Below are 288,358 nucleotides of genomic sequence, written 5' to 3'. Positions count from 1 at the left end.
TTAGCTCTGGGGCTGTCGTAAACTGATACAAGCAGCGGCCCTTAAAGATACACACAATCTTGAAGAAGAACACCCTTTGTGCGCCCACATACTCCTTCACTCACACACACACATGCACAACTGCTCACACATACACATGATTTGGCCACTGACAACTGAATACAAAAACATGAACAATATCCTGGAGGACCAAACGCTCTGACCTTTGCAAAGATTCATCTTTTTTTCTCAAAGCACTTTTGTTTCTTCTCCATTTTCCATTCCATTTGGCAGGGCGAAAAAAATACAGCAAAGGGAAATTTTAAGGAAAATCCAGGAGTTGCTTTCCATATGGCTAGTAGAGTGAATCAGAATTACTACATGGACAATGAGATTGCCAGGCAAACACCTGCTGCAAGTTCAGCTACTGCATAGACCAAACAACATCTTTTATTTTTCTGAACGATTGAGGGAGTGTTGAAAAGAGGAGACATGCTGTTCAATATCATGACATAACTTCAGTTGGTGTGTGTGTTAGGTGACATATTTGAAGTCATGTTATATGAAAGTTTGGTTATACAGCTGCAACCACAGCTGCTTGCACTTGCGTCTATACACTATTAGCAGTATGTGTGTGTGACCATGGCTGTGCTTGTGTGTGAACGTATGCTTGCTTGCATATACTTGGTAAATCCTTTCAACTTGTAGGTGTTTAATCTTTTATGTGTTTTTCAATTAGAACTCCACCTCAGGGATTACATCTGCTAAGAGAAAAATAGATGTTTGTCTCCAGGTAAAATCAAAAACTACCAAATACAAGATGTTTAAACAGGGATTTGTGCTGGGAATGACGCTTTCTTCTGTCCTGTCTACAGGAAGCCACAGTGAAAAGACCAAGCGAACAAACAGGCCGAGACAACAGACAGCCTTTCAGACAGAGTAGCAGTGACACCTCTCTCAGCTAGTCTACGAGCTGTCAGTCCCAACTAGGCTGTCACCTCCCCCCTCTCCATATCATTGACTTGCTACTGACTTAAACGCACTTTTGCCAAGCCCCTCTGAAATGATGCATTGTACTGGAGGAGTTATCTTAGAGGACAATATTCTCCTGAAACAGTCTTAAAGTGGACCTGAGAGAAAGGAGCTGGCTGCTTCACTTTCTCTCTGTGGTTGCTAGGTTAATTCTCCACACAGAATCACTAGGGCCTTTATGGGCGGCTGGCACCATCTCAGCCCCCTGCCTCCGACTGCTCCCTGACTGTGTGTATGAGAGAAAGGGTGGGCGGCAGAGGGAAAATCATTCCACTCACTCAGGGTGGCGTGCTAGGACTTCCAATGTTCCCGCCACCCCTCGTGCCCCCTTCTCTCTACTGGTGTTCCCACAAGTGTGTCTGATGGCTGGTTCTTGCGGCCTCGCTCTCTGGCTCTGACCTCAATCCGTCTCGTTAAACCATAATTGGAAATGAGCTAGACATTTACCTCTCTGGATATATATCTGTGAACTCGCCCTCCTCTGGGAAATCTGTACCTGTGTGCCCCCTTTCTAAATCAAAGGCTGGGATTTCTCACCTACAGCTAAAATCATTTAGGCAGATCTGAGCCAAGGTGAAGGTTTGCACTGTCACAGAGAGATATTTCAAAGAGTTTGCCCCAAGGCACTACTTTACAGCTCCAGAGACAAAGGGGCAAAATGACACTCGCTACCACACTTTTAGATGACAAATTGAGGTGGGATGCCACACCCTGCACAGCAGCTGTTTGCCATCATAAATCATTGGTAGAAATGATGTGTAATCAATGCTTACATGTTTACTGTTCATTCTGCGACAGTAGTCATGCTACTGTTCAATATTCTGCTCTACTGCATATTTCATGAGGAAATGTCCCATTGCTAGAACAAAGGGGGATTCTCATCACCCTGAAGGCAACACTAACACCAAAAAGCACATACTGCAGTATCAGATTTCTGCATTTTAATGTTCATTAGGTAATCTGTGTGTGGGTCTGTTTTGTGTGCACTCTTGTGTCATGAATGCAATAAGCTCTCAGTGTCGTTATGTCTCCTCTATAGTAGAGACAAAGAAGACACTTACTGTACATACACAAATACACAAACACACACTCTCTGATGCTGTCTTTCCCATCCCTTTCAGACTAATCCAGTATACACCTGTAGACTGACCACCTCCACCGGAAGATCGATGGCAGTGTTCTTGGAATTTAAACGACAAGGTCAGTTTCCCCTATCTTTCTCTTTCTCTGTCTCTGGGATGTGTGTATATGTACACTATATGCAGCTTGTTCAGTCGTGTGTGTGTGTGTGTGTGTATGTATGTATGTGCATACACACATATCCAGTGTGTGTCATCTATACAGTATGTGACAGAGTGCATGTGTGGGTGTAGACTAATTAATCAACAGTGAATTAACCTCTGTGCCATTCTTACTCTCTGACATGCAGTTATCTCCTGCCTTTTTGCATGCCGCACACTTTTGAATGACACATGACTCTTTTGTAAACATATATATACATAATTATCAATTACGATATATTTTAACTAGGCATCTCATGCTGACCTCAAATTTTTAGCATACTTAACATAACATACTCATTCAGAATGCTGCAAGACTCTTGCAAGCATAGAAAACAACAAGACAGAGTGACTGAAATTGATTTACCATGTAGGAATGAAAAGAGAACTAAAAATATAGCTCACAAAAACGAAAAGAATGACTAAAAATAATCAGAAAATCATGCTGTGTCTGGAAGACATGCAGGATAAGGCTACAGAATATTACTGAACTGCTTAACTCAAAACGTGGAAAGAGCCAAGTGGCGTCCGAATATGAGAATTTCTTAGAGCTAACTCACTATTCTAACATTCAGCAGAAGAAAACAAAGATTTAACTGGCTGCTTCTTTCTTCTGCTCCACATATTTTCATTCCATGTGCTGAAAAAGCTCTTAAACATCTACCTTTAGTGAGAAAAAAACAGTGCATAATTGGCAAACAGAGAATTACAGATATTTTTTTATGGGCACAAACATAAAATAATGACTCTTTTATCTTGACTCTGAACATCAAAGAACACTGCTTTCTATCAGGGTGAAGCACCCTGAGATGAATCTCATGCTTGAATAATAATAAGCACATTTTTCTAAATATACAGACCTGTTTATCCCCATGGCTGAGGAAAATACATATTTATATGCACATTTCCGTACACTCATTCACAGTGTATGATGAATTTATATCTAATCCATATTTTGTCTCTATTATTGTTTAGGCCATAAAGAATCCTATTCAGCCCAGAAAATCACAATATAAGCCACAGTGTGAGCATTATCAAACAGGTGGAGTCAAATAAAGCTATGATTGGTGTGTGAAATGAAATTTATGTTTGCTCCCTCAGCACCTTTACTGTCTCGGAGAGCATAGCAAATCCCGTGCTATGTTTTGCCAGAGGGAAATAATTTGTATGGGTATGCGATGGTGGTTGCATATAAATGGACTTTTATCATATCTTAGTTCTCTTACGGTCTTTTGTCATCTCAACGAGCAAGCCGCAATACCCAAACACTGGGGTATAAGCTGCTATACAACAGATAATAACAATGAATGTAAAATGTGTCCAGTTATTAAACTGATCAAAGTTTAATTGACAAATTCACTTTCAAATGATTGCAAATGAATAATCGTAAACCATGGGTATTGATGACCACAAAGATCTCCTACCTCCTCCCAGAAGAGAAGAAGAGAAGAAGAGTCTCTTCACCCTCCTAAAGTCACTGGCTGACCTATTTAAGCCTCATAATGATGATGAAGCTTCCAACCTAATGACCATTTCCCTATTGCATTAGAAAGTACTTCCCCTCATTGTGGTGCAATGGCGTCGGTTAAATGCATAAGCCAGCAGCAGTTGTCTGACACAGTCAGAGTCATCCACCCACACAACCCGGCAGGACGTATTAAGAGGGCCACTAGGAATGACTAACTCAAGATCATAATGAACGTGGATTAGCCACTCTCTCATCTTACTGTATATCCTGCTCTGCAGACATCTTGTCTTGGGCCAAAAAACACTATGTTTCCGATACAGAGTGAACACAAAGCAGAGAAAGAGACGGAGAGGATTAGAGGATGATAGCTGGAGGAAAGTAGATGTCTCTTGCCTCCTTTTCTTTATTCAATGTAGCATGCTAACTCCAGAGAATGAAATGGCTCACCCAACACTCATTACGCAAGTAAATGTAAACTTTTTTGTTTATTTACAAGATGATGTACAAGTATTACTCAACATAACACACTGGCAAGCTGAAGAAGGCAGATACTGACATGTCCTGTGTGATGTGATACTTGTCACTGTGTAAATAAACAATAGATTCAGTTTTAGCGTTGGTGTGGTCTGTGATTCGTGGATTGTATCTGATCTTCCTGTGAGACACTGTCACTGTCAGTCTGTTACTGGTCTCTCAGTTTCCTTGCCATATTGACAGCTGATCTGAAGCCTTCTTATCCAGAGCCCTTCAATAGAGCTGAGCATCACAGACGTGGACAGACAGACAACATGCAACTGAAGTGATGCAGATTGTTAGAGCTAGTGGAGAAGACAAGAGGAGCCGTAACCAGATTAGTCCATTTTGATCTGTTTAGCTGCTACTCAGTGGAATACAAGTGGGCCCATATGAGTAGATACACACACTCAAATACTAAGGAAGGGTTGACTCGCACCCCTTCGTCAGCTGACACTATGTAGAGACTGGGGAGGGAAGGACAGAGATGCAAAGAAGACCAAGATAAGGACTGATGAGAATGAAAGACAAAAGAAAGACAGTGTTGCTTACCAGTGTTGCTTGAAAATAATTATGATTGTCTTTTTTAGTAGTGGAAAATATTACAATTTCAAATTCAGCAATTGCATTATAGCAACTAATTTCAGCACACACACTCCCGCATTTTGGGAAACGGGCTGATGTCTTACCGGGAGTTGGGTGGAGGACGCACAAATTTTGTCTCCGTGTGTTCTTTGGAGAGACCTGTACGGCACATGTTAAGGCATCAGTATGCTTCCACTGAAGTGCTTGTCAGATGGTCGAGGATCATCTGAAACCCCCTCTCCCAATATCTTTCTACATTTTAGAATAGAGGGAGCCGCGTCCGACAATTTAGGTATTTTTCTGAAACCATCAATCCAGCAAGCACAACCATTTCAAGCAGTGATTGGTTAGGTGTGTGGAGGTGAGAAAGAATGCAGGATCTGAACTTCTCTGTCAAGCTCACTTTTTTCATTCTTCACAAAACTTTTCGTGTGTACAACCAGGTGAAACACCATGAATGCCTTTGAAATACTGTCCAAAAGTGTGGGCCGTTATCCCCCTTTCCCCGTTATCCCCAGGATTTTTACCCCAGTTCAAGTGTGTCCTTTTGGAACAGCTATAAACACATGTTCGCATGACATGTTGTGTGACATTTAGTTAGTTTCAAGCATACCCCTGCCTTTAGTTTGGCGCAGCGGCTTGAGACCGGGGGAGGTCACTAGTCTGTGACGAATACGTCCTTTGTTGACTCCAAAGTTGTCGTATTTACATGTTGTGTCTTCTGGCTAGTAAGTCACAGGGTCATCTGGTAATCAACTGGTTTGTGTTCAGAGTTGGGATGGTGCTTGAAGGTGCGGCTTCATTGTGAGGATGGGACTTCAGTGGTAACTTTGAAGTTGTGGTAAGGCACCTTTCACAGAGCTGGACTGAGTGAGGCAAGTAATGTAATGTGTAATATAACTAATTACCTCTACTATCTAGTAAATAGTAAGGTAATATGATTATCTTCAATGAATGAGTCATTCATTACATTTTCCAAGTAACTTGCCCATGCAAAAAATTTCACCCACACAGTCACCCAAGAGAAACATCTCTGTCTCTCTGTCTCTGCCTCTTTACTCACTAACATGTACCTATACAAACAAGAAGGGCAGTGTATGAACATCATAAACTAACATCACAGTTGCCTTTCTTTCTTTGGGAAAGGTGGGGACAGATTGTCCTCTGCTAGACCTCCTTATTCAATCAGTTTCTCCCTTCATACTAACTATTACTTATTCTCTTCAATCCCAAATGTTAACGCAGTCTCAGCCCAGACCACTGGGACGGTACTGCAAGCGTAGCTCCCTGACGGGAACCATCTGCCTGCTTCTCCCCTCCTGTCATTAGCCCATCTCTGAGATGATTCCCAACACATATCATTGGCTGCAATCTGTCTGTCTGCCTTTACCGCCAACCAAACATCTGAACAGCCAAACTCTCTGATGGGTGGAGGGCTGGAAACTTCCCCTGCTCTGCTACACCTCCCCCTTCTTCTCCTTATTTCACCTCTTCATCTTTCCCCATCTCCAGTCAAACAAGTTGCTTTGTTTCATCCTCCGAGTCGTCATCACTGATCCTGTTCTTATTTCTATCTCTCTGTGGCCTTCCCTGCTTCTGTTTCCTCGTTCTTCCACCACCCTCCTCCTTCCCATTTTCATTCCCGCTTGCAGGGTGCAGCCATATATTCGCCTGTTCCTGCAAGCGAGTGAGTGATGTGCGTGTCGCCCATGGTGGCAGAGGGAGCAGCAGAGCCTGACGTGAACATACGCTGTGAGAGCTCCCATTTATAACTCCTTCTCCTAATGAACAACACGCTGAATGCAACACGGATGCAATTACCTTCAGGAACTCATTTTCATAAGGATAAACAAAAGTACTTGCTCTTACCATAAAGTGGAAAAGTCAGAATAGATGCTAATGGGCCCCTGGCAAAAAATTATAGGAAATTGAACTTGCATGCTAAAGAGGCTAGTACTTGGACTGCGGTACATTTTCTACTCTCCGGCTCCAGGCCTGGCAACCTGAAACTGGGGGAGACACAGCCAGTTTTGCCATCTGCATCTCTAACCTCACATTGTGTGTCAGCAGGCAGGCTTGCAGCTCCCTCCCTTGCTCCACCATCATTGCCATGTTACCTCCATCGTGCTTGGTCACATGTGATTTGATCAAATAATAGTTTTACCGGAGGGTTTGGAAATTAGCTGAATCACTTTTGCTCCCTGTGCTATAGTTTCCCAAGCTATTTCCTGTTCCATGTGCTGGATCAGACAGAAAGAAAACTCACCTGCAATAAAATGTAATCTACTGACTTTAGAACAGTACTGATAGTTAAGGTTAAAAATCTGTAAAAATGCAGAATGTTAGGAGATACTCTGCACAGCCAAGCATCTAGATGTTCATGTGTGTGCATACATGTGGTCAGAAAATGAAACAGAGTATAATTAATCCTCAAGCTTCAGAGCTCAAGTCGCCAATTGTCAGCTGTCCTTCCTTCCCCACCTGCTGCACACCCTCCTTCCACCATCCCCCAAAATGTACACAGTAAGGAGGCGTCAGCAGGTTAATTAGAAGGAAGAATATGGTTGGGGGCTTGGAGACAGTGGAGACAAACAGGAAGCACTGCTTTGCTGGCAGATGCTGCCAAAGCCAATGGCACGACCCCACTCAGCACACTTCTGGAGAGAAAAAACAGACATTTGGAGGGACAGGGAGACAGTTGGAGCATAAGAAGCTTTGGCCATATAGTAAATGGATCACTAGAGAGATTTTATCAGCCCCCCAAAAGGAATTTGTCTTGCTGTCGTTTATGCCCATAAAGCTCCTCAGTGGTGGAGTGTTGGTCTACAGAGCAATGACCATATGGCCAACTTGCTTTGTGAGGTACTGTAATGAGAGACAGAGAGGCTCCCCAGAAGATTTCTCATTCTGACTGAGCTATAACACTGAAGAATCTCAAGGTCATTCAGTGGAGAACAATACAACATGACTGAAGACAACAGAATATTAAGTGATAGAGTATCAGTGATTTTTCACAATGCTGGCTATGAGCCACTGTAAGCCATATAGTGTAAACAACAAGTTTGAGACAAAAGATACAGTAAGATCGAATGTTGTCCTTAAACTGTGTAACGTAGATCGACCACAATTGTGTTCTATTGTCCTTTTAGGAAGGAACTGGAAGGTTGGCGGCAGGCGGGTGGAGGTACAGGTCTTTGATAGAGTGGCTTCATTACTTCAAGTGAAGGGCAATCTGGCTTCAGAGAGAGAGGGAGAGAGACAGCTCACAATATGTGTGATCTGTATGGTAAGAGGCCAAATCAAACAACCAATTAACCAGCAGAAACAACAAACGCTGTCTTTATTGTGAACCCAATGCAGGTGCAAAGAGAGAAAATCTCTGAAATAGTACCTACCTTAGAAAAGAAGAGGTTGTCCGCATATTGAAATTACTCCACAAACTCCAAAAATGTTTTTACATGCCTGATGATCTTGTCGGTTAAAATGTTGCATCAATAAAAAACTTGCTTGCAAATTTGTGTGCGAACATTTCCATTGTATGTTATATATGTATGTGCACACTATCCACTTTCTTCGTTTATAATATTTATCTTGCCCGTTAATCACTGCATTCCAATTAAAACAGTACAGTATCCCAATGAATTACTGTATGTTCATGTTTGACAACTCTGCAGTGCATGATTACATGCCACTGCCAACATTTAATGCCAACAAGTAATTTTCTTTACAGTAACCATGATCTTTCCATAACCTTAGTGTTTTACTTGCTTAACCATACCTTAATGTAGTTTCAATGCGCAGATATTGTAGAATAACTTGTCTCATCAAATATCAACGTTCTATAGGCCTACAACTAAAACAACAATTATTCTACCATGACAGAGCAACTTTTCATCTTGACACTGATCCTATCTCACTGTCTTGAGCTTTGCTTCTAGCAAACAAGAACTGATGCTGTTACAGGCATTACCCTCTACAACTGTAAAGGTTCTGGTTACATTATTATGGTGTCACACACACACACACACAAAGTGGAAAAGTAAAGCTATACCTTCATGGATAAAGCTTTCTCGATGGAGTAATGGGCTTTCCTGATGGCAAGGGACCATAATATCCTCTAAAGAGGTTAGAGCTGCAGACTGGAGAATGAAGAATATAGTGCAGTGTGGGGGATGGGAAATACCAAGACAGACTGTGAAACACCCAGAGACTGGCTTCAGTTTAGCATTTATGATAAATGGATGTCTTTGTCTTCCTTTTCTCCTTCTTGCTCTTAGTCTCCTTCTCAGCATTCTTTGTCCTTGTCTGTAAAAAGGCAGCGCACTTGGCTTACCCAGTGCAGAGTAATGATCTGTCTATCATTGCTCGGCCACTGGCCACAACTCATTCAACTGGAGAAGCAGTAGGACGTAGGAGGAAGGAAGAGAGAGAGAGGGGGTAATTGAGAAAACTAATGGCAATAATCAATGCTACTATATCTGATGACTTCATCCACTCCTGCCTGTTTGCTTTGATTTAACAGTTCATAATTCCAGCAGTGAATACAGTAAATACAACAGTGAATCAATAAGACTATAAACCATGTTGAAGAAAGTGGTCTGTGGCACTGTGGTCAGTTGAAGGGTACATTTGGGCAGAGCGTACACTTGCAGGATACCAGGAGAAAGCGATATATGAAGGCATTCTCATCTTGGCTGGTCTCACGCTCTGCTGAACATCATCAGTGTAGAATTACAGTTCAAACTGAATCAACACACAGCACACTTTTCAGGTCCACCTTCCACTTGCCCGCTATGTAACTGCAATATTTGTCATTATTGCAGAACAGAATGAAACTCATTTGTGGTAGATGACTTATACCATCCAAATGAAAACTCACTGGCCTTACGAAACGACATTTTGAAATGCATTTTTTGGCTGGAAATGAAGCAGTCATGATGCAGGCTAGATACTATCCCCTCTTTTTTGCAGCTAATTTCACATTGAATCAAAACAAAATTAGTCAATGCAGATAATATGAATTCCAAATCTTTTTTGGAGGGCTTTTTCCAGCTCACTCTGTGTGAAGCAGGATGTCCCTAACAAGGCATGGCATTTGGAAAGAATAATAGTAACCTAGTGTGTTCTCCTTGTGAATCTCGCAGTACAATTCCATTAGCCATCCTCCTCCAGCTGAGAGCTCTCTGTCTGTCATTCATCACCAGCTGCAGCACAACACAGTAACAACAGTGATGAAAATTAACTTTCCTCACCCCACTCCTCCATTTTTCTCTCTCTCTCTCTCTCTCTCTCTCTCTCTCTCTCTCTCTCTTTCTTTCTCTCTCTCACCTTCTCTTTCCCCTCCCAAACTTTCTCCATCATAATTAACCTCTAATTCCTGCAGTTTCGATTCCATGTGTGAATAACAAATGGGAAACAGTGTCTTCCCATGACATCTGGCCACAAGCTGTACCCTCTTGATATTACAATTTCAAGGGGAAGTGCTGAATATCAATACCAGCAGCACCAACTCCAGTCTAAACCACTGAAACTGTATCAACATTTTTTCATAAAAGTTTAATTTCAAATGGCTATTTTACAGGGGAGTTAGACATTTTGCTTTTTGTAATGCTCATACAGGATAGCTGTCTGTGAGGGGAGCATGTAAAGCGCCTTTTCAGTTATGTCCGATGTGAAGCTGCCTTGTTTCTCCATGCAAAAGAGCACGCAATAGTCTAACTCAATGATGGAGTATCAACACAAACAGCTTCCGTAGATTACACTTTGAATACTTGCATGATGTCAACATCACTAGCTCAGTTTGTACTACTGTCCTCTCTCAAATTCACATTTCCTCACTCTCTCTCTTTCTATGTTAATTCTTCTTTCTTTCTTGCTCCCTGTCTCTCATCTTATTTCTCTATCCAGATATCTCTCTCTTTCCCCTTTTCTCCTTTTACCTCTCTGTGGTCTCCAGTTGCAGTTTGAGTGACAGATTTGGTTTGTGGTTCAGACGGTGAGAGGCTGGTTCTATTTCACAGGTTTCAGTCTATTCCAGTTGGGTCATGACTCTGACAGTTGCTGTGTGATCTGAGCGTCTACTCCACCTGAGTAACGTTGTTTTAGACTATCATACAGTAAGAGGCTGTCTGGACGCCTGAAGGCCACATAAGCCGGTGTCGCTCTAGGCTGTAGAGATGTCACAGCATATGCAAAGAGAGGTCCTGCAGACACATTGTGTACAGCCTTTTATAATTAATAGTTACTGTGAGGAAGAAGAGCATCACCAACTCTGTCTTTTTCATTTTACAAAAGAGCTCACCTTTATGTGCACACAAACAAAGACACACATGTGTGCTTGTACTTCTTCTTTTTTACTATCACTAAAATTAATCTGTTTTACCCACTGTGTGCTTGTTAAGTGTACAAATGACATGCTGTGTATAAGCCTACCAGTGTGTGTGTGTGTTTGTGTACATAAGCGTAGACCTCACTGACTCCCTTGTGGGCCACTGGATGGCCATAAACACAAGGACACGTTAATTAACAGTTTGAATGTGTGTGAGGGGGAGCATCATCCCAGAGTGGCCATGCATCCATGTGTGCACGATGGGGAGGAGAACCACTGTCTCTAAAGGGCAAGAGGCAGAGCGGTCCCTGGCAGCTCGGGAGTGGAACTGGTCCAAACAGTCCTTTGGCCCATTGTTATGCAAGATAATCCAAAATCTGGCAACCAGCAGCAGCACCAGGTGGTCCTGTCAACACACAGAAGAAGAAGATGGACTGAAAACAAGAATAGAGCATGCTGGGCCAGCCTGGAGGACTGAGGATGTCTGAGCAACACCAGCTGACACAGGAGGACACAAGACTGATCTGTGGACATATTGTGTGTGTGTGTGTGTGTGTGCGTGCGTGGGTGTTTCATGTTCTTATATCCTGGTGGGGAACCTGAATGCACACGGGACTTGTGTCACCATGGGTAGAGACTGCTTTTTGAGGGTTAAGACTTGGTTTTAGGGTTCAGGTTACAGTTAGGTTAGGGTTAGGGTAAGGGTTAAAGTTAGGCACTTAGTTGTTATGGTTAGGTTAAGGGGATAGGGAAAGCATTATGTCAATGACTGTCCCCCACAGGGACACAAAGATATGTATGTGTGTGTGTGTGTGTGTGTGTGTGTGTGTGTGTGTGTGAGTGTGTGAATATATATGCAGGGTTTGTGTGGGCATGTGACAATGTGCGAAGAGTAGAGCAAATTTTGTTGGTTGCATCACCTTCCCAAGAAAAATGGGAGCTTTTTTGAGCGTGTGTGTGTGTACGTGTGTGTTTCTGTGCAGGGTGGTATTTCTGTAAATAAAGATTGCTGTGTAAAATTGTCCTCACAAGCAATGACTGAATCCAGCTCAAAGTGAGTGTGAAGGACAGAGCGATCTCCAGTAAGAGCCGAGACTGTACCACCTTTCTGCAACCTCAGGGAATGTCTGCTGCTACAGCTAGTAAACACAGCAAAAAAAAACCAACACATGACCTACATGCATAACAACCCTAAATCCACCAATTCGAGCTGCTGATATGAGCTGACGCTGGCTTAATGGGCAGCAGGAAACAAAAGGCGATAACAAGAAAATGGAGCTTTGAAGCGGATGACTTTTCACATGTTAGGTCACATGTTACTAGCTTTTCTTCTACATGTCCGACAGTAAAACAGCGAAAAGATGAGTTTTGCCCTTCAGGAGGTCAGAGCTTGCACTTAATACATAGCATGTCCTAAAGTGTGCTTGCTGTTTACCTGTGTATATGTGTGTGCTCATGCTCAAACCAGCCTTGGAGTGTCTCTGATGGCTTTGAGATACATATGTTTGTTCTCTGCGAGGCCCAGTATAAATGATCCAGCCAAGTGGAGCTCTCATCGCTCACAGGCTGTGCTCATATACCATTACTCAGCCCTGATCGGTTGGATCTCCACCATCCTCCCTGAGACAGGCCGAGATAAACAACCAGCTAGCCAAATTCAAAGTGGAGAGGGAGAGAGGGAGACACACAGAAGGGAGGAATGGGGGTTAAAAGAAAACAGAAAGATAAAGATATACAAGAAGGATGAGGGAGATGAAAGAGCGGTGAAATGCAAATCATTTACCTGGAGAACAGTGGTGTTTTTCTTGTTTGTCTCCTGAGAGAATAACTAATTGATCTGTCCACTGTGTGATTACCTCTCATCACGAGCTGATTGACTGTCTGTCACATGCACTCACTCACTTTGAATGCTCAAATGCACAGGGCATCTGTCTCTATCAATTGCACACAGTGTGCGTGTGTATATGCATGTGCACTCAAATGCATGGTCCCTGACAGGCACCTATCACACCTCAGCATCACTCTGCTCCTCCTGCAGAAGCAGGGAGAAGAGACAGATAGAGGAGTTTGACAAATGACGACAGCATTGTTTAGATGGGAGATGTCGAGATTGTGACAGAGTGAGTGTCCCAGGCATGCTGACACATAGTGTGGGGTAAAGGACGTCACTGATGGGGGGGGGTGGAACCAGAGGCAAGCACTGGTACATGGCAGATACATTTTCAAACTGGATTACCAGTCAAGAAAAATAAAAAACTGACAGGGAGCGAAAGCCTGCCATTGAAAGCTTCTTAAAGGGACAGTTCACCCCAAAAGAAACAATACACATTTTGCCTCTTACTGTACCTGTAGTGCTATTTATCATCTAGATTGTTTTGGTATGCGCTTCCGAGTTTTGAAGATATCGGCCGTAGAGATGTCTGCCTTTTTTGAATATAATAGAACTGTATACATGCAGACATCTCTATGGCCGATAACTCTAAAACTCGGCAACTCACACCTTAACAATCTAGATGGATAAATAGTGCTAAAGGTAATAGGAAAAATATGTATTTTTGATTTTGGCGTGAACTGTCCCTTTAAGATTGATGCTTGATGCCTTCTTGAAGGTCCTCAGTTCAGATTTTTAGTATCTGACCTTGTGCCAACAGTAGTTGCATAAGTTTTTCCTTCTATAAAAGAAAAAAAATTAAGTGGAATTGTTTTAGTTCATGAGCATAGCATTAGGCAGTCTGCAGAGCTCAGGTTGAAAATGGGTTGACCCCGAAGCCGGTCTGAGGTGAGACTCGCTGTTTCAGGGTCAACTGAGCTGTGGTTGTATGCTGAAGGAGTGGTCAGCCTGGCCTGAGTTGTGAGCTGAACAAAAGAGAAGAAGGAGAAAAGAAAAATCACCCTCTAACTGCTGAATGTGACCCGCAGAGCAGAGACACAAGCAGCATATTTCATAGCCCTGGTTCTGTGTGGACACGCAGAGGAATTGAAGTCACACACTTTATTTCTGCTTCTCACCAACAGAATCAAAATGTTTTATTCAGCCCCCTCTATACTTCAAATAATATATATTTGTTTTATATAAATGCACATATAGATATATATGATCAAAGTTTATGCTTATTAAGGATACTTAAGACAGCTGAGTCTACTTTAAAAGATTGTGTACAGTACATTTCAAACAATCCAAGCCAGTCAGTATAATGTAATTAAGGCTTAGTTTGGTTTGAAGTCTGTTGACATTGAGAATCTCAGCATCTCAATTCTAACATATTGCATGCTTCATGCTCCAGTGTTCATGGAGGCAGAATGAGTTCAGGGGATAGGCTGTCAGAGGCTCCGCCCGTCAGGATGACTGTAGGGTCAGAGGTCATGTTGGGAAATGGATAGTGGAAGGAGAGCAGCTCTAGGCAGCAGTGTACAGTGCTGTAGCGTGGCTCAGAACTGTGTTTGTGGGTGGAGGACGGGGCATACTGACTGTCTTTTTGTTTTTTTCATTACTCCCCACTGCCCACAAGATTGTTATCATCCTGACTTATTCAGTCTGAAGGGGCCCCAGTGGATAGAGTGGATGTAAATCATCCAAGCGTATATGGATGGAGGCCTACCCCTTGAGGAGAGGCAGAAAATGTAAACTGAAACTCACCCAATCTGAGTGGTCGATTCTTACTCTTCATGATGTTGTTTTGCATCTTAGAAGTTTCAATGATGTATTGCTTTATTGTGCTGCAGTATAAAATCAACCCAGTGTTAGTACATTTTTACTGATAATTTTGTGAAATACTGAGTATTTTTCTTTGACCTAAGACAGTGAGTAGAATTAATACCGGACTAGGGTAGATATTGGCTGCATCTTTTGTCTTTACTTCCTTTGGAAAAATAAACTCTATTAACTCCAACTACATTTCAGTCCCTTTCTAATAATGACAATAATTATTGTGACCTGATTTATATGGAAATTTACAAGCCTGTGCACACTTTTTTTCAGGAAACACAAAAACAAAAGCAGAGGGTTTAGTTTAAGAGACTCAGCAGACAACGCACACATCTGGCATCTGTTTCCTTTTGCAACTCTGCCAAAGCTTTCAAAGGACAGTGAGGAGACAGGAACTTTGGAGGGATGTGCTCAAGTTCCACCATTCTTCTGAAACAACAAGGAAGAGGAAAATAGATAATGAATGTGAATGCGCAGAAACACAAAGCTGTTCAATGGCAATTACCACGCACTGCCTGGCACAGCTGACAGTTTGAGAGAAACACTCAACATGTTTTACTCTTGCAAACAAAAGACAAAAGACAGACTTAAGCAGATGTACAAGAGCTCAACTGCCAAAGTAGTCCACAAGCTGTAGCCTATTCATGCAAAAAAAAAACAACTAGCTGCTGGCCCTGTACATGACCCCTATAACCTCCAGTATTTTTCTAGGAAGTGTTGTCAGTGTCGCCATTGTAAGTCAAAACTAGAGACACAAATATTCATCCTTGCTCCTCCAAATCAAATTGTGTCTCTGCCTTGACAGCTTCGTGAAGGTCACTTTCGCCTCAATCCAGCAACACAACATGCAGCCTTCTGTCATGACATAAATTTCCTCCCATATTTCCTACCAACCCTGTAGCTTTCCTTTAGTTCAATGCCTTTCCATTGTCCCAAATTACTTCTTCTCGTGTTCATCAGCAGCTGACAAACTGTAAACAAGCGTCTCACGGCTGTCTTTGTCTCCCTTCCAACCCCCTAACCTTCATAACCACCACCACCTCCACCATTTTTGTCACTGTGGCGTGCCGCACCAGAATCACAGGAAACAATGTGGGAATCAGAGGGAAAGCATGGTGTGGGCTGTCTCTCTGCAGCTCAGTACTAATGAGCTGTAATCTGGAGCAGCAGGAGGCAATGAGGAAATTGCTGTTGCTTGGTACATTCGTTCACTAACAGAGGAGGAGGAATCAGATCTTAGGTGCTCATTTCCTGAGAACAAAGAAAGCAGAGGGAGACGGTGTTAGAAACGACCTTCTGGGGGATCATGAGCTGCCTCTGACGTGGGTATGTAGGACTGTAAGGTGAGCAAGCTGGGCAGGTAGGTGGAAGCTAGAAAAAGTTAAAAAGGCTGCTCTTTGTCAAATGTGCAGGTACAGGGAACTGATAGTGTGTGTCCCCCCCTCTCTTTTTACGTCTGTGTGCTGAATTTCCTACCTTCCTGTCTCCAGTGCCTCCATCCTATTTCATAAAAAACCCTCTTTCACCTGCTCTGTCAGACTACAGCTCACCAGACCCCACGCCGTTCCAACTTCCCACCTCCCCACTGCGTGTGTCCTTGTGTTTCATCACCTACCGGGTCTGTCGCCAATGTTTGCCATCCGGCTCAGATCTGCTCGCAGGGGAAAACAATAGAAATGGTAAACAAAGCTGATGCGTTTTCATAAAAAAGCAGGGGGAAAAAGATGTCAACGTGAAATGATCCCTGTTATTCCTCTACAGCCTTGAAAATACGACACCACCTGTGTGAGGAGAGCAGGAAACAGAGGTGATATGTTTCAATGACAGCACTGACTGCTCTGGAAAGAGAAGGTTTATGTCCACAGCAGCAGCAGCATGAGAAGCGAGAAGAAATAAATTTATTTCAATTCAAACCTGCCTCAGAAAAAAAAGAAGTGTCACAGGGCTACCAAAGAAAAACAAAATGCTTCGAAGGAGAAAGATTAAAGGAGGAGAGAGCAAGAAAGAGGGAGTAACAGGGAGAGGGAGAGAGAGGCTGAGCAGTCTTTTGCACCTCAGGGTAGCATGCTAAAAGCTATCTGTTCCCCTGGTGACGGAGCACGGCACAAGTTCTGAGGTTGGAGAACAGAAGCTTAAGATAGGCTTGCACGCACATGCGCACACACACACACACACACACACACACACACACACACACACAGACAGACACACCCCTCCCTTGCCTTCATCAGTCTTTTCGCCGTCCATTTTTCCTCTCCTCTTTCCATCATTTCCCATACAGTAGCTTCACCTGGCCCTTCACCCGGCCTGTCAACACTTCATTAGCAGGCATCTGTTAGTAAGTAATCTCATTTTTCTGCAGTAGAAATACCCAGCCACTTTCTCTCCTTTCGGCAACCCAAAAGCAGGAAACAAGCCAGGCAGCCACGGCCAGCCTCAGCCCCAAACAGAATCAGTCCTGCTTTATTACATGTCAGCATCTCTTCCTTTCGTTTTTTTGTCTGGGGAAGAGATAATGCCCCAGGCCAGAAAGGGATGCAGCAGCAGGGGGGTGAAAGAGAAATGGAGGATGAGTCGATGATGTGAGGAAGAGGAGGAAGAGGAGGGGGAAAGCTCTGGATCTCTCATTGCTCAAACCACAGGTGTTTCTTTAATACCTTGCTTTGTTGGAGGTGATGAGGAAATGAGGGGGAGGTTTTTTCCCTTCTTCTTTTTCCTCTTCGTCTTCCCTCCAGGACTCCTGCACACTTGCCATTTTAGACAAAGCCAATTTCATCTCCACTTTGCAACATATGGTGCCGCCCTCCCTCCAACACGCCTGTCGCTGCGCACACAAAGACCACTTTCTCAATATATTCTGCTCTAGCTATTACAAGATTCATCAAAAATTAAAGCGGCAGTCAAGGAAGGCTGGAGGGGAACACAAAACTCCCGAAGTGGGATTCACGCTGCACATACAAGACGGAGGAGATGAAAATTTGGTCTGTTTTACCATATTCATACAGAACCACACTTCCACATATGGTGGGAGAAAGCTTGGTTGCCCTGTGTGTAGCTGACAGGCTGTTATGTGTGACTCACTATGTTCATATTCAACATGCCGAGCTGCTGCCACCCGCCCTCCTTTTCTTTCTCATCTCACTTGGTGATAAATATGAGTAATAAAGGAGATACATTAGCTGAAGATTGTCTTTTTTTCATTTAACTCGGGGACAGAGATAGATATTGATCATGTGGTGAGACATTTTCTTGCTAGGCCAATCTGTCTTGCACTGCAACTGGTAACACATCAGCAGTAATGTACAGTGCTACAGGGGGAGAATCACTCTTCTGTATATGGAGATATTTATTCTTCACATTTAGCATCATTTCAGATATTAGACCTTTTTTTTGATCCTCATACAGATACCATGCCAAACAAGTCATGTGTTTTCCACCAGAAATCATCAGATTACTTTGAGTAGATGGAGATCATGAGAAAAACATCTTGACCTTGCACCACTCTCTATGCAATCTAGTTATCTGCATACAGATTTACTAATGCACTGTTTCATGCTCTCTGAAACTTGGAATCACAAACTCCCTTTAGTCCATGGATTGTTATGCTAATAAATCCTGCAGACAGATCTTTGTAGCTCTGTGACACATGTAAGACCCAGCGCTGCATCTCATGCATCCTCCTTGATGTCCAATGTCTTTTGCATTACAGCACCACTGGCTGTTTATTCGTGGTTATAGTGTAGCCCAAGATAATACTGGAAGGACACAATGAAACTGTGCATTGGTGTGGCAAAAACTAAACTCTGTGAATATGAACACACCAATTTGACAGGTAATCTGGACACAGAATGCCTGTCAGAAAAAGAGAAGAGGAGATTATGTGGGAGCAGTCAAGGATTTATACAGCTTCAGCAGCAGGAAGCACCTGCACCACAAGTGACCTACTGGATGTGTTTGTCAAATGTGCTTCCCAGGTGGCAGCCAAGCATGTGTATATGTGTGTATATGTGTGCGCATGTGTGCATGAAAGCGCTGTGGTAAAATCTTGTTGACTGAGTATGCACACCTGTCTGCATTTGCAGGACAGGCAGATCTGTTTGTGTGCACTTGTGACTGTGTGTGTACAGAGGTGTTCAGACTGTGAGGGATAGACAGCTCATACACAGGTCAAGCCTGAAGGCAGCCAGGGGGATGTGTGCACTGGGCTGTGACCACCAACAGTTGTGCAAGCCTTTACTGTCTCCATCCCTTCATCTCTCCTTCCTCAACATCATCCCCCTTTTCAGAGCGAGCGAGGACACAGATGGTCTCACTCTATCAGCCATGACTGTCCGACAGCAGAAACATTTCCTTATTTACTGTTCTTGGCTTAACATGTACACCCAGGGACAAAATACAGAAATGCAAACAGTACACTCTCCCTGAATGCTTGCAGTAAATACTCAAATTCAAAACATAAAATGTGTCACATGTAAATCAACATTTCATAAACATTTTCCTTATTATATCTACACCAATCATGATGATAGAGGTGAAGAAAAATAAGATGTGGATTGTGATGCCACAATGTTTTATTTGACAAATATCCATACACTTTACAGCATATATACTTCACAAGCAACACACTACTAATGGTATTCCCCTTAAAATTCTACAGATTACAGCAAATCTGAAGCTGTGTTGGAAACGGATTTTTGTAGTTCTACACCAACTGACCAACTGCATAAATTTATTTGCCCTCCACAGCAGTGAAAAGTATTTGAAGTGATGTTTGACATCAAGCTACATCAAAGATGGCAGAGCATCTGGCTTATGTGTAAACAGCTATCGGATTTTAAAAACCCAATTACTGTATATACAATACATCCACACAATGTGCAAAAAAAAATTTCTGGTGTAACAATATTTATTGTCAGTTAAGGCTAAGTAGCTAACACCAACACTATCCAATATTAATACAGTTTTTCACAAGATAGGTAATGTGTCTAAACAGTTAGCTTTAGATTGTACTATTATTTAGTGCTAGTATCTCTCTAAAAGAAGAACTGCAACCTTTGTATTTGAATCACTTTCTTTTGGTTGGTTCCACCAAGCAAAGTCTTCTGAAAAATCCAGAAACTAATAATTTTTCATGATTTCAATGCATGAAACTACAACAATGGTAGGAAAAGAATTTCTTAAATCTACACCACTCACAGAGGAAGAGATGTACTGTAAACAGAGAACAGATAGGTCTGAGACCGGTTGTGTGTATTTTACAAAAATAGCTGCAACTAAATGTCTAAAAGATGTGGCTCTGTTGCCTAAAAAAGAGCACATTCTGCTTATCCTCCTGTGAAATATGATGGATTTCTTTATGTACAAAATCTATAAAATTTTTGCCTCTTTAACTGCTGTGCGCTCACCCGAAGCACATTGTTTGAACTTTGAAAATTCTCCCTTTTTCACTGCTCAGGGTGGTGGAAGATACCACATTTTTGGACAGAATCCATTTTGGCTGTCAGGCAGAGGAGGAAATGTTCTCCACTCATCATTGTGAAGGCATTGTGAGGGAGGCAGTAGCCATCCTAGAAATCAGCATTCATCACAATATGTGTTTATTAAATATATACTGCCTTTTATTGATAAATGTTCTAAAGTATTACATTATAATTATAGTGAAAGGGACACTGGAAAGTATAATGCATTGGATTTTGTCTTTCACTAACAAATAAAACTGAGAATATACGAAGTTTATATTCCATTTTCAACACATTATTGTGTGCTATATTTGATTTCTTCAGTTCAACTAGACCAATAGACTTGTGGGTTGACCTTAACGAAAGGCCACCTGGCAAATAGTCACACACGTGCATAGAAGTCAGCTTTGATTTATGTGACATGATCGCTGTCTTCCTGCACATACACAGAGAGATATATCCACCAAACCATCTTTCTTCAGCCTGAACATAAGGGGAGTTGATTTAAATGGATTCTTAAATGATATATAAAGCAGTAAATCTTCATGCATGGAGAGCTGCAGAAAACACGCTAGGACTGCCAGGTGAAAATAGAAGAAGGGGGGACAGAGAGACGATGTTATTTATGGTGACGATGACACTTCTTTTTCCAGTTGAGTACGGTGGGTGAGCTCGAAGTACACACAGCAGGTAATGAGGAGATGTCTGCAGGGAGAAGTTTCCATTTACCAGTTAATTGTGGAACAGTGACACATTTGTACACATACAAAAATACACACACGGTAGCCATATACAATTAGAAATATGCACTTAACACTTCAACTCACCCTGCTAAAAACTGATTTTACTGTCCAGTCATTATCAGAGAAACAAGAATAAGAAGGAATTATGTGAAAAGCATTTTAGTTTTAATGACAAATATCATGAACATCTGCGTTATTTGCACTCTGCATGAAAACTTTTGCCTCAGAGGCTCCCCCTGCCTTAAATAAGCTCCTGCTGATCCTCACTTGAAACTACGCTTCTAGTATTTCAGTGCTATAAGTTGCCTTCAAATAAATACAGATCTACCAATACTTCACTGGCTATATGTAGAGCAGCTGCAAAGTATGGCTGACAGGTGTCAGAGCCCATATTCATGCCCCACATCTTAAAAGCCATATCAATATTCCATGTCCATCGAAGTGTCTGGCCATGAGAGATGATTGATGTGTTTCTGTGGCAGTGGTTAGAAACAGAGCCTAAGGAGACGCGGGGGCAGCAGTGAGTGAGCACCCCTGCCTGAATAACACAGAACTCCATTTACCCACAACACAAACACAAGACAGATCACTCAGCTGGTCCCAGCATTAACTGCTGTGTACGTATATGTGTGTGTCATTGCTGATGGATGTATACATAACATGCAGATGGGGAATTTGCTAACGCTTGGATGATTCAGTGGACAAAATATGAAATGTTGAGTAATTATGTATTCATTTGGCTGTGCTGCAGATACTACTGGTTCCTAATAGCGCTTTAGATGACTGTTAATATTTAGTATTCTGGAGACAGCGTAGCCCACCAGATTAATTATTCACAAAAACCATTACATGCATGTGATCCATGTCAGGGTTCCTATGCAAAATGGACAACCCAGGCTCTGGCTTTATAATTACAATCATTTGTTATTGAAGTTTGCAACATGTCAGCACATAGAGTATAAAGTATTAATACACAGAGGAACAATTCTATCATGTCTACGGTGTTGAAGGTAGGATATTGCAAAAGTATACTGTCATTTATTTTTGAAAGAATATTAGCCAGAATACTCAAAGTATTACTTAAATATCCTTCACTGCAGATTTCTTTTATCACTCAGACAGCACCCACATGGGCAGCTTTCCAGTTGATGTAAACTTGTTTTGAACATATTTTGGATTCATTTGTCTGGCTGTACCTGAGGCCATCCTGCCTTGGTTAAAATAGAGGCAAGGTGTCACTTGAAATTGTTTTGATAAGTATTCAAGTACAGCAGAGCCCAAAGGGCTCTGAGTGAATGGGGGGGGTGGGGGGCTACAGTAGCCAACATTTATAACGCTGCCTCCGCGAAGACACATGACAGGTCGTTTAAAAGGCAGCATGAGTAATTCTCAGTTTATATAAACATGGGATCACACCTTTTACAGAGGCATTAAATATGCATAGCATCTTTAAAACTTGCAGCTCAGTTCCTTTTGTGGTCAGTAGTCAGAGCCCATAGCGGTTTATATCAGTCACAGTCTGACCCTGGCTCTGTGTCTCTGTCAGAGACTGCCCATGTCTCACATCCAGTCTGTTCCCGTTTCTCTGTACGAGCCTGAGCATGAAGCTCTCTCAGTATCTGAGTCTGAGCTTTAACCTGTCCCTCTGTCGGAGCCTGAGCCAGTTTCTGCTTCAGAACCTGAGCCTGAGACTGTTAAAGCTTACCAACATGAGCCTGAATTGGTTTCTGCTTCTTAACCTGAGCCTGCTTTGTAGGAAGTTACCATATCTGCTGCTCAGCCTGTCTGTTCTGTCCATCAGTCCAAGCTTCATTCTGTTCAACAGTACAAGCCTATATCTATCTATCCTTTTTTCAGTCTGCTCCAAGTCACCAAACCAGTTTCATGTGTCCTCACCAGTGCCTGCTTCTATTCCCTTTTTCGAGTATGTTGAGCCTGTCTTTACTGTGCTTTGGTTTCAGTTTGTCTCCAGCTGTTCTCCACACAAGTCAGTGCCCCGGAGTTTCCAACATCCAGTCATTTTTTAGCTTTGTTACCTTGTGTACAGGTTCTCACTTGTGTTTTGTGTTTTGGGGTAACTGTCTGTTTCACGTGTCGTTCCTTCCTTGTAGTCATCCTCCCAAGACTTTCTGCCTGGATCCTCAACTTCCTGGCAGTCCTCGCAAGCAGTCCTGCTCTGCCCATCTCAGTACGCCCTCCAGAGCACTTTATCGGCATCTCCAGTGCTGGAAAGGCCTCATGATTTCATTCACTGCACCTCAGCTTGCTGTTACAACCTTGGGCATTAGGATTGGTTGTCCATCCACCGCCTGCCTCTTCGGATTGAGTCCCACAGGCTGACACCCCAGTTTCTTGGGCTCATTCCAACTTGGTCAACATTGTCTATTCCACCTGCATTGGTCCATGCACACTCACCCCAGGCATCATGTCTCCTGGGTCAAGCCTGTCTTGGCTTGTCCTTGGGTACTTATCACCCACCTAGCTCAGTGCTCAGGTAGGTGGTGTGGCCCAGACATTATATTGTATTGCCTTGATCGTCAATGCCCTTGAGCTTCTATCTCCTCCATGTTTCTCCTCCCACTCCCGGTGTCTCTGTTATGAAATATTCCATTCAATTTACTCCAATGTAAAACTATCCGAGGCAAAATTAAACGCTCAGTGGAACTGCTCCAGCCATCCATTCACTCCAATATTAACCTGACCGTGGTGCTATAAGATGCTGTGAGCATCAGTCCCATTGGAGAACCGAGGACCCGCCGCCTGGAAGTATTTTCCTCACTGTTAATTACCATGTTAAGGTTTTCTTTCAGTGATATCTTCAACATTTCTCAAAACTAAAAAATGAAAGTGTCTTTGATAATTCAACAATTGGATAGGTTAATGCTACGGCTATCAGTTTAGATTATTTCAAGTTGGTGTCTTTTGTGAAAACCAAAATGGCGGACATTCCTTTTATTCTCAGTGGAAAATGCAACATTTTTGATAATATTTCTAGCGAGAAATGCGCGTTTTATTCTCATAATCTTCGTTCAGTGAATGTATATAATCCTTTGTTTTGTTAGTTATTATGAAGATTCTCTCAGGTCTCAGTATATATATATATATATATATATATATATGGTTGCATGCATGCATGTGGTTTTGAGTGGCAACATGCTTGGTTGATACATTTGATGCATGTAGCCCCTACAATAAAGCTTTGTACGTGTTGTACCGGAAGAAGAAGCACCCTGATAATTGATATGTGCTTTCAGCTGCCTTGAAAATATATCTGTGATTTGAAGTTTACAATTGATATCACTAGTTTTTTCAGCTCTAAAAATCATTATTTTACAATTGATAATAATCAAGCTGTAACCTTGTTGGGGATTTATTCCCTCTAACAAAGCTTCACTAAGAAAGCCCAAGTATAGCCTCCCCCAGATCAATTGATCTTGGTAGGTAGAAACTATTTGTGGAAGCGCTGCTTCCCACAATCATTGTTTTAGCTACAGAACTCTAATTAACATAGCTCAATATTGAGCGTTACCTTAGCCATGATAAATAACACTAGCTTTATCTCAGACACCCCCTTTCCCTAATTGAATCAACAGAGAAATTGACATTTTTTTTCTTCTTGCTGAACAGGACTTTCGATTTCTCCCCTGGTCCAATGGTGAGAAAAGCCTTGGGGACTGAGGTGGTCAGACAACCTTGGGGTGTGGTACAATGAGATGACCTTGACTCAGAAAACAGGGAAGAGCAGACAGAGGAAACACCAAGATGGAGATGTTTGTGAAGGCTAATAGGACATACTATCACTCTATGACTCCTGTATACTGTATTGACTTTAATATGAGCAGTACCATTTTAGATTAACATTCTAGTGGAAGAAAGTCATAAGCTCTCTCTGGACACCTAATGGGTTATTCTTATTTGAGCACATCTATGCATTTTATCTCACTAAGAAAATTGCCTTGTAAAAATGTCAGCCGGAATTAGCCTGTAGTTTCAGAAATTGCATGTCCTGTGTGATTTATTTGAAGGTAAGTGTCCATCTCGGCAATTTCACCCATGTCACAGTGATTGATAGTTAGAAAGAGAGAGTGATTGATAGTTTTCTGCTCCAAATAATTGTTGCAGCAACACAATTTTACACATTTCATTTTAATTTTGCATATCTAATGCCCAAACATTTCTAATCTTTGATAGGAGGAAATCTATTGAAATCAGGCACTAATTATCAAGCTCCTCTCCTGTGGAATCACATCCCAATGTGGGTTCGGGAGGCAGACACCATCTCCACATTTAAGAATCAGGCTTAAGACGTTCCTCTTTGATAAAGCTTATAGTTAGGGCTGGCTCGGGTGAGTCCTGAACCATCCCTTAGTTATGCTGCTATAGGCCTAGACTGCCGGGAGACTTCCTACCATGCACCTCTTTCTTCTCTCTTTCTCTTCATCTCCATCTGTATGCATTTCTATCCCATTATTGCATGTTACTAACTCAATATCTTCTCTCTCCCGTAGTTCTGTGCTTTCTCGTCTCTCTCCTCTCTCCTTCTGTAGCTTTCAGCAGGTATTTCTGCCTCCGGAGCTGCAGAGTCTGGATCTGTGGTTGTGGGCCACCTGCTGCCCCTGTCTTCCTGCTCAACAACTGCTACTACAGTTGTTGTTATTGGCTCTGTTACTAATACTGTCATTATTTTTCCTATAGCTGTCATTCCTATCATTATTATTAATTTATTATATTAACACTACAATTACATTACTACTATTTTAAAAAATTCTAGGTGGTATTTGCATTGCATAGGAAAAAGTGCAATGAGATAACTTCTGTTATGAATTGGCGCTATATAAATAAAATTGAATTGAACTGAATGAATTTCTTATCATAGTGCAGTTAACAGTTAAATGAAAAGACCAGGTGTCTCTGGTAATTTAAAATGATTCTAAACACCTGCTGAAATTGAATGCAGCTACAATCATTTTCACAGTGCTGCTGTGGTTTCATGATGTCTAGCTGAGACAGTGACAGAGAGAGACTAGTTTGCAGTATTTGTTATGACAGAATAATTATTTGTAGTAATGTGAATTTACCAGGCCATTCCACAGCGTGAAAAAAAAAGTGGAATTTTATTTGACCTAATTGCTTTAACATCGCAAGTGGCATTTATGAGCACTTCCCTCACCAGCAAGATGTCACTGCAAGGTTAATGAACTATAATGGGCTGAACTGGGATGTGGAGTGCCAAATGATGCAGTTATCTCTGGATAACGAAATTACGGCCCTCTCCTTTCTTGATATCTGGATGTGTAAGGAGGATCTGCTGCAAACTGCAAATAAGGTCCAACAACAACACAAAAAATCACTAACCTGTCCACCTATGTAATAGCCCATCTGATCTCACATGTAGTGTTGGGAGAATCTATTAAGACTCAAGACATCTGTGGCTACTGTAACTATCCAGTTATGTGCTAGATGAAAGAGCAATCAATCTTACTTATGGTTCAAATATTTTGATGGTTTCATGTCTTTGCCTCCTTTAAACTACAGTCTTACCTTTTAAGGGACCCTCTTTTCCTGTTGAGATGATTGGATTTCTTTATATCCTCTTTGAAATCGAACTGGGATTTAAATTTCTGCAAAAGAGGAGCTGTTTGCATACTCAACAATACAGGGAATTTCAACCCCACATTTCTCTCAGATACAACCTACAATTAGGGGAGTGTTTGGTCGTGTAAAGTGAGAAGAGGAGCAACAGTTCAACAACATGCATGGAGATCCATTGATGCAGAAGCACAACATACCTCAAAACAGCCAGTACTAAAATTACAGAGCTTTATATAAAGGACTGATTCCACAACAACCTGCTTTTCTCATACTTGTGCCTTAAGATTTGGAAACCCTATTTACAGTACCACAACTATGCACAGTAAATGGTTGTTTAACATGGCAGAAACTGTGGCAACTTGAAGTATAAAGCCAGCCTGCACCAGCATCCATCTGCATGAAGAGAGATGGCTGTAAACATAATTTATTTACAATTACACACTTATAATTATTCACAGTTATAATACAATTAGAATAAGTTCAACCAGGAAATCTGATTGATCAGAGATGCATTCTGACATGTTAGGTCATAAAATCTTGTGGTAATCATTAAGCCTTTTCCATGTTTTTCATTTTTATACATGAATGCTACGTCTATCTTTTCAAACTTTAGCAATGTGATGATCTCTTTCTATAAATGAGACTGTCTAGAACAACAGCATCAGTCGTTTAAGCACGTGCCCCAAAACAGTCAAGTGACAAAGCCCTCTAGCTGCCGTAGAAATTATGACGGGAACAAAGGAGGAGATCAGGTGACGTTATTATAAAGCAACAAAGTCCACAAAGAATGGAGGTAGGTGTGGACGGATGGGTCAACAAAACATTGTGGTACTTTAACAATGGAGACCGCTGTTTGTTTCACATTTCAAACTGACAGTTTTTTGTAGTTTTTTTGTAGTATGACCACAGTTGTTCTCTATCCTTAATCACATGTTTATTATTGTAACCATGACAACAACGGCCCTTTAACCTTAACAAAGTAGTCATTTTAATCCAAACTATGATGTTTCCCTGAACCTTATCAAGTCATTTTTGTGCCTAAACCTAACCAAACCATAACCATATCATTGTTACATCATAAAACTGATTTTCATTAGTGATTTGTAATGCTTTTGGAAGGCACTGATAAATTATGTCATCCTGCAGAGAGTGGCATCAGATCAGAAAATGCTTCTTTATGTTGTTCTACAGGGTGTGGACAAACAACGTACTTTATCATTGCCTAAGTGCTTTTGAGGCTCTACTGTGATATTTGATATATCGCAATACAAATTATGTACATTTACCCAGTTCCCTTGAGTATTAATGTTACCGTACCACATCATAACAAGATTACTAAAAAGAGCAAAAAACAGTAGGTACCTGTGACATATTTATCTTGGCTAAATGTGTTAAGGATCTGTTTATTGTGTAAGCTACTTCCTATTAAATGCAAAGAGATGAAATTCATCTGTCATTAACACACTTTTCCATCTTATTTACATTACATTCCTTCCAGTTTTACAGGGGGCATAATCCATTCCTTTCTCCTGGAGGCTTTTATTGTGAAACATCTGCAGGAAATGATGAGTTTCAACAACAGATGAAAATTGAGAAAGGCAAGGTAGAGCTGATGAGAATCGATTAATTTTGGACTGAGAACAGTATTTCTGTAAAAAAATTAAACTTAGCAAGAAAGTGAACTATATTATTATATTCATGTTTTGGTTTAAATATATACATATACATTTTGCAGAATTTACCATGTGAGCTTATAGCATGGTATATGGCATGGTATAACATGCCTGTTTTGGGAACCTGGCTTTATTTGTTCAAACAAACAGGTTGAGGTTGTCTTGTCTAGCTTTTTAGCTAGAAGGAGCTAACTAACGTTAACAACCACCTTCCAAAAATAAAATGTATTGAAGTTTTGCAAATACCCTACCAATGTCACCACCTCAGAAAAAGAAAACAACTTCCAAAGATTAAGGAAGAGCAGACTGTTTAGAGATAAAATTAACTGCCTCCTGTAGGTACACACATGATAGAGCAGCTAAGAATGGATCCACCGACTTCAATTTCTAGAAACACAAAAAGAAATAGAAACAACAAAATTTCATGAGTAGTCAACTGAAATAATAAAACATGAATAATTGGTTATATCAACAAACTAAACAAAATCTGCCAAAATCATACCTGTATTGGAGAATCGATACGGTCTTCAGGCTAATAGAAGTTTTGGTTTATTACTCTGATGGGATAGTACGTAGAAAACCTTAAGTTTCACCCTGTTTCTGACTCTGATGTATTTACTCATGTGTCTCTGTTTTCAGCCTCAAAGGAAAAGAGGCTAGATGCTCTCAATAGAAGCCACAAAACCCAAACAGATTCCTTTTTTTCACTGGAGAATAGTGTATACACACATGTATACAGTACATAACATACACACGGAAATACACACCCTCTCACTCACTCACTCACTCACTCACTCACTCACTCACTCACTCACACACACTCACACAGACAGACACACGGACCCACAGATGGCCTCGTGGAAGCTTTTATTGATTGGGCTGTAGGACAGAGGGAGGACACAGCAATGGAAAAATACATGCCAAAACTATTTCCTTGACAGCTGGCCTTAAACAGACAGTTAACTGGCTTAACCTATTAGAATAAGGTGTGTCTAAGAGACACATTTGGCTCTTACTCTTAGCACTGTTATTCAATTTTCAGCATGACATTTTACAAAAATACTACAGTACTGTGATGTAGCTCTACAAAACATCACATCTTGCAGGACTGCTTCAGTCAGGGAGCTCAGGCTAGCAATCACACTCCAGCTCCAGGTTAGCTGTTTGGCAGCACCCAGGCTGGCAGTTTGTAATCTATCATAGCCAGACTATTTACATTAGTTAGTGCCTAGCTAGATCGACGGGCAGTGGAAAGGGACGTGCAAGTGCTGGCATGGAGCAAAGATGTGGCCTGGTTTGCCTTACTAATGTGTGCAGTGGAGAGATCAAAGCTCCACAGTGTGCATGCATGCAAACAAAATAAAGAATCAAAATTGTTACCTCATGAAGAAGAGAATCTAAGGCTGTGTCTGTTACAGCAAAGGGATGATGGGGTCTGTGTTTAAGATGGGCCGCCACGCCTATACTGTTTGTTGGTGAATTACTCCCTTACTTTCCCTAATTCCTCTCAAGTGGCACAGCAAGATCAAATAGTCATCCACAATAATAACATCAATGGCCATTAAACAAGACCAGTGATTAGGTCTGGGAGCCATTTGGGAGATTTCTAAACGAGTCATCAGACTTTTCTCCATCTCGCAGGACAGGCTTGGCTCTGCCACACTCCCGTCTGTCAACAGATTTCCCGCATGCATATACAAACTGCATAGGGAAGTCATTACACTCCTCAGAGAAGCTGTGTAAGTGTAGGGGTGCTTACAAGGAATAGCCAGCCTTTAAAGGTTATATTTAGTCTCCATGGTCTGGTAACTTCTTTTATGTTCCCCAAACTCAATCATAAACACACTTCAGAGTCCCACAATAGTTGGTGGAATTGAAACGTGGACAATTATGGTTCAATTTGCTCAAATGGGTAAAAATGCCTCAGCAAACCCCAAACTGACCAAATGAGTTTTGGAGGTTTCTGTTAATCCTAAGAAAATTCAAATTAATCAAGTGGTAAAAGTTTGCAACTTATTGGCTCAAGTTTATACTTTGATGAAATTGAAAGTAAAATTGCATTAGTATACTTAACTTGTGTTCTGCACAAATATCATCTGCTAAATAAGTACAAATGACACCTCCCCATAGTGCAGTGAAAGGCCCAGAAGTTAACCTATTTTGGAATTATTTTGCACCTTTCTCACCTTTCCTCCCCAACAACGAATGTTCTCTAAAACCAGTGAGCAACATTTTACTCGGCTGTGTGCTTTCCACAGGCTTGGAGACTCTGACACCAAGTACGCAATTTAATTAAGCCAGGCTTCAAACACAATCTAGACAAACAGAGAAGCTACGAACAAACAACAAGTCCAATTACAGCAGTGTTAATATGCAGGGCAAAGCAGTATTAGACTACCACAAGAGTGGAAGGGAATGGGAGGAGGAAGGGGGGTCTGGCTGCTTTGATCCATGCTTGGAGTGCCGACATCAACGCTGCTGTTTAGTTCAGCGAGGACTCATATTAGCCAGAGAAGAAATAGTCCTATTGGTAATCAAAGGGAGAAGAAATCCTTTACACATAATAGTCAAAAATATCATAGAGGAATTGCATCAGAACCCTGGGGCTCTTAGCCTACATATTTGCAGAGGGACAAAAAAATCAATCCAGATTTAGTTTCAAATTCTGCTACTATGTGACAATCACAACAGACAGAGGTAAGGTAGTTTGCCTGAATCCCCTTTAACACCATGTACTCGACTCTTATTGATCCTAGTACACCTGCCCTTGAACTGGTAATGGCTTCATGGAATTGCCTCTGTAATTTTCTTTAACTTTAAAAGGGGATCCACTGATATTGTCCATAACAGGCCAGGGGTGTATTGATTCTTCTGATTGTATGGCAGGGTTGTGAGCTGCTGATGTGATCTATGTTCTTTCCTGAGTGCAACTTTTAGTACATACAGATTCAAATACAGACACACATACACAAACTGATTTTGTAAAGTATTCCCTAGGAGGGAGCAGATGTGATGTGATATAAGAGTGCAATGTTTTCTTATAAATGAAACAATAGCAGTCAGGTTGCTGGCTGATATTGGGTTATCTTAATGCCAGAGGCCACGTCAAACTGTGCCATTACTCCACAACACTGGAAATGAGCAGCACATAGTGTATGAAAACTGCCCCAAGCCTTGTCTACCCAACTATTGACCCAAACATGAATTTCATGTGTGTCACTTTCCATACATGCATACGAGTGTGTCAGTCTAAATACTGTGTGTATTTTTGCATTTATGAGTTTTCTGCTTGGATATGTAGGCCAAGTGTGGCATTTTGAATTTCAGATAAACCAAGGTTAATAAATATATATTTTTTGGCAAACTAATTTAAATCATGAGACTCCAAGTTCACTGTGTGTATCTGTGTGCATGTGTGTGCAAGTGTTAACTTTGGCCTCATTAAGAGTGAGTTGATGGGTTGGGAAGGTTAATAGAGATTCATAATCTAAGCACAGCTGCAACATCCATGCTTTCATAGGCTGATTTTACACTGATGTGTATGTGTGTGTCTAATCTTCATGTGTGCTTCAAGACATGATTTTTATGTGTGCTTGTCTCTCACATTTGTGCAGTGCTGCATGTGCTCTGTAATCTGGTTTACAGGAAACACGCCACAGCCAAATACATGGTCAATTTCCTCTCCCAGTCCTATCATTAGCCTGGGGCCTAATCCTTAGTTATAATTCAGATGATGGGCCCTGCCAGTGGGGGCCTGGTAATAGGTCACATAAATCACAGTGTGAAGCTGAGGCTGGGTCGAGGCCCAGCAAAGTCGGCCATTTTCCCTTTCTGCAGGCAGAAAGATCTCCATGTTGGTTGATTACCAAAAAGGGCCAATTAAAAGGGCAGTTACACAGACATGCACCCGCACACACACACACATGCATGCAGTGGTAATTTAAAGCTGTTCATGCTTTGAATACTGAATGTGGTGAAATACCAAAGAAGTACAGCTGAGCGGTGGGGGTGATTCTATGTTAGCGTGTGTTGAATGCCTGTTGAATGCGGATTACTTTATTCTAGCAGAACCATTTACTTTTCTCACATTTCAAAACATTTGAACAAATTAAGGATAAAGGGAAATCATTCAAAATGGAAAATAAAACCTTCCTCCCTTAATCATTTCTGTTATTTTTCAGTGCCAACCTGCCTCAGCTAATCCATTTTCGCATCATGACATTGAGTCACCTTGAAGTAGATTCAGGCTTTTGTATTGTATGAGACTGCGTAGTGGAAAAAGGTTAGGAACAAGATTAACAGCCCCAGTCTGATATGGGATTATCACAGCTCACTAGCAGTCAAGGGATGCCTGTGGATTAGATCTCACACAAGAGATTAATCCAGGACAATCTGCTATGACTTGATTTTATACAACAGGATTATTTCTTTGACATATGTTTCTCTATTAAAGATCTAAAACTACATCTTTAAAGATTAACGTAGCAGACAAAATTTCCCAATGTCTCTCTGACTAATCTATTGGGATTCATAGTAAGACGCTATCCTACATACTAAAGGCAAGAGAATCACATCCCTGTTGAGTGTCTCACCTCAGTTTTAGGTTCTTCAGTGTAAAGTTGGTCTTAGGCAGGTGTGTGAGTTGGCCTTGCTTTACAATGAGTCTCCAGTCCTGCAGGATGATGAAGGGGGAAGAAAAAAATAGAAATGTCAAATTCATGTGCTTTTAAATCTCATCTAAAGGCTTTAAAGGATCTAAAGGAAACGATCACACCCTAGGAGCTACCTGTTAAAAAAAAAAACGGAAGAAAGAAAATATGTCACAAGATCAGCAAAGGGGAATTGCTGCTGAATAGGAATATCTTGAAATTTGAGAATTTTCTACAGATTATTTGAGTAAGGGACATTTAATCAGTATTTGTGAACATACATTACTGTACCCAAAAGTCAGAAAACTAAGACATAAATCTCAGATTTTATGAAGATGTCAAAACTGAATTCCAACTCCAAAGGTCACTGTGAGCAACCAAGTGAGTGTTCTCATATTCGCAAATATCAGCTTCCAGTGCATTATAGTGACGGGACTGACCTGATCCATCAGAAGAGCACACATTAAAGAAAGACAAGGCACTCAGTCATGCATGCCGCCACTGTGGCCATCATCTAATCCCTAATGTGTACATATAAGACACAGGTGATAGGTTTTAGTTTAAGTTGGAGATGATAAGACAATCTATTTGACCAGACAAGCTTCACATTCATCCCTATTACACATTCATGCAGCTGCTTGTGCTTAGTGTGACTTGCCTCAACTGCCCCTTTTTCTCTGTACATGCTGGCGCATATATATATGGTTATTCATGGTAGATTTACTTTGCATTTTTATTACTAATGGCAAATCTATTTTACAACAAACTATTTCTTTCATACATCAATGAGGCTTTTTTTCCTATTTTTATGTAATTTCAGATGCCATGGTTTATAAAGCTTATTGTTCTCATCAATTTAGTGATGATTTTGATTTTTGAAAGTCAACTTCCATGCTGAAAGCATGTTTGTGAAATAATATTTTCATATGTAACTGCATGTAATCCACCTTTTCAAATTGTGGTGTTTCTTCGATAACACAAATTGAATGCAGAGTTTGTAATGCAGCCTTTATAATATGATTTCAGCTATATTTGTCTTTGCCATTAGCTAATACTACAGTAAAAGACTTCAGTGCCTTAACACATTAATTACATGACTTGTTTAATGAAATGTTAATAAGTTATACAAGCCCTTCCTAACAGTGCCTAAGGAAATCGACCACCTGTGGGGAAACTTTGACAATCAACTTGATGTTAAAGTGGCTGATTTTCTTCTTCTTAGACTTTTTTTTTTAACATCTGGGAACAACATACGAGCAACAGGGTACTGTGGTGTATGTTTTGTATTACCTCAGCCGAGCTTTGTTCTGCATGACATTGCACTGATTCCTGTCTTTAAACATTTAGACTTTCAAAGGAATAAGAACCTTTCACCATTAAGACAGCTCTCTCCCTCTCACTGTATGTCTGTGATCCTGTCTCTCTCGTTTCCTGTTTAATCATTTGCTTCGCTCTATTGCACAGATCATGCATGCACCCAACCCAGTCTACTGCAAATAGAGAGTGTGTGGGTGTTAAGACAGTGAACTTGCACTGATACACAGCAATGTGGGCATTTTTATTGCTAAACAAATTCTTGTTTAACAGGTTTATACAAAATGGACAGTGTGTCCCAGCCATCTGAAACATTGAGAACTGAACTGAACTGTCCTCCTTTCGTTTGAAGAAAGCTCACGTTATGCTTCATGCTACAATAAACTATAAGCTTTCCTATTATACTTTCTCCTTCACTGCTCCAATTGTGTCCGTAACTGCTCCGACACTGATGGACCAGTTTCTTCAGAACCAAATGTTGTCAGTTTGAGCAGCCAGACTATTATCATCTTCTGAGAATGTCTCCCTCATAAATATACACACATACAGGCAGACACATTTTCCATTTTAATTTTTTCTGACTGCCAGTCTTGTGCTGGGCATTTGCAAATCTCTTGGTCAATGGTGGAAATCAACAGTGAAAAGAAACAGCAAAATAATTCAAGTTACAATTAAATGTGGACACAAACAAAACCGATTTAAATTGCCAGGTGCGCCAATTACTTAGGAAAAAAGATGGAGCTGTATGTAAGAAAGTAAATGTAAGGAGAACACTGGAAGCTAAGTGACTGTGGGAGCCTATTAATATTGGGAGGTGAGAGAAAGAACACCCTGTAATGAGTGAGTTATCCAACACCTGCAGCTGACTCTAGAGATGTCAGTTAGTAATTAGTGCATGGTGTTTCGAAATGTTTAAAAATCCTCTACAAGTGGCACAGAAACTGTGCATCTTTAGGCTTACTTCTCCCAAGTTTCGCTCATGAGTTTGTGGATTAAACCTGGCAATAACAACTTCATCCAAGGCAGAGAAAATGATGAGCGTCAAATTAGCACAACATTAATGCAGGTCATTAATATAGCTGCTGAAATTTCACAAGTGTCCGCTGCTTAGCTCTCTGCCTTATGACAAGGTATTTACAGTGTAATGCTAACTGACATATAGAGGTCTCCGGAGCAGTAGTTACACAGACAGAGGAGGATTAACTGGCTGCCTCAACTCTCTCCCTCTTGCAAATATCCTTCTCTCTTTCATTAAGTGAATAAACCATCCCTTCACTCACTGGTGTGGAGAGTAAAAAGAAGAGGCTCGGTTTTTCGAGGGCAGTCTGACATGACAATAAAGAGGCAGAAACTTGTTTCAGGGGTGACACAGGAAGATTCAAACTTTAATTTTCATAACGGTGGGATTAGGTTAATCCTAAACACGGAGAGAGGATCTGACAAATGCTTTATGTGACTCAACAGGAATTAGGGTGTTAAACATTTTAAATGGTTACTGTAGCTCAGAGAGAAAAACTGAGATAGAAGAAACCGACAGTATGGGCCTACTGGTGCGTTAATAAAAACGTTTTCACCATGTTTACACACACACACACACGTAGTAGATAGAAAACACCACACACAAGTTCATGCAACTAAATACCAAACTTTATTTTCTGATGTTTGGACAGGGGGTTCTTCTTTTCCCAGTCTTTGTAACTACGGCAGGTATGATGGAGATAGCTATCTTTTGTAACTTAGAGAGGTATGCTTTCATAGAAGAGACAGAAAGTTAAAAGTTCTATTTTCTGTTGCTTTATTGACCATTGATACTTCCACTTCATAATCCTCCACTCTCACTTTGATGACCAGCTTTTCCCCCCACTCATGAGGGTAGTAGGTCTACAAAAGCATGCATAGTGCAACTTTTCCGACATGATGGACAAAAGGTAGTCCAGCCTTAAGTTAATGACTTATCCTCATCTAAATATTTCACAGTGGAAATCATCTCAGAAGCAGGGAGAAAAAGGAGGAAGATCTATCTACTATTGTCACAGCTTTGGCAGCACACAATAAGGTGCTAATTAAAATAGGAAGACAAAAGCGTGCGTGCATGCAAACATGGATACAGGCACACACACAGACTTCTGTGTGACAGTGGATGATTTGCCACTTTGTTGTTAAATATCTGATCATAAGGACATGCAGCCTTCCACAAAGAATAATGTCTTTAATAGTTCTGTTTGCAATTACAACTCTGCTGTGGTCATGATGATGCCTGAATGTCACTTGCTATCATGGCTCTATAAAGCAGAAAAACCATATGGCTATTACACTACATCATTGAATGATAACTCATCACTCTCAATTCTGCCCACAGCAGAATTAAAGAATAAAAATACACAGAGATACTTTCAAATCGTCTATCTACTGTATAATGTAGATATATACACTCTAGATGTAGCACAATGTGATTTATTCTTATATTGTAAGGAAAACTGTTGTCATTTGCTTATTAGGTGTATCCATTTCCCCTCAATTTCTACGGTCTACATCTATAGTATTGCTTTGTTCTGACTTCCCTCGTTTGCAAGATGGATTTTCTTCAGTTGATTGAAAACAGGTATGAACGTGTGTGTGTTAGCTGTTGGACATGCAGTTAGAAAAAGTGTCAGCCTCCTATTTAGTGAGTTTTACCCCTGACTGCAATCAGTCATAAAGAATGCAGCCTGTGCTTTGATTCTGCAGGACTGACAACAAAAACCTGACATTTAATTGATGTTATTAGATAGCTGTTTACTTCACTGTAGTTGCATCTAGACATGACCATCATACCATCTATGTTTTACAGATTATTCATAACAATAAAAACAATACCACACCGAACAACAAAATGGCCACAGGATTGCATGTTAGAATGACATTTTCCTTTGATGTCAATTTATCATTGGTTATCCATCTATCTAACTATCTGTAATATTGGAAGTACATTCAGTCGGGATGTAACATTCATGACTAATGTGGTTGCTAGAGAGAGAAAAATGTTGATGAGCTGATGTTCATCTACTGGACTTGGAGCTGACAGCCTGTGAGGGGGTTGACTTCCTTCTCTGTGTGAGATGAGCATTTCTGAAATTGAAGCTAAGGAACCTCACCAGCCCACAGTCATGCTAACAATTCATCCTCATTTAGTTAATGAACATCCTCCTACACTTCCCATTTCTTTTGTCTCTCTGCCCCCACCCTCACTTTCTCAATCTCTTTTCTTCTTCACTCCCTCTCTGACTAACTCACTGTCTCTCCTTACTCGCTGTCTTTATCTGTTCCTCTGACTTTCACTCTCTTGCTTGCATCTACCTCTCTCTTCTCGCCCTCATTTTCCCATTCCCTAGCCCCCACTCCACCAGTCCTCCTCGTAATGCTAATTACAGTAACATGAAATCATTAGGATAGCCATCACAATCTCTGCCATGGTAATTCCATAATCATTACTGTCTCTGCCTCCAGCCCTTGCAGCTACACAGGACTCATCGCAAGAGCTGGACTACCTGACTCAATCTCCACACAGTAGCAATTAGTAAAGTCTTATTGCTTAGATCTATAGCGGTGGTAAACAATGGAACTAATGTCCACTGTGTTTGTCCACATTACCCTTAGGATAGTGTTTCAACTGCTGGTTGTCAAACTTAGGGATGTAGGGAGCTGCAGAGCGTGCAGATACTCATTCAAACCCAGCGAGGAAACGCCTTAGTGGCGAACAGATTATTAAAATAAAAGCCAAATTAAAAACTAACTTTGTGATCTCAAACGTCTAAATATTATTTGGAACATGTGTAAATCAAGGCCAAATACATTGTGATGTCACTAGAAGACTAGGTTTTTCCGTGGGTTTTGTGGATGTTTTTCCATAACTATGGGTGTCATTTCATTTCAGGGCTAATAGGTATAAAGTAGAAATCCCTATAAAATCTCCCCTGGTCATTTATTGTCAGCGACACAGCTTCAGAAAGTGTGTGTTGATCTGGACAGATTAGTCCTGGCACTCTTGGATTCATTTATTTTTGTTTTGATGGGGAGCCTTTTGCTTATTCACAAATGAAAGCGGAGTCAGCGAAAGGATTGCACTAGGACTTCTGTTTTGTGTGGATTTCTTTGGATTTTATGATATGTAATTGCCTAATTAATACATGCAAAGTCTTGATTACTTGATTAATGGTGATTAGCTGATTTCTAGGATGAGATGCTGGGAACAAAGGATGAATACACTTAGTGAATAATACTGTCTCTGTCTGACAAAGAACAGCCTAATGTGCAGTTGAATATGCTGCCATAGAGATGACCCCTCTCTCTGCATGTGTCCAGCCTGGCCATGATTCTGCATACATTACCCTTGAGTCGAGGCAGCCAGAAAACTGGAATTTAAAAGAGGCTCCCTCCTACTGACATCTACTTGTATTCTCTACCAACCGTGGCTCTATGAAATTTCTTACAATCCAATTTATGTTTCATGAGGTGTCAGAGCCAAACACAACACAGGGAATAATACTGTCAGCAGGGACACAAAGGTCACCTGTTGTGTGGACATTATGCGCAAACTCTGTCAGCTATGCACACACACACATGACAAAACACAATCATGGGGGAGGGGATTTTGGCTTGATTATGACTGGCAGGTGTCTGAGGTGTTGACAGGTATGAAGGAACTGACTATTATGCATTAAAGCAGCAAGTCTCAGCTAACACTACCTGACACAGTGCTAGCTCACCATCATTTTGACCATATGCTGAACTGTTATGGGTTAAGTTTCTGCATTCTTGTCACATCACATTTGGGTTACTGAGCCGAGGTCTGACATTGCGCTTCTCCTTCAGTCTCTCAGGTAATAATTGGTCTTGAGCTGTAATCCTGGTGTAAACCTAGGCTCAGTCCCCAACGAGGAATTAAGATGACAACGTTGCCAAAAGTTATGCATGCACACTCTCTCTCCCTCTCTCCTTTTCACACATCTGCCCCTGTCTGTCCTCTATTCTGCATTTCCTGTCCCCTATCCCTCACTCTCTCCCTCCACAAGGAGTCATTCACCCACAAACACTCTCTCACTTAAGGAGCAAAGCTGCACATCAGTATTTATGACCCAAAAACTCTTGTTGACCATTCGTGTATGTGTGTGCGCACTCCTCAGCCCAGTGCTTACATCAGGTAGGAGAGGATTAAAGGATGAGAGGGAAATAATGAAATGTGTTTTTGACCTCCACAGGACAGAGAAGGAGACAGCAAATGTCACAGGCTTGATTCTGATGTGGGTTATATTAAGCTAACTTTTACAAGGGGAGCTACTGATCCCCCTATTATTACCAAGGAGCTCTGAGCTTGTATAGGCACATTGATAGGCTCAAAGGCCACTCTGCTAAGCACAGCATTTCCATTAGCTTGATGAGATATGACACTTCAATGATCTGAGTGAAGAGATTTGCAACAACAAATAATGACAGTGTCAAGAGAAGATATCATGTCTAAATATAATATTAAACAATTAAAACTGTAAATAATACAGCAAAAAAGTGTTACTGTAAGTAAAATATGCAAATGATGAGTCAAAATATCAAATATTACTTAGAAAATATGAATGAGAAGTACGAGTGACATTTATTATAGCTGCACATTTTGTAAGAAAGAAGTAGAGTCATTATAGTAATTCACATATTCTATATTTGCGAATTTTTGGAAAGATTTAGATTAATATTCATGGGTGATAAATACAATTTAGTAACATTGCTGGATACAAAATGTATTTTTTTTATCTTAATTTTTTGATGATTTATCCCCACACTAGGATCCATTGAAAGCAGTAATCAGTAAAAATGTCTAAAACACATGGAAAGCATATGGCCAAATGTAACTTTTAGTTATAAGGTTTCGACACGTTTTGTGGTATTTTGATGTAGATACAATTTTCTTATTATATCTATTTTTAATATTTTTCCGGTATTTAAATACCTTACTTTTGTTTAAGCTGTGATGTCTGATTGTTGTACATTGGTTTTGTTAATAAAAATAAGAGGGGGAAAGTATGAAGGAAAATATTGATTACATTGTACTATTTTAAGAGTCTGCACAAAGTCAAGCATTGGCACAGGACGTTTCTAAGCTTGGAAGACTGATCAATGGATTATAACTGGTAGTGTAGAGAGTTTTATAGTGTAGCAGACCACTGCACTGGCAGACCAAAAAGGGATGTCTGAAAACCATGACCAGGGGAATTGAGAGACAATGCGGCCGGTATGGTGATAAGAGCAATGAAGAATAGTCCTGACTTGACCTCATTTTAATCCAGCACACTGGAATTCTACGTGCATGTGGTGTGTGTGCGGTGTGTCAGTAACAAAATGAGAATAATCTAAACCAAATGCTTCCTTCTCATCTTGGACCATCAAAAGGACTTGTGGTGAGGTGTGCTCTGTCACTGATGCTGTGCCAATGTTTCACTCAAAGACACACAGCCAAGGGCAGCACAAGAGTGGGAAGGCAGGCGCAAGGCAAGGGGAGAGGAGAGGTTTTGGCACAAGCATCATAATATTAAGGCTCTCAAGTCCTCTCTCCACATCTGAGGGGAAGACAAAAACCGAGAAACATCCAACCACATTCCTCCCCAAAATGGACAAAGAAATGTCCAGGCTCCAATGAAGGCTCCATACATAATTTCCATAATGTGACAAAACCATAGAGAGAGGCAGGTTATCGAAAAGGCACTTTTCAATTGTATTTAATAAATGACTGCCAGGCTTTCCCATTTGTATCACAGACACATACATGGAAACACAAGGAAACACTCCTATCACACACATATACACCCCCTTACACACAGAGGTATCTACTATAACATGCCACAGAGAGATCCGCCATTATTGAATGAAAGCATCAGAGGGGAGCGCTCCTTTCTCTCCTCTCCTCCTCTTGCCTTGAATTTCAGGGGGAGGAGAGTCATTGATGCCTACTTGACCTGTCTGGTTTACATATTCATAAGGAGATGGAGAAGATGGATATGGCCTGATGTTCCATTTGCTCTAACTTGATTCTCCCTCTCTCTCTCCCTCTCCGGCTGTCTACTCTACCCCCACCCCACCCCCAGGATGCACACACAGGCCTCCCCAGCAGGAGGTGAGGGTGACAGACAGCAGGGCTCCTCCAGTCAAACTTCTGTCAATCACTGCATTTCAGCATTCTGCACCAGCAGGCAGCAACACAATGAATGTCACATAAGCAATGATGCCGCTCTGCCACTCACATATGTAACTCTGTTATATATGGTAATGGATTTATTGTTTTTTTCTGGTATAGAGCAGGGTGTGTTATTTGTGAGAACCATTGTCCTGTGTTTGTCTCAAACTGATGATGTCATTTTGATGCAGGCATTTTACCCTTTTTTGGCTTCATAAAGATGTGTGCAGTTAGATCTACTGAACTTTTCGAACACAACGCAACACTAATGTGGATAATATGATCAAAATCACATAGCTGACAAAGATATCTTCATCAGTCATATAGGGTTAGGGGGTTAGAAAGGAAAACTGTTTATCTAGTAGGTTAGACTTTTTATATGGTTAGAAAATTCTTATATTTAGGGATTAGTTTAGAGTTGGCACATTTAAATATAAGTGTAGAGACTGGTAATGGCTTGGTATTAGGTATAGGTTAGACATGATTAAATTTAGGTTTTGGGTTGGAAACAGCGATTTTTCATGAGGATTTAGGAGGATGGTAGCCACTAGGATTTCAGCTTTTCCCTTTTGGTTACGTGACTTTTATTTATGCCAGATCCTCCTCCAACACACACACACACTTTGTTAAAAATGACCCCACAACTTCCAACTCATTAGATGTCTTGTCTTTCTATAAATGGAGAGTGGGTGCAGAAATGAACTAAATAGGCTGAAAGAGAGTGAGAGACAGGAAACAGAGAGAGAGAATGAGCATGGGTAGAACCTAGAGGTAGAGCATAAGGAAAGATTGTGTCTCGTGGCTTGGCATTGTAATGTGTGCAGATTGGTGGGGGAGGCGGAGGCCTATAACTCAGTTTGATAATAACCGAGGCCAGAGACCATATCTCACCTTGCTGCAGCTCTGCCACAGCCCACCTTTGCGGGCTAAACACCTCTCATCTGCTCTCTAGACTCGTGCGCTCCTCACACCAATCAACACAATTACAGTTCTCACCATCCATCAGTGGGTAGATGAGAGGGGAGAAGCTGTTGATGTACCATCTCTCTCACAGGCTTAATAGGGATTCGGGCAGTGCCAACATTATATTTTAAACAGCAGTGGTGGTCAGTGGTAAAATGCAACTAAGTAAATAAGATTTACTCCAGTGCTGTTCTGCAGTATAATTTATTTTTGTAATTGACTATTTACATTTAATTTTACTTTATACTTTTGCTTCGCTACATTTCAGAAGGAAATATTGTGTTTTTATCTCCAGAACATTTATTTGACAACTATCATTACTAGTTACTACACTGTTAAACATCAGGAATTCAGTGGAATCAACTAATCTTTTCTCATAAACTTAACGTAAATATGTAAGTTTCACTTATTTAAAGTTAATTCAACTTTCTTTAGTTTTTATTTTCACACCACTTCAGAACTTATAAACACAAGTTCACCAGACTTGATGTCTTTTGACTTGAAAATGAATTAATGTACACCTGAGAGTTCACTCATTAAATTAAGTTTCTAAAGAAACATATTTAAATCAGCATATTTGCAGACTTCTCAGCATGCACTGTTTGAGAGTTAAAACTCCCCTGAGACCCTCTTTATGTAGTTTGAAGAAAACATATACAGTGGTGTGAAAAAGCCTACATGGCCCTGTGTGAAAAAGTGATTACCCACTAAACCTAATAACTGGTTGGGCCACCCTTAGCAACAACAACTGCAATCAAGTGTTTGCGATAACTTGCAATGAGTCTTTTACAGCGCTGTGGAGGAATTTTGGCTCACTCATCTTTGCAGAATTGTTGTAATTCAGCCACATTGGAGGGTTTTCGAGCATGTACTGCCTTGTTAAGGTCATGCCACAGCATCTCAACAGGATTCAGGTCAGGACTTTCACTAGGCCACTCCAAAGTCTTCATTTTGTTCTTCTTCAACCATTCAGAGGTGGACTTGCTGGTGTGTTTTGGATCGCTTCAGCTTGAGGTCACGAACAGATGGCCGGATATTCTCCTTCAGGAGTTTTTGGTAGACAGCAGAATTCATGGTTCCATTTAGCACAGCAAGTCTTCCAGGTCCTGAAGCAGCAAAACAGCCCCAGACCATCACACTACCACCACCATATTTTACTGTTGGTATGATATTCTTTTTCTGAAATGCAGTGTTACTTTTACACCAGATGTAATGGGACACACACCTTCCAAAAAGTTCATCTCGTCAGTCCACAGAGTATTTTCCCAAAAGTCTTGGGGATCATCAAGATGTTTTCTGGTAAAAATGAGACGAGACTCAATGTTCTTTTTGCTCAGCAGGGGTTTTCGTCTTGGAACTCTGCCATGCAGGCCATTTTTGCCCAGTCTCTTTCTTATGGTGGAGTCATGAACACTGACCTTAACTGAGGCAAGTGAGGCCTGCAGTTCTTTAGATGTTGTTGTGGGGTCTTTTGTGACCTCTTGGATGAGTCGTTGCTGCGCTCTTGGGGTAATTTTAGTCAGCCGGCCACTGCTGGGAAGGTTCACCACTGTTCCATGTTTTTGCCATTTGTGGATAATGGCTCTCACTCTGGTTCACTGGAGTCCCAATGCTTTAGAAATGGCTTTATAACCTTTTTCAGTCTGATAGATCTCAATTACTTTCTTTATCATTTGTTCCTGAATTTCTTTGGATATCAGCATGATGTCTAGCTTTTGAAGATCTTTTGGTCTACTTCACTTTGTCAGGCAGGTCCCATTTAAGTGATTTCTTGATTGAGAACAGGTGTGGCAGTAATCAGGCCTGGGTGTGGCTAGAGAAATTTAACTCAGGTGTGATAAACCACAGTTAAGTTATGTTTTAATAGGGGGGGCAATCACTTTTTCACGCAGGGTCATGTAGGTTTGGATTTTGTTTTCCCTTAATAATAACCTTCATTTTAATGCTGCATTTTGTGTTTACTTGTGTTAGCTTTGACTAATATTTAAAATTGTTTGATTATCTGAAACATTTAAATGTGACAAACATGCAAAAAAATAAGAAATCGGGAAGGGGGCAAACACTTTTTCACACCACTGTATAATGGAATCTTGCTGTGTCTTTAATAAATGTTAATAGAAGTAATCATTGTTTCTTTTTATCATAAAAGCAATGCTAACTATGATGAAGGTCAAATTCAGCCTCCACCCCTTTTACACTTATACTGTACTTTAATAAGGTCTGTTAGCAGGTGCTAACAGGAGCAGCTGCAGCTGTAAATTTTTCATGTCAAAAGAAGAAATGTAATTGGAAAGCAAATCTGATATCTGACAGACATTGTCAGTGTGAACAATGGGAAGAACTAGCCTGTAAAAACATACGTAACACACAAATGAAAAGATGCTATTGGTTGCATTATGGTAAATATACAATCCTGTGTTTTTGGAGCTTGGCCCATATTATGTAATAAAAGTCAGGATGTCTCGGCCTCTGCTGCATAGATTTTGACCATTCTTTTTTAAAGTCTATCCGTTGTGATTCCCCCAACTTTACAGAGTTGCAGTATGAAATCACCTGACTAATGTACCCCTTTTAAGATTTGAATGCAGGGATTTTACTTGTAATGCAGTTTTAACTTAACTCCCTACGCAGACTTTTACTTTACAAAGTCTGGATAGGGAGGAGGTTGGGTGGATGGATGGGTCAACAAAAAAATCGTTGTTTTTGTTTTTTTAAATCATAGCCACAGTTGTCCACTAGTAGTTTTTATGCCTAAACCTAACCAAACCGTAACCATAGCATTGTCACATCGTAAAACTGATTTATTTTTCAACAGTGATGTGTAACGGTTTTGAAAGGGACAGACAAATGATGTCGTCCTGCTGATAGGGGCGTCAAATCAGAAAACGGTTGTATGTGTTCTAAAGGGTTTACATGGGCTGGAGCATAGCCCAGCTCATGTTGGACAAGAAGCAGAGTAAATCCTGGACAGGTTGCCAGTCTTTCACAGAGTCCTTTACTCTGAATACTTTTCCAATGACTCACTGCACATACAGTAGCATGAGTTTTTCTCTCTCCCTCATTTGAAAAGCCAGAGGGGTTTTATAACATACCACAGCTTGAGTATATACTCATGCACATGATCACATACACTCACACACAGGTATCTTCAGAGAGACAGCAACGCATGCACTCAGACACCCACCCTCCTAAAAGTGATATTTTGGCATACCTCAGCTGATAATAATGGCCCTACAAAGAGTTGCATCAGGTCATTATAGCCCTAATAGGTCTTTGTATCTCCACACTGTCTGTTGATGTGTATGCAAACAGCCCTTGTGTGTTTGAGTGAGTCTAAGGTTCCTGTGGGAGCTCCCTGTACGTGCCTACTCAATGCCATAGCCAGGATGGATGGCAGCTCAATTGAATAAAGGGGCTCACCGCTGCACAATACAGCCAACGTGCTGAATCCACAATGAGGACTGGATTTACACCCCCCGTCTGTGTGTCTGAATTAGCATTTCTAACTCCCTTTCCTCTGCGTGTGTATGTGTGTTTGTGTGTGCATGTGCTTTCATCTCCAACTGGGGCCTCTCCATAAATGCTACAGGCAATAAATCCCCAAACCCCAGGGAGAAATATCGGTCTTGTTACAGGGCAGTGTCCATGCTTTAGTGGACCGCAGCCCAGACTAAGAGTTTGTGAAAGAAAAAAGGGAAAGTTTCCATTGTCAGAGCTATCAGATTCATCCTGCTTTCATAAAACTGGGTTGCTGTGGGTGCGGCAGGATGGAGTTACCTACAAAGAAGCTTGGTGGAAAATGGAAGGAGCAAGGAAAAAACAAAAGCAAGAGGAGAGGAGGAATGAAGGTCTAATTTAAGACATTGACATGTAAGGTTACAGTCAGCATTTCTTCAGTAGCTTAAAAAAACAATATGATTTTGACAATCTGTCATGGCCCATTCAGAAGAACACGGAGGCTAGCATCCAGCCAGTCTGCAAAATCTTCCCATGCTTGCTTAATATTCATTACATCGGTGTTCATGCCAAGCAGCAGTCACAGCTGACGTCTTTGTTTGAAAGTTTCTGTTATTGGGATGCTAAAATTTGCTCCAAACTTGAGAGAAGATTGTTTTGAAAGAGCTTCCACAGCAGCGGTGTGGAAACAATGAGACAACACTAATTCCACACCTGCCATCATTATGCTCTCAATTTCCATGGCTTCTTCACATTCTCTACAACAATAACCCCACAAAAGGCTAATTGCATGCTGCAAAAGCACCCGTTCCTCTAAAGATTTTATGTCTGTCTCAGAGGGCAGGATGCTCAATTTGACTCAAATTGTCTTCGCGGAATAAGAAAAAAAACTAGAAATTGAAATAATAACAATGTTTGGATATCAGTGAGTGTATCTTCACACACTGAACTGACAGCTCTCAGTATTATTCTCACTTACAAACAACTGACCGAGAGAATGAGGGGATCAATTTGTCTCACTCTGTTTCTAGTGTGAATGGAGCCCAAATTCCTTATCTCTTCAAAACACTGAAACTCCCTGCCTGCTCTGGGCAGAGATGCTTTCATTATTTGCCTATGAATCAGTATTTAGGGAGAGGAAAAAAAGCCCACAGAATATGGCATTATCTGAGTGGTGCTAAACACTCCAGCTGTGTGATACGGCAACTTGGAAAGGCTGTTCTGTGTGTGTGTGTGTGTGTGTGTGTGTGTGTGTGTGTGTGTGTGTGTGTGTGTGTGTTTGTTTGCACACATGTGGACTTGCATGCATGTGGTGGAAATGCAAGCACTGAGCTGAGTGAACAAGAGGTTCAGGAGCAAGTTGGTTAAGTGTATCTGCACAGAGCCCATCCAAGGAATCTCTCCGAACAAAAAATAGAGCACCAACACACACATACACACACGCACTTCCACAGTGTACACTACAAAGCAAAGCCAGCACTCTGAGTCAAGCCTCCAGTCTCCCTCTTCATCTCCTCTTCTCACCACTCTCCTTCTCTTTTTCCCTCTGTCTCTTTCTCTCCATCTGTATCAGCAAAGGCTGTTACAGCTCAATCAGGCTCACAAAGACGCACAGGAGCACCTACTCTTTGTCTGCTGTCACCCTCGCTCAGAAGTAAGTCACCTTTCTGTCTTTCTTCTCTTTCCCTTCTCTCTACTGAGTGTGCATTTGCGTGTCCGATAAAACTAAAGAGGTGAGACTGGGATGTCACTCTGTGCCGTACTGTTCGTCACTCTCTATCTCCCTCTCTGTCCTCTTTACTCCTCACTCCCTGTTTCCTATCTCGTATGACTAGCTCGTGCGTGGACTGATGAACAACCAATCTATATTCTGTGGAGATTACAGAGGCTTTGTGAAAGTGAAGGCAAGGAGAGAGTCATGTGAAATGCAAACAGGAAGACACTGATTAGCATTCTGAACTCTGATTCCAAATGTGGTTTTGTCAATTTGTCTGTGTTTCTGTGTACATGTCAGTCTATTAGTCTGTCTGCCTGACTTTTGACCGCTTACTTTCACTGACCCTCTGAATGTGTTGTATGACTTCCACCCTTTACTAGTCACAGTGAGATCTGGTTGCATTAAAGATTAATGTCCGGAAACAAGAAGCAGCATTTACATCAGCTGGACACCCGTAGCATTTATCAGTGCTATCAAATTGACTTGTGCATGTTTTTTTCTTTCCTTTTTCTTTCATATAGGCTTTGTCTTAGTGGCTTAGTGTCCTGCTGGCTACAAGGACAATCTAATAAGGTTGCAATTGGTAGTGCTGCAGGAGAACAGTTTTTGCATCTCGTTGCTTATTTCATTGACTTATGGTTGTGAGGGCTGGCAGCCTATCAATGCAGAGTAATTACAATAGGCCAGAGTGAGGTTGAATAATTGATGTGCTTTTTGGAGCTGATGTATGCTGAAAAATCTATCTGCCTAGAGTCCCGTCAGTAGTTTATCATGGGGTGAGAGAGGGGAGAGTTTCAGCGTGACTACCAATGCTTAGTGCTGTAATAATGATGTAGGTCTGGGCCTGTCAGCACCAGGAACACTGGGAGTTAGCTCCCAAGCTGGTTGCTGCTCAGCTATCAGCTTTAGTCTGGCCCCAGATCAATACATGGAAGAGGAATGGTTCCAAGCAAAAGACACTCCCAAACTCTTAGACTTAGTCGATCAGCCTCCTGTTGGCAGCGTCGGCCATGCATGATGGCTTATTGCTGCTCCTTATAATAAGATTAGTGACAAGGTAAAGTGTATTTTGAGAATTTGTGATTTTGAGAGTAAACCGTAAGAAATGATGAGGTGACTAACTGTTTGAAGGAAAAGGTATCCATGGATACTTTAACCAGGCATTCAGACCAAAAACGGCACTGTGTTAAAAAAAAAAAAAACAAGGCGCTGTGTTGGTGAGGGCATGTTATTTCAGGTACCGGTGAGATGATTAAATATGTTCCAGGAAGGCTGGTTTTATTAATAAATCCATGAGTTAGAAGGCTTTTCAGATGCCAAAAAGCTGCACAGTGGTTTGTAATACTATGAGACAGGATTTTACAACTCTGGAGAGTCATCAGAACAGCTATCATTTTATCCTCTGTCACAACTATCACAAGGTAAACAGAATGGATTAGTTGGCGCATTGTGTTGCAGCCACTGAAGCTGAACCAGGTTCAACTTCTTTTGCCAGATGACCCTGCATTTTCTTTGTTGATGCCCTTTGCATTGGCACTGCCACTGTGCCAACACTGTGGTTTGATTTAAATGAATGGGTAAGCGTAGACTGAATATGGCCTGACACTGTCAGATGTCATCTGTTAACCCACATGCTTGTCACCTGTCTCATCTATTTCTACATCATTTGTGATTTCTTGGATTTCTCAAGATGAGTGAAATGTATGTGTTTTTTAGTCAATTAGTCCAAAAACAGCATTGTTCTTGGGCTGTTGTGGCTACTGTCATTCCTCTTTTATGATACATTTTTTGAAATGATGAGTCTAGAAGATGCTTTTACCCATCAAGAAAACACATAATATACCTTTGGGCAGTCATCAGTGGGAACAAGAAAACAATGATGAATATGACACTACATACCATACAGGGCATACACTACATACATACACTACATACAGGGCCAATATGGATCAGAATGGCATGCTACAGGTAAACTCTTGTTTTACTCAACCTCTCTATACCATTTAGACGTCAAGTCCTTCAAAAACCAAATGCACTGTATTCCGTATCATTCTGTGCCAGACAGGGGTCACAAACAGAGGTTTATGTTACTGTCTACGATGATTTCTTTTCCTTTCCACTGAGGAGAATAATCTCTCTCTTTTGCTTAGTTGCCAAGGCTTGGCTCAGACTCCTGGTCAGTGTGCCGCTCTCTATGTCTCTCTTTCCTTCCCTCACTCTATCTCGCTGCAATGCCTACAAGCCCCAGAGCCAAACTCCACCCTGACTCACTCACACAGCATCCATTATGTATAGGCCAAAAATTGAAGAATAACAGGCTTTGGGCGAAGAAGTATAACATAAATACAAGTACAACAAATTTAGGATAAAAGAAAGCAGCATTGGTTAAATCAATATTTGGTATGCTGTCTGAATGTGTATCCCTTTTCAGCCTCATAATATCATTAACTGGGCTTATGAGTTACAAAATTATTTGTTTATGACTGCAAGTAAAATGTGGAGTAAGTAAATATAGAACAGTGGACTTCAAATATTACAGAAATGGACATTATTATATTGGAGATCAAACATAAAAACACCCCACCCCTTCCAAGCTTGTATGTTCATTAAGAGTTCATAAATAGACAGAAGCATTATCACCGTATCAGGGCAAGTTGCCACACTGGCAGCCTGCAAAACATGGGTTATATCTTTGAGCACCACATTAGCCTACAGTGAGACACAAACCATGGTTATGCACACACACACACACAATACCAGAACCATTAAATTAGCATAGAAACAAGTCACCAATAATATAACATTTTCATAGTATCCAGATTAAATCTGAAAAAGCATAAATTATCACTATATGCAAAGTTATTAAAAGTTATGTTTATTGATATACCACGGTATTTATCCTCAATAAAAGTGTTGCAAGTGTTAAAACCAATGACCACAACTTTTCCAATGCATCATGAACAATTTTTTTATGCACATTCAGTCACAGGGAGACACCTGTAGGGACCTTGGAGCAATAGTTTGGTCCATCTTGTGTACTCTTCTCAACAAGCGAAAACACCGTCTTCCTGATGTCTTCGTGTTGGGCACAGGCTGTGGCTGACTGTAGTATCTTCTCGCTGTAACCCTACGAAAAAGTCATAGAGAGGATCTATTTTCAGAAACTGTGTATATTTTTCCCGGCTCACTCAGCCCAGACCAGCTTTCCTTCTACAAGGATCTCCATCTTGCCACTTCACATTTGGCTTTCATTTTATGCAAAGAGAACCCACAATCGCATGGTCTTTCTCCCACAGCTAGAGATGAAGCCTAAATAGGATATGGGACATGAGGCCAAAAGTGTCCTCTTTTGGCAGCAAAAGGAAAAGGCTGTGCATATTCATGAAAACATTCATGAATTAATTTACAATGCAAATTATAAACAAGCACAACTTCGTTTAGACGAATGCTCATTTAATATATGGCAGAATTCTACTGATTATCCTCCTTTGCTCCATAACGAGTTGAAGTGGTTTTTCTCCAAAATACATTAACTGAGGGTTCTGGCTGTAACAACGGGGTCTTTTTCAACAAGCCATGCTCATTCCTAGCTGTACAAAGAAAAGTGTTTTTGTATCTCCTCCCTTTCTCATCAACAGAAAGATGAGGTTAGAAGGTCTCCCCTGCTCCATCTTTCATCTGATAAAAATACCAGCTACAAGGTTTTCGTCTCTTCAAGGAGAATAACATCCTCTTAATACATTTTCTGATATATTCTTTTGAAAATCCCCCTGCCACTCTGATATACTATGTCTCTCATTTAGGCAGGTCTTTACAGAGCTGGCAATAGAAGTGTATTTCCTTTGCCCAGGGCAACTGCTGGAAGGCAGAAAGTCATGCACGTGAGATAATGAATGCAAGCCTGCACAGACACACACACGCATATTCCTGGAATAATTTTCTAATATGGCAAAAAATGAATTAGTTCAAACAGTCTGTTAAATGATCTACTCATATTAGTGAAAGTCCTCAATGTGGTTCAGAATTGCACCTGCCCTTGTCAGCTACTTTTAGGGCCCTAAAACACCAAACTGACCGTAAAGAACTAACATCTACAAAGGCTGATTGATCAAGTGATTAGCGACGACTACTGGCACTAGGAAGTTTTGCTTTGCTTTGCTCTGGCATTGTAACCCTTTCACTTGTTGAAGAAGAAAAGACAGGATGGACAGAACAAAAGAGAATCATACCAAATAGGTACTATATATTTGCTAAGTTAGCCACTTAGACAGTCTCTCTCACTATCTGCAGCTTCTGCCAATTCACTATGCTGAATCAGCAGAGCAGCCGCTGATAAGGACCAACTAATGCCAATGGTGCTGGATGGCGTCTGATGGTTGACAGCTTGGTTTTTCAATGCTCTTAGGACTGTTTAAGTAAACACCACCACTCTTGCCCAGACGTTTCTCTTTCTCAAGGATTAATTACATACCTGTAATGAAGGTGTCTGGTCCTCTATTTAACTTCCTGTATCTCTTGTTATTCTGCATAACAATCTCTGCTTGGATATGAGCTATTTATTGCAAGACCAAGAATGTGTGTGAATGAGAGGACATGTAGATAGTGGGACAGTCTGGTGAGGAAGGCCTCCCCCTTCTCTCTAAGACAGTTTTATTACATGTTTATTCTATTTACAGCAGCTTCATGCAGTCTAAAAGCCTTTCCTTTCTTCTGCAATAGCAAAAGTCATACAAAATTTTTAATAAGCTTGAATAGAAAATGGCTAAAGAAGGTAAAAAGTCAATACTGCAGAACATTGGGGACTAGGGCTTGTATAATTAATGTCTTTGCATACAGTAGCTTGCCAGCAATAGATCTCCTTTAACAGCCACACATTGTGAAATATATAATGGAACGTGGTTTAGCACTGCCATTCTTAAACTGAAAAGTTTGGTAAAATAAAATTACATTAGCATATTTAAGCACTCTGTGCTTGTGAAATAAAAAACATCATAAGACATCCATAACTACACTACTGTATATATGTGACATTATATTTGTGACTCACTACAGCTTGCCAAGTAATTTGCAGCATCAGCCCATTTTGGTTCACGTTCATTTTGATTTAAAGGTTGTTTTTAACTTTTTCGCAAACAATTCTAAGCCACTGACTGTTAACTAGTCTTTGGATGTACTTTAAACAAGCATATAAAAAGGTGTAGGAGATGTTGATTTTCAAAGATGTGCAAAGATGAAATATATATATATATAATTTAATTGTCATTACACATCGGGTCTGTTTAAATAAACAGAAGATAAGATCAAGTTTAAATCTGAAAATATAAAAAACATTTACCCTTTTTGAGCAAATACAGTAATGAAGAAATTAGCATTATACAACATTAAGGCACTGTATGCACAAGTCAATAATAATATGTGAAAATTAATATATAATAAATCAAATGATCAATAATCAATATAATCAAATATATTCAATCAAATTATCAATTATTATTATTATTATTATTATTATTATCAATTAATAAATATAAAATTGTTGTTTTTTTGTGTATGTATTAAATGTATTGTGTAAAAAAACTATTAAGAAAAACACGTTTCTAATCATTGCCTTACTAATTCCTGTTTCTTTTAATGCGTCCAGCCTGATCGCTCTATAATTTGCATCCCATTGTCAGACATCATCATCATATCAAAAACCACCTGCTTACATGCAAAAGCTAAATAGGAAACTTTCTGTGCATCAAAGGGCATATTATGAAATTGTGTGAAATAAAACTGAGCAGCCATGGATAATAAGGATTGTGTTATTCTTTTTTCATGCTGCTTGAAATGCTAAAGTTTAAGACACTAAAAATCCACTTTACATTTCCAAGAAGTGTGTCACAGAGACATTGTGGCAAGCTTTGCTGTAAAAGTAATTCAGTATACAAACAACCTAATAGCATAATGCATCACATGCTGAGATGATGGAGGTTTCCTATAGTACTCTGGAAGCAGGTCAGTAGTAAATCTAATCCATGTTTACATTTAGAGCACTCTACTCAGTGTGTGTGTGTGGGGGGGGGGGCACTGGTTGATAAGCTGACCAGCTGAGAGCAGGAGACACCAGCGGCCCTGAGGTGGGTGGAGACGGCGAAGACAGCAGTGGAAAAGTCGAAGTGACTCTGCCAGGGGCTGAGGCCTCAGGAGCAGCACTACATCTTATCTCCTGCTGCCTCTCAGTAGACCTTCAGCTCTGATCCAGATACAGGTCATTTAGAGCACAGAGGGCAACTCTCAATCAAAGCAACTGGCCTCCTGGATAATTCCCTGTAACCTCAGAGATACTGATTTATATGAGGAGAAATGTCAGCAGTGGCTGTGTGGCTCGGTAGTTAGCACAGTCACTCACAGAAACAAGAATCTGGGATTATTTCCTGTTTCAATGTGTTTGTGTGTGTATGGTTTATTTTAACAGTTTAAACATGCAAGGTACTCTTTTAGGGTATGAATGTGAGTTTGTTAGCTTTGTGATGGACTGGCAATCTGTCCAGATGTTTTCCTGCCTTCTATCCTGTGCCAGCTGGGCAATATTCCAACCCTAGAAATTAATAATCAGTGACTCAATATATTAATATCCTGTCCTGAAATGCTACAGAAGTCTGTGAGTGTGAGTGCAGCTTTAACTAAAAACGGAGTTGAATTAAGTAGGGGTTTGACATCTTGCTCAAGGACACTTCAGCTGGACGTATCCAGCTGAAGAACCTTTTTTTTTTTCAGCACCACCCTGCAGCCCTGCCACCACTACTGATGTACCCCTATGTGTTTCTACACACACATGCATGTGAACCTGTATACCATTGCAGAGAAGAGTGGATTTATGCTGTTTATTCAATATTGCAGAGAATACCACTGCTTTAAGCCACCTGGGTAAACAGGTTATTGCCATATCAATCATTTACAACAACATCCAATGGTCGAGACTACAGACAATATTGACCAGGAGACTGACAGAGATTAATGCTGCTGCACAGGCCTGTCCACCACCTCCTCCACCCATCCCATTCTCCAGACTCCATCTATTTCTTTTCCTCTCTATTCTCCCAATAATCTGTTTTCTTTTCCAGTCTTTCAATGATCTATTTTCTCTTCTGTTCTTTTCATTTCCCACTTTCTGTTCTATGCGTTTTGTTATCTATTTCTTTTTTTTCAACCATGAACAAATCTCTTGACTTCATCCTGACCCTTAAAACTGTAGAGAGTTGGATTATATAAAGCATTAACCAAAATACGAATAGAAAAAGATTCTGACTTTAATTACTAATAATTGACTCAGTTTGAAACCAGCTCATTTGGATGAACATGCCATTTCATTGAGAGTAAAAAGGCACAGTCAGGTCACAATTGATTGACATAACAATCTTAAATTCAGGATGCAAAGTTCTTAAACCACAAAGGAGGTACTGTAATTGTTCAGCCTCATTTTTAATCAAACTCAAATTCATGTTTACACAGAGGTACAAACATCTGGAGACAACTGTGTTGAATGTTGGTGAGAACAACTGATATAACAATGATAATTCAGGCAAGAAATTGCATCTGTACGCCTGATTGACGTTAGCTAGCATTAGTGAAAAGTACAATGACTCAACAATTTATGCTAATGTTTGTTGTAGTCAAAGAGACAACATGATGTGTATGTAAAATTAACATGATGTTCTTCAAAGGGAAAATACTTTTGCTTTAACCAGACTGGCAGACATGACTGAAATGATGGTGAAAGTGAATGATGGACTACTAATCTACTGTATGTGGCCCCACAACAATGCACCTGCAGTAATCTGATATGGAAAAAATGGCATTTGAAGATTACCTTAACTTCACTTGTGTTGTTGAGTCTACTCCAGGCATTAACAGTGCATGAACTCATGACCACAAAGTTTTCTTGTGGTCTCATAAGGTCAGATGGGCATTTATAGGAGTCATTTTAAGTTTACTGTATATGACTGACAACTGCTCTGATTTGCTCAGACATCAACAAGAAACCTTTCTACATCTGATTGGATAAGCATGCCTTTCGCTTGCTTAAAATTTTGAAAGTGTAAAAACATGGTGGCTGTTTTGGAAACATTGACCAGGGAGAATCATGCTTCATTTTATATGTTAAAAAGTTGTTCATGAAGCTGCAGAGTTTTTAAGGAAGCAGCGAGTCATGTCATCTAAACCACTCCCATTAGCTCAGTGATTGGGCCGGCTTCCAGCTGCCAGGCTCAATTATTTCTCAGTGGCTGTCGTCCAGACTTAAATTTCCAAGGCTGACTTTCAGAGGCTGATAGATTGATAGCCATATTCAAAAAATGAATTTATTTGAATTCTCACCCTTTCCAGGTGCCTTTCATATGCAAAAAAGCCTGTATATTACATCTACATGACAGTCACAGAGTTACACTTTATTGGCTTTTTAAGAGTAATTTTAATTAAAATTGGTTCCAGTTAATTTGTTTTATGCACAGCTGTGCTGCATGCCAGGCTATGATATTCCCTGCTTCATGGATGATTCAAAGTTAAATATTTCTCAGTGGGTAACTGTATGTGTTACGCTATCTGCATTTTCTTTTGGTTCTTACTAAGGTTTTTTTTTCCATATTACTGATTTTTTTAATTGTAAAGGTGAATTAGTTGAGCAAGGGAAGGAAGGAGGGAAGGAAGGAGATGTTTTAATGATAACCTTATCCCCCTGTGGGAGAGGAGCCAGATGAGTAAATCAAGTGAACCCAAGTGTTAAATGCATGAGAGCATAGCTAATATATTATTGATGACCCGCAGCATTGCATGACCCCCACACACACACACACACACACACACACCCACACTAACACACATGCACCTACAAACCATAAACACACACTCATACACATATACTTACATATACAAATACAACTACACACCTAACAAAAACTGTCCACAATCCAGCTCACTGTATATGTGGCATCTCTCGTATTCTCTTTGTCTGTCAGGCCCTTAAATAGGCTATACGGTCCTGTCATATATGAGCCCTAAAATCAGCAAAGGCTGCAATAATGTCATTTTGGGGGCCAAATGCTGCACAACTCTGATGCTTTTTGGAATATGAGATGGTTTACACTGAATGTTAAGACAGCAACTAATTAGCCATTGTTAAAAGGAACATTCCTCTCTAAGAATTCAGCTTTCTGCGTTACTGTTTACTGTAGCAGAAATTAATGAAATTAATTTGGTTGAACATAGACTTCTAACCATGTTGCCCTTCAATTTCGTACAACAGCAAAAAGCTGAACAATTTCCAATTATTTCTCATTAAACCTCATCTCACCTCCTTTGAGTGACTTCTTAATTGGAATGTGAAATTAACATATTCTCATGAAATAGCTGAAGGGATCCTGAAAAAAAAAGACAAAAATAAACAAAGCTAGCAATGACACATCCTGCCATCAATCAAAGGGGAGGAGATGACAGAGCAGAAGTGTGCTCTGGGATATTTTTAACCTCTATTTACCCTGCTTTGACTGCCTTGTTATTTCACTGCTAAACCCAGCAACAACCGTGCATCGTTACACAGATTCTCAGCTGGGAGTAAAACCACAATCTTTGATTGTAACCATTCACAAAACTCACAGTTATGTTTACGTGCCGCTCTCAAGGGCAAATGAGCCCCAATAAAAGCACAGTAACACTAAGAAACAGTGACATTTTCTCCTTTTTTCTTTTAACCTGGAAGGGCCAGTTCCCCATACACTCGGTCCCTGTTACTGCTAACTTCCACTGCTGGCCTGAGAAGCATGTGGACAACCATGTGTCACCTCTGATCCACATGCCAGCCATTTCCTTTCACCTGTTAGTGAGGCGATTCATTGGGAGGGTGTAATGTTGTGTTCAGATCGAAAATAGCGCTGCGTTTAAAAAACAGAAAGGGCTGTATTGGTGTGACAGGATACTATGAGACAGGATTTTACAAGTTATCACGGCTGCAATGACACATCGAGATCCACACTACCCCCCGTTTATCACTCCCATCTTCCATACAGGTAACCTGACCAACCAGTAGTTGTAGCGACATACTCTCGCCATATTCCCTCACCTGCTTCCCAAACACATTTGTGCTGAAAGTGCACCCAGCTAACATAGAAGTTCCACTGCCAGGTGATGACCCTCAATCCATGGGTGTGGTTCAATCTCTAGCATGGTTTTGCATCATATGATGACTTTTAAAAATTGCAAGAAAAGAATGGAAGAAAAGATGCAGCCACAAGTGTACAGGTTAGACAAAGGGGTGTAGAAAAGTCATTGCAGTTTGAGGAGATGGAAGCTCAAGCCTCCAAGACATTATCATAGTAAGGTTTAGAGTTTTCCTCTGTGCCCTCCATCATGCTTCAGGCTTGCAAGCCTGTGAGCTTTGTTGTTGTCCAAACTTAAAATAAATCTTCATTGTTCAATGATCATACAGTGTTATACCTGTTCATCATCCAATCTATGACGTTAAGTGCTTTCAAGGACACAATTTGTTTATTAAGCTTTATAATTGACTTTTATTTTGTAGTTCCTTCAACCATGGTGAGAAAAAGACAGGAAAGAAGTTTTCTAGAGAAAATAAATTGCAAGTTGCATCCTTCACTCAAAACACCTTCAAGGCCACTACTGTCACCAAAATATATTCATAATCTGCTACCTGCAGCCACTCCCTCTCTCTCTCACACACACACACACACACACACACACACACACACACACACACACGGGTAAAAAGACATAACAAGCAAAAGGGGGCTGTGAAGAAGACAAAGGGAAGTTCAGTGATGACAAATTAGTTGAGTTTGCTCTGTGGCAGAACAGTGGTTCCCTCTTATTATCTCTAATTAACCTCTATGGAATTGAACCACCAAGCACAGAGGGATTAACACACAGAGGCATGATCTTTGTGTGTATACTGTATGCATGTGCATGTGTGTGTGTGTGTGTGTGTGTGTGTGCGTGGGCTCAGAGAAAAGCCACCAACTCTCAAAGTCCCAGACTTTCCCTGCTTCAGACTCTTATCACACACGAGCCCTCCAAAATGTTCAGAATTATTCAAATTCAAATACAACCAACGCATGCACACTTGCTTTCTTACAAGGAAATTGCATTTACACTTACGCCTACTAATGACTGATCCTAACCTTAACCACTACCACTGCATGCCTAACCTTAACCTAACTTAAACCTTATTTTAACCAAAAACAAGTCATGACCTTTTATTCAATTTGTTTACGTTTCAGGGATCTGCTTTTTGTCCCCAAATAGCAAGCGGGCCCCCATGATGTGACTGTGTGAAGGTTCACATTATGTCCCTACAATTACACGTACAAGTGAAAACAAACGCGCACACACACAGACACACAGAAACTTACTTTATCTAAAAAAGAAAAGACTTGACACTCCACTATGGCATTAACATTCTCATTACTGAAAATGTCTCCAATTAGTAAATGCTTCAGGTGCCAAGACAATTAGTTTCACAAGTAAAATTAAGGTTGAGTGAGTCAAGACTAACTTAATGTCCATCATGGCCAGGGGCCACTGACATTTACAGCATGGAATATTTTCATATGTGTAACATTCTTTCTGGCAGAGATTATACTTGATTTCTAAGGAAGAATTCAAACTATATACATGCTTATAGAATTTCAATCATGCTTTTAATCATATTGCACAAGCACCAGTTCTTTGTTGATGCACCGTGTGCTGCTTTCAAAGCCCTGAATAGCCTGTCCTAACGTACTCATCATTCAGGGACTGTCTATTATCTTAGAGTCAAACAGACAAAGACACACTTAGACTGCCAATTACCATAGCTGCACTGGGTTTAGTGAGATGTGTGCTATGCCACACTGAGAGCAACCATGATCAGAACCTGTGATGATTCCATGGTGCAAGTATGTTTCAATATGACAAGATTTGCACAAAAGTTAGAGGTCTGGGGTTGTTTAAAGTGCAATAAACATATACACCTCTTCATCTAACTAGTTCACTTGTGGCTGCATTTTTCATTTCTCCCTTGTAAAATTTTAAACTAACCTCAGTTACTAAGTCAACAGCACCTGTAGCTGCTTCACTAAAAGCCTACCTGAGGTTTGCCTAAATAAAACTTTTAATATGAAGATCTCCGTTGGATGAGGGTTAAAAGAAAGAACAAAAAATGGGAACAAGGGAACAAGTGAAACAAACTAAAAAACTAAATTATGACTCTCTCTGTGCGTCGCTCCTATGACACACAGGTGCAACAAAAGTACTGAGGTGACCGAACGCAGACAGTTTTTTTCTCTCTCATTGCCTGCATGACATGTAAAGCCAGTCGGTTTAGATTTACATTAGCTCAGTTGATCTTGGGGACATACATAATAAGTGTGTTATGGTTACAACCTGACATACACGTAGACTGTCCTATCTTATAACACGATAAGTAGAGCTGAGCTGAGCTGAGCTAGTGTGGAAATGAAAAAAAAACAGTGATGATGGTGAAGCACAAATTGGGGAGGGAAAAAACAGATGGAGGGAGATGAGCTATGCTGTTGAAAAAAAACGAAAAGAGCAGACTGATGAAAACAGTTAAGAAAAAAGAAAAGTGAAGAAAGAGGCAAAACGGAGAGAGGGGATTTAATTGGCCATTACAGCAGTGATAGAATGGGGACATGTTGGTCCAAATGGGTATTTTTCTTCCTTATCAATGACCTCAGAGTCCCTCCAATCAACTGACAACAACCTAACACAGGTGGCCTGCTTGTGTGTGTACTAAAGTGTAGGTGTAAGACAACTGATATCTGCTCACCACAGGATTTAGTAGTATTCTGAACAGTTATTCATTATCATAAGCCAAACACGCACACACATTTATATACTTCTTCATCAGTAGAAGATGAGGGACTGAAATGTATTACAGACAGAGTGGTGTGACAGAATGAGGACCAGGCAGCAGGAAGACATATTTCTACATCCCGCTTCCATCTCCTCACTAACACTAATTATACTGACCCTCAGCATGCACACACACACACACACAGTCACACACACAAATATAAGTCCGTGTTTGCCAGATCCCCAGTGCAGAGGATGGTGTGTTTGAACAAGGCAGCCTGTTAAAGTGTCTGATTAGACCCCTGTTTGAACAGAAAGAGACAGCGACCTATCAGCACACGGCAGGGACCAGCCCATCATCAGCAGTGGCTCATCTGCTGTGGGCCTCTGCATCTAGCTGGCTCACACACTTGCATCATGCCTGCTCACACAAAGATGAGCAGTAAGACATACTGACTGACATAATGAGACAGAAAGACATGCAGGCAGACACACCCACACACCCAGCAGGTTTCTCCCCATAATATGTTTAGTTATTCTCAGATGGGTATAGAGAGAAGCACGCAAATTACACTGATTTGATTCACAATGACCTTCAAACTGTGTAGCAGGTGAAGGTCACCATGGCAAACAGCTGGCAGGCACAGAGGGAAGTCACAATCTTATTCTTTGCTCTTTTTTCGTTTATATTTTACGTGATTCCATTGTGATGTTTCCTATTCCCATTGGAACAATATAGATATAGGGTACAAAATACAACTTGTATCTCAGATTGGTATTTGTCAGTGTTTGTCAGAAAATTTGTCACTATCATTTACAGTTTTTTACAGAATTTTAGCACCCATGGCAGCTTGGCATCTGTCCCAGATCCATATGTTTGCTGTCATGGAGGTGGCAGCAAGTAGAGCAGATGAGGCAATGGCTAATGCCTTTGCCATTTATATTTCCCTCGCCCGTGGTAATGAAGTTGTCAACATTACAAATGAATTAGCATTAACTGACAGTGACTGATAATATGTGCAAAAACAGGTGACACCTTTTGTTATTGTGTCTTTTTGTCAGTTCATGCTGGTATTGGATATGGATTACACAACAAATCCTCCAAATTAAACCACAAAGTATGTCGTCTGTCCATGCCCTCTAGAATGACACATAGAAGCGTTTTCTGATCTGACGCCCCTCTCAGCAGGACGGCATCATTTGTCTGTGCCTTTCAAAACCATTACAAATCATGAAAAAATCTGTTTTATGATGTGACAATGCTATGATTAAGGTTTGGATAGGTTTTGGCCAGGAAAACGACTTGATTAAGTTTTAGGAATGATCATGGTTTGGGTTTAAATAAACACTTGGTTAAGGTTTGGGGACAATCGTTCACACACATTTTGAAACAGGAAATGAACTGCGGTTTCCCGTAGTAAAGTCTGGCATTTTGTTGACCTGTCCATCCACCTCCACCCTATGCAGACTTTGTCGCTCTACAATAACGTCACCTTACTTACTCCTTTGCTTCCATCATAATTACTATGGCCCCTAGAGCGCTTTGTCACTTGAACATAAACATATGTCGTTTTGGGGCACTTACTGAAATGACTGATGCTGTCGTTCTCCTTGGGAGGACAGTCTTGGATTACATCCTAGAGTGGATAACATAAGCAAAAATATAATACAAGAATGATATAAGCACCCATTTTTAATTGAAAATGAACGTGATTTCTTTCTTTCTTTGTCTTTATGAGTACATTAATATATACACATCTGTCAATCACCAGACTATGTTGTGTTTTGTGTGGTCTTTGCGGTGTGTTCAAGTTTCAATTCAATTCAATTTTATTTATATAGCGCCAATTCATAACAGAAGTTATCTCATTGCGCAAGTGCAACTGTTAACAGAAAATAGGAGGTGATGTGAGGAAGTGCAACCTGTCCACCTAAATCTGTTTCTATACTGCTACAGTAATTTGCTTTGCCAAATAAGTTTTGGAGTAAATGTAATTGCTTCTTGGTTTATGTTCACTGGCAATGTTTTTACAGGATCCCAGAAACTGGGATTCATGTCCTGGATGAAATACTTTGTTTATCTTAGGGAAAGCAACACGTCCCGTCTCATGCTTTAATTCAGTGTTGACTATTTGATATTTAACCAGGACTACAACCTTTTCCTAACCTTAAACGAGTTCTTTTATTTGCCTAAACATAACCATAAAAATGTAAATCCTGCTTTAGTTGCCTGAAACAGATATTGTAAGGTAAACAGTAACAGTGAATATTTTGCAGTTACCTTCAGTATGAACATTTTGTGTTGGCAGTGAACACTTTGCAGATACGTTCAATATAAAGGGTTTTTGCTATGTTTTTTTAAAATGTATTTGTACAAAGCATATTTGCAAATGTAAATTAGTTGTATGTATGCAGTATATAGTATACATGCAGTGACGTGAGGCATGCATGATCAGTTGGCTTTTGGTGGCACTAGTTCTTTGAGGTTTACTTGGTGTGTAGGGGATCTAAAAGGTTGCCTATTTTCTGCAGGAGCATCGGGAGGAAAAATCTAGATGTGGGGGGTTGGAACAACTTCTCCTTGACTGCCTCCTCTATCTCTGACTGTCGTCTAGACCAGCAGCTGAGTCTCTGTGTGTCCCTAAACTCCTTAGTACAGGAGAGACAGACAGTCTGTCTGTGTCAGCAGGCACTGCTCCACTCTCTGCAATGACCCTTCACATTTAGTTGTCCCTAGACAGACCCTTTCTTAGCCCCTCACCATGGACTCGTACCTCTGTGCCCCTCTCACCTACACAAACACACTCACATCCATACCAAGTCGCCACTCTGTCCACACTGCCTCACTCTTTCTTTTTCTGTCACAAAGTCATCCCACCCTTCACTGTCACCCTTGCCTGCACCCTATTGTTTTTTTTCTTTCTGCCTCCACTGTTCAGCCCCTCTCACCCCCTCGCTCTCCTCAAGTAGCCCTAGCTACATAATTAGGTGTCATTTGGCCAAAATGGAACAGCACTAGCAGTCACTGAGTATCCCTTTCTCAGACTCTTTCAGTCTTTATAAGTAGAAAATCAGTCAGTTATTCAATTTGTGTGATTGTCAGTTGAATTGCAACACCCTTTAAATGCTAAGGTCATAGCACATGCAGTTTTTGCTCAGTCATTTTTCTTTGTCTTTAATGTAAATGATCATTATTAGCTCACTGGGGTTGCAGGGGTGGAGAACTGAGTTAATGACTGATAGAAATCTCTTTGTTTTGCTTTTGTAACAAACTGGCTTTGGATGCAGGTGGAGGGAAGGCGTGATGAGGACCAAGTGTTGCTTAATAACAGAATGATTGACTATCAAGGGGAGAATAATCACCACGCTTTATTCAAGTCCTGCATTTACAGGTCATTTAAAACTTTATCTGATGGGACTAATAGACAACAGGCAATGGAGGGATACTAATTTGATTGAATAATGTGCATAATTATGTTTTAATAAGGAAACTCTGCACGTACAGTTGTTGAGTGATTGCAGTGCCTTCTCTTTTGTTATGCACATATATTACCCATTGCCTCTAGAACCAGACATTTTGACAAGCACCTCTTGAAACATTTGTCTTAACAAAAGGCCACTTATCATGAGTGCATGTCTACGTTTGACCTCGACTAGAGCAGGCTGCAGCTGGGATGGAGTGACAGACGAGAGAGCAAGCGAGAGAACTCTCTGCCGGCTTGACAAAACCTTGGGGTGGACTGCATTTACACCTACGCTCACACACCAAACATTCATTATTCAAACTTTTATTCTCTGAGCACATAGCACATGTCTTCTTTTTGTTAAAAAGTTAAAGGGTTGGTTTACCTAAATTAGGTACAATGGAAGTTTATGCCATCAAGAATTGAACATTTATATTTTTTAAAAATCTACCGCAACATCTCTTGCCAGCAATAGTGTCCCTGTTATTCTGAAAAATCCACAGAACACAGTCAAAAGTTTTCAGAGGGACTATTTCTTCGGTGGAAAGTACTTCTAAAGAAAACTGTTGAAAGTGTGTTCGGTGGATTATCCAGAGTAAGCAGAACATTCTTTCAGTGCCGTGAGCACCCCAACAAAGTTCAATTTACCTCCATTGTATTCGAGTGGCAGCAAAAAATCTCAGAGACAGATCTCTCAAAACCTGGAAACAAAATAAAAACTATCCACATGGCTAATACCACTGGAGTAAAATGAGAAAATGTGTTTATTTGTAATTTGGGTGAACTGGCCCTTTAAAGTAGAATATATTAGAGAAATAAAACATTTGAATTGTGTCACTGAGATTACGCTACAGCAAGCGATGTAATACTGCTCTGGGCACTGCAAGTGACCACATCAATCTCAATTCATGAAGAAAACAAAAGGATATATGTACTGTGAGTGTGATCTTTACACTCCCCCCCGATCACCACCAGCCACAGGCGAACAGAGGATGATATTGTGTGCCAGCCACAGCTGCTCCGAGGAGGGGAGCCTGCTTTTTGTATTTCCCCTTCATCAGTAAGAAAGAGCATTTGATACTGGTTCCCACAAACACTGACACATTCCTGTTCCTGTGAGTCTCATTCACCCACAGCACATACCCCACCCATGCTTCTCACTTCACTAAATTTCCTGCATTTCCCTGGCTTGCATGCCACTCCCACTCTCATTCTCCCTTCTGCATACACCCTGCACATGCCTTTTTCTATCCCTCCCTGTGGTCATCTAAACTGCCCATGCTGAGGAGTTGGAAGCATCTCTATATTTACTCCATCTCCACCCCGCTTCCAGGCTGGCAGCCAGCGCTATGCATCTTTCATCTGCGGGGCTGGATGACCTATATTCTCAGTCTGGCCCCATGCAGCCATAGTTCACCGCTGCTCCACTCTGTCCTACTGCTCTCGCACTGGCCCCAGGCAGCAGCTGTGGGTGTGGCAGCCAGGCTGAATTAGAAAGGGCACTGCAGGCACAGACACCCATTCAAAGCAATCTATCTTGGCTGTCTGGAGCACAGTGAATTTCAAAACTAAAGTGACAAAACAAAACCATACTGCACTGCGAAGAAGAAGAGATGGAGGAATAGGCCCATAACAGTAGCATAGTAAATATTTCACAATTCTACTGTTTGGGTAGAGTTGCTCTATTAGATACTCAGTGCTTCAGAATATAGGTCAGGCAGATCTAATAGCACATGACCCAGTTTACCTGTTTTTGCTACAGCGTCATTATTGCATTCTCTCATATGATTCAACTAATTATCACTTGTTTTAAAATTTCTCTAGACTTATAAATACACAGGCAGAATAGATCAAACAGAGCCTAACGATGATTCTGTAATGAAGCTAATTTGCTAATCAAGAATGCATTCTTGATTCACTGCTTGTTGTTCTTGACACATAAAGTTGTTGTTTTTTTTTGTTCAGCAGTGAATATGCAATCATATTCCATCTAATCCAGGTCAGTAGGCTGAGATTGCGTTGCGTTGCTGCTCAGATAAGGCTGCTCCACAATACCAAAACACTGTTATTATGATCTGAATACTCTCAATTTTACACAATATTAAAAGGTACCTCCCACATCACTCACAAAGGTAACAGAGTGAGTGTAATATGAAATTCAGGAAATTTACTAAGTGTGGCTTGTGACATTTGTACGAGAACATGAAATACAGTATTCATGTTATTAAATGGAAAAAAACAGATATCTCCCCTGTTTTTTGTTCTATTACCTGACCAAGAGCCTTTGAGGAGACAGTGCCAGGTTTTGGCAGCAGGAGACAGCACTGACACAGACACACATACACACATGCTGATGCATAAGCTTAACTTGTTTATCCGCATGCTAACAGGATTTAATCATTTACAGTTAATCCACAAAAGCTGTTTAGAGGGTTTCTCTTTTTAACAGATGTCACTACACTTCCTGCTTGTATTTCTACCTGAAAGTCTGTGTCAACACATAACTCTGTTTTCTGTTCATTCTACCACCCATCCATCCGTCCATCCATCCATCCATCCATCCAAAAGCTTTCCAGTGAGTTCAACCTTGTGGAAAACAAGGGAATCATGTAAAGTGGATGCGAGATAGCACAAACGACTGCAGGCATGCTCCATCTCAATTGCTGAGCAGTTCAAAACTATTTGTTAAGTGTGTACTATTTCCACATGAGGAGATAAAATTGCTGTTCTTCAACTGTGGCCTGGATGCATTTAAAAACTGTAGCTCAAAATGTAATGAAATTGATCTTCTGGGCAACTGCTGAAGTTTGAAATGTCACATTTATTTATTAAGATTCAATGTCCACACTCACTTTCCCATACAAAGTTAAGCAATGGCACCAACAAGAAAAAATAATGATCAGATGCTCTTTCCCAATGGTATGATTTGTATTGCTGTATTGCTAATGTAGCTGCCCACTGCAGCAGAGCTGCTGAGTCACGGTCATTCCCATACCCCTGGAAAGTGACCTCTCTTTGGGTTGGAGACAGGTGTCTGCCCCTTCCCCCAATGGTAAGACCCCCAGCCTTGACTGTCACACACACACACAAACTCACACGCACACATGCATGAACACACAAGGCAGCTTCCGGGTTATGGGGTCATTATGACATGCACAGGCCAAGCTGTTATGTCAGGCTTTATTAAGAGCCTGGGTGTCAGGGAGATTTAATTAACATGGTCTGTGTGAGGTAAGTTCCGTGTGGTGAAGCAGGCTAGGGGCTGGGGTAAGGTAGGGTCTAATAATATGTCTCTGACTGGAGCAGGGCCAGAGGCTGAGCCATGCTCAGTTAAGGTTGAAAGCTACCAGTGACACACTGGCCTAGCTTTCCCAATTTGGATGTCTAATAGCCCACTAGTGGGTGAATAGGGATGACTTAGTGTTAGCCAGGGTTGCTAATACTGTGCAAGAACAGGATCATATACTCCCTATACTGTAGATATGAAGAGCATTCTGAAATACTGTATATTGAGTTTGCCTTGCTCTAGCTATCCTTAGAAATTATATTCTAAGTGCTAACAGCAGCACAACAATCAATGTTTAATTCCTTCACTACATGTTTGACTGACACTATACATGCTACAAAAATCCAGCTATTTAGTTTGATTTGTTTTGATTTATGCATTTTACATCTTACTTATAAAGAATTACAAAAAGTGTTATTATTGTTAGTTATTTTGTGTTGTGAATGGGATTGTGTTTGTGCTTTTCACAATGTAAAATGACATTTTAAATATTCAAAGGCAATTTTTCCTCTCAAAAACAAATGTCTCGTTTACTCTGGATAATCAACAGACCTCACTGTGGACAGTTTTCAGTGGAACCACAATATTGTCTACAGCAGCAGCTAGCACCTATGAAAACTATTCACAACATGTTCTGTGGATTATAATATGAAAAACATGTTTTTTGTAATCTGGGTGAACCAACCCTTTTATAGGGGCTCTAAAATTAAAAGTCCAAATGTTTAACCCAAATGTGATATCACTCACAACACTGTTCCAAAAATGACAAAAAAAGGGCTCAGACATTTTGGCACAGCCTTAAAGGAAACTAGATTGGCCCACTGGGGACAAGAAAAGTTTTTAACTTTGAAATGCTGTAACTGCAACACCACCAGTCAAATTTTAATAGAAATTGGACAGACAGAATTTATAATGTTATTGAGTGGCCCAACTGCAACAGTTCACATAGTTACTGATACATTTTGTTTGGCAGTCAAATCTTCAAATGAATGAAATAAAAATCTAAATATAGTTTTGTGCCAAATTACTATATGTGACGATGAGAATATTATCAATATTGTTTTAATAGTTTTATGTCAAGAGATTGCGGGCATATTCCAATCCTAAACTTGACCTTAGCCTTTCTGCTTCCTTTCATGTCATCAAACACCATTTGGCCATTCAAGGCAACACCTCAATGAAGTTTTGTTTGCCATTTTGCTCCAACCACTCTGATGATATTGTACCAGTGAATGTGTTATTGTAGGTGATATGTCTGAGTGTGTAACACATGGCTCTCCAGAGACAACTTTGTCTTTGATGTAGCTGCCAGCCAGCTAGTTGGATGACTGATCAGCTGTTTTTGAAATGGGAACGAGAGGCTATCAGGGATTTTAGCTCCACAGCCACAGGCAGATGGTGTTGTGTACACACACACACACACACACACTGGCATAGACATACATTTCAAGAGACTGCAGAACACACACACATACAACATGTACGTACAAGCACTCACACATGCAAACACACACAGACACACTGCTATACTAACCCACATTCACACACAGATTCATATACACACATCTCTCTCTCAAGAGGCTGTAGGTCCAGCATGACTAATTAAACACACACATACACACAAATACAGCACCCTCCTAGACATTGTAAATTACTATGGCAATAATTGCATTAGTGCAGTAAGTAAATTAAATGGCTGTATGCTTGCAGGCTCTGAAGCAGGACACGCCGCAGGTCTCTCACTGTTTACTCTGCTCTGCTGCTGGTAGCCCTCCCAGTCCCTGCCATGTTGTCAGCTGCTCCGCTGTCACACACCATTACCTGCAACTAGCTACCATTTCACAGACGTACATGCATACACACACACACACACACACACACACACACCTGCTGGAACGTGCATACACACATGGACCTTTATAGTTTGTTTCGGAAGTTTACTGTAAAATGATTTAACTGTGTCAAGATGTAATTCAACAGAACATGTATTATTTACAGCTCTTTGCCAACTCACCCTTTTTTTCCTTCTGTAGCTACATGCAGCTTAGTGCACAACACCTGGGAATACTAAGCAGGCAGCCATGCAGATACAGTACATATGGATAACACTAAACCAAACTTGCCTGCTTGTCATTATGTCCATACACACACACACAGACATACACTGGCAGGAGAGTGGTAGTACGTTTAGACAGCCAGGTGTAGGTGGTGTAAGCTTTATCTATGTCAGTCACATCACGTCAGGGGTGCTTCTGGTCACAAGCTAAGGGCCTTAGCCAGATGGACGACTGTGACCTGTAAAACAGCTGATAAGCCCTCTCAGCACGTCACCTGGTGAGCTTTGTGCATGTTACAGATAAGATTAATAAGTAAGTAAACTTTCAATCATGCAGCATCTTTCAAAAGCCATAAAAGGCAGACACAATATGAAGTCCTAAACTCATATGGAATTTAATACAATGCAAACTGTACTACAGAATCCAAACTAATTTATTACTCTGCATTAGACTGTAAAGGTGTTCATATTGCATCAACATCCTGTGGATTTAACTCATGAACTATGAGTTATACAAAATAAAACAATATAACAAAATAAAACAAGGGGAGACCAAATGCTAGCACAAGAAATAGCCAGTTGGCAAGACATAACAGACCTACTTAAAAGACCAATCACTTACCAGATGAATTTAAGCTAAATTCACATACCCAACTGAGGAGTCTGACCTAGATTAAAATAATAATTTTGTGTCTTCATCAGCTGATCCTAATCAGCGTAACCATCAACAGGCCTTGGGTCTGTTTCAAGAAGCTGGTTTACTGAGTTATCTGTAATTATGCTGACTCAAACCCCAAAAGCCTGTTAGATCTGGGACATGATGTAAAAAGGTCTGAATTTGCCATTTTACTTTATAAAACATACACTAAACACTCTGCGATCAGTCAAAAACATACACCAGTTCATGGCACCTCTCAGCAATCAAACAGTCTTCTTGTGTCTCCGCCCCCCAACAGACAGTCCTGGGTAAAGATATTGATTTGAAAATGGAGGGTAATGGTTGGGACTAATCAAACAGAAAGGGAGCTTTTGGGATGGGGGTTTGAGCTCAATATCATAGAATGAAAGCCGTCTTTATCCAAGGAAAAATCCATACAGTAGGTAAGCTAATGGGAGCACATTGACAGCAATCTACATTTCTGCTGTCATACTGAGTTGAACAGAGGTCATGATACCAGAACTGTCCAATCCCATTTAGACACGGGGATCCAGGCTAGAGACAGTTTCAATGCACATGAGCTGGAATAAGATCAAACCAAGAAAACTGCCACAATTACCACCACAGCCTGAGCTGGCATCCCTCTGAATGATTATGGTGTCATCTGATGCAGCTTGAGCAAAAACGGTGGAATATATTTTGTCGGGAAGGCAGTTGACTTGGCACAAAGCCAAAAACTATTGATTGAATGAGGTAGTCCTTTCAGATATGGCAGCTGGGAATATCTTGTTTTTTGCTACCTGCTACCTTACATTTTTTTTCCTGTTAAAAGACGTTTACACAGCAGCAGACTCAAAGAAAGGGCTTTCTAAAAAGACAACCTCAGTCCAGGAGAAAATATTTGGGGAAATGATCACTACATTTTACTGAAAACTCTATTCTCTCCATGGAATCTCATTTACATTTTTCTTCGGGATTGTCTCCTATAGGGAGATGGAGTAATTTATGCCTCTTGTTACTGGGCTGTCTGCTCCAGTTTTGAACTGAATATACTATTGTGGTGTGCCTTTCTTCCTACTGTCGTGTGTGAGAGTCTGTGCGTGTGTGTCTGTGTGTGTGTGAAGCATCTGAAGGTGTCTTAATGCCTGCGGCAAACTGGCACACTCAGCAGATGAGAGTGAAACCGATCCCCTGTTTGTTGACAGTGTACTTGAATGCACATGTATGTGTGTGTGTGTGTGTGTGTGTGTGTGTGTGTGTGTGTGTGTGTGTGTGCGGCATGTGTGTGAGAGATATGCTCAGTTGTTGCTCAATCCTAAAACCAGTCAGATTCTCCCACTTCTGAATTTGTGTCTGTGTATGTGTGTGAGTGAGTGAGTGCGTGAGAGAGAGAGAGAGAGAGAGAGAGAGAGAGAGAGAGAGAGAGAGAGAGAGAGAGAGAGAGAGAGACTATACATACAGTCTTTGCACTTCATAGGTATTGAGGTTAATACATGAATTATTAACTTTGATGGGCAGCATTCAATCTGCAGGCATCCAAAAAAGAGAGAATCTGATTAGCTGTAAGGATAGAAAAACTCAAAGATACACACAGGTGAGTAATTTTATAGAAATCCATGCTTCTATCTGATAGAAAGACATGGTAAGTCAGGCAGACAGAGAGACAGAGACAATGATAGAGAAAAAGAAAGAAATGACGTCCATCATAAATGTTTCATAAAGCTCTCAGAACTGTGAAGGATTCATCAAATCCAGAGGGAGGTCTCTGGCCTTCGTACCACTCCCTCCTCTTCAGTTCCTGGCATCCATTCTCTCCCTCTCTGTCTGTCTCTTTTACACACACACAAATACACACATTCAGGACGGTTATATATGAGCGTAGATAGAATCAGCTGCAGAGTTATCATCATCTGGCTTTTCATTTACCAGTCCTATTAGCCCCATTACCCTCTCAGCCAGACCCTCTGCTTGCCCTTCTGCTCCCTTTTCACAGCAATACCATGATTATCTTTCTGAAACTCATATTCCAAATGTATTCAGCTGCTTCCCGCAACTCAAATACTTGGCTGAATGTGTTCTCTGCTGGCTGACATGCTTGTTTGCTTGCTAGCTGACAACATAGCTTGCTGGTGGCTACCTGGCCTGTTGGGGCATTTAAGGTGCCTAAATGATGAATTCCACAGTGGATGAGGAGCAGGCAGATGGCTTGGCCTCCAAACACCCCGCCATGTGAGCGCGAGGGGAGGAGGGGACGTGAACTGACAGAGGGCCTCTGTCTTACTACGCACCAGAGCTCAGAGCAGCATGAAGCAGAGTATGGTCCAACACACAGAGACACATAACATGCCCATACACACAAAACAGAGATTATGAATAATTATGTTCAAAGATCCTTCATGTAGATCAAAGCAAGCTGGCACCAATTTGGTCATATTCATTAAGAGCCATGTTTAATGCATGTCAGATATTTTGAAACAGTGTGGTATGTTAACAAAGTGCTGCAAGTTTGGAATATTGAGAGGAATACAATTAATAAAAATTCCAACGTGTAAAAATGTGCGTTCGTTCACACGCAATGATGTGCATTGTAATCAAGTACTTCTAATATGGTTCATTTCATATAAATCACATGTGATACTGCCTAGTGTGTTTAACAAAGAAATGTTTAAGTGAGAGTGAGGAACAACAGTGGGATCTCACAGCCACCCCTGAGAATATTGCTGTTAACTGTCAGTCTGGCTGTGTAATCTGCTATTGTTGATGAAGCTTTGCTGACAGGTTTATGCAGCGGTATGCTTTTTTACACTGCAAAGAGAAATCCAACACATTGTACATATTATAGGCTAAATTTTCAGTGTGTGCCTGACAGTGTATCTGAAGAGAATATAACTAAATATACTTAATTTGCCTTAAATTGGCTTTTCATTTCAGCCCAATATCCTAGGAATTATGTAAATATTCGATGATGCCACACCTCACAATTTCCAATGCCAACATTCAGTGGCAAAAAAGAAAGTAATGTGCTCTATATGTAGCAAGGCAGAAAGTTAGTTGGGGATGGTGGTTTAGCGAGTCCGACTTTCATGCAGGAGACCAGAGTTTACGTTCCGTCACAGACCTGTAATTAACCTTCAACTTTTTATGAACCATAACTACAATCTTCCTAACCTAAGCTTTGGCACTGAATTTAAGCCGGAATTTTGTCGAATATTCCAGTGTTGATGTTCTCGTCTGGCGATAGAGTTTTTCATTTTCAGGAGTGGTGCCTCTGGTGCGGTGTATCGGGGTATAATATTTGCTGTCTGTGTGCCGGGTAAATGAGGTTGTGGTTAATTTAAGGCAAGTCAAGGAAAGTTCCATCAGATTAAAGCGAGCTATAAGACACAATAGAATAGTGAAGCTAATTTGCAGCCAATAAAACCTGTGTTTCCAAAACACAGGTGACCATCAGCATTGATTTTTTTTTTTTATGGCAGATTAGGTGTGTTCAACATCTACTTCACCTGTTGTGGCTCTGCTGCATGTATGCTGTGTACATCAGCCCCAGGCAAGATGCCATTTCAAGGTAGACAGCTCATCAAGATGATTGGCAAGTAATCATACATGAACTTGACCATCAGAGGGGGAGGAGTTCAGGACTAAAAATACACAATTGGGGCCTCAGGGCAGAAAGTTGCATATTGTACCTTCACACGTGCACATTTCCTCCACAGCTTCTAAATATTCTATGTTTCCCTGATGACAGATGATATTGAAGAATGAGTGCTCAGGGCTAGAAATGAGAATAGGACATGATGTCTGGTAGAATTCACATGAAAAACAGTGTGAGATGGGAATGTGAATAGGTCACTCTTGCATTGCACAAGCAATTAGAAACCTGTGTTACACAGGCAAACAAACACAGCCTGTTAAATTTTTAATGGAAGCAAGAACAGTAGTGTTGCTTAATATCAGTAAATGTCCAAGCCCTTTTTGTTAATCTGAAATGACCTATACAAACATTTAATTTAGCTAAACATTGTCTGTCCCTCCCATGGCTGAAAATCTATCCTACAGACCAATAAAATAATCCATAATAAAAATAATCCAAATGTCTTTTAAATGACATGGGATGCTTTGAAGGACAGTAATAGTCCTGTTTAATGTACAAATGGACAAGTCTGATGGAACCCAGAGATCAATAATAAATTAAAGACTGCTCCAGCCACTTCACACTAAAATGACTCCCTGGAGGTGATGCCAACAACGTCTCTTTATCTCTCCTAAGGAGCTGCCCTCTTGATTTTATCTTTCTTTCCAATACGCTGTATGCTCCTGTACTGGGACACTTTTTTCAAATACTGTTTCAAATCAATCTGATTGACATGTCTCATGGTAGTATTTACATGAGCACTGAATGTAACCATCAGATACATTGTCCCATTTACCTGCTTCACACTAAAAAGTCAAAAAGGATGATTGTTAAATGCACAATACACAAAATCCAGCACTTCACCATAGGCAAATGTTTGAGATAGACTGACCAGCATCGTGCTTGTGGCACTATTATTTCTTCACTGCTGTTCTTTGTTCTGATGCAACAGCATTATCAGAATGTACTGCTCCTGGAGTTATTGAACAGAATACAAGCTTTTTCTTTATTTCTCCAAAACCAGTAAACATCAACTATTCAAAGAAGGTTACCCTGAGAAAGACACAGCTCAGAAAAGTGGTAGAAATTGCTAGTAAATGATAAACAATGGAAGATAAAGTGATGCGTTCCTCCCAGGGGAGCATCAAGTGAGTGAGCATGTGCAGAAAGAGTACCGTTCCTTAAAGAGAGAGTAATCAAAAAGAGTGTTGACATGACATGACATGACATGACATGACATGACATGACATGACATGACATGACGTTCATTCTTTGACAGGATGGAAAAAAGTGAATAAAATCTCTTGAAATGGAACATTTTATTCAGATCAAGATGTTTCAAGTGGGTATTTTAGTTATGATTGAGCTCTTATTCAGATTATTAATGGAATAAAAAGCTCCATGTGAACTCTGCTGGTTAATGACACTTAAAATATACTTAAAATAAATATTTATCTAAAAAGCACATCATTTGGCTATATGTTGTCCTCTCTTTCAAAATTTTGAACTGAACAGAAATACTGTTTTCAGAGAGTACTCTATATTGCGTGATTAAAGGATAAAAGAAGAGCCAATGGCTAATGCTGATGCTCAATGTTTACTTCTTTAGTCATTTAAAATAAATCCCTGACAAAAAGGATGATTGTTAAATGCACAATACACAAAATCCAGCACTTCACCATAGGCAAATGTTTGAGATAAATTAAACAGCATCGTGCTTGTGGCACTATTATTTCTTCACTGCTGTTCTTTGTTCTGATGCAACAGCATTATCAGAATGTACTGCTCCTGGAGTTATTGAACAGAATACAAGCTTTTTCTTTATTTCTCCAAAACCAGTAAACATCAACTATTCAAAGAAGGTTCCCCTGAGAAAGACACAGCTCAGAAAAGTGGTAGAAATTGCTAGTAAATGACAAACAATGGAAGATATAGTGATGTGTTCCTCCCAGGGGAGCATCAAGTGAGTGAGCATGTGCAGAAAGAGTACTGATTTTCCTTAAAGACAGTAATCAAAAACAATGTTGACATGACATGACATGACATGACATGACATTCATTCTTTGACAGGATGGAATAAAATTGAATAAAATCTCTTGAAATGGAATATTTTAGTTATGATTGAGCTCTTATTCAGATTATTAGTGGAATAAAAAGCTCCATGTGAACTCTGCTGGTTAATGACACTTAAAATATACTTGTAAATATAAATGTTGTCCTCTCTTTCAAAATTTTGAACTGAACAGAAATAATGTTTTCAGAGAGTACTCTATATTGCATGATTAAAGGATAAAAGAAGAGCCAATGGCTGATGCTGTAGCTAAATGTTTACTTCAGTCATTTAAAATAAATCCCTGACTCACTCACTCTCTTGTTTGTGCCCACTTACGCTGCTAACCATTCTGCATCAATATGTTTCTTTCTCTTCCTGCCTGTTTTCTGCTGTGGTATTGTGTTTATTTTGTGGTCTTTGTGTAACTTGTCTTGGCTGTTGGCCTTCTTCCAGGTCATGCCTCTCCCTAAAGATGACACCAGAATTGCTGGGTGAGGTGGATGTGGCCAGGTGGCCAAACATGCAGGGGCGAGCATCTCTGAGCAGGGCTGAGACAGGGGCTTGCTCTGTTATTTGCCAAATGTATTATTGTAGTGTTCGGCATGTGGCCATGCCAACAGCTTATTCTTCACACGGGTCAAACAGGCCATCCCAGCCCAGTCAACTCTCTGCCAGCTAAGCATAGAGATAAGACGAATGACAGGGGAGGTCATTAAAACAGGAACAACATCGCTGCTCTTACTCAGTCTGAATATGAATCATGCAGCCGACGACACATATGATTCTCAGGAGAGGAAGCCTCTGCCTGTTGCCTGCTTTGGCTCTGTCTTTTCTGGTAGGAACCATTAAATGCAGACCGAAAGGTATGGATAATGGACTGTCCCACAGTGGCACAGCGTTCCACACAGTCAGACGGCCACTCCCGTTGTAGTCTGCACTACACATCCCCTCTTTTCAACCCTAGGGAGGTGCTGGCAAGTGGCCAACCATCACCGAGTGTGTGTGTGACTGAATATGTGCGTGCGTGTGTTTTTGGTGGGAATGTAGGAAGCGCTTGCTCGCCAAGAGCTATGCTTATTAATGCCCTAAAGACTAAGTGCTCTCCCTTTTCACTCTTTTGCTCTCTCCTCCACTCCACCCCTCCACTGCCTATCTCTCTAGGCTTCTGAGTGGTCATTGCTGAGAGAGAAGGAGGAGGTGGTGCAGGGGGATGGGGTAGGGTGCTGGAGGGAAGTACACCAACAAAGCAGAATAAGAGAGGAAGTACATTAGTGGGCTTCGACAATGCTGAGCTCTCCTGCTGTCTCCCAGCTGCCTTTGATGCTGAGAGAGATCAATATACTCAACTCGAGCTACACTACCGATTGTCTCACACTAGTCACACTAACCACATACATAACCCACTAACTTTCATCATATTGAACAATTATAGGATACAGGACCACTGCCAAGCACACCTGGTTACCTCAATTCAAATGCCAATTTCACACACAAACACAGAGTAACATGAATGAGTCATAAACCTTCACACAGTCTGCAAGTGTTTTCTTTTTGCATTGGTAGGTTCTACTGGAAGATCCCCACAGTTTTTACTCATAGCTGAAATTCTGTTGCATGCAGTCTTATAACACCTCCATAACCTTGTAACAAGTGCAGAGAGCCACAGAATTTCTGTGGTTTGTGCTTGCGCCTAATGGTATTCTAATAGTTCAGCTTACACCAGCGGAGAGTGTCATTACTCTATATGAGTCTGTTCTCTGAGTGTGTGTTAAGGTGGCTGTGTAATGAGACACCTGGGGCGAGGCATAAAGAGGCCCACAGCTCCTGTCTGAGAGACGGAGGGCAGAGAGACCAGAGCTACTTTAAGCATATTTAAGGGCACCATAAAGAGAGCTGGGCCTCTTCCATCTACTTGAAATATGGTGCAGGCCCAGTCTTGTTGTTTTCCCTGGCTAGACTTCCAACCTATCATGCATCTTTCTTCCACATCCATTCAAAATTATCTCTTCTTTTCACTATCTTCCTTTCTTCCTCTCTGTACTTCTCTCCTTCCACTGGGCATGGATGGCAGTGTGTCACCGTGCCCTCTGGGCACTGTTGTCTGATTAAGGAGAAGAGGTTTTTGTGGCCATGGCATCTGGCAGGGGCAGCCCACATATGAGAAACAATGCCGTATACATTCTCCAGCACAGAGCAAACAGAGAGAGACGCTCCTACTGGACCTTACTGAAAGAACCACATGAATGCAAACAGACCCAGCACTGCAGAATGGACCCCCTGAATGAGGGGTCCTGTTTGATTTAATCCCAGCAATGTGCCCTGAACCTCACGCACACACAGATTTCACAGGCATTACGCAGGGCTGCTGTTTGCACTGAGGCTATAGCACGACGCAGAGAGGTAACCCACTGAGGATGCCAAAGGTTTGGATTTTCCCATGATAGCAACCACTCTCACTGGATAGAGGGTGAGTAACCAGGAAGGAATCTGTCCCTTTTCAATGGCCACTGAAAGGGGAGCTGTGAAATTGTCCGAAATTTCTCTGTGTGTAAACAGGGTACTGAGGGGGGAACCCAGGGACCCTGCCTGGGCCAGACTGAACTGCTTCCCTGGACTCTTTCTCTACCTCTCTTTCTCTCTGTCTGTCTTTGCCCCTCCTCCCTTTTTCACTGCCCGCTCCTGTCTCAAATTAATTTTCTTTCGGTCTGTCCCCCTCCCCACTGTGAACAAGCCCACACTGCGAGGACACAGAAGCGTTTCTGCACGCTATTCTCAAATGGCATTAATTAGTTTTGAGCTTTTCTTATCAAGAGACAGATGCTAAATACTTAAATAATAAGCTGAGCACAGACTGTGTTTACCTCCCAAAGCAAAATATTGCCTTATGAATAGAGACCAAGTGTGGCAGAAGTAGAAAAACACACCTGTCCAAATGTACAGTATCTATTGTATCTAACTTTATCTGATATGAGTGCTCAAATGTGTGGGTCTGTTGCTCCACTTAAACAATTTGAATCATCTTTGAGTGAGCATGACCACACACAGGAATTTCCCTAAACTTTTTGCTGGTTGCTAGGTGATGGAAACAGCTCTTGTGAGCATGCTGTGTGTATGAGGAGGGGGTAACTAATGTCCTCACCCAATGACCACGCTCTCAACAGACTGCTCTTGTCCAGTTAAAAAAATACAACATTGTGTTACTTCCTCAATACAATGAAACACACTGCAATGCGCAGGCTGAAAAGCACTAATACTCAACATGTGCTGTCTGATGTATTCCAAAATGAAAACATCTAACATATCCAATGGCCCTTAAACATGGGAATATCACATGAAAGTGCAATGAAACTGCGAAAATATATACTTTAACATGTCAATGAACATTATTTACTTATTGTTTTTAAAACAAATGAAATTAATTTGTTTTCACTTGTTTCCTACACAAATCAAGTTATTTAAGAAAAATCAATGGTCATTTTATTGGTATTAGTGATAGAACAAAGTGATTAGCCTTTTTATTCTGTTTCCAGGCAATAGATACATGTTCCCCAAAAAAGTGACTGTATAGCAAACAATTTCCACAATTAGCACAATTAACATAATTTTCATTTGTTTTAGGACAATATGATATTTTACAATATGTTTCCATTTTCAGAACAGAAAGACAGAGAGCAGAGAGCAGCACAGAATTATTATTATTTTTTTTTTTTGACAGGACGCAGTTTGTGGACTGAGGTTCAGTTATATGACATAGTATTTTACTGCCAGATGACAAGATTTGGTTACTTACACACACTCACTCATACACACATACTGCAGACATGGACGTGTACACACATACTGCAGACATACACAGGTTGTGAAGGAAACTCCAAGAAATAAAAACAACTGGATCTCAGTGAGAGGAATAAAAATACCTTCCAGTCAGTGTGGGATATATCTGCTAACAGACAGCCTCTGCAAAAGCTCCCTCATCTATATTCCTGACAGACCTGATATTTCGCCCATTTGCTTTAAAACATATATTTGTGTCAAATGAATGACACTATAATCAATCTCTCTGCCAATGTCAGAGCCAATGGCAAAACCATCCATTGCCTCTTTTAAACTCTACTATTTACCATCAGAGAAAGGGAATGCTAAATAACAACTCTCCCTCATAATTTGGAGCATGGCAAGGCACCCCGCTGCTCAGTTTACTCCTTTTAAATGCATTTAATTCATCTTAATGGAATAAATATGGCAGGGAATACGAGAAATGACACAAGAATTAAAGCTGTGCTCCACAGCCAAATCATATTTTAGTGTACTTACAATACCTCTAAAAGCCTGGGTGATATGTCCTCGCAGCAAGAGTGATGGCTCGCGGGACTGTGGGGTAGAAAGAACAGCTTGAAACTGCTCGTTACAAACCTTTAAACCAACCTAAAATACCAGATGCTCACGCTAAAATGCTCCTTCAAAGTGCTCCTGCCATCGCTTTTTTTGTGCTCAGAAAGTCTGTGTCTGAGAGATGTAATATCCATATTCTTAAGTTAAATGTAGCACTGAATGGACAACATTTCCAAATGAATTGAAATCCTGCACATTTTTCTGTTTCAGGACATGAAGACTAAAGAGTTTTTAAATTGATTAGCAGAAAGTGACACGTAAAAACACTCCTGGAATTCTTATTTTCTCAGTCTCACTGAGATGATAGTGGCTCAGTTTGTCTGCTATCCAGTCCATTTATTTATTTTGTCAACTACAATTTGTCTGGGCCTTGTGCCAATAATCGTTCATTCTAATGGCTTAACTCAGCTGAGGGCGTGGTATGCACATTTCAAGATATGCCTGTTACACATGTTAGATTTTCACCACATTTTCATGACTGTAGCTGAAATGGCACACAAGAAATGGTGTTCAAATCTTAGTCAAGAATTAATTATAAGATATTATGGCCACATTGGCCTATCACTACACATTGTTCACTTGCCACTAGGACTGTCCATACTGTCTGGGTGAAGTCTTGGAAAAAAATTGGCAAGATAGCAACTATTGCCACATCCCCTTTGGGCATTCCCAGTGAAAGGTGTGTTATTCCAAGTGCCATGACGTCTTCTTAACAAAGGCTTCTTGAAAATCCAGATATCAAACTCAGATATCCAGCTAATGGACAAATAACTAGAGAGAATGGGGAGGAAAATCAGAGATGTGTATGGCCTTCATTCTTATCTCTTCTTCCCAGATAAAGCTAGCAACATATTCTTAATCAATGTGTTGGAATCTACAGTATGTCTGAATAATTAACAGTTAACAATAAGTATAGGGTGTCTCATTTGACAGAATTGACACAATTCACTTGCCTTTTGGGTTACACTCGTCTGTAAGTCATAGTAGATCGAAATAAATCTGATTTGGAATAAATATTTGAACTTGAGATGTCTTCTCTGCAGTCTCCGAGGATTTTGCCATTTTCTGCCATTGACTGGTGATGAACACATTCCTAATGGGCTAATGATGGAGCTTAACTATTGATCAACTAATGTTTAAGTGAGTGTCATTAAATATGTCTTCAAATTCATACTATTAGTCATTTGTCATTTCAACTCAAAAAGATTTAAATGCCCAGTGCCCAAGGGAACTGTGGATTTTTAAAGAGGAGACAGTTTACTGAAACCTTAATCATTTTATGAATGTTCACAACATGGTTCTTTTTGTCCTTTCCATTCATAGGGATATGTTATTGCAATAATGATATTGCTTTTGTAATGTGAACCCGTGATGCTTGCTTGTTGTTACTTGGTTTAAGTGTCATTGTTAGAAGTGCTTACAGGGTTTGTCAGTATCATCCTAACTTCTGATGTGCTTGTTTAATGTTCTGATCATTCTACATATCCTCACTGAAACTTGTCCTCTGAGGGTTAGTATGGTGGCCACATCATCTTGACTTTAATCCAGACTCCTCCTCTAACTTCTGATATGGTTATTTTCCCTGCTCTTATCTGAAGAGTTGTTCTCTATAACAACTTTTTTTTTAAAGCAGGCATTAAGAGGCTTAGCAGCAGTGCTTTAGCAGCCAAAAGGTCACTTTTGCAAATTGGGTTCATTAATCTTCTAGTGTATGGCAGCCCCAATGGGACACTCTTCATACACAGACGCAGATTAAAATTGGAAAAGCGCTCGTAGATTAGCCTGAAAAAAGAAACTCTTGGAATGATAAAGACTCTTCAGACGAAGTTGAGACTTGGCTCTCTAAAGTCAGATTGCCAGTTTCACTCATATCAGAGAGAGAGCGAGAGAAAGAGAGCTGCACAGTGGTAAGAGAGGGGGGATATATGAGCCTGGAGTGGAGTTTGACTGAGCTATGATTATACCATCAAAGATGATTATAGTTAGGCATTCCTCTGACCCAGTGCATGACAGAATCTCTCACTTTCCTCTCTCTCTATATATATTTTTCTCCCTAGATCTCTGGGTGTGTGCCAACTCTCCAACAGCAGTACAACACCTGCTCAAGCAACAAGAAGTGATATGAGCCCCTAGCTGGTGCTGTGCAGTAGAGGTAAGGATATCTACTAGGCTGCAGAGATCAGTGCCAGGCCTGTATGTATTACCTCAGGCACAATGACATCACTCTGCTGAAATACAAACCAAGAGAGTAAAAATAAATATAGATAAGGATGCCAGAAACTAGTTATATAGATGAGATTAGAGCAATGGTTCCCATCCTTTTTTGTCTGATGCACCCCCACATTTTCCATTACTTTTATTTTAACAATGTATCTATTTATTTTAGCTAATTATTTCAACTGTTTATTGATTATTTTTAGCTAATATTTCAGCTCTTTATTAACGTCTTCTAGCTAACCATTTCAACCATTCATTACTTTTAGCTAACTATTTAACTGCAGTCTGTTCATTTTAGCTAAGTCTTTTAAATGTTTATAAATTACTTGTCCATTACTTTCAGTTATCTATTTCAACTTCTCTACTCGCTTGCTAATTAATTATCTCGCATGCTTTAAGGTGTTACAACTCAGGTTGGAGCTGTCAGTTTATCATAGCTGGTAGGACAATACATTTACTAAAGGTCAGCATCACACCAATTTGTAATATTGGATGAATCATTTCTAATTTTTAAAATTAGTTGAGCTACTCGACAATCTTTCCACATGCACCCTGGCAACTGCAGAAATACCCCGTGGGGCACAAGTACCCCTTGTTTGGGATAGAATATGAACAAACTGACTGGCCAGCTCTGTTGTTACCGCAACACAAAACAAGGTTAGTAAAGAGGGTACTCGCTCTTTCATTGTTCTCATGAACCTAATCCCACTCCATTAAACCTTTACTATATAATAAAAGTGAAGCATATTACCATAATATTGTAATGACCACACTTTGAACTGAATAGCTCAGAATCTAAGAATGCCTATGTCTGCATCATACTTTCAGCATGATAATCACTGTTCTGACCCCAAACACTCTTGGGCAAATGGCAATGAATGGCTGTGTAAATTAGATCTAGACCTACTAATAAACGTAATCAAAATTTCATTTATCCATTTTGTTTTGACAAACCATCCTCATAGTCCAGATGGCGTTGTGTGTTTTCAGTCTCTGTTCTGCCATCATGATGCTTATTAATAATTTATGTCTCATAAATGACTTATCAGCTCCTTCTCCACTTGTCTTTTCTCTCAGTTCCTTCTCTCTATGTTATGGTGCCATGCACACTATGGATGGCCGGCATTGCTACTAAGCCAATGAAAATGCGTGACTGTTCTACGGCTATAAAATTCCAACTTGGTAATAAATGGTTTGTTTTGTTGCTTGTGGTAATACTTTTGTAAGACTGACTATGGTCACGACACCTGGAAAAGTCACATTTGAGATAGTCGGCTAATGTGTTTTTTGTGCACGTATAAAACACGGGATTCAGGCTACAACAAACTAGTCATCACTCACATAATGAAAATTATTCTCACCTAAACATTGTCATTAAGGAGAACTTTAAAGGCTCTAATGAAACTAAACTCATAAAGACTTCCTGTAATGATCAGCGAAGGTGCAGATGGGATTTGATGCTGCTCACACTCCCACATATACACAAACACACAGACACACACTTGCATTCAGAATTCGTATTTCATATTCTATCCACTGGGTGTGTAATGACGCCCGTTATTAAAGCGGGTAATTGTCTTACAGTGGTGCTGCGTTATTGGATCTGGGGGCAGTTCTGCAGACACAATTGGAGGCAACTGGATGTAAAGTCGCTGAGCAGTGAAATAGGGAGCAAGGCTGAGCAGACACACAGAAGATGGTATCAGCATCAAAGGGAGATGCTAGCATTGTGCTGTCTGACCCTTGTGAATGGCATTCAGCCCACCTGTTACCCTATCCCCCCTGAGACTCTCACTCAGTCTGTCCCCTTGCCTTCTGGAACCAGACACTCAGTCCATGTGATTACAGCAGTTTCTCTTCCAGAGGTCCGCTACAGATCATATCCGTACAAAGGCATCTACAGATAAATAGCTAATCCTCTCTCTCGTTGTAAGACCTACCCAAAGTACAGGTCGCTATTCACAGAGGAAGAAAATCCTTGTCTTCTCTCCCAACAGACATATTCAAGGCTTCATGATTTTTTTTTCTGTCAGTTGACTACTGAGGCTATCTAAAGAAGAATATATCCCCCTGCTTTTACGACTGCTTTTAACTCAACTCTCCAGTCTGTCTGCCAGATTTGCCATTAGGCTGCTGTCATTACATTTGTAATCTGCTCTGCAATACTTATCCCTGTGTTTCACGTCTCAGTCTTTTCATTTTAATGCTTTAATACAAAACTGCCCAGAGCATTCATTCATCTAAAGCAAAACAGTCTAGGAAAATGTAGTTTCAGTCATGTATGAACTGTAATAACAATACATTTATATTTCATACATAAAATACAGCAAAATGTTCTCTAAGTGCACTGTTAAAAATGACATTGCAAAAATTAAGACATTACAATTAGCAAGCAGCATTAAAGGAAATATGACAATGACACAAGTAAAAGGACAAAACAAGACAAATAAAAAGCAAGATGATAAAAATCATGGCCACCTATCCTAACCCAGAATTTTATTTAATATTATATATTATTATTATATAACTAAAAGATGAAAACATCAAAAGCAAAAATGACAGTAAAGGTTTATGCATCATACTTAATCAGTTTAGATAAAAGTACAGGATAATGTGTGTGTATTACAGGTAATTGCATTCACCCTGAAAGGGGGTAACTACAGGATAAATCAGTGGATAAATGGATAAAACACTTGCAGCAGCTCTACCATAAACCAGCAAAATGCTGCTCCTAGCAAACAAATAGGGATGTGATTTATGAGCATACCATCATCTGGGATGTACTGTAGCAACTTTCAATGCAAAGATTGCATATTCTATTGAATTTTGTGTTGTTGGCCAGCCCAGTGCACAGGTAAACTAGGTAAGAAATTAGGAAACTTAATCTGTTACTCTGGTAATGAATGCTAGAGGCAACCGGTTCTCTAACTTGAACAAATATTGAAACTATTTATATTGCAACACTCTGACAGCTATTTAAAAATTGTACGAGCAGTGTAACTGAGGTGTAAGCACCTTAAAAATTCTTGAAAATAATAAACGTGAGATGAAGATGTTTTCTAGTTGGCTAATGGCCAATTAAGTTATCTAGTCATGCTTGAGTTCAGTTTAATTAAACAGTCTATGAAAATATGTCAGATATGACTATCAAAGACCAATCCAGATTTATTTATAAACACTGTTGTGTTGCCAAAGATGATAAAATTTAACAGGGAAGGGAAGAAACAAAAAGGAAGCATCCTTGAGAGGGTGATGATGAGCATGCCAAAATAGACCATTTCTAATTAACTAGTAATGACCCCTGGATGCAGGGCACAAATCAACACATTCAGTCACATTCAGATTTGGCCTTTCACTGCCTCTTTGGTTCAATAACAACAAACCCATCCTCTTTTACAGCGTCACTGAACTCTTGTTTAACGCTGGCCCCACAAACAACATTAATCTAGTTCCTGTCCAGCTGTGCACAGTGTGAGGCGGAGCTGGCAGGGGAAGAAGGAGGTGGACTCAGACAGTCCCAATACCCTGCAGTCTGCACTCTAGCCAGCCAGCTGGTGTCATTGGAGCTCTCCTGACTTGGACCGCAAAGGTGATTGCTCAGTAGGGGCCAGGGATTGGGATAATAGTTTAGTATCTTAAACACGGCTCTTTACTGGAGTCATTTTATCAGCAGGGTGCTTTCAGGACACCTTGTTACGGGAACAATTCTCCTACAGCACAAAACCACACATTTACACACACACAGAGACATATAACTACGCCTATCTATAGCTATATCTGACCTATCTAATTAGACCCATCGTGCTAGTGTTAGGAGTCGATGGGGAGAGTGGAGAGCCTGATGGTGTCACATTCTCACTTTTGGGAGGACATGGGGCAGGAAGCTATTATGCTCTAGGTCTGGCCAGCAGACATTTTTGAAACACCACTCTTCCAAAAGTGTGAAAGCTTCTGTGCCCTGAGGTACAAAACACAGCATCCAACGCTAGTGAAAATTTAGAACTTCTAAAAAGCAGAAAGTGTTTAATTCTTTGTGAGGGCACAAACCTCTTTGTGGATTAGCCGTGCATGCTTGTGAAGTTAAGCATGCTTGGTAAAAACACCATGCTGTGTTTTGCTAAAGCACAGTGGCACACTTCTTCTAGTATTTACTTAGCAACTGGAAAAGCCAAGCTATTTCCTCCTTTGCCAGACCAAAGGCAACAAGAACAGAATAAACAGGCCTTTCAGCCCATCCTGTGGGAATTGTTTTCCTTTTACCAACCACCACATGGATTTTAACTTAAAAAGGTCAAAGCCAGGATTTTCTTTTATCCAAATAACTAAGAGAAGGGAGTTTATTTGCCTGCTATCTTAATATATGCAACACCCTAAATAAGACAGAAGAGGGAGAGAAAAAGGGAATGAGGGAGATTATCAGTGCTAAAGATTGTGATCTGGGCAATGCAAGGATCAGTAAGGAGCATCTCTATTTCATCAATGTAAAATTAGTCTTTATCAAAAAACTGCATGTCACATGACATCCTCAGTAATGTAATGTCAGAACAATTACAGATGGACATGAATTACTTCTAATCTACCTGCGTAGATGTAGCCCATGCGTGCACTGTCAGATTTTCAGGAATCTGTGTGATTTGTCTGCAGAGTGTCTTCCCATCTGCTCCATTCACCTCAGTCACATCCTTCACATCAAGCCCCCGTCTCTTGTCTCATGAAAGGCAGTCCATTACTGCATATTAGCAGCAGAGTGAGGCAGGGAGATAAGGGAGGCTGCTGATCAAACACACAGACAAATCGCCAGTGACAGAAACACACATTTGTTGCTCAGCATTTAGCTTTGATCTCTGACTCTGCCAAGAGCCAAGGAGAGAGGCATGTCTCAGCCTTTGAACTGGGGCTTTTCAGTGGAGGTCTCTCTCTCTCTCTCTCTCTCTCTCTCTCTCTCTCTCTCTCTCTCTCTCTCTCTCTCTCTCTCTCTCTCTCTCTCTCTCTCTCTCATATGGAGATCTGTGTGTACACTCTACATAGTCATCATTTGAAATCCTGCTCCAAGACTGATAGTGCCTACATATTCAGCAGGACAGTGAGGGGATGGATACAGTACAGGGCGGAGCAGAATATCCACATCACTGACATAGAACATGACACAGGTGATGTTGATACTGATTATTTGTGACGCTGGGCCTCTGGTGGGCTGACAGAGGCCTATTATAGTGAAAAGATTGTTCAAGGTTTAACAGCAGTGTCTTCATAAAACCTGCATACACTCCCAAATCACAGTTGACCCAGCAGTGGTATCAACAAGTTGTGATTGGACGACTGAGCTGTGATTATGTTTCAATCTTGTGCGTGCAGGAAGTTTGTAGACACACACATAAAGTTCTGATTAGCCTTTACTATCTTCTTACTAATCTTCTGATCTCTGATTTGCTTTGATATCACACTTCATTTTGTTTATATCCTTGCAATCATGTGCAAACACATGCATGCGTGCACACACCCACACACAGGGGAGAGTGAGATTGTTTTTGCAGCATAGTAATAACAGATAAGTGGCTGCTGTGTGTCTAAGCTGTCAGCCATGGATCATCTCATTTCCTGACCGGGCCAGCCCTGGCCCCCTGTGTGTTATTACAAACAGCCCAGATCATGTGACAGGGGAGGGAGATTACTGGAGAAACTAATTGAGGTTGCTCTGTGTGTTCTCTGCTGGTGAACAGTGGGGTGACTGTTTGGCCAGACGGACTGATACTCAACTCTCCTGTGTCCCCTGCAACCACAAAATGGCCATTACAAACAATGACCCTGTCAAAGCCAACAGACCTGGCCTGTCTGTAGTGAACCAGATCGCTCTTTTGAAGCTTGGGGATTCCCCTTATCCTGAAGGGGGTGTATGGGTATGGGATTAGTAGTGCATCCACACACCTGGCTCAACATGTCATCTGATTGGTGAGCTCTTATACAAGGCAGGTTTTCAACTATGATTAGACTAGGAACATTCGTCATGAAACATAAACCACAAAGAAATATTTTATGGATCTTGATCCATATTATGGATTATATTCACGGATGTGAAGTTATATTCACTGATGTGAAGTCAACTTATATACACGACTCTCGGCTTCATCCTTTCCCCCATGCCTTGACCCACCTACATTATTGATAGTGCATGTTGCTCTGGCTACCTGTGCATCACCAGCTGGCTCATTGTTACCTACAATGGTGGTAGGTTACCTACAGTACAGGCTACTGGCATTTGCTCTGAGTGGAGCAGTATGGTCACAGTCTGTGTCACCACTTCCAGCCCTGCTTTCCTGCTTTTCCGTATATATAACAGCATTGCAAAGACTGTACTTTTATAGCGCCTTTCTGTCCCCTCAAAGCGCATCACACTACATATCACATTCACCCCATTCACACACTGATGTCAGGTGCCAACTGCTCATCAGGCCCCACACTTGGGTTCAGTGTCTTGCCCAAGGACAGACAGGGGGAAGCCAGGATCGAACCGCCAACCTTCTGATTGGTAGACGACCTGCTCTAACACCAAGCCGCCCCTACGCAAAATCTCAGGATGATATACACATGGAACTATGAAAAAGAAAATTCTCAAAGGCAAGAAAATTGTTCCGTGTTTATCGAGAGGCATAGAAGGTATTAAGGCACAAGACCTCCTTTATAACACTTACACGGTGACCCCTAATACCCACTGCCCTCACATAACATAAACCGTCACATATACACCAGCACTTACACGCACCTACCCAAACACGCTTCTCGCTAGAGAAGATCCAGGCCCTGTCCGGAAAAGCAGACAGGGGGGGATGGGGTTGTGGAAGGATCGAGGGGTTGTATTTCCACTCAGGATATGGTCCCTGTGTTTTTATGTGCAGTCGGCCCCAGGCCCAGCCCAGTTCCAGCCTAGTGCCAGTGCCAAGGCTAGCACAGGCGCCGGCGCTGGCTGGACAGGTCTGATAGCACTTTTACAAGTAGAAATCTGAGAGCCACTGTGCTTTTAAAGCTTGGCTACTTGTGCTGCATCTCAAATGACATCCTCTCACCACCAATAAAGCAATAATCTTGACCACTCCTGTGTCAAGTGGCTCTCTGGTCATAAGTAATGCACTATGTGTGAGATTGGGTGATTTGATCTGAGCTTGTGGGAGTGATCGACCTTCTTGGACAGGATTCTGGGGTTTGTAAGAGTGGAAATGGTGATTGATCTCTTACAGTGTGCAGATCATCAGGAGTGGAAGTATTTGCTGGGGCAGTGGACCACTGAATGGTGGCCTCATAAGTAGGAACAACCCAGTCAACCCAACTAGACGTCAGGTCTTGTGGGAATCCTAGCTTTGACTGAATGGCTTGTATTCAGTGGCTGCTTGAATTAAACGCTTCAGAATCTACTCAGGCTCAAATAATACTGAATTAAAATGAAATCTAATTCAAACTGCAAGCTGCACACTACGCTGTTAACTCTACAAACCACACTGGAGAACATTTTACTGAAGGGTTTTCTGTTTTTGTGCACCAGATTTCATGCACAACAACATGCTCTCTAGATATCATTACTGCCAACTTACCAATTTGGTAACTTCTCAGACTAGCATCATTTAAAGAATTACCCAAGCAACATATATAGCACATTTCTGAGCATAAATCAGCAAATTTTCTCTGCTTACTATGGCTCTCCAGCCCACGGAATTGCTGATGATTATGCAAGTTGAAAGATCCAGGTTCAGTGGACCGAAAAGCAGTGTATCTGAAACATAAAGCTGTGGTTGTCCATGCCAGTGTGACTAACAACCAATCACTTCCCTGCACCCATATACTGTTAAAACTACACTGCACTAATATTTACATATAAGAACAACACGTAAAGTAATATTCCAGTAATTTGTTATTAGGTTGGGGGACTGGTCAAAATTGATCCAGCAGAGGCTGAGATATCATGAGTTTTTGTCCATTGAATAAGTCAAGCTCAAAAAACACTGGATCCTACACTTCCCACAATGGAACTTGGTCTTTCATGAGATCCTCCCTGCCTAGTAAGCACACATTTTTCATTTTCCACGCCCCTAGTTTGTAACACAGGCTTTCTGGGGGGTTTTTTTAAATTACTGTGATGGCAGTAATGTGCAATTTAGTGCTTAAAGGCATTAAGCAGCTTCGTTTTTGCAAGCATTGCTACCCTACACATTCATGCCACCAATGGTCCACCCAACAATATCTCACAACAAAATCTCCACCCCCTCCTTTACAGGTTAGTCACGCAATGCTTCACAGTCTTTCAAAACAGAATATAAACTCTGGAGCTGCTTGGTTGCTCCAGCTGGAGGCCATGAACAAAAAGGAGAATTCAACAGATGCCTGTGTTGCAAGACAACCATGTTTTCTCTCTCACACACAGATGTTTTAGAAATTATAGCAACACTAAAACACCTCATTGGTGTTAAAATAAATAATTTCTTAAGTCTGATGTCCACTACATGTTCATCACCATGTCATGTGGGGCTGTCTCTCAACAGCGTCAGCATAAAAGAAACTGCACTGACAACAGATGGCTTTAACACCACTTAAGTCACCCATCCATTAGCCTCTCCATCCAAACCTTCAGAGCTAATTGGTGAATCAAATAATCAGAGTTAAGAGGCTCAGAAGACACATCCACCTGCATCATGGATCATTTTCACTCCTACAGTAATGTTAATGCATTGCTCTCTTTTCCTGACCCCTAACCATTGTTCCCTGAGGCACTTTCATTATCCTGTTGATGTGATGTGAACGGGTTAATGTTTTAAACAGACTGGACGTATTAAAACCAACATGCTCCTGGATGTGGTGGATAAGTGACAGAGGCAATTAGAGCAAATTCACAGGTACACTTCTGATTCATTACGGAATTATCATTGTTGTTGACCGTTCAGCAGCGGCATAAAAATAATCACACCCCATTATGAGCAATATTGTGGTGAAGCTAGTTAGTATGCCACAGTGTAGTGAATTTGTTTATTTATGGCTGGCTGGTTTTTGATTACTCAACATTTGACAAGAACAAATTCGCAGTCATGCCAGTTTTCTTCGGAACCATCCAGCGTGATAAAGACAACAGGGCTTTGATGGATTCTCTTAGGGGACTGATCATGTCAGCCAGATAACAGAACACTCGTTAAAAGACACATACCACTTCTTTTGAACACATTTGATTAGGTTTGTAAATGACTTGCATTCCTAGTGGAGTTGCCTTCAGGATACAGAACAACTTGACGTGCAAATCGAAGTCAGATTGTGACTTCATTTTCGCATACAATTACAGTGACTTGTGTATCTCCTTACTGTTGACTTTTAGGAGAACTGGCATCACTACCAAATACATAAGTGTCCTATAATGCTGACAAATAACCTCCAGGGAAGTGAAGGCAAAACTAGCTGCTTTAATGGAAGAATCATGCGGCCTTGATGTATTATGACCAAACAGCATATGAATCAGGCATGGAAATAGAGAGTGAATTAGCATTGGGACAGGTCTCCTCCCCCAGCCTTCCGCCAGCCTCCCATCATTCATTATGATGATCTATGGCTGCTCTTTATGCCCTGACTTGATATTTCAGACTCATGTGAGGTGTGGATCATTAGGGAAAGCTTTTACCATTAATAAGCAGACGTTGTTTACATGACTAATACTCCAAGAGGCAATGAGGTTGAAGCATTTAGAGTAGGGCATTCATCTTCCCCACACCAGTAAATATCACCCAGATGCTATTGATATTTACTGGGCTATAGAGAAAACGGCTGGAGTGGACAGACTTCATCATGTAAGGCGATGTTTGAGGAAGGAGGAGATGGAGGTAAGAAATGAAAAAATATATTAAAGTAGGGAATGATGGTTTGGAATTGAAAAACAGTTAAGTAGAAGAATCAAAAAAGTCCATGTGCAGATTTGTTTGATCAAACCAAAGTAAAATACAGGACAAAACACAAATCTCAGTACCAGACAAATGTATAGGTATCGGAGCATGTTTGAAGTAAGGAGTGACCTGGGTTGGGCTGTTTGCTCAGGGGGTTTGTCTTTGCTGTTGTTCTCATTAGACCAATTGATATCCAACCAGAGGTAAACAGGCCGCAGTGCTATCAGCCCGCTAAGATACCAGACTATAAGGCAAACTTGAGTTGACTCATGAGTATCCACACATGCAAACAAATGTACACATGGATGAACATGTATGCTGACCATATTTCATCTAGAGCTACTCCTACAGTTTGATCAGTGAAGATTGAACATTGAACATTGAACACAGATGCTTCCATACAAGACATGAGGCAACCCTCAATGTTGCCTGTGCCTAGTTGAAAAGGGATGAATGGGAAACAAAAGGCCAGACAGCAGAATAGCACCAAATTTCCACCTGCTGTTAATTCACACCCAGACGCAAGATCTCAGTTGAATCCAAACACTGGATTCCTATTGACGGGACGCGTAGTACAGCTCATGAAATCCCGGCACGCAACTATGATATCATCACCTCTATAAAGCCTGGCACAACAGACTGTCTAACGTATTTTCCTCTGTAACCCTGTTACTACAGGAAAGCACATCACGCAAACTTTAATTTTCCTAGGAAAGTCTTAACTCGCTGGACGAGCAACAGACTGCTTTGTGTTTGCTGAACACACTTTTAGATCCTGATCGTTATTCCCCATAACGATCCCGTAACTGCAGAAGGAAGAGTCAAGTTTTACCGCTTCTTCAAAGAGAGAAAGATAGCCGCTGAGCCTCTCTCTCTCTCCCCACCGAAAGTCGACTACTGCTTTCCTCTGCTGCCATTCAAAGGAACAGTTCCGCCGTTAGAACCGCCGACAGCGGACCCGGCTCCTTCAGTATCCAAGCCTTGAGAGGATTTCACCGGACAACCAGACGGACTGACGCATCAAATCTCTTTCAAGAGCGATCTCAAGTAAGAGGCTTGTGTCTGGGCAGAGATAGATTTTATAACTGCGTATTATTTCATCTAAGCTTCAGTGTTTTGTGAATTGTGCTGTGTTTATTTTTGAAAGTAGCGGACTGCTGCATCTTGTTTTTCTGTGTGTTTTTCTTTGTGCTTAGCACGTTCCATTTTGTGTCAGTACCACACCGAACAGACCGTTTAACTGTGTTAGTTTTAGCCACTGTGGGAGCTAATAACTGTGCTTTGTCAGACCAAACTCCAGTAACACAGCTGTTGAATGAAAGTTTGCTGCCGGGTTCCTGCGTGATAAAGGAACAGCTACTGTGCTCTGCCATGGCATTTGAGATTTCTTTTGCCTTACTCTGTGTGCTTTTCTTTCTCTTTCCTCTCCACTAACCCACACACCTTTACACATACATATACACTTACATACACATCTCAAACAAACCTGATAGCGTGGTAGCATAACTAGCTACGCTCCATGTTATCTTGAGGACAAATAGAGCGCGTCCTCCATTCGGGCTATCCCCTTTCTTTGAGTTTCGCGGGTCTGTCCACCATTTTGGGTCTGTGCGTGACGACCACCCACGTGGTCACGTCCACCGTCTTCCTCACACCTACCCTCTCTATTGTCCCACACACACACACACACAGACCTTATATGTTTGCTGATTGTTGTATGCGTATTGTGTTTAGATTAGACGATAGTGGTTGTTGGCTGAAGTTATTGATTGTTAATCAGTGCTAATGTTAAATATACACTATTGTATCTTTAAAAGAGCAGTTGCCTGTGGTTACTGTGTCTACGTGTTGTAACAGCTGATTGCAACAGTCAGTGCTCAGACTTCACCCTTCACTGTCCACCATTATTAACGTAAGACAGTACCTTAAATATCAGCATTTTATTCATTTTATTAATAATTTTGATAATATTAATAATTTTATTAATATTCATAAATATCATTGATATTTTGCTAATAACCCAACCTGCCCTACCTGAATCCCAACACCAGTGATTGAAGTGCAACATTTTTGTACTGCAGGCAAGTCATAGGGAGGTGGTCTGGATGGATGTTGGGTGTACAAAACGTTTCTCTAACCTTTACCTATTACTTTGAGTGCCTGAACATAACTATAAACACATTAATCATGCTTTAGTTGCTATTTGAGCGGATATTGTTTTGCAGAAGCAGATATGATAGGGAAAACAAATGAAATACGTTGTCAATGAACACTTGGCTGATTTGCATTTGGAAGATACTTTCATGTAAAACATTTTGTTATTATGTTTGTAAAAAAAACAATTTGGACAGCATTGCTTTCAAAAACGTTTTTGCTATTGCAAATGAATTGTATACAAACGTAATTTCTAAGAGGTTGCATAAGATCTCAACCCAGTTAAACACTGATGAGAGATTTTGGAGGGATGTGTTAGACAGAGCTCTACATCACTATCATCAAAACACCAAATGAGGCAATATCTTTTGGAAGAATAGTGTTTCACCCCCCAGAGACTTGTAGAATCAAGGACAAGGACCATTAAAGCTGTTCTGGTGGCTCATGGTGGCCCATGTTGGGTTTCTCCATTAATTTGTCACCCATCTGTACATGCACATGCACAGACTTACACACCCACAAACACACACATTCACACAAACTAAGCCATATGCTGAGTGATGCTGGCACTAATTAAAAGCTCTTGGTGAAAGGTTAGGGTAAACAGATGCATCACTTGACCTTTTTCAAACATCATCATAACATATTAACAAAAAGGGAGTGTGAGTAAACAGACAGCAACATTAGCATGTTCTGATGGTAACACGGATGAGGTGGGGCACTGCTGATGACAAACGGCACTGACAAAAATTCAGCAAAAGGAAGGAGTACCGATATAACCTGATGTACCTTTTTGCAGCACAAGCACTCACAAATGTTCCAGAAAGCCTGATAAAAACATTGTGATAGTCCAGTCAGTCCAGTCCTGGTGCTAGAGGAACCAGGAAAACACAGCCATCAGGCTCCCACAAGACACTTATATCTCCTCTGTGTCTGTAACTATGTTAAATTGCAATTATGTCCTTGTTCATGCTGTAATAGCGCAGGGCATAGGGGAGAGTGGGGGACGCTGAAGTTGAAGTTGACGCTGTATAACATACAGTTATGTTTCCTAATATTCTTGTAGTAGCTGGCAGGAGATGGAGACAGTTATTTTTCCGCTAACCGATAGCTGGACTCATTGATGACCGATGACAGCAGAGACGTGTCCTTCCACCCTATGGATTATTGAGATTAGCTTTTCAGCCCGCCTCCATGCCTCAGACCCAACCAGGAAAAGAGAGTGGCTTAACTTGTCATCCCTTTAGAGAACGATGTAATTAACAGGCTCTGATGAGCAGCTCAATCTCCACAGACAGGAAGAGATTGGCCTGGTTTTGGAGAAGAGGTGCAGAGTGTGAGAAAGTGTGTGTGTGTGTGTGTATGGGTGGGGGTGTGCGTGTGTGAGAGAGAAAAAGAGACAGAGAGAGACCCACCTGGCAAATATGTGCAGCATCCCTAATACTGACTCGTCCTTGAATGCAACCTTGTGGATTTCCCTCTGATTTATCATGTCTTACTAATTGATTTATCAGTTTTAGTTATTATTCCATTCATCTAAATCCTAATTTGCAGGTAGGATTCAATATAATGCAAAATTGTGGCAGGAAAATCCCAGATATCTGCCAGCAGAAGCTTACCAGTTCCATTACAACAAATTTTGACGAATCTGGAAAGGACAAGATAGTATTATGAAGGGATGGAGAGGAATGGGGGAGTGCTATCGTCAGGACTCCAGTGGTGCCAGAGAGCAGTGCAGCACTTCCTCCTGTGTCCCTCAAGGATAAATATTTGAATCAGAGTATCTGCGTTATTTTTGTCTCTACCAGTGACGTTGGCTCTCAGCATCAGAGGAAACACTTTCGCACATGAGAACAGCGTTTCATCCGGTATATTTCAAAACACCAGTACTGATGGTGTGCTAAAGCAATTCATAATGCATGGTTACGCAGTACATGCTCCAACCAAAACAAACCACGTCATCATATGCATATGTTATGATCAGCATGATGTTATGAGCTTGTAAAACATGCCTACTGTATGTATGCTTTAGGGAATAACTGAAATAGTTAATAAGATAACTAATACTGACAAATAAACCTTTCAATAATATGGAACCAGTGTTTTTTTATATCTTATCTACCCTATTTAGAAAGTAACTAATAATTGAAATAGTGTTGTAATAGTTACATGTCAAGGAATTAGCTGTAACTAGCTGGTCCTTGTGTGTCAATATAGAGCAGACAAACTGTTAAACCATAAGCAAAGCAGCAAGCGACGATGCCACCACCAAAATAAATGTATAAATAAATAAAAGGTACCTATATAAATATACAGTATATACTGTAAATAAATACATATATAAAAACATAAAAATACAATATGTTTTAGGAATTGCAGTCTGCTGCTAAAACTCTGAATATGAAACTACTTTCTACTGAGGAAATAGTCCCTATGAAAACTGCTTACAGTGTGTTCTGTGGATTATCCAGAAAAAAACTGGGCCACTGTTTCTTGAAAGAGATGTTGCTTTTGAATTTTTAAATGCTATTTTTAATGCTGTGAGCATTTCAAAATAAATTTCCTTCACCTGCATTTCACCTAATGCATGTTGGAATTAGAGTCAGATCACCATGACCCCAAAGAGAAATAATAATAATTGTAAATAGGGTGGATGGATGTTTAAGTAATGGTCTTCCCTTGTACAAGCAGCAAAGTATTCTGGGAAACTGAGTAAAATTCACTTACATACTGGAATTATTATTGGCTAAACCACCATTCCATCAAATGCCTTTTTCAAGAAATTGTCCTTACAGAATCAGAATCAGAAATACTTTATTGATCCCCAAGGGGAAACTCTTTCGTTGCAGGTGCTCACTATCACGTCAATGCACACCGGAATAGAGCAAATCAAAATATAATACAGGTAAGATAAATTAAGTACAAAATGGATATAAGTATAAAAGCAAAAATAAGTGTAAGCAATAGTGCATCAATGAGTACTGTCAAGCTAAGTGTAGCTTATTGAGAAGATTATGAGATGGTGGATATTGCACAGCAGTAACAGAAGCATGATTAAATATCAATAAATAGGGAATTTTAAACTGAAAACAGAGTATATTGCACAGGAGTATTAAATAGAGAATATTGCACAATTATTTCAAGTACTGCAGTGATGTTAATGATCCAATGTCCAGTTTAGTGACTTCGGGTCAAACAGACTGACACTTAGAGGGAGGAGTTAAAGAGTTTGATGGCCACAGGAAGGAATGACTTCCTGTGGCGCTCTATGGTCCAATCGGGGGGATGAGTCTTTCGCTGAAGGTACTCCTTTGTTTGACCAGCACATCGTGGAGTGGGTGGGAGACACTGTCCAAGATGACATGTAGTTTAGCCAGCATCCTCCTCTCCGACACCACCGACAGAGAGTCCAGCTCCACCCCCACAATGTCACAACTGGCCTTAAGGATCAGTTTGTTGAGCCTGTTAGCGTCCGCTACCCTCAACCTGCTGCCCCAGCATGCAACAGCATACAGGATAGCACTGGCCACCACAGACTCATAAAACATCCTCAGCATTGTTGCACGTTGAAGGACCTCAGCCTCCTCAGAAAATAGAGGCGGCTCTGGCCCTTCCTGTAAAGAGCTTGAGTGTTCTTAGCCCAGTCCAGTTTATTGTCTAAGTGTACTCCCACGTACTTGTAATCCTCTACTATGTCCACACTGACCTGGATGGAAACCGGGGTCACTGGTGCCTTGGCCCTTCGTAGATCTACAACCAGCTCCTTAGACTTTGTCGCATTGTGCAGCTGGTGTGAGCTGCAGATGGTTTGGCTCACACCATGAGACAAAGTTACCCACCACAGCCCTGTTCTCAGTCTCATCACCACCACTGATACATCCCACCACAGCAGAGTCATCAGAAAACTTCTGAAGGTGGCAAGACTCTTACATTTGCCTTTTCCCTTTTGTGTTTCCATATAGAGAATGTCCCTGAAACTGTCTGGCCATCCAGCATCCAATCTATGTGATGATATCGTTAATCCAACCTCATTTGAAATGTAAAGAGGATGGGCAGACCATTCCCGTTAGTAATCTGTCACTACTGAGACAGTGGGAGCACTCAGAGGGGGACCGAGTTGGGAAAGCACAATACAAGGTGTTTTAGCAGGGCCTGATCTTAAGTCAGGTCAAACACAATTGCTTCCAGTCATGGGGGTCTTAACCTACCATGTCATTGCTCATTACTAACTTGCCTTGAGGATTTTAAGTTGTTGTTAAATGCAATGACTATTTGTTTCAGCTTAGGTACAAAGTGCAACACACAAACGCCGCCTTGGTAACAGTAACCCAGAGTCCAAAGCTGCACTAGTAAAACAGCCACTGTCAGCTATCTGGGTCAGACATCCAAAAAGGTAACAGACAGTGAAATAGTTGCCGGTATGAACTAATCTGCACTAGACTGTGTTAACATCTCATAATTATCACAGTGTCTTTTTGACACAGGCTTTTGTCTCTGCTATCCTTGCATTTCACAAACATTTATATCCATTTGGGTGAAATATGAACCAGCAGGCTGGAGGATAGAAACCCAGGAAACCAAGACAGAAGTGGACAATGGAGTAATGTAGATAATGCTGGCTCCATTTGAGCTTAGTGCTGTATCTTTTTGAATGCAGAGTCACAAAATACATCTGCCATTCCCACTACACAAGCCATATGTGACATGGTTAGCTTTTTGCACTGTGTGGGAGTTTGCTTATCTCTATTTTCTGTTTTTCTAAGTGGTTGGAGAGCTCCATCCAGTAGAAAGGTCAGGCCTAAGCAATATCCTCACCAACAACAGATGGACAGCATAACGCTTTTAAATGGGTTAAGTGTTGAGTTAAACCAGATAAAGTGGGAAGGGGTGCAAATTCTTGAACTGGGTGTAGAGCATTAACTGAACATTGAACTCTGTGATTTAGGTTGTTCTGAAATAAGAAAACAAATCCTGTGTGTAAGTCAATATTTAGAATTACAGTTTACTGCATACAGTGATCAATTAAGGTGTCTTCTGTAAATGAATCAACCCAAACTGGTATGCAGCTTGCCAATGTTATTGCAAGGGTTTAATGAAGGGGTTAAACTATATTGTATAGTTTTAAACACACAATAAATGAAGGTTAAATGAAGGTAAATAAAACAGTCTCAAAGATTGAACATATAAATTAACAGGTCTAACCAACTACTGGACACTTCTACAAAACAGCAGACTGACTCATCCAACCTTCCTAGATAGTATTGAAAATTGTGAGCAAGCAGCTTTTGTTCCGTCAAAGCCTAAAGCCCATGGCATACAAGTTGTAAAATCAAAGCTCACAAGATTTTAAGGAAAACCAGTACTTTTACTGTTGAAACAAACTTCCACATTAGTGTCAAACTTTGCAGTGTGAACAAGTCCCCTGGCTGAAATAGTTTCACATGTCTCAGTGTTTGATAAGTCACTTAGCATAAGCTTGTTAAAATATATGTTCACCTTTATGATGATTAAACTGCTTCTAAATCCCTCAGAGGCATTTGTTGCTCTTTCACCTTAGTCATCATGGTAGCTCTCTGAATTTTTGACATTGCTATTTCTGCTTTCCCTGGGTTGCAGTTACCTTCTAATCTGTGCGCACCCCCAGTACGCCCTCAGAGCAGTGTAAATTTGCAAACAATGTGAAGCAACATCAACTGTACACAAATACTTTGTCTGAGCTAATGTTTTTACTATTTTTATGGGCATTATTTTTGGGCAGGTCAAACCTTTTGTGAGTATATCACTGTCGTCAGACTCTTCCCTTGCTACCCCTCTCTGAGAGTGCTGGCTTTGGGTTAATATTAGAAATCAGAAGATTATGTAGAATAGGAGAACAGGAGCTACCAAGACTCGACTTAGTCATTCACTGCTGTACCCACAGTCTAGCTAATGTTTTTTATAGTTTATTGATAACTCAACATATTAAGTGTGTGATATAAAACCGAGTATAAAGGAAACTGAACCGTGTTTCAGTTCACGTACAATGCTAGGCCTTGTTAACCCTCCTCCTCCTCTATGACATCATCCTGTTTGGGAGTGAGGCACGTGACTGACCTTCAGATGTCTTTAGACATTACAACATACCCCTTATCTCCCCTCCAGTATAACTCCATAAGAAAAAACAGTATCAAAAATAATCATTCAAATAATATGAATTTATATGACATGTTTGTATAATACATGGTGCTCTCTGCTACTACAATGCACTTATCGCTGTCTTTCTTGCGGCATCGTGGTTTCAAATCCACCTGGCCTCGACTCTTTTGCTCTCTGGATCCTTATTGTTGGGCTGACCTTCCCATTCCATTCAGTACTGGAGAGACATGTCTAATTCTCTGCTATGAATTGAAAACTCATCTCCTCAAAAAGTGCTTCAAAGATATATACTCCTCACAACTATCTGTACTACTTCTTCTATCGTGTTAAGAGCACATCGGGCCTGATTCTTATTTCTTCACCAAGTGCACGTCTATTACATATAAACATTATTCAAAGTGAAGCCACAGGAACATATTTTCTTTATGTATAGTATTGTCTGAGCACTATGACTTTGACCCATGTACTTGTTGCTGTTTATTGCTTGCAGTATTGTTAATGTCTAAATTGTTGATTTAAGTGTAATACAGACAAGTAGACTTGAGCCTGTATAGGTGAGTGACCCAGTGATGTTATCATATAAATAAAGACTGGGTTTTATTTTTGGTACACAATAACAGTTTTAGGCAAAGATGAAGTTGTTCCATTTTAATTTTTATTATAGAGATTACCATGAAGCTTTGTATTGTCAACACATAATGCTGTGTGCTCACATGAATTAATGTTTGCAGTAAAATAGAGAAGTCTTTCAGAAAAGGCTTCACTAAAGGTGTGTAGGATGCAGGCTAGCCAATGCCCTTCAGTTACCCTTCATTCAGTCACACCACACTCATTTCAAATCATAAATTTCACTTTGCCAGGATTTTAGAATGCTGCCAATTGCTGTTGTTTTTGATAGTGTTTATGCACACACACACACACACACACACACACACTAGAGTGTACTCATTAGTCATTCTGTCATAAAAGCAGTGTCAGCATGAGCAATAAACATGGCTCATCCAAAACAAGGCTTTTGTCTATCTAAAAGAAATAGTGTTGGCAGGCAGTGCCTCTAACAATGCAAAAAACAAATAGGCCACACACACAGAAACACACACACACGTATAGTGAACTACATGTAATACAGCAGAACACAGCTCCTTTGGGTCTGTCTGATTACAGTAGGTGATAAAGGAGCGAGAAATTAGCCTATCTAGCAGACCATCTGAAGCTAAAACAAACAAGGAGATGTAGGACAGAGACAAAGGGGGAGGGTGTAGATCAAGCATACAGAAGACCAATTAAAGAGAGATGAGGTAGGATTATGAGGAGAAGGTGGTGGGTGATTATGAGGAGGAGAGTGGATAAAGCAGTAAAAACACCAATATTTGCTTAGTTCTCCATACAAGGGTGCCATGATGAAAGGCACTGTTATACAAGTCAACAGAAATACTGTATATTCCCAATGTAAATATAAAGAATGGCAGGAGAAACCATGATCTGCATGGACAGAGCAAGAGGATGAAGAAAGAAAGAAATAAAGGGTGGGGAGTGCCAGCTGTGGTCAGCTGTCCAACATTGCTCAACCATGAAATCCTAACTCGGGGAGATATTGACATTTCACACACCTATGAGCAGTAGTAAAGTATCCCCTGCTCTGATGTTCACACAAAGCACAGAGAGACAGTTCAGCCTGAGACCAGATGGTTCAAAACTCTCTCTCTCTCTCTCTCTCTTTCTCTCTCTCTCTCACACACACAAACACACACACAAACACACATACGCAGTGACTGGTGAGCCTGTGATGCTAGTGAATTTTTAGGGGTTTGCATGTCTAGACGCCACGCAGGTGGTGGCAGGCTGGTTCCAGCGGCAGGAGAGCTTCTGGATGCATAATTAACAGGCTGGTTTGGCACCTGACAGCCTCAGAGGTCATGGTGTCCTCTCCGTTAGCCGGGCGCCAATCAGCCTCTCGATCACCTGAGCACGTCCTTGTCCCAACAGCAGATTGCCCAGAGGACATCAGTCACATTATACAGCCCAATCAGTGGCTGGGACTCACACAAAGGCCTGAGCAGAGACAGCTAGAGATAGAGTACAGGGGTGATGTCTCCCAAATGAAGCTGAGCTGCCACTCAGGGCAGATGGGGCACAAGACAAAGCACACCCTGCACAAGGATACGACCTTCCACATGCAGAGGCATTCCTCCGGTGGCACAGATCAAAACAAGAGCAGACTGATGCACACATACTGATTTAGCTTGACTGACGGTGCCTGTGGCAATTAAATTGGTTTCTTTACTCAATTCTGGATATATTCATATGTCTCTTAAATCGGATTTGCTGCAGTAATTCCACTGATGGGTGCAAATGTGTTTCTTTTAAATGTCAGTTGCTCGCAGGTCAGTATAATTGTGTTTCTGAAAATGCCACAGCAGGTGTCACCAGCTTTAATTTATCTTGGACATTTTGTGGCATTTTGTTGCGACGTGTTGAATAAGTTTTGCGATATCAATAAAAAAAACATTACATGAACTTTTGTTTGAGGACCTAGACCCAACCTCTACCTGTGACCAAGCGATAGGATGTAAAGCGGGAACCGACGCCTCTATCATCGCAGTCATATTAGTTCTTCTGCAGGAATACTAAATACTGAAGTCAGCAATACATTCGGTCCGATGGAAATTCTAAAGCTACTTCAGACGCTCACCAAACAAACCATTTGTTCCCATTCAGACTGCAGCTCTAAATCTCTGGGCTCCCATTGACCTGGAACTGGGCCTCAACACAATACTGAAAGACTCCTTTGAGAAGGCCAATACGACAGACAGGAGTGGGAGGGTTTTGAGGGCAGGGAAGCTGGGTTGGGGTACTGTGAGTTGAGGGTCCCTTAGCTCCTGTTTCCCAGCTTAGAGTGATAGGCCCAGGGAGATGAAAGACCCTCAGACTCTGTGAACTGAGCTCTAGACAGGTCTCACAAAACTAGATGTGGTAACACAGGGCCTCCTTCAAGACCGCAGAATGACTGCTTTCAATTGGCAGGCCTATTGTCTTTCTTTAGAAAGCTGCCGTTTGACTTCTGAGAGACAACAATGCAGTGGATATGTGGTATTGTTGTGGCTCAATTGAAGGCTTCATTTGGGAGGTTTGAAGATGTAATGAGATTACAAATTCACCTTTTGTCCCTTTTCATGCTGTATTGAGTTAAACTGAAGTAACCACAGAAAGATTCAAAATTAAAATTTTAGTTAAGTAAAGAGGCACATTTCTTAAAGGACCAGTGTGTAACATTTAGGAGGATCTATTGGCAGAAATGTTTTCATTAGTGTATACTCACCTGAAAATAAGAATCATTGTGTTTTCGTTACCTTAGAATAAACCGTTTTTATCTACATAGAGAGCGGGTCCCCCTCCACGGAGGTCACCATGTTGCACTGCCATGTTTCTACAGTAGCCCAGAACGGACAAACCAAACATTGGCTCTAGATAGGGCCTTTCAAGTTTTTCTCGAGTTTTGTGGCCACCGTAGTTTCTCCTACACGCTTGGAAGGGGAGGGTGAGGTGAGTGGTTTTCAAATGGTTGCAAACTGCAATTCTACCACTAGATGCCACTAAATCCTACACACTGCTCCTTTAAAACTAGGCCCAGTTTGACAAACCAACAGCTGTGATGAAAGTTAAAACAAGTTTTTTTGTACCTTAGCCAGGGGTGAATATTGTACCTGTCCTCATTACAAACAGAACTCTGGTAAAACTAGTTGAGTTAGGTTGTGTTTTTCTTGGCAGGTGATCTGCGAGCATCTTTTGCTACTGGGGGTAAATAAGTAGGCTCTCTGTTCTTGATGTCATACTGTGCTGTTGTTGTAGCGAGAGCAACTAGCATTTACTTAAAGATGAGATTTATTTGTGAGATTTATGTTGCATATTAATTTCCCTTCCATCCTTTGATATTTATTGTTGTGATGATGGACATAATTGAAGGAAAGGTATCTATATACTGTATAGGGATGTTTTAAGGGTGTGGGTATGCTGTAACAGAACTAGTTTGTATAACGTGTTGTGTTTAAAGTTGTTCTGAACGGCCACACTTTAAGGCAGAGTGAGAGCTGGCCGTCATTGAGCAAGGCCAACATGATATTGTTTAAATATGGGGAAAACTGTGCACATTTTCAGACAGTCTCTTCTGAAAGACACCCATAGTGTTGCACTTGTTGAACAATCATAAAGGATAAATCTTGCTGCACCCTTGGCACGTCCTCAGGGCACCCCAGTGTGCTGCAGCACCCACTTTGGTAACCACTTCTAGTGGACCACTCATTTTGGCAGTATAGAAGAAGCTACATATGACTTGTATCACCCATAGACCAGAACAGGATGAGGAAAGACTGAGATGCGGTGCATCTAGGACCATGTCCAAACTAAGCTGGCTGAATCTAAAATTGCCAAATGTCCATTTCCACATCCACACTAAGCCAGCATTTTCACAACCAAGACTGAGCTTTTCAAAAATGCTGTTTAAAGATAAAACTGAGAGCACCTGTGTTGTGGATGAAACAGAACAGAAACACTGATTTATGCCTGCTCCGACACAGGTGTTATCTGGTTGTAATAGTAAGAACAAACCTTTCTACCACCTCTAAATCTTTCTGTGACTTAGCATCGATCAATGCCTTAGTGCAGCAGGAATTAGTTACTAATTAGCAGGTAACATCTATGTGAAGTGACCGAATCACTTCTTTACACTCATTCAGTTGACTAAAAACAGAAACGGAAAAAAATGTCAATGAGAACGACTAGTGTGCAACTACAGTGAAGCACAATATAAGTGTTCATGGAGCATTAGGCGACAGACTTAAGATTTAAACCTTTAAACATAATTTTGTTGTTTGCCACTTGAGAGAGAGAAGAAAGAAGACATTTAACTATTTTCCTGTCGTTTTTGTTGTTTCAGAATCGATAGTCATTTTCTGTGTTTTCAGATTTATCCACCTTTCTGTGGATGTAGTTTGAATCCTTTCTCCTTTGAAGGCTTTTTTGTAAGCTAAAGCTCATCTTTCAGTGAGTACAAATGTAACAACAGCACTTTGTTGCACCCCATTATGTATCCACAACTTTGTGGTAACAGACAAATCTATTCTGGACCTGTCAATGCCCACATAAGCAAAATCATCTTTTAGAGTAACAACGAAGAGTGGACCATACAACCCCTCTGGCCTCTCTGGCCTAGTTTCCCTTTGCTTTCCCAGCCAAGAGTTCTTCATAGAGCTCTGCCCACGTTTCCATCCCACTTGTCTGTCAGCTAGCTGAGATGTGGAGGTTTTGTTTTTACTTTGAAAGTGTCTTTAATCCTCTCACAAGTCTGAAAGCAGTTGGCTGGTCAGTCTTGATCATGTGATGATGGGTCTTTTTGTTCCCCTTTGAAGATATAGATGTGGATTAATGTAAGTGCACCATAAAGAGGTTGGCAGTTAAAATTTACATAAAGAGAATGTTCTGAAGGAAGAATATGTTCCACTATAGAACATAAACTACACAATTTGCATGATAAAATGGTGTTTTGATCTGTGGATGGTGATGTGGATGTGAAGCAAATTGCATGCAAACATTCTCATTGTCTGCAGTGCAGACGATTCTCTCTAATAGTTCAGGACCTCATTTAAGTTGAGTGAATAAAGACTCTACATCAGTTAAGATGTCTCCGCTTATTCATACAATCTAACACACACACACACACAGACAAACATACATAGCCCAATTAGTTGCAGTGGCTTGTGCCATTAACATTCCAGTGAATATAACTCATTTTGTAACATGTGGAGAGGGATGATCTTCTGTCTCAAGAGAAACCACACACAGAGAACGACTGACACATGAATTCACAAATGACACATAATAAAGAGCAAAGACAGAAAAAAGAAAAGTAGCTATAAAGCATCAATAATCTACTGCACTCATTTCACAACACTATCTCATCAGTGTTACACAAATTCAAGTGTGATACTGACACAAAGCCGAACTTTTTAAACTTCTGCAATTAGAGAACAAATAAGGAATAGATTTAGCAGATTTATCCTCAACAGCCAAAAGATGGAAACGCTATGTATGTCAATGAAAACTCTTTGAAGAAAAAATAATATAACAGCCATTGATGAAATATTTGAATTTTATTTACATTTAGCAATTCAGTGAAAACTGCAGTCTGGTCAAGCCCAAACACATAAAGGCTTTCATTCCAAAACTACATAAAAATGTAGAATTTTCAACTTTTTACAAGCAGAGATTCAATAAATCCACATAGTGGTTTTTCCAAGCCAGTTCTACTTTATCAAAACTTTAAAATGATTTCAAAAGTTCATAATCTAGGATCAGACAGTAATGTGAGAGGTCACCAAGTGCCCTAAATTTTGGTAGATACTATGCATCTTAGATACATCCAAAAAGGCAGATGTTGTCATTAATGGTAACAGGTGGGGACCATGAAGTTTTTTTAACATGAGCTGCAAAATTCAAATTAAAGGAAATTAAAAGTATGGCATTTTGGGAAATGCATTTATTTTCTTCCTTGCTGAGAGTTAGATGAGAAGATTGATAGCACTCTCATGTTTGTAGCACCTTTGAGGCTTATTAACATGTTGTATCTTGTTTGTTTAAACCAGAGGTTTTCAAACTGTGCAATAAAGTGAATAAGCATTCCTAAAAGGTATAAGGATCAAAGTTATGTTCAGATTTTCAGAACAAAACATATAAAAAACTGATCTTACTGACTTACTGATCTGAATCAGGTTCTTGATGATGAGGACATTTTATTCATCTAACTCTAGTTTATCAGTAAACATACTTTTCATATTGTCATATTGAGTGAAACTCAATATGATAATGTAGAGTTTGATAATATTCAGTCTGTGAAAAGTGAACTTTTGTGATGCTAATGTGGCTGAAATGTGCGTGGTAATATAAACATAATTAATCCTCTGTCATAAAACAGTGACTTCTTTGGCTTCTTTGGCCTCCCAAAAAACACCTACCCCTGTTATAAAAAGGATGAGCGCTGTTAAATAAACAGTCTTTATCAGCTGTGTTTTGTCACATTGTAGCACCAATGTATTTTCACCAGCTAACAGCTACATTTCTTCTCTGTGACATGACTGTAGAATTCCTCATTTATTTCTTTGTGTGTGTGGGTGGCTGTATGTGTGGCTCTGCTGAATATATGTTGTGTCACAGGATAGCCTCCTGGGCCAGGGCTTTATTTACTGACCGGGTTTGGTGTGTGTAGTGGGAACACAGCCGCCACAGATCACTACACGACCTTAATTATGTTATCAGTCAACTCCGGGTGTAAATATCCCAGAGAGTGTATTGGGCCCAGTGGGAAACATGCACACATCACAAAAACGCACACAGACACAGCAACTCACAAACTCTGTCAAACGCATCCAGTCCTTTAGTCACCATCAATCACAATCTATTTCTGCCACCTGACTGATGTGTGTGTGATCAATATGTCTGAGGAGGTACAGTGTCTCAGACAAAGAAGGGGGAGGGCGACAACAGGAGAAACTAAACCTCACTGCAAAGGATAAGTACAAGGAAGAGGGTGAGACCGAGACAGATAGATACACACTGGGTGAGGAAGAGAGAGGAAGGGAGATATGGGGGAAAAAAACAGTTCAATCATTGAACAAAGTAGCAGCTTCTCAAGGACTGCTCTAGGCAGAGCTGCTCTGTCACAGATTTAACATTTATCACACACATATAGTACATGCACACTCACACACCCGCATACAGACACATCTTGACATACTTCAGTATGAGTAGGGCTGTCAGAGTCAGCGTTGTTTATCCATGGTGAATATTTGAAATTTGGAGCATGGCTGTATGAGGCAGAGCAATAGAGCCTGTATCTGTGGGATAAATAAACGTCCTGTGCCATAGAGAGTTCAGGTTTGTTTTCAAAGAACATTACGGCCAACACTGTTGTTTTGGCTCTGAGGACCTGCCTGGACCCATGCTGCAATAATAACTCACTCCAGAGATAACTTTCAATATTTTCACCTCCACCGTTGAATAGCAAGCAAATGAGAGAGCCAAGTATAAAGTATCACAGCGCACAAGCCATTCGCTGCTCCTTTGGATGTAAGGAGTTCAGATGCCATTTTAATTAAATTCAAGTAATTTGTGATTTATTTCTGAATCAGTAAACTCCACTCTGCAGCTCAATAAGAAAAGTGCAGATTGAATATGTTGCACATTTTTATGAATTAATAAACATATCATTGGCTTCTGATACCTGACACAAACTACCCCTGACTTCCTAACAGTGAAGACATATCTGAAAGTGTGTATTTTGCCTTTGTCTTAATGATGCGTATATTTGTCCCAGTGGTGTGTTCACTGATCTGTAGCCAGTATTTTAGTGTCACCGGCCTCGCTGCAGTGACAGAGTAATTACTATGTGTGTGACCCGCTCCCATCCTGTGCTGTCCTGCCTAATTGTGGTTGTCACCACGACTTCCATTTAGCTCCAGATAAGAAACCGCTGGATGCCAGTACATGCAGACATAAGTCCCTTCTCACAGAGGGCACATCAGGAAGATAAATGTGTTTACTAATAACTCTTTCACAGCCTCCATTCAGGCTGTTTAGTGCCTGCTGGCTGGTGACTCATTCCCATCGGCGCATGACAGACAGAGGTGTGATATTACAGTGGTGTGTAGATTGGTATATATAGCTTATAATAAAAGGCAGTGATGGAAGTTTTATTTGTTACATTTAAGGGAGACAAATTTGTCACAAAATTATGCACCTGCAAAGGACTGTGCTCATTATGTTTTCCTCACATACATCTGACAGCATACACTGCACTGATAAGAGGCCCATGCAGTGTCTATATGTATGCATATGTGCCTAAAGTGATGGCTAATGAACCCTATGACCATCGATGTGATCATCATGAGTGAGGTCTAACAGCAAAATGTACCATTAAACCCTGTGATTATATAAAGAGCCTTACATAAAGCCTGGAGCTAGCTAAAAATACAGAACCCAGTGGTCTTAACCCTATATATAGGTCTGCCAGTGAATTATTCAATACAAGTGAAGGCTGACAAAAAAAATACACAAATTTACGCAACAACTCATCTCAAGTACCCTGCCTGCTGAGATTTGAGGTCACCACTGTAAAGTGGTTTGAGCAAAGTTTGCAGCTGTAGTTTTTAGTAGGCAGTAAAAGGCAGCAAGAGGTGAAACAGAGCTGGAGATAAGCAGGTAAGTCTGGCTGTGAAAGAGAGATAAAAGATAAGATTCATGTTTTATATTAATTTTTTGGTTCACTTTTCTCTCTAAATTTAATTGTTGATGGCTGTCTGTGATGCTGCTGATTTGAAAACCCTTTGCAACCCACCCTATGACCCCCCACAATGTCTCCAACAATTAAGTATACATGTTCAGTTTTAAAATTTCATTTTGATCTTCAGAGAAATGGACAACAGCAGAGGGAGATGTGTGTTCTCAAAGTAACTGCTTGACCTTGCTGCACTGGGGAAGAATTCATCAGCTGTTAGCATTTTTTCAGCAGGAGCTTTCTTTTATGCAAACATGAAGCTGTGCCCACAGCCCACCATGCCACACAATAAACACACATAGACACACACTGGATACAATTCATTACATATTTATCGCAACATGCAAACCCTAGACAAGCAAACAAACAAACAAGTTCTATTTCAATCTCTCACCCTTTCTGTCTCACATACAAATTCATACAGGCAAATGAGAGTAGGCCACTCCTTTTCCCACGCCTTGTTTTTGTTTTTTATTTAGCCACATTTAAAGATATGTCCTTTGTTATTCTTCCTAAACTGCTGTCACTGTACCTGAGCAAGAAAATAATAAACACAGAATCCCAACTGGGATGTCTAGACACATAATAGCAGGAAACCTGTCTCCTCACCACACTGATCGGACAACAACTTGAGCTAGTGTTGTGTATGGGTTTGAGAATGTGTTTTTGTGAACAGCAAGCTGACCCTGGATCTGTGTCCCATACCCAGGGGGGAGCTGATGGATGAGTGGTAGACCACTTGGCCAAACTTGAAAGCCCTCTTTCTTGGACCCTGGTTGGTCTGTTTGTCACAGCTCAGAACACTCTGCTTGACTCTGTTTGGATGTACAGTATTAGTGTGTGTGCCCCTGTGTGAATGAATGTTTGTGTGCATGCTAAGATCCTGGCATGAGTTTCCTTACAACTAAAGATTTTGGATATAGAGATATCCGTTTGATCTGGTTTGTGGCGGTGCAAATGGGACATCCAGGGGAGAGTCTGGAAAGGAATAGAAACAGTTCTCTTCTTTTCTTGATGTGATTGACTCTGTAGGTAATGTTTGGCATGTTCTTGATAATTCGGGCATAATGGGTGCATATAAGTCTTGACACGGCAAAGTGAAACAACCCTTTGATGTAATAGATGTAACTTACTCACTGCACAAATAACACAAATTGCAAAAGTGAGTCAGTCTAAAAGTGTCCATTGCTGTATAAAACTATCTTGGAGTAAAAGAGACTTTGGGAGAAAGAAAAAAAAACATTTTGGGAACATTTTAGGAACCATAATGGTTAGCAGAGTGGGCAATCCACTGAAACTTTCCATCTGGATCTCATCACAGGGAGGCAGAGAGTGGCTTGCTCTTACTGCGGTGACTGAACTCACCACTCACACACACTATGACTCATTCTCGACAGGAAAGGGAAGTGGTGTGCAGCTAAAACATGTATAACTGTACCTAAAATTAATTGTTGCATCCTAAAAACATAGTTTAAAAGTCAAGCTAACCACACATGGACATACCTCTGTAGGGCATGGCCCAATTGATATACAGTGTGGCTGCCATTGTATAACATGCAACTGGCACACAAGTGCTTCATTCATACTTTCAGGATAAGAAATCAGAGTTCAGGTTTTAAGGGTTTGAGAGTGTCCAGTCTGGTACTTCTGGTGTATTTTAACATTTATACACTGTGTTTGTGTGTGTAGTTAAAATTAATAAAAATGAGGTGTTAGCTCTAGGCTGAAAGAAGACCGCTAAAATCAGCAGCTAAGCATAGGACAGAAAAGTGAGATGTCCCATGCTTTTGTCTCTCGATCTTCTGGGCAAGTTGTAAGCTTTCTTGCCCCTACTTTAATCTCTCACTGTATCCTTCAACCTCATTAAAGATTTCTGGAATATATTAATTATGGCAAAGATTAGGAAACTCGGAAACACACTTTGGTTTTTGCCTGGTGCAAATTTTATCCTTACAACTCAACATACGCTAGATGAAACCATGAGATCCAATGGCTCTGTAGCAATTTATTGACCACCTGTTATATGCTCACTCTACACAAAGCATATAAACAAACTCATACATTTTAATGAAAGACTATATTTGTATGGAGAAAAAACATTACTTTGTCTAATAAAAAGTATAGGCAGTTTTGCTTTTAAGTTTACCAGTCCATAGAATTTGAACATTACATTATAGACACAGCATGCATACCTGCTTACATATACATTTGCATGCACAATACAAACAGAAAGTGGTTAAATATAGATTCCACTGTACTCTGTGATCTTTAACAGAAACACTTGTCCCTACTCAGAAGGTGGGGGTTGCAGCCGCAGAGCGGGATAGCTGGTATAAGTGAACATTTATCAGGAAGAAATTAGAGAACAAGACAGGTGGAAAACATCGACTCTATTTGCTCTTTACGTAGCCACTTGACTTCAAACAGCGCACTCTGCTCTCCTTTTTTATAGAAATCCCTTACAGAAAGATAAGAAGGAAGATAGCAGGGAAAACACTACATTAAGCTTGCAAAGAGGGCAGAAGTCCCTGTTATATGTAAGAGGCAGAGAAATAGACTTGAGAAAGGAGAGGAGGAGAGATGCTCCCCTCCTCAGACACAGTACTTCCCTGAAGGAAATATAATTGTATGGATCATAAAAGGGTTCCTTCCCACTCACTTCCTGCTTGCTATAATTAGACCTGTTCTCTCTCTGGCAGCCGCCACAAACTTTGGGAACCCTCTCTTCTTTGAGCCGGCACAGACGCTGGTCTGGGGTCAGATTTAGAGCTTCCCCTCTAGAGGATGAGGAAGTTCTTTGAGGAGGGAGCTCTGATCTAGCATCTCATGCCTCAGGCAGTGTTTATCTGGAGTGTGGGACCAGCTAGTTGATGGGAACCTGGGGGACTCCAGATCAGCTCTGGCCAGCAGTCATTAGGAAGCTAGGAGAGCTGTAGTGTGAGGTGGAAAAACACTCAGCTAACAACCACATGGCCTCAGTCACACAGACCCGATCCAGCAGCGCTTTCTGACCCCTCATAACTCATGCATCCACACACACACACACACAAACACATACACACACAATTCAGATCCTTAAAGTGGGCATAACAGTCCAACAGTTAGGTGTGACCTGCAACAGTTAGGTGTGACCTGCAGTAGAGTAAATTCCCATGTATCTAGTGTGACTCTGCATGTGTGTATATGTGCGTGTACGCATGCATGCACTTGTGCGTGAGAGATGGAGGTGGAGTTAAGGCTTTTCTATAGAGCGAAAGCAAACAGTCCATAAAGAGGCCCTGCCACTCTCCCATTTCAATGTAAATGAGTCTGACTCTGTTAGGGGGTTAAAGAACTCTCTAGGGGCCTGGCGACTACCACCGCTGGGGTCACACATGCACATGCATGCACACACACAAGCAAGCAGAAACACACAACGCACAAATGCACAGGCACAAACATGCATGCCCACACACAAATTCTGAAGTCGAGAGGCCCAGATAAAGAGCTCAGAGAGCCTGTCAGAGTGTCAGCTCCCATTAGGCCAAAGGCTGTTGTGTGTGTGTGCAGGCAGGCGTACTGCTTTTCTACATTTCATTCAGCACACACACTCTCTTTTTCTCACACACACATCCTCCCAGAGCCGCCCCGCCTGGCTGACATGCTGTTTCAGACAAGACACACAAAAGACATCGGAACCCGCCTGAAAAGACAGACATCTCCTACATTTCCTACATCACACACAGAGGGAAAAAAGAGAGGAAACAAAACAAGCTCTAAATGATTTTAGATGAGCAGAGGTTGTGCTGAAAAATGTGGAAGCTTTCAAGGATTCCCTACATGAATAACCTCTCAAAGCGAACAAGAAAGTTCTACTGCAGTGATGCATTTTAAGTTTCCAGATTCAAACATCAGAGTGCAGTATTTATTTGTCATGGCAATGTAAACTGTGATGTCATGCATTATTATACAGTAACTGCGTGGAGAGCAGAGAGCAAACCACATCAAAGAGAAGGAGGCAGAGGCAGAAAGAGTAAAACGACTCAGAGAGGCTGCGTAACCTCGGTGACCTGCACAATTAGTGCTGCACTCCCTTGGCTGCCTGTGGCCAGCAAGTTGTGTAAAGCAGGATGGGGCTGTTAGGACACAAACAAGAGGACAGGAGGGCTGATCTCCTCCCACAAAGCCCTCGGAAGCATATTACAACCTGAGGAGGAGGGGAAGCACAACAACAACCTAGAGGGGAAGAAAGATAAAGAAAGAGAGGAGAGCGAGAGCAAGGAGGAGAAAAATCTTTTGAGCCCATGTTCAACCCAAACTCCTGTAAATAAAGATGTACGCACCCATATTTATCCAGCCGTGCATGCCCTGACTCAGCTGACTCAGGCAGGTGTGTCAGTGTGATACAGCCTAAAGCATTGGCATGCTTAGGCAGCTCTATCAGCTCTACCCACATAATAAAAAGTGTCAATGTTAAACAGAATGGCTGGAATGACTTGAATTCTCTTTGTACTGCTCCTGTACTGTTTGCATCCCTGGTCTTTAGATCTTGTCCTTCTTGCTCTCTTTCGAAGTCTTTCATGTCGACAGCACAGGCTGACAGCTGTTGCTAAAAACAGTCATCTGAAAACAGTGTGCGCTTGATCTAGGGGGAACTCCAGCCACCACAGAAGATTCATCCTATACTCACACACGGCTAGTCATGCTACTGACACACAGCTCAGTCTGCCTCTCCTGCCTAATCACTCCTTCTGTTCAAAAGCTTGAAACCGCAGCCCAGACCCCCTTGGGCAAGAGACTGATTTGCAAGCATACAGTCAGAATCTTTCTCGTACAGATGCTCAGAGTGCTCATTATTGAGTTCACTTTTCACCCACATACATCTTCCCCATGTCATGGCCCTACATGTACTCACAGGCTCAGACCGGCGGGCAAACAGAGAAACAAACATACATAAACAGATACACACAAACTGTTCATTACGAAATTACTGCTGACTACATGTTCACATGGGCTGAGCAATACGCATCCATGTGATGCATTAACTTATCAGGACCCCGCAGGTCTTTCGGGGACACACTCAAGAGCTTAGGAGAGCATTGAGGAGGCCAAGTTTGGCCGTGCTCTGTCATACTGATGCACTACTACAAATAAAAAAGGTATTTGAAAGTGTTTTTGCTTTTCAAAACTCTGGCACTGAGATCAAAGAGCCTGCAGTAATAAAGCTGGCAAGTGCTCACATAAAATCTTTAAATATAGCTTTTCAAATTTAGGCAATTTGGGGTTGTGTCACAAATTGGGGTTGAATTTATCTAAGAAAACATCATATACTTTTTATATATATATGTAGAGAAATGGGAAAGTGGAAAGTAGATTGAGATGAAGTGTATTTTCAGATGAGATATTTAAAGTATTTAAATATAGTGACACATATCCTTGCCAAACATGTATTTGCTAACATTTTAAAATTTAAGGCACTTCTTAAACTAAGGATAGTAGATCAAATGCTGCTTGGTTGACGAAATTATTATATTTTTACCGACTGGATCCCCTTTAGGATATAGAAGTTTTGGGATCATATGAGAGAATCAGCATCAAGAACAAGTTGATTACGTAGATATGAGTCTGCCTGGTGTTTATAATTGTAATTAACTCTCTAAACCTGTGAGAAATTCACATGCTTTTTTAAAGCAACATAATTCCTTCCCTCATCCACAGTCCTCCACTTTGCCTCTCTGCTAAAACAATTCTAAACCCCCCTTACTGCACTGTCACACAATACCTGTTGTTTCTGCCGATTGGCTGCAAACACAAGGACAAGCAATAGCAAAAAAAAGGCTTCCATTCAGCTCTGTTTGTAACAAGGGCAAGGCTAGTGTTGTGAGAAAGCGGCAAGTCAGCAACATTTACCTCTTAGAGAAATGAGAAAGCCCAGGGCACTGGCCACTGGCCCAGCAGCATCCCTGCCTAGATAGACAATTGTTTTGAGAGCCCCTGTTGAGAGCTGCTGTCTCATTTCCATATCTCCATAGTGGTGGATATGATATGGTGGTGTGGATACCATGATCCACTGTAAATGGCCAACTGTATAATAACCCTCTAACAGCTACATGCTGGTTAGCTCTTCTCTATCAAGAAAAGGATGTGGGAATTAGCAGGATTTCATAGAGATAAAAGCAAGGGAAAAAGACTGAAAAATAAAGAGGTAACGAATGTGGACGGATAAAAAGAAGGATGTCAGAGGGGGAGACATGGAGAAGAGGACTGAATATAAAGCGTGATTACCTAGGATAAGGCTCATTGGTATGACTTATCATCTGCTGGTATCCATGACTGCAGCTGTAACCTTTGGTAAATGACTCTACTTAGTCCACGACACGACCACCAGCCCGATGGGAGATAAAATTAACATCCCAAAACAACTGAACACTAACACAAAAATGAACACTTAAGTGTCTCCGCAGAGATAAAGACACACACATAACATACAGTATACAGAGACAATATTCATTATTCAGTGTTCATCATAGGAAATATTCACTATTCCCTTTCTATCACCTTACTCAACAAACTGGGAGGAAATGTAATATGATGTAGATTACTGGGATATTCTAATTTAAGAAACAATCCCATTAACAATGCCTGGATGGAGAAAGAGGAGGAGGCAGAGGTGTGAATAGCAAGGGAAGACTTGATTTAACTTGAGGAATGGGGACCACTGAGGAGGGGCTCAGAGGGGGGAAAGACTTTATTTAACATGCAGGATATCACTTGTCTATAGCCCCAGGTAGGAAAGAAACACAGAGCAAAGCTACTTCAGCACTCCATCCACCAGGAAAAGTGCAGAGAAAGGGTTTTCCCTCTAATGGAAGCCATTAATTATCATATACCCTTATACTTTGCAGTCATCACTATCTTAAGTTAAATCCTTTAGAAGGGAGTGTGTATTGTCAAAGATTGGGATTTTATTCTCTGTAAAGAGTCTGTCTGTCCCGAGTACACTTAATGGCCTGCACACGCTCTGGACCTGTCTTATGGAACTGACTGATGTTATCAACAGATGAATGGCCATGCAGGTCAAAGGTCAAGTCCAGCTCTGTTGTTTTGACTCTGAAACCCTGTGTGTTCACTTTGCTTCCTCTCCTCTAATCCCCACCAGCTGTGTGTGTGTGTGCGGACATGCACTTATGTGTGTGAGGCTAATAAAGAGAAAAAATAGCTGAAGTCAGTGTGGATTGTGTGTGTGTGTGTGTGTGTGTGTGTGTGTGTGTGTGTGTGTGTGTGTGTGTGTGTGTGTGTGTGTGTATAGAGGTGTGTGATGCTGCTAAAGCCAGATGAAATGAGTTAGGTTTGCTTCATTTAAATATAATCTACCTTTGGGAGACATAAGATGTTATTTGTATTCAATGACAGCTGGCATCCAGCAGGAGTAGAGAAATCTATCGAAATATTCATTTGGTGCAACAGGAAGGGGAAATCAATCCCATAAAAACAGAGCACTTAATAGAGTTCCATTAAACATAGAGCTGTACAGAAATGGCCACTCCACTGCAGGGAGGGCACTGAGAGGCCACGCTGTTTTCACCAGGCTACAATTTAGACTGAATAAAGTCATGCTCCATTTTCAGCCAGACCTGACAACTGCTTTTTTAAAAGACACCTGATACCTTCACGCCCCCAACGCCTCCCTACCACCATTCAGCTGGAGACACACTTGAAGAAGGACATGCGTAGGAGGGGGATGAGAAATGGATGAGTGGTGTTGTGGAGGAGTGTGTGAGCGGTCAGACGCCAGGGGTGCACATCACTGTCCCTCCACCACACACGACTGTCTCCAAGTATTTGTGGCAGTGTGTGTTTCACATTCCACCTGGTCGGTGATAGTCAGAGTGAAAGTCTCACACAGATTCCCAACTCTTCATGCTGTAGCCTGCTGGTGAGGCAGGAGTGTCAATGTGGAGCTGTCTGTAAACCCAACGTCAGTGATGATTTGTTTTCACACACCTTACAGACAGACCTTGAAGGATAATTCTGTTTTATCATAACCTGAGTCTTATTTTTGTATTTTTGGCCATCATTCCTATCAATAGTAATGACACTGTACTCACAAAGTTAAATGCTGAGATCTGGGAATGCAGCAGAATTGCTAAAAAGTAATCTGGTGCAGCAAGAAATAGTTAGACGGTCGGTTTCAAACAAAACCCAAGTTTAGACAGAAGACAAAATGAAGGCAAATGGTAAAATCATTACCCAAACTGTCTGTTGTAAACATCCATCACGGCTTACAGACCGACATTCTGTTTTAACTTTGTTTTACCTGCAGAAAAGTGGTTTAGATTATCTGGCTGAACTGATGGCTTGTTTACAACCTGTGTGGTTGTGTGACCACTCGTTTTTTGCCTCATTGGACTTGTGACACCGTTCTCGGATTTCAGCAGTTACTTTGGTGAATACAATGTCTTCATCACCAACAGAAATTATGGCCAAAACTACTAAAAATAAGACCGAAGTTGTTGAATTTATTTGCCATTTTTGGGGTAATCAGTTTCTGCTCTCAACCCAGTACAGTAGAGGTGAATAGAATTTTGTTTGAGGTGTTTGAAAAACTGTTTGCAGCACATATGTTTTCACATGCCCTTTAAAGTAAAAAAACATTGTAAAATTACATTTAAAAAATTCAGCATAAACAATGTCCTGGTTACACTGATTAACCTACAGACCTCACTGTGAAGAGTTTTCTTTGGAACTACTTTCTACCAAAGAAATAGTCTCTTTGAAAACTGTTGACAGGATGTTCTGTGGGTTATCCAGAGTAACCAGGGTACTGTTTCTGTAAAGAGATATTGTTGAATTGTTTGAATGTAATTTTGAGTGCTTTTTATAAATTTAAAGAAAGGAATATTTATATATTTGAGGCTGACTTTGCAGTTTAAGTGAAAGAATTCGGTCTGGCAATGATGAAACAGAACTGACATAAAACACTGACACATATCTAAGGAAATTTCACAGAAAAACTCAATCTTGCATCCTATCTAATCCCATCTACTCATCTATCTCTTGATCCCCGAGGAGGTGTGACATAGAAGCTGGGAAGTAGGAGCCGAAGCATGTTGGAGCTGGTCAAACCCCAAGTGTGGAGGCTGGAAAGTATTAACCCTGCAATGGTTGTCTGGAGAACTGGGTGTGCGCTGCAATATGGGTCTGAGAAGGAAAGATTTCCCTGCTGGTGTGTGTTAATTAGGCTAGAGTTAGTGGGGCCTGCTACAGCTTGTCTGATGGCTGACCTGAAGAGACGGGATTACCTTCTCCAGCTGCTCTCCTCCCTGCTGCCTCTACCGATTATACCTTTATTAAAGGGACAGGTGACGCTGGCTCTATCTCTCACTCATCATAATTGGACTATTGGTGTGTGGTGTGTCACCACCAACTGCATCGAGCAGGATCCAAGCCAGATACGTCAAGCAACAGTAAAATGGTGGGAGACTCAGCATTTTTACGCAATCCTGGTAATGGTAATACTGTATGTCACCCTTCCTGTATTTAATGGACTCTGTCTGTACACGTTGGATCGGGGAAGTAGCTCTAGGGAAACTGATAAAACAGTAAATGGAGCTGATACAGTGGGCAGAGTCCATAGCGAGGAATTGTGTGTTTGGTATGAAAGAACATAATCAAGCATGATGTGGGTGTGAGCATTCACATTTGCTCTGCAGTTGAAAGTATCTGCATGCACATGAACAGTTGATGTAAATGAGGACGGCCCAGTGAATTCCAGCATACTGGTCTTCCTTGTAAAACCCAGCATTTGCTATTGTCATGCAGGCGAGGCCATTCTTGTCATTTCCGCACACACACAACACACAGACACACACACACACACACCTTGGCCCCCAGCTGAGTGTGTGTGGACACCTGGTCTGGATCTAGAAGCTGATGGCATTCCTGAGGGCTGTGAGTTTAATTCCCCAGATTAGCCTATATAATCCACCTAAGGGTTAATCAGCATGTAGCATCACATCCTACCAGCGCAACCTTTATGTACACCCACTCAAGTAGAAATGCCTGCATGGATATGAAAATATATGCTTACAAACACAGATGTAGAATGAAAATAAATGCAAACCTCTATAAAGAGGAAATTAAGCATTAGCTCCACAGTTCTTCCAACAATTCATTTCACTTATAACACCATGTGTTTGCTCTTCCAGAAAAGTTTGTTTGCCACCTTTGAGAGGCAGAAAAGATGCCATTTGCAGCATTTATGGTGTTTTGCTGACATGAGACATTTGCTTGCCCCAGCCTGTAGAGAAAGTCCCTGGATAAAGGGCTTTTCCCTTAAATCCCTGATAGCCTCCGAGCTCCAAGGAGGACTTAGCTGGCGACTGACAGCCAGGATGGGAGGTGGGACAGGGTTTTGATGCTGGGGCTTATGACTGGTGCGCAGGTTGGGTATGGGGGTAAGTAAATATTTGGGCCAGCAGTGGTGGTTTAAGTGCTCCCTTTGGCAGGCTGTGGGGCGGGTTGGAGTCGAAGCTATGGCGGAGCAGTTACAGTTACAGTTATGGGATATTCCTTCGGTTTTTGGGATGCGCAGCAAAGGCAGGGTCATCTTGCTGTAAGCTCAAAGGTAGCATATCATGCTCGAGACACTGGGTTCTGTGTGGGTGGGTGCAGTTGGCTTTGGGGCCCTTGAATGGCACCTTGCAGCTGCCCTCTGTGTGTGTGTGTGTCTGTCTGTGTCAAATGCTGCGTCCGGTGGTAAGGTCGGAGAATGCAACAGCTACCTCCCAACACGCCCAGCACAAGCTACTACACACAGCTGTTCTCCATACAGTCGGTACCACACACAGCACCTGTCTGCATGTCTGTCTATGTATGTGTGGCAGCCAGATCACGCACAAGAATAGACCCATACTTCAGAGCGTGTGAACAGAGGAACCTCTGTGGCTCTTTCTTTCCTGTTCACACTTCGACCTCAGCCTGCTAAATCCCGCTTCTATCCTCTTCCATCCTAAATAAAGTCATATCCTTCCTTCCTTCCCAAAAATGTTGACTTCTCCTTTAGTTCATTAACTTCATTACTGAGAACGTGACAAGGTCTTGGATCATCCACGTGGTTGACTGCTATGTATGGAGCATTCATTAATGGAGCTACAGTGATGGATTTTAGCAGAGATGTTATGGGATCAATGCTGTAATGAAGGGCATAGTGTGGGAGGAGGCATTTATTATCATTATCAGGAGTAATAAAACTTTTGCCCCCTAACAATGGGCTCCCTCCTACACCAAGTGAATGTCAGTGTTAGGCTTGGGCCAGGAGTACTATCCTTAATTGGTGGAAGCATTGCCCTAATGGTGTCAAGGTGGCATTGCATTATTTTCACATTGTCATTCATTTCATACACAAGACAGAGGGCAACTGTGTCACCATAAGCTCAAATCCAGGAACATTTCATATAGCTCTCCTACGTGAGCGCCTCGATAGGCAGGCAGATTAAAACATTTAGATGGGAACTGAAATGGGATCAATAAATAATGAGTCGAAAATGTCATGTGTGTCACTCAATCATCAGCAGTTCACACTGATATGGCAGCTTATCGCAGGCTGCAAATTACCCATAGCACTAGCTATGAATATGATTAGCATTCTCATTTTCCCAAAGAAAACTTTAATAAACACAATTACATTATATCAGAATTTATTTCATACCTTTCCGTGCATTTCCTTGAGTAAATGTGGCAGTCATCAGGATTGCATCAAAGCAAACTAGATACTGTAATATCCTTAGATTTAGAGCAGAAAACAAGTTATGACAAAATAGATTTGCTTCCCCTCATTTACAAAATAATCTCAGAAAAAAAGGAAGCTGAAGGAGCAATATGTGCAAACAGAGCACAGGTCATTTCATTGCATATTTTTCCATTTTTCTAAAATTGGATAAAACTATTTTTGGACATATTTGTGAAAACAGCGTCAAAGCTTCATTTCTCTGGGTGGACATTTTCCATGGCAGCAGGTGACTGACCCTTGATGGCCGGCGTTCCTAGTAATGGGCTGTCAACTTCTGTGGTGCACTACTGACTGGAGCACTTCAAAGCCCTGTAAAGCCTCCGAACATTGATACAAGTTTGTTCTCCTTTTTCAACAAGCTCACATAGCATTGATTATGTACCGTCTGTACCTTTACAATATTAAACATTTGGGAGAACCCATTGTGCTGTTAAGCAAGTTTCCAAAGTGGAGTCTAGTTAGCCTAGCTCTCTAACATTAGCGCTGATTCCCACTGGACATTAATTTTCGTTCATGTTCTATCAACACCTGCTGAGTCATCGGCAGCTCCTGCACATTCAGTGCGGTTAGTCTTATGTTATAATTATACAAAAGAGCGGGTCTGGCTAGTGTTAGCTGTCTCTCTTTCATGAGTCCAATTGTGGTGATGGCAAACCTGTAATTACCTGTAATTCAAATCAAAACACAAAGTAACTAAAGTACAGAATCATTTGCTATCACAGCACAAAAATAAATACATTTTCTTTTTTTCAATTTGGTAATTAGCTTACAATTTTGACCAAATTAGTACACAAGTCAAAACAAACACCACTGATATAGCTTATATACTGATTTCTTGACTACAGTTGATTTCAGTTTGACTTTAAATCAGCATTTTTTATTAAACAGTAGCCTGACATAAATGCCAGTATCACTTGCTGAGAAAGTGTTTCATGTGTAGTATATATTATGTTTTAACATGCCATTTGGTGTTTACTCTAATCCAAAAGCCTGAGCACCAGAGTGAGTGAACAGATTTTTGACATGGGTGGCCGTAGTGGATCCGGCTGAGTTGGGGATTTAGAGAAAAGGTCTGACTGTAGATTGGAGGACACGAAGCTTCTCAACAGGACTGCACAGTCAGGTGACAAATGGTGCCCTGGGCCAGTCGAGTGCCAGAAATGGCCTCTTAATCAATCAGAGGTCACCATGGAGGTTCAGTCCAGACTGCCCCCACCCTGAGAGGCAGCCATCTGATAGAACACTCAGTGCCAAGCCACAAAGCACAGAACCTTTTCTCCTAGTTAGCACACCACTGCTGCTGTTAATGTCATCTCATCAGTTCTGAAAATTGGACCACTCACAGCAGAAATGTCTTTGTCTTTCTTTTGGTCGTTCATTATGACAGTAACGCTAAGTCAATTGAGCTGTCTTTGACATGTTTAAATTCTAGATGCGTCTCCTTAACTTGCTCTGTTGAGTTTTTTGTATTCTCAAGTCATCTGAGTGGCTGGCAGGAAGTGGTGATATTAAAACTTCCGACCCTGTAGTTCTCTCCATCTCTGGCCTCAGCCCAAACCTTAAGCCTGCAGCCCCCATCCTTGACACATGGCCATCTGTACTGGCATTTCAGGCAGTAAATAATGGAGTGGAGGGTGGTGTACTCACTGGTAGGCCCAACCTAAGGCCAAGCCTTCACATTCTCCTCTGCACCCTCACACACCCCCTGGGGTTGACCCACACACTGCGGGGTCCCCAAGGGAGCATTTCAGTCTTTAGGCATAGCATAGGCCTTCTGTCCGCTGTCTACCCCCCAGCCTCCACGCATATCACTCTACTCTCCCACCATCCATCTCCCAACATCAATACATTCATCTGTCCATCCCCTCTATCTATCCAAACATACTCTCAGACTCAAAGACCTTTGTCATTCACCCATCTGCTCCACTTCTATTACTGCTATGTTTGTAAATATGTCTCCATTCAATCATCTATCCTCCCATTACTTAAATATGTGATTTGTCCATGTTTTACATTAACATGTTTAATCAAAGAAAGAAAAAAAGCAAAGGTTTCTCGGGGTAATTAAAATACTGCCTCAACCTCATCACTGCAACTCTGTCCTCTGGCTTCTTCATTTTCGCTGTCTCCCTTAAATAATCAGCATTACATCAGAATGGGTTAGTTTTGATCCTCTTTAGGAAGACAGTAAAATCATGAATTATCCTTGACTTGGTGACAATTCATGTTAGTTGCAACATAACTACACTACAAGCAGATTGAGAATTGTCAAAGCCAACAGTAGTGCACCAAAACCCATTAAAACCTACTGAAATAGTGTCACATTGCCATTACACCCATGATACTGTCAATTCACTGAAAAAAGACCAATCAATACACCCACCAATCACCAGAAGCCCACAGATCCATATGTATTCACCCATCCTGACACTCAGTATCTACGTAAACCTTCGACACATTGATCCATCCATCTTCCCCCTCTCCCACCATAATAGATGCTCGTGCTGATTCAGTCCCCACAGGATACAGGGACATCACACAGAAGTAACCTAGGACTGACAGAAGCATTGAGTGGCAAGATTGAAGCGTGAGAGGCCAGAAGAAAGGGAATGAAAGTCACATAAACAACAGACTCAAATCTATCAGTTGCGATAACCCTGGTGAGATTGGAAAAAAATTGAGAACTATAGGGGGTCTGAGGAAAAAGAAAGGTTCTGTCAAGTGAAGAGACTGGATATCAAGAAGTAGTAACTGCAAAAAAAGAGGAAGAGGGTGGGACGAGTGAGGGACAGGCAGGGACAAAGACATGCAAGAAGTGCCAAACCGGGAACAGGCAGATCAGCAGTGCAAACTAGTGTTTCCTGTGCAAGTATTGAGATGCAGATCCCACTTTCTCAGCTCATAATGGGGGCTGTCAGGAGTGTGTGTGTGTTTGTGCGTGAGTGGGTGAGGATGTTCATGTGGGAGAGATTCTCACACATCTGCTAACCTGCTTCTCTAATGGGGTGCAAATGGGCCTCCATTGTTGGGCCTTGCAGACCTGGCTGGAATGACCTGACACGTTCAATGACGACTTCAGCTTCACATGCATACGGGAACACATACTCACGCTGATGTTTACATACACATGTAGGATGCCTAATGCCTATGGATCTAGCTCAACAGGATAATATTCCTATAGAGATGTATTGTGTTTATAGTATGCAGTAATGTTTGTATTATGTAACATTATTTGTTTTACCTAAAGAAAATATTTTGTGGTATGTATTTTTATATTATGTGTAAAACGTATGGGTTTGTGGAGTTATTTGACATAAATGTAAAACTTTTACTCTATACTTTTATATCGTTATTAATCATTTCTCCACTTTTAATAGAAACATCAGTTGCATGATGCTATAATGAAGTAGAAGGATAAACCACCTCCCTCTTAAATCCAAACGTTTTTAAAGCTGTATTTTACTAAGCAGCCACAACTCAGCTGAAATGATTTTAACTAGGCCTCTTGCTGACTTGGATTTGGGGGATGGGGGTTTAACAGAGGGAGGGGGGCAACACGGGGTCACAGGAGGAGGAGAGCCGGGAAGGAGGGGGTCGATTTTTCTTTCTCTTCGGGCTCTTGGAAAGAAAGGAAGGAAGCCAGAGCAAGGCAGAGAAGCCCAAACCAACTGAAGAGAGATGGATGGTGGGGGTGGGACTGGAGCAAGAGCGCTGCTTATTGGTAGGCTGTGGATCTCTCTCTGGATGGATTGACTTAACACGGGTCGAATTACACCATTTGCCGTGCATTAGTTTGTTTTTCTCTCAGCCAGGAGAAGTTGACTCATACGACGCACACAATAATTTTTTGGATTACAGCAACACAAAAGGATACAAACTAACCAATTCAGATGAGGTGAGTTCCATGCAGCTACGTGGATATACTTTGTTGCACCGCATTACGCAGCGAAAGTCGAGAGGAGAAGTCTGTGCTGGGATACAAAATATTTCTCCTGACCACGTCGCTATGCTGCTCTGCAAAACTGATCGTTGCAGGACAGAAATAGTTCAGGTCTGAACTATTTTTACTTATGCTTCAATCCAATATACTATTCATTCATTTCTTTTACGACCGGTAACATTTATCTGTCCTGCTCGGAAGCGTATTTCCAGCTCTCATAAAGCGGTGTAACAGAGGGTAAACCAAATCTAAACAGTTTACTCACCTCTTTCTTTGTGAGACAGTTTAACCTCCCATTGAAGCTGTAAGAAATCTTTATTATATTAACTTCTATAGTCGCATCATTACACCATGTATCAAAGTGATGAATCCAAAGTTATGTGAAAATTGTCTATTAGGATAAACAAGTACAGAAAAGTGTTGTGTGTAAATCTAGTTATTTTTTAATCTGGTGGATATGTGTTATAGCATGCAGTCCGCACGCCCTCTATTATTCTAAATCAGCATTAAATCAATGATTGCACATGAAGTCAGAGCGCAGCGTAGTAAGGACAGCGCGTCGTTAATGTTTATGTCTTTTCCCTCTGGTTTCGAAAGTTAATAGTAGTGGAAGGGGCTGGTGTATTGGTGTATGAGGGAGGGGGCTGCGTGGTCGTGGCAGCGCTTTGAAGATCAGTCATCAGAGCGCAGGGGCCCGGGGACGGAGACAGAGCAGGCAGTCAAAATGCTCATATGTGGCGAGCGGAGCTGAAATCTGTGCGCAACTGGATAAAAGAGAAAAGTGGGGTCCGGATGGAGCTCAAAATAACAGGAATATTACATGCTGTGTGTTTTCTCTTAAATGGATTACCAAAGGAATATGAAATTCAGTCGGATTTGCCCATTCATGAATAAATTCGGATACTCAAGGTAGGTGTCTTAGATCGAGTGTATTTTTTAGGAGACACACTGTGTTGTATTATTAAGACGGACCTTGGATTTAATAATGGACATATCACTTCTGGCTTCTGTTCTCTCCGGAGAGCTACTTTGTGAACAGAATCTGTACAAGGGAATCAAGTATGTAGATTTAAAGTAAAATATACCAATTTTTAAAAGAGAGATGTACACATAGATTATGATGGACCGACAGTAAAATCAGAGCCACGCCAGCTAGTGTTGGTCTTTAACAGACCTTTCATGCAGAGAAGTGTCCTTATTTTGCTACAGTTTCAGTCACAATATCTAATATCTTCTATTGTGTATTGAATGAAAGTGTTTTCTAACATTTCGACTTCACAAAAATCAACTTGAAATAAAAATAACCTGCACATGATTCGACGGAGCATGCTGGCAAACACAGTATTAAACAATAAAAGACGATCAGGACGGGCAGTTTGACTTGAAGGTTGTTCACTGATCACTCTCGGATGCTTTTAATCTTTTTAATGTATTCCCAATTTCATTATTGTAATCTTATATTGGATAATACATTGGTGAAGCGCTCTTAACCTTTTTGGAGGCAGAGCAGCACGAAAGCCAAGCCCTGTGCATGCATTAGGTGCTGTGGAGGCAGTTAAACGCAGCCCCATCACTGTTGTCACTCCACCGCTGTCCCCCGCGTCTTTGTTGTCTTTTGTATGAGTCCTACATGTGGGCTAAAGGAGTCTGAAAAGATTTACCACGGATAAAACTTGAATGCCTTTACGCCCCAGTCCGCACAATGCAAGCATTAGAGCCCGGGCTGCTGCATGGATTGTGTGCGCAAAAGAGGAGCAGAAGATCCCCAAGCAAAACTTGAAAAATTACTAGCGAATGAAGGAAGGAAGAGAAACAGAAGAATAATAAAGAAAGAGACAGAATTAGAATGGTTCATTTGTTTTGTAAGGAGGCATGTAAGTGTGAGTAGGTTAGAGTAGCCTGGTTTTAGGAATTGTTCTAGGCATAATGTGTCCCATTATTTAAGAAAATTTGGCCAAATTAAGTAAATGAGCAAAAGGAGATGAACTTTAGTTTAAATTTAGTTTAAATATGTCCATGGTCAAAATTGTATTGTTGCTATTCTCTCAAACCGGTCCTGCCCCTTTACAAAAATATAAAGACAGAGCTAGTTTGTTTAAAACCATAAACCAGATGTGTACATTTCCCTGAAAATCTGGGGTGTCGGAGTTCTGTCACAGAAATAGGAGAACCCCAGCTTGGTTACTGTAACTACAAACTTGATATTGGCAGGAGCACCACACTCCGGCCAGGTCAAACATCAGAACCAGCCGAGGGTTCATTGACAGCACAGCTGGTTGATGTGTCTCACTTCGCTTCACTGGCCACAGGGTCAGAACTCAGCGACCAGAACGATCACTGTTAACCTCCACTACAGCCGGCCGTGACCCCGGAACAACCGCCATTAAACCATACAGCCTTATGGTTGCCTTAAACTGCTGCTTGGAAATCAGTTTGTTCAATGCTAAATTGGTTGAATGATAAAAGTTTGACCCTGTGTGCAGCATTTGAAGTCAAGATGTTTATATAGCTTGCTTTGTTCCCTCAGAACCCCCTTTTAGGAGCCCCAGAACAACTCTCCTGAACATAGGTCCACTGACCGGGGGTGGGGCTCTATTGTGTTGACTTGCCCAAAGCCCCTTTTGTTTCTTGGTCACACCTGCAGCTCAGCCCTTTTGTGCTCTACTATAGCAGAACTACTGCTGAGAACAGCCTTTCTCCTGTTTCACTCCTCCTCTCACCAAGGTAGAGAAGAAAAGGAGGGAGGCATGGTTTAGGGTGGCACAGCCCTCTCCCTTTGCCAAATCTCTGAAGCAACAAGTCCAACCAAGCCCCATCAGAAGTGATGCTTAGGTAAATAGCATGCGATTAGGGGTAGTGGTTATTACTGAAGTGGGAAAAGGAGTGGTAATCATTTCTGGGCCTGGGTGGCTGCTCTAATCATCTGGCTGACTCACTTTCCTGTGTGGCTGCATCTTGATTACTTTCTCAGAGCCACAGTTGAGAGTTGAGACAGCCATGTTGTAGGACATATCCAGTTTTGGACACACAGTCACGCATGCTTACACACACATTTAGATATACATACACCAAGTGTGGGGAGTGAAATGCCTGAAACTGAACTCCTGGGCTATCTGGTTTCCTGTGCTGTTAGGTTTACAGCTCAGTATGGTGCAAGATGACAAGTCAAGCAGCAGCAGCCATTGTTCTGCTGGGATTACATCCACCCATCACATTCACACACAATTTACAAAACCTCACGCACCGCTGTTGTTTGCCATCCTTTTATTAGCCCCAGTTCCTCCCAATAGAACTTCCCTGTAAAAATACATCCATCCAGTGTTGCGGTGGAGGAGAGGTTATGGCTGACATATGCCAGTGAAAGCATAGCTAAAAGGAGAATATGTGTTAATCTGTCATTTCAAGCTTTGAACACTAAATCTTCAGCTGTAACTACCAGAATTGGGCTACAGATCCCTACATCCACCATCAGCAGAAATAGCAATCCACCAGACCCCCTCCCTCTCTCCCCTCCCCATGTTTAACACCATGGGCCTGGGCCAACAACATCAGCAGAGAAAGTGTGTGGTTGTAGGACATTGAAAAGCCTGTAATAACAGAGGTAGAGTGAGGCAAGGATGAATGGCAGTGAGTTGCGTGACAAGGCCAGCATCTCTAGGCTTGTTGAGACCTATATGTGCATGCACGCACATACACACCCACACATACAGTCACACATACACACACACACACTGGAGGGCAGGAACCAGAGAGCGCAAAGGAATAGTCAATAGAAACATGCTGGGCTCACTGGAGATTGAGAAGTAATTTTAGATCACTGACCTCTGGATGTCTTCTGTTTCTGTTTTACATTAAAGTTTCTGAGGAAAGCGTTCGCCTCCACAGTATGGCTATTACCATGCAAGGAATCATGGGAGATTGGAGCTGAGCTTCTGTCTCTGGTTGGAGTGTTTTTCTCCCAAATTATTTAGTGAGGGGGAATGGCAGGAAAATAGTGGCATGTATGCTTACAAAGAGCCGATATAGAGCAGGACTCTAAATTCTGACAACCAAGGAAATGATTTACCTGTGAACACAAGTTTGGGCTAGAAGCACAGCCTGCAGCCTGTATGATTGCACTATAGAATTGAAATGTGGAGCTTGGTTTATTTACCTTTCATAGCCCCCTTTTTTATTGTTGTGTGTTTTGTATCTATTCCTGTCCCAGGTCTTAGGTTTTAATACAGCTACTTTCTTGCTGCGAGAGCATCTTAACCAGGTAGTAAAAAAAATAGCTGCGATGCTTTTACGGAACACCACTGTCTCTCTTTGCAGAGCAGAATCATCACTTCTTGTTTAGATTAGGTTGCTGACAGTTGTTCTTTTGTATAGATGTGGAAGCATGTGTGCATAGATCTGTGGATCGTTTATGTCCAGAGATTTTTTTGTATCTAGATTAGAGTATAGTGACGGCTCCAGCATCACTGATGTTTGTAGTTATAGGAAGAGAAAGCAACCTTTTTGCCCTCATACAATCTTTATATTTTGTCAAAACATCAAACCTGTAATTTAGCTATTCAGTGGAATAATTGAGATGAAGCGTTGCCTTTGGTGAGGCCTTGCATTACTCAGTCATAATGACATTGCTCTTTTAAAGGCCTCAGTGTCCCACGGAGTACTGAATAGCCATGATTACACACTGATGATGACTAAAACATGCTGGCATCACTCTGATTCCAGCCCCACCACTTCCATTCTTATTAGTGACATATCATCATACAGTAACTGTTCAGACCAAAATTGGATTTATTAGTACCTGGAAAACATGCTGTGCTCTTTATATCAACATGTAGACTTTAGGGCAGTGTAGCCAATTTGTATGTTATGTAGCGTAATCCACATCCACTGACCAAAGGCTGACATGCTGATGTATATTGTTGCTGTCAGGTAAACACCTCGTGCTGACTAATTTTCTATTTGATGACCATGTATGTTATGGTTAATTTACTTGACAGCTACGTGTATTATTGTTCATTTAGTGTTTTAACTAAGTGTTTGGAAAGATTAAAAAAGCCCAATGTTCTGACCAGATTGGGAGTTGCAAAGTTCTCACATGGCTACAGTGATATGGTAAAGTCCATAGATTGCCTTTGCTGGCTGTTGATCTGCCATGCTTCCTGTGTGGATCAATCAAAGCACTAATGGCTTGGCAGGCAGGGCTCACACACAGCACTGGAGCAGGTGTGCTTTGGGGCTAATTGAAAAATGAGTCAATACTGTGTGTGTGTGTGTGTGTCTGTGTCTGTGTGTTCATGTGCATGCACATGCGTCAGTCTTTGCATTACACCATTTGAAAGAGTGATTATGTATGTGCAACCATGTGTGTTTGTGTGTGTGTGTGTATCCCAGTGTGCTCCCAGCTAATCCATCCCTCTGCCTGTGTGACGTCTCCCGGTAAATTGTTTATATCCGTTCAGGCTTTGCCTGCATGAATAATTTGTTTGCCTTATAAATATTTGAATGTACACCGATCATTAATATGCACAGACAAGTCTGTCTCTAAAGCACTCCTCCACGTACTAACATACACACTAAACCCCTGCCACTCCCACAATAAATTATTACTAATGTAGTTGCTGGTGTATCATGTCTACAGTCAGATGTACAAACTACTATGCACAAAAATTACTACTATGTCAAAACAATTGTACATGACTAGATCCTCATAACACAAAGATGAGTGAATCACTGCACTGCAGTAAAGCACAAGAACAGGAGCAATAACAGCCAAGAGAGCGCTAATAGAAGTCAGCTAAGGTCAGAGCAGAGGCTACACTAGTGATGGTGATGAAGTTGCAATGTGCTGATTAGTGTTGAGCCTGGCCCAGGACAAACCAATCAGAGCACAGATGTACAGAGACAGCAGGCCTGCTACGTTTCTAACAGAGTGGACTTCCGCTGCATCCAACACACACCGAGACACCCCACCGGTCAGTTGGCTGACCTTCCCTCAGACAGCAGATGTAGGGAGAGGTAGAGGGGAAACGCCAAGCACTGCCACCGAGAGCTCAGTCATCAATAAGCCAGAGAGGGCATTATGTGTGCCGTATGTTTCTATTTTACTAACATAGTGGGTATCAACAAAAAAAGAAAAACTTCACTGTGGATTTTTTCCCCCCTTGTTCTGAGCTTAACGAAGGGTTAGGATTTGGCTCGTAAGACTACAGTTTGCAGCAGTGGGTTTAATAAAACATGAAACGTATTGCACGTCAAGCAACAAAAGCATGCCTTTTGTGTGTGTTTCCAGGTAACATCTCCACTAGTGTGAAACAGGAAGTGTCGTCTGTGAGCAGCCATGGGCCAGAGAGCTGCGCTTCTGCTCAGTGAGCTGCTGCTGCTGCTGATGACAGCCTCACGCACACTCCTTGCAGTCAGCTTCCCTGAGGACACCGTACCCCTCGATGTCGTTGACGCACACTGTGAGTACATGCACGCAAATGAACTCAGCAGAACAGGGGTAGAGATTACAATTGCTGAAAAAGTCAACAACTATCCTTAATATACACTTTTTACTCACTGCAGTCACATGGAATAAAGACAAATACCAGCTGTAAGTGTCAGCAGTTCAGACATTAGCATGCCATATCCATAGTAATAAAATCAATCTGCTATATGGTCAGTTGCGGCATTAAGTGGATTTCATTTTCATCTCTGTGATGTACTGGAAGAACAGAGAGATGTGCTGACACAGGCAGCCATTAACTAACACACAAACACAATACAATGACACATGGATATAATTATACAGAATATACAGTAGGCATTTGTACTGTACCATTACCTTAATTGCAGGATGATTTGTATAAAGCACATACACAGCATATTTATTTCTGATCAATACAGTCAAGTTAAATGCAGCAAGAAGTGAGTGTGGTTTATCTGTGCAAGGGTGTCTGCTTCTACCATGAGTTTCCCATTAACAGTATGTGTGCATGTGTGATGTCTTTACAGTTTCACGGAGGTACCCTGTGTTCAGAGGCAGGCCCTCTGGCAATGAGTCACAGCATCGCCTTGACTTTCAGCTGATGACCAAGATACAGGACACACTTTTCATCGCTGGCAGGTAAACTCACACACACACATCCCCCACACCATATACTCAGTCACTCCTTGGCAGGTAAACAGTGACATAAGGGGGGGGGCTCTTAGTGTTATTGGATCTTTGGCTTCTAGGCCTGCATCTGATGTATATGGCCAGTATTGATCCAGGAAAGACGTCTATCATGTCGGCCTGACACTCTGTCAGGGATTTCTTGGCATCTTTACATGTCTTTTTGGTATTTATGGACACTGGGATTCATCTGACCACCAGCACTAATATTGTAGCAGGAAATCACCTCGACATCTACAGTATAAAACTCCCACCTCTGGAGCCCCTGTAATCACCACCACATGTATCACTGCTGAAAGGTGGATCCTCGTATTGCCAGTTTGGGATATTCACATATTTTTACTAAAAGTGAAGCAAAATGTTGGTCTCTGTGGGTTGATAAAATTTGATCCCCATTGGTTTTATTACGTTTTTTTAAATAACCGGCGTATAATCAAAACAATAAGTGATTGTCATGTAAAATGGTATAGCAGAGAGGATATGTTCAGGTTTTCATGTAACAGCCAGTTGCATAATTCTGCAGCACCCTCTTTGTTGTTCACCTAATACAGACATTTGAATGAACTATATTTTAGTTTCATCACTTTCATTTTTTACAGGTTTTGAGAGAAAACCTTGAAAAGGAGAAGATTGGTTTAGAAAATTGGGAAAACAATGCAAATGAGCTGCTGATTATGCACCAGAGTCCCTCTAAGAATGTACAAAAAACAAGAAATGGCTAAACCACACAGTAGATGTGTTGAAAAATGGTATTATTAAATTAAGACCTGAATTTGTTTTTAATCAAAATTTTACCCTTTCACTAATATTAAAAATAAACACTGATAAAGCCCCAGATTTAAATTTTTTAAACGGAAAAATTTAAAATGATGAGCCCTGATTATATTTTATATAAGCATATTCCTGGTTGTGCTGTGTCACTGAGCTGTGTGTTTTGTTGTTGTCTGTCCACAGAGATCAGGTGTACCTAGTCAGTCTGAGAGAATCCTACAGGAACGAGATCATTCCTTACCGGGTAAGATTCTCGCCACAAGCTGCTCTCTCAATCCACAAACACTAAAAGAGCTCCATAGAAAATACAGAGCCATTCATCACAAACTGGACAGGTTGTAAAATGAGAGAGTGGAAAAGGGAGGACTGTGTGTGCGTGTGCATGAGTGAGTGTGTGCAAGTGTATGTGTGTATTTACTGTGCCGTGCATGTGTCTAATGCTCCATGTTGGTTTTTACAGAAGCTTACATGGCGATCGGGCCAAGCTGACAGAGAGATGTGTGCCGTCAAGGGAAAACACAGAGTATGTATTAAAAATCATTCCCCGCGCACCTTTTGTTTTATATTTCACCACACAGACAGAGTCTTAAACTGTGAGCAAAGAAGCTGGCTGCCTCTCAAAACGCCGCTCTGTGTTTGTGTCTGTTTTCAGGACGAGTGCCATAACTTCATCAAAGTGCTGGTTCCCAGAAACGATGACCTGGTGTTCATCTGTGGTACCAACGGCTTCAACCCCATGTGCAGATACTACAGGGTCAGTATCCAGTGCCAGGACCTGCCATGGCACTTTCACAAGTCAAAGTTTGCATGCTCAGATGTGCACAAAGGCACACACACACAAAATCTACACTAGTATTGTGTAAATGTCCTTAGAGTAATTTAGGTAACACACCCTTTATTTTAATTTCCTTTCAAATACATTTGACTAGACTCGTTTGACTGATTCATGTGCGTGCTAGTGTTTCTCTGTGTCTTCATTTTCACCGTGTCCCTTGACAAAACTGCTTTAATGTGTGGGTGATTGTTGTGTTCCCTTCAGCTGGATAACCTAGAGTTTGATGGGGAGGAGATCAATGGGCTGGCACGATGCCCATTTGACTCCAAGCAAACCAACGTTGCCCTTTTTGCTGGTAAGGGTCAAACACCCACCCACCCACACACATAGTTAGTCTTGCTGAAGAAGAACTAATGTGTTCCTACTTATGCTCTCATTATCACCTTTGTGTCTTTGCCACAGTAAAACTGTGCCTGCAGCGATAACAACTCAGCCAATTAAGCCTCATAAACGAAGAGAAACAAGAAAGCACTGAAGAGCAGTGTATCCTAGTTTTTGGTGAATGTACTCCTTGTTGCTTTGTTTTTTAGAAGGGAAGCTGTATTCTGCAACTGTAGCTGACTTCCAGGCCAGTGATGCTGTCATCTATCGCAGTATGGGTGATGGATCAGCCTTGAGGACCATCAAATATGACTCCAAATGGCTGAAAGGTAAGCAAATGCCACTTCATCGCTCTCAATCTTCTATTTCTCTCTCCCCTTGCTTTCCTGGAGATACACATGTCTACTTGCCAGCTAGCTAAATGCCCATAGTGCTTTTGCATGGTAAATGTATGTATGTATGTACAGGCTGTTTTTGGAGTGATAGAGAGCTCTCCTGCCTTGCCAAGCTCCATGGGGATATGGCCTGTTCTCTCCCAGGCAATCTAGGTCACCCCCAGTCATATACAGCCTTGTACAAATCCCTTAAATATTCAACATGCACAGTGGTGGTGACGGTGCAGAAATACACTTCAGCTCTCTGCCTCTGTCTCTCCCTCAGAACCTCATTTCCTGCATGCAGCAGAGTATGGGAATTATGTGTACTTTTTCTACCGAGAGATTGCAGTGGAGCACAGCAATCTGGGCAAGGTAAGACAGTGCACCTGCCATTTATAATGCATTACATATTCCACACAGATACAGTATGCAGGCCTTTATCCAAAAAAAGGCTTACACCTCCCTCAGTGCATGCGTTTCTGCCACAAATGGCCCCAGTGGTAATGGGGCCCATTCAGGCGATGACGGTACATCGCATTAGAATACACGAGAAATTTCAACAGCCAGTGTTTGCTGGGAATGTTCTACTAATGTAAATCCATTACACAGTGAGAGGATTTGTTTCCCAGAGATTGCGTGCTCTGTGTCTGCCTCTCCCCATGACACACACACACACACACACGCATCAGGATGTTCTATGTTTGAGGCCAACTTCAGATTTGACCATGCCTCCTCCTGAGCTGGTCTGGCTGAGCCACAGGAAGCCAGCATCTTCCATCAGCCACCAGCCAATAAATATTTCAACCCTACTAATGCTTGGGTGACACCTGGCCTCTGATGGGGGTTTGCACTGGTAAATTATTAAAACTGTCAAAGCCAACTGCTTCACACACTTCATTTATACTCTAAGCCTTGGTAATATGTGCAATCAAACACACATTCGCAATGTGCTGCATTAGGTCAGTCAAGGCCATTGGACGTGTTCTTTTTTTTAAATGTTTGCTCCAGTCAGGGTGAACAATCTCCACACACAAGGCTAAAGATGAGTGTGTGTGTGTTTGTTAAGTTGTTTGCGCCGAGTTGCTACAGGATGGAGAGATGCATTATTCAGCATGTTGAAGTGTTTTTAGTGACGTTCACCCAGCTGCCTTCCTCTTCCACCTGCCTCTGTCCTCTCATAAACCCCTTCTCCTCGCAGGTTGTGTATTCTCGCGTAGCCCGGATTTGTAAGAATGACGTCGGTGGGTCACAGCGGGTGCTGGAGAAGCACTGGACGTCTTTTGTGAAAGCGAGGCTGAATTGCTCCGTGCCAGGAGAGTCCTTCTTCTATTTTGATGTGCTTCAGTCCATCACTGACATCATCAACATCAACGGAGTTCCCTCTGTGGTGGGTGTGTTCACCACACAGATGAACAGGTGAGTCATGGCTGCCGTTAGTTGTTGAATTAACCAACGCAGAGGACAGAAAGACAATACATTGTTGTATTTCTTTCTCCACAGTATCCCAGGGTCAGCAGTGTGTGCCTTCTCCATGGCCGACATAGAGAAAGTATTCTGGGGCCGGTTCAAAGAGCAGAAGACTCCTGACTCTGTGTGGACTCCATTTCCAGAGGAGAAGCTGCCCAAACCTCGGTAAGGAGTGAAATCTTGTTGTACTCATTCATTTTCCACATTTTCAAATCAATCACATTCCAAAGCATACAAAGCCAAGAAGGCAAGACAAAAAAGAATTTCAGATTTTAAACATGACTTTGGCAGGTGGCGCTTGACTCAGCAGCTGTTTACCACCTGTCATTTTTCCCCCTTTTCTTAACCCTTCTTTGTCCATGTTAAAGCCAATGAAATCAAATCTTTTTCACTAGTAAGGGACCAAGTTATTAGCTTTGACCCAGCACACACATTCACCATCTGCTGATGATTAAATAATTAATTTGGCATAATTAGACGCGTTGCATATTTAACCTGTTTACAATCAGCACGTATATTTGTAGTTCTGCTCTGTGTCCAAAACACAAAGTCCACAAAGCACCTCATTAACCCAGTAAATCATTGATGGAGGATAACCATGCATATGTATATTTTATGTTTCCAGCTGAGGCCTTTTTGTGATCCTAATAAGCACCTGCTCCTCTCCCCCACCCTCTCGTTGCACTTTTCATCCTTTTCAGTACATGTTATTATTACTCCCTGGTGTGTGATCGTATGGATTGATCTTTGACCTTTTGCCCTCTGTGCATGTGCACCCTCCATTCTAGACCCGGGTGCTGTGCAGGTCATGGTCCAGCTGCGTCCTTGAAGAGCTCCATCGAGTTCCCGGACGATACTCTGCAGTTCATCAAGTCCCACCCCCTCATGGACACAGCTGTGCCTTCTATTGGGGATGAGCCTTGGTTCACGAAGACCCGCGTCAGGTAAATGCATAAGCGCCTTAAGGATGGGTATGAGCCATTGCAATACCTCAGTTTTAATACTGATACTTTAAAATTAATTTGTTTAAAAAAAAATGTTTAACCAAATATGCTAAACTTATCTCATTGCATCAGTGTTTAATGCTGTCTTATCACAAGCAGCTCTCCAAGAACTTTGCTAAATAAGGTAGTGTAAAATTATAGAAGTTATAGGTTAATTAAGTTACATTAAGATATGATTACAGAAAAGGTAAACAAGATGGAAGAATCTGACCAAGCATTTGATGCAAACTTTCAATACTCAGTGCTACAGACAGCTTCAAGTCAGTACTGAAAAAGTATTGAGGTTCAATACCCAGTCACACGTGAAGATATCAATATTGACACATGTCTTTTAACTTACTGTGTCCACTGTAGGTAAACAGTCAAGATGGTGATATAAAAATGCACACAGCAATGAAGTAAAAAAAACAGTTTGATCTTTAGTAACTCAAGAGCCAAAGTGATGTGTATATAAATAAACTTCGTCCTTCACCCTCCGCGGGTGGTCTCATCCTTCGAGCTCGGGTCCACTACCAGAGGCCTGGGTGCTTTGTTAAGTTTTGTATATATATTTTTTCATTATTATTTATCTATTCAAAATGGCCTCTCCTATTTGAATGACCCCTACTGTGAGTAACACATGCTGCTCTGCTGTGTGTGAAGGTACAGACTGACAGCGCTGGCTGTGGACAATGAAGCAGGACCTCACAAGAACTACACAGTGGTGTTCATTGGGGCTGAGTCAGGGGTTGTCCTCAAGGTTTTGGCCAAGACCTCCTCTGTGTCCCTGAATGACAGCCTGCTTCTGGAGGAGATAGATGTCTTCAACAGGGCCAAGTAGGGATACACACACTTTTCACCCTCTGTCTGCTTCTGTTCTCTTTTTCTCTTCCCCTTCTGTCTTCTGGCAGAGGAGTCAGCAACTCTTAAAGTGAAGCTTCCTGGCACAGATGGCAGTCTGTCTGCTTTCTGTGCATGCACAGTACATGTCCAGTATATTTCTTTTGTGCTTATTTGTGGACTTGAACATGCACGCTGCTGTGTGTCAGAGGTTAAAATCTTGTTAAACTGTGAGAAAAAAACTTTATGTGACTTCTCCACCTAACAAGTGATTAAATCTACTGAGACTGAAACAGTAGACAGACTTATCGGATGAACCTCTGATCAGGTTTCTCATTTCCCTTCCCAGGTGCCTGTCTAACCGCGAGGATGACAAGCGTGTCCTCTCGCTGCACGTGGACAACGACGCACACAGCCTGTATGTCGCCTTTTCAAGCTGTGTCATTCGTATTCCCCTAAGTCGCTGTGAAAGGCATTCTTCTTGCCACAAGTAAGTGACGCACTAATGCACACATAGGGGGTTAAAATGTGCTTTGTACGGTCGGTCATAGGTTTGTGACTTTATTGTTTTGTTTTTCAGTAAATGTCATAAAGGGAACGATAGCAGCTTCGCCTCATGCCTTGTGGTTAATGTTCAGTCAGTCACAAATGATTATAGTGCACTTCCCAGAATGATTAAACCGGGTGTTCTGATGGTGTGTGTGTGTGTGTGTTTGTATGACACCAGGTCCTGCATTGCATCAAGGGATCCTTACTGTGGCTGGAAGCCTCATGGAGCCTGTGAGAGGATACAGCCTGGTGTTTTGTGAGTTCAAGCCTCAGCTGCAATATAAAGTGCAAATATTATAGATAAAAAAATTAGATAACAAGAATTTTTGCAACTCTTGGAATAATCTCTCTGTCGATCTATCTCTTCTTTGCTCTCTTTTCAGGACTGGATATGAGCAGGACGTTGAATATGGAAACACTGCCCACCTGGGAGACTGCCACGGTACGAATCTCATCTCCATGCCATGCCATCTATCCTGAGACACAAACAAACACACACACACAGATACACATACACTGACACACACATGCACACATGTACACAAATGAAACACAAACTCATCTCCACACACACCATGAGCGTGCACACTCACACCAGTAACCACTCCAGTAACTTGCCCCTACATAAGTCTATGTGCAGTATTAACACACACATCTGCGTACAGTACATGGCCACCTGTAACCTATGCCGCCTGTGAGGCAGAAACATGGACATGTACAATTTGGGGCCATGTTCAGGTGGTGCAAATGGTAGAGGTCTTAAGATATCTGATGGCCAGAAAATGTGCCTTTACTGATTTTAGTTTAAAACGTCTGTCCCTTCATTTGTACCAACTAAACATGACCCAGGCTGAACCTCAGTATTGATCAGAACCAGAGGGCCTCTAGTGACTCCAGTGAGAAAAAGACACTGCTAGCGAGTGCGTTATATCTTTATTTTTAAACCAACTAAACTGCACTCTTAGTGTCTCAGGGATTTTAGTTTTTTACTTCTGAATTCCGTTATACTGATTTCTTGTCCTTTTTAATTCTTTTAGCGTTTTTGGGCACTACATCAGCGCCAGATTACAAATCATTTGGCGACCCTACCTCTGGTTAGTTTGATCTTTTACTCAAATGGTTTCTTTCCTTGAGTTCAGCATCTCCAACCCTGTCTTTCCACCACTGCTACCATTCATTATTTCTTACCAAACACCTCCTGAATGCTAATGTCACCTGCTTCATTTTCACAAACAACAAATTCAACATTGGTGCTCTATCTCAGCACAGATTCACTTCCTCCTTTTCACTCATCACTTCCTGTTAAGATCCCTTCTCCCTTTTGCATGCCCACCCACCATCCCTTGGCATCCTTACTGTTGTGTACCAACTCCTCTTTGAACCTCAGTATCCTCTATTTTTTTTCCTTCCAAATTGTCTAAACAAATAACTAAAATGTACTTTCATTGGTCTGTGAATGTGAAAACACAACATTTTGGTAAAGGTCAACTGTGATAAGGTTTATTCACTATTTTTTCAGCCACTAAACTTAAAAACAACGCATTGCCCATGCCTACTAACCGGGATGATAACAGTATGCTTTACCCACGTCTGCACAGTTTGTTAACAATTTGTTTGTCACCACAGACATGGAGTTTTCATCAGCGCCAGTCACTGTCCACCCCAGTGGACCCATACACCCCCCAGTACTCATACCCACTCAGAGCCCCAGCTCTGAGCCTGGTCCAGAGCTCTACGGCTCAGGCTTTGTGCTGCAGGATGACCCAGCCACCTCCCATTCTTTAGACTCTATCCCAGGGGGCCAAGAGGGTAAGGCCCGCAGGGAGGCAGCCAGCATGCTGTATTGAGTCTGATCTGATAGCTGCCAACAACTCTCACTAAGCCACACAAATGAGAATTCACACATAGACTCACATATGCAAACACACACGTGCACACAATGGCAGCTATTTAGGGTTTCCATTAGATAACATGGCAGATTTTAATTTAGTCTTTTTTCAAATAGACATTTTCATACATAATTTATGTTGCTATACATATTATACTTTCATGTTACCATTGTTTTCTTTCCTTTAAATTGTAATTGTCTTATGTTCTTTCTTTCTTTTGAATTATTTATTCACAGTTTTCAAATCATTAAACCCTACACTCACTGTTCTCATATTGTTTCTTTAAAATCGTTTGTTTGGATTTAGCTTCTGTCTCTGCCACTATAGATTTTTTAACTCTAGCTCTAGTAGGAGTTTACCCTAGCTGGTAGATCATTGACTGGGCCTGCTCTGCCACATCACTATTGTGGTCGCACGGTGGATGACTAACTCTTTCAATGTCTGTGGTTACTAACAAACTTCCAGTAGAGCAGCAGCTATCTCAACACCTGGAAGTCAAGCACTGCTTCTCTTTCCTCTGAACAACATGCGAAAAGATTGATTTGGCTCTCTATCTCAGATAAGATTGCACTCCTAACTCTTTGGTACCGGTTAAACGCATGACAAAAAGCCTGTAGTGGAACGTGGATCAAGGCAACACTTTAAAGGCCCTTTCAGACAAACTGCAATTTGCGCTGTGCTCGCTGTTGCGCTCTGCGCCCAAAATTCAATCTAGTTCAAAGTGCGCGAGCAGTGCGCTGTGTGGCACTGAGCACTTTGCTCGACGCAACGAAAAGATCACGTGGCGCAGTGCAAGCCATTGGAAATAACTGGTTTCAGAGAGCAGTGGTGCAGTTGTCGCATTGTGTCTAAAAGGGCCTTAAGTCTTCCCTTCTGAACTAACGTAGCACTGCTTCTTAGATGGTGAAATGGATGTGGGTACCTAACAGCTTCTGCCAATTTTCACCATATTTCTTCCTCATCTGGGTTTAGATGAATAGGAATGTGTCAATATTTATGGAATTTGGTTGTGGTTGACTGGCTACCTTGTATGGGGGGAGGTATAAAAGCAGAAACTCATGCATGATTGTGTTCACACACAAATATGCACATTTCTGCTGTTTAATGGGGAGGGACAGTTTACTGAGCACTTTGACTGCTTTCACCAGGGGGTTAACCAATGCCTCAATGTTTTGTAGGTGTGTGGGATATCCAAGCAGGTGAGACCAACCAGATGGTTCACATGAACATCCTCATCACCTGCGTGTTTGCTGCTTTTCTCATGGGTGCTCTCCTGGCTGGTCTGATCGTTTTCTGCTACCGAGACTCATTCCTCCGTAAGCCAAGACATGTCCACAAGGATGCAGAGTCTGCACCGTCCTGCTCCGACTCCACTGGAAGCTTTGTCAAGCTCAACGGCCTCTTTGACAGCCCTGTAAAGGTACAGTCATAAAACCAGCTCCAATGCTACATCAACCTCTTTTGTGGAGAGGAGTGATTGAACAAGCTGTGAAATTGTGTCTAATCTCATGATTTCATTGTCACATTCTTAGGAGTACCAAACCAACATTGATTCTCCCAAGCTGTACACCAATCTGCTGAGCAACAGCAAAGACCTGAATACACCCAACGGTGACACCAAGACCATGATCCTGCGGGACGGCTGTCAGCCCCCTGAGCTGGCTGCCCTGCCTACACCCGAGTCCACCCCTGTGCTTCAGCAGAAAGGCCTGCAGCCCATCAAAAACCAGTGGGAGAGGGCTCACGGGAAGGCCAGTGGGCCCCGTAAGGAGTCCAACTCATCAGCCAAGAGTCCGCAGTTTCTTCCTTCTTCTCCTGCTCCTCCTAACTCTAACACCCACCATCCTCACCTCGCCCTGGGACACTCCCACATCCCTAGTGCAGTTGTTCTGCCCAATGCCACACATGACCACCCTAACCATGACAATGGAGATGATACACTGCCACATTCATCTGAAAAGAAGCCAGATTCTAAGGGAAGTAGGAAAGACCAGAAGAGGTCTGTGGATGCTAGAAATACCCTAAATGACCTTTTAAAACACCTCAATGACTCTGTGGCCAACCCCAAGGCCATTCTTCAAGAGGGATCAGGGCCCCGCCCAAGGCAACACCTCACACTGGAGCCCATGGAGGAACTGACTGAAGTACCCCCCAGGGTGCCCAGCCGTGAGGCCTCCCTGTACTCTCCCTCCTCCTCCTTGCCTAGGCACAGCCCCACCAAGAGGGTTGATGTGCCCATGCCCACCACTCCCACCACACCAACGGGCAGCCTGAGCATGGGGGGCACCCTGGAGAGGCAAAGAGGGGGGTATCAACTCCACCGGAGTGCCTCTCACAGGCACTCCTTATCCACCTCACCAAATGGGGTAACCATGGGGGTGTCTGTGTCTCGCCAACACAGTATGAACAGAGGGGGTTACATGCCCCCAACACCCCCCTCCAGACTTGACTCTCATGGCGGAGTGATGGGGGCAGGAATGCACTCAGCCCACCCATCCTCTGTATCCCGACAGAGCAGCTACAGTGGGCATTGCTCACTCCCTCGCACAGGGCTTAAACGGACCCCATCGCTAAAGCCAGATGTGCCCCCTAAACCCAATGGGTTTCCACCACAGACTCCACAGATGCGAGTGGTCAATAAGTACAGTTATTAAAAGAGCATGGACACTTCTTAGTGAGCTCTTGGCCTTGACTGTAGAGCTTTGAGCCCTGAGGGCTTGGGGCAGGGGGCTATGGATGGGGTAGGGCCTAGTGTGTTTGTGTATCGACTTGAGGTGTGTTCCCCCTTTAAATGATATGCACATTCACTCACACTAAAAAGGGAAAATCACACATGTGGCCAAAGATACTCCTTGGGGCTTTTTCGCTCCCTACGTCTCCATCTCCCTCACTTGTCACGGTAGCCACAGGATATGAACAGTGGACAGTGGTGAATCTGCTGCTTCCCATTGTATCTGGGCGTGGGTGTTGCCCGTTCCCATATTAGGTACAAGGTTTAGGACACTAGATGGGACCGCTACTGTGCGTCTGTGCATGTGGTACCACATTAAAAACAGTGGAATACTTGAAGAATGGGTCTCACTTGTCACTGCCCTTGAGCACTGTCTTCCCACTAATGTGAACTGAACAAAGATGAGAGGTAGGCCATGCCTTTGTTAGTAAGCTGGCTGGGGGCAGAGGAGAGGAAACTCAAAAATCGTAGTGTGCATGTTGCTTAAGATACATATGACCGTAAACGGCTGAATCAAGCAGCAAATGAACAGAGAAAAAGAGTGTAAATGAATGAGTGTGTGTGTGTTGGTTGATTGGAAAGCAGGTTTGTGTAAAGGCAGTACACATATTAAGCCTTCAAAGTTAATTATCAAGAGTGGCACCACATGACGGAGGATGCACCTTAAGACCTGTCTAAGACCTAAGTCACTGTCTCTCATTTCAACAATATTTTCTCACCTTTGGTCTAGTTTGAACCCATTTGATACAAGCCTAAACCATATTTTTGTGGTAATAAGGTTGGGCTGAGGTGAAGTTGGTCATGCTGGGTGTATACTGGGACAGGGACTCTGTAACTCACTTGGAAATTTTACTTATTACATTTGCTGCTATTGGTTTTAGGCATAGGTATTTATCTTTGATTTTTTCTCTACCAGACTGGGATACCCCCTTGATATGGGTGTGCAGATCTGCTTGTGTGTGTGTGTGTGTGTGTGTGTGTGTGTGTGTGTGTGTGTGTGTGTGTGTGTGTGTTATATCACAGACAGAGGCCAAGAAGTACAGTTTTCAGCAACCAAACACACTGTTAAAACTGATACATGGGAAAAATGCTTCTCCCCAGGACTGAAACCTCTCCTAACCTCCACTGCTCCTTTGTAGGAATTATACTGGTGGTTCAAGAGACTTCTTTCTTTATGTAGCAATGGTATTAAGAAAAAAACATACATTTCTCATCTCATTCTATAAATGAATTTTGAACAAAATTATTTGCCTTTATAATGTTTTAATGTGTTATTTAAAGAATTTGCTATATGAAACTAAAGCATCACCAATGGTTTAGCCCATGTATATGAATTCAACATTTATGGGCACTTCTCTTCTGTCAAACGTGTGTGTCCCCTAATAGAAGAACACTAGAATTTTCCTCCTTCATTAATCCTATTAAAGGTATATTAAACTAACCCTAGAACAATACATGGATGTAACACCTCTGTCATCTGCCGTGCTGGTTCTGTAGCCCGTGTTCCCTGTGCAGCTTCCCTGCGTGTGGCCATTGTACAATCAACACAACATTTACCAATGTCTCCAAATGAGTCATGCTGGGAATGACAAGATCCTGTATATACTTAAATACTATAAATAAGGAGTATAAATATTTTTAGGTAAGTGAACCTGAATCTGTGCATTGTGTGCCTTATTCACAAAATGAACTACTACAGTATATAATAATGGCAATGTCAATTGGTTCTCTGTATGTTATTGTCATATTCTATATAAACAATTTTTCTATAAGCAATTTGAAAATCAGCAGGATGTGTTGGAAAATCACTACCTAATCCAAATCGAAGTAAAAACAAATTGACAAACATTCCACTTGTGAATACTAGTTGTACAAAAGGACATTCAAAAAACATTTATTTGGGGTATAAATCAATTTTTCTCCTTTACTGCCGGTGTTGAAAAGAATGGTGTTAATCCACCACATTGAGGTGCCATGCAGTGAATGTATTTTCTTGACAGTGGGATGTAGGTTGGTTAGACTTTGTACTGTGGAGCAGTCGGCTCAACACAGCACATCCTGCCCATAGCCAATGTATTAACACAGTGTTCACGTAAAAGCCGCCTGTTGGCATGGGCAGCGGTCATGCAGAATCTGTAATTCCCCTGGATTGCAGTGACAGCAATTGTTCCTATTGGTCAGTAGGGACGGATCATTTCTCTTAGAAATGGGTACATTATTTGGGTGACATCTGCAATCCTATCCGTGTCAATTGCCTGTTTAGCCCAAAGCCACATTTTGTTTACAAGTGATGATTGTATGTAAAGACTTTCTGCCTGTCATCTAACCAGTGTTTGGGCTCTCTTTTCTACTCGACACATGCACACTGACATCACAAACATACACTCAACATACACTGCTCAACTGCCTTGTATATTGCAATATGAACTGGAACTTTCTGTTGCAATCTAAATTGAAGCCTTTATATTTCAGGCTGAGCTCGGTGTATGTGCAGATGAACCGGATTTTGTCATGTCATTTTGATTTAAATACTGTGCAACATGGCGATGCAAGGCCAGCTGTATATAAGATCTCCAGAGTATTTGAGCGTGTAGATATGTTGTAAAGTTGTACTGTGAATGTGTAAATAATAATGATGGTCTTTGTTTCATGATATTTTTTGTTGATTTTTTTAACACGGCATGTATAGTTGAAATAAAACATTACTGCACAGAAAGTGGTTTGGGGGTATTTTTCATGTCAAGGACTTGGCATGTAGCCTGAATGGGTTACATAAGTTGGCTCCTAATGTTATGCCATGTGTTTCTGGTGTGAGAGGGCATGACGGGGTGCTTCAAAGAGTTAGAAATCAGATGCTTACTGCCTTATGAATCCAACCTAAGAGCCATGAGATGTATCTTACAGCATGACTTTGGTGGGGGGAAATACTGTATGTGTCCTAGCTGAGCTCTGTGAGCTGACTATCAGAGACACTAAGAGTCTGCAGAATGATTAAGGGCTTCAGACTATTTTTAGAGCTGGGTTGTTTTGAAGTTTGGGGCCAGCACAGAGTCAACCACACCAGATAGCATGTGGGAAAGTTTCCAAAGTAGCATGTTCCTGTAGACACCAAACATCTGGACTTACTACTGCTCAAGGCATAAGATCTGAGCCACCAATGAGCTGTGGTGGAATGCACATACACTAGCACATGCATACATTTAGATGCATGGAGCACAAACATCCATCACATGATGTTACACCCAGATAGGCCTGTGATAAGATTGGCTTTCAACAACAAAGAATAAAGGAGTGATGGTTGGATGAAGGATAATCAGTTTGATGTGTTTCCGATTTGAAGAACAGAAAATGATTACATTGCCCGCTGAGGAATTACCTCTCACTCCCCTCTCAAAAAGACAAACATGCACATACAATCACATGTGCTTCATGTGATGTAGTACTGAACTTCTGATAGGGATTCATGGGAAGTTCACACAAATACAGAAACATGCAAAACAATCGTAAACATAACAGGAATGCAGATGCATCAGTCCAAATTGTTCATAATCACAAACATGGGATGTCACGGTGGCTTAGTGGTCTAAAAACGCATACCACATAACAGCAACATCGGCAGTTTGAATCCTGCTGGAGACCTTTGTTGCATGTCATCCCCCCTCTTTCTCTTCCCCACATTTCCTGCATGCCTTTTCACTGTTTACTATCAAATAAAGCAGAAATGTCCAAAACATCATCTTAAAAAACATCACAACTAACTTTTGACCATCATAATCACCATTTTGTGTGCTAACTCAAGTCAACGATCACAGAAACATTTAAAGTCAAATATCGAGATTGAAAGGAAAAGGGTTTTAAGGGTTATGCAGCCCTTTGGCTGTTTGGCCGGGAGGCTTAGTGGCTCATCGCTGCCGTCAGAATGTTGACACAAGTGCTCCTTCATTTGCTTTCAGCAGGACCTCCTGAAAACTCACACCTCCTAGCAACCCAGCTCTCTCTCTCTCTCTCTCTCTCTTTCTCTCTCTCTCTCTCACACACACACACACACACAAGGGAAACATTCTCCCCTCTGGGTGTTCTAATGGGGGCTGGGGTGTGATTTGGTTGGGAATGGGGAACAACAAAGAGGCGCCTCTTGCTATTCTGATGTACATCCCATCCTCTCAATTTATCAGATGGTCTCTTTGAATTAGTGGAGGCAAATCAAACACAGCCAGTGATTCTGTAGCTGTTTCATTCACTTGTCCGTCCGCCTGGCCACACTTAATTTCATTGCTAGCACCAACAAAAAGCATGCGTTTGTTGTCTTGCAGACATGTTTGTGTGTGTCTGTGCATGTTTGTGTGTTTCACAAGGGACAGAGGAAGATGATAAAAAACACATCTCTTAAGTAAGTGGAACACAGCAAGGTCACTCATCTAGATGCATGGAAGATGAAAGTACAAATTAAAATATGCTTTGAAAGTGCAACACTCACAAACAGAAAATACAGAAACACAAAAAAACACATGCACACCACACATAGAACATACTAACACAGAGAGAGTGATCTGGTCAATTTCTCTGCTTTCTGGCTTCCTCTGCAGCCTCTCTTTACAAATTTAGGAATGGTGATTAAACTGAAAATCGTCCATCTGTACTCCTGTCCTCTTTTCTTAAGAGCCCGGAGGTGAAACCAGCAATTACATTTACAAGCCTCAGTCATGGAAAGGTGCTTAGAGGGTTTCTTTGTGGGCTTTAGCAAGTACATGTGCTCTCTCTCTCTGATGCATTAAAATCTGTGTCCGGGTAATGCTTCATTTGAAAGTGGAATTAAATGACAGGGAAGAAGCCCAAATTTCTCCGAGTTGGATTGAAAAAAAGTTTTGACGCTTTTACAGTACAGCCTCTACAGTCAGGAAAAGCCATCAAAGTCTAATCCATGTGCCAAGCACCCTTACATTGACAGTTGGTTAATGGCACACATTGCTTTGAAAAGTGACTTAAAAGGCAGGCAAGCAAAAGCAGGGGAGAGAAAAGAATTGTTGAAATATGAGGAATGGAAGTGCAGACAGGAAGGGACTAGTATTTCCAGGGCCTTTAGGATGAGTGGATACAGACGTTTGGATTGTGGATAAGCTATAAACAAAACAGCTTAATGAGAGAATAAAGCACATACAGGGGCTAAGTTGTCCCTTACTGAGTTTCAGCCAAGCTCTACAATCAACTGCATTGACACCACAGACACAAACAGTGAGAGACATGGCAGGATGGAGAGAACTAGGCTAGGCAGCAGAGATTTTAATTCATTGGAATATTATATAATTGTTATGTACAGAGAGGCAGGAGACACCAATAGGGAGACAGATGTATGTTTATTTGGATTACAGCCAGAACAGACAGGTAAGCAGGTATGGATGGGGGGAAGGCCGATGGAGTGGGTAACACAATGTGTGATAGGGTGCAGGTGTGGGTGATTAACAGACGGTGGAGCCTGGCGTATCCATGACATTACCCCCCCCCCACGGCCAGCTTCTGATGGCCGAAAAACCCTGCCAACGTAGTGGTCGTCCTCTTCCACGGGGAGCAGGTTGATCCGGGCTGGCGACCCGGGGGTTAGACCTGGGTGTAGCGGAGGACCTCGGGCAGATGACCCGGGGGCTGGATCTGGTTGGAGCGGAGGACCTCAGGTGGACGACCTGGGGGCTGGCCTTGTGCGGAGATCACTGTATGAGGTCCGTGACAAAGATCAAAACCATCTAGAGGCCGGGTGGAATGCCAGCGGCGAGGTCATAGACCCTCTGGAGACCTGCAGCGAAGGTGGGGACCCGCTGGAGGCTGGAGGCGAAGGCGGGGAGCCTCTGGAGATCGGAGGCGAAGGCAGAACCCCTCTGGAGACCTGAGAACCAGATCAGGTGCCGGCGGTGGGACAGCCGGGCAGGGATCCGTTGGCGGGACAGCCGGACAGGGAGCCAGCGGTGGCACAGCAGGACAAGGAGCCAGCGACGGGAAGATTGGTAGAGGAACGGGCTGGACCAGTGATGTCCGGGAATCCGGAGCCTGCCACTCCGGCAGAGAAGGAGGGTACTGCTGCTGCTGCGATCCAGCCAACGGTTCAGTGGCGTGCTGCGGTCCATCCAGGGCAGGAGGCGGCTGTGATCCAGCGGCCACTAGAGATGGTTGCTGCTGCGATCTGGCGGTGACAAGTGATTATTGCTGCTGCGATCCAACCGGAAAAGGAGGTGGTTGCGATCCAGCAGCGGCAAGGGATTGGTGCCGTTGCGATCCAGCCGGGAAAAGAGTCGACCGCGATCCAGCAGGGAGTCCAGGGGGCTGCTGCGATCCAGCTGGGAAAGGAGGCGACTGTGAATCGGCAGAGAGTCTGGGAGCGATGAGCTGCTGCGATCCAGCAGAGAGTCCGGGAACGGGGAGCTGCTGTGATCCGGCAGGGAGTGATGGCTGCTGCGATCCAGCAGGTAGTGATGTTTGCTGCGGCAGCCTCCAGAGACCGCACTGGAGATGGCAGTGGAGCTGGCGGGTCGCTGGGCGCCGAACAGGCGGGTCAATGGGCGGCGGTGCATGCGGATCGCTGGGCAGTGGGACAACAGAGCAGGCGAGTCCATATGGATTCTGTCCATTGGAGTGCTGGTCCGTGGAGCAGTGAGATGAAGAAGGCCACCTTGGATCGCTTGTCAAGATACAGGTGTGGCTGCATCTCTAGGAGCAGGGAACACAGCAACAAGAATCCGTTGCAGTCCTCCGCCGAGCCAGAGAAGGGCGCTAATTTGGCCATGGGGCTGGAATACACCGGTGGTGAAAGAGTGACTTCGGAAATGACGGAATTGATGGTTGGAGTGGCTGGAGGTGGATTGGTGGAGAGATATCATTGAAGACCCTCCAACAGGTCTTGGAAGGGGTTCACGAAGCTCATGGCTGTAATCCTTTCAGTAGAAGGTCCATCCTTCTGTTACATACAGAGAGGCAGGAGACACTGATAGGGAGACAGATATATGTTTATTTGGATTACAGCCAGAACAGACAGGTAAGCAGGTATGGAGAGGGGGAAGTCCACTGGAATGGAATGGACTAGAAACCATGCAGGAGTAGGATGGAGTGGGTAACACGCTGGGGTAGGAACCCGCTGGAGTGGGAGATCGCTGGAGTGGAATGTAGGGGTTCTGAAGAATCGCATGTGGAGTCCTTAGCTCAATGAGGTCGGACAACTGGCTGAGGTGATTGTTGGGTTTTTATGCTGGCTGTGATTAGGTGCTGATGGGGAGCAGGAGTGTGATAGGGAGCAGGTGTGGGTGATTAACAGACGGTGGAGTCTGCCGTATCCGTGACAATAATGACTATAAGATTTCCCTTCCATGAATGGTAGCTGTGTTCCCAGATAACCTCCAGAAATGACATGACAACCTCTTTTTATTCTTGCATCTGCACTACCATCTGTGTTTTATCACGAGACATTATTATTAAGGAGGAATATGGAATGGTTTCATGTCTTTTAAGTTTTAGGTCTTATTCACACACAACACTGAAGAGGCAGGAAAAGCATTCAGAAACATAGAACAGTCTGGTATGGTCTGTAAAATGGTCAGCAGTAATACATGACTTTGTAGTAAACTAAACATGCAAAAAGTGTAACTTCATTAATATTTAATTGTCACTCTATAAATATAACAAGCTAGATATAAATAATTAGATATAAAGAAGATAGATTTTCTTGTTACCCTGCGAAGCTCAACATGTTGGATTTGTAAGCTTATCTATTTCACCACAGAAAATAATAATGAAGAGATTAAAGCTATCACTGTTTATGAAAATATCCTGGTGACATTCAAATGTAAAATCTGCCTGTAAACATTAGGCGATCAGTAGGTGAATTTGGTGGTGATATTTATCACCAGAGTAAGAGAGTTAGGCCACTACAATACATAAGAGCTTTCTTTGTGTTACATAAGGTCAACACATCCATTCAATACTACCAAGGTGTCATTCAACAAAACTGTACTTTTAAAAAGTGCTGAGGCTGTGCCAACTTCTACCCATTAATGACCTTGGCACTCCAGTGATAGTCCGTGATTCAGTCACACAGCATTACCTATGCCAACCTTAAAAAATCTAAAGTTAATTTTACCAGTTTTTCTTTACTTTCACTTGATGTATAATATGTCTGCTGCCCTATTCTGGCAGGCTGGGACAGTGGACATAATGTACAGTGAAGAAGAGAATCAAACAGAGCAAAGTTTGTAGTTATTGAACATTACTAGAAACATATGGCCTAAAACTTTGCCCAGGAAAACATTTTATCATTCCTGGCAGCCTGCACACATCTGAAGATACCACACACTGCTGGAAAAAAAGTCGGAAAATAAACTTTTGAGCTTTTCCCCTAAACTTGGTATAGGCAACACTACATGACCAAATCACAGAGTAGCATATGGAGTGCTAAGGTTACAGAGGGGATATTGCCATCTTTGGTTTGTTACAGTTTTGCTCAATCGCTTTGGCAAATTTTTTGGCAAACAGTCTTAACATTCTCTAAACCGTAACTGCAATTGTCACAGCTGTTTCATGGGACAACGCATATCTGCAAATGGTAGTAATTCACCCAAAACATTTCATTCATGCTTCAAAACCTAGTTATTGTGTCAATAAATTGGCCAATGCCACCAGAATGAAAAGTTGCCGTACTGGTCAGTATGTTTAGATGTTGATAAACAAATCTCTGTTTTGTTCTACCTTTTTGTTGACACTGACTGCTTACCGTACTATAAAAGAATGTCAATGCTATTGTGTATCACAGAGCTTTTTAAATTCTGATTTCAACAGAAGGTAAAAGTTTACTGGGAAAGTCAATACTGTAGTACACAGAACAAGGATATGCACATTTATATGTATACAGTAAATTTATTTGTGTAGCAATGTGTTAAATGTACTGTTAACAGAAAATTCACCTTTGATCTTTCATGTATAGATGTTCTGTCACCTGGCAGGTAATTTGCCAATTTAGCAGACATCACAAACACTCAATGTCATAGATATTTATGGAATATACATATATGTCTGACAGATTTTGATAATTGAATGGATCATTTTGTTTTGATCAACAAGCCATGTGCAAGTGCTTATAGTGCAAATTGTATACAAACGTACTTACACTTTTGCATACATGTGCCAAAACATGTGCACTTTGCTTGAATGAATAAGAAATTCAAATCTGTTGTGAACAACAAACTAATTGTTCACAGATTTAATTTTTTTTTTTAAATTTATTCGAGAATTGAGCCAAAGCGAATGAGAAAAACTGTAATAAGCTTTGAAATTAGAGTGACAATGTATTGAATCTAGATTTATGTCATTCAGCATTACCATGCATAGCATCAAGCCGGCGATACAGGCCAGTCTGAGAGAAAGAGCCAAGAGACACAGATAGAGAACAGTGTTAAGAGCAAGAGGAGAGAGTGAGATGAATATCTGTCCAATGTGGTTCTTTAAGATGCACAGACCCTGCTCCAGCACCTGCAAGTAAAGGTGCTTATCTGTCAGATTTCATCTGCTCACCAGGCCATGTGTGTGTATGTCTTTGAGTAAAAAGTGTGTTTTGGAGAAGGGTTGGGTGTGTGGGGCAAGTTGCAGCAAGCCTATCAAGTGAGCATTCACTTACTGAGACTATCAACAACTGACAGTCTAACTCTTATTTCAAGGGTATCAAGTGTTCAGGTTATGGATTATCACAACAAAGTGTCCATCTGATAGCTACATAACCCTCAAACTGCTTTGTCTTGGTGAAATAAACAACTTTATTTCTCTTTTATTTTTGTTTTTTGTTTCTTTCTGCTCTCTTTATCCGCCCCTCTCTGAAGCCTGACTCAGGCTCTTTACAGTGTGGGTGTTCTGGGAGCTTTGTTGGTAAACCAGTGGATTATCCCAATTGCTTTATGACTAAAGCCTAGCCTGCTATTACGGTGCTTTGTCATTGGGAAATCACATCTTCCCAGACACTCACCCTGAGTCACACCCCAACACACACACCCTATCCCCGAAGGGTGACGATAACATACACATCGCAGTCGACGGGGCCCTCATCACCTGCAAAACCCTGAGCCTGGGAAAGCCTCTGATGCACAAATACATACAAACACACATTAACAGCCTGCAGTGTAGACCTACCCTCAGGCAACACTGGGGCTGAATGAGCAGGATGCTGTAATAATGATAAAAATCTTGCGCCATGTGCAGCAATATTTCTTCACATGACAAAGAGCCCTTTTAATTGCTGGTCAGATCAGAATTATAAAATCAGACATAAATTACTGATCAGAGCACACCTGCACAAAGACCGTATGAATTACAAAAATACAAAAATATAACTATGTCCCACGGATCAGACTATGTGGGGCAGTTTTAAGTGTGGCACTCTGTCTTTGTTACTGGGTTTAATTGAACATAGCTTGGATCTGACATTGGCTAACAACATGAAGTTAGCCCCCTCCTGCATTAGTGCCAGAGCAAATTAATTCTCCCTACAGATCAATGGGTTTATAGATAATACACATCAGCACAGAGAGATTTCACAAGCAGGCTGCTGTATCAGCTGCCTAATTTTCTGCCTCTCCTCCACAGCTATCCCCAACCAACCTTGTTTATTAATGAGAAATCAGATCAACACACTGAGGCCAATACAGAGCCAACAACTTTCTCTTGTTGTTTCCCTCTTTTTCATCTATACAGATACAAACATATACGTGCCCTCACTGCCCCACACAGAGTCCAGATCAATACGTAATGGGCATCACACTGAGCAGAGGAGCTCTCTCTGACTCTTTCCATCCTGATTGAACACTGTCTCTTTGTGTTGTTAAGGCGCATCTCCAGTCTCAGAGAGAGCGAAGGATTGAAGGAGGGTAACTGGAAGGAAAAAGAGGAGTGAGGACAGAGAGTGACGGAGGGGAGAAGATGGCACGAAAAGGAGGGAAGAGCTGAGTGCCAAGATGTTGCACAACAACCCCTAGTCTTTCCAACAGGCAGAATTATCATTCAGGGCAAAAACACATCAACAACGATCCAATACCCTGGACTCACAGGATACAGCTTAGCACCACCCCCATCCCCAACAGCACATACCCACACATAACCTAAAAGAAGCTTTCAGCCATTTTCATCTCTCTAAATATAGCTAAGAAAAATTGTATTTCATAACATATCTATAAAAGTTATAGTAACCCTTAAAAGATAAGAAGTTATTCTGTGGTTTTCTTATTGTGAACAAATCCCATGAAAAGTCCAACTCTCAATACGTTTAACTTTATTCTGCATGTTGCAGTAAGCCAATTTTTTCTGTATGTAAATCATTAAGTAGTGTCACTAACATATTTTTAAAAAATTATTTCCTAAAAAAAGCTGGGCAATGTAGTTTTTAGCAAACTCAAATTCAAAGGAGTACAAGAAGTGCATTTAGCAGGGACTATTTTCAGATGCGGATTAATAAACTTTTGGTGTACTAGGAAGTGTGTACAGTGGGACTGACTCAAAATAAGTGCTCATGTTAATGATAACAAAGAAACATGCCAGCCAGTGTGATTGTCTTGCTCATGTATGTGTTCTTAATAGTTTTTGGACAACAATGGATGTCAGAGGATCACCTACACAGAGGAATAAGATGTTTCTGGCTTTGGATACACAAGCAATACTTGTAAGTAAGATAAATTCATTGTTCTTTTTGTGGGATTTGCTGACAATAAAAAAAAATTCAGTCAGAGATTTTAGTTTTGAATAACAAATCGAAAACTATGCTCTATAGTTGCCCCTCAATAACTGTAGAGTCACATAAATAAAATAAAAATGTATGTGGTTTTTGCTCTTTACAGCAATTTCAACTGTTGTTGAACAACAGAGGGCGTAGATATGACATTTATAAATTGATTTCACAACCCACACACACACACACGCACGCTCTCTCACACACACACACCCATTTCAAAAACTAATTGGACACAAATGACCTATTTTGGATTCAAAATGGCAATTTTCACAGAATGGTGACAAGTTTGCACCCCTAAAACCAATTTCAGCACAGGGACACTGTATCCAGTTGGAACTATCTGCTTTCACAATACTTTTTCATGCTAAATCTTCATGCATCAAGTGCTTTTAAAATCTACATCATGTGGAGAAAATGGCCAAGAACCTTTAGTCCCCGACAGTCGGCCCTTGAGTGCTGCTCTTACAATGCTGGCTAGTCAGAGTAGTAGCCTTAGCTTAGCGGTTGCGCCTCTGCATGATGTGGAAAGTAAAAAGGCTGTCGTCTGGCCATGGGAGCACTTCAAAAAGCCCAAAGCAGTGTGAGCTGCAGCACAAGTGACACAGACACACAGGGGGCCAATGGCTTATGTGTGTGTCTGTGTGTACTGTGTTCATGTGTGTTGCTGCATAGGTGCACGTGTGTTTGCGTGTGCTTATGCATGAGTGTTATATGTATATTATGTGTGTGTGCTGAGTGAGGGGAGGCCTATTAAAAAGCTGCCTGAGGAGAGGGCTTTCAGTTGGTTATCTGTGGGGGGCAGAGAGGATGGCAGGGCCATTGTGTGTCAGAGTTCCATCCTGAGAGCTGGAATTAGAGCCTTTCTCCTCTGCTCGGTTGGAAGACTCTGTACCACCACCGACCCCGTGTTTAATTAGAGCAGGTCTAGAGAGACAGTCGAGAAGAAGAAGAGAGGGAGGAACATGGGTGATAAAATAAGAAAGGGGGGAAAGAGAAAGAAAAATTGGATTCACACCGTTTGACAATGCTGTGCAAGTCTGATTGGAAGTGTAATGAGGTAAATGATAACACCATGATGTGAAATATGACAACAGTTAACCCTGGTGGTGTCATGAGAATCTCTGTAACATGCCACTGATAATGGAAATAGAAGCTAATATGACTAACTTTCACAGGGTGTATTTGACTTTCAGTTCAATTACAATCCACCCTTTCAGAATTCCTCACATAAACAATGTTGAGGAGTGCATCATATGCCTTTGTGGAGGTTAAAGTCCAATCAAATTAGGTAAACAAACATTAATGGATGATAATGAATGTGAGCATTATCTCCAAATAGAGTGGCCATTAATATTGATGATTGTTTTTATTCCAACGCATTACAAACCAAAGCAACATCAATATTTGTCAGAGCAAATGAGTGCGAGAATGTACATTTATCAGTGATTGGATAACTAAATGGATAGATGGAGGAGATAAACACATGCTGTTGTCTCCTCTGCTGATGATCTATCCATTTAGGCTTGTAAGGTTCATTTATGTTAAATGGGTTGATTGTTATGGGAGGTAAACAATGTGTCAAGCTTTATTCCAGAACAACTCATTCTGCTTAACAGTTAATGTCATTAAGTCCTTCTGGTAAAAGGGTTTGTCTTCGAAAAAAGCTGCTTGTTTGTTAACTGGCAGGGCGATCAAATGGGCAGTCAGATAATACTGGATGTTACTGTTGTAGATTTGTAGGTGTGTGTGTGCCTTTAAACTCCTACCTGACAAGACTCCACACAAAGAAAAAAAGGTTTAGTGATGTTGATGATGGATTTTCTGAGACTCCCATGTCATAAAACTGTAAAGCAATTAAATGGAAAGGAAGGCCTATCATGGGGCATCACAAGACTGGATCTACAGTACACACACATACACAAAACACACACACACACACTCCCCTAGCGTGAGGTGTGTGTTGACCCTGACTATATTTGGGCCTTCTCTCTCCAGTGTGTCTTAATCCTGCTGTCTGCTGTGTTCCACCTGATTAGCCTGATCATTCACTGCTGACAGGCCCATTTCTTAACCCTCCACACAAAGACACACACACACAAACAAGTGCACACACACAAAGGAAATCATGCACACTCATACAAACACACGACACATCACACACACAGACAATCTGACTTGAAGGGCAAGAAAATAAAAGCCTGAAGAGAATGACGTGGTGGCCCAGTCACTCACAAGGAAAATATCCCATCATAGCCCGTAGTTACCAGTGTCACACATCACTTCACATGGCCAGTCGCAAAAACTGGCTCATTTAATGTGACGTGCGTACACACACACACACACATAATTAAGGCCAATCAACATATATAAATCCCTAAGGAAATGGTTTCCACACCAAAATATGCATAATGAACCCACGTTTTTTCCCGAAGGGGATTTCAGTGCAGAGAGATAGAGAGGTATGAACTCAGGAGGCAAGAAACGAATGCAAATGTGAGGTATGATTGTGGGGTAGAAGTTAGGTTTCCCATACAAAGCCTGTCCTTCACCTACTGAGATCTAAAGCAGTAATCAAGAGGCGTGGAGAGCCATGGTGACTATTTCTGTGCGGGGGACCTTTCTGACTCTGAATGACTCCCTCAGGCTGCAGATAAGAGTCAGCATAGTGTGTGTATGTGTGTGTGTATGTGTATTCATGCATGTAGATGAAGCTCACCCTCTCATTGATCCTGTATTTCAAGTAGTTCCTCGATGACCAACCTGCTGTTAGAGTTGATGTTGTGGTCGTAGTTGATGTTCAGCTTGTCATGCCTGAACTCTGAGGGACCATTCTGCTTAGTAGCTATATATTTCATTTATTTACAAGGAGGATCAAGAGAGGGAGGAAAATGTGTGGGTGTCATCTGTGTTCATGTTGTGCGTGTCCAAACCAAGTTGGTAACGCTTTCTAATAAGACGCCCTTTATAACTGGTTTAAAAGCTGAAACTAATGGCATTGTTAATAAATACTTTAATAATGATTTATAAATCAGTTATAAGCCATTAATGGAACAACTTTTGGGTTGCCAGGTTGAGAAAACCTTTGGCTGGTGATGTTTATCCTCCTCCTGCATGACATGACATGCTCCTCCTTTGTCTTTATAGGTATCACCTATCACCAAAGCATATTTTGACATTTTGGGGAATTATTTGCTCTCTGACGGAGAGTTGTATGAGAAGACTGATTTCACGCTCATGTCTATAGGATAAATATGTAGCTGGAGCCAGCAGCCGGTTTCCTTAGCTTGGCATGAAGACTGGAGACAGGGACAAACAGCTAGTCTGGCTCTGTCCAATTGTAACAAAATCTTCCTACCAGCACCTCTAAAGCTCAATAACTAACATGTTATCTCTCGTTTGTATAATCTGTGCAAATACCAAATTGTAAAAATTACAATTTGCCATTTTAGGGGGGGGGGGTTAAGTACCTGACTATTTCTTGGCTGGGAGCAGTGACTTACTGGAGTCTCGGCTGGTTGTCTACCAACTACTCAAATTTTGAACCTATTGACATTTACAACTGTAGACACGATGGACTGTTTTCTGGTTTCTCATTTTCTAATAAAATATATATTTGCAATTATATATGCTAATACATCATTAGTAAATGTTTTTTGGCACACTTTATCAATTCTGCAAGTGGAAATGTTAATTTGCTGTTAATAAATGGATTGTGATCCAGATGCTCTCCAGTGTTCAGTCTTCCTGATGGTCATTAATCATTAACCATTAATAAATGCATTAGTTACAACCTATAAACCATTTATAAAGGGTTCCTAATTAGAAAATTGCACCACTACTTCTGACACCAAGCAAAAATTATATTCCCCTGGTGGCATGCAAACCTCACCTAAACCACAAATCCCAGCTCAGTCTAGACCACACAGGAAACTCTCACAAAAAGTTTGGAGAAGGTGAACACCAACAAACTTTGTCAAGTGATTCCCTCCCTCCTTTCTCTTTCATTGGCGTAACAAAACTCTTCCAGCCTGAGATTAAGATCCTCTTTGTTTACGTCACACAATGTCACATGGTGTTCTAGATGACCCTACCTGAAGCCAGGGACTGATATCTATTTCCCAGCTCTAGCTCCTCGTCCCTCCCCTTGCTCAGGCCTCAACTCAGCCACAGACTGGCTATCCCATTGCTTGGACAAAGGAAGCTTTACTGGGATGTAACTCATGCTTGCACATATAGAAAGTCAGGACAATTCTTCTATTGTCCTCTAGCAACAACAACACCTTTTGTCTTATTTTACAAAAGAAAACACACTGCGAGCATTTGCCAGCTAAAACTAGAAGAGTTACAAACAGCCTGAACAATACATAATAAATATGTTACATTATTATTTTCAGTTATTTTTTGGTGGCAAAATATTTACACAGTGATTAAACTCAGTTTGTGCAAAGCAGTAGATACACTCGTCATTTGTCAGCTGATGTGCACTGTTAACAGTGTCTTAGCATACAAGTTTGTAACATAAAAAAAAAGAAGTCACTCCTAGAATTATGCAATCAGGATCTTATCTCAGACTTTAGTTTCCTGCCTGCTGCTTATCTGATTGCCATGTTATTGCTAGTGTGTGCAATGGTATTGCACTACATAAATGTTATTTCCATAAACAAGATATGGAGGTGGGGCGAAACACAGAAAGATATTATTTAGAAGTGATCAAAAACCATGATATGATGATGATTTCAGCCAGGACGACAACTGTGTGTATTATTAAAATAAAACAAGGAGTTGGGTTATGAATTTGCAGGTTTTCTACAGAAAATCAAAATAAAAGATTTTTGTGTAAATAGATGTATGGCGTGGTACGTAGAAACAGTTAATTTTCACATACACATATGCTACTGGTGATACAAATTATCTGCAACTCAATGAACCATAATGCCCACATACGCACTCAACCCTGGAGCATCTAAATTAGATGGTTTGTGAGTGAGGCTATTTGTATGATGATCCTATACATGTGGTTAACCCTCATATCCTCTACAGTGGAGACAGTTCTCTCTCTCTTTCCCTTTCCCATCCACTTTCTATATTGTTTCATAATGTGAAAGCATCTGCTGTATATACCAACTTAAGCCAGCAGACATAACCCACCCTGGCATGGGGACTTGGCATGAATATAAATGTAGAGAAACCTGGTATTGCTGAAGGAAACGCATGGCAGACACAGGATACACAGACAGGAGGCGTACGGATGAACTAGAATGCAAACTGGGGAGTTGTCTCACACCGCTGCCTAGTTTAGTAGTAGTGGTGCTTATAAAGTCAGACATTTTGTAGGATGTCATACTGATACATACTGCACTATATCCTTCATCAGACAAGGTGTAGGTAAAGGAAAGGCTCGAAAAAGCAAAGAAACTAAGTATAACCTGAGTTTACAGCTCAGTTTTACCCTTAACACTGTGCTCATTAATTCATTACAAAGCCTTAATTAGACCATAGTCCAGTTGCAAAAATCCACCTAGTACAAACATTTAAACTCTGCCAAGTAGCTCTTTACACACAGATTAATAATTTCAATAATGAAAATGTTGACTAATTTCTTTACATCAAACTCATATTTAAAGACAATAATAAATGCTCTTCCTGTTTATTCTTTTGTTCTTTTTATATTTTAGTATAAATACATAATCTACAAATAACAATATTGCATAGATTCAAAGAGGAAAAAAACAGATCTCTCTAAAGGATGAGTAACACTTTACATCAAATCTACTCTAATTTTAGCAACTATTTCTTTAAAAATGCGACCGAAGTTGAGCTGTGTCCTAGCGCTGACCCTTGGTGTGCAAAAATTAGGACAAACCTTCAAGTGACTTTTATTGGTAAACCAAATGGCAGCCACAGCTTGTGGACAAACTGTGTAGGGAAGCCCAGGCAGGCCTGTGACAGATGGTCAGAGTGATCGGGTGACTGTTGACAGTGTGCGCTGCGTTCAGGAAAGCACATTCAGCACAATGACACAGAAAGAGAAGAACCTGAAGCTTCTGTTGTGTCACTTTAGACACATATAAACCCACACTCACAATGGACGGAGACACACACAGACCCACACTTGCACAACAGGACAGAAAAATACTACGCCAGCAGGAAAAGATAAGCAGGGACACAACAGTCTGTAGCCTATTTCCTGCTAACATCCTGGGACTTGCACACACTACATTTTTCATCTAACATTCATTTTAGTTTTTCCCAACTCTATCTCACCTGCTCTCTCCCTTATGTCAAAATCCTAACATAAACATCACCCCCTTCACTCCCCAGATAATGCCTCTTTTTGTGTTTCTCTTTGTCCTGCTAGCTCTTTGCAATTAAGCAAATGGGTCATTAATTAATCGCTGCAGGCAGCAGGACACATGAGGAGTTAATCAGACTGGATGGATGGACTGCTGGGAAAGATCGTGACACACACACACAAAACGCCCACAAACTATTGACATTTCTGAAAAGTGAGCAGAAAGATGTGCATGAATAGAATTACAGAAAATGGCAGGAGTTGATGAAAAGCAGCTTGATCATTGATTTGTGTTGTCAAACTGTGCTGAGTGGCAGTTTCTTCTAGCAAGAAACTTTGGTTGAAACCTTGCCTCAGGCCATCAACATTCAAAGTGAGACAAGAGGATATTTTTCCAGCGTGTGACGGCACACAGCTCAATTGCTGAGACTGAAGACTGCTGACAAATCATTTTCATGAAGTATATACAAATAGGGCTATTGATGGGAAAGCCACACAGGATTCCTATAGGCTGGATTTATACTGAGCAAATTGGTTTGATAAGTACAGGGCCGGTCCCAGATCGGTGCAGGTTCAGTGCTGAGACATCTTTGGCTGTTGAGACAGAGGCTGATTGTGAATGCAGACATGTTTCTCAGACCTTTTGTGCTTTAAAGGTGGGTTTCTCTTGAGACGCATTTCTTTTTATCTTTCTCTTTCTCTGGCTCTCTCCCTCTCTCTCTCTCTGATGTTTTTTTTTTGTGCAATAGATGATAGATACATTGGGGTAGGACTGAGGTAATCACATGCACAAATGTTGGGAATGTTTGTAATCTGCACCAGCAGAAGAGAATACAAAATGTGTCCCACACCACACAGCAGGAAGTGCAAAAATTAGAGGCAATGACTATTATTACAATAATTATAATTAAATCTAACTAGGGATGCAACTAACAATTATTTTGATTATCAATTATTCTGCTGATTATTTTCTCGATTAATCGTTTTGTTACAGTAAAATGGTGAAAAATGCCTTCAGAGTTTCCCTGAGTTGAAAGCAACATATTTCAATTTGCTTGTTTTGACCCACTGACTGTTTAAAACCCAAAAATATTCACATGAGACAGAGAAAAGCAACAAATCTCACATCTAAAAAATTGGAACCAGCAAATGTTTGGTAATTTTCTTAAAAATCGACCAATCTCACAGTTTCCGCTCTTAATCTAAAACAAATTATAAGCCACTAATGACCCCACCTCCACCACATACACAAAAATATACACACTTGCATAAAGACACACAGATCACACGCCATCAAACTTCTCCAGAATATCATGAACAAAGAGGTTTTCCTTGATTTCTCAGGTAGTCAACATAATGATGTATTAATATTTCTCCAGTAGATGGCAGACTTTTAATCACTGCAGCACATTTGGCAGCTAAACAAAACCAGATTCAGCACTTGATAAGTTAAAACTGGAAGATAGACGAAAGGCCCAGTTTTTTCACCTATAGTACGGCCTTTTGAAGCATTGTGTGAGACACGGATAACCATGTCACTTCCTCCCCCTGCCAATGAGTCAGAGGGGAAGAGGTGTTTCTTCCTCGGACATCCTCTCTTTTCCTTTAACCTCACATGCCGGCCCGCCTGCCCTTTTGCTGTCTGTCAGCAGGAAAAAGAGAGCAATGGAGGGTGAGCCAGCCAATGTGTCAAAGGACAGGACGCGACAGGGCAGTAACCACAATGACACAGGATGAGAGATGTTTTGTGCAGTAAACTCAGCACTATCTGATCTGCCAGAGGGACAACAAGAGGAAGGAAGGGTTGACAACATCAAGCAGAAAATACAACTCTCACCTGGACAAAACTGCTACTGTGGTGGTTATATTACAGTAAATATATGCAGAACATGTGAAGTAGACTTCTCCTGATTAGATAACGCAAGCAAACATTCCAGCAATGAAACTACTGAGCCAGATATGAACCACATGAACCATCAGTAAAATATCAACTGATGTTTTTGAGAGAAGAGCCAGAGACTCCTTAATAATGTGAACATAAACTGATTGGCCAAAAGACATAAACTCTGCTGGGAGGAAAAGAAGTTGTGACTAGTATACTCAATATTTGCACTTCATCACTGAGCCAAAGCTAAGGATGTGGAGTGGGGGATTACATATATCTACCAGAGCGTTTGATCTAATAGTCTATGTAAGCAGAAGAAAGAAATGTTTTATGTTGTACTTACTGACTTGTACTTGATTCATTTGTTTCTTACTGCACTTTTGTAATCAAATTTCCCTCCTTCATTAAGATAATTACTCAGACAGTCTGGGACAACAGAGCCTGAGACAAGACCAAGTACTGTAATTTCATTAGAAGGACTTTCTCTTTCGCTATGCTGAAGCTGCAGAGCAGAGGGAGCGACCACAAAGACAAACAGACAGACAGACAGACAGACAGACAGACAGACAGACAGATAGACAGATAGATAGACAGATAGATAGATAGATAAAGGATGGGACTGGCTTGTGACCATTTTTGGGATTTAATTGAAATTCATAGCGAATAGGGATTGTCTCCACCAGGTGGTGTTGCAGGGCTATCATAAACATTCGCAGGGACAAACAGAGACACTGCCAGGATCATGGGCTGAAAGCCTGAACATAAAGCAATGTATTCTGGTTTATTTAAACATAGCCCTACTTCTTTTTTTATTCAGTCCCAAACCTCCAGGTTTATTTGTTGCCATAGAAAACATGAGATATTTACTGTGATTAGACTGTACAGGAGCAGATAAGCTCTCAGGCCACTACAGTTGTTAATTCCACTGTTTGATTCCTATCTGGAACTGAAGGTCAAGTGCAGTATTAGAGTACAGCCACAGACTAGTATGCCATTAAATGAAAACCTTCTGACTCAATTTTCTCTTTAACAACTGCAATAAATCAGAGGTGCACCACCGCTGAGCAGAGCGTGCCTCTAACCCAGGGCTTGCCAGTAGTTCCCAGCCTGGCCAGTTAGTTCAGTATTGATTCTCTGTCTCGCTGTGATACCACTATAACCCGGCATCTAACCTATGAATGCTGAGCTCACAGCACTGGCTTGAAATCCAGTTCACACTGCCCTCGAAGGGGAGAGGGAGCACCATGAGAGGAAAGACTCAGCTCACCCTCTGGGCTCTGGACTGTAGTGCTTTTACTAAAGCCTTCTGCCCTCAGCTCATACCCTGTTAGTCTACCTGCTTTAGCCCCTACACATTTGATGCCTCACCATCAGTGGCACCCCCAGAAATGTTTCATAGGGGTGCCACTGATCGGGGTCAGAGTGTGATGCAATGGCGGATAGTCAAAAGCAGCTGGCTGGCTATGCATTTGTTATTTTCTTTCACATGAACTATTATGAAAATGATACATTATTGGTTTAAATGATAGTACCTGATGTAAAAATCCGATAGAAGCATATTATGCATACAGTACTCATTACTCAGAAGCATAAGCAAATATGACTCGCATTTACTTGCACCTAGATCAATGGAAGGGAAGACCCATATGGGCACAGTTAATATGTTAATGTGAAAAATCTAAATTATAGTATTTGATTCTGAGTAAATAAATCATAGTTCATGTGAAATAAGTAATAAGTGTGAAAAGACACTCTACAGCAGTGGTTACCATCCTGGAAAATTTCAGAATTCATCAGATACTTCTGTTACACAAATTAAGGTGTATCTTTGTCTGATTTTGCTTTTTTCTTGTGAAATATTAGATACTTTCACCTCTTCAGTCCTTAAAAGTCCTTAAAATTAAACAATCCGAGAAGAAAAATCATTCTTTGGTTGAACTGCTCACTCAACTCATGTCTATATGTGACTAAAGCCATAATGTGGGCTGAAGGGTCACAAGAGGACATTACTTTATTACTTTAACAGGTCAAAAGCCAAAACGCTTGGGAACCACTACTGTAAAGAACAAGCTAATTTTACAGTGTATCACCTGTTTATAAACCCATAAGCCCAAAGTCCTGACTGACTCAGAAAATATGTTCAGTAGCTTCACAAAAATTCAAAAGATGTCTTGCAATTTCATTAGAGCCTTCTCTGTGGATGCACCTCTAAAACAAAATGGAAGAATAAAAAAATAATATTTCCATTCCATTGCCATACAGCTGCATATCTCTGCTTGCTCAGTCAGGCCCCTCTACTTATGTGATGTCATGATTATCCAGCTCAAGCTCAAGGTGTGTGCGGATCTGCTCCCACCTGTGCAGAGGTAATTACAGTTTCACTCTTCTCCAACAGTCATTGGAAAAAAGACCATAACTCTGAAAGTGAGACACTACTTAACCACACATAGACCTAGAGAGTAACACACCTTCACACTCACACACATTTATATATTCCCCCTCCACACACACACACACACACACATACAGAAACACCATTCTTACAAGCACATATGCTCATAAAGTTAGCCTCATTTTGAGGGATTTATTGCATTCTAAGCATCAATGTGATTTAATACACCAAGTAATATTCATTTTTACAGAATAATTTAAGGCTCCTGGAATCTGTAAAAGAGTAGTGAAAATGATTCAGCACAGAAAAATATCTTAAGTACCATAATCAGCATATCCCCACCAGCAAACAAAGAAATTAAACAATTCTTTAGTTTTATCATTTACCGAGGGACACACTTAATCTTGGAATTGCAACAATCTTAGACATGCTCCAAAATTTACCTATGTGAGAGTTCAGAGGTAGACCACAAGGATTCAATAAATTCCATTCCACACAATTCAAAGGGTTAGGGTTAGGAAGCCCTGCCCTGTCCAAGAATAACAATTTGTGCATGTCCATGAAAATCAGCTGTTTAGAAAAGGACTATACATATATTAGTACTACAGGACGTTCTAACTAACTATAGACCAGTCAACAAATTACAAAGGGCTTGAAAATTCTTATTTCATATGTGGTAAACATGTTTCTACAGATCATGTTTCTAAAGAGTCTCAGCCCCTCAGGTGATGTTATTCACTCATCACAATGCAATGTGTGTCACGCTGCATTTCCAGTCAAGGGTGTGTTCATAAGGGTGTGTTTATTAAATCGAGCCTGACAACCTGACAATTGAAATAGAATAAAATACAAATTTAAATTGTTTAAATCAATTGAAGAGAAATAAGAGAAATGAAATCTACTGTGAATTTAAAAGACAATAGTCTTTTTTGTGAGGGACTGTGAACAATGCAAGCTAACAAGCTTTTTGTGGAAGGAAATTTGGCCCTGAATTCAAACAGTCAAATGCTCTGCAGCACTTCCTCCCTAACCAGTTTAGCTGGTGCGTTCATTATGCAAAACAGAAATTTGACACTGGCAACACTCCACGACCACTCAGTTTTCAGAATCTATTCTAACCATCTAAAGCTAGCTTTATGAACACACCCAATAATTACACACTTGCACCAAGACAGACACAAAGAAAATGCAGTGACATCAAAGCTAATTACACAAGGTCCATTAATATTCTTGGTATCTTTTTGAAAATCTATTTTAGAATGCCTACATTACAAGATAAACATTGTTTCTCCTGTTGGAACATTATAGTTTGATTCCATTGTGCTAGTTCAAAGTCTCCCAGAAAAACATCTATTTCAAAAAGGGAATTTCACTGTGTCCTGGTTTGTTGCTGTTTTGTTTGCATTGCTGTTGTTCATCCTCTCGCAGCCTCTGATTCTCCCTGGAAGGCCCTGTTGTCATAGAGATGCTGATGTCTCTCTGGGTCAGGGCTCGCTGGGTCAGTCAGTGGTACCTCATACAAGGGTTCTCCTGTCACTGTGATCACAGTGACATCTGGTGGAGATTCAGTAGAAATGCTCTCTTTTGTCTCCTCCTCGACCCCCAGGGCCTTCAGGATGTCGCACTTACACATGGGGCAGGTCCTCCTCTCCAGCAGCCAGGGCTCGATGCAGGCTTTATGAAAGATGTGATTACATGTTAGCACTGTGACCACTTCGCCTGCCTTGTAGGATTCAATACACACGGCACACATATAGGAGTCAGAAGTAGTTTCCTCATCCTCTCTCTTGAGTTTGCGTACTTGTAGACGTCCAATTGCCTTCTTTGCCTCAGATTTCATCTTCCTCTCAGTGCGCCTTTGCATATTCAGATTGTAGAGGCGATTTGCAGAGATAAACACAAAATAGGCAATTGAGGCTGCTGTCACAATGAAGAAGGCGATGGACAGGAAGTAAAGCCAGTAGGTGTCCATCCAGGGTCCATGAGGGCTGCCTACATCAATAAGCATCTGAACATCTGTCCCATTCTTCACCAACTTGACAACCTCCATGCCCTGAATGTTGCCAATCATGATAGCCACAATACCAGCTGCATCTGAGTGTGCCATGTGGGTAGTGCTGTTGCCACTGCCATCCACATTATACACCACCACACCAGCTGCTCCTTGACGTTTGGCAGCATTGATCTTCTCACTGAAGGTGCAGTTGCCTCTTTTAACCAGGGCTATCCAAGGCGGTGAGCTGGAATTGCAGCCGTAGACAGGATCGGAGCCACAGCCTTTGGGGTCTCCCTTGGGAAGCATAACAATGCCTGAGGCTTTCTCCAGGGGAGAGTTACGACCATACACCCCACACTCACAATATTTATCCACGGTGTCATTGTTGTGGTTAACATAGCTTATTTCCACCATGGCTGTCCAAAACACCAAGGCAGCTGAATAGTCAACAAGCCCTGACAAACACAGCAAAAGCAGCAGACAGTGTTGTGTCTTCTTACCCATGGTAACACTCTTCTTAAAACAACAGGAAGCCTTCTGTTAGCGTCCTCCTTTGTTAGTCCCAGTTCCTGGTTTGTTTGAGCCACCGCGATCTGAATACAGCTACAGTTTCACCCAGCCTGCTGTCTACAGTAATTTGATATGAGTCTTTGGTAACATAACACGAGCTCTGCGTCAGCCACTCACCTCTCGTTATCTTCCTGAACCTTGAACACTGAGCACTCTACACAGAGGGCAGGGTGCTGGTATTCAACAAGTTGAAGTACACAAAACACTCAGACCTGTGCTGTTTCGAAAGCCAAGGAACAGCATACAAGAAGGCAAGACGCGATAAGCAAAATGATAAGGATAATTTCCTAGACTAAGGTCAGTAACACAGAGCGATCTTGTGAAGTTAATAAAAGCTGCTGGCTTTTCCTTGTGTAATGATGAGTAAAGCAACTCAACCTGTGTCTCTGGTTTGGCTTGTTTCCTTCCCCTACTTTTTTTGTGACCGAGATCACTGATGTGAAAAGCAGAAGTATTACTCCTTCCTGTGGATATTCACTCTAAAATATTCACTCTCAAGTACAGTTCTTCTACCACACATTTTAACAAATATACACAGACACATTAGTGTCCTGTGTCATTTAAATCCCACAGGATTTGCACAAAATCATATAATAAAGGCTTTCCCTGTGTTTGGATACCTAGAGGCACTTAAAGAGCTTTATTCCACACAGCTAGCATACCAGTGACAACTGAAACGCAACAGGGCATTGTCAAATTTCCATTGTATCTTCTTACACACAAGTGAAAGCACACACACTCTGAGAGAGGCAGAGAGGCTTCCAATGACAAATGAGATGGAAAGGTTTCTTGCCACGGTGCTATTTTACCTTAGTTCTCCAACACACACACACACACACATAAACTGCAGTACACTGGCCTCTGTACAATGTGCTATTAAATCATTTATCTCAGTGGGACAAAACTCTGTAAATAAAAGAGAGCCTGGTACTTATTCTTAGTACGTCTGCAGCGCACAGTTCTTGATAACAGGAACAATGGTGCTGCTTTGACCCTTAAATTCCTGAAACTGAAATAATTACCTAGACACAGCTGAAAGTAAAGCACAATGTGAAACCTATTAATTAAACTATATATTAACTACAGAGAATTTTGTATTGTTTTTCTCCATAAAAAAAACACATTTTCAAGATATTCTCAAAGACTTTCTGCTCCAATACTGGCATCACCTGGTTGGATAAGGGTCTGGTCAAAGACAATAACAAACTGCTGCAATAAGTGATGGTCATCTGAGTCACTCAGAAATCCAGGCCTAAACACTAATAATGTGAATAATAATAATAATAATAATAATAATAATAATAATATATAATATATAATATAATAATAATAGCTAATATAATACCTAATGTATGTGTATGTGTGTATTAAACTCAGCTCAAAAGTTATTGTCCTCCACTTAGTAATGAAAAGTGGTATTGTGAAATAAAATAGTCATTGGGGGAAAGAGTATTGTAAAATAAAAATAGACTTTAGGAAAAGTATATTTTGACATAAAAACTGCTGGGATTAAATAAAAATGACCTGCAATAATCTCTGTTATTGTGAAAAGAAGCAGGATGAAATAGCATGTCATGAATTCGAGCTGAGTTTTAAAAATGTATGGAATTATTTCACAATTTCATAGTTGTATTACATATATTTTGTCTGAATGTATCCATATTAGTATTTGTTTCATATGTCTTCTTTATTTATTGATTGATTTAATATTAAACACTTTGATCTCCACGACATCCAGGATGGATCACACACAGCTGCACATTTCCTTAAAGTCAAAATTAAGATGACTCACAAAAAGCCACAAAACCTAATCTAATTATACCACACAGGGGCGCCATTTACTCGCTGTCTATTATTTGACAGTAAAAAACACTGTTTTGTTTTGACTCAATGTCATCCATCACAACAAGAGACGCATGTGCAGCCTAATTTGGCTAATGTGCTGTGCCTACTAATGCAATCAAAATGCCAAGAAGACTTTCTAGGAATGAATTGTTTGGCATTATCTTCAGGAACTCATGCTCAGTGTTTTGCATTCAACCTGCTACTAAACTTCACAGTTTAGTGCAGGGCCAGTGAAAAATAAGCAAAGCAACTCACCACAACTCACTCTCTGGAGTGAAGATAAACCGTCCATCAGTTTAATGTCTCCTGAGCTCGTAGGTGTCTTCAAGTGCGCACACATGTTCACTGGTCTGTGGATTTGGGGAAAACTTGGGGCATGTCCAAACAAGCCCGACAGTCCGACACACACACACACACACACACCCCTTTTTCTGTCACACAGGTCAAAGCTACTTGTTAGGCGTTAAGAGTTGTAATATGATAGTAGGTAGTGTAAGTTTGAATATCCATACACTGTAGCCTAACTACAGTTATAGTCACATCCATGTTGCTATAGGTGATATATCAACACAAATCAAGATATATCTATCTATATTGACATGACACGCATCAAGTAAGTGGATCTTTAAATTGATGTTACTTTGTCACATACATATGTTATATTTATTGTTATATTTCTTTTTCGTTTTATAGGCCTGTGACCAAACCTAAACATTTTAGTATACCACAACTTTTTTTCATAGTTAACTAACTCCTGACACTTCATTTGTAGCCACTAATGCACATGAAGGTAAATTCTGAGTTATCTTTCCAGCTGGTGATAAGATCAAGCATCAAAGAAGATAAGCTTTCTAACCTGCAGAGCTCTAGGCCTTACCTATAAATATTGTTTACATAATAATATTTACGGGCATGTCAATTTGTGTTATATTTCCACTACCAGAAAAGAAAAAAGTAATGTTCCACATTTAAAGATGTAATAAAGCTGTGTTAAAGTGGCTTTATGTTGAATTACACCCCTGATGTGCCTCAGGCTGGAGTGTGTTCAAGTCGACTGGAATGACTCACAACTCGTGATCCCCCATTCTTGGTAGCGCCAGACCTTAAAAGATGCTTTCTCCCCCCCAATAATCTCTCTATTTGCAGCTTGTAGTCGTAATGTAGTGTTAGATGCAGCGCTTACAATCAGCTTTAGCCCACATTTAATCTTTACAAGCTTGTTAGAGTAAAGAGACATATGACTCCTTGGAATAATTGCTAATTTCACTTTATTGACTCAAATGACCATGAATAAGGCTGCAGCTCTGCAGAAAAAGAAGAGAAAAGATTTTATACCTTACTTTCTAGGATTTGTAATATTTTTGTATTGCACGGTCCATCTTGTATCATTTACAGCAAAAACAGCTCAGGGAACCCACTCTGCCAGGGTGCGTCGGGCTCTCGGTAAGAAAATCATGTGAAAACCATCGTGTGTGTGATTTTGTTTACTGTTGTGTGTTTTTAAATCTCCAACAATATCCCTAGATCGGTTTGTTTTTATTATTCCAATCTGTTTAATGCGTCATTATAGATGTCACGGCTCATTTTCGTGTGTTACAGAGTAATCAGTAGTGGCTCAGCAACTGAGACAGTGTTTGCTCTACTAATCCCCATGTCTTATTGGCATGAAAAACCGTGGAACTGCCATTAAGAGTTCAAACTATTTCGTACAGTAGGCTATTCCAGCAACAGGCTGATTGTTTGGGGTGACAGATTTAGTCAGTGATGTGTGTGTGTGTGTGTGTGTGTGTGTGTGTGTGTGTGTGTGACCTGCTGTTTCAGAGAATGAGACAGAATGCATCTCACCACAGTCTTCCGAGTTTCCTGAGGGCTTCTTCACGGTGCAGGAGAGGAAGGACGGAGGCCTCGTCATTTATTTTATGCTTATTTTCTACATGCTTTTGGCTGTCGCAATAGTCTGCGACGATTACTTTCTGCCATCCTTAGAAGTGATCAGTGAACGTAAGTGACCTGAAATAATATATATGTACAATATCTGTGTGTTTTAAAGGGGTGGGGGGTCACTGCATTATCACATGAACAGTATTAATCAGAATCGGGGATCAATGAAGTATTTCTGATTCTGATCTGATTCTGATTAGTACTGTAATGTACTCTAATTATGGGAATAATGAGGATTTATAAATTTAGATTCTTACTAGTTTCATATTATATTTATATTCGACTATAACAACTATTATAGTAGGCTATAGCTACTTTTAATACGTGATGTTAAATTAAGGGTAAACGTTCATTTGCTGTTTGGAAGCTAGTGGTTTTATTTTTGGGAACTTTTTGGAATAAAAGGATTTTGAAACCAATACAACAACAGCCACACATTTTGGGCTAACTTCAAAGAATTAGGCTGTACAGTTATTGATTCTTAAGAATTCCTAAATAGTGGACAGATTATGTAAATGTATAAGTCTATACATATAATATGCTACAGTATAGTATGTATAACTGATTGAACTGTTTTTTGATGGATTTTAATGAATGGAAATAACTTTTACCAGGGTCTGGTTTTGGTGTTTCCACTCTGTGTTCCTAGTTTTGCTTTACACAGGGTGTGTGTACCTTTATCATCAAATATACTAACATTAAAGTTAACTAGGGCTTCAAGCTGATGTCTTAAATATCTTGTTTTGACCAACCAAAAGTCCAAAACCCAAATATATTCAGTTTAAATTATACAGAACATACAAAAGCAGCAAATCCTCACATTTTAGAAGCTGGAACCAGCAAATATTCAGCATGTTTGCTTAATTTAATTAAATAAATGATGACTCTATTATCAAAATTATCAAAACTGTTGATCGACCTACACAATACCTACACAATGTAATGCAGTCCCATAGGTTAGACATAGCCCTACAATAAATATTACCTTTATGAAGCTTCAGTTATTGTTGATTGGTTATTTTTTTGGGATTGCAGTTTGTGGTGTTGTTGAACTGAATTGTGTATTATCAGGTGTTTCTATTATTTTGTACACACCATGTAAATTGTCGTGTATTCTTGGTGTTGCTTGTATCTCTCTCAGGTCTGGGACTATCTCAGGATGTCGCAGGAGCCACATTTATGGCAGCTGGGAGTTCTGCACCTGAACTGGTCACAGCCTTTCTGGGTAATCATGCATTAGTATTACAACCAGCCACGTTAATGATGACACCAGCATCATCAGCACTGTCACTGTGTCCCTTCCCAACCTGATGAACTGTGACTTACCATATGGGAACAGAAAGGGACTGTGGCCTTTGATTTTCCTCTCTGCACTTTATTTGCTCTCCAGACATTTCTGCTTCTTCCTCATCAATGCTTCCACATTGTCCCTGTCTTCAAAGCTAAGATGTGCTCTTTATGTGTGTTAGGTGTGTTTGTGACAAAGGGAGACATTGGGGTCAGCACCATCGTGGGATCGGCAGTGTACAACCTGCTAGGAATCTGCGCTGCATGTGGACTCTTGGCCTCTATGGTACATTCTGACACAAACACACACTGACAATATTCATACAAAGATTACCCATCTATTAACTAGTTGAACTTAAGAGAGGCACCTTTACTGGGTCAGAGCAGAAGAATCATTGTGTTATATAAGCTGTAAACCATTCATTTTTGTGTCCTGTATCAGGCAGGGCGACTCACCTGTTGGCCACTGTTCAGGGACTGCCTGGCATATGGCATCAGTGTTGCTGCTGTTATTGCCATCATTTCTGATAACAAGGTGTACTGGTGAGTGTATGTGTGTATTTGTGTGGACTGACTAAACATCAGAATATGGTTACATGATCTTCAGACCTTAAACCACCTACATGTAAAGGAGTTGTGAAGTCAGATACAGTTGTTGATTGCGTCTTGTGACACTGAGAACACTGAGAAAATAGCTCACAAAACAAGTACAATGTAGTACAGTACTGTGACTCCTCACTTACATTTATTACACTGACAGTACAGAGCAATACATTTCCCTTAAATCATACAGTATTGCATTATAAACAAAGCAATTGCAGTAGCAATCAGTGTTTATGAAAGATTTCCATGCATACTGGAATTACTTAAATTTAGCTGACAAAGAGCACAGCTTTATTATGATCAAGATTGTGCCAGGAGTTTCGTAAAAGCTGAACTGCATTTTATGTTGTAAAATAACAAATAAATCAAATCCAAGCTGTAATAAAAAATAACTAAAATATCACTTGTTGGTGTGAAAAAGACACCTAATAACAGAAACAAGCTAACAACACCAAAGCAGGGGACAAGAACATATTTCAGATTAAAAACAAGCCCCAAAATAGTCTCCCTAATCCATTGATTTTTGTCATTTAACATGTATATTTTAAAAATCACCTGATTAGACACAAAACACTTTTTGAGGTAATTTATACACTATGTTTTCTGTGGTAACTCTTCTAAAAGGAAGGTCATTTGATTAGATATTGCCATAGCTTTCAACCATATTCCACAGCCTTCTTCAGCAACTTAATCAGATGTTATCACATGACCAAGGTCCTGTGTCACATGATGACACCTGAGCAAGTTCCATTTTCTGAAGTAGGCCATGGGATTTTGGTCGAAAGCTCCAGGAATAGCTTAGTAAGTGGACATTGCATTTAGACAGTTTACCACTTATATCTGTCCCCAAGGTCAAGAAGGAATCTTAATGCTCAAACTGTATGTTTTGTTTACAGGTATGACGCTGCCTGTCTGCTGCTGGTCTATGGCGTCTACATCGTGGTTCTGTGCTTTGACCTTCGCATCAGTGAGTTTGTCCTGAGGAAGCTGAGCCCTTGCTGCACCTGTCTGGGTAAAGGATCTGATGAGAAGACTGATACACAGCCTCTGATGGGGTGGAACGATGACACCCGTCTGCGAGTCCACAGTCGCTCCAGAACAGACAGTGGGATCTTCCAGGACGACTCAGGATACTCTCACCTGTCCCTCAGCCTGCATGGCCTCAATGAGATTCCTGAAGGTAAAAACAGTGACACAAGTTAACCATTTTCCAGTATTTTCAACATGGTGTGTCCGCCTGGAGTTATTCACTTGGTTGTTTCATGTTTATGACCCCTGATGATGTGATACACATCTACTCATAAATATGTTTGTCTGCTTGCATCCCAGCAGAGCATAAAAGTGTGTTTTCCGTGCCAGAGAGCGACCTGAAACGGATCCTCTGGGTTCTGTCTCTGCCCATCATCACTCTGCTTTTCCTGACCATCCCTGACTGCAGGAGAAGGTTCTGGAAGCACTGGTTCATGATAACCTTCCTCATGTCAGCCGTCTGGATCTCAGGTTTCACATACATGATGGTGTGGATGGTCACTGTTGTCGGTAAGATCATTGTTTTAACTTAGCATTCTGGGATGAGCTTGTGTAAAATCTGTACATTTCTTTAGTCTTTACAGTTAAGTTGCAGGTGTAAATCATACCGTCACCCACCGGGTTATAGAGTCTTTGTGGATCACAAGTGCTCTGAAACTTGTGAGAAGAATGTATGATTTGCAGAGTAGAATCACATGTTGGTCTGCTGGCTAATTCCTGAGATGCCATTGTACTGGAAAGTTAAGAGGGCTGTTGTTGTAGCTCCAGCGCCTACCCAGCCACAGCAGGATTACAGTCTGCTTCACCCTTACGGAAACAGTCATGTGAGCCCTGCGTGTATATACAGAACTACCCAGAGGCACAGGCCCAAGAACAGCTTTACCCCCCCATCTACAAGGATGTAAACTATAAAACTGACCTAGGACCAGGCTAAAAGGGCAGCTTCATCATGTGACGGCAGTAGGTCTACTGAAGTATAATGAGATTATTATCCCATAGTCGTCAGATAGGCTCACATGGAAGGAGAGTTTAGTCTTATGAAAGAGCAGGCAGGGGACAGAGCAGGTACAACTCAAACATACAGTATGTGAATGTTTCCCTGTGGCTCTTCTCTGTTAGCAACAACTCAGAGAACTCATGAAAGGTTGCAATGCAGAGGCAAGATGGATTCTTTGGAAGTGCTTGTTCAAAATGTGCGGTTAATATTTGGATACCAGTGGAGCTTAACTGAAAATATTTTTCCCACAATGGCCTCAAATCATAGCTACCACTGAGGTCATGTCCTCTGGAAATAATTTATAATATTTCTGCTGGGGGAATATGTTCTTATGACCTCAGTATTTCTAAAATCCTGGTTACGGCCTTGCCTCCAGTGATAATTTATTAACTCTATTGTTTTCTCTCTAGCTTGATGTTGTTGGAGGAAGTTGACTCTGATTTTGGGTGGGTATTATGTTTACACAGGTGAGACTCTTGGCATCCCTGACACAGTTATGGGCCTCACTCTGCTTGCTGCTGGAACCAGTATACCTGACACCGTGGCCAGTGTGATGGTGGCCAGAGAAGGTAAACATCAGTGTCACGTTTTATCAATTCACAACAGACCTGGATATAGTTTGAGGCCAGCCATAGCAAAGCAATTCTAAAATTAATAGAAATTTGCTGAGTTCCTTCTTTAAAAGCAGCACCACCTAAATAATACCCAAATGTGGTAGCTGCCCAAAACATTAGTCTTCTACACTCACACACTAAGCTCTCTTGCTGAGACATTTTAGTGGTGATTAGTCATTTACTTTGCTGACTCATTTTCCCATCAGCCATTTTAGAAATGACAAGAAATTAACTTAAATACTTAAATTCTGTGTTAATAGAGACTTCAATCCAATATGTAAACATGTTTTCTGTTCATCAGGGAAAGCTGACATGGCCATGTCCAACATTGTGGGCTCTAATGTTTTCGACATGCTGTGCCTGGGCCTGCCTTGGTTCATCAAGACTGCCTTTGTGGACACCAACAACCCTGTAGAGGTCAACAGCACTGGACTGGTCTTCATTTCCTCCACACTGCTCCTTTCCATCATCTTCCTTTTTGTAGCCGTTCATATTAACGGATGGAAGTTGGATTGGAAGTTGGGAATCGTTTCTCTTCTCTGCTACATCCTCTTTGCCACTCTGTCCATCTTGTATGAGCTGGGGATTATTGGGAATAATCCTATAAGACTGTGCAGTGACTGAAATCTGACCTCCCCAGGACTGAAGCCATATTCTCAAGACTAACAAAAGTCCAAAACCACAAAATTTTAAGCCTATAATAAATCTTCAAATGTCAAGAAAATGAAGCACTCCTACTCATATACTTTTAAAGATTTTGCACCATGTGCTGGTCACATCTCATGAAGAGGATGATCTCTATTACTAACATTTCAGTAAAGGTGGAAATGTACTAAAGATCATTCTTTTGTGTGTGCATGTCAGATCCATAAGACCAGGCTTATCATACAATGAAGACCCATTATGAAGTTCTGAGATGTCTTCTGTCTTACTCAAGGCCCATGAACGGAAAATGTGCTGTCACAGGAATGACTGCTGAGTTAAAAAAAAAATCCAGAACTGACAAGTCAGTCTAGTAATAAAAGGTGTCAACTTAACTAATTTGGCCTTGTCCTTTTTAAATGGGTGGGTGAGTTCAGACAAAAACAGACACCATCTCTGCAACTCTGATAAGCTTTTATGAGCAAGTTGGAAAGAGCAAAAAACAAACAAGAAGAAATTCCACTTGTCTTCTATTATCTACAAAGTAATAGCAGAAAGACTTAAGTTGTGTTTATAGCTAACTGCAAAGTTCACATGGACTGATCTATACTACAATGCCTATATCATCAGAAGTGACTATCCTATCCTACTGAAGCAAAAACTACCACCAATCTCAGAGAACTGGGAATTTAAATAGCTTCCTGTGAAGTGTTGGAGACCACACCTGATAAAAATCCATGTCCATTCTGTTCTCACTTTATTCCAATTGCTGCATTTGTGATCACTGTGGAATTTCCCCACTTTCAAGAGGCCACTGTATGGCACTGTTGAACAATAATGCTCAATATATCAACACCTCAGGGTCAGTTTACACAATGTGAATAACAACTTCGAGACTTTGATCTCAGGAGATTTTACAACCACCACATTTAAAAATTAAAAAGTTTATTTGTTCAAATTCAAACAAACTGACAAAGTGTTTACAAAACAAAGATAAGAGCTATGGAGTACATATAAACAAAAAAATTAAACTGTGGACACATGGAGATATGAAGTAATTGTGTTTTTAAAACAAAACAAAAGATCATTGGCAAGAATGTGGAAGTGTGTTAGCATGACTACAAAAGCTCTAGGCGTTGCGATCGATACGGACGTCCACCTCTCGGCCGTTGATCTTGGTTCCATTCATCATCCTGCAGGCCTTGTCAGCACTTTCTGGAGAGTCAAATCTCACTGTTCCACAGCCCTTTGACTTTCCGTTCTCCATCTTGATCTCTGCGAACATTACCTGCCCTGCAGTAGACAAAAATTTGGGCATTCATGATGAAATATCAGAAAGAAGTCGTTGAGTGATTTGTAAATCAAGCAATAAAGATTAATTTCACACTGAGCAATTCATACTGAGCAAATTACACACCACAATGACTGAACTTCTCTTTCAGCTTTTGCCATGTCAGATCATAGGACAGCTGCAACACAGAAATGTATACTTCAGTCAATACATTTGTTAACAGTAACATATTTGAGGCTAGATGAAACTACTATAAGATGCAGAAAGATGAGTGCATCAATAAAGCATATAGTACAAATACATCATAAAAAGAGTCGGCATATTTTCCCTCCTTTCCCCCCCAACAGTCAAAACCCTACTGTGAAGAAAAGCACCAATTAATTAATCTAAACAAACCAATCATGAACTACTCATTTACAGCATCATTACCATTTATATTAATGCACAACAAGCATGGGTTGTGTCCCAGTAAAACCTCAATCAATAGTAGGGCATCAACACAGAGAAAATGTATGTATCAATGAAATAGTCATTAAATCATTGGGAAGGTCTTAGAGATGGCTCTGTAACTCCAATCTTATTTAACAGACATCTAATTCTCTATACTAGCAAAGTTCTCACATATCTAATACACACTTACATTTCGCACAAAGATCTGACAGCCTGCTTTGGACCCAGAGCTTCTGTCAGACATGCCTCCACCCATGTGTCCCGGTCCCCCACCTCCATAGCCACCAAAGCCACGGTTCATGTCCATTCCTGACATGCCTATACGGTCAAAACTGGAGCCCATCCGGTCCACTGACATATTGCCCATTCCACCACCTGCAATTAACACACACACACTCGTAAAATGAGAGAGCAACTTAAACTAATGTACTGTATATTTTAACATGGCAGTATATATCTGATCACAGATTTATATGAATGAGATGAGACAATATTTGCATATCAAAACCTCTGCATACAATAAACATTACAATGATACCTTTCACCATCTTACACATAGCTTTTCATTAATTTAGTCCAATGACATGTCATTGAAGTGTGTATATACACTGTAAAACAATTGGTATTCCATCACAAAATTAGCTGTCACAGAGTCTCAAATGTCACCATGAAATTGTTTGTACAGGAAAAGCAGACTTTGGACCCGTTCATATTTCTTAGTCGCCAAACAACTCCACAAAGAAGATAGTCAATAGAAATTATGTGAATTATCTTGTGAATATAAAAACACACCGTTTTTCGAACACTCTCTCAATATTGTATTGTGTGTACAACTCCACGAGCCTATTTCAATTGCAAAGTGCAACGTCAAGTGCAAAGCGGTGGGTCCTGAGTGCACTGACAGTGTGGGCATGTGCAAGCACGATCCAATGCAATTTCAGTTTTAATTCTGCTGTATCTCACGTCATAATTGGTCACATATCGAAAAATGTGACAAAAAAGCATTTGCACCATTACACATTTCGAGAACAAAACAGTGCCACTTTTGCTAAAAAGAAAGTTGCGCGAGAGGCAATGATTGATGAGATGCTGTAATCTGACGTACCAAGTTCTAACCAACCAATATTATGTGTGTAGAATTGTATGGTGTTAATCTATAGCAGCCTGGTGTCATTTGCACATGATTCAAATCAAGGTAAACACAGTGGACAGTCGTGCATAATGGCACTGCGCTCTGGCGCAGCACTTCTCAAATCAGAGGCTGCAGATTTGTCAACACGTCTGTCCTGCTGCCTTCAGATGGCTTTCATACAGTATAACGCAGCTGTATCTATGACAACAGATACCGCAAAACTCAGTCATTAATTTATAGATCAATGCAAGTTGCGATAACGACAGTCCTGCTTTACCCAAATTAAATTTAGCTAATTCTGCATAGTTCTACAGCAGCTAATTATAGTTTTTCATAATAAACATTGCAGGGCAAATAGTCTTTCAGTTGCAACTGTGGCCCCAACATCAAACACACACTGTATGTCCCAATGTTGTCAATGTAGATCACTATTGATACTACTTCAGTATGCATCACACACCAGTACTCGGGGACTTCATGTTTTGTTTAAGGACAACACATGAGCAGAGCCAATGATTATACTGAGGTTATCTGATGAAAGGACATTCTTTCCAACTACTGGGCCTCCTTGTTATCCATCACCTATTCAGCAAGGCATGACACTTAATGACTTTCTACATCATGGAACACTGATACTCATTCCTCCTTTTACATGATTGGCTGTATAAACTGTCAAAAGACTATAAAATGGTATGGGCTAATAACTTTCAAATGTCAACAGCAATAAAGAGGCCCGTGGCTCTGCCAACTGTAGCTTACAAGTACCTCCAAAGCTAATGTGTATCTATAGGAGAAGAATTGATATAACAGATTTAGAAAAACTGTGGATGGAATATCTCAAGTACCTAATCCAGTGCCCATGTGCCCCATGCCACCACTGCCCATGCCTCCTCCAAAACCTCCACCTAAAAGTAGATAATGTAAATTGATGCAGATTAGACATTAACAACAATTTCACAACAGCAAACACAAAAAGAGTCAGCCTATAAACATAGCAGCCCACATAACAAAAAGCAATCCCTTAAACCAATCATAACTCAAAATCAAACTACACAGAGGAACTTGCATAAACTCCTCTGTGTCTGGTGTTAGTATGACAGAATTCAGGGTTGTCTCAAGTCAGAGCATCACTTACCCATTCCTCCAAAGGAATCCCCAAATCCTCGATTCAGTGGCATGTCACTGTGGCCAAAGTCCCGATCCATTCCACCAATTCCTGACCGGTACATGTCTCAACACAGGAAACAAAATGTAACCTAAGACTTAAGTTTCCAATAACAAAAAGGTGCATCTCAGTGTTTACAGTGTAACATCCTAGAACTGAACCTCATCTCTGCTCAGTAGGAGTGAATACGCTCATGTACCTCCCATCCTGCCAACTGGTGCCATGTCTCTCCCTCCAAAGCCGCCCATGTTGCCCATGCTATCCATGCCCCCGAAGCCCCTGCCACCATTCATTCCTGTCAAAAGCAGCACCAAGTTTGAACATCGCTTTCTCCTTCCCTCCACAAAATGTTGATAATGGTCTTTCACATGGAAAACTCATAGGTAGCAAAAACCTTACCTCCTCCAAGTCTGTTCATTCCACCACAACCTGGAACATCCATACCTATGGCAGAAAATGATGTCAGTCAGGCCATGCCAAAGCGCATACTGTATCTATTTACATCAATGGGTATATGTCCATTGTAAGGTACTGTGTGTAGACTGATTTTCAAACACTGTACAATGTTGCATTTATGTCCAATGTCAGTCACCTAGTAGTGTAAAAGTCCTGTATTTCAGCTTGTAGGAGATCTGCTCGTCTTATCTCTTCAACCCATACTGAGACTGCTGAAGGGTCAAAAGATGAGCCATGAAAGACTTGATGGTTGAGTGATTTACACATTAAGTGTGTATGTTGGTTTGCTGGGATATTAATTATTACAGAATGATGTTCAAAGTTGTTGATTAATGCTGCATTGTGGTGCTAATGTGTTGACCAGCTAGTTGAGATGCATCTAATTCTCTCAGATAAGCATTTGCCTATAGAGACAGACCGATTTTCAACACAGTATGTGATGTACTGTACATATGTGACTGACCTCCAGGCCCCATGGAGCCCATCCCTCCTCCACCACTCAGACGGTTGGCATTTATAGGCTGCCCTCCTGGCCCCAGGCCCATGCCAATACCACCTAGACCCCCTACACACAAAATGTGAGGAGGAAAAAGAGGAAAGTTTGAACTATGTAATTTACTAGCACCAATAGCAGAGTTGACAACATACCATATAAGAATTTATACAAAGCTAAAACAATAATCAATGATGCTACTGACATTTATCGTAACAGACATTCATTGAGAATGTGATGCACTTAATGCAAAGTAATTTAGTAAAAAGGAAATGTGCCAAGATATATCTTTACATGATCCTTTACTGCATCTGCAATGCACCAACTCTCAAGAATGGAAGATGTACTGCGCAGAGGATACTTAACATCAAAGGTGTACAGACATTGCCGTCGGGTTGAGCAGATATTATTTATTCACTCATGTGCCATATTGTTCAATTTGTGGAATATTTCCACATCCTATTTTAATGTGGTGAGTCTTTACCCTCTGTGCAGACATCAGACCTCTGTCCATTCCATTAATAAAAAAGCACACCATGACATGCTACAACTCAAACTGACAGGTCTTTTAATAATAATAATAAAGGATTTAGACACCAGCTACTACTTCTAAGTTATAAATGTTTTCTGATGTCAAAAAATAAACTGTTTTTTACAAAAATAATGTTTGTAACTGGAAACACAAGCACACATTTTGGAATTTGACCAACAAAAGAAACACAATACAAAAATGCAGATTTTCCATCTATAAAAACTGTTCCAATTACTATATGCGCAATACACCTTTTATACAATTTAAAAAACCTGGCCCTTTAAATAAATGCTTTAAAATTCCTTGTCATATAAGTTTTTAAATATTTAACTGCAGCGTCAGTAGTGGTTAACTTATCTTGCCTTTACATGTGAAGCAGCATGCAAATCACAGGCCAAGAGCTATAGATAGGAAAATACTTGCACGACACTTAGTATTTCATTTCATTAGCATACTGCTTCAACAACATATCTGGGCCTTTCTAACGTCACCCTAAAATATTTCTGCAATTCTATTAATGTGTCATTTGTTCCCGAAGGGTATCATACCTCTTAAACTGACAATGTTAGTGCTATACACAATTCACTGAGCTTATCGCTATGGATATGAATTTGATATCAACAACTGACGGGGATAGCAGTGCACTCACGTGGTAACTGAGGTGTTTTTTCTACTTGACGGAAATCATCAGGGGGAAGAGATTTCTCATCCTATAAAAACACACAACAAATGTTTATTTTAGGCAATTTATTTTAACATCCTCTGTACTAAATTATATAATAACTAAAAATAACATACCATTTTAACGTGCATTTGTCTGTCAAAAAGCATCTGTCCGTTGAACATGGCTGAGTCCAAAGTCAAGGAGAAGGTCATGGATAAATTGTAAAGCATTGCTTTGTGTGCTTTTTCAATTTTTTTGTATTTTAGTGTTTCTGAAGGATACAGATGGCCTGCACAGCCTCCAGTGACTGCTCAAAAGTCACTGTTCCCATCCCGCGACTCTTGCCATCTTTATCCTCCTTTACATCTGCTCGTTTCACCACACCTGCCATGCCAAACACCTCCTTTAACTTCTTCCAGCCCACCTTAAAATCCAGCTGTAAAACAACAGAAAATACGCCACTATTTTTAATCAACATGAATAATCATCACTACCTAGATTTGGAAATTGTTTAATAATATATTAATGTCATCCTTACATTGGCTACAAACACTGTATTGCCCAGTCGTCCAGCCTGCAGTGCATGGATGACATCCGGTGGGATGTTGGGGTTGTTGGCAATGGAAGGTGGGATGTTCATCCCACCCGGCCCCATGTCCTGCCCACGACCTCCCTGTTGTCCTCCTCCTATGCGCTGGAGCACACGCCGAGCATGTTCCCCATCAGGGTCCTTAAAGAAGAAATACATTACAATTTACTTTAAAATAGAGTCAGGTAAGGGTTGTACAACTGTTGTACAATGCAATTCCACACATGGTTATGTTATCTGGTGGTATTTCAGTGTCCATTATATTTTCAGTTCCACTAAAAGATTTACTCTGGTGTAATAAATGCTGCAATTATTTGTGACAACTTACAAATATTTCAAATCTTGTATGGATACAATTTAATTCACGAGCAATGTCACAAAAATGCAAAATGCATCAGCTCAATGGTAAAGAGAAGACCTGAATATACAATCCTCTGTCACTGGGAAGTATTTCAGTTTACAGTAACATGATGACAAATGTTTGCATTAGGATTATTTTCATTTTGAAACCTGGACCACAATGAGAGTAAGACAGTAACACTGAAACAACACTTTAGATCTGCTGTTACTCTTCTAATCATTTAACCATCATTTGTTCTCACCTCCTTGATGTTGAGTGGCCTTCCACTCAGGTCATGCTTATTCATAGTTTCTATCGCCTTCTTCACAAACTCCTCATCTTTGAACTCCACCACACTGTTGAATCAGGGAAAAGGAGGCATCAGATGAGTCCATGCAAGCATGAGATTAAAAAAAGTTCTGTTTAAGAAAGTAAGGTAGTTTCTTACCCACAACCCTAACCAGGGGGCAACATAGGAGTCCAGGTAGCACACATATCCAAGGTCGAGGGAGTGAACAAAATACAGTTAAAATCAAGAAAAAGAACTGGAACATTATAAATCTAATGTATCAACATGCTTGTAGTATTTTCTATAGTGCATGTTGGCCATATTTTGCCCACTGGCTTGAGCCAGCAGGTTTTTGGTTGTGTTTAAGTCTATTGCAAACAAGCTTAAAGGGCTAATAAGAGCATATTCTTTATCATTATCTGAAGCAATGATGAATACTTTTTAAATAATAAATTAACAATAACGATTTATATTTTTTAAAAGTTTTGGTAAAAACATTTAGTATTAACGGATACCTTTGCGTTGTAATTTACCTGAAACATTTCAATGTTTTGAACTGGACACAAACACCAAGGTAGAAAATGCATTAACAAATTTAAATAGTACATTCTTTAGGATTAACCAGTTTTACCACTGCAATAAAGAAGATTTGTGTGGTCCACATTTACATCTATAGTATGCATTTTTGCCATTTAATATAAAAACATAATAAAAAACACTACAGGATCTTTGAAGACTGGTTTGTTCCGTTGAAGAGAGAGCTGTGCCATATACCAGAATTGTAAAATAAGATTTTGAGACATGAGGGTCAATCAATAAGACAAATCACACAACCTACATTTCCCTTTGGAAAATGGCCAAACAAACAAACTTTTACACCAATTGAAATGACAACAACAAAAGCAAAAGTGTACTCTTAGATGAGTTCATTAGGCTACTTTTCCAAAATCAACAGAACATCTCCCTTTCAAATGAATATCAATCATTAGCCATCTATCAGGCTCTAAACACAACCTACAGTATCTCCAGTTCAGTAACTTAATAAGACCCAAAGGATCAGAACCTTAAAGAGCACTTGGTTAATGAGAGCCTGCTGAGGGCATTTAAAACCTCGTGCAGCAAATTGGCCACATCACTTACCCTTGACTTTCCTTCTGCATCCTTAAAGAGCTCCACGTATGTAACCTCACCAACTACATGAGACATACAAAGGAAAAATACCAAAAGAACAAAGGAATTTAAGTCACCAAGTCTTCAAGTCGCCGTTGGCCTTGGCAATGCCGCTACAGATGGAAATGTCCCATTAATGATCAACAGTCAGCCCAGACCAACATCCCACCAGACAACACCATGCCTTTCTGGGCAGTGACTGAGACACCCAAAGGCCAAGGCCAGAGAGAAACACAGCTACATTAAAACCTGGGAAATTCAAAAGACTTCAGCATGATCAGTTTGTCAACAGATTCCATTCATGGCAATTGAAAGTTTAAAGCTGTCCTTCGACCTTTCAAAAGGCTTCTTGAGACACCCATAATTCAGAAAGTAAAACATTCAAATATTTTCATTCATATGATCAAGATTCAACTTGCAACAGATGCAACAAAATCATTCAACAATCAATTCTACTACTTGTGTGAGGTTACATTTTGGAGCTGACAATGCCATAAAACAAGTGACAATGTAACTAAGTTCATCTTCCTTTTCTCACAGACATATCAGCCCAAACTAAATTGGTGTCCATCCAAAAAAATTTATTAAAACTCCAATAACCTAATATCACACTATGTTGGTTGCCTACTATCATCCAGAAAAAGCTACAACCTAACTGACTACTGCTAGAAGCAGGATGTTCCATCTGGTAACAAAGGAAAAAGGGTCAAGAACTTCTAATCAGCTGAAGAGATAAGAGAGAAGGGGAGACACCATCCCCATCACTGGGGACATTACCTTTCTCACGCATTAGATCTTTAATTGCCTGCCACTTCATATCATAAGGGATATTGCTGATGAACACCCGGTTCCTATGAGCACCCTTCTTTTCTCCACCATGTTTGTCTTTGTAGGGATGGTAACGGTTTCCTCTTCTGCTCCCGGAGGATTTCTCTTTAGCATCATGCTTTTCTTTGGGGGGCTTATTTTCTTCAGCATCCCTACAAAATGCACAAAGCTACAAGTCAGAGAACAGCCTGTCTCCAAACCACATTATGAGATCACACAGTGTAGTCTGTATATTAAAAGACCTGTCAATACATTTGTGAATAATAGCAGGTTCCTGCCATGTGTTTTGCATTGCAGTGGTAATTTGCTTTTCTTTACATTCAAATAACACTTTCTTCCATACAGAATGAATGGTACAGATCTGTAAATTTTACATTACAATACGTACCTTGAGGAAAAATAGTAAAAAAGGTTATTAGGTAGCATTCAAAAAAATCTAAAAACACTGCTATATGTCTATAACGTTACAGAACTTTATATGGTTAAGTGCTAGGACACATTTGGGTCATCTATGCTACTGTTTTACATGGCTTAGTATTTTTAAAGGTTATAATTTTAATGCTGTAAAAATAGCCATCTGTTGAGGGGCAAAGAAAACACTACGTTAGCTAGCGTAGCTAGTTAATTGTTTACAATGCAGCATCGCGGAGCCATTTGCTGCTAAGTTCACGTTATTGTTAGCTTGGCACAGTGAAACATGTTCAACTGAGTTAAGATGAGCTAACAGGGATGCTAGCTGGTAATGTCATATGAAATTACCAACTAGTTAAAGGATTAAAATAGGTTTACCTTGTTGATTTAACGAGAGTTGAGTTTCAGAATTCAGAACACACAAACACAATCGAGATTAGCACCCAGGAAAGGTCGACCCTTCACACAATGATAACGTTATGACAACAGCGCACAATTTTGAGACTCCAGTTAGAAATCACATAGCGTACTTTTAGCGTCATGTTAGCTAAAAACCTAACATCTGTCACACAGGTACTTAATTAACGGTCACAATGTTTGACAACATAGGTTAGAGGCTACTTGGCTAACAATAGCTAGCATCACAGGACTCCATTTTAGCTAAGCTAGCTAACGGCTGCACAGACGGGACGGACAGAACAATACATCATTTTTACTCACGTTTTCACGCCATTTGGTGTTTCTTCAGATACATCCTCGGTGTCGGACTTGACGGATGCATTAGATTCCTCTTGCTTTGGCTCCTCATCAAGAGTTGCAACATCTGCCATGTTGAGATTTTTTTTAGCCCCACACAACGCAAAATGCCTATGTCGCTACGCAGTTCAAAATGTGCAGGGGAGATTTGTGCCTCCAACGCGAGATTTGGGACATGTTGCTAGGCAGCCTGGGTGAATTGAATAGTAGAAAAGAATAGGAGGAGAATAAGCACAAATAAAATGGGATTAATTGAAAAGATTGTGCACATGATTGCTCTGAGGTTAGTAGACACTTTCAGGGGTCAAAAAATGAATAAGAGATTAACGTTAACTGTATACGTGTGAGCAGAAAGTGACACCTTCAAATGGATGCATGATGTCTGTGTTTCTGAACCCAGACCACAGAAACCCATATCACGACCTATGCAACCTACTAAAGCAGTTTGATCCATGCACAAGACAAAGCCTGAACATTTGAAGTATCTACTAGAACCAGTAAGTCCCTGAATACTCTGCAAATGTTGTTATGCTAATGATATAGTGCAGAATGAGCCAAGCCAATTCATCATTCCTGAAACTATTGATTGATGCACTTTTACTCTATTGGAGGAATAATTTCATTTTCTTTATACAACATGTACTTAGAAGTTCTAAATCTGACTTTCAGTATCACATAAAGTTGATAGTACTCATTTAGAAAACGTGTTCCAGCTCCTAATTGTTAAACGTTTTTTGAGATATGAGGACAACAACTTTTTGACCTTGATAATGGTGTTCAAACCACAGTTTTATGCTGTACAAGAAGTATCTTTTAGACACGTGCATGTGTTTACATCTGAGCAGTGATTCAAAGCAAGACTTGTTAGAAAACAAGAAAATGGGCAGTTGTTTAATTGTCAGGGTAAAGGTTACATTGATGATAATAGGGGGAAAGAATGTCTCACCTCTATGACTTCAACCCCAGAGGAGGAAATCATTGACAGCCAAGCCATTTTAAAGCCACTTTTAGGGATACTGTCCCATTTACAACCAATTCACACTACATGTGCATAATCTTCAGTGGAAGTACAGGTGAACTTCTCTGACCCAGATGTTTATGTTATGTGAAAGTGTCCAATTGCTATACTGATATTTTGATTCGGCTGCTTAGGTTTCTGCCATGGTTTCTGCATGCTAAAGCCACAAACTCAACAATTGGCAACCTCACTCCTGAAAATAAATACATTTTCACTTCATACAGGCACAGGTACCACTGCTAAATCAGGTGCGATGAAGGACAGATTGCAATAACTTTTAATTTCAACCGTGCATCAAGTTGACCTGTAACATATCAGGGAAGTTAACCTTTAACGTAGGCTACGGCACAGTACACGTTTTATTCTGTGAATGAAAAATGAGGTCAATAAACTGATAATACATTTCCTTGATGGCTAATTCTTTTCATAGAATACATACCATAGCTGAATGCTGCACAACACTAACAAAAATGAGTCAGTCAACCTAAGTTAGTACAAATCATTTAGTTAATGTTGAAGCTTCCCATATAAATTTAAACTGGAATGTGACTTTCTTAGTAGCAGTGACAAAACTGTAAAGTATCTCACCTCATTTATAGATTTTTATATTTTGCAGAAACCAGTGTGGGCCTTTGGATGTGATTTCTCACAGTCAGAGGTTACTAAAAAGGCCTATTTGTAGTGGCTTCCTTGGAAACACTCCAGACTAAAATATTGTACACTTGAAGAAACAAGTTGTCTTTACAACAAACCAAACAAAGATACACTCATAACTGTTACTTAATCCTTTTTCAAGCAACAATATAGTCAAACTGGAAACCCACAACTAATGAGAACATTAAATTAATTGTTTGTTTGTGGTGTGAATACCCCAAAATAGCACAATATAAACCTGGTGACTATTGTTAGCTTACTAAAGACCTCAAGCAAATCTGTGACCTCATTAAGAGATGCAAACATTTTTGTGGTAATATTTGAAAAGCTTTTTTGGCAACTACAGCCATATTTTTCTTGTCTTGTATACTATGATGTCCACAATCACAGTGGCAATATGTCTTTAATAACACAATTGTAGATTATTATATTTATTCTAAAAACTCATACCAACCTTTTTAAATGAAAATATAACTTAAAACGGACCAGGTCAATTTAATTAAGTTGTGCGCCCCAGGAAAATGAGTAATTGCTGCAGTCAGGATAATGGGGAGGCCTAATAAAGTATTTAAAATCTTTGCAATTTCACTGCATCTGTCTTTGTACTTTCTTGTACAGATTGTATTATCACACGGGTGTGGTGTAGAGTTCATTAACATTAAAGGGAATACCGGGAGAGCAGTTCCTAGAATCATCGTTTTATAGTTCTTAATATCAGTTTGGCTCCTGACCTGTTGTCTCGCTGAGATAAAACTCTAACACTCTCTATCCTTTTGTCCTATGGACACTGGGTAGTATTCTAATATGCTTTATGCAGCAGTTTTAGATTGTTTCAGCAATTCCTCTTCCAGAGCAAAAAGAGTCCAAAACACATCAGCGCACCTTGACACACAAGTAAAAGTCCATTTGCTTGTTCTGACTCTTGATTCATTCTTGAGTCATTAGACATCATGGATAGATTATGAAATCCTCTCTTACAACAGATTATCTGTAATGGATTAATAATAATGATATACAATTCACACTGTCTGTAACTTGACCTCATCACTGATGACCACGCACTATTGCGCAGTGACCCAGTAGTTTTCCATTTTGACCTTGTCTTTTAAATTGACTTGTGGGCAATGAGGCAATGTCTAACGATTTCATTGTCTGTACAGTGTGACATCTCCTCATCTAATTAGCAAGAACTGTCCTTGAAATAAATGTGTAGTAAAAATGTGTTTATGAGTCACTGACTCTAGACTACTTCTACCCAAATACAGCCAAGTATTAACAGCACAGCAGGACTAGAAATTGCTACTGACCCAAGAAAAAAGGACAGTTCAAAAGATACTGCAGAGGCATAAAACTTTGAAGTGAAAGTTAATGTGAGGGAGGTAATTCACCTCTGTGTTTAGATTCTCAGGGAATTTTTCTGCTGTTTACAATCAAAAAAGAAAAATGCAGCTCTCTTTACCACTTTTATGAATTATTGTACATCACACACCAGTGATGACCATCTCCCTCATGGCATGCCTTGTCCTTAGATCCGAGTCACTGCACCACTGTGACAGAAACTACGTTGCTGATATGAATTTGCACTGCATAACAAGGAAACAGATGGCCAGATGCTTCACTGCTGCATTCGGTTACAGTGGGCAGTCAGATGACCTGCTAGTTGTTTTCCTATATAATACTGCTTTTCATTCACTACAGTAAAATCAATTTAAATACTAGTCTCTTCTTCTTCACCATGTCCAAGGAGCTTGCATTCGTAAGCCTTTAAGCAGAGGGGCTAATTCAATTTGACCACAGCAAACAGCACCAATTAAAAATACATCATCAAACCAGGCTTGGAGGATAATGCTGTGCTGTACCAAAAATACCTTTGCAGCATTTACTGGCCAGGAGCAGTGAGAGGCAGCATTTCTCCTGCTGGCTAAGTCATGATATTCCTGTCACATTTTGGTGGAGTCATTTTTAGAAAAGCCAAATAAACCAGGGAGGGGAGAATGAAGAGAGAAGAAAAAGAAGAGGCGGATTGCTTGTTTATGCTGCTGCATCCGTCCTGGTGTTGCTGGGGGGGTGGGGGGTTGTTGTGAATGACTGAGACAGCAGAGCAGCTGAGGGAGACTAACAAGTGGTTGCCATGCAGCAGGAGCAAGCGTGCGTGCTTCGTGCTTCTGGAGGGAGAGATAGAGAAACAGAATGATAATGAGTATGAGGCAGCAAGTAAGGGAGCATGAGAAGAGGAGCTGTATCTCCGAGAAGAGACACATATCATAGCTTGATCTAGCCTCTCCCTCGCTTCTCTGTTGCTCTCTTTATCTCTCGCGTTTTGTTTAGATGAGAGGTTAGCCTAGCCAGAATGCCAGCAATGAATGGATTAATGGATATATGTCTGAGAGCTCCAAGAAAGAGGAGTTGTTCACAAGAAACAGCAGCAACAGGTCTGTAAGGATGGAACGATAATGACGGTGAGATGCCTGCTTTTTCTTCCTTAGATATCCTCACTAGAGAATCTGTCAATGCAGTCTCTCTCTTGCACCCTACCTCCCTCCCTCCCTCTCTCCTCTCTGTCTCTCACACCATGCATACTTGTGCAGTGTCCTCCTCATCATTCTACTTCCTTCTCCCTCTGTCTGTCTTTCCCAATTCTCTCTGTTCATTCCCCTGTCCCTGTCTGTATGTGCCCTCCCTCTCTCATCTAAACCCCCCACCCCCACCCCCACCCCACCCCCTCACTCGAGCCACCTGCTGCTTGTGTTCATATGAAAGATTTGGGAGGAAAAGAATGACAGAAGCAGACTTGCACTTGTGGGACCACACCAATTTGTGTTTATGTTTGGTCAATCACCGTTGCTTTCTTGTCTAATGGAATTACAGTGTTTGGCAGGCATCTGCTTGCACGCAACAGGTAGAGAGCCCTTTCTTCTAAACCAAACATACATTAACGTCTCATCTTCATGAGATGTGAGGCTTTCATTGATACCTTACCGCTTTGCCTATGTTTAACAGCTGGGTATTCACTGCGACACACTGTAATTCTAACCCGACTTAAAGGAATGTAGCCATGGCAGTGGCTCGTATTCCTGAACCCATTTTCCTGCAGTCTCCCTCACTCTTCTGTTCATGTTTGCCTTTTGTAATTTTCTGCAAAATTCCCAGAGGGGCAGAGTGAGAGAGAGAGATCGAAGTCTCTGGACATCTGTTTGATACCACATTCAAAAGAGGCTATTTATAGATACCTGTAACCCTTCCTTATTTCATGGTCAGCTCATTTCACAACCTTTAACTGTGGAATTTCTGTACTTTCTCTTTCCCATATCTGCCCCCTTGTTTCTCATCGCCTACGCAGTGTATACATTAAGTGTGATGCTATTTAAATAGGTTGATTAAATGGATCCTCTCTGCACAAGAGACAAGACAGCACTAATCTGAAGCCATCATGTAATCTCTGTCCAGGTAACATGCAGGCTTCTAAACGCCTGACCCCATCAGAGGAGAGATGAGACACCTAGATGTTGGTTTACCATGTGTAGCGTCCACTACAACCACTCCCTTGCTGCCATGAGCGGAAACGACATGATGGCGCACTCTCTGACTCTGGAGCAGAAGACAGCATTTGCCTTTGTGGGGATGTTACTGGTGTTCCTGGGGCTGCTGATAGTAAGGTGTTTCAGGATCCTGCTGGACCCCTACAGCAGTATGCCTTCCTCTAACTGGGCTGATGGCATCGAGGGACTGGAGAAAGGGACATTTGAGTACGCCCTTACTTAACACAGGGACACATATATCCATAGATGTCCTCACAAACAGAAAAGCCTATAGACACACATATGCATACACACAGACACGAATACACTTGCACACATGCAAACAGACACAAGCCACAGCTCTGCACAACCATTGCACCATTAAGACAGCTCTCTGTGATGGACCGAACTAAGGGACTGAAGCTGTGTATGTTGTTCAAAGTGTGTGTGCGCTGTTAGTTCAGAGCCAGTGTAGAGTCTCTCTACTGTATGTGACTACATGTCTGTTGTGTGTCTGAGCGAGTCTGAAGCTGCTGTGTCATATTCTTTGCCCTTCTGCCAGGGGGTGTACTTTTCAGCTCATCAATTTACACGGAAATGGCTGAAGCTCCCTTTAACCCATACCTACAAGTTGAATGTAGGAGATGATAAGAGGTGGTAAGTGGTGGATGCTTGTGGGACAGGGTGGGGAATTAGGATGCAGTGGGATTATTCAGATGTAGTTTGAAGACTCAGGGATAAGAATCCTTATGTGAACTCAGAATGGGAAACAGAGTGGTTGCACCTCTGCACAGCAGAGCTGTTCTGCACAAGAATGCGTATGGTTTGATACAGGGTATTATGTCAAACTAGTGCTTTGTGGACTAATCAAATCCAGTCTGTTGGTGATCCAAAGGAATGCTGTTGCTGCTGTGTGTGCAAATTGGTCCTTTCTGTGGTGTCTTGTTTTTTGAAATCATGCAATGAAAGGCAACTGAACAAACTGTGATTTACATTATGGTGTTACTGTTTCTAAATGATGCAAAAACAACTCTCAGAGTTTGTACTGCTACTGTCTTTGAGTGATGGTACACTGTATGTTGCTACAATCACATGTCTGAGTGAAAGGAAAAACACAGCTGTTTACTTTTGACAGTATGTCTGCAAAGACATATGATAATGTTGATTCATGGGCTGTCAATTGTTCCGTCTGTCAAGTGCTCTGTCTAAAGGTTGGCTGATGCGATCAAGCCAAAGAACTTTAAAGGGAAATGAGGATTCAGCGCTCTCCCTCTCCCAGCACTGCTAGTTTTCTAATGACAAGGATAAACTCTCACTACCTGTCTGCAGAAAAGGTCACATGGAAAACAGGGGTGGGATGTCTGTCAGCACTGCACGTGAACATCTTTTTCCTCCTATCCTCAGCCATCCTCACTCTTTCTCACCTGCTCTCTTCCTTCCAGGCAGAGGAGGACAGGACAGTCCTAAACAGAGATTCTGTAATACGGCAGACTGGTCAAAGTCTTGAGTGTTCCTTTGCTAATTTTTACGGTCTACGGTTTCTCCTTAGTGCTGTGAATCTGCCTTACTGTGACCTTCAATGGGTTTATGTGCCTTCATCTAGAAACATTAGAGTACCTGTTTGTGTGCATGTGTGTGTGCATGAGTGCGTGTGTGGCATATCATGATGACAGATAGTGCATTTCCTGACCTGTTGCTTGCTCAGCTGGTGGTAGAGATTTCTCATTGACATAGATTTGATTCAATGATGTGGAATAAATAGAATTTCTTCACTTTAAAATGTTGTTGGTCAAATCTTTGCTTTTTGGGTCTCCTATTGCAAACTGTGGAGCATGTAGAATAAAAAATTAATGTTTGTGAGATCACTTTTACAAATTGGCACATAGCAGAAGCTCAAAATTCCTTTTGATGAAAATGTCAAGCCTTTTTGTCTTCTCTGCTTCTAAACTCTGGCAGTAGTTGTCCAACATCGCTGCGGCAATAGACAGAGAGGGAGCGACAAGGTGCATTAGAGCAATACTGAAAGAAAAAGAGGCGACCAAAAATTTTAACAATAGCAATTGGTAGGAGTAGATTCTCATTCTTATGATGTGTGTGTATGTATGTGCATGGCTTAGAGAGAGAAAGGGGCTAATGCAGCAGCAGAAAGCGATACACACAAGCATCCATTGACAGTCTTGTGGTGATAAGGCAGGTCTTGATCTGCAGAGCCTACCAGCCTTTCCTTCTGTGGCCAGTTCACCATGCACACCTCCCTCAACACACATAATTTGTCAGGAATGCATTCATTATTGTACCATTATCTCTGTCACCTATGTGGCCTCTTTATCAGAAATCTATTTTTAGTGGAAAAAAACACTGCTCTTTTCTTCTTCAGCCTATAAGCCTACTAACCTTAGAAGAAAAACTAACCCAACTAGCAACAAGGATTATAAGTCTATCAAATTTTAACAAATGTGTCTGCTTTGCATTGTATTTTCATATCTCAGTGTGTAGTCAGGTCGTATGTTGTCTGAAGTGTATTTTAAGTAATATAAATCACTTTCTCGTCTTTGATTGGAAAAAGGTAGAGACAACTAACCTCATCTTTGCATAGAAGGGGAAGAGTTATGAGGAAAATTTTCAAACAGGGCCTACAGTTACTGTTAAACTGTGCATATTTCAAGTTATTTCCTTACATTATTCTGCATGCAACAGCAAATAGATGTCAGGAATAATCAAAATTATTTGAAATATTCCTCTTTTGTTGATTTCCTTCCTTTAGGGACACAGAAGTAATTAGGACACTAATGTAATTACACTTTGGCTACCGGATTTACAGAAAATAGGACAAATCGTCCTATAGCTATAGTCCTATAAATAACTTTAGGCAATCAGGTCAGTGAGGTGGTGAATAGCGTTCCCAATATGTTTTATTTTATTTTATTAAAAAGGCACAGCTTCATGCCTTAGCCTTCATGTAACTTCTTTTTTGATTCACACTACACAAATGTAGTTTATTACTGGATACAGCTGCTGCTGCAGATATTGACCAAGGTGACAGGAATGTACTACCCGTCCTCAAATGCCTGCAAATGCCTGCGCTGGTTGCCTGGTGTTCTGAAATGAGCTGGAGCCAACTTTAAAGAGCCCTCATGTCAAATGAAGGCTGAGCTAAGGCTGTGTTGATTTTACACTTAACCGCATTGAACAGCTCTGGAAGCCTGTGTGGATGAATAGGTCAATGATTACCTACCATGACATATATTAATGTTTTATAACAGTAATGATTATAAAGCTATTATGTTTAATAATCTACTTTTAATTGATTCAAAACTGCACTTTACTATGAACTAATATGCTCAGTTCTTGGATATTCTGTTGTTGGTTGTTGCAGGTTAATGTTTCTTCAAAATTAAAATAAAATTAGAAATATAACATTTTTCGATAGAAACATTTATCTACATATTATTCTACATTCAAAATGAACAATTATAAACCAAGTGGGATCTATCTTACATACAGGAGAGTCTTAAAATGTTTTGAATTTTAATATTCATGATTATTGAAAGAATTCAATAAAATTTACCTCAGTTAAGCCTTATAGGAAAACAAATTTATACACATGTATTATAAGAGCTGTTTTAAATACTGGATTTGAAAAGTTGCAACTCTGACAGTCAAGAAGTATAATTTTAGTCTTTAGTCCAGTCTGTGGTATAATATATATGTATATATTTATATGTGTGTGTGTGTGTGTGTGTGTGTGTGTGTGTGTGTGTAAGTTTTACTGTATGGGTTAGTTAATTAGTCTCACATTTCTTCTCTTTTTATTTTGGGATCACTTGATTTGGACTCTGCAGGATTACAGACAGAGCAGCCATTAACCCACCACCCGGAGATGCTTCTTGTTAGATCTCTGTTTTTTAACCTTAACCTCTGTCATTTGAAACCTAATGAGATCACTTGATAGAATTAATTCCATGAAGATTTCAGTTTAACATCCATATCTGATATATTCAAGACATTTCTCTATCACAAAGCATACATAATAGGTCATGTTTGATTGAAGATATGTCTTTTTGATTCTGAATGACAGATATCATTAACAGGCCTATGCTGACTGGGGTATATATAGCTAAGATGAGCTATGGGGTTTACCCATGCTTTTATTTATTACAGCCATGTAGCATCAGGAATCCTGTCTGCTGGTATCTGCACTTTTGCACTTAAACACTTTATTTCACATTGCCGTGAGCAGATCAAGGTTTGATAAATCCTGCAGAGGTATTTTTTTCTGCCTCTTTTGAGCCATTTGGACATTAAGTTGTTCTGTACAAACTGGTGCATGTGCACCTGCTGCCACGGACACACCATATAGGTTCAACAGTTCTCTGAGGAGCACTGTATACTCTGAATTTACTCAAGCAGACCAGACAAAAGTCTAGCAGCCCTGCCAATAAAAAAGGAATCACCTTAATTTCAAGTCCTGTGGGAGAGTCAGCAGGACCTGAGGATTTCTGACTGCACTAAGACAACTGCAGTGTAGCATGAGACAAGACCTTGCTCTATTTTAAACTCAAAATAAACTGTAAATCTGACAACGAACATGTGACACAAAGCTGAGGATTAATATCACCATTACCAGTTAAAATTACCTGTTGCAATCTGCTTAAGACAGAGAAGTGAGACAGAGGCAGAAGGGAAGAGGAGAGTTGTACTGCAGAAAAAAAAAACATGTGGTGGAGTATTTTTCTCAGCCTGCAATACAGCCAAGGTCAGATTTCGAGTCATTAGCCTGCCTTTCCCTGTGTGCATAAATCACTGTGGTGTATCAGTAATAAGGAAGTTTACCTGTTAAGAGGCCTTTTAAAGGCACTTTAGAAGTCATGTGGCTATAGAGAAGTGCCTCCGGCATGTTCCTGTAATTCATGGTCTCATATTAACTCTAATTTTCCTCATGAATAGGGACATTTCTTCTGAGCTATCCAACCCACCAACTTTGCCTCTTAACGCTTTGTGTGACAATCGTTAGAGATAACATTTATTAATCAGTTATATAACTCTTATGGGCCCAGTATGTTAGTCACTATAAGATTGATTTCCCTCTTGTTATCACACTAGTTCTATTGATTATATCCTTTTGCTTATATATCTGTAATGAAATATTTTTTTCTGTAATCCCATATTAGCTTTATCTTTTTCTGCCCCAGTCATACAAATCCTAAATGGTCTGTAACCTTGAAACTTTTCCTGCTTAGTTAAATGAGCTTTCTTGTAGTGGGAATTTCCATGTGGATGTTTCCTGATGATCCATCCAAAGGGCCCACAGATCTGAGGCAACACTATCCATAGCCCCATAAACTTGAACCACAGAACAACATGTGCTGTTGCCCTGCACTTTAGACAATAATATTAGTAATCAATTCTCCAGAACTCAGGCAATGAGCGCCATTATCTCTTGTTTGGCGTTTATGACTTGGTTAATCGTTAAGCAATGCCTTTGTGTCCCCTAGGATGGAGCAAGGACATATCTGACACCCCTTGTTCAGTTTTGTGAGGGTTGATCCAAAGACTCAGCCAATAGATGGCAGCCAGTATATGACCCTGGGATGCAGTGTATAAAGGTAGGTCATCTGAGACAAACCAAACTTAGGTACAACAAGCTCAGAGAAGAGATCTCTATAAATCTAATCCTAGCCTAGTCTATAAATCAATAAACAAGGATAACCACACCAGTTGATGCAGTGCTCTGCTCTTTTAAACACTGTTGGATGACTGAAGACTCAAGACAACTGCTGTTTTATCCTTGACTGTTTAAATCTGAGAATCTCCTTCAGCATTCCTGATGGAGAGGTTCAAGTCTAACGGGGGAGAGCATGTTAACCCCGCTTATGAGTCCACTCTGGATGAACCTCCTATCTATGAGGAGACCAACGGGGAACACCGGACGGTCCGGCCCTCGGTGGTCAGTGCCTTTGGTCATGACACTTTGGACCGAGTGCCCAACATTGACTTCTATCGCAATGCAGGCAGTGTGAGTGGTCACCGGGCTGTGCGACCATCCCTGCAGGAGCTCCACGATGTGTTTCAGAAGGTGAGTGCATGTATGTCTGTGAGTGAAGCTGGTAAATATGAATGATATCGATCCTCTACACTTGTGTTCTCTTGTTTTTCTGTTTTCCCTGTAATACATGGTCTGTACAACTTTTCCTTTTCTGTTATGCATGTTTGTCCTTCACCTCACCTTCTGCAGAAAGTAGAAATTCAAGTCACTGACTCTGTAACTGCAGTCTTTGTTCTGCTCCTGAGCAACACAGTCCATTCACTCAGGTTTAAGACTCAAAACAGAGTGAAATGAGATATTTTATAGTTGTTTAATCATTCAAACATCATCACTTTCAGTGTCCTCAGTTCAGCCATTAATTCTTTGCCTGAAGACGAAAGTTATTTCTGGAACACAACAGCAATCAACACACTTGACACACTGTAGAGTTTTTAGTGCTTTTTTAGGCCATCATACTGCCTTGTGTTGCAAAAGAAATGGGGTCATAGGTCATTTGGGTTTTATAGGTTGAACTAGATTAGTGTTTCTGAACTGCCAAAAAAACAGATCTTTTTAGCAGTCTTCCCCGGCAGAAAATGAAAGAAATTACGTGTCATTCCAGTTTAAGACAGATTGCAAGATATAGTGTGAACATGTAAGGTAATCTATCACCCAATCATCGGCATCTTGACAGTAAGATCTTAACATTTTTCACCAGGAACCAGTGATTCATGTAAGAATCCCCAAATTTAATACAGCTGACTCACAGTTTGAGTCTATGGTACATTTAATGTAGAAACATTTGGCTACCTACACTTTGAATTAATGAATGACCCTGACACACAGTTACATTGTTCAAGTAGTCTAAGATTTGAATGACTCAATAGGATAAATTCCCGTTATCACAAACTCCATGCCACTGCCACTGAAGGGCTGACAACTTGTTGCCAAAAAAAAGGGACATTAAATGCATCTGAGAGGTCTCACTAAATCAGATGTCAGGACATAAGTGTAAGGCAGGAGAGTCATTTAACAGTCAGTATTCATCTTCATTGAAAGTTAAAATTGGATTTGCCTTATTGTCTACAGTTTACAGGGACAGACACACAGCAGTGTAATGTCTCTGCAAACGCTTTATCAATCTTCATCCAAGTCCTCTCCTGTGGATTACAGAGAAGGCAGGAGAAAGCCAAAAACACATACATGAAATGACATGAAAGTCTGTGTCTCCTCATGAGAGGACAGAAAACACGTTGTGCCAGAGGCCACAGCTTCTAAATGATGACACTCTTTTTGAGTACAATTTGAAAATTTTACAATTGAAAAATGTATATTAACACTGAAAATGCTAAAAGCACAATCATCATGAATTTATCCCAATTATGTGCTTTAAGAAAAATGTACATGTTTCCTTTCCCTTATATTTGCCTCTACATTTTCCTGACAGAATGGAGCGATCTCTGTGCCAGACGCTGTGAAGGATGATGGCGAGGGGAGTGACGGGACCCCCTCTGAGGATCTGGAATCTGCTGTTCCCATTGACAGCGACAAAGGAGCAGTAAAGTTTGGCTGGATAAGGGGCGTCCTGGTAAGTTATGTTGGGTCATGACAGGCTCTGTCTCTGTCTCTGTTTTATAGAAGCAGGGTCGCTCTACATAACTGGGACCTGGCAAGAGCAGGCTTTATGTGTCTTGATAACACAGCAGGGCCAAGGGGCGTCTGGGAGTGATTGGCATTTGCTCAAGAATTGCTATTGATCATTTGTGCTGCTGGCACGCAGATCAAAAAAGACCTCAAAATGTTGTTTAGTGCTGCTTAGTACTTTTTAAAAAAGTTTTTTAATCAAGTTACAGATGTTTCGATTTGTCATTGAAATGGAAAGTATGGTTGTAACATCTACATGTTCAAGTATGCATCTCATTAACATTACTGTGTTTCTATCCCTCACTTGACCTAATAATAAATCATGACCCACACTGAAGACTTTGAATTTAAATTGTTCTTTTCTTCCACAGGTGAGATGCATGCTGAACATCTGGGGTGTCATGTTGTTCATCCGTCTGTCCTGGATTTTTGGCCAGGCAGGCTGGGGTGAGTGAAACAAGCATGCATGTTGGTCAGATAGGACACACAGGGATACAGAGTCCCTAAGCACATTGTTTTGTACATGTTACATTTCTGTTCATTTTTTGTAATTGCTATTTTCTACCTATGGCTACTTTCTTTCATTTATTTATGTGTGTGTGTGTGAGTGTGTGTGTGTGTGTGTGATTGCACACCTTAATGGTGTGCTATCTTGGCCAGGTCTCCCTCAAAAAAATGATTTTAATCTCAAGGGTCTGGTTAAATGAAGGTTAAATAAATAAATAAAGGAACTAGAGACAATTAAAGGATTATATAGTCCTCCCCTCATTAGCAAGGAGGGATTGAATTGGGGCAGATTCAACTGAAGTAGCTGTTCTGAGGTCCCATAATGATCTAAACTTGCTGAATGTCTGTTCTGAGAGCCAAACCTTTATGAGCAATGTGTGAGTGCGAGAGGCAGAGAGAAAGGGGAAATTGTGTGAATGGCTTCATGAGTGTGTTCATTGCTTAAGAACCTATCGATCGGCAGCAGCTTTTGTTCAGGCGGCGTAACTACATGGTCTTGGGAGGCAGAAAAAGCCGCAGGCAGTAGGCAGAGCAGGTACAGCAGACGGCTGTAACTTATAACTCCCAGGCTCCTCTGGGACTTTGACTCTCTCTGTGTTTAAAGGTGACTGTGGGGATGAGGGTTTCATTTCACAATCAGAATGTTTTATAACTGACCACTTAAGTATAATGTCTGAATAACGTAGTTGAAAAACAATTATTTTGAGCGGTTATTTGTGTGAATTGCAGGTCTGGGAATTGTGGTTATTGTTCTCAGCTGTGTGGTCACCACCATCACTGGCCTTTCCATGTCTGCCATTTGTACTAATGGTGTGGTCAGAGGAGGTAAGACAAGACATTTCATAAACAGAAACATTTTGAATTCAGCCTTTCATGGAGGCATTTTACTCACGACAGAGCCACTGCAGCTGGCACCAACAGTTTAAACATTATTTATGAATGTATATAGATAACACACACTCATCCTGACATCAAATCTTTTACTGAGAGAATGGAATAACCAGGAGGACAGTAGATAAAGACTACACGCTACTTTCCTTTGCTTTACTAGATAAAGCAAGGGAAAACTGCACCTGAATGTCAACTCTTGAAGCCTTTTCTCTGTTTTACAGCCTACTTAACTTGTCCTGACATTAAATCAATGAATCAGTGATTAATCATCCACTACTGTATATATATGTGTGCTTCATTTTGTCATTTTCAGGAGGAGCCTACTACTTGATATCTCGCAGTTTGGGACCAGAGTTTGGCGGGTCGATTGGCCTAATTTTCGCCTTTGCCAATGCAGTGGCTGTAGCCATGTATGTGGTGGGATTTGCTGAGACTGTTGTCGAGTTGCTTAAGGTGTGTGATGTTATAATGATTTGGTGACTGCAGAATGAAATTTGGAAATGTCTCATTCCAAGATATTTAACTATGCACTTATCCGTGCCTATTCTGTCCCTTTTGTCGCACTCAGGATAATGCTGCCATCATGGTGGATGAAATAAATGACATCAGAATCGTTGGCTGTATTACAGTGGTGTTGCTGTTAGCCATATCAGTTGCTGGAATGGAATGGGAGGCCAAGGTAAGAGATGAACATCATGGTGGCTGGTTGTTCGCCAGTCACTGGGCTTGTTGTGGTAAAACATCCAACCATAACTTTAATCAGTTTAATTCTTTTGCCCCCATAGGCACAGATTGTTCTACTCATTATCTTGCTGGTGGCCATAGTGAACGTATTTGTAGGAACAGTCATTCCTGCAACCGATGATAAGCATTTCAAAGGCATCTTCAATTATAACTGTAAGACACCCTCTCCAAACCAATGCACATCTTCATTACAAAAACTGAAAAATGTGAAGATTTGAATCATTCACAAAGCACCATCACTTCATTTTCTTTCTTCCTCTCCATTTCTCTTCTCTCTCTCTCACTCTCTTTTTCACAGCGAAAATCTTCTTAGAGAATTTTGGTCCAGATTTTCGAGAGGGTGAGACATTTTTTTCAGTTTTTGCCATTTTTTTCCCCGCTGCAACCGGAATCCTGGCTGGAGCCAACATCTCTGGCGACTTGCGGGTAACATTTTCATACAGAGGTCATTGCATAAGAGCCATGCATAGAATGCATTAGCTGCTATGGTACATACGTTTCTAAACAAAAGGCTGGAGTTAGTAAAAAAGAATAATAAACCACTGCATTTTTTGTACATTTTGTACTCTGAGTGACTCATGGGATAGTATCGGAAGCTGTTTTACTCTAATATATTTAACAATTGACATTTTTGAATATATCTATACTACAGAAACAGTTTTCTTCATAGTCACTGTTATGCCTGGAATATGACATGTTCAATCACAGATGTTGTTTTACAGGATCCCCAAGCAGCCATACCTAAAGGTACCTTGCTGGCCATCCTGATAACTGGTGCCACCTACCTGGCTGTGGCCCTCTGTGTCTGTAAGTACAGTAATTAATGAAATGCAACTCCAACGAACAAACTTTACTAATTTTACATTTGTGTTTTTCATATAAAAACACTACCTCACTAGAGAGTTACCTGGAGTCCCTTTCGCAGATACAGTTAGATTTAGACATTTCCATAAATACAGTAGCCTGTTCATCCCAAGAGATAATTTTTCTCAGCTAGCATTTGTCTTGATGACACATGCAAACATTGGTTGGTTGTTAGACTTTTCAAAACATTCCTAAGCAATGCATCTGTTCTTCTCTCTAATTGGTCAGCTGCCACTGTTGTCCGAGATGCCACAGGAAACATAACTGACCTCGTTACTGCTGGAGTACCATGTACTGGTTCAGCAATAGCTGCTTGTGAGCTTGGCTATAATTTCTCTTCCTGTGCAGTAGAAAAATGCGGCTTTGGCTTGATTAACAACAATCAGGTACACAGCCTTTCAAACACTAATCCGCGCCAAAGAAGAGCTTTGGTTTTATCGCTAATGCTCTCCTCTCCTCGCCTCTGATTCAGGTGATGACCATGGTATCTGGGTTTGGTCCCCTCATCATTGCTGGAACGTTCTCAGCCACTCTTTCATCAGCCCTGGCTTCCCTTGTCAGTGCTCCCAAAGTCTTCCAGGTCAGTAACTCACCACATTTTTCTAAATGTAGTGCACTGAGATACAGCTAAATTATTGCTCTTATCTCCTGTAAAAAAATTATTTCTAAGTTAAGCTCATTTTCTCCTCAGGCACTGTGTAAAGACAACATCTACAAGATCCTGCACTTCTTTGCCAAGGGATATGGCAAGAACAACGAGCCAATCCGTGGCTATGTCCTCACATTTATTATTTCTGTGGCCTTCATTCTCATTGGTCAGTTCAATTGTCTATGGCCTGGCCATAACATCTTAACATCTTTATAACAGCTAAAATCTTATACTTATACCCTTATACTATCTTAAAATTTATTTTAGGCTTCAAATGAACAAATATCCTGATGGGTTTCCTGTTTACTGTTGTCCATCTAGCAGAAAATTACTTAAATGCATTGAATCTCAGCTGAATTCCAATTTGAATGAGGATTTTTTTTTTGTCTCCGTAGGTAATCTCAACACCATCGCTCCTATCATCTCAAACTTCTTCCTGGCATCTTATGCTCTCATCAATTTCTCCTGCTTCCATGCATCCTACGCCAAGTCTCCAGGTGGGTCTGTACAGACAAAGTATCTTATAAATCACAAATTCTGCCAGTAGGCTTTTCAGGAATTATGTATAAGTGACTGAATACATTAAAACAAGGCACTATCACAAAAAGCACCTGATTTAAGTCATTTCCTAGGACAAACTGAGTTGTATTAGATTATTAGATTTTGATTTGTTTTTAATTCAAAGTAAGTCACTGTTAATGGATGTTTTTTTTTTTTTTTTGTGTGTGTGTTTCCCATCCCACACACTGCAGTTACTAAATGTGGTCTTTATTCTGTCTTTTCCCAGGTTGGAGACCAGCATATAAATACTACAACATGTGGCTATCACTGATGGGTGCATTGCTCTGCTGTGTTGTTATGTTTGTTATCAACTGGTGGGCTGCTCTACTCACATATGGCATTGAAATCCTCCTCTACATTTATGTTACAGTCAAGAAGCCAGGTGAGCTGTGTGTACATGTTTGCATATTTGGAAGTAAATTCACGGTGCCTGCATGAACTAACCAGTCAGGACTCTAATTTTCTCTCCAGATGTGAACTGGGGCTCATCCACCCAGGCGGTGACATTTGTGAGTGCAGTCAACAACGCTCTCTCTCTGTCTGGTGTAGAGGATCATGTCAAGAACTTCAGGTAAAAGTCTGCATTGCATCAATGTGGGTGCAAATATATATTTCAAAAAAGTACAATACAACATGTACAAAAATGTCCTTAACAGTATGACATATAAAAAACTGAAACATTAAAATTGAAGGACATTTTCAGAATCCTAAAATACAGAGTGACATTGTAACACATTCTTGTTTCTTTCTCAGGCCTCAGATCTTAGCACTGACAGGTTCAGCACGGACCAGACCAGCTCTCCTAGACTTGGCACACTCCTTCTCTAAGAACTATGGACTCTGTCTCACCTGTGAAGTGTTTGTGGTAAGGTTATATTGTAATCTTATTATTTGCAAATGCAAAACAATGGATATTACCAAGGCAGCACATATTTTTCCCAAATCTTTATTTAAACATCAACCTGCTATTCAAATCAAGATTTGCACATTAGTGCAGACTTCACATGCAGTGGTTATTCAAGCGAATATCAATCAGTGATGAGGGAAATGCCAACTGTCTGGATACTCGAGACTAAAGTTTAGGTTCAGTTGTGTCCTCTGAATACGAAAAAGGTGTATGTGGGAACTCTTTATCTCTCAAACACACTCACACAAACACTTACACTCACATACAGCTGTATGTTGTGGTCTCTTCAGGGCCCGAGGTCAGAGGCCCTGGAAGAGATGAACGCTGGCATGGAGAAGAACCAGCTGTGGCTTAGGAAAACCAAACGCAAGGCATTTTACGCTGCTGTGGCCTGTGAGGACTTCAGAGAAGGGACTGAGAGCCTGCTGCAGGTCAGTGTGGTCATGATTTACAAAACATTTCTTCAACTGAAAAGAGCAAAAACAAACCAGCTAACCCAGAAATTCCATTCGATTAATGTTTTTTGATCAGAGAGAGATGGCAGATTTAAACATTGCAGAAAGTGGTTTTATTGTCCCTTTTCTTCCTCACAACAGTGAGTATCTATTGCTGTGTTATGACTCTGGCCTGGACTTAAGGACATTAGTGCACGAGGTAGAAGAGGAGCAAGTTAATGAGGAGCAAGAAAACAATCGTATGGCTCTGGCTATCGCACTCGTGAGATAAGGCCTCGGTTCATTGTCAGGATTGCTTACTTCAAACACCACGGCAGATTAAAAGCTACAATTGATTAACACTGCATTGGATGGGTCCCTACAAACAAAGTGAGATCTGCTGAGTGATCTGGTCATAGTTTCTGGCAGTAAAATGGTTTCACAGCCTTCTTGTATAGGACATTTTGAAACTCTTTGGAGATTTTTTTTCCTTCTCCAGCTAATGAAGACCCCAGGTTTTATAACTGCAGGGTAATATGGTGCCTGTGTTGCTTCAGTTAATTGATTTTAGGTTTTATCTTTATGCTATGAGTGTGGTGCTTTTCCTTACAGGCTTCTGGTCTTGGCCGTATGAAGCCTAACACATTAATTATAGGCTTCAAGGGAAATTGGAGGACTGCGGACACAGAGACAGTAAAGAGTTATGTGGGAATACTGCAGTAAGCAATAAACACACAACAATAATGTACCCAACAATTTAACATAGATAGGAGATCTTTGTGTTGAACTGGTGTCCTCATTATCTTTTCCTTTTTAACAGTGATGCGTTTGACTTTGAGTACGGGACAGTGGTGCTAAGGATGAACCAGGGACTTGATGTGTCGCACATTGTTGAGGCAGAAGGTCAGTATGAAAACTTCTTTTATGCTATATGCTTTAATCTACATGAACACCTGCATCAGTATGACAACAATTGTGTTTAAGACATACTTTTCAAGGAAGCTACACAAAGGTAGGTTAGGTAGACAGATGAAACACAATGACAGGAAACAATTGGCCCCCTAAAACAGCAGCATGAAATAAATAAAGCAGCAAACATTGATACAATATAGCAGAAAAGTATATAAGAAGGATGTACACTCATAATAAAAAAAATAAAGCATTCATATAAGAGAGAGATTAGCAGTGCAAAAAGACACACTCACAATGAAAGAAAAAAAGGACAAAGAAATGCAATTTGTAAATGTGTTTCAAGATATTAAAATACAGAGAGAATAGTAGTCGATCTGAGCTATCTTCATAACAATTATGACAATTATAAGTAATTGTCAAACACTGCACTGCTGCTATAGTGTGTGAACTTTTAACAGCAACAACCCACACTAACTGACTATGTTAAAATAAAACTGATAAGACAGGGCACTTTGATCTGTTGATTACAAAGTACTTCTAAACGTCAGCTAGTTAACAGATAAGATACTAAAAAAACATCAGTTTACAGCTGTGTCTCTGTAGAAATCTTTACAATAACAAAGATAATCCTAACTAAATTCACACATATTCACAATGAGTACATATTTATTATGAAATGTAAATCTGATTCTGTCTTTTAGAGGAGATGCTAAAGGCAGCAAGGGAGCAACAAGCACTGGACAATGACATGATTCCGAATGGAGGGAAAGCAAGAGGACTGTTCAGGAAGTCCAGGAAACCCTCTCAGCAAGTGCTCACGACCAGAGGTATCTCTCTAGAGGTTATTTCTCTGTGTTAACATTTTACCTGACATTTCAGAAAGGCTTCAACCTAAGCTATTAAAAGCAAAGGATGCATCAAAAGATAGCATGACGGGGCGCCCCGGTGGCTCACCTGGTAGAGCGTGCACCATTAAGTCCTTACCGCAGTGGCCCAGGTTAAATTCGAATTCATCCCCTCTCTCTCTCCCACCTTTCCTGTCTTTCTCTGCAGCTACCACTATCCAATAAAGGCAAAAATGCCCAAAAAATTATCTTAAAAAAAAAAGAGATGAGTATGATTTTTAAATATGTGGGGAAAGGAGGTATTTATCTCACTCTCCTCCACACGCACTCATATTTCCACTGAGATAACATACATTTAACAAATTAAATCAATGACACACATCTTTTTTGGAAACTTCTCCACACTCCCATTAAGATATAATTGAATCAACTGCTCCTACTAAAGATGTCTTTGAGAGTGTAATTCAATAATATGGTCCCTTTCATTCCAGTTTGAAGAGCATCTCTTAAGAGCAGCCCTTTAACCCAGAAAGTAGAGGGTGCTTGCAGCCTCTTACTCGATCTGTCTCTGTCTCTACATCACACACACACACACACACCACTGAGCTGCGTCTTGGCAAGACTGCAATGGTCGTTAGTATGCAATCTGGATCCCACTCATTGGAACATTAAACCTGAGAGATGGCTGTTCCTGCTGATGTAGAGTCAGCTCTTAATGTTGATTTGCACCAGTTTTCCCATCCAACTTAACTCTCCACGCTCAGTCAATGAATTACATTCCCTCCCACTGTTCCTCTTCCTCATCTACTTCTCATTTCTCGTATCTTTTTCTCTCTCTCAGTGTCAGTCTGCGGCCCACCGCCCCCGCAGGTAGCCAAGATGAATGAGAGGCTGTTGGAGGCGAGTGCTCAGTTCAAGAAGAAACAGCCTAAAGGCACCATTGATGTGTGGTGGCTGTTTGACGATGGAGGTAGGTGTTGGTTCCCCTAGGCAGCCTTCTCTAATGTACCTCGCCCATAGATTGTATCAGATGAGTGCACAGAGACACATCACGTTCTCCTTGATACTAATGCAGACAACCTGCAGATTGAAGAAATCTGTGAAATAAACAACACCTGAACAACAAATGAAAACCAAAAAAAGGAAAAAAAAGATAATAAGCTAGAAGTCATCAATCCAAACACAGAACAATCGACACTGAACAGTTCCTCTGAATTATGCTACACACAAAGATAACATTCTTATGGATTATTGTTTGATAACAATGTCTTTTAAAATATAATCATGACTTTTGAAATCAAGTCTCTTGATGTGTTACCAAATAATACTAATCTGGATCACAACTAAAATCTAATCAGTTGTGTCCTGGCCCAAGCTTGATCTGTCCACCAAATTCATGGAAGTGCTTTAATAAGTTTTTGAGATCTCCTGGTGACAGACAGATAAACCGACCGGTGCAAAAACATAACCACCTTGGCAAATGTGAAATACAAAGATGCATATGTTGTATAATAAAACCAACTGGATTCATTGTTTTTAAAATTAAAAAAATGCATTTCCCCTCTCTCAGGCCTTACACTGCTGCTCCCCTACATCCTCACTACCAGGAAAAAGTGGAAAGACAGTAAATTAAGGATCTTCATCGCAGGGCAGCCTGGACGCAGTGAGCTGGATAAACAGGAGTGAGTAAAAAAAAACAAATGTTTCAATATCACTTATAGCTTAATGGGTGGAAGTTAGCTTGGGCAAATTAATTAGCTAAATCCAGCCATGAAAATTCATGAGCCAACAACATCACTTTACAGGATGTTATTTAGCATTAACTGAAAATAATTACGAACATTTATATGAAACTTAATCAGTGTGTGATAATCTGTCTTGCAGGATGAAGTCTCTGTTACAGAAATTCAGAATTAACTGCACTGACATCAATGTCATTGATGACATCCATGTCCAACCTCGCTCTGACAGGTAATAGCATTTTTTTTTTGTTATAATAGTGACAGCAGACCAGATGATGTAACAGAGGTATTAAAATTGAATGACCTCATAGTATCTGCATATTATATGATAAAAAAATGAATATTGTCCACATTCAGCTCATGTTCTTATCTGCTTCCCTCCAGCTTGAAGAAGTTAGAGGACATGATTGAGCCTTTCCGTCTGCGTGAGGAGTCTAAAGACAGTGATCAGGCTGAAGCCATACGGAGAGAGCAGCCCTGGAAAATCACTGACGAAGAGTTGAGCACCTTTGAGGAGAAGGTAAAAGTTAAGACTTTATATTTAAGGCCTTGAATAGCTCCTAATTACATCTCTGACTTATTGACTTGGTATGTGCCTTCTCGACCGTTGAGATCCGCGGATGGAGCCCTGCTGGTTACTCCCAGGTCACGGTGTGTGACAAAGGGTGATCAGGCTTTTGCTATTAGAGCTCCCGCACTATGGACCTTTCTGCCTACTGAACTCAGACACACTAAGTCTCTAGCATCTTTTAAATCTCTTCTTAAAACTTTTCTCTTTGTGAAAGCTTTTGGAAATGTTTGATATGTCTTTATTGTTTTTACTGTATTTTATTTGATCTTATTAATTTTATTAATTTTATCATCTTATTAATTTTGTTTTTACTTCCTCCATGCTCATGTTTGGCCTTATTCTCATTTTATCTGCCTTGTCTAGTTTTATTTCTTTTTTGTAAAGCACTTTGTAACATTGTTAAGAAAAGTGCTTGCAGGTGGTGCGTTAAACAGCGAAATTAGGTCAATGTTCTTTGTCAAAAAATAACTGCTGCTGTTTTACAGACCAACCTCCAGGTGCGACTGAATGAAGTGCTTCAGGAAAACTCCAAATCAGCCAATCTGATCATTGTGTAAGTTTAACCAACTGTTGCCTGAATAACATTGAACTGTCAAGCCTAATCCAGCGTGGGAAGGAACAGTGTCTGACATACTCTCTGTACCCTTGCTCCCTGCAGGAGCATGCCCATTGCTCGTAAGGAATCTGTCTCAGATTTCCTCTACATGGCCTGGCTGGACATTCTGACAAAGGACCTTCCACCCACCCTGCTCATTAGAGGCAATCACAAGAGTGTGCTTACTTTCTACTCCTGAGGACTTTGAAAAACTGGTGTATTTGGCGAAGGTACAATAAAAACTAATTTTCAGATACATCTAAAGCTTGTTAATATTTTGCCATTAACCTGTTTTTATCTCTTTGTCTGGTATGTGCTGTTTCATGATATCTTGCAGCATGTTGTGATTTGGCAAACAATTACTTGTACTGTGTGAAGTTGCAGCCAGCTTGCCAGCAACGGAACCTCACACTGTACTACACTGTACCAGTGAAAACTTTTAACTGGTGCACTACACTCACAGTTCTCTATGAAGGCTGTCAGTGAGGAACAAGACTAGTCTAAATAAAGAAAAAGGCATTTCTGACACCGAATTTGTAAATGTCAGACAGTCTGAATGTGAATGTAAGAGCAAAGTTTAAGCTCTTTGCAACAATGGACAAGTAAGGAAAAATGCTCAGATATTATTATATGCATAGAACAAAAACAAAAGCTCATAATTTGCGGTTAAAACAAAGTCAAATCACACGTCTTCCTAACTTGGTCAGATCAGTCCAATGAACAAAGGCAGAGACACAGGCAGAGATACTAGGCTGCTTTGTTACACTGCGTGACTGCGTTGCCTGCTGCTGTTATTGTAAAATAAATGTATATAGTAGATGTCTGAATTCACTAGTGGATATTTTTTGAACAAAAAAACCTTTCATGAATGATTAACAGCATCCCTTCTTTTAAACTGTGGCAGTAATGGTTTGATTCTTTTTAAAACATTATTTGATATTTAAAAAATACACTGCTATTATAAAGCTGTTTCCCTGCCTCAAATTATACTGTTTAAATATTCTTAATGTTACTATCACAGTACACTTTTGGTTTAAAGAAATATGAGTGAAATAAACGATTGTTAAGCCAATTTGTCTGTATACTTTAGCATATTTTCTGTCTTTCTATTTAAATTTACCTGAAATAAAGAATAATAAAATCTTTTCTTAAAAAAAGCTGTTCTTCTCTCTGATAACATCAGATATTGTTTGTCCAGAGAAAGTGTCAGTAGATGGGGAACCTGCTTGTGTTTGTTGAGGTACACAAGCAGAGGTGTTTTTTTAAGTACTTGCACATTACTTGAGTATTTTTTTATTCTGTGAAACTATACTTTGAATTATATATTTTTTCTAGTTATACAGTGCATCCAGAAAGTATTCACAGCACTTCACTTTTTCCACATTTTGTTATATTACAGCCTTATTCCAAAATGGATTAAATTCATTATTTTAATTGTTCTGATTTTTTTTTTAAATAAATTTGCAAAAATTTCCAGATGCAGTGTATGATTGTTGTTACAACTTAACACACTAGGGTTTTACGTGAAAAATACAAGTACACAAAAGTAAAATACACTTTGACTGTTTAAACTAGCCAGCAGTACATAAGATATTTAGACCACTTTATTTATTTATTTATTTATTTTTGTTTGTTTTTAAAGGCACAAGATCTGGGGAAGTCTGGTATTGCCAAATAGCCATTTGGACGCTCCATCGGAAACAAATACATATTTATTACTGCAAAAGGATTTACAAAAGGTCTTTAGAGTAAAAGGTCATATATGCATGTCTAGAATATGAGCACTGAATGTGAATCCTAATAGTCAACATCCTGAATGGTAATGCTGATTTATTCCCAATAGGGGGCAGCAATGGACTTGAGATCTAAGACTTGGGATCTGACTGTATAATCTCAAGGGATGGTAATAGTTTGAGGAGAGAGTCATTAAAAATGAGTTTGCTGCTCATTCGAATGGATTTTGCCAGTCATTAGTTTATATTATATGATTACATAATGAGCAATGTAAATTGTATTTGAGTGACTTTTGGTGATTGATTCTGTTCTATCATCAGATAATGGCAATAATACTAAAGTACTTCACATCTAATTTATGAGGAACTAATACAAGTATGATCTCAGTGAAAAGGTATTTTATGATTTCGCTAGACCTACACACATCCTGTATGCCCTGTTAAATTAACCATTAAAACTGCCACACTAGTGTACATACACTTACCTATACTATATATGCTTTCACATACTCATATATATTTATATTACTGTCTATACTGTATATATCTGATCTACACCGCACTTCTAGTTAAATGCTAAACAGCTTTTGTTGTCTCAGTAATTTTAATCTGTACAATGACAAAAAAAACTACCAAACTTTTTTTAATCCAATATGATACCGATACTTTTGTTACAATTTTAATGATACTGATCATTTCTTAAATGCGGATGTGATTTTTGAAAATATTGGTCGTTTTTTTGGTCGTGGAAATGTGCGACTGTGCGCGCTGTATTACACTGCTTTTCGTTTTATTTTCTCAGTGTTTCGTCTGTATCTATGTGATGCGGATGTTTTCTTTTGATGCTATGTTTGTTGACAGTTTGAAATAAAGATAAAATTAAAAAAAAAAAGAGTGCGCGCTCGGTTCTCGAGTCCCGAAGGTTTCCACGGTCATGTGACAAGGGCCAGCTGTATGTCAGCGCTGTTTATTGGTACAAACATACAAAAGTACTGAAAACGTTTGGAAGTGATGCAACCACACATGTTTTGTATTTATAGAATTTTACTATCCATATTTTGTAAAAGGAATAAATACCAAATGAGTAGCTTGTTATCGAAGTATCGATCCGCCCATCCCTACCAAACAGAATGGGTTGCAAGTCAATATGACGTAGAATAGATACATTTAAATTATTTCTATCTACATTTCTATCCAAATAAATGTTTTTGTTTAACATTGGAGTCAGCCATAATCTGTTGAAGAGTGAGGAGCTGTATGACAGGGGGAGGAGGAGGAGGTGCAGTGCTGCTGAATGCAATCAGCTGCTGAGAGGACGTTAGCGCTTAGTTAGCTGTTAGCTTGCAGACGACTGTAGCAAACAATATGACACGAATGTTCCTAAGGCTAAGGGATCTTCAGCCACAATGCTCTTCGATTGTTGATGCTGCTTCGCGTGTCTTAGGAAGGGGATTTCATATTCAGATCACTCAAAACAAAGGCAAGCAAGAAATTAGAATGGATAACGTTTCCATTAGCAACATGTCAAGTGCTTATTGACGTTAGCTTTGCTAGCCTGCCTAGCATTTTGTAATGGGCCGCTTTAATTTTAGTATGTTGCAATATAACTTGTCTGTCGTGTACTGAACGCGTACAGAAAACCAACACCGTCTGTTCTGATGCAATGCGTAAGTAAAGGGAGGCTTAATATTCACCAAATATTTTCTTGTGCTTTAATTATATATTTTTATATTGGAGATTACTGGTGTTTGTCATTAACTCTCGCGAGAACTTGTTTTCGTAGAGCAACGTAGTGACGAAATTGTTGCCATGGTTACAGTGCATACATACTTTTTTTGCCCATTTATTTATTAAAATGTTTCGCTCCCAATGAATTTAATGACAGTTCTGTAGCAACTTATATAAGCTATTGGAGGTATTTCCACTACGTTTTGCGGTGCATAATAAAGTATCTGTTTGACCTTACGTGATTTTGAGGAGGGGCTAATTTGGCGCAACTTCTAGCGCGGGAAATTCGTTTCAAATACTAGGACCGCCAAGAAACTGCAGCAGAAGCTTGTGGGGGTTTAAGCTTGCAGAGGCTGTAGTGCTCTTGCTTAGTAAATACTTAGTCTTTAGTCCGCATAAATTCTTCAGTGTACTATCGGTTTTTAACTGTGAAAACTTTGCCAACATGCCCGTCCTAGAAGTTAGAGATGCTTCTGCAATTTCCCCATCAAAGAGGGCAAGGACAGAAACAAAGCCTGCAGAGGAAAGACCTGTCCTCAAATTTGCTAAACTTTCTGAGCATGCCACGAAACCTACCAGAGGTTCAGCTAAAGCAGCGGGATATGATCTCTACAGGTTGGTTATACTTTAAAATTGTTTGGGTTAACTAATGACAATGTGAGCAGCTTTTAAGTTTTTAATACCGTTACTGTTTATTTTAACAGAAGTTGTAACGACTCGATACAAGCTTGTTTGTAAAATCAAATTCTGAATTTAACATCAAATGTTTCTGACCTCCTACAGAGGTTGAATCTACTTACTAAACGTCGCCCTGACGTCTGTCATGAATATAGTGCCATGTAAACCAGCTAACCTTAATTCTCTAAATTTAAACAGTGCATATGATTACTCCATTGGTCCTATGGATAAGGCCATTGTGAAGACAGACATCCAGATAGCAGTTCCACATGGCTGCTATGGGAGAGTGGGTGAGTTCAGATAAAATGCTGCAACTCTGGCATTACAAGTTTTGCCTCCTGTGACCACAGACTGTTAAGTTTTGCTCAGTGCATGTGAATTCACACTAGCATTTTCTGTTCTGGTGGATTTTGTTATACCAGTTGCAAAACAACAGGCCATAACTGTCTTCTCCCCCTCCCCCAGCACCGAGATCTGGACTGGCAGCAAAAAACTTCATTGATGTTGGTGGTTAGTCTTTACCTACTCAACTTCCATATTATGACAATCCATGTGAGCAGGTAATATTTTAACCCTTGCCATGCCAGCCATTTTAATTTCTCTAATGTCTCTTATGTTCTCCTCAGCTGGAGTTGTAGATGAAGACTATAGAGGAAATGTGGGAGTTGTGCTCTTCAACTTCAGCAAGGACACATTTGAAGGTGAGTCATGGTATCAATAAAAAGCATCATTACCTTTTTTGTTGTTGTTGTTTTTTACCAAAGGTACCAACAATACTTGAACTAGCTTTTAATAGAAAGGGTGAGGCATAATGTTCATGCTTCTTGTTGAGCACAATTGAAACTGAAGTGAAAATCTTCACCCTAGTTTAGTGGTATTCACTTTACCAACAGGCAAAGTGTCATTCACTGTAAGCATAACGTGGAGTATATATCTGCCCCATGGGTTATCAGATTCAGTTGTTTGCTAGCAAATATCACTAAAGTCAAAATATGTACATATAGCAGAATTAATGAGGTAATTGCATCTCTAATAATAAAACTACATATAAGCTGCCTACTGTGTAAATTATTGTCTCAATTTAGGAGAACACCAAACTGGCAAAAGTAATCAGAAAATAAACATTTGACTGTTTCCTTTTACCTCTAAATTAATGAGTAGAATTTAATAATACAAGGAATTTGTACAGATCATACATATATAAAGACTAAAGATTGTGAAGAAATGAGAATCTTTTTATAAACAGTCTATTTTACAGATATATTAATTTATGTATTGTCATCTCCTTCTGTTCCTCTTCCCAGTGAAAAAGGGTGACAGAGTTGCTCAGCTGGTGTGTGAGAGGATCTGCTACCCAGATCTAGAGGAGGAAAAGGTAAATTGCAAGTTTGAGAAAATATATAAAAAAATAACACTCCGTTGCCAGCGTATTAGGTACACCTAGTAATGCAATCTCATACAACAGTCCTGCAATAAATTCTACCTACCTAATAAGTGTTCTATTATTTTGTTACTATTAAGTTTTAGCTAGGTTTACCAAATAAACTGGCAACTGAATGTACTTGTTAATATAAAATACTTGTGCAAACATTATCAGATTTTCCATTGGATGTGTGGCTTGACTGCAGTAGGTTTTATTTCATGTATATGTCATCACATTAGTTTTAATCATTAAATCAAAAAAATGCATGGCTGTTCTTTCAGACACTTGATGAGACGGAGCGTGGTGCTGGAGGGTTTGGATCAACAGGACGAAACTGAAAGCTCCAAATATAATTTGGAGTGGCGATGTATATGTTGAAAATATATATATATATGTGGATTAGGTGTTAAATAAAATTCTTTTTTTGTACTTTGGAGAGTCTGGTGTCTTTACTGGGACTGTCATCCCACATGTTCTTTAACAACAGTTTTGAGTTATGGCTGATTAACTCCTCAACAAAGTTAGTCTTCAAACTCTCCACATGGGGGCAGTGCAGGACAAGAATTGCATCTCAGCCAACAAATGTTAAACTCAGCTCCATGACTGATTCCATTGGGGTAATGTGAGTTTCTGTAGCTAAAACACTAAAATCATGTTGCACTTTAGTTGCGTTACAACTAAAGAGGCATATTTATCATGAAGCTAGCAGCTGGCTGTTGAACTTAGTTACATTAGTGATTCAAACTGGATAAAGGGGAAAAGCACAGCAGTGAATACATATACACCAAAAATGTTTTTATTGTGAATTTACAACTAAACCCTCACTGATGTGAACATAGAACACAGACTGGTCCGTGGCAATGCAGCACTGATTGTACTTGTGAGAGAATGTGTGGCCACGAAGACCTCAGTGCATAATCATGAAGGCCCAGGTTTGGCATCATCAATGTGTGTTGTGTGTGCAGATGTGTGTATGTATACACAGTTTACAAAGGAAGTAGTTGGTCATTATAAGCACCATTACAAACCCCTCTATTCCAGGGGCTTCCTCTAGTTTACAAATGCTTCATAGATTAAAAGTGGCATCGATTATTACAGTATAAACACAATTTACATGTAGTATAGAGGAGCAGACAGGCTATGAAGCTAGCTGTTACTGTTGCAAAGACATGAAATCTTCAGAATGGCCGATGGGATTGTATCTCGTTGACTACAGAGTTTTGTATAGTAGTACAGTGCATTCAGAAGTCTATGTGGTTGTGTTGCCAGCACCAGTAAATATGAATTATTCTAGTCAGTAGGAAAGATGGAAAAGCATAGTTTTAAATATGCAGTAGGAGTCATTCAAGCTCAGACATGGCTACATCTCAATAGTCCATAGTGGGTTCCTTTCCTCTCCTAACCATTCTCATATTCTTTTTTTCATCTTCACTCCATGAAAATTAATATCTGGGGAAGGAGAAATGTTTACTTTCATGTATCCAGGTTTGTTCAGTCATTTACCTGAGGGGAGGAAATGAATTTATTGCAGACTATTGGGACTCACCCTTTCCTCCACCTAAGCTGAGTTCTAAAAACTCAGCCTTTAGAGCTTTCTGCAGTCCACATGCCCTTCTAAGTGGCACCTGATTCCACATATCATTATACAACATTAAACCCTACACACCCTCAATAGTGCTTTACACACAGCTAATGTTGTGTGTCAGGGCAATATGCTCTTCATTTGACTGAACTCTTTCATACTGCCTCATTCAGCTGGTATTTTCCACAGACATTGTATCTATGATATGTAGAATCATCTTTGGCAATCAAATGACGCAGTCCCTCCCCCTCTCTTTGGTGGCGAGCCCTTCTCCCTGTTGGAGCAAGTAGAAGTTGCCCCTAACCACTGATCCAGAGTCAGAGATGTTTGGCCTTTTGGGAAGTGTGAGCCTGACAATGGATTAGCAGCTGCCGGCAACATCTGCCTGTCTCAGTCTTGTGATGGTTAATGGAGGATGATCTGCACCCTCATCTTCAGTATGTCTCCCAGCTGTCCTGTGAGGTAGTCTTTATCATGTCGATCCTCCAGCTCAGCCAGCTCCTTCTTCCTGTAGAGGGGCATACTGCTGATCTGAAGGTGGTATGCCCCTGGGGGGAGGGCCTTCTTCTTGCTCAGATGCAGGTAGCTGACGCCCTCTCTCTGGTTGATCTTGAAGTAGCCTTCTTCATTCCCGTAGTCGATACTGTACCGCACATGGTCAGTGAGGGTGGATAAGGCCGGGGTGAACTCAAGGATGTGGTCACGGTTGCTCAGGTCCTTGATGTTCAGGTGGAACTGTAGGGTGTCCTCGATGTCCACGCTGGCCAGACTGACCATGTCCTTCTCGGTCAGCTGCAGAAAGAAAACGTGGTCCAACTGAATTTAGTGGATATATGACATGTGACTTACAGTTTGTTTTCTGTCATTAATCAAGAGAGGCAAAAGGACATGGTGTAATAAAAGTACATACAAGCTGTTGCAAGAATTTTAGCAATAGTGAGGTATTGAGTCCCGTCGATGCACCCCCTACCACCCTCAGAAAATTTGGACCGGAAACCAAAGATCATTTTTTGATTACTTGGATTTTTCATATTTTATTTGTTCAGTTAACTGTTCATGTTGGGAAATAAAATGTATCAAAACTATAAATGAACATCTAAATGCCTTCCCCACACAGCCAGGAATACAATTCAGGGGGATAAATGCTGAAGCCTTTATTTCGTTTTTAATTGTTGAATGTTAAGTCCCCTCAGGTCGATAAAACCCTCAAGTTCCCCTAAAAAATACAGAGGACATGGCCTCAGCATCCTCAGTGGTAGCCACAGCCCTGCATACTACATAGAGACAGACAGATTACCTGGATGTCTTCCAGAGGTTCCTCCTGTGTTGAGTTGGTGCTGCGACGTTTGCGGCCCTTCTTGGGATAGCCGTTGATCTTACATTCATAGCAGGCCTCAGGAGACAGAGAATTATCATCCACCTCACCTCCCTGTCCAACACTGGAGCTGCCACTAGTAAAGCCCAGACCTGTGACACAGTGCCTGAAACAAAGACAAAGCCATCAGTCAACTAGAAACATCTACAGACAGCTTTCACACACAGCGATTCACTCACGTACCCTTGTCCTGCGCGGAAGTATCCTGGTGGACATCCACAGAGGTAGCCCCCGTCTGTGTTTGAGCAGCCAAACTTGCATGGGTTCTGGCTGGTGGAGCACTCGTTGACGTCTGTGCAGCCTCCGCCCGTCTGCTCATAGTTGAAGCCAGTGGGGCAGAGGCAGCGGAAGCTCCCCAGGGTGTTGTGGCATGACGCTCCCCCGCAGATCTGGCTGTTCAGACACTCGTTCTCATCTGGTTCACAGGAAGTTGATGCAAAGTAAACAAACAAGAGGTCATTCCAGTTGAAGGATACAAACAAAGCTGGGAAAGTCTGCCATGAAAGTTGTAAATATGTGGAGAGATTGAAGCTAAAAATAGAGGTTCAACTAACAAAAGCTTGTTATTTTGGGTTATACAGAGGCACACATACACTGTACCACACAATTACTTTAATTTCTAATTATTTTATGTACTTGTGGCACCATCCTCATTTTTTGCGTTTGTTTTTTTCTCCCTACTTCAATAGGCCACCTATACACGATATTTTAGCCTCTCAGGGTCTCTTTTGTCACCCTCATAGTTTGTATTTTCATCTCTTTTTATTAATTAAGTGTGAATATATAATAAACAAATTGTAGATCCTTTTTAGGGTTGTAAATAGGATATTGAGCATTTAGTTTTAACATAACATTTGCTTTTCTCATGACTGTAAGGGAAGTAAGGGAAGGGTTGAACTTCCAGAGGAAAGGAAAAACATTTTAGACATGTTTATATTTTAAGAGTGGCAGGAAAGAGGTGAAGGATGGATAACTTGTTTTAAAAAGGTTCCAGGTCGGACTCTACCCACAACATCAAGGCTGCATGATACTTTGGCAGTCATCAGGATGCCCCAAAAGGAAAGAATTTGTATATTTGCTGATAAAAAGAAAAAGTGGTATTACTCACCCACACACTGGTTCCACTGGTAGTGCTGCAGGTAGCCTTGTGGACAGCTGCACCTGTATCCACCCACTAAGTTCTGACAGCCATGCTGACACCTGTGGATACCATCACACTCATCCATATCTGTCAGGGACAAACACACAACAAAACTACTGTAAGAGCCTATTTTCTGTAATGAATCAGCTGATACTGAGGTTAGTATCAATTGTTTTCAGACCTTCACAGGTTTGTGCATTGGGATCTAATGAGAATCCCCGCTGGCACTCGCAATTGAAGCTCCCTGGAGTGTTCTGGCAGACACCATTGGAGCCGCACAGATTGGGGTCTGTTGAACATTCATTGTTGTCTACACAGAGAGGAGGGAAGGTTCAGACCAGGGTAAAACAGGAAACATGATATAAAGGCTGATTATAACCGTGATTTGGACACGCTGAGTCTTTTTAAAATTCATGGAGAGTCAAAATTGGTCTCGAAAAATAGGGAAGGTCACCATGGACTGTTGGTACAAATTATCTCACAGTCTACAGAGGTTTAGCAATAAAATATCTCACCTACTGATTTAATCTCAGACCAGAAGAGGTAATCACAAACATTTGAGTTATGAGTGTTTGACGAAATAATCTAAACTTAACATCCACTTACAAGCTTTTCCCAGAGGAAAAAGGCTAGTAAAGTGAGCCTTGAGTCAAGATTATTTTGTCAAACATCACAAACATTTTTGACTGCTGTGACTGGAATCTATACAAATCTGAACACAGTCATGTAGTTTCAGCTATTTAGCAACTAAGATCAAAGCGGAAAAGGCTGTAATCTCTTAATGTCAGCTGTTAAATGTGTGATCCTGGGTCTTTTCACAGTCGGTTGAGATTTTAAAAGTCTTCTAATGTGTTCCCAGCTTTACATCTTTGTTTGCTGAACAGTCAACATGTGGGACATAGTGCTCAAAAGCATAGAGGGAAGGTCTATTTTCCCTAAGCACTACCTGGCAATCCAAATATGGATTTCAAACTAGTAATGCTTTAAAGAAAGAAACATTATTATACTGGAATAGGACACATTTCTTTACAGCAGCATCTTGGAGGAGCAGATGTATTGAAAGGGATGAGAAAGTCTTACATACAGTATTTACGATATGTCTGGAAGAGTGTTCAGTTCAAAAAACAATCTTTCTGGCCTGCCCTGAAGGAGTTTGGGGTTCAGCATCCTACACTTAAGCACATCATCAGTAATTACTGAGGTATGATATGAACAAGTGTTTTATGTCACACCCATGTTTCTCCAAGCTCCTTACTCCTAAATTAATAACACACCCTCACCTACTGTATGGTATTTGTCTGGGGTTATTCCTATAGTCAAAACTGAGGGTTCCCTGTCTCTGATTTGATGTGAGGTCATGGGAGCTGCTTTATGGTCTGGAAAAAAAATCTTGTGGTAGTCATGGCAATCTACTGAAAAATTCCATAACAAAGCATTGCTAAGCTGCCATGACTCCAAACCAGTCCAGCCTAATAAGATCAGTGTGATATCAGTCCATTAACTCTGAACAAGAGTTAGTAAGGGATAGACAAGCGGGTGCTACAGGGGTCTTTTATAAGCTGGGCTGGAAGATACTATAAGAAATGACACTGTGAAAGAACAAATAGAGTGTGCGTATAACAGGGTGAATGATATGAGAGTGGAGTCTGAATTTGTTTAAGTGTTATAACACCATGTACTATTCTTTTTCGGAATGCACAGATAGATGTATAAAGATCATTTCTAATTACAAAATACTGTAATGTGCAGTATATCTATATTCTGCATGTGTGTATTTACCAATGCAGGCAGTATGATGCTGGGTGAAGCCAGGAGGACATTTGCAGGTGAACCCTCCAATGGTGTTAACACATAAGAACTGACAGTTATGCTGTTTGGTCGAACACTCATCCAGATCTGAAAAAGAGGAGAAGTTGTACAACATAAAATCATCATAAAAAACTGCTTGGTAGTTTACATAGTGCATTTAAGATGCTGTGAGTGGAGCTGTGTCAGATCACTGCATGTACTACTGCATGGGGGCTGCTGTTTTCAGTGAGTCAAATTCCAGTCCTTCTACAGTCACTGACCTACAAATGAACTGCAAATGAATCAGACACCGGAAACACGAAGGGGGACTGTAGAGGGGGAAACTAAAGCTATGGTAAATAAAGATGAAAGAGGCCCTAAAAATCTGAACACCATGTGCACACTTGTTTAGACTCACAAACAAGACTGATAAACAGAGACACTACCAGATGCATTGTGTCACAGGCCCTAACCACGTTCGTGAACAAGCACGTATAAGACACACCAGACCAAATGGAGCATCTTGAGCACAACACTGGCAGAGGGCCTGGCCCACTCAGCATTACAGTGGCTTTAACCTGGAAACTAAGTCAAGCAAGAATTTCAACTTAAACTTTATTGTCCCCAGGGGGATATTTGTCTCACAGCCAAGTACCTGCTACTGGTCACTACAAGAGCAACACCCTCTTTCCAAGAGCATGCAAATGAAATCAACTGAAGAGCACTGGGCTGAATGTGGGCTACTCTTGAATATTTAGAGGCTCTGTTTTGCTGTGTGTGTGTATCACCTCTGCAGCTCTTTCCATCTTCCTGTAGGATGTATCCGCGTGGGCAGGAACAGAGGTAGCCTCCCTCTGTGTTCTTACAGATGAAGTTACAAGGCTTTGGTGCCTGTATGCACTCATCCACATCTAGAGGGAGAGGGTGAGACAGAAAGAGTGAGAGACAGAGAGAGAGAGTTTGATCCTGTAGCCAGAAATTCCATAAGGGGAGATGATGAGACAGACAGACTCAGGCTGCATATTTTAGAGGAGTGTGTGGGCATTCCACCCACGTAGTTTCGGCTCTTTACTAGACAGCAGGAATGAGAATGAGAACGGGAGGTAGGCATGGTAGGAAAAGAGTCAATAAAGTGTAAGTGCTGGAGGTGAAATTAAGCCTTACCCACACACAGTGTGCTGCTGATGTCAGTAGTATAGCCAGGTTTGCAGATGCAGCTATAGGAGCCCAAAGTGTTGATACACTGACCATTCTTGCACAAGTTCCCCATTACACGGCACTCATCAATATCTGGACAGAAACAAGAAAAGTTAGCTTCAGATAAACTTATCACAACTGAATTACCAGTCAGTTGCCTGAGTAGGAAGAACAGTGTATGCTCTAAATCTTGGTTCCTTTCAGAGAACAATCCGCCAATAACTGAATTTTAATAGTGAATATATTGTTCTACCCATTTAGTTATGTATCAGTGTCAAGAATAAAAGTACTGATTTTTACTGGCAAAGTAAAAATCAATGCTTTGCAACAGATACAATTTTAATGATGTTAACTTGTTGTCTTCTGGGTTTGATCCGCTAATTACCATAGCTAATAAATGCAATGCTTTTCTGCAGGAGAGTTTTAAATCTTGGATGCGGTAGCCTCCATGAAAACCAAGACATTTTTTCAAAATTAATCAAGCTTTCTACTGCAAGTTACTGAAATTAATAGAAACCAGTGGTTGCCTGGCAGGGTGGAGGAAATCTGTCTAACAACACACTTTTTAACTCAAAATACTGTTAGAGAAAGATCCACACTCGTTAACTGTAGAAAATGTGCAGCAGACTGTTGATTGATTCTCACTTCGTCACAGTGATATTTTATTTAAACTCAAGTCTCCTCAGCTGCAAGATACCTCTGCCATCAGTGGTGTACCCAGGTCCCAGAGGACACATCTTCTTGTACTGAGTGGTCCCGGGCAGGGGGCAGAGCTCACAGTTGGTGCCCCAGCCTCTGCCTCCATCACAGCAACACTCTGACTTGGTCACCAAGTTCCTGTTACTAGAAGTCATCTGACACAGAGTGGTCAGAACTTCAGTAAAACAGAAGCCTTCGCGGTTATCTGGAGGGTGGGCGAGACAGAGAAAGAAACGTGAGAGCGAGAGAAACAGACAAGCAGATAAAAAAAGAGGTTGGCCTGAAGAAAGCAGACCAAACCACCCAGAGAGGACCTGGCCTCAGAGAACCAGACGTAAATAGATAACCCACACTGCTCTATCACTACTGTCTGTAAGGAGTAAGATAGCCATAGAACCACAGAGCTTACAAAATCTCCCTGGAGTTTTTCTCACCGACTTCAGCACATCATGTCTATCCAAAAGTATATATTTAGATTAGGGAGGAAGGCTTTGAAAGGATTTCCTTGCCCCTATCTCGATACAGACAGACACATGGTTTTTAACAAGAGACTGTCATGGAATGGTTAAATTCCCATTGAGATGAAAAATTACTTTTTCACCTAGTTAGACAAGATTCAATAGCATAAAACATTTCTATTTAAATATAATGCCCATAAAGTCATTTTTTACTAAACTACTGATATTGTCAAGATGTTCAAACTGCTAAGTAATATGGGTGATTGAGTGAGAGGGAGAGGTATATCTTTTTTTGATGTTCATCAAACTCATGTCCCTGTCCCAGTGGTTGGAACTTAATTTGTGACACTGAAAGATTATTTACAAACATTTGTTTAACTTTTGGACTCCTGAACTGTCTATCCCAGTATTATATCTCATTCCAACATCCTATTTAAGTCAGAGATTTCTGAAATATAGAAACAAGATACCACTAAATAAAGGTGTGTTCTTGTGAGTTTAAGAAGATAACACCTCATTTTCTCATCATTTCCTACAGACTGACTTTATACAAGCAGCCCCTTCTGAACAAACTGGGGTAAGGAGAATGAGGGCACAACAGATCCTGAGAAAAACTGACACTGAAGTCAAATAAGTGAAGATAGAGCACAGTGGGGAAAAAAACATACAGTAAGAGCAAGGTATATAAATTGATAACAATGTGCGTACCGATACATTCAGTCTGTGTGGGGTTAGCGATGAATCCTTGGTCACATCTGCAGCGGTAGCTTCCTACTGTGTTCTCACAACGGCCATTCTTACAGATACCTGGTTTGGCTGTACACTCATTCAGATCTAACACAGACGCACACACACACGTGGACAGTGTAGACAGAAAATGGAAATATTTGTTACACAGGACTTTCTGTTATATGTCAAACTTAGTTAAATGAAGCTAAGGTGGAAGTTCAACCGAGAATTCCACAGCACACACACCCAATATTTCTTATGGCCAAATTTCCCATTCTTGTGGCAGTTGTTTGCAAATATGTCAATACACCTTCCTCTCTTTTTACGTTGAAATTATTAACAAATCTGTTTGTTTGACACTTTTCCCAAGGCCACTACCCAAACCAATCATATCCTTCCTGTCAAGTATATGCATATATTCATATTTCCCTATTTGCTCATCATGGTATCACTGTCTTTCATTGCACCCCAATGCTCCTCCTCCACCTTCACTACACCACCACCTAACATCTAAGACTTGACTCGGCATCAGGGACACAGCCTATGATAAAAGACCATCATCTCACCTACAAACACAAGTGTATATTAGTATAATCTTTACGCCTGTGACATGGTTTATTCCAAATTGTCCTGTGTTATGAATACTTACAAATATAAAGTAATGACTCTTTCTAACTGTGTTGGTTTCTTCTGGTTTAATTGTTTAATCCATTGTTATGTTTTTAGTCTAAACTAAGAACTTATTATTTGCAAAGGCAGGATTTAATAAACTGTATACTGTTTCAAAGTAAATATTCACCAATGTGGGTTTTTTGCTGGTATTTTGTACAAATATTCAGAACAAATTCTTGTGAGTTTGCAAAGGCTCAAGTTCATTGTATGGCAGTAACAAAAGTCCACTTATTACCAGGACAGGATATATGGGAAGGTTAACAACTCCTAAAATAGAATTAAATCCAGAATACACAACTAACTTTGTACATTGTTACACAAAAGTGGATGAGTATCAAAATAGATTTATTTTATGCAAAGTAAAGCCAAGATTTGAGGCCATAAACTAGAATGATGGTTCTTTATTTCCTACAGTAGGACACTATGAAAATCTTACCCATGCAACCCTCTCCGCCGGGCTGGCGTGTGTATCCAGGGGAACAGATGCACATGTATGTGCCAATCAGGTTCTTGCAGGTCATGCCTCTGCTAGCACAGTCATCTATACCATCTTCACACTCGTTCTGATCTGAAAAACAAACAGTACACTAAGAGTAAGACGACACACAAGTGTGAAGAAATCTATGTGTATGCATGCGCAGCATTTACACCAGTGATGTAATACAGACACTCATACACACTGCAGCACTCCTGAGCTCTGTAGTGCTAACAGGCGTGTAGTGGGAGGGTTGGTGGTCTGTTTGGAGCGCTAATGTAAACAGTGACGCTATAGACACTGAGAGGTTCCTCCTGTCTTGACGCTTCCCTCCAAATACAACCGTTGCTATGGTGCCCGAGCTATCTGAGAGAGCGGAGGTGTAAACAGTGACTCGGCCGGTTACAGTTTCCAGAGAGTGTTTTAAGTTCATCAGAGACAGAGAACCCTTGAGGATCAGAGATAGTGTGTTATGTAACTTTATGGATGGGGCCAGGATGTCTCTATGAGGTATTTAGTTTATTTTCTACCAACACTGTCCAGTAAATGGACCATGACTTAGAAAGCTGAGTGTATGAGTGAGTCATTTAGCTGTAGTACCTTTACACATCCTCTTATCCTCACGCAGCACGTAGCCTGTGGGACATTTACACTCGTACGATCCCACCACGTTAACACAGCGGAAGGCACACAGTAGAGGATTCTGGGAGCACTCATTGATGTCTGGACAAGTGACAGAAGGCAACAAGTTACAGTAGTAGTACAGGACTACAAAGACTACATGATGGAAGTGAGAGTGCTGACATAATTTCACATACCTTCACAGGTCATCATTGGCCCAGGCTCAAAGCCCTCATCACATGCACACTCAAAGCCACCGATGACATTAGTGCATGTGCCGTTGCCGCAGGGACTGCCAATGTCACACTCGTTAGTGTCTGTATTGAAGAAATAAACCCCATTAAGCATGTTAGCGTTAGATTAACATCTACCAGGTGAATAAATCAGTGAAGGAGTATGTCAGAGGCAAAGGGAGGTGTAAGATAAGGAGGATAAGGAGACATTGAGAAAGATATCAAAACAGTGGGTAAACTGGCCTTCACATGTGACTCCACTAATGTCCAGACGGTATCCCATGGGACATTCACAGCGGAAAGAGCCATCTGTGTTGATGCACTGGCCATTGATGCAAGGGTCATTGAGACATTCATCAATATCTGCAATTAAAAAAACATCAACACCAAGTGAATTACATGCCACGCCTGTAACAGACATGCAGGACAGTGAAGATTCAGTGTTAATGACACACATACCTTTTGGGTGGTCATCTGGCCCCCGTTGATATCCCTCATTGGGACAGAGAAGAAGATACGCATCTGGAACCATGAGATGTGAAAAGTCATAAATATATTAAATAATACACATAATTTGCGCATGAGCTTTCCCTGCATATGTGTGTGTTGTGCGTGTGTTTGTCTATGAGATAGGAAGTGTACGCACCCTCTCCCTTGCTGGGGCAGATTTCACAGGGGTTTCCCCAGCCTTGACCTGGCATTGCAGTACAGCAGCACGCTGCCTTGGAGGTATTCTGAGGCTTTGGAGCCTGGCAGCGCCCATTTTCAAACTTGGTATAGCAGTAGTTCACGCGGATATCTAAGGATTAATACACAAACAGTAAAAAATGAGAAAGAGACCGAAGGAAACAATGAGGAAGAATCAGAGAGAGAATGAGAGATGGAATGAGCAGTGCACAACATACATACTTTTACTTTTTCTTAAAGGTTAAATAGTTTGACATTTTGTTTTCTTGCTGAGTTACATGAGAAAATTGATACCACTCTCATATCTGTCTGTTAAATATGAAGCTACAGCCAACAGTTGGCTAGCTTAGCTTAGCATAAAGACTGGAAACAGGGGAAAACAGCTAGCTCTGTCCAAAGGTATAAAAAAATTAAATCTGCTTAGCAGCACCTCTAAAGCTCACTTATTAATACAATTAATACTAATTATATGTTGTTTATTTAATTCGTTCAAAACAAGTTTTTACTGTTCTTTGGCACATTTAATTACCACCATCATAGAGATTTAGATGGGTTCAATCTTAACCCAAAAAGCAAAAGCAACTATTTAAAAGATCTAGATGATGAATGGTTAGGGTCATGTTTGTGGGGCCAAACAGGACTCAATTGTAAAGCTGTGTCCAGCGTAGCACTCGTGCCTACAACCCTGATAATGTCAGCGGTGAGTACAGTGTTATGCTTAACTATAGGTACTGTAAATTGGCCAAAACATACACACAAAAAAGGTATTTTTCTTTTAAACCAAATGTTCTTATTTTTGGTAAAGTATTTGTAGTGAGGATAGAGGTTGGCTAATTATCTCTAGTTAGTGATCAGTGTTTGCCAGTCCCTCTCCCTCTCTCTCTCCCTGCTTCTGAGGGCTCTTGTTCCTCCTGGACTAGGCACTTGTAATGAGAAGCATATGGTCGCGCTCTCCTGCTAGCACTGGCCTTCACTGAACTCAACACAAATAAGCTTTCTGACCACCATAGATCACACACACACACACACACATGCGCACACACCTGGCTCAGAGGCAAGGATCACATACATGAACACCTGGTGCTGTGAGGAGAATGTCAAAGAGTGTCATGTTACTTTCCTCCATGAAACTGATTTGTCAGCTTTTCCGCAAAAGAAATTTATGGTGCTCTGTGCACAGCTGTTGTGCAAGTGTGTGTGAGCGCATGCACATGTGCATCTGCACGTGTGTATATGTCATTCTTTTTTTATAGTTTGTAAACTGGTCAGCTAAAATGTCAATACTATGGGTTTTTTTTTTTTTTTAAATTAGTATAATATTGAAAAAAATAACATAAAAGATATCATTAATTGTGAAGTCTTGGAGGCCTAGTGGTTAAGTTACCATATCCTGTAATTGCATATGATGCAGTATGATTCCAGCCAGAGACCGATGTTGCATGTCACCCCCCTGTGTCTCTCCCCATGTTTCTCTACTAACAGAAAAACATATCATTAATTGGATTGTCTGTTCTTCTGTCACTTAGCACCTGACAAGCTTAGCTGCGGTTTAAAAAGGGTCCAGCTAAACGGTTTGAGTGAGTGAGTGGTTTAAAACTCAGCTGAGTGCTAAACTAGATCTGATTGCTCTGCCAAAACAGGGAAACAGAATTATCATTATCATCATTTTATCTGTGTTGCTGCTCTCTTGCTGGTGTTACTGTAATCTGTGTTGTGTTCTGCAATGTTTCCACTGTTGTTCACATTTCCACATTGTACAAATAGTCAAAACAAGTGAAGACGATTACACCGCGAGTGATGTGTGCACGATTATTGCGATTCTCACTCTTTACAGTGGCCTGAAGAGTCAGTGCAATAATTAGTAGTTACTGTAATTCCACCAATGAATTACAAATGAAAAACCATCTCCCCGCTATGTTATAGCCTATCTGAATCTTGACAGAAGCACTACCATTAAGTCATTTTGTTCTAAATACACTCATCAAATATACAGTACATCAAGTCATAGCATATTTGCCCGTGTATTTCCTTTCAATCTACTGCAACAATACAGAATTAGCTTACACTAAAACTGCGGTGGGAAATGGTCTGACAATACATATGATTATTTGTTTCTGTGACTTTACTGGCAAACAGGCCAAATGTCCTCCTTGCAGGCACTACACTTGTGGCAGTGCATTAATTAAAAAGAAAGTTAGCAACTAGCTGGTGAACATAGTGGAGCATTTAGCAGCTGAAAGAGCCAGATATTTCGCTCACGAGTTAGGTAGAGACCAAAAATAGAGCAAGTGAATATTGGACTTACATTCGCCAAGGTTGCCAGAAACACAACTCCAAATGAATAATAATGTAGCTCCATAACTGCTGGATATGTAACAAGGATCTGTTTGCTAACAAGTTCACCTTAACAACTTAAAAGGTGATGATGTGTTTTCCGCTGCCCCCAAGTGGCCAAAAAAATCAGCTGGTTGTTACGGTTGTCAGATAATCAGTAACGCTGTTTCAGGCTTCAAAAATGAATTGAGAAAGAGGTGACACTTTTAATTGTAATAACACAAATATATGAGTCCCTAATAAGTTTGACACTTGATTTTAGTGTTGCCTTCAAAAGAACACACATGGTAAACATGGTCCGGCCCACGTGTATGTTAGTGCATGCAGGTCCCTCTGTGTGAAACGTGAGGACAGCGATATAACAGCTGGCTCTTTTCTCATCTAACGCGGTGAATTAAGGATTTCAACCATTTTGGTTTAATTTCAACCAAACCAGAGTTGGTGATTATTGGAAAAGTGGAAAGACTAACAAAGACAGTTTTGGTGAGTTTTATTTTGTATCCAATTTGAATGAAGTGTGTTTTAAGATGATCAGCGAGGCAAAATTATTGTTTTTATCAATGAAGTCTGGTGGCGAGTGAGAGCGATATAATGGCTGTTTCAAATTAAACAAAAAGGATCTTACTCTTTAACCAAAAGGTCTATCTCTGTAGGGATCCTTTCCATAATGTTGGCAGACACTTAGATAACAATCAATCAAGCAATAACAATGTACTTTGACAGGTACATTTGGCCCCACGCATTACGTTGCTGCCTTTTTTACATCTAACTTAAATTTTTGATTTATTATTTCAACTAAACTAGAGTTGGTGATTGTTGGAACAGTGGAAAGACTAACAAAATCAGTTTTGTTTTATTTTGTTTCTGTTCAGTGTAAATTAAGTGTGTTTTACGATGATCTGCAAGGTGTTTTTCTCAATGGAGTTTGTTTGTTTTGGTCTGAGATGCTGGTGCTTTAGTTCGACAGTTAGTGGCAGTGAATGTCACATAAAGCTCCTTTAATGTAGCATTAATATAAAAGGACAAAAGATATTCTAACATAATGGGGTACGAGGAGTGGTTAGCGCTTATAAATAGGTTTACTAGGCTTTTTTGGGAAAATAAAATATGTTAATTGAGTTGAATGTGCAGAACTATTAAGAATATAATGTATAAACTTCATCTTACTGTATTTACGGTCTTGTTCACTGCTTATGTCTCTTTTTCACGTAATAGCTAAAATAATATCTTCTTTCTCTCTATGGAGAAGGGTTATTATAGGTTTTAGGAGGATAGAGATGATACATAAATAGATTAAATCAAAAATATTTAAAACAATAAATAGTATAAGTGCACACAAAGACCCACACATGGTATCAATCACAAAAACAGGGGCTTTCTCAGTGGGACAGGGTTGGTCCTTGTCAAGAAACCTTTATCTCTTATACTGCCCATGTTGCTCACTCTCCACCCAGCTCCTCCTGTTTATCCCCCAACCCGAGCACTTCTGACACTGGAGAGAAAAGTGAAATACAAACTGTAAACTGCCTCACTGAACCAATGATGTCATCACTTCAGTGTTTGGAGGGGGAACTCCCTAACAGAGGACTCAGCGCTCCCCCACCCAACCCAAAAACACACATATGTACATAAAAACACACAAGTGAGGAAATGGAAAAATGATCTGTTCAGAGCCACCCTTGGCCTTGTTGAGGCAGCAGCAGCAGAACCAGCTGGAACACAGTGTGCTGTGTATAATGAAAGAGCAGGAAAAGTCTAACACCACTGACTGCTGCTTAGTCTCCACTAGCACTCAGAGACAGACTATACAGATACACTAGTATTTACACTCTGCACATTAAACTTGATGCATAAGATAGTTTCATAGCCTCTTTCCCCCCTCTCTCTCACACCCACACACAATTACCTAAACATCTGCGTCCGGAGGCAGAGATCTGGAAGCCTTCAGGACACAAGCAGGTGAAGCTTCCTTCAGTGTTGGAGCAGGTTCCAAATGTACAGAGCTCAGGTGACTGGGAGCACTCATCAATATCTGATACACAAAGAGGAACAGGGTCAACCACCTCATAAAATTTACAAATCAAATCCATCAAAATCCATTCCTAATTTGAAGTAGAAGAAGTAGAAGTACACCCTGCATTGCTTCATTGACATCTTCATTGACATCTTTTCCTTGAACTACTGTCATAGCTGCAGGAATGAAGTCATACCAGTATGTCATGGTCTATCCGAATGTGATAAAACAGAATTTAATCTCACTAATGGATAGTTGGATAAAGGCGTATTATCTGGAATAGCCTCCATGTCACGTGTTCACTCATCACAATAACCAGCTGCTGCTGTTACTGATGCTGAGAATTCGGTGCGGTACTTCCCTGCTTCCAGGAACAGAGCACAAAGCAGGAATGTGTTGAGGTCTGCCGAATATATCTTCATCAGCCCCACTGTATAAACAATCCAAGTGTTCTGGCTTGAGCCCACTTCCACGTGTGAAAGGGAGAAGAGGGGTGTTTTGTAGCAGCAAGGAAATTGAAGAGAAGGAGGAGGCGAAGAAGCAGTTTATTCTCTTCTTGTCCACCTCAGCAGAGCTGGTCTAAGCCGTGATTTATACATGTATATTTGAATGTGTGTGTGAGCATGTTGCATGTAAACAGATGTTCTCTGCATTACCTAAGGTTTGATTCACCCCTGCATGCAGATATTTAATTACTTCAGAAATTCCTGTTTTTATTTTTCATGTTTTGGCTTATGTTTATTGACCATATGGCAGAAAGGACTGGCTTTAGGTCGCCATACCTTTACAGGTTTCCTCATGGAGATAGTAGCCAAGTGGGCAGATACACCTGTAAGAGCCATCCAGATTCAGACAAGTTCCTACACCACATTTGCCTGGATTCACTGCACATTCATTAATATCTGAGAAAAAAAGGAATATACAAGAGATATACTGTAAAACATACATTATATTCAGATAAATATAAAAACTGAAAAATGACAGTTCTTTACCTGCACACAGTCTGCCGTCTAAAGTGAGCTCATAGCCATCATGGCACACACAGAGGAAGGTGCCCACAGTGTTCACACACTGCCCGTTTCGACACAAGCCCCTCTGCGTCGAACACTCATCGACATCTGATCAACACACAAACACCACAAAATCACATAAAGGCTATAGCTCTCTTGCTTTTTCTCGTTTACTAACTCACATCCACAGATGCACGCACCTATGCAGTCACTGTTGTGTGAGTTCTGAAAGCCGGGGTAGCAGAGACAGTTGTAGGAGCCCACTGTGTTCTTACAGGTCCCGTTGCCACAGGGTTGTCTCTCACACTCGTCCACATCTGAAACCAGAGAGCATCATCACAGTTTTACCTCAGACATTACTCACATTACTCAGTTAGCAGAGTAACCCTGCTGAGACAACCTGGCAAAACCAAGCAAGAACTGATAGGAACCAACACAGCTTACCAACACACATGGACTGGTCCCGAGTTGTTTTGAAGCCATTGGGGCAGATGCAGCGGTAGCTCCCCAGCGTGTCAATGCACTGGCCAGGATTGCATATACCAGGGTTCTCAATGCATTCATTACGGTCTGAAAAAGAAGGAAAACAACTGTTACACTGTGTGAAATTCAGAGTCAAACCACAAAAACAGTGAAATAAACAGTCCCACTGAAATTGCAAGTTACAAATTTAGTTATAACTGAACAAGGCAGTTTTGCCTGATAAGTAAGTAGAGGGTCTGAAGTGTTTAAAAATCTGTGATGGCTATATTTTATTTATTTCTTCCATTGGTATATTATGGGGCAATCATTTAAGACCCCATAAAATGAAATCCCCCTTTCTATATTGTCCCTCAGTGAACTGTTCTGCTATCTATTTTCATTGATCAAATAAGTCACAATTGCATTTTTATGTATTTTCACATCAAAATCACTCCTTTTTCTCTCCAGTTCTGTACAGAAAAAATGTGTCCTATAAATGTGAGCATACATTCTGATAGTCTTGCATTGCCAGCCCATAATTTTGCTTCTCCCATTGTTGTCTGGCAAGGCTCTTGCTTGAGTCATGTCATTTTAAGCCAGCTGGAGAATAGATGATTGACAGGTCTTTACTCAGACATCAATGTGAAACTCCTGACTGGACGAACACCCAATCTCTAGGCATCAGTCATTAGTTTTTGGGTCAAAACATGAAAAACTTGGTGACTGGAAACATTGTAAAAATTCTCTTGAAATCTCACAGGTACCTTGTCAAGCTTAAATGACTTGAGCCTGGCTATGCAAGACTAAAATTTGAGGAGATCCAAACAACCCCTCACATCATACTATATAAAATCCAAATGTAATTTTTGGCAATTACTGATAACTAGTGTTATCATACATGAATGAAATAACTCATATCATTAAAATTATTTCAATTTCCTTGACTTTAATATGACTTTAATGACTATTTAAATATTTGTTGCTAGCCACAAACAATCACTAATATGGGCATGTATTTATTGCTTCATAGGGTAGGAAACTGGCCATTAACTCTGTTGCATGATGACACAATAATATATATAATAATAATATGTTGTATGATACCAGCGTAACATCATTATTATTTCATTAAAGTCAAAAATATGTAGATTTTTACATACTCCATTTCACGTTATGCCTTGTAGCAATGCTTATTGTTTTTCAAATCACTGTAAATCACTGTATTACTAAATCACTGTATGTAGCCTAATTATCATCATTGTCTCCAGCCACAGTTTCAGTTTTCCCTCACTGGAGTCTGACAATGTTTTGTTTTAGGAGTTGCATGAAAAGCAGGAAGCAAACGCTCTTCCTTAAGCCCACCATGAAGAATTCCTCCTCAGCCTGACTGTCGTCGTGTTGCCTCTGGTGCTTTATCCTTGGCATATAACTGTGCAGTTCAAAAAGTTTCATATGACTGAGTTTGATACAATAGCTTGAGGAGGCAAGACAGCACCAGGCCACAGGAAGACACACAGAAGTCAGCATCATCCTCATGGAAGACAGCAGTTTTTTGGCTGCCTCCTCTAATCTTTTCTCTAATCCTCCTCCATGTTTCCACCAATTCAGTATAATCTCCACTGAGGTCATTAGGAGTTAACTAAACCCATGTTGGCTGAGTGAACAGTGACAACCATGCATCACCCCAGTAATGTACTGTCTAATCTGAGTTCTCCTGAGCCCTTTTTACCTCTTTAAAAGGCCACAGCAGATCACAACCACAGCCTTACCTAGACACTGTCCAGTGGGGGTGAAGCGATATCCAGGTTTACACTCGCAGCGGTAGCTTCCTGGCATGTTCAGACAGGCTGCATTCTGCTGGCACACCGGTCCATTCTGACACTCATCAATATCTAACAACAGGGACAGAGGTGTTCAAAGACAGTCATCTACTGGTGACACTTTTACAAAGAGGGTATAAATATGAAAAGACTGACCTGATCAAAATTAATGAACTGACATAGTTTAAAAACCGGAAGAAGTCATAGCGTTTTACATTTTGGCATAACCTTCAGCCTTACCTTCACAAATCAGTAGCTTGTCATTGTAGATGAAGCCAATGGGGCACTCACACCTGAAGCTGCCAATCATGTTGATGCACACTCCATTCTCACACACTCCTGGGATTTCCCTGCACTCATCAATATCTAGCACATGAGGAAGAGACAAGGGGACAAGATAAACAAACAACAAAACAAACTTTCCTTTTCATCACATTAACATTTGACTGGAAAATCTTACCGATGACACGTCCAGTGGTGATGTCGATATAATATCCTGGTCTGTCACTGCCGCACAGGATCGCAAACTCATCTGAGTGGACATAAGACATGAGTTTATAAAATATCACTTTTAGTTCCTTATACTCCCTATACATATGTGTGTATGAGACCTCACCAGTGCTGGGCACAGGACACTGTTCACAGGGTTTATTCCATGCACGGCCAATGTTGTACGAGCAGCAGCACATCTTTTTGGTCATGTTGAAGTTCAGCTCTCCATCACATGTGCCGTTGTCAGAGTAAAAGTTCCTGTAGCAGTAGCTCTTCCTCATGTCTGTGTGTGTTTATAAGAAAGAGAAAGTTAAATGCAAAGATGTCACTGCATGACAGTTAAAACCATTTCGCTAATTGATAACAGGCATGAGAGTGCAGCATGCAGACCTACCCATGCAATTGTTCCCTCCATTGACCTGCATGTAGTCCAAAGGGCAGATACAAGTGTAGTTCCCAATGGTGTTGTAGCACTGGCCTGGGCCACATATACCTGGTCGATCACACTCATTGACATCTGCACACAGAGAGGACAGACAGAAATTAGCCCGTTGTTTTGTGTATGATTTACATTCTTATAGTTGAGGTGCCACACAACTTATTTTGCTTATTTAAAACTTACAACTTAAAAGACTACCTGTGATCTTAAGGAAGGTGGAATGAGTGAAATAAGGAATATATCATGATAAACATTTCCTACTCTTACTACTTTTGTCATTTTATGACTCCAGTGGATTTAACCATTAAATTCAATAGGAACGTGCAGCTTTCACCTGAGTCGCAAAGTTAACCTCTATCTGCTGCACTGTTCTTCCTCTGGGCATATTTCTACACATTGTGTCTCTAGGTAAGTGTACAATAACCCACAATTTCATCATCATCTTATGTGAAGTCCAAAATGACCTTGAGGCTTTTAATACCTCTTCTATTCATATCAATTATAATTTTTGTTCTTCTAATTTCTATACTTTCTATACTAAATTTCTTTCTCTACCAACATTAACAAATAGCAAACACAGTGATTGTTCCTTCCAGCCCAGCTAACAGCTGAACTGTTGACTGACTAGAGACATAGTGGATGTGCAGTCCTGGACTTTATAGAACAGACACTCGCTTTTGTTCTCCTGGCCAACAAACACACGCTAATTAAAATGCCGCCAGCCACATGTCATTGTCTAACCCTCAGCCCCTTCCTCTCCACTCTGTTCCTGTTTCTCTTTTCTAAACACCCTTCTTATGTATCTCTTTTTTCCCCCTATCTTTCATGTCCTCCGTCTCTCCCTCCCTCCGTCATCTCTGGCCTGTCTACAGGGGACTCAGTGTACTTCCCCGAGGAGAGGGCTGACCACATCAGAGCCTCGCTCCTCTGGTCACAGTTAGGCGCTCAGCTGTCTCATCATCCTGACTGAGCTTTGCTGGGTTAGCAACAGACGGGAACTAGAGCAGAGACATATTGAACTAGAACGAGCTGCAGTGTTGTCTACAGGACAAAAAGGTCCAATGTTTCTTTGTCTTTTTGCTCTCAGTGCTTTTTCCTCTCTCTCCATGTGTCCTCGCTGAACGAAGGCCTCGACGGCTGGACTCAATTTCCTTCCCACTGAAACATCCCAGGGCAAGAGCTAGAGAGGAATAGGTCACCTGTGTGTTCATGTGGCTGTGTGCGTCTAATACCTTCACAAACTCTGGTTTCTGTGTTGAGGGCATAGCCTCTTGGACATTCACACTGGAAGCTGCCAAAGGTGTTGATGCACTGTCCTCCCTGGCACAAGCCTGGCAGCTCCTGGCACTCATTGATGTCTGCCATAGAGAGAAACGGAAACACTCAGCGGCATTGTGGGTGGGTGTGTGTCATCTGTGTGAGTGTGTGTAAGCACATATGATATCATGTTGCTGTCTGACCTTCCAAGATGACAGTGATGGGGTTTGGTCTGAAGCCTTCTCCTCCAGGACATAGCGTCTTGTACTCAGCTATTAAGAAAAAAAGAACACAGCACCAAATCACATTAACCAGCAACAATGACACAACACACAAACTACAGTCAAGGTTGTTTTAATTCAGGATTTGACAGTAGTGGTTGGCTGATGGTGAGACATTGAGTTAAGTCACATGCCCAATTGGTCAGGTGCCTGAAAAACACATTTCTGGTCATCAGCTCGTTTCCTGTCACTCTCTGTTGCGCTTTTTCTGATCAGCCATCTCAGATTTCAGAGTTATCCACAGAGCCCAGTGGACCGGACATGACTGCAGCTACTCAGAATTACAAACAGAATAGAAAAAGGTTTTTTTCTTGTCATAGAAGCAAGCATTTCCTTGAGCTGAAAAGAGTGAGTCATTCCCTGTAATGTTTTGAACCATCTGTTGGCAATTTCAAGTAAGTTGCACAAAGCTGTCTCATCTTTACCAGCAACAACAATTACAGCAAACACACACTCATTGCATGACAAGAGCAGGCAGCATGTAGCCTGTACGTTGGCAGAGCAGCTAACTTACACCTTTTAGGGCCGGATTAACATTGTGGTGTATTCATATATTGGTGTTTTGGTTATGATTTTTCATGTTACTGCTAGTTGAAATAGTAAGAGAAAACCTTAAACCACTTCAAGGGACTTAAGGGCAACAGGTGCCAATTGACTGATTGATTGATTTTCTCTGTCCCATGGTACAAAATAACTAATAGAAGGATTTGACAGGGTTGACTCTTAAATTACTTAACCAGATAGTGACTTTCAAAAATAATTTTTCAAAACAGAAATGCCCTGCCCACTTGACTTTTAAGACAGTCCAAAGTCTTTAACTCTACTACTCACATCTTTACTTATTCAGTAATGGAGGACAATGTTATGAGTAAAAGACAAACGTTGAGACAACTCAGCTACACAAACTGAAAACTTTTGTCTCAAGGCAGGAAAATACACGACAAAGTAGCAGCAAAAAAGTATTATTCATTAGACATTTGCATTGGTTCTCATTTCGTATTATCTGCAACTGACACTATGGTGAAAATAATAAAATGTTCATTTCAATCACAGGCCCATGTATCAGGAGGTCTGTGGTTAGATTGGTGGAAATAACTCAGTCATCAATGTTGCTGCATCTCTTAAGTAAAAAAAAAAGATTCATGTTATAAGGGACTGTTCATTCAGTAACGTTGCACTTGAAAGTGAAAGGTTTGAAAAGGTTGGTTTGTTTCTAAATAAACGGAACAACTCACCTTGCTAACTTGAGGAGATTTTTTATCAAAGTAAGTAATGATAGCATTAAAATTCAACTTCTCCCTACTCCTACCTTCTCATGTCTTCATCATTTAACATTGAGCAAATCAGGTGCACAGCTGCAAAAAGTTGACAAGATACTATGGTGAGCTAACTATATGCATATTAACACCTTCAGTGTAGTGAAAATATCAATACCCAGTAAACATAGCACTAAGTTTACTATGTGTGTTGACTCATGTGGGCCATACATCCGTCACAAACCTTGCTATTGAACTAAAACATAAAAATATACACATAATGCACACAAATTCTAAATAACGATGGGTTGACTCACTTGAGTTGACCGAGGGACATGATTCACATGGATTTCCCCAGCCAAGGCCCAGGGAACAGCAGCAGGATGCCTTGGAAACACCAACTCCTATCTCATTGGAGCAGTCCAAGCTCTCTGATGCATCTCCTCGGGAACGAACATCCAGGTAGCAACTTCCAGAGCGAGTGTCTGTATATACACACACACACACACACCCACACAGGTATACAGGTGTCTTGCCTTTGCTTTAGCTAAGATCAAACACAAACAATGTGTAGTGAAAACGTGTTGAGTCTCACCTACACAGCCCACCCGAGTGGGGTTGAGTTCAAAGTCTGCTGGGCAGTTACAGTGGTAGCTTCCAGGGATGTTTACACACATTCCATTAATACAGATGGTCGGGTCTGCACATTCATTGACATCTGAGAAAGAAACACAAAGCAACAGTCTATAAAATGTCTTCATCTCCACAAAAATATATGAAATGTTTTGTCAATGGGTCATTATTTGCCACAACAGCAAGGAGACGAACAGTGACTTTTCCTCCGTATCTCAGGGGAGATGAGAGGTGTTCACCTCTTCACTGCTGTTGCTCCATTCCGTTTACACTCTTTCAAATTTCCTTAGCTCATTGGGGCATGAATAGAGCATCATTGGGGCAGGCAGCTGGACTGGTGTGTTGACTAGCCTTACCTGTGCAGTTGCCTCCACTTCTGTCCAGTTCATAACCAATGCTACATTCGCATCTAAAAAGTCCTGGGATATTCTGGCAGCGTCCATTGACACAGATGTCAGCAAAGGTACATTCGTCTATGTCTGTAAAAGAGACACAGAGAGAGAGAGAGAGAGAGAGAGAGAGAGAGAGAGAGAGAGATAAAGGGGGGGGGGAGAGGCCCAGCTGTGAGGGATTAGTGGATCATGGGATCATGGTGGAAAATTGGCAGCCAGCAATAGGAAGTGAAGGCCGCTCACCTCTGCTAAAGAATGACAGTTCTGGGGCAAAAAATGCTCAGACATATCCAGACAGAAACACACATACACTATCAAAGCAGCAGCCAAGGTTATGAAATTGTGCTCTTCCACATCATTAGACTCTGCACAAGTCATTACTGTCCAGTCCTGCCTGAGTTGAGGCAGGGAGGACTGGACAGGTTATTTCAGGATGTTTGACACATCAGCAAAATGAGGTCAGTCTGCTCATTCAATTGAATCCAGCAATGCCTTATCACTGGAAGCATGAATCACACTTTTCTGTTACCAATCATAAATGTATTCATATGTCGACTCTATAGTAGCGCAGTTCGGGATTTCATACAAGATCCCTCCTCCCTTATTTAAGTCTACATGCAATTACATCACCTTACATCACTTTAATATTTTATTCTATTTATGTAAATTCTACATCCCAATTAAAATATCCCTAAAAAGATCTACTGTCTATGGGATACCTAGATACGGCAAACCGGGATAGCATGTAAGCATATCATCAAGGTTATGAATCCAGGGATATATCTGAAAGGCGCATGTAGTTTTGTCTCAGACAAGAAAAGAATAAACAGATAGTTTCTGGACCAGTGTATATACGTATATCATTTCAGGCAGTAGGGAATTAGCCTAGGATTCAGACTGTATGGCCTTTTGTTACTACTCTATTATGTAAGTTAGCCTTTGTAAGTATGTACAGAGTCTGTACAGTATATATTGACAATAAATGTTTTGTGCAATGACGATTTGCATTTTAAGCAAGCATAATATTTGGCCATGGATTTCAATGGTGCAAAGTAAGAGTTCCTTCTACGCAGGCCATTTTTTTCTGCATCAGGAAAACTCAGAGACCTTTATCACGCTTAACTGTATAACACAGACACTAGCCAAAGAAGGTTATGTTTAATTAACAACATTAAAGTCTGTGCCCAATCAACCTTGAGTCTGAGTGTTAAGAATACTGAGGCTGGCTAACGATTGCAAGCTAACTTGTTATCTAATATTAGTCCTGCATGAAGAAAACTAAATTAAAAACTATTATAAACTATTTATAGACAGAAACAGAATTCTATTGGCAGTTAAAACATAATCTAGCAAATGTTAGGATAGTGAGTTTGTCATCAGCCTTCGTCTTCACTCGCTCATGAAAGCAAACAAAAAAATTATTTGACTTAGCAACTGATATGGCACTCCCGACTTCATATGGAAATGTCTCTCATAGCTCAAAATTCACAAGTTGCGATGTACACTGACTTTTTACTGTCTAGTATCTGTTGAGTTACTTTTTATAAAGCATTTTTTGTTAGCTACTATTTCACACTACGAAACGTCATGTTGAAATGCAAAAAACACCAAATCATTAACCAAATTTGAAAAGGGAACAAGACACGATCCATTGTTGTTGTCAGTCCCTTAGCAATGTTCTCACAACTAAAACTTAGATGCTAAGCATATTGTGTACTTCCCAAGTCCAAAATACTATCTCACGAGTTCCATTTGAAGGCAGCATCTGTTTGGATCGGTTGTTTCTCCAAACAGGAAAACAAACAACCATTCACCAGAGTAACACCAGACCTTTTTGAATCACTCAACATAATTTAGGATGTGGGCACCAATTCAGAAGTCTGGAACCAGGATAGTCAGGAATAGCAGTGTTGTATTGCCTTACCCTCGCAGGCCTTGCCGTCAGGAGTGGGAATGAAGCCCATGTCACATTCACAGCGGAAGCCTCCTGGCAGGTTCAGACAGTGGCCACTCTCACACAGGTTGCTGTTCTCTGCACACTCATCGCTGTCTGTAGTGGTGATCACACACACACACATACAGTCCGTAAACACACGATACATTCATGTATCTTTTAAAAAGCAAAAATGTGGTTAAAGTTTTATATGTGTGACCTGAGCAGTAGAACCCATCTCCAGAGAATCCATCCTTGCACGCACAGCGATATGAGCCCAGGGTGTTGAGACATTCAGCGTTGTTGCTGCACATGTGTGTCGCATTGGAACACTCATCCAGGTCTGAAACACAACAAAGTCCAAAAGCAATTACATGTATGCAGGTGGAAACGACTTCATCCAAATGTTAAGGAAAGGATATGGCTGGTGATATTCCATATTTTTCTTATTGTTAACAGAACCCATAAAAAGACCAAAAATAAATGCATTAGTTCATCTTTCAAAACTCTGTGACTTCTCTACCATGTCTGTGGCACTCAGCCACAAGCTCATTGATTCCAAATAAAGACATAAATCTTTAAAAAAAAAATGCATCAGAAATATATAGTTTCATTTTTAAAAAAGGCTAAATAATTTCCTAAAACAGCTGGGCACTGTAGTTTTTAACAAATGTTAGACAGGGGGTAAACGTTTGCTGGGGGCTATTTTCAGCCGTGGATTAATACACGAGTACTTACACCACCAGGACATTGTATGCAGTAAGCGCTTTGAGGGGGGATACCATCCCCCTTGTTAGCAAAATGAACAAAATGCATCCCCCTTGTTAACTTGCCATCCCCACTCTCCATCTGCTAGTAGCAAAGAGAGACTGCAGGGGCAGAGGGGTTGTTTAGTTGAATATGTTAGTCTAGTCTGCCTGACTCATTGATCCTTTATCTGACTGAGGTTTGTGCAAGTTAGAATCTATGGCCCCGACCATGGATCTGAAATATCAGTAGCCTAACTGTGTTGTGTATGGATAAATCCATGGCGCTGTCCGTGGTGCTGAAGTAGCAGACGAATTTGTAATTGTGACTGTTTCTCTGAGTCCCGCCCATTGACTGTATATAAAGATGGACGACATGACAGCTACCCAAAAGTGAAGCCAAAACATCTTGATTGCCCCCTGGTGGCTGTCTGTAGTATAGGTCATAAACTCCACCCACTCCATGTTAGCGGATGTGACGTGAGCCAGACTTAAAAAATCAAAGTACGCGTCAAATACATTTTTCCCAAAGATGGTTTCTGTCATTTTAGGTATTGTCACGCTGATGTATGTTCAAGTGTTCGTTTTTCTGATAAGGGTTAGGGTTGATTTAATTAGTTATGTGATGCTATAAAAAGGGGGTTACACGTCATGATTGACAGCTGAGTCAGCCTTGTGTATGGGCGGGACCTCGATACCACAGCTCCAACCCTGATCACTACTGCGCAGACTCTGGCTCCAAATGACATCACCAGCGCAAGATGGCAGCTCCCGTTTCTGTGATATTTTGGCCTCATTTTTATACAGCGGGAGGATGTGAAGATGCGTTGTCCATCGTTGTAGACAGTCTATGGTCCCGACCTTCTGTCAATTTTGTCTTGTATCTATAATATTCTTGAAACTATATAGCTACGTGGGAGATGGGGGGTTCATGAATCTAAAATTTCCATTCCTTCTATTTTGATGCATCATAATATGCAGATTATATATACTACAGATTATATATACTATTTCAATGGACCCATTGAGTGGCATCATTTACCTGTGCATTTAAGGACATCAGCCTTACCTGTGCATTTGAGGCCGTTGCCAATCCACCCTGGAGCACAGTTGCATTTGAAGCTGCCAGCTGTGTTGGTGCAGGTGGCATGTCTGTCACAGTTATGGGCACCGATCTCACACTCATTGATATCTGACAAAGAGGAAACAAACGAGAAGCCATGTAAAGAAAAATAGACACTGCTCTGATGGTCTGATCATTTGAGTCTGCATTCTCATTCCAGTGGGGTTCTTGGCATTGTGGAGTGAGTTGATGCTTGGTTTGAATTGTATAAAGACAGCAGCAGGAGACGACAGAACTAAGTCTTTCTGGGTCACTGTTTTTATCCATGGAGAGCTGTATTTCAGAGCAGAAGGCACAGAGACATTCTCATGATCTCTGATACTAATAGCCTTCCTGCAGAGGTTTAATGAGCAGACCTATTCTCTGGATTTTCATTGTGCAAGTGTGTCCAGAGAGTTAGAAAAAAAGTCCAAGAGAGAAAAGTATATCCCAATGCTAAGGCCTTGTTCTGTCTGCTCTGTCTGAACTAGTATTTCTGAGGTTATTTTAGGCAAAGATTTCCCTCTTCACCCACAGACCCACAGACGCTGCACCTCTCATATGAGGCTTTTGTAACAGCCCTCTTTTAATGCTCATGTTTAGTTTTCTCACCACTCCAGATGTCAAGTTTGGAAATTTAATCTTTCCCAAATATAATTTCTATAAAAATGTGATGTGGTAATGTGCCAACTCTACAAATAAACATTCCTTCACGGAAAAAAACATTGTAATTATATCTGGACTCTGCCAATGGATGAAATATTGAGGTACTTAGTAGATAATGTGGTTGTAAAAATACCTCTCTATATGTGCTAATTTACTGTATGTGGCCCTGGATTCTAATAAATGAACAACAACAATTAATGGGAACAATTAAATGGGCTACTATTAAAATATGCCCTGCCCATAAAGCTGTTTACATCCTGTAGGGTGTAGGATCTCTATGAAGCAGCAGGAGGTGATATGATGCTGTGGCTCTGCAGCGCTTGTTCCTCAGGCAGTTCTGACATGAACAACTACAAGGCACAATGGGAAAATCCTGTATGGGGCTACAACAATGATGACTGCTAATTTGAGCCAAAACAACCCTGTGAAACACTGACCAACACAATACCTGGCGCTGAGCCTGACAACTGAGTGTTACAGCTTTGATAGAGGGATTGCGCAAGTGTGTGTGCATGTGTGTGTGTGTGTCTGTACATCAAGGGAAGGCCATGCTATGAACTCGGTCAAGATGTTAGGACTAGGACAACCACTGAGCACACTCCTCTCTGTGTGCCTGTCTTTGTGAGAGTAGTAATTCAAAACACTGTCAATTAGAGATTAGTGCTGCTGGTTTACAGTCTTCCTGAGGAGAGGGTACGGTATATTTACACTACATTTGATTACGGGGTTAATATGAGGGCTGGGAGCAAACGAATCTCCCTGGATTACAGACAGAATTAAAGATAATTTCCCCCAAGTCTTTGATGACAGAGAGAGCACAAAAACACACACACATTCTCATGTGGAAATGTAAAATGCAAACAGGGGTTGTTGCACGCGAGAAGCGTGTCAGCGGTCACAGCTGGTGTCAAAGAAGAGGCTTGATTTAACTAGAGCTGATGTTTGACAGATGAAGGGCAAATAAGGATAAAAAGGGGTAGCAGAGAATTACACATGTGCCTACCTGGCTGTCTAGCTGTCTCCCAGTTTGTATGCCTGCCTGATTGCCTGTCTGTTTATCTGTCTGCCTGACTCACAAGTCAATAGCACAAGTAGAGAAGAGTCATTAAGTTAGCAAGCTGACTCAGTAATATCAGTTACACAGCTATATCTATCTAAAGTTTGCTAACATTAACCACCATAAGCTACTGGTCATACCAGACCAAGCAGAATGAGTTAAAGTGGGACTATGTGGCCACAAGTCAATAAGATAAGTGTCAATAAGATAATGGTGAATATTAAAATGTAGTGTAACAGCAGCACAAGTAGAGATGAGTCATTACGTTTACTAACTCAGTCTAGAGGAAGATTGTGTTATTTCTTGTTTTTAGAGTTATATAGTCCTGCTTTATCTCAAAATGTTCTCAAACTGTTTTGTCATTTAGCTAAAAGACGATAAAGTCAACACGCTTAACCCTCACCCTAATCCTCTCTTTAAAGCTGAGACACTCCCAGGCTTGTAAACTCCACAGTAAATCTCCACCCAGTTCTAACTTTCCGAAACACACGCAAAGACACAAAAGTGCTACAGTACAGTGTGCATACAAATACACACCTTGCCCCTGAATTCTCAGTGTTGTGGAATAAAAAAGGGAAATAATTCTTGTGGGAGCTTCATCAACAGCTGGATCAGATCTGGGGGTGAGAGCACCTCTCACTCATTAACACTTATACACATGCAAGAAGATTTAATCCACGCATACCAACATCGTCACATAAGGCAATTTGACAACGACAACCAATTTCGTATGCATTTTTTGTCTGAATATATTGGAAGAGGATCCGTTCCAAAAAGAGTAGCAGGTTTTGTTCACTTGTCTATAACAAGACATCCTGCCTGTCTGAGAGGAATTAGCGTCTTGATTCCTTGGTATTCTGGGGCTGAAATTCCAAACCTGTGAATCAGAACTGTCTGCTTTACTGCAACTCCAGCTTTCTCAAAACAAGGAAAATACCGTATGGACATTTTAATGGGATTAGAATGAGCAAGCATGTGTGTGAGTGAGTGAATGAGTTTGAATCATACTTCAGACAGACCTGTTTATTTGCGTCTGAAGGAAGTCATGCTGCTGCTGACTGTGTGTCTGACTCATTCCGATTACCGAGACAAAACCAGATAAGATCACTGGCCAAACTCTTAACTAGCCCTCAATCCCAAACTTTTAAGTGGCCGTATAAATCAGAGTTAACTCTGGCTGGACGAGGAGTGAGTCCAAACTAGCAAAGGACTCTACCGGCCGGATGGACTTTGTATTTATGTGTTCTGGAGCTGTTTCAGGTGATTACGTACTGCAGAACTATTCTAACCATCACGTAATGTTTAACTGACTTTAATGAAAGAGCAACAAAGGAATAAACAAAGGTGCAATGTGATGCATACATCTGATAGAAGATCATGATCTCACTGCTCCTGCTGCTGTTGCTGCTAGTGAATGTGAGTATGTGTTATGTGTGTTTGTAAGCGTGTTTCTCATCAAGTCAGACAGGAGCTCTTGAATGAGGGTGAGTAATGTTAGAGCTGCTTCTAGTTACCCAGACATTCTCCTTGCATCCTCTCATTTCTCACCTCTCTCTTCGACTTGCTTTCACTCCTCTCGTTCAACAAAACCACTTACGCACGCACACACACACACCTCTCCTTCACCACTTAATCAGCAGCAGCCCTCTACTGACTGACCATCCTTTCACTCCCATCCATGTTCTTCCACTGACAGGACGTTTTGTTGTGGGTAGGAATCCTCATGTGTGTTTGTGTTTGTTTAGCTCACCTGTGCAGCCTGTGGTTCCCTTGCGTACAGAGTATCCCAGGTCACAGTGACAGATGAAGGATCCCTTAGTGTTCTCACAGTTCCCACTCAGACAGATGTTTGGGTTCAGCTCACACTCGTCCACATCTAGACAGGGTAGGAAAAGAAGAGTGAAACAGAGAAAGAGCAAGAATGTTAATTTGCTAAACACGACTACAATAAAGGAAAAGTTTATGACGATGAATAAAACTGAATTAGCTTTTGTTGATTTCGCCTGCCAAACAGGTTTTGATAAGCTGTGATATATGTAGGTGAGTCACTAAAGAATGACATCATGAACTATATCAAGGCTTTAAAATGTGTTTACTTTTAATAAATACAGGAATAATAGAGTATGTGGCAGTGCAGACCCATTTAGAAGCCCTTACATCATTGATGTCAGGTTTTTGGTTTCTCACTCAGTGGAACCAGACATCTAAATGTCACGCATTCCACCCTGCTCAACCCAACTAACACACTGTTCACTGTCTTATAAATCAACAACAACAACATTACTCTCTGTTCTCTCACACACAGACTCATAGATCTGAGTCATTAAGTCTTATTCTCATGAGTCATATCTTGGACAAACTTTAAGATGATCATTTCGTTGTTTCAGTAAATCTTTGACAACTGGTTCTAATAAGCGTAGAGCTGCAGAGGGAGTAGCTGCAGTGTTTTATTTTGGGCCTAACGTGTGCATCCATTACCCAGGCAGGTCTTCATATCCTCAGATGACATGAAACCATCAAAGCATAGACACTGGTAGGTCCCTGGGGTGTTGGTACACTGGCCCCCATCACAGATGTCTGGGCTCTCCTCGCACTCATCAATATCTGAAGATTGAAGACAGAGAGACAGACAGCAAATCAAAAATGAAATGCAGACAAGATGTAGAGGACAGAAAAAACTGTTCTTAAACCTGTAATCCAGGCTTATCTTTTTTACCATAGAGGTTTTAAAAGAACACATCACGATTACATAAACAATGAAGGAAAATAAAACAATGCATATTTTCCTTTATATACAGGGCAGAATACAGGACAATAAAAAAAACTCTGGTGTACATGCTGTACATTTCACTCATAAATCAGCAGTGGTCAATTATGGACATAGATTGAGCAATAAAGTGAACATTATGCTGAGCAATAGTAAAGTCATTTTCAGCTCTTCTTTTGCACAAAATATACTGAAATTACCCTCGCACTGCCTTGATCTCTGTAATTAAAGGAATATGAGTTACAGGAGTCAGTCTATGAACAACACATGAAGCAATGCCAGTAAACTTTGCCAGATTAATCAATTAGCACCATCTATCATTATTTGGTAACATTTTGAAACTAATAACGAATGAACAGTCTTCGCATTTAGTCTTAACCTTTTTCGCCGCAGAACCTTTTCTGCTTTGTTCCTGCTCTTAAATCAGGTCTCTCTAAATACAACCTTTGAATTACTTCTTTAATACCATATGTGGAATCTATAGAAGATTTTCTGACCAGTAAAAACTATCATTGAAAGGCAGTTTTCTTTAGTTACCATATCTTGACAAATACAGCAAAAGTACATTTAAAATTTTTAGAACTTCCTGCTGTGTAACACAGATTAACAGACACAGGATAAGTGATGCATTATGACAGAATGACAGACAGAGATATAAGATACAAAGCTACTTACCAGTGCAGCTTCTCAGATCAGGCATCAGGGCATATCCAATGTGGCAGCTGCACTCATAGCTACCCTCTGAGTTGGTACAGAAAGTCTCACAGCCACCATTCTCAATGGTACACTCGTCGATGTCTGAGAGGCATAAAAACACACTGTCACATACTGCTGGCATTCAACCCTCAGATTGCCTCAATGGAAACAAAAGGTATATCTTTGAAAGAAATATAAGTCAGTAATATGTTCAATACACACCAACACAGTCCAGTCTGTCCTCAGTAGATTTGTATCCTGTGTCACAAGTACACTGGTAGCGGCCGATCATATTGACACATTGGCCGTTCCTGCACAGCCTGTCACTCAACTCACATTCATTGATATCTGTGAAAGAACAAAGCAATTATCAAATTCTTGCACACACTTTATTTAAAAAAAAAAAAAATCAATAAAGATAACCCACATGTTTAAAGCTGAAGGTATCATGTTTGCATGTTGGCTGGAAGTTTAAATGCTTGGACATGAAATGCAAGTCAGGATGGAGTAAATGCAATAAGTCACATGCTCCAATCACTTGCCCTTCAAAGTGCCAATGAGCAAGGCTCCCACCTATGGCTGGCACTAACAATTATTTTCATTATCGATTAATCTGTTGATTATTTTCTCGATTAGTTGCCTAATCATTTGGTCCATAAAATGAAAAAAATGTTTAAAAAAATGCCCATCACAATTTCACAAAACCGAAAGTGATCAAATTCCTTGTTTTGTCTGACCAACAGTCCAAAACCCATTGATATTTAGTTTAATACTATGGAAGACTAAAAAAACAGCAACTATTCACATTTGAAAAATTGGAACAAGTCATTCTAAGAAATGATTAATTGATTATCAGAATAGTTGCCTTTTAATTTTCTGTCGATTGACTAATTGTTTCAGCTCTACACACTTAAATGCACCATTATAGCTCTTAAGTGTTTGTGTGGATTCAGAACCTAATTGTGATAAATAAGACATTTCCAACAAACAATCTGACATCGTTTAGCACACTGCATTACACCCATCTGTATGAAATTGTCTACATAACTAAAGTTTATTATCATTATCATCATTTCAGCACTTCAACTTGTTACTTCACCAGAGATAATGAAAACCATTGTTTCAGAAGGGATGAGGTGGCAGTTTTCAGTAATGCTTTCATTGTTTATTACTTTGGGTGGTAATAAAGAAAATAAATTAGCTTGAGGGACAATGTTTGACCATTAGGTCATGGTCATTGACTGAAACCTTCCCACACTGCCTTAGGTCATCAGAATGACACCCAGTGAATAATGTATGATCAGCTCAATGCTATAAACTAAACATTGGAGTTGTGAAGCGATATAGAAAGCACAGGAAAAGTCAGGCAGAGTGAGTGTGCTGTCACTACTTCTCCAGTCAACTAGTTGCTCAAGTAACCAAAATGTGAAACAAACTACACACAACACTAACTGACTTACTGGAAAAAATCTGCTTGTTACCCAGCCAACATGTTTCAGCACAGAGCCTTCATTAGGGCCTTTTACAGAATGGGTAAAAAAAAACAAAAAAAAAACTGCCTATATATACACAACAAGATGGCTGAATCTTTGTCAATTATCCAATGAGAACTAGACACATAAAAGGCCAGCCTCTAAAGGATGCTGCATGCTGAAATTTCAGAATAAAAGTACACAACAAAATGTTACATAAACAGTAAAAGCTACAGCACCACATTCAAAAAATACAATCAAAGAAATAAGGATAGTATTTAAGACCTAAATAAAAAGCTCCCTTTTGCTACATAACTAAAAAACTCCCCAAATCCTCTTTCATTTCTCTAGAATTTTCTCTTCTCTTCTCTCTACCGTGTTGAGATCCAAGTTGACCCTTCTTAGTGCACACATGTCAACAAACATGCAGACACACACACTAGTCTTGAGTTCATATCAGCCCATATATATGCCCCACATACACAGACCTGACTCAAACACTCCCTACCCACGCAGAGCCCCAGTGAGCCCCACACAGAGGCAGAAACAGAGGCAGATGGAGGGGGACGATCTAAAACTGCTTTGCTATTCGAACTGTCTGCTCTGTGACAACATCTCCACTTATTGGTCTTATTTTCACCCTTTATGTCTTTCTTTCATCTCTCAGGAAAACAGAGTAGAAACTACATTCTGCCACACAGATTTCTCATAGAAAGGGGAAAAAGTTTGGAGAAGAAGAGTTTGCCTCTCTGATGACCTCACCTAGACAGGCCGAGCCATCGGGTGCGATCTCGTGTCCCTCGGGGCACACACACTGGAAGCTGCCCTCCGTGTTTACACAATCACCTCCACGGCACAGCAGAGGGTTCCTCTCACACTCATCGATGTCTGGCGGCAGAAGAACACACACATGTACAGTACACACACACAGACACTAGTAGAAATATTTTGTGTTAGGGTTCAGTCTCTGCAAATATCTGTTTCGCCTCTTGTCAATTTCCAAAGAAGCCCACCAGATTGATAAATTCTAAATTGTGTTTCCAGTTGTGATGTTAGCTCCGGTTGGCTCTGGCACATTTGCAGGTCAAAATTCACCTTTTTTAAACTTTGACCTACATAATAGTGCAATTTAACAGAGCTTCAGGAAGTACCTGTTGTTTATATCCTTGTATACTGCATGGTGAAAAAATACAAGCAGCAGAGCCATGGCTGGCAGTGCTGTTAAGAACCGAGATTGACAGTAACAAAAATTTTAAAAAGGGTTTTTACTTATTATTTATTATTGTTAGCCTGCTAGCCCAGTCAGTACCAACAGCTTATGATTGCAACCCTGCCCACATTATTTCCAGTCCCAGCTGCTTTTCTTGCCACAGCGTGCAAGTAAATTTAGTCTCGCCAATTTTGGTCTAATGGTGGCTTTAGGCCAACAAAAGTATTGAGACTCTCCATTTTGTGTGTACAATTTCTCCCAAGAATTTAATCAAACGGCGTCAAAGGCAGCCCAGAACAGAAATAGAGCATTAAGTATTTTCACAGATGGCAGGACATTAGAACTTGTAGCTGCATATAAAAATCATTTTGCTGGGCAGCTGATTGTGTGTCTCGCATGCAGGTCAAGTATGTAATAAAGAACAATTATCTTTGAGACTTTATGGAGCAGTTTTGCGAAGCCATTGTGACGACACTTGGGCTGCACAGACTAGACCCTTTCAACACCCCACAGGGGTTTAAATAAAGTTTTATTTTCCTTCTCTCTTGCGCACACACACATAAATACAAATTTCAGATTACATCAGCCGTCTAAACAGTGAGTTCCAGGTCTGGCATGTTAGCCTAAGCACCTCATCCAGAGCTTATGGCCCAAGAGGGAGTGTGGAGGAGATGGCTGGGTCGTGATTGGGACTGGGGTTGTGTGGCAGGCCTTTCTTACTTGGAGACCTTTATAGGTTGGCAAAGCTCTCTGCTCTCGGATGATGCCACTTTAACAGGGTGTGCAAGAGAATTGTTAAGGAGATCAAGTTTCTCACTCATGTCCTCACAGACTAAATGATTTCATATGAAAGAGTGCTGTCTCTGCATGTAACTGTACCAAATCGTCTCAAGCTGAAGAGGTGATTCAATGTATGTATTTTTAATGACTGCAGGTGTTGGTATGTGAGGATTTAGTCACTCACCCATGCAGTTTTTCATCATCATGAAGCCACTCTCATAACCTTCGAAGCACTCGCATTCAAAGTCTCCTGCTGTGTTGATACACCTGCCCTGTCCACACAGGTCTGGAGAGATGCGGCACTCGTCGATGTCTACAGGAAAGGAATGCAACAAAACTCAGCAAGGTAGAACTTTAAAATTGCACTTACATTCACAAGCACCCTGTGTTTATTATAAATATAGAGTGATTTAACACAGAAGTGAGAAACAGATAGTAGTAGAAGCAATGAAGTTATGATATATACATGTAAGGCAAACAAAGCATAAAAGCACAAAATATTTAACAAAAGGTTGCTGCATGAAAGAAAGGCTATAAATAAGAGTAAGAGGTGAATTTAAGGATGATTTAGGCAGCCTTGGTAAGGAAAGCAGCTTCTTCCAAAGTCTAAAGCTAAAGGCCTGATCCTTTTTGAATTGAATCCACATTTTGAAGCACTTAATGCAAAGACTTTAGGCTGGGATCTCACTCATATGGGGTTAAAAGGTCCCAGATATCATTTACTTACTAAGAGCCTATAAATTATTTCAGAATAAAGCTATGGCACTGGCATTTAAACCTAAAATGATGTGTGCACACACAACAGAGCAGTAATGCAGCTAACCAGACTACAGAGACCAGCTCCAACAAGTCCAAAGCAGCCAGACTCCCATTAGACTGAATGAGCTGAATGTAGGCAATGGCTTTACACCACTTTACTGTAATTAGTGTTGGCAGAGGGATTCAGAAAGGGGGACTGATGAAGAACGATTAGACTTGTAAAGATACAATGGAGCTGAGGTATTGTCATATGTGATGCTGAGCAAACATTCCAGCCAAAAATAGCAGCTACACATATGTCAGCTCTTACATTATTGGCAATATGTGAACAGCTTCAAATTCAAAATCAATCTTTCTAATCATTCAAGTAACCATTGTACAGTCAATGAACTGTTGTGTATATTATTCACCAGTAAGGCTGCCACCCATGATTTTTTTTCATCTGTCAATTATTTTTCAATTAATCAGTTTGTTGTTTAGTATATAAAATGTCCATAAAATTTTCCATAGCCATAGGTGGTGTTACCAAATTGCTCAAATCTTAATTTACAATGAAACCAAACAGAAAAGCAGCAAATCCTCACATTTGAGAAGCTAGGACCAGCAGATGTTTGACATTTTTGCTTGATAAATGACAAATCAATTATCAAATTGTTGTGGATTAATTTCTTTGTCGACTAATTGACTAAACAATTAATCGACTAATTGCTTCAGCACTACTCACCAGTGCAATTCCTCTCATCGGAGTCCAGAGCATAGCCGTTATCACAGCGACAACGGAAGCTGCCGATGGTGTTTCTGCACCTTCCATTTGAGCACAGTGTATTTATCATCCTGCATTCATTTATATCTGAGGTATAGAGCAGAGGGATAAAGACAGGTGAGAGACCATTGATGAAACAACGCAGGGAGTCTATGCAGTCTGTGAACGACACAATACCTTTGAGGAAGGGTCTGCCGTTGATGAAGTCACCCCTATGCGAGAAGCCGGGGCCACGAGGACAGAGCTGAGCATATTCTGGAGTGCCCTTGTCCGGACATTCGTCACATTCAGGGCCCCAGGCTACACCCACTGAGCAGCAGCAGGCATCAACACGGTGCTTCCCTGAGATAGGTGCCCCACAGCGCTCATCCTCGTGGGTGAGGTAACACTGCTCCGTACGCAGGTCTGGAAGTCACAGACACAATATTTTACATGCATTTGATATAAGAATATGGCGTGGTATAAATTATACATTTAATGCACAAGTCCAATCAGGCAGAAAAAAGAAAAAAAAACACCATTTTAGACAGTGAGATGACATCAATACCACTCCACGAGGACACACACATACAGTACCCACCAATGCACGTCCTGCCGCTGACATCAACAGTCATTCCTGGAGGGCACTGGCAGAAAAAGGAGCCCGGTGTGTTGATGCACTTGCCATTGATACACACTCCGGGAAACACTTGACACTCATCCACATCTGACAATCAGAGAAAAAAATACCATCAACAACAGGTCCAGTGTTTCAAATTACTCAAATGAAATGCAAGTCTGAATTTCGAGGTCTACATGGCATCAGAGCAGATCTTACCTTCACAGACATTTCCTTTGACTCTAGCAAAGCCTTTACCACAGATTGGATCTGAAAAAGGAGGGCACACAATACATTGTCAGATAATGTAGTTATATGGTACAGAATTAGAATGTGGTTCACTAAAATGTGCAAAATGGTGCATATTGATTATCTCACCTTTTTCACATTTGGCACACGGGCTGTTCCAGGCTTCTCCCAGTGTGGCGCAGCAGTGGGACTTCAATGTAGCCCCGTTGATGTTGACCTCACAGCGATTATTGACTATCTTCAGCCAGCAGGTGCTCTTAGTAGTCTCTGTTTTATGAAACAAGCCTCATAGTTACTAGACATTCAGTTATATGGAATGAAATAACACGTGGGTCAACAAGGGCTGGTACGTGTTATTTGATGCCAAACTTTTATATTTAATTTAGTAAATCTTACATTTAATTCATCTCTATAGCTGTTCTAAAATAAAAGAGAGTGTTAATTGGCTTACTAGCAGTCAATGTTCCCTAGACAGGAAAAACAGTTTCTCCAGGTTTCATCTTTCAGTTTTTTCAAAGTAAGCACTCATTCCATTCAAGTGTTCCAAGTTTTGGTTATATTTTGCCAAAATGTAGTGGGTACAGTGCTGGCACAGCATTTTCAATCCAATTCTTCTCACATTGTTTAATGTAGTTGATCACTGAGCTGCTACAATGTTAAACTTGAGGCTAGACAGCTTTTTTGTGTTAGTAAAAAGTGGAAGAAATACTTATTTTTTAACCATATTGAACTATTTTTAATAGTATTAAATAATGATAGGTTTAAATAAATCAAAAGTACCGTTTTGGCGATGATATCAAATTCAAACGACACGATGCTCACTTACCTATACACTCCAGCCCAGAGCTGTCCAGCGAACTGCCCATTGAACACAAACACACAAAGGACCCTTGGCTATTCCTACAATCTCCATTAACACAGGGACTAGACTGACACTCATCCACATCTGTGGGAGACAGAAACAAACACCAATGTTTTTTTTTCAAATTGGCTTTTCTCTCTTATCAATCTGATATAGCAAACATGCAGTGATGAAGTGACATTGTACTGTAAAACAGAATGAATGAGTCTCTGACCCTCGCAGACGTCTGTCTCAGGATCAAAGAGGTATCCTTTGGGACACTGACAGGTGAAACTGCCTGGTGTGTTCCTGCACAGACCATTTTCACACAGAAGCCTGTTCATCAGACACTCATCAATATCTGAGGAAAAACACACAGAGAGACACGATGACTTTCCTCACATTGTCTTTTGATATGAGGGCTGTATACTTTAATTTTCTAAGAGGACAAGGAAATTATAGAGCAGTTAACCTACCAACACAGTTTTTGCCCGTCAGGTCTACCTCAAAGCCTTCATTGCAGGTGCATTTGTATGTCCTCAACATATTCTCACACACCCCGTTCTGGCAGATGTCAGGGTCGAGGGCACACTCGTTAATATCTGAGAAGGCAAAGAATAACCTGTTGAACATCACATCAGGAAAAAACCCTAATAACCACATTTAATTTATATGGCTCTGTTGGGTTTGTGCAAGCTCTCTGTTTTAATATAAATAAAACATGCATGATGAGTTTGCGTTCATTACCTCTTCCATCGCCGGTTATGCCAATGCCATTGGGGCACAGAGCCAGGAACTCAGCTGCAACAAAACACACAAACAGCACAGTTTGGTTGATACTAAAAGAAGAAATAACAGCTTTTGGGAAAATATTACATTTGCCAAATCCAAGAAATCTCAAAGCAAAACATTTAATACCATGTAATTATCCATTTCCATGCTTTCTCATTTAGCCCAGATGTATATAAAACTGTCTCCTTAATGTGGTGCAGTTCTGGCGTCTTTTGATATAGAAACTTTAATTGGCAGGACTAATGAGAAGTGACTGGATGATGTATGTGTGTGTGTGTGCGTGTGGAGGCTGTCAATGTCTCCTAACTGTGGGTGTCTCTGTCAAACAACTTAGCCTTGACTTCATCACCGCTATTCTGTCATTTATGATATCCAAGCTGGTATGTCAGAGAAGACGAACCATTTGATCTGGTCATCCTGACTTTGACAAGTGTGTTTTGAATTAAACACAAGTGTGTGTCTGTATGTCAGGCGGCAGGAGGTGGCTCCATATGTGTAAAGGGTGGAGTGATTTGAATAGTCGTACCAGAGCTTTGTGGCGGGCAGGGTTGGCAGGGCTCTCCGTAGGCGTACTCTGTGCTGGCACAACAGCACTCCGACTTGGTCACAGCTCCAAATAAAGGCCTAACACACTGCCCTCGCTTGTAGCCACCATAACACGAACTGCGCATATGTGTGTCTGTTTCGGAAAAAACAAGACAGAGTGAGTGAGAAACAGAGATGAGGCAAGAGATCTAGAAAGAGGCTAGAGACGAAAGAGAGAGAAAGGGAGGCGAGAGTCCGTAGCTCCAATAAACAACAACACTGGCAAAACAAACGGTTGTTCTCTCTCCATAATATCCAGGGATTTGAGGCATTCTCCTGCACTGATATCATCCTGACGAAAACTCACCCAGACCCAAAAACAGCATTTCAACACTTCCCACACAATACACAAAGAAATGTAATTTGGGGGAATGTAAGAATGTTGAAAATAAAGGCATAAACAGATCTGCTCCCCGCATGCCAGTCCAGGGGATTGGAGGACAAGGAGGCAGGAAAACATTTATCAATATTGATCAACACAATGATGAGCATGTGGTTGCAACAGGATGAGCTGTTGGTAAAGTTTATTACGACAAGATTATCCTCTGCTTTTTCACATTCAGTTTTGCTTACTCTATCACTGAACTGGAAAATATTTGTGTTGTAGTTATTCTGGTTAAAATATGTAGACAAATGTGCGATTAATCCTTAATCGTATGCTCACTCTGAGCTGTGTCCAATCACGGTTGGGTAAAAAGAGGCACATGGACACCTACGTGAGAAATGACTAGATACCTAAGCATATGTGCTCATAGGACACCGCTGGAAGAACCAATTCTTTCCCAGAGTCAATGAGATAACTTCTGTTATGAATTGGCACTATATAAATAAAACTGAATTAAATTTAACTGAATTGAATGCTTCTTGAGCAGAAACATTTTATAAAATAAAACTGAAAATGTCAGGGAACTTTCAGAGAAGTTGCAGCCAGACTGAAACAGGGGGACACATGCCAAATACAAAAAGAGGGTTTGCGATGCCTTCAGTAACTCCTGAAGCAAAAAATGCATTGCTGTCTAGCTACCTTCGCCTAAAGAGGGTGTTGCTTTTGAACTGAGATTGGTGTGAGATTACTGTTTGCCATGGTATCCAAAATGAACACATAAATCATTCCTGAGAGCAAAACATTTACTCACCAACACAGACTCGTCCATCCAGGCCCACTGCCATCCCAGCCATACACTCACAGCGGAAGGATCCCTCCGTGTTGACGCAGTGGCCGTTCATGCACATGCCTGGAGTCTCACACTCATCAATGTCTAGAAACAGATACAGCAAAAATATTTATTCACACACTTCTCTTCACAAAATGAATGGTAAGAGGCTAGAATCTATTAAAACAAAGCAATTTCCTGCTGAAGCAGTGGTTATTAAAGTCCTAAGGTACTTGATTCATTAAAAAATGCAGCCAAAACTCCTGCACAGTTTCAGTTTTATGACCTCAACGAAGAAAACATTCTTTTCCTTCCCCTTGATCCCATTAGCGTATTACAATAATTATCATAATGAGCGTAAACAATGATATGGCATGCACGCATAAGTGTGTGTTTATGTGTGTGTTCTGTCTGGGCGTGTTGAAGGACAGAGTGTAGATCGAGATGATGAGGCACCAGGGCCCCTTTAGACTACACATTTCATTAATGACTGCATACATCAGGCCACTTCACCCACACCCTATTTATTTATTCTGCTATGACTTAACCAGGTCAGTGTATCAGAGATCAAACATCTGCATCTGAAGCCATGTGGAGCAAAATGGCTGCAGGTTACAAACTGAAAAGACTGTTCTTTACAGGGCACTTGTTGGATTTATGGTTTAAACATTACATTAATTTAAACTCTGTTTGATGTTGCATCTACGGTTCTATACAGCATTTGATTGTCATATACGACAAAATGGTTGATCAATTTCTATGTGACTCACAAGTTTGTGACTCCTAATCAAACCAGTGCCTATTATGGCGTGTTTTGTCAAATTCAGGAGAAGGCCAAATCTCTTTTCTCTTTGCACTGAACAAGTTTAGGGAAGGTTGTCTGCTAGAATCTAAAAACAGGCAGGTCCCAAGTATCCACATGTCCAGCTGGCCTGCCAGGATGCTGGGGGATTTTTCCAAGGCTTTTTGGGGGATTTTTGGCTTGTGTGCTGAGACTCACATAATAGAACTACTAACATGACAGAGAGGTAGACACCTTCCAAGCTAGCCGGAAATGCAGGTCAAAAGAACAATTGGCTCAAAATATATTCAGGGGATGTGGAGATGTGATTTTAATAATCTGACGGTCTGTGGGCTTTCTGACAAACACACCTACACACATGCGTCCACTGGTGTCAAGCAGGAATCCAGGTTTACAGATGCATTTGAAGCTGCCATCTTCATTGATACAAAGTCCATTGAGGCACATGTTCCTGATGAGACACTCGTCCTGGTCTGTGGATGAACAGAAACAAATTGACAGATTGATAGCAGTGCATTTAGGTATAAAGATATAGTGGTTAAAGGCACAAGGATTTAAACCATTAACAACAAATTTAATATACTTTACATTGTCACTGACCACAGACAAACTACATTTTAGTGTCCTTCATTCTGTCTTGACAATCAGATTGTCATAGAACTTGCATGTTTTAACAAAAGACATATTGTTACTGTTAAACAAAGCAGTGGTAAGCAAAGACTGTTTTAAAAAACCCTCCTTGGTACATTCAATTCACACATTGGAGAATTGATAGTTCATTGCCAAATCATTATGCTGGCAAGCTATGTATGCTGTCAGAAAATCAAGTCCAGAAGACAAACACTAAGCAAACATAGGTATTAGGACATTTTGGACTAAAAATGTTGCTTTTGAGCAGCCAACTCTTCAATTTTGGATCTTGGAGTAATCTTGGACAGAACAACTGGCAAAATGGGTATGCTCAATCAGAACTAGTGTTTATAGCTGTTCTGAACAGCTACACCGGAAGGCAGGTAAAATGCCAGGCGGTCGTCATAGAAAGTGGGTGAGATACTGTCCTTTCTCACCTCCGCACACCTGGCCAATCACCATGTGAAGTGGGTGTTGGATTATCAGTTTCAGAAAGTTACAGAAATGGTCGAACACAGCCCCCACTAATCCGACCTCGGAAAGGGATGGGGGTGGGGGGGTTCCAAAAGCAATTCGACCATCTGACAAACAGTTCTGATGGAGTATACTGGCCCCTTAATGACAACAAGGGGTTTCCTGTGATGGACTACCTAGCTAAAGCAAGTTTGCTATACTTTATAGCAAACTAAAATGAATGGAAACAAATGGATGCACCACCTCCAAAAGATCCACGGTCCATTAAATATAAACATTACACATACTGTGGTTATTATAGAAAACTACCCTTTAAATGTCTCTACTCTATAAATGGAGATGTCTGAACTTGACAGACCTTGACAGTTTTTGCCATCTGCTGAAATCTCAAACCCAGCGTTGCAGACACAATGGAAGCTGCCCTCAGTGTTCACACAGCGGCCGTTGTTGCAGATACGACCATTGGCTACACACTCATCCAGATCTGACAGAATAACACAGATAGAACAGTAAATACATACATCCTCTTAAAGTGTGCATGTACATGTCTGTGTCCGTGTGTATATGTGTAACCTCGGCACTCTGTCCTGGTTGCAGTAGTCTGGAATCCAACAGGACACTGGCAGATGTAAGACCCAGGGGTGTTCAGACATTCTCCATGCGCACATGGGTTTCTCTCACATTCATCACTATCTGGAGAACAAACATACAGCTCATAAACCTTCTTCACCTTCATATACCTACAGTTTAGTGCTCGAGAAACTTGTTCCTCACTCTTCAGAAACTTACCGATGCACTCTCCTCTTCCATCCAACCTGAAGCCCATGTTGCACTCACAGCGATATCCAATGCCTGGCATGGGGATACACCTGCCATTCAGGCAGAGGTTGCGGTAGGCCTGGCACATGTTGGTGATATTTTGGCTTTGGATAATAACGGGACCTGACAGGAACATTCAAACAAACATATCAACCATGGATCATTAATGCTATAATGAAAAATCCACAGCATCTGCTTAGTTTGTTTTTTGTTTTTGCTGTTGATATTTGATCAACAGAAAATGTACATACAGTATGATCAAAGAAAATAGTGAAGGAAGCGTAACATCACAACTGCCTGCAAAAGCAAAATGGTATTTCATAAGCATGTAGTCTTGCATTGCCAGACCTATCTATACACTACATTTGCACCATATTAAGGTCTGGCAGTGCCCAATCATTCTCATTGGGGCAAAAAAATGCTCTGAGTTGTTTCTTAATTTCTTAAGAGAAGCCTAAACTCTGCCAAGCTGCCCTGTAAAAAAATTCCAGAGGAAATGTTATTGCAGAAGATTTTGCAAATGGCTAATTAAACATGACATGGTCTGGTCTGCAAACATGCAAGAATGTTTTCTTTCAGATAGGACATTTTCTTCACATATACTTTGGATATCTTTACAGCAATACCCAGATGAACCAAGCAGCCCTGTGTCAGTGAACAAGTCTTCGTCAAAGTTTTCCATCATTAACATATAGCTCGTTAGCTGGAGGGCGTGGGTTGTGATTGCTCAAAACTGGGATTTTGAAAATGACAACAAAAGACCAGTGGGACGTCGAGTATTGCACATCCACTGAGTCACACCAGAAAGTATGAGTTATAAGCTATTACGGCACACGTCAACTTTGAAGAGTGTGAACGTGAACCAAACACAAGCAGAAAGCAGGAGCATACCTGGTGGAGGCTGTATAGGTAAATGCGGAAATTGTCCTGGAATCTGACCCGGTACTTGGCCAGGGACCTGGCCTGGAACCTGAATGGGAATTTGACCAGGAATCACTCCAGGAACTTGCCCTGGAGTTTGACCAGGATATGGAACTGGGTAGATGCCAGGTAGGTCGGGACTCCCTGGGACATGACCAGGTATCAGCCCTCCATCGTTCCCATCAGGTATCTGGATGCACAGTTTCTGGTACTCTTCTAAAATGAGCACATGTGAAAAACAACAGGAGGTTAGCTCTGTGTTGAGACATAGAGACAATTGGATGAGAACAAGAAATGTAAAGCCATGTGATGGTGAGTGACTCCACCTGTTCCACGAATGGGGCACATTTCAGGAGTGGACCCATCAGACCAGCAGCGTCCACTATCGCAGCAGCACTGTATTTTGGTCAACAGCTGTGAGTTTTGGTTGGCGCAGCGCCCACTCAGAACGCTAGCGTAGCAGTACCCACCACGAGCATCTGTGGGAAACAACACAGCATGAAGTCAGTTAAACTAACCATGCTGTATGGAATATGGCATGTGTTGTCTGCATGTTCAGCAAATTGGCAGGAGTACAATCAAAAACTAGTCGCCATTGCTTCAGATTTTCCATCATTTGGAAGATGGAAGCCACTTCCAATAGTCATCACTTCCTATTTATGAGAACCATTCCTACATCCTGCAGTTTCTGGCACTGTGCACCAGCATGACTAACACTCAGGTTCCCTATTAACATAAATATATCATGTCTTGTTTCACACCCAGCCCATCCAGTGTATTCACATGGAGAAACTGACAGGCTACACTAGTGATTGCTTGGTTAAGCTCGACAAGATGTCAGGCAAGCGTAGAGTTGGTTGGAGGAAAAACAGTTGGGCCCTTTAGGGGCTGGCATAGATGTTAATGCTTGAGAGGTGCTGCATGGGAAACAGACTAAAATGTTTGGCGCAATAGTTTTCTGGAGCAAAAGACACAGACATTCCTTCCTCACAAACATCCTCTCCTGGGGGGGTAATGTGAGCGTGTGTTTGCATATGTTTGTGTGTGGATGCATGTGTGTATGCATGCATGTGTGAGTATGTGCGTGTACATCTAATGGACTATTCTGACCCAAATTCCTTCCTGGTCTGTTTTGGGTCAAACTGAGCTGAACTTCCAAGCTTTACAGGCTTTTCTGGTGATTGTGCGTGCGCGCACGCGTGTGTGTGTGTATGAATATGCACAATGCTATCAACCTCCCAGGATGCAGACTGTTCAATGACACACATGTGCAGACTTCACTGTTCATACAGACTGACAGACAGACAGACGCAAACACGCTTCAGTTCTTCCAACCATATTGTCAAAAAACACTTAAGTACGAAAGGAGTTCATTTTACTTCTCTCATCACGTCCCCTCCTCAGTTTAAAGGGAATATAGCTCATTGTTGTGGAACTAGAAACAAGCAAGTGACTACTGACCTAAATTCTACCAGCTGGAACGTTGGACAGATTTCAGTACTTTCTGCTCCCAGTGCCAGGCATAAAGGGAGAAGAATCAAAATGGGGTGGAAAAAGGAAAGAGAATGAGGCAGCACCTTTTTTGCTCAACTGCTTTGTCTTTTATCTATCCTACTAACAATAAACCAAAGCAAATACAATGCAGTCGATTGTCTTTTTGAAGAGGTGTGACAGCCAGTATGACAAAGGACTCACCTATACACCTGGATCCATCCACAGAGGTGTAATATCCCTGGGGACATTTGCAGAAGTAGCTGCCAACAGTATTAGAGCATTCACCTACACCGCAGAGACCTTGAATGTTTGAACACTCATCCAGATCTACAGAGGAGAGGAGAAGAGAAGAGAAGAGAGGAGGAAAAGACAAAAAAATCCAGCATGTCTCAAAACATTTTAGATTGATTCCTGTTTGTTTGTTCTTTGTTACTAAAAACTGTATAGTAATCATAACTGTTGATGAAAGCGATTAAACTGAAAACTAACTTGAAATGTGAATGTCTTCAAGAGTGACTAGAGCACATGTTGGCAATGATAATGGAAATAAGGCATTGTCACAGGATATTAAATCCAGGGGCCTCTGTAGCTGCTCTTCTGTTAGCACCGTTAACCACCAAATGCACATCATCATGCACAAAGTCTGTTAAGAAATACACTGTAACTTAGACCCGTTTGAAATGTCTTTTACACAGTCCAGAAGTTTTCCGGCAATTATTTCTGGGCATTAAATAGCACATATTTTACTCTGCAAATAAGTGCCACAAAACCCTGCTCAGTCTGTTTCACTGGAGTTAAACTTGGTCTGGAAATTGTCATATTCATTAATGAGCCAATATTTTTCACAGGCTAACTGTAGGTCTTTATTTGTGAGAGAACAGAAGTGATGCAGAGAGAAGGATTTTATTAAAGATTTTTCAGCCAAAAACAGTAAACAATATTATAAGTCTCTCATTGGCCACAATTATAAAGTAAGAAAAGATTATAATCTAACAATTCTGTAAGCCAGTCAGAAGTTGATAATTAGGATCCCCAGCTGAGAGAAAAATGTCTTTTCAAAACTACATGTGGACATAATGTTCACTGACTGTCTCTTGATTCATATTGTTCATTGACATACCTGGCTGAGAAGCTGTTTTAAAACTAGACTTGCCGACGGTGAAAGTAATACTAAACTACTAGTTAGGATTTAGCTAAAATGCTAAACTAACTACTAACAGTAGGGAGAGTGGAGAAGAGTCACAAGTCAGGGATGTGACTCAGTATTGTGTATTATACATCAATATTTACATAAAATGTACTAACATTAGCCCCCATAAGCTACTTGTCATACCAGACCAAGTAAGGTTGTAGCAGCCAAACTCCTCAGTATATTGAATTAAGCAATGGTGCGTTTTATTGCTCAAGATATCAACTTTTCATTTGTAAGAGGAAAAGAGTGTTATTTCTTCTTTCAAAAGTTACACAGCCTCACTTTAACACAAGTTTAGGGGAGAAAAAACAAATGAAATCAGCCTTTCTTGTTGTGTTATACAGGATTACTGTGAGAAAGCTGAGTGCTGCTATGGTTTAATTAAATGTAATTCAAAGGAACGGCAAAGTGGCATATGTGTGGTCTCTCCCCACAAAGTAATAATCAGAATACCGCGACTGAGGTGAGGTTAACCACAACTAGAAGGATGTGGCTTTTAACTCTACTTTCACATTGTTAATTAGGAACTTTTAAAATAATTTATTTTAGCCTACTCTGTCATTCAAGCTAACACTGAAAGTCAGACATTTCACAGTTTTAATGTGATGGCTGCTGGCTTGATTCTTACCTTCACATTTCTGTGAGACCTCGTTGAACTTGTGCCCAGCGGGGCATTTACATTCAAAGGATCCCACTGTATTGATACAGTTTCCTCCTTGACAGATGCCAGGGATGGCCTGGCACTCATCCACATCTGTATATACAAAGCATACAATTAATACACACCCTAACACACACACATGAACAAACACACAAGGGCGCACAGATTGCTTTAATGTACAAAGTAAGATAAATGACACAGAGATGGTAAAATAAACTCAGTACAAGGGCAAGAGGGCACACAAATCTGCACACGCCTGCATGTGCATGGATTGAAATTGGGTCTGTTTTAACAGTCTGGCTCTGACTTTCCTCCGATCAACAGAATGACAAGGGAAAAGAGAAGGAGAGAGAGGAATGTCTCCTGCAGGAGGAACAGAAATTGAAGCCAAGTCGACCAAGGAAGAGATAGAAAGAGGGAGGAAATACAGAAAGGACAGGTTTAAAGTCACACAGAAGGTTATAGATGAAATCTGTGATTTTGTGAGTTACATTGGTGATTAAATTAAATTCATTTAATGAATTTGACAGATTAAAACGTAGGTCTCAGGCTGAAAACCTCCAGGAGGCTGTGACCTGATGCAGTCTCAGAGTACTCCATGTTCCTCTGGGTCCTGGCTCAGGTCCGCCTCCCCTGCAGAGGTTCTGATGTTGTTGGGTCTGGAGCAGGCAGGCAGAGGGCCGTCTTACCAGAAATGAGCTCTCCCACGTGGCACCGCCACTGACCCGTGTTACTGACTCTGACAGTCCCGCCACAGCGGGTGTCTGCGGGCATTCCATACACATGTGGGAGGCACTGCCACCCACCCCAATTTAACCCAATTAGAATTAATCCTCTGGAGAGGGGATGATGGGTAGAGATGAGGGGATGACAGAGGGAGAGGAGTGAAGGCAGACAAGGAGGGAGAAGGAGTTAAAATGGACAGAGAGAATAGAAGCAGCACTTTACTCAAAGAAGGCGAGGGAAGGGAGGGTGACAGAGAGAGAAAAAAAGAGACAAAAACAGAAAAAGAGACAGAGACGCTGAGGAACAGACTTTACCTTGGCACGCCCCGGTGCGGTGGTTTGGTATGAACCCTCTTCGGCAGGGGTGAGGCTGGGCCGGGCACATCTCACAGGGGTGACCCCACGCCCGTCCCACTGTGGCGCAGCACAAAGTCTTTGTGCACACAATGCCTGTGAGCTGGCCTTGACACATCTGGTTATTCACCGAGGCGAAGCACGGCCCAGTGCGGTAGTCTGTAGAGGCAAAGCAGGAATTTGCTTTTGTGAAAAACTTCCCTTTGCCTCTTTATTTTCAGTACAAATGCAAGACAGCAAGGTTTGGTAGCCAGTCAAACACGTAAACAGAAAGATAAAATTGAAAAAACTTCCATTTGATGATGTTAGATTTAAAAAGTACAAAACAGTTCATTTGTGAAACATTTCAACCAAAACTGTGATAAACAAAGCTAAAGCAAATGCTGAAAAATCTAGAACCTGAACTTGATTCTGTGAGTGATTAACTGTCTGGCATACACAAACAGAAACGCTCAAAGTGAATGTAATTTTGCATGACATCTACAACTCACTCATATTGTATGTGATGAGTGCTGCAGAGCGGACAGTAACACACTCCATAAAGAATGCATTGTCTGTTCCTGGCATTTTAATCGGTCTGGCTCTCAGGTGCATTGTACGTGCATGTGTGTGTGTGTGTGTGTGTGTGTGAGATAGAGAAAAGCAGAGATAGGGAAGGGATCTGGAAAACCTTTTAAAGTTGTGTGGGCGGCTGTGGAGAGTAATAGGCACAAGATAGACTAAGCAAGGACACCCAGACAATGAAAAATCAGTCTGCTGCACATATTATATGATCATCAGTTCTTTAGTTACCTGCATTGTGTTTTTAAGACAAAATGGCACATTTAACATGTGGTGTGCTGATTTTTATTATTTTTCTAGTAATACACAATCTAGGGAATAGGTCATCATCCCTAAGGCCAGCAGAGGCTGACTGACAGGGCGTGTCTATGGAACACAGTAGGTGATTTCCACACTAGCTACAGCAGCCTAGAATTAAAACGAAATAGCTTCTAATAAATATGAGCTCAAAAGTGTGAAGAAAGTCCCTCCATCGAGATTCTTCATGTCTCCTCCCCTTCAAACTAGTTTAAACCTAATTCCCTTGATCCCGCTGCTTGCATGCATCTATCCCCTCACTTCATCCTCTCTCCAAACACCACTCCTTAGTTGCAAACTCCCCACAGATTTAACAAAATCACTGAATCTTATCAGGTGAAGGATTGGAAGATGGTGAAACAGATAGGGGCAGTGAGAAAGAGAGAAGGAAAAACTCATCCCTCCCAAAAGAATCTGGCCAAGATCCAAAGGCAAAAATCATTTCCATATTTCACGGCAGACAACAGACAACAGACAGCGAGAGGAAAGAGGGAGACCAGTTCCAACAGTGCAGTCGTTTAAAACAAACGAGACATTGTGCGTTTCCCGTGTGGACCGGGGCCCAGCCCAGACCCGTCACGTGCACCACAGCCTCCACGGTCTCTCTGCCTCTGGCACCAGCGCTGTGTGAAACAGAACTGGGTCATCTCCCCTTCTCTTTCTCACTCCCTCCTGCTCAGGCTCTACTGGAGACCGAATGCTTTTGATTCTTAGTCTACTTCTCCTTCCACCCAGCGGTGGAAAGTAATGAAGTACATTTACTCAAGTACAGTTTTGAGGTCCATTTTGGCCAACTTCTACATTTCATAGGGAAATATTGTAATTCTTAATCCACTACATTAATTTGAGAGCTACCAGAAAGTTACTACTTACACATACTTACACATTGTACACTTACACATGCTAAACTCAGCTACACCATTTAAGGAATAGTTCAACATTTTGGGAAATACGCTTATTCGCCTGCTTACAGAGAGTTAGATGAGAAGATTGATACCACTCCGACATCTGTACAGTAAAAGAAGCTACCCCCAGGAGCCAGTTAGGTTAGCATACACTAGCATAAAGACTAGAAACAGCTAGCCTGGCTCTGTCTCAAGGTCAGTCTGTCCAAAATAGTCCTGCACATAAACCCCCCACAAAATCGCAACCTGTTGTTTTTCACACTTCAGTTTTTCTATGGATTAAGCAAATGAGATATAAAGTGCTAATTAGTGAACTTTAGTGGTGCAAGTAGGCTGATTTTGTTACCTTCAGACAGAGCCAGACTAGGAGTTACCTTCTGTGTCTGGTCTTATATGCTAAACTAAGCTAACCATCTTCTGGCTCCAGGTTCATATGTAACGGAAACATATGAGAGTGGTATCATTCGACTTATCTAACTCAAGGCAAGAAAGCTAATGATTGAGTTTCCCAAAATGTCACTACTATTCCATTAAAAGTCAATGTAACAGTAATTCATAAAACTCTCAAAAGGGGCCATTCTGCAAAATAAGTACTTTCCCTGATACTTAAGTAAAATTTTAAGTCTTAATTTTAAGTCTGTCGTATTTTTAAATGCAGAACTCTGGAATGTTTTAACATTGTTGTATTTTTACTTTTAATTAAGTAAGGGATCAGAATACTTCTTCCACCACTGCTTTCAACAATGTTCAAGCTTTGAGACAACAAACCAACCAGTTGCCAGGTATCTTCTGTATCTACTTAAAGCCTACATTATGTGCCTTACCTACAACAAAGGAATACAACGTATATAGGAAAAGCAATTACAGGAGCTATGGAAAGTTTTTGCATGGCGCCCATATAAGCTGAGTACAGCAAACTGTGTAAAGAACTCAAGTTTCTCTTTTCATCAGATTAAGGTTTATGTGTTATTACAGTCAGGCTGCCACTCGTAATCCATCTGACATAATACCTGCTTATTACAGCTGTTAGTGGAGGAGAGCAAGCGCTAAAAACACAAAGATCTGAGCATGAAAATAAAGCAAAGCGCAGCACTTAAACAGTCAGCTGAGGTAAACAGGGAGAGGCAGACGGCTGTAGGGTGAAAGTGGTGTCATTTCATCTGTCATCTTATTGTCTCTCTGTGAACTGCATACAGCTGGGGGATCCACCCATGTCCTGTACATCTGGGAGCAATCGTACGTGTTCACACACAAACGCGCTCAAACACACACACACACACACACACACACACACACAGAATTTCAGCCAATGTCCCAACCCCTCATCCGCAGTCTAGCCAGAGATGATCTCAAAACAGACCAAAACGTTTTTGCTCGTTTTTACTTTACTGCTCTACTTTTGGAAACACGTCAATTATCGTAGCTGCTTCAGTAAACTTGCATCTTAATAAAGTAGCGGGTAGTTTGTTTTGACTCTCATTAGCAAGCTATTTCATGTCTGTGCAGAGGTGCAGTTACTTTTGGAACACAATAGAAATGTTGGCTTCCTCAATGACCGGTGAGTTTATGCACAACAGCCTCGGTGTGAACAGGAGGGAAGCCCGCCGGGAAGTGGGTCAAAAGAGTTTCCTGGATTAACTCCAAAATGTTTGTACACACACACACAAACACACACACACAAATCCACCTTTTCCACATCCACCCTTCCTTAATCTGCCCCTTCCAGACGGTGCTTGCAGCATCCTTAGAGGCCTTAACATATGCGTAATTTGTGCGCATGCATCCGTCTATGTGTATGTTTGTGTGTGTTTCAGGGTCTTATATCTGGGTGGGGTCTTCCCTATTATCCCGTCAGCAGATTTCTCCATCCTCCCAGGACTAGCAAGTTGAGCACACACTCAAACACACACAGACACACACACAGGTTATCTATCTACTGAGGTTTGCATTGGGCTAAAACAGAGCCTGATAGGGGAAAGTCATTAGGGCATTAAGAGACAAGAGAGTGCCTCAGCTGACTGACCGACTTCCCTGTTGTGCTCTAGCTGCTGACTTATTGACTGTGTAACTCACGTGTTTCCACGTTTCAGGCCAGTCTTTCACCACCATCTCAAGTGAACGGCGTCACACCAAAAGCTTGACTTGATTGCTGCGTAGCGAAATGACTTTGCAGCAGGAGCAAAAAGTCTTGCCTGCGATCAGCAGCAGTGTGGCTGGATCTCACCAATCCCACATTCCAACCTAAATCACATTTGTAACCAACAAAGAACACGTTGATGTACCAGGCTGCATTTTCACTGCTGTCAGCTGTGCCTGGTGGTGGGACCACTGATCAGCAGCTCACCAGTCACTTTGGCAGCATACAGCTCAAAGTCACACAGCTCTGCAGTAGTGATGTGTTCATGTTGAGCCCTGATAGCACCAGGATCTTTCCACATCCAAGAAAACCTCTGAGTCCTGAGTACAGCTACTTATCCCCTGGTAAGATCACGTGTTTGTGGAAAACCTCGTGTTCTTGCTAATGTGATAAGATCAAGCCATAATGGGGAACGGTTCTGTAAATTGCATTAAAAACAGTGTGGGGTTGTGCATGTGCGCATGGATGTGTGTACACATGTACTTAATGCATGTGCTTGTGTTTGTGTGAGAGCACAATGGCTTTCCCTTGGGAGGTGATGGATCCTAGCCAAGGAAATTCCAGTGAAAGTAACTTAACCCAAAACACCACTGTATCCGTTGGCCTACTTTCTCTACCTCTCTTGGTGTAATCAAATGCAAGATGAAGGACTAAATAACTGATACAGGGCTGCAAATACTTATTATTTTTATTATTGATCATTCTGTTGATAACTGTTTTGATTAATGAGTCAATAAAATGTGACAAAATCGTCAATAATGCCCATCACAAAGCCCCAGAGCCTAACATGACATCTTCAAATAGCTTGTTTTGTGAGTCCAAAACCCAAGGATATTCAATTAAAAATACAAAAAAGAAAAAGCAGCACATCCTCACCTTTGAGAAGCTAGAACCAGAGAGTATAAATAAATGACAAACCAGGAAACGCTTTGTTGATTAATTATCTGTCAATCATCTAAGCACTATACAATATATATTATACTATATACTGTATATATAAAATATATATATATAACACCCCCAATGCAGGCATATCTAAATGTTGGATTTCACGGAAACATGAACACACAATGACACAAATGGTGACACAGTTGGTCTCTAAGCAGCTGTTCCCAAAAACACACACACACACAACAAAAAGTCTGCCTGTTTCATAGCAGGCAAGAAACCACCATTCATAAAGCAGCAGACAGTGAGTGGCCAGTTTGCATGCTTGTCACCTTACATGGCAAATCAAAGTTTTAAAACCAGATGTGGTCGAATTCTTTGCCCGTACATCATTCCTTCATCAGAAATCATTACACAAGACCCAACAGCAGAGAGTTTCTGAGATTCCTTGTGTTCCCTGAAAAGTATGAACATCTAGGAGATACTGTGTGCTGAAAAAGGTGCTTAATTTGAATTCCTCAACAGTCTCACAAACCCTTTGCCCAAACTTCCACAGGAAAGAGTGGAAATCAAAGTTACAACATGTAGAAGTGTGCTTCAGCAGATAAGGCCTGGCGTTAACCCACCAGGCAACCAGATAGTGTCTTATTAGTTGCGGGGTTGAAGAAAATACTAAAGTAAACCAAAGGACAAATCCTAATCCAGACCTAACTGACAGGCCTCTGAAGCATTGCCTTGTGAAAAGGGACGTTACTAATTAGGAGCTCTGCTGCCAATCCAAATATTAGCTTTACAAGGTCACCACTTTGACCTCTACAGGTCATCACCACCACAGACCCCCAACACATACACAAAACACACACACACACCTGCATACGCGCACGTTTCACTCACAAACAGCGCAAGCCGCCCTCGGTTTGCGTGTGCTTGTATACTTTGGAGCCTTTGCTCACATGTGCCAGAGAGCAACCACAGGAGGTTGGGAGGTCTTCAGTTAACAAACAGCACACATTTAGAAAGATATTACATTCCCCAGAGCGTCGTTTGAGAGCAGATGTGGAAAATAATGGTCATTTCTGAACTCAAGCTTGACATGCAAATGCTCCACAACAAACCACATTCCTAGAGCCGTAGGCATGACTAAGCAGGAATCGTCTTCAGTCACAAAAAACAACCGCCCTTCAACATCGAGTCACGTTTTCACAAAAGCAGCACATGTGGCTTTGAAAACTACTTCAGCAGTAGTGAGTAGTGAATGTAGAGCACAGAGACAGTGTGATGTAAGATGAGTGAAGAGAAATGCTGAGTACTGCAGTGTGGCGCTCATTACTGTACCTCTCTCACACTGAGCCCCGGTGAAGCCGTAGGTACACACACATCTGTTGGGAGCCACACACCTTCCTCCATTAAGACAGCCATTTTCACAAACCGCTGGAGAGGAAAAGAGAGGAAAAACAAACAATGACGCAACACTGAAAGAAAGAAAACAAAGAATTCAGGATATTTCTGGTTTATACAACTTGGGTATTATGTTTGTAGTAGTGGCCATCATTTATATTGGTTATGATAACACTGTAGTCACTAAAGCAATTGCAGTGATCTGGAAACACGATGACATCGCTAAAAAGAAGTCAGATGGGGCACGAAACGAGCAGCCACCAATCCGACCAGCCAGTGCCACACACACGCTAACAGTTTAGGCACATTATCTAAACCACTTTATTTGGAGGTTAAACCAAATGTGAGCACACCCGAAATGCTGGCAATGATCCTTCATTACACAGGAACACAGCGCACACACAACTATAGTAAGTATGCACGGTTACTTTGGTTACTTTGATTAATAATTTTCCAGTTCGCCTTTGTTTTCTCTTCCAAATAAGTTTGACTAACCTGGGGCGTTTTGGATATCTGACGATCGGATTGGTCATGTTTCTTGCCCCGTCGCACTTCTTCTTAGAAATGTTGCCATGATCACATCTCAGCAAGTAACTTGGTTACTTGGGCACAGCAGGGCTTTCAGCTAAATGCTAACGCTAGCATGGCAATGCTCACAATAATAATTAATGTTAACATGCTGATGTTTAGCACGTCTAATGTTTACCATGCTCACCATCTTAGTTTTTAGCGTGTTAGTATGCTAACATTTGCTAATTAGCACAAATAGAAATAGAGGTTATATAGCATATCTTTGTCTTAAATGATGTTAAAATATGCTGATAATGTGAAGTGTGTCACAGTGGTATTTTCAGGATGATCCTTACGTTGACCACAGTGGTTTCCCACATAGCCTTTCTGACACAGGCAGTGGTCCTCAGCACATGATCCCCCATTCATACACCGAATATTACAGTGCTGGACTGTGGGCAGAACAATACAAACACAGAGCAATGTTGGAGTTAAATTCAGAGTACACAAACATACACTGCAGATTAGAATTACAACATTAACAATATGCACTCTGAACCATGTTTCTCGAAAGTCATGCTCTGATATAATTTCCTAGAAATTTATGGTGTGCAAACAGATGAGCGCATTGGGTTGAAGGACTGTGAGCTGCAACAGAGCAACATGTAAGAGATGCTGATTGTGGACGTCTTCCAAAACATACACACACCCAGTGGACTCACACACACACACACAACAACCCACGAGATTGACCGCTATTTGCAAGAACGTGATTGCAACATATATCAATTGCTTGGGGCAGTTTCAAGGGATGTGTTCAGGAGGTTGTTTGGCTTAGTATCTCATATTTTTGTACCATGCTAGTTAGGGCTCATTACTCATGATGAGGAGCAAACGGCACAGTGTGTTCTGAACTCAAAAAATCTGAGCCAATTACAATCTCTTTCATTTATATCCTACAGAGGAAAAAATATTTTCTGTCATCTATCATCTGTCACAGCTTGTCATTATTGTTACTGCATGGTGAATGTTTTTCTTAAGATTACAGCTCCTTTATTTAAAAAATGCAAAGACAGGGGTGTGGTCTAGGCTGTGCTTTCCAAAAAACACTTAAGTTTCAAAATATACTCCTATTTACATAACTCATACCATTAACATGTTTATCTGTTGGACAAGTACCAGTTAACACACCCCCCCCCAATCTATGCACACTATATAATAAAAACCATCAAGCTGATGATAGCGAGCATCAAGTTCACTCCTTGGGAAAGAGGAGGTGCTGTTTAACGACCTGATTTGGATCCACAGGATGGGGCGATCTGGCCGTTGGGGCAGGTGCACATGTTGGGTCTGGAGCAGAATCCATCTCCACAGGAACTCCGGCAGATTGCTGCAAAGAGGAACATGACACTCAGTCAAACAACATAAAAATGTCCTCTGTCAGGTGCAAGAGAAAATAACAGTCCAGTGCTCACATTATGGTGCCATGATTTGTCTTGATTGTGCGTGAGAGAAAATTTATGTTACGTATCTGCTTGAATTTCAGGTTAGAATTTCACTTGGTGCAACTTAGGCCATGATCTAAACCTCATACTGAACTCTCATCTATATTATTTTACAAACTCAAACAGACCACAGTCCAAACATGGCCAAATCTTCCATTTAACATTCATCATGGTTAAGTTATAGAAGCCCGCTTGGCAACGGCGCCGAGCTATTTTCTTCTTTGAGTTTTGTTGCCATAAATGTGTACCAGTGTGTGTTTTCAGTTGGTGCTGCCTGTTTTTCGCTCAGTTGTTCTCTTTCCCACAGACTGTTGCTGGCATGGTCCCCTGCCCCCAGCTCCCATCAGGTAGAGTCCAGCCACTGACCCCTGTTCCCTGAACCCCACTGCTAAACAATGTCATTAGAGCCGCGACAGGCATCCGGCCAGCTGACCAGCCAGACTGCAATCACACAACTCTACAGCCTCTCAGACCTTCCTGTCTACTGAGGGGGACAGAGAGGAGAGAGAGAGAGAGAGAGAGAGAGAGAGGTGGGGAGTAACTATGAAGACAAAAGAAACCAGAATAAGAAACCACTGCCAGAATACCTGAGTAAATGGACCAAAATGAATGACCAATTATGGCAATGGCAATATTTGGTTTGTACCTGAATACAAATGTCCCATAAATGGGCCTCATTGATTAGGCAAATGGACAAATATCAGGCACCAAAATATAAAAATAGTTTTTGCACACCTGTATAGAAAAGACAGGTGTGACAGAGAACATAAGATAAATCAAGAAAGAATCTGGAAAGCATCTACTAGTTTTTAACATTTTGCATTAGATAATGTTTGCATTATTGTATAAGTATATACTGAGGTTTTTGGAGTTATTATTATTACAATATTTTAATAATTATTGGAACTGTAATGTAGCTTTGAACATATGGACCAAATGTGTTAGCTTACTTTTTCACCTGTTCAAACTCTGACCTATCTGAAAGCAACAAAACTTCTGAAAGTTTTGGCTGTCAGCATTATTAATGTTTATTCATTATCTGAAAACTGCAGTCCCTTGCTGGTGTGACCTATAGGTTTCATATGACAGACTTACTGAACAAGTACAATAAATCAAGTAAAGTACAGGAAAGTTATATACTCACAATAATAGCGCATTATATTCCTGCTATCGATTAGATACTGTTCAATTAAGAGGATGAATTAATTTCTGATGTGCTGCAAATCAATGAATATTCAATCCTGGTCTGCAGGAGTCACATTTCTGTTGGATTCTTTAAGAAAAGAATTTGTAGGAATCGTATTTAATTTCAGGTAATATAACATGCATTCACTTTGTATCCCAGATGTAAAATACTGTGACTGGATGGTTTCAATAAAAACAGCAGGGTGCTGGTCTCTGAAAACCACTGCTGGTGATGGTGATGAAGAGCTCAAAGTTCGGTAGTGGAATAATGTAGGTGATACTCACGAACAATGCACTGGTTTCCTCCAGTCAGAGTCTTCCAGCCTGGGCAGCAGTAGGCGTTGTTCCTTGAGCCACACACATTTGGTCTGTGGAAGACGCAGCATCAGAAGGTCAATAATCCATGTTACACAGTCCAGATCACTCTCAAGTCAAGTCCATTTTATTTATATAGACCATAATCACAGATTTGTCTTGGAGGACTTTACAGTCTGTACAACATACAACATCACACTTGGTATCTCTCTGCTGATGGAAGCTCAGTGATTACTGGTCCACATACTGTAGGAACAAATCTCCTGTTTCTTGACCCCCTTTGCAGAACACTTCATCAGACGCAGCAGGAATACTGGCACATTGCTCAAAGACACTTCAGCAGGGATCTGACATGGAGGTGCCACCTACTGGTCTGCGACAGGCCTACATGAATGTGAAATTGTAATCACCTGCTGGTCATGTATTGACCCAGGGGTCAGTGTATTTACTGTACAGTGTAACTCCAGACATATCCATAAGGTGAATAACGAAGCCTGTTGGATCTGTGCATGTCAAATAAAAATGCCAGCGGAGAAAGCTCATTGAGCTGTCTACTGTGTGACCTTCATCAGCTGTTTGCTGTCATCACTGGACACAGATGTTCTTTCTTTTCTTTTCTTTTCTTTCTTGCTTTCCTTCTGACTGTCTTTCTTTTTTTTCTCTCTCTCTCTCTCTTATTCACATGCACACACACAAAACCTCTCCAGCAGTGACCCACTGTGTACAGCTGCAGATGTGATTTATCCACAACTGGGGTGTGGTGTTTTTGGCCAGAAAGAGGATTAGGCTGTTAGGCTCTCTCTCTCTCTCTCTCTCTCTCTCTCTCTCTCTCTCTCTCTCTCTCTGCCACAACCACACACGACCAATGGCCTCCTTTGTTTGGATGTAATTTATTATTGCAGTCAGCAGGAATGTGATATTCATGCCAGTATTTAATTACTAAACTTTGCTCCAAAATTCCCATCACAGACAATGTCACTCGTGGGTCTCAGTCTGCCTTATTAAAAAAACACACACAAGTGTTTTCTGACCTTCAGTGATCATGAAGGACTAATGCTATACATTAGAGGAACAGACACCTGCTCCGAGCCAAAAAAAATGAAACACAGAAAGATTAAAATTAAAAGTTGGGGGTGGAAATTGTTCACAAATTGGACTAATGAGGATTATCATGGTCACATTACCCTCTTAGGACGTCCGTCCCTCCCCTCCTCTTGGCCCTGCTGGCTCTGGAGTCGGTCTGCTTGGTCATCAGCTCGCTGTCCCCGGTGTCCACCACCTCTGCAGCGTCTCCAAGCTCGGCACAGAGCGACAGCAAAGCCACCAGAGCCACGGCCAACTGCAGCAGCCGTCCTCCACACTTACTGTCCGGCATATCCACTCTCAAGACTACAACTCCAGTGCTCGGTAGAATAAAAGTCTCCTTAACTAGTTTCCCAGCCCCGTCGACCTCTGTAGTCTGGAGTCAAAGCTGCAAAACAATATATATAAAAAAAAACATTTGGAAAAGACGCAGAGGAGAGTGCAGGAGATGCTGCGCACAAAAGAAAAACAACTCTGCTGCACTCGGAGAAGTAGCTGGTGTGATATGACTTCTGCTATTAATATGTTAGAAAATCATTCTGCTCAGAGTCGCAAAAGCATGCAGTGTAAAAATGATAATGTGCAAAATTGCGCAGGAGTGAGTCGTTACTTTACCTTGTCTCCCGAACAGGAGATTCGCCTCAGACCCGACAGAGGACTGCTTCACTTTTACTTGCAGGTATTGCTGAATAAACGTTTAGAAGAAAACTGCGTAGAAGAAGAAAAGTCACTCAAACCTTTCGCTGAGCTGCTATAAATAGATGCGCATTGTAACTTCTGGAGTCTGCTCGTGCGCATCCAGTTGTGTGTTGACTTTGCACAGATAAGTTAGAGGAGCTGATGGATTCCAGAGGATGAGAATGGCAAAACTCACTGTGTCTCTCCCTCACAGCAGAGCTCGTTCCTCATCCCTGCTCTGCTCAACTTTCCCCAAAACTGTTTTTTCCTTTCTTCCCCTGCTCTCGCGATACAAAAGCTTGAGTGCAAAAATGCACAAGTTAAGCTCTGGACTTTAGCTTGGACTATAAACTGTTACAATAATGTTATAGGAAACCCAGAAAAGCTTGGAAGAAGAAGACAGAGCTTCTAATACACTCCTAAATCTGTGTCAAAGTTTGATCATAAATAAACTACTATGAGATTATTCTTTGCATTTTTTTAAAAAACGATGCACCTGTTCACTCTTTACTGTAAAATATGGCATGTACCACTTCCTAACAAGGTACGCTTAATACAATAAAGGGTTAATAGGTTGCAACTAATGACTTTATTAATGTTAATAAATCATTTACTAACTGTATATACATCAGTTATAAGCCATTAATAAGAACAACTGATAGGTTATCAAGTTTTTAAAAATCCCTTTGGCTGCTATTTATTCTTTGTATTTGTTATAAATGTTGGTAGCCCTTTAATAATCTGAGAATCAAAAAGTTGTTGCTCTATAAACCATTATTTTTTACAACTTGCAAAACTTTTCAAATGGTCTGTTGCTGCAGAAAGTGGTACCAAAATGTAGTTTTAAGCAGTTAACCTTGATCAAAGTAGAATAATGATAGCAGATTTGCATTAAGCTTTTTGAGTTCCAGTAGTAAGAACTTAAAGGGGTTCTCAAGTGTTTTTCAGTCAGTGACTTCCAAACAGACACACTTTAGTTCACAAATCCCAGTTTTGTCATAGTAAATAAAATATGAAGTGTTTTATTCCTGTTCATTTAGTAATGAATTATGTCCCATAAATATTAACACTGTGCATACAGTGTGTTTTGAGGAATTTTGTCCAGTGCAGTGATAGTTTTCACACACACTGATTCATGCCTGCAGCCACACCCAGCAAATATAGAGTCAGCCTGGCTCTTCTCTCAAGCATGCTATCACTCTAAAACCAAGAGAAACCTCCTGACACTGAATATTCCACTCCATTGGTTTCCAATATCAGCTTTTTATCCTTCTTTCTTCTCTTCAATATTGTCCACATTCTCCTCTCACACATGTCTGAACACAGCTGCAACCTGCACTTAGATTTTGTAGTTCTGATCAAGATAATAGTTACTTGAAATATCATCTTTGCCAGTGGAAGGTTGAGACAAAAAAGAAAATAGTGGTGACCTGCCTAATCTGCTTTAACAGGCATCTCGCCTTATGCAGTACATCATCTGGTGTACAGGATAGTATATATATATATATATATATATATCATTAACTCAACTTCCACAACTTTTCTTTTCCATCCTCTGACACTCAGGTTGAGGCACGCATCTCCACTAGCCTTGCTGACATCTCCAGTTGGATGTCTGCCCACCACCTCAAACTTAGTCTCAACAATACCGCGCTGCTTTTTTCCCCCTGGAAAGTCCTGCCCTCTGCAAGGCCTCTCCATCACTGCTGACAAGACCACGTTTACTCCTGAACAGACTGCCAAGAGCCTTTGTCTGCCTCAAGACAACCAACTGTCAGGCAGCACCCGGAGTGCAACCACAGTGCAATCCTGCAGGTTTGCTCTTAATAGTCTCCGTCCAAGTTATTCTAATCAGTATGCTTACAAAGCTTCTTTATTTTTTCTATAGGTACATCCTGTTTCGGCTACTGCAGCTCTCTCTTAGACAACCTCCTAAAACATGCCCTGTGAGCCCCCAGCCACTCCACCAAAATATTGGAGGTTGTCCCATCTTCAGTTTCATAAGTATCTCCATTTTAGTCCCTTTGTGAACTCCCATTCCTGCGTGCCCATGACCTTTTTTAAGTAATTTGACATGCTGATGCTTTCATATAAGGCTTTAAAGAGATCTGCTTCCATACCTCCACGTCATGGTCCCGAGCCCCACCAACTCATCTTCTTGCTAGCTGCATAATGGAGGAAACAAACACTGTACATTTTCATCTGATTGAGTGTGCTACTTTCTTTTTTGCATGTTAATGAACTCACTTCTGAATGTAAACATTCCAGATTTTTATATGCTGATAACAAAGTACTTTACTAATAAGATCCAAATGCTTGTGTTATCAATACAAAACTCTCTACTGACCTGAGTCATCAGTTGAATCACCTTATTATTTGTGTAAAAAATAAAGGAATGCATGTATTTGAACTTGTTTTCATTATCTATTTGATTAATTTCCTACTGTCGTAGAAAATTACAAATATCCTGACCACAGTGTAGAAATACTCTAAGAAAAAGTCATGCATTCAAATTTTTACTTAAATAAAAGTACAAAAGTATTAGCATCAAAATATATTTAATGTACCAAAAGAAAAATACTCGTTGTGCAGAATGACCCACTTCAGAATAATGTATATTTTACAATTGGATAATAATTATTCATGCACTAATGTGTACATCACTTTAATGCTGCAGCTGGTAAAGGTGGGGCTAATTTTAATTACTTTATGTACTGCTGGGGAGCTTGTGAATTTCCCCCTGAGGAAGTCTTATCAAAATTGTACTTAAGTACAGTACTTCATGTAAATCATGTACGTAGTTATACTTTCCACTTCTGCCATCATCTGTGTTATTCATAAATTCATATTAACAAGAAGCTCAGTCAGAAACTATATATGTCAAAGATTCATGCCCTGTTCATGACCTCTGCTGGGATTTACCATTGTATTGCTCTGACGGCAATTGCCTTGACCTTCCGTCATTATACATACTGTTGCAGCTGGCCATAAACATTTACTTCCAGCTTTACAACAATCTCTTCTATCGTGTACTTTGTAACCTATTACCAAGGCAAGATAGGAACACATTAACAACACTTTTTTTCACAAAATCTTTCAGATTTGTATTGACTCAAGCCCATGTTAACATGGTTTGGAGTAATTAATAATCACAGTTACAGTCAGATCATCTTCTCTTCTTTACTTAATATTTCTCCTCTCTCCTCTTCTCTGACTGAGAACTCTGAAAAAAATCTATCCCCTCTATTTTGCTCTCTTACATTATTATTATCTTGTCACTGAAATATTATTTGGGACTCTTGGACCCACATCCCTGAGCTCCATAATAATGGAAGTAATATAATAATAATAATAGTAATGGCAAGTATGTTTGGTGATAAGAATGTAAATGATAACTAAAACTTATTTTACTATTGGACTCATAAGAGCATCGATTACCGTAAATGGTTCGTATACGCTACTCATGCATACCATTTACAGTGAGGGATGACAGACGAGACAGGTCCAGAGGAAAGGATAAAAGGTCTTGAGTCGAGAAAAAAAGAGTCTAGAGGAGAGGCAGAGGGCAGAAGTGGCCACTGTTGATTGGAGTGGATTGTTTTGACAGTAAGACAGCCTCTCCCTGGTCGTCTTGGAGCCTCGACTCTCTCTCTCTGAGAGTAGCTGAGATCAACCTCCGAAACATAAGCGTGACCTGGGTGTGAGGCGCTGATATGAGGGTGTGCTAGAGCGCAAAGTGGTTTGAGGCGTGTTGGTGGGAGTCAGAGACAGCTCACTGGCAAGAAACTCTTGACATCGGGCATCGACAGGCTTCCATTGCAGCCTTTCCTTCTGTCAGCTGTAGAAAGTAACTAAGTACATTCACCCAAGTATTCTACTTAAAAGGAATAGTTTGACTTTTTGGGAAAATACGCTTATTCGCTTTCTTGCTGTGAGTTAGATGAAAAGATGCCACTCTCATGTCCGTATGGTAAATATTAAGCAGAAAAAATCCCAAAATGTCAAACTTTATAAAAACTTTGGAACACAGGCTCTGTGTTATAAATTTGTTGTCTCCAAATCAAAACTGTGAAGTGATTTTTGTGAGATTTGACTAAATTCCTCCAGAGTTGAAGAAGATGTTATGCAAGTTGTACAAGCTGTACTCCTCGGGATTAGTAAACTGATGATCATGCGTAAAACTTTAAAACTGAGTGCATTAGGAATAATAAGCAAATTATTTGAGGCATAACACTCTGACATTCAGTGGGCACTTTGGATAACAATGCAGAGATACCATTCACATGTGTACTCAAACACAACACTCTCTTACACACACACACACACACACACACACACACACACACACACACACACACACACACATTGATGTCAGAGCTGAGTGTACTGCAGTATTGTTTATCGTGAAGCTTCAAGTCATGGTTCTCATCAACAAGATGTAGTGTGGGAGAAAACTGATGCCCAGCGGTGCATGGGTGTCCTCTGCTCTTCCTCGACACAGAGGAGGTGTCATTTACAGTAAGACGCCCCCACCCCACCCTCCTTTCACCCCCACCCACCTCTGCGTCTCACCCATAGACTGTCTTACACCATCCTTTTCTCAGTTAATCTCCTTACTGTTTGGAACTGAGCATGGGTTTCATTTTAGGGAATGTTTACTCCTCAGGCCTGAAATGGCTGAACTAAAAAACCTGAAATAGCAAGACTGAAACAGAGGTTAGATACACATTTTTTAGAGTGTAGTGTAGCATTTTAATACCAAAACAAATATCGTTCAGACAACAAATTTATTGTCATTTAATAATAACACAACTCATGTTCTGTAATTTACTTGTTTCTTGCTTTAATGCTCACCATGACAGAAGCTCATTTTTCTCCGGCTACATCACAAATATTATTTCACCAACTCGTTTTCTTGCCTATGTGTTTCATATCTCCCAAGGCAGGTTTTAATAATAATCTCAAACTTAGATTGAGATTGTCTCTCACTGTGCTGTGAGCAGTAACTGTAGCGAGACTTTCTCACACTGTGTGTTGTCTTTGGCTCCAGCAGCCACGGTTCATTTCCTTTTGTCTTCTGCAGCACAACTGCTGCCAATATTCATGTGAAATATTTCAAGAAAATGAGCTACAGCAGAAATGAGTCTCCCCATCTCCCCCCTCCTCTCTCTTTCTCACTCACACACTCTCTCTCTCTCTCTCTCTCTCTCTCTCTCTCTGTGTATGTAATAAGGTTACTTGTGATTCTGGAGTTTGGCCTCTTTGTCATGAGGATAATGTAATGATAGAATTCTATTAACTGTTTGGGCTTGGCCATCTATTATCACATATGGTCTCCTTCACTAACACACACTGCACATATACAGTGCACTGCTGCAGCACAAAATCAAACAAAACCACAAAATAACTCGGAGGAATCCCTTTTCGCCTCCAAATGGATCATTTTCCTTGTGTGTACCTAGGCGCTGCGTGAACTCATTTCCCTTAAAAATTGTTTCGCCAGAAGAACCAAATAGAATTTTTTGGGTCATAAAAAGTTGTAATTGGTCTCTTTCATAGTGTGGATGCCTCTTTTAAGCAACTATAAGGAGGACAAGAGGAGGAACATAGGGTTGACAGTATGAGTCATCTCTAAGTGTCCTGGGAGCAGAGTTTAATAGCTGGTGTGCTCACCCTGGATGTTTTTCGGCCATACTCCTCAGCCTCTGGCGTCACTCCTGATTGAGAAAACAGGACATTGCATCAAAACACCCCCCATGGATGGAGACAAGTAATGAGATCCTCACTGTCATTCCTATTAAGAGCTTGTATTCATGGGAGCAATAAACACTCTTGAATCTGCTAGCATAGCAACACCCAGGAATGTATGTACAGTACATAATGTTTGGGTGTGTAGGGAGTTTCATGCACATCCATTTGCACCCAATGTACAAATGGAAGGGACTTTAAAGAAATAGGTTGACAATTTGGGAAATACGTTAAATATCTCCATTCTTGCCGAGAATTAGATGAGAAGATCGATATCACTCTCATGTCTGTCTGTTAAAGCTACAGCCAGCAGCCAGTTAGCTTAGCTTAATTTAGAGACTGGAAACAGGAGGAAACAGCTAGTCTGGCTCTGTCCAAAGCTAACATAATCCACCTACCAGCACCTCTAAAGCTCACTAGTTAACACTTTATACCAAAGTGTAAAAACTACAAGATGTGGTTTTACCAGGAGTAGTGCCTTCCTCGAGTCTCCGCTGACAACCTCATAGTGATGACATGACTGTGGATTAAATAAACAAGATGTACGTGTGAATTAGTTAGCTTTAAGATGGATTTTGCTGGTCGACACAAGGGGAGTGATTTACGGTTCACTGACATTTTTCCCCTGTTGATATCATGTCTGCAGCACTAGATGGGGCTCTAATTATATTCCTCACAATAAATGTTTTTACGTTCTTTCATTGACTTTGTAATAAAGGGCGACAGTGGGCTGTGACTTATACTGTAGAAGTGGTGTTACATTCAGAGTGAGACTACTGCCGTTTGTTCACATCAACGATATGCTAACCTGGGGGTCTCTAAGCTTAGCTAACCATCTCTTGGCTGCAGATTCATATTTAATGGACAGATATGAAAGTGGTATCAATCTTTTCATCTAACACTCAGCAATAAAGCGAATAAGCGTATTCCCCAAAATGTTACTATTGTTAGTAAACTATTGCTTAAATGAAGCCTACGGATGAGGTAATGCCTTGTTGAAGTACAACTCCCCTGCTATAAATACTACCATTTGTAGCTTTATAATATATTTTCATACACATTGGTGTTAATTCAACTTTATGGTAATTTTCGGGGCTGTAGTTTGTAATACACTATGTGTATATAATACACTTAGGTGTTCATGTTATTTTGTGCACACCCTGTGTCTGAATACGCACAGATTTATTCAGGGTCTGTCCCCTATGGGGCACAAGGGATTGTATTTTTGGCTTCAGCCATCCATGCAGGCTGGTCTAACCGCCCACTTATCTCCCCTCCACATGTGATTTACGCAAAGTCAGTGTCCCCCCACACAAATCTGACCATCTTAGGGATGGAAAACATTCCCTGTTGAGTTTTCCCGCCAGGGGTTTGCCGCCACCACCTGTAAGAGACACTCAGCACAGATGTAGAGACCCATAAACATACTCCATGCAAATAGACACATAGAGAAATATACTTATATTCACACTACTCCAGTATTAATGTGAGTCATGTATGCTAGGGTATCAATTCAGACATAAATACACTCTTTCTTTGCAAAAGGGAGAACAGAAGAGAAGGTGAGGAGGATGACAGAGAAAGGGGTTGTCAACAAAATATAGTAGATGAAAAGATGGCAGTGATGGAAAAGAGAACACAGAATTTAACCCTTGAGTTCTGTTGACATTGGCTTTGCTTCCTCATAGTTTGGGGTCCCATAGACCCCACTACTGTATGTGTAAAAACAAGACCATGAGTCTACAGCAATGCTAGTGTCTCTGTGAGTACTTAAGTACAGCAATGTTTTGAGCTAAATGCTAACATCAGCATAATAACGTAGTCACAGTGATAATGCTAACATGATGATGTTTAGCAGGTAATGTTCAGCATGTTCACTATCATAGTTTGGCATGTTATCACACTAACATTTGCTAATTGGTCCTAAGCACAAAGTAAAGCACACAGCTGAGGCTGATGGGAATGTCATTAGTTTTGGACATTAAGTATTGGACAAACTGAAATTTTGGCTTGATGATGGTGCAAAATGGGAAGTAAGAGGATCACCAAAGTTATTACAATTCATCCTGAAGGGACCATGAATGTCTGTTGAGATATTTCACTGGAAACTGTGAAAACTTTGACCTGCTGATGACACTATATGAAAAGTCAAGGCATCATAAAAGTCAGTAGGATTCATCCTCTGGGAACAATAAATGTCTGTACAAAATTTCATAGCAATCCTTCCGATACTTGTTGTTATATTTATGTCTGAACCAAAGCGGTGGACCAACTAACCGACTGACAGACATTGTCATAGACCGGCGTGGCTAATAATAATAATAGTTTCAAAATCAACCAATCAATCCTTCTTTTCTTCTGACATTATTAAAACCCAATATGTAGAACAGTTTTGAAGTGGTAAGTGGTAATGTTATTACACCAAATAAGGACATTGTTTTGTTTTACATGCGAGAAGAGCTATGCATGAACAAGTGTATACTCCATTTGTTTGCCAAAAAGTCATTCACAGACAAATAAATGAATAGTATGTTATTGTACAGAGTGATGTTAATGTTTGGGGGTCAAGTAGACCCCAGAGGGGTCAACCTCCCTCTTATGAACAATAAAATTCCAATAACAGAAATCCCAACACACTTTGATTTGGGAGGAGTAATGCTGTGTAAAAAGTGACGTTAACACCAATCACAGATATAAAGCATGTGAAAATTAATTGTGTTCAATCATGTTTTACAGCTGGGCTCTCTGAGACCCCAAACAGAAGTTATGCATCATTTTCTGTAGCGGACTACTGAAACATGGCATCAGTTCAAAATCATGTTTAGAAGCAATTCTTATAAATTAGGAGGCCCCGGGTTGTCAAGGACCACAAACAGAAAGTCCAGCATGACAAAGATTCACTGAATCATCCCTCCTGGTGTTTGCTAGAATCCAAGTTTTGATCTCAGCCTCTGCTTGAAATCCAAGGGAGAAGTGTGAGCTGCTGGCCAAAGCATGAGGAAACGGCAGAGGAATGGAGAGCGAAAAGAGACCATCACTGGAGGAAAAGTCGCGTTTTAAAGTTGGCCAACAGAAAAGTTTTGATTCAAGTCTCCCACATCTGTCTGCTGCCTCGTGCAAAAATCCTGGAATCCCCCACCCCCTCATCATCACCATGTCACACACACACACACAAGCCACACACACACACACACACACACACACACACACACACACACACAAATGCAAACTATATTCCAATCCACCAGCACAGGGCATGAAAACAAACATTTTCAAGGAAGCTCTTAAGCCAAGTAGCAGATAAGCATAGCTGCTAACTGGACATGAACATGCACACACACACACACATACACGCACACACGCACACGTGCACACACAGTCATACACTTGGAGCAGAAGCTAATGGCATGAACTGACAGTGACCTAGTTTCTAAAAGGGGCAATGATAAAGAGAGAGTGGAAAGATGAAGATTTGGAAGAGGTAAAGAAACTCCAGGGCATGTTATGCTTGAGGACACAGTGTGTTGTGCATTTGTGTGTGTGTGTGTGCATGTGTGTGTGTGTTTCCGCTCAGAGAGGCCTGCCAACAGCCAATAGTCCACACACCCATCAGAGCTTCAGAGACAAGCCGTCATGCTAAGCTGGGGTAGAGGGCTGAGGCCTGAGAGTAGATGGAGGTAAAAGCTCAAGTAGAGCACTGCTGAGGAGTGAGGCGATCACTGTGGGGGTTACACACACACTCATCTATTCTGCACTGACTCCGGCCAACAGCAACTTACTGTATACTCATTTAACAGAGACTTTTGGCTCGCTCCCCTCCACAGCATGTCCTCACTGGTTCCTGACTTGTGGAAACAGGAAACAGAACCAGGCACAAAAACCAGGCCGTCTCTTTGTTTGTGCGCATTTGTTTGCAGACCTCACATGACTCACATGTCTCCTCCTCTGCGCTGTCTCTGGAGGAACATACATGTAGATTTTGGCATGCCTGTAACTGCTGCAACACGGCCCAGTCAGTGGCCAAGTCTTATTTTGTTTCCTCCCAGATTTGAACTCTGTGTGACTCTGATAACATTGAAACGAGGAACAATTTCATGCTCTCGTACTCTGGGCACTTTTTATGACTTTAATTGTTCCATTAAGGCGCTTCAGGGTCTGGGAATGCTTTGTCGTACAGTATGCACACTGTGTGTGTTTGTGAGTGTGTTTTTGTGTGTTTAAAGTTAATGCCCTCAGGCTCATCAGCACTCAAGTTTATTCTATAAAGGAATTCAAAGAGTTCAGGCTTTTTAATGCTCTGGATCTGAACCAAAGCCACAGAACCTGAAGATTATACTGAATGTTTATCATTTCCTGTTTCAGAGGCATGTCATGTCACTGGCTGGGTTCAAGGAATGCACACATGCAC

The 288,358-nt window shown here is 40.9% G+C and overlaps 8 protein-coding genes across 21 annotated transcripts; 5 read left to right on the top strand and 3 right to left on the bottom strand.

The window, feature by feature from the left end:
• The first annotated feature begins 125,184 nt into the window (after positions 1–125,184).
• Positions 125,185–146,115, top strand: sema6dl (sema domain, transmembrane domain (TM), and cytoplasmic domain, (semaphorin) 6D, like). Of its 5 annotated transcripts, none has more exons than XM_044190783.1 (20): positions 125,185–125,445; positions 131,777–131,948; positions 132,481–132,592; positions 133,595–133,655; positions 133,872–133,934; positions 134,064–134,165; positions 134,451–134,541; positions 134,777–134,896; positions 135,228–135,316; positions 136,143–136,360; positions 136,445–136,576; positions 137,200–137,355; positions 138,058–138,231; positions 138,584–138,724; positions 138,962–139,039; positions 139,167–139,225; positions 139,821–139,877; positions 140,410–140,592; positions 141,851–142,092; positions 142,205–146,115. In XM_044190783.1, the coding sequence occupies exons 2-20, from the start codon at positions 131,825–131,827 to the stop codon at positions 143,324–143,326; spliced, it is 3,324 nt and encodes a 1,107-aa protein (XP_044046718.1). In that variant the 5' UTR covers positions 125,185–125,445; positions 131,777–131,824; the 3' UTR covers positions 143,327–146,115. The 5 variants fall into 5 exon arrangements, with proteins under 5 accessions (XP_044046718.1, XP_044046805.1, XP_044046883.1 ...); XM_044190699.1 differs by lacking the exon at positions 125,185–125,445 and adding an exon at positions 126,156–126,399; XM_044190870.1 differs by lacking the exon at positions 139,821–139,877.
• A 19,770-nt stretch (positions 146,116–165,885) lies between these two features.
• On the bottom strand, positions 165,886–168,687 carry LOC122874268 (E3 ubiquitin-protein ligase RNF128-like). Its single transcript, XM_044191937.1, has one exon. It carries the CDS (start codon positions 168,216–168,218, stop codon positions 167,133–167,135), a length of 1,086 nt encoding a protein of 361 aa, XP_044047872.1. The 5' UTR covers positions 168,219–168,687; the 3' UTR covers positions 165,886–167,132.
• Positions 168,688–171,276: 2,589 nt separating this feature from the next.
• Positions 171,277–177,637, top strand: slc24a5 (solute carrier family 24 member 5). Of its 2 annotated transcripts, none has more exons than XM_044191804.1 (9): positions 171,277–171,572; positions 171,951–172,130; positions 173,212–173,295; positions 173,540–173,643; positions 173,800–173,900; positions 174,857–175,140; positions 175,293–175,499; positions 176,454–176,555; positions 176,902–177,637. In XM_044191804.1, the coding sequence occupies exons 1-9, from the start codon at positions 171,410–171,412 to the stop codon at positions 177,222–177,224; spliced, it is 1,548 nt and encodes a 515-aa protein (XP_044047739.1). In that variant the 5' UTR covers positions 171,277–171,409; the 3' UTR covers positions 177,225–177,637. The 2 variants fall into 2 exon arrangements, with proteins under 2 accessions (XP_044047739.1, XP_044047707.1); XM_044191772.1 differs by having other exon boundaries at positions 175,290–175,499.
• Positions 177,638–178,170: 533 nt separating this feature from the next.
• Positions 178,171–187,971, bottom strand: myef2 (myelin expression factor 2). Of its 4 annotated transcripts, XM_044191388.1 has the most exons (17): positions 187,773–187,969; positions 186,591–186,793; positions 185,784–185,836; positions 184,803–184,810; positions 184,617–184,710; positions 183,964–184,155; positions 183,708–183,861; positions 183,560–183,609; positions 183,411–183,471; positions 182,200–182,301; positions 181,680–181,724; positions 181,480–181,575; positions 181,251–181,346; positions 180,961–181,020; positions 179,174–179,358; positions 178,660–178,711; positions 178,171–178,535 (listed from the first exon to the last, which is right to left on the bottom strand). In XM_044191388.1, the coding sequence occupies exons 1-17, from the start codon at positions 187,880–187,882 to the stop codon at positions 178,372–178,374; spliced, it is 1,725 nt and encodes a 574-aa protein (XP_044047323.1). In that variant the 5' UTR covers positions 187,883–187,969; the 3' UTR covers positions 178,171–178,371. The 4 variants fall into 4 exon arrangements, with proteins under 4 accessions (XP_044047323.1, XP_044047412.1, XP_044047498.1 ...); XM_044191477.1 differs by lacking the exon at positions 180,961–181,020 and having other exon boundaries at positions 187,773–187,970; XM_044191563.1 differs by lacking the exon at positions 181,480–181,575.
• Positions 187,952–194,778, top strand: ctxn2 (cortexin 2). Of its 3 annotated transcripts, XM_044193072.1 has the most exons (3): positions 187,952–188,091; positions 188,209–188,305; positions 192,928–194,778. In XM_044193072.1, the coding sequence occupies exon 3, from the start codon at positions 192,997–192,999 to the stop codon at positions 193,240–193,242; it is 246 nt and encodes an 81-aa protein (XP_044049007.1). In that variant the 5' UTR covers positions 187,952–188,091; positions 188,209–188,305; positions 192,928–192,996; the 3' UTR covers positions 193,243–194,778. The 3 variants fall into 3 exon arrangements, with proteins under 3 accessions (XP_044049007.1, XP_044048917.1, XP_044049090.1); XM_044192982.1 differs by lacking the exons at positions 187,952–188,091; positions 188,209–188,305 and adding an exon at positions 190,201–191,939; XM_044193155.1 differs by lacking the exons at positions 187,952–188,091; positions 188,209–188,305 and adding an exon at positions 192,046–192,379.
• A 3,832-nt stretch (positions 194,779–198,610) lies between these two features.
• slc12a1 (solute carrier family 12 member 1) lies at positions 198,611–213,036 on the top strand. 2 transcript variants are annotated; one of them, XM_044191170.1, is made up of 27 exons: positions 198,611–199,074; positions 200,471–200,611; positions 201,039–201,114; positions 201,904–201,999; positions 202,379–202,518; positions 202,634–202,744; positions 202,851–202,962; positions 203,108–203,235; positions 203,532–203,616; positions 203,902–204,059; positions 204,146–204,253; positions 204,365–204,488; positions 204,718–204,819; positions 205,110–205,265; positions 205,355–205,454; positions 205,637–205,748; positions 206,081–206,221; positions 206,837–206,943; positions 207,045–207,127; positions 207,838–207,963; positions 208,823–208,951; positions 209,552–209,663; positions 209,866–209,952; positions 210,108–210,243; positions 210,780–210,847; positions 210,953–211,119; positions 212,532–213,036. In XM_044191170.1, the coding sequence occupies exons 1-26, from the start codon at positions 198,826–198,828 to the stop codon at positions 211,086–211,088; spliced, it is 3,123 nt and encodes a 1,040-aa protein (XP_044047105.1). In that variant the 5' UTR covers positions 198,611–198,825; the 3' UTR covers positions 211,089–211,119; positions 212,532–213,036. The 2 variants fall into 2 exon arrangements, with proteins under 2 accessions (XP_044047105.1, XP_044047189.1); XM_044191254.1 differs by lacking the exons at positions 198,611–199,074; positions 200,471–200,611; positions 201,039–201,114; positions 212,532–213,036 and adding an exon at positions 201,137–201,778 and having other exon boundaries at positions 210,953–211,961.
• Positions 213,037–213,879: 843 nt separating this feature from the next.
• Positions 213,880–216,880, top strand: dut (deoxyuridine triphosphatase). Of its 3 annotated transcripts, none has more exons than XM_044192065.1 (7): positions 213,880–214,102; positions 214,809–214,965; positions 215,227–215,318; positions 215,494–215,538; positions 215,655–215,729; positions 216,333–216,403; positions 216,733–216,880. In XM_044192065.1, the coding sequence occupies exons 1-7, from the start codon at positions 213,988–213,990 to the stop codon at positions 216,787–216,789; spliced, it is 612 nt and encodes a 203-aa protein (XP_044048000.1). In that variant the 5' UTR covers positions 213,880–213,987; the 3' UTR covers positions 216,790–216,880. The 3 variants fall into 3 exon arrangements, with proteins under 3 accessions (XP_044048000.1, XP_044048187.1, XP_044048089.1); XM_044192252.1 differs by lacking the exon at positions 213,880–214,102 and adding an exon at positions 214,118–214,289; XM_044192154.1 differs by lacking the exon at positions 213,880–214,102 and having other exon boundaries at positions 214,318–214,965.
• Positions 216,881–217,225: 345 nt separating this feature from the next.
• Positions 217,226–278,446, bottom strand: fbn1 (fibrillin 1). The gene is made up of 66 exons (XM_044190563.1): positions 278,140–278,446; positions 277,626–277,912; positions 276,412–276,494; positions 274,728–274,826; positions 273,793–273,888; positions 272,864–272,959; positions 266,702–266,899; positions 265,629–265,754; positions 264,010–264,135; positions 262,641–262,793; positions 262,285–262,530; positions 261,364–261,516; positions 261,148–261,267; positions 260,933–261,058; positions 259,821–259,943; positions 258,651–258,773; positions 257,456–257,608; positions 256,885–256,938; positions 256,614–256,739; positions 256,373–256,498; positions 256,123–256,242; positions 255,426–255,563; positions 255,267–255,317; positions 255,030–255,155; positions 254,627–254,854; positions 254,411–254,536; positions 253,112–253,240; positions 251,700–251,825; positions 249,688–249,813; positions 249,445–249,567; positions 248,481–248,606; positions 247,753–247,878; positions 244,247–244,369; positions 242,652–242,774; positions 242,423–242,548; positions 240,463–240,585; positions 240,069–240,191; positions 239,791–239,958; positions 238,140–238,208; positions 237,912–238,037; positions 236,635–236,757; positions 236,365–236,523; positions 236,209–236,280; positions 235,989–236,114; positions 235,698–235,820; positions 233,911–234,036; positions 233,667–233,783; positions 233,449–233,574; positions 233,239–233,358; positions 232,349–232,474; positions 228,068–228,220; positions 227,881–227,943; positions 227,665–227,784; positions 227,386–227,505; positions 227,168–227,290; positions 226,529–226,660; positions 225,400–225,525; positions 224,232–224,438; positions 223,502–223,627; positions 223,126–223,248; positions 222,329–222,445; positions 220,731–220,859; positions 220,517–220,636; positions 219,592–219,823; positions 219,331–219,514; positions 217,226–218,825 (listed from the first exon to the last, which is right to left on the bottom strand). The coding sequence occupies exons 2-66, from the start codon at positions 277,814–277,816 to the stop codon at positions 218,439–218,441; spliced, it is 8,724 nt and encodes a 2,907-aa protein (XP_044046498.1). The 5' UTR covers positions 277,817–277,912; positions 278,140–278,446; the 3' UTR covers positions 217,226–218,438.
• Between the last annotated feature and the right edge of the window lie 9,912 nt (positions 278,447–288,358).

The sequence above is a fragment of the Siniperca chuatsi genome, linkage group LG1 (genome assembly GCF_020085105.1).
Source record: "Siniperca chuatsi isolate FFG_IHB_CAS linkage group LG1, ASM2008510v1, whole genome shotgun sequence".
NCBI lineage: Eukaryota > Metazoa > Chordata > Actinopteri > Centrarchiformes > Sinipercidae > Siniperca > Siniperca chuatsi.
The sequence above is the reverse complement of the archived record's forward strand: the minus strand, read 5'-3'. Positions and strand labels throughout refer to the sequence as shown.

Coding starts and splice junctions, on each gene's coding strand:
- fbn1 (XM_044190563.1), bottom strand. CDS start 277,816: ATGCCGGACAGTAAGTGTGGAGGACGGCTGCTGCAGTTGGCCGTGGCT. Junction 273,889..274,727: donor ATCCTGTGGATCCAAATCAG/GTCGTTAAACAG, acceptor TTCTGCCCACAG/TCCAGCACTGTAATATTCGG. Junction 242,775..244,246: donor CAACGGCCTCAAATGCACAG/GTAAGGCTGATG, acceptor GTTGTGTTTCAG/ACCTGGATGAGTGTTCCAAT.
- slc24a5 (XM_044191772.1), top strand. CDS start 171,410: ATGACCATGAATAAGGCTGCAGCTCTGCAGAAAAAGAAGAGAAAAGAT. Junction 175,141..175,289: donor CCTCAATGAGATTCCTGAAG/GTAAAAACAGTG, acceptor CTTGCATCCCAG/CAGAGCATAAAAGTGTGTTT. Junction 176,556..176,901: donor TGTGATGGTGGCCAGAGAAG/GTAAACATCAGT, acceptor TCTGTTCATCAG/GGAAAGCTGACATGGCCATG.
- ctxn2 (XM_044193072.1), top strand. CDS start 192,997: ATGTGTAGCGTCCACTACAACCACTCCCTTGCTGCCATGAGCGGAAAC.
- myef2 (XM_044191388.1), bottom strand. CDS start 187,882: ATGGCAGATGTTGCAACTCTTGATGAGGAGCCAAAGCAAGAGGAATCT. Junction 181,347..181,479: donor ACCAGTTGGCAGGATGGGAG/GTACATGAGCGT, acceptor TCCTGTGTTGAG/ACATGTACCGGTCAGGAATT. Junction 179,359..180,960: donor GCACATGGGCACTGGATTAG/GTACTTGAGATA, acceptor TGTTAATTGCAG/GTGGTGGAATGGGCAATATG.
- LOC122874268 (XM_044191937.1), bottom strand. CDS start 168,218: ATGGGTAAGAAGACACAACACTGTCTGCTGCTTTTGCTGTGTTTGTCA.
- sema6dl (XM_044190783.1), top strand. CDS start 131,825: ATGGGCCAGAGAGCTGCGCTTCTGCTCAGTGAGCTGCTGCTGCTGCTG. Junction 134,166..134,450: donor CCATGTGCAGATACTACAGG/GTCAGTATCCAG, acceptor TGTTCCCTTCAG/CTGGATAACCTAGAGTTTGA. Junction 138,725..138,961: donor AGGCATTCTTCTTGCCACAA/GTAAGTGACGCA, acceptor GTATGACACCAG/GTCCTGCATTGCATCAAGGG.
- slc12a1 (XM_044191170.1), top strand. CDS start 198,826: ATGGAGAGGTTCAAGTCTAACGGGGGAGAGCATGTTAACCCCGCTTAT. Junction 202,745..202,850: donor GAATGGAATGGGAGGCCAAG/GTAAGAGATGAA, acceptor TTGCCCCCATAG/GCACAGATTGTTCTACTCAT. Junction 204,254..204,364: donor GTGCTCCCAAAGTCTTCCAG/GTCAGTAACTCA, acceptor TTTTCTCCTCAG/GCACTGTGTAAAGACAACAT.
- dut (XM_044192065.1), top strand. CDS start 213,988: ATGACACGAATGTTCCTAAGGCTAAGGGATCTTCAGCCACAATGCTCT. Junction 215,539..215,654: donor AAACTTCATTGATGTTGGTG/GTTAGTCTTTAC, acceptor TGTTCTCCTCAG/CTGGAGTTGTAGATGAAGAC. Junction 216,404..216,732: donor CAGATCTAGAGGAGGAAAAG/GTAAATTGCAAG, acceptor CTGTTCTTTCAG/ACACTTGATGAGACGGAGCG.